Source organism: Colius striatus, chromosome 19 (genome assembly GCF_028858725.1).
Source record: "Colius striatus isolate bColStr4 chromosome 19, bColStr4.1.hap1, whole genome shotgun sequence".
NCBI lineage: Eukaryota > Metazoa > Chordata > Aves > Coliiformes > Coliidae > Colius > Colius striatus.
Window position 1 is genome coordinate 3,317,592 of NC_084777.1, and position 286,896 is coordinate 3,604,487.

Sequence of the window (286,896 nt, forward strand, 5' to 3'; positions counted from 1 at the left end):
TTGATGTTTCCTCTCCCCAAGGTCCATTGCCTGCATTGCTGGGCTCTCACTGTGCGTGCTTGAGGAAGGACCCACGTTGGTGTTGCAGGTGCTGACCTGCTTGTAGACACCTCTGTTTTGGTAGCTGGATGCTCAGAAAGTGCAAAGAAGGGAATGTGAGCGCAGAAGGGTGTGAGAAAATGATCCTGAAGGTGATGAGGTCTTTCAAAGTCAGATCGAAAAGCCACAGAGAGGATGAGAATGAGTTCAGCCCAAATGTGTTGAGAGGGAGATGATTCAGTGCAAAGCAACCCCAAAGCTCAGAGCTTGCTGAGGGCTGGGAGGGAAGCAGCAGCCCATGGACCAGTGCAGCAGCATGGCAACTGGAGATGGCCCTGAGCCCCTGTCTGGGTGTCAGAGGGTGATCTGGGATGCTGCTCTCTGCTCCAGACCAAAGCTGTGTCATTTCTGCCTCTCCTTCCACCACAACAAAGGCAGGAAGGCACCAGTGCCCAGAGTGGCTCCTGCACAGCCCCTTCCTTATGTAATCACTCCTTTGCATTCCCCTTTCCCTTCTCTTTTTGTTTTGACAGTTTTGCTTAAAAACCAGCGTGGGAATACAAATGACATGTTCAATACAGATCAGCTCGTGGCTTTACAACATCCCAAAGAACAGAAGTACCGTCTTATCACAAGTCCTCAGCACGAGCTGAGGACAAAAGCTTTGTCAGGGTTTGCACAGATCCCTCCTCCCAGCTCTGCCACAAGCCAAAGCTTCCCTCCATCAGCTTCCCCAGTGATATGTGTCCTCCTGTGATGATTATACAACAGGCTCTTAATGGCCAGGAACTTATTCAGCCTGGAGGATCTGGGGACTATTTTACAGGAGCAAGAAGCTGTTTGGGGTCAAAGCTCTGTGGGCTGGTGCCTGTTCTGCTGCAGACAAGCTGCATGTAGTTGTCAGATGAGATGTGAAGAAGGCCATCCCTTCCAAATGGCTTGGGAACCATTTTTAAGAGGTTTTAAAGCAAACAGCTTAATCCCTGTCCAGGTCAGCAGAGCTGGTGCTGCTCCCCTTGCTTCACATTAGCTCTGCAGATTCTAGGAACAGCTCAGCCCTGAGCTTGTCAATCAGCCACCTACCTCCCATTTTTTTGGCCACCACAATAGATCAGGCTGTAGACCTACCCAAGGAAAAGCCTGTGTGACTTTGTGCTTTGTAGGACAGACATGTTTTATTCCTGTGTTGGTAGCTGCATTCCTCCAGCTAACAGCTTGCACAATACACTGAACATAATCCATGCCCATCTGGCTTTTATTTATTCATGATGGGCCTGATCCTGCAAAGTGCTGTTGGGAGGAGCTGAGCCCTGCTAACTTCTTTTTCACCCCTGCAGAAACAGAGGGGCTTGGCACCTGCTGGCATCTGGTAGGATCATACACAGGGAAAAATTAATAGAAAGAGCTAAGTGTATATTTGTTTTTACAGTGCTGTAAAAGTGGAGTTATTAGCAAATCAGCCTGTAATTGCCCTCTTAATGATTCTTACTCTTCTGCACACATTCAGAGAGAGTCATCTCTATTGTATCAGATAGAAAAAGAGCAGCTTCACTGACATGCTTTATGACTTTATTAAACCCAAGGATTTTACATTAATAACTACCCTCTGCTCAGCTGTGTTTCCCCAGTGAAGGAAATGTGTGTGTTGGGGTAGGTCCAAGGCAATTTGTAAACACCAAGTATTAAAAGGCTCAACAATTCTGAGAAAGTTTTAATTGGAAACTCAACAAATGGCTCTGCAACATCTTAGTGCTTCAATATGGAGCTCCCTGGTAATGAGGAGCTAATTAAGGGGCCAGGATTCAGGGGTTTTATGATAACTGTCTCCATATGGGCTCTGCATTCGGTGCTTGCAGAACTAATGAAGGTCAGAGAAGTAACAGCAAAGGAAGGAAAACGTTGAGCTCTCAGGGTTGTGATGATGCTAAGCAACAGTCAGGAGCTCTGCCTGGGTTTTAGGCCAGCTGCTGAACAAGCTTCATTTAATTCAACGGGACAGTGTGTGTAAGTGCTCTCACAGCTCCAGGCTGCATTTCACAGCCCACTGCTGCTCCCCATGGGCTTTGCCACCCGTGAGGGAAGGATGAGCTTCAGTTTCCATATGTCAGCTCCTAAAATCAGGCTCTCCCCCTGCACACAAAAGCAGCTATTAGACATGGCCTGGAGAGCAACAGAAGTACCATGGTCATGAGGTGCAGGGAGCTGTTTTGCCTGTGATGTGAGCTGGTCAGACACACAGCTGGGCTGTTGGGATGTAAAGCAGCTGCATTTGTGTCCTGCCATGCCCCAAAATGAGCAGGCAGCCACTGGGGTGGGTGCAAGGGCTCCTGCCAAGGAGGTTCTCTCAGAGCAGAAGACAGACAAGGACCATGGCTTGGTGAACTGCAAGAGTGAGAGCAAACCCCACCAGACACTCCCTTCAAAGCAGGTATGAACCATGGCTGGCTCATCTGACTCAAAGGATGAAGGACAGCAAAGTCCTGCCATGCAAAACCAAGTCTGCCCAGCGACTTGTTCAGGTACAGAGCTGGGACTCAGCACAGCAGCAAGAGCCTGGGTTCTGCATCAAACCAACCCCCTCACAGCTACCTCACAGAATGCCTTTGAATCCATCTCTCATTAAATATTAACAGCACAGAAGCACACATGCAAGAGCATGGTCAGATGTTCCTCTGAAGGAACTCGCCAACTCCCACAACTAAATTTGGACCAGCAAACCTCGTGCACCAAATAATGAAGTCATAGGCTATAGAAAGCAATCCTCTGGGATGTGCTTGTCTTTGAATGGCTCATCCACTTGAGAAGCAATCCATACCATTAAGTATATGGCCATATGGCATCCATTTATAGACTATTGCACTACAGACAAATAGGACAAAGGTAGCACACCCCTTAGAGGACTTTTCTTATCTCATTAACTTTGGGTACATGTTACAGAAAAGCTCCTCTGTCCTTGTTGTGTTCAAGGACACTTTGTGCTCTTGAGTTTTTGTCTTAAATGAATTGCACTAGGAAAATTAGAATCTAAATGTAGCTGTGCCCTAAAGCAAAGAGCATTATTTTGCCTTTCTGTAATTCAATTTATTTTTGCAGATCAATGTTTTGAAGTAAATGTGTTCTTTTGTCCTCAAATCTTACCTAATGACAAGGCTGACCTTGGGTAATTTGGCACATGGCAGTGCTTCAGCATGGCACTGTGCCTGGCCAGGTTGCTACCACGTGCTGGGATCTACCTGAGACATCTCCCCCATATTGGACTGATTTGGTGGGACAATGCCCACGAATACCTCTCAAGGTCTTAGAGACGAACCTTCTGCTCCTCAAGGTGATTAGCACAGCTCTGTGTTGTGTGTGGAAGAAACAGAGTATGCAAAGCCCAACTGCTAGGACAATAACCTGCACTGAAAAAGCAACTCAGCAGCATGTAGCCCAGCTGACAACAGCCATGATTCAAAACCACAGCAAGACTGTGCAAGAGAATCACCCCGACTCACCCCAAGAGCTGTGCAGTGAGAAGGTTCAGCTGGCCAGGAAAGCCCAGACCTGGTTGTAGGCATCAGTATCCACCCCATTGATTGCAGCAGTCTCTATCTCTCTCAGAGCAGCTTGCTCCCCTTAAATGAGTTTGCACTGAATACATTAATCAAATAGAAATGTCTGCAGGTGCTTTCCAGCTTTTTGGCTTAACAGATTTCTGCTGTGCATGGAAGATCAATACTGCTGCCAATTACATCAGGGCTCTCTAGCCCCCTTTTGTAGCTTCTTGGAGGGAGAACCACTACTAAATAGCAAAGACCTCCACAAACCTGGCAGTCCACAGCCCTGGAAATATGGTGTGTTGCACAGAAGTGAGTCCTCAGAGAGCTGTCCCCATTCTGCATACAGCCAGCATTTCAGTGAGAGGAGTAGTGCTGACACAGGGCAGTGTCTGAAATCCACGTAACTGCCTCAGACATCTCTGTGTGGAGGATTGTTCATTGCTTGTGGTTTAATCTAGTTCTGGGAAACCACATTACATCTTTATTTTTTGTTTCCTTGCCTCTCTCCTCCTGCTGCAGAACCCAGCAGGGACCTTCTGCTAAGGCCAAGAGGTTGAAATCCATATGTGCAATTTGCAGCAGTCACCAATTGCTTCTATCCAATTTCCTGACCTCAGTGACCCACGTTGCTTCCCGGGGCCCTAATGCATCAGGCTGCTGAGTTCAAAGGCTGAACCTCATCAGCCAATATCACTGTTCACATACCACTAGGCTGGAAAAAAATCATCATGCCTGGTGCTGCTGAACGTGATCCCCTGCTTCTCTGCTTGGAAAAGGGGCAACAACGGTCTAATGACACCAGAGAGAGCCCTTTGCACTTGCACAGGTACCAGGCATCCCTGCTGCATGGGAGAGCCATCTCAATAGGCTCCTTAGGCAGTTAGCAGAGGCAGGACAGGTCATGGCCCTCCTCCTTTTAGGGTGGAGAGGTGGGACACCTCATCTCACACCAGACAGTGGCATGAGAATGAAACTGCTGATGGTGCTGGTTTCCCAGTAAAATGAGCCCTGCCATGGGGTGGAAGTGTGTAAGGGGAGAGCAGGGAAGGGAAGGATTTAAAGTGGTGGAGAAGAGCTTCTTAAGCTTCAAAATATCAAGAGCTTAAGGAACATTCATCTGTAAAAGTGCCTGGGATCATTTCTGGGTGCATGCTGTGATACTGCAGCATCCTGCAACGCAGCAAAGCTCCTGCTTTGGCAGGAACCAGACAAATCTTTGTGTTGAGTGCTCAGGCCCCAACAGAAACAGTTGCTCATTATAATAAGCTCCACAGTTCTAGCTGTGTCAAATGGAAGGTTTTTATTAGAAGACTGTAGTGAACTCAGGATGGGAAGCACTCTAAGCATATGAGAAGGAAAAGGATCCCATTGCAGGCAGCACTTGGAGGCACCGTGTGTCCAGCTGGAATGGAGCTACAGCCGACAGGGTTGCACAGAATCCAGCATGGTGGGGGCTGGAAGGGCCCTGCAGAGCTGCCCCAGCCCCAACCCCCTGCTAAAGCAGCTTCCCCTGGCTCAGGGGGCACAGGAATGTGTCCAGGTGCGTTTGGAAACCTCCTGAGCAGGAGCCTCCACACCCTCCCTGGGCAGCCTGGGCCAGGGCTCCCTCACCTCAGCACCAAAGGAGTTTCAGTGGAACTGTTTGTGTTCCAGTTTGTTCTCGTTACCCCTTGTCCTGGCACTGGCCACCACAGAAGAGATTGGCCACCAATTTCCTCCCATTGTAGCAATCACCTCCTGGCCTGGGCTGGGGAAGAGCTGAGCATGGGAAAGAGCAGCTGTAGGAGCTGAGGAAGGATTTTATCCCCTTGAAGCAGCATCTGTTCCACATACAGACCTAGGAAGACAACCCTGCTGAGAGCAGAGAACCAAACCTCTCACCCTCTCAGCCCCTGGCTCCTCACTGCCAGCCCCTCTGTCTCCCAGCAGCAGCTACACACCAGGTAACACTCAACTCCAGGCAAGGCAGGCTGGTTGCTCAACAATTACCCACCAATCCTCCCAAGAATTCCCATAACCCTTCCCCTCTGCTTGGCCACTCCTGCAGCAAAGACAACAAACAAAGCAGGGAAGTCTCCTAATATTTTTATTGTTCCTTAGATAACTGTGGATAGTACAAAGTTTTCCTCTTAAAAAAAATGTAATTACCTTCACACTTCCATAACCAGGGCTCTCCCTGGGAATCTGACAGCACAGAATGCCCCAGGAGCCATTCCCAACCACCATAATGCTATGTAGATAGTATAACAGTAAGAGAATACTCTTGTCATTATCAACATGAAGTTGGTTATCTGTGGATAAGGGTGAACACTGATCTTCTGGGTTTATTTTTCATCATTATTCTTTTTAGAAACAAAACCATCATTTATTAACCCAAACTACATCATTGCATTTACAACATTCATTGCATAAACTGGACATACAAAGTTTTGCCACCTCTGGTAAATAACAGACATACATTATACAATATAATTGCTGAATACATAAGTTCAAACAATATGGGTACAACAACTTGTTCATAATACATACTTAAACCATCGTGTTTAATAGTTACTAAGACACAGATCCATGAGCTACTTGGGGTCTCAGCACAGTTAATCTAAGTGACAAGAACACAGTTGAGAGACAGTAGCTGCAATGGAAGGCGAAGAGAAAACTAACCTGTGATAGGTCTTGTTCAGCCAGCCAGAGCTCCTCACGGGTCAGCTGCTTTATCTTCTGCTTAGAAATACAAATCACACACCCATCACAGCTGACCAGGATGTCAGGAAAAATGTCCATGCAACCCACACACAGAAGAGAGCGAGTCTCCCAAGGATAAGCTTCCAACAGTCATTGCCTTACTGTAGCACGTGCTGCAGGCTTGCTATTGGAACAGAAACAAAACAAAACCCCAAACTCAGGTGGTTCTTTTACGTGCAGTTCCAGCTGCAAGTACAGGGTTATTCATGAGTCTATCACACAGGGCCAGACTTCTGGAAATGTAGAGGTAATGCTGATCTGTCAGGTTGATGCTGGATAATCCTCCGTGACGTCGGGCTTCGTTTTGGCAGCTGTTTATGTATTTACTTATTTCAAGAGTGTTTCCTTGACACCAGTTGTTTTGTGGTGGGGTTTTATTTTCTTGTGTGTTTAATTCATTTCTCCCCTTTCCCTCCCTCCCCCCCATTTCTTTCTTATTTTGCTAAATCAGTTTCTAAACGAGGGTGGACTACAACTCATCAGACCTGATGACGTGGAAGAGGGTGACGTTGTAAAGTATTTGATGCCCGTTGTTCCAGGCATAGAGAGCTCGATCCTTAGGGTTATAGTCCAACATGGAAATGTGTGAGTACTTGTTTTGGAAGGGGATGTCGATGTACTCATAGGTGGAGGCGTTGGTCTGGTAGGCATAATGCACCTTGGTCCCTCCCGAGTAGCCGTTGGTGACGTAGAGCGTGCCGCAGATGATAAAGGCTTCACCAGCGCTTCGTTTTGGGTAGCTGGTGTTCCAGGTCTGGAGGCTCTGCAGGGTGTTGGGGTCTAACTTGCTGATGACAATGTTGCCAGCGTTCTGGTTGGTGGCATAGACGGCCCACAGCCCGTTCTCATCCACCATCAGGTCGATGTCCGAGTGGCCACCCCAGGCGTAGTGGTACATGTTGTTGTAGCCGGCGTAATCCAGGCTGCGAGTCTTGAGAATGGTCTCTGTTTTCAAGTCAAACCTGATAATGATGTGGCTTTGGTATTTATTGAAATAGATAGAGCCATTGTAGACCACTTGACCGGTGCCTGACCATGGGTGAGGGAGACGGTGAGAGGTAAAGTTATCAGTATTCATGAAATCTGCCATGGATTTGTATTCACGGACGAAGCGGTTGTTGTGGTAGCTGTCCATGTACCACACCTGGAGAACACAAACAAGGAGGGGTTAGGAAACAGCAGAGAACCCATCTGAGCCCTTTGCCCATCACCCTAGAAACTGAGCTGGGAGTGAAATCATAGAATCGTAGAATGGTGGGGATTGGAAAGGACCTTTAGAGCTCATCCAGTGCAACCCCACTGCAGAAGCCGGTTCACCTAGATCAGGTCACACAGGAATTTGTCCAGGTGGGTCTTGAAGAGCTCCAAGGAAGGAGCCTCCACACCCTCCCTGGGCAGCCTGGGCCAGGGCTCCCTCACCTCAGCACTCAAAGAGTTTTTCCTTATGTTTAAATGGAAGTTTTTGTGTTCCAGCTTCACCTCATCACCCCTTGTCCTGTTGCTAGATACCACTGAAAAGAGGGATGCTCCAACCTCCTGACACCCACCAGTTGCATACTTGTAAACATTAATATCCAGAGCAAGGAAACCAAGCTGCTGGGCAACGGTGTGTCCAATGCCTGACACCTACACCCAGAAACAAAGCCAATGTTTGGAACTCCAAGTCAGCCAAGAATTCACCTCGACAGTAAAACTTTCCCAGGGGACAACCTGGTGTGTCCCCAGGGATGTGGAAGCTTAAGAGGTTCCCTGGGAGTGCTGCAGGACTGGCAGTGTCCTTCCAGAGGGCAAGTGACAGCTTTGCTCTGACTAAACCCAACGTATTACGTTGATGCTGCTTTGGTTCCCGTAAGCCCCATCGTGGCAGCAGTCAGGAAATGATACCAGCTGCTGTGCAGAACTCCATTAATTTGGCAGGCAGAAGTGATGGGTGCAATCATTCTTTGTCAAGGAAATTCAGGCAAAGTCCATATTGGTTTAAAAACCATACACTTCTGCATCAAAAGCTGAAACTGAGGCTGCTAAAATAGAAGAGACAAAGACGTAAAACTCTTGCTGTCAGGAGATGGGGGAGAGATTTTAGATCATCATTTAAGTGCCAGTTCACTAGGGACACTGTCTAGACTCCTGCAGGAAAAAAAAGAGAGAGCTTTTGTCATATGAAACCAATTCTGAGGTAAATGACCAAGCTGTGCAGTTAATACCAAAAAGGAATATCCAGACAGTGAGTGACATTCTGTTTGCAGTTGCTGCCTAAGAATAAGATAGCTGCTTTCTGTTTAGGAAGGAGAAAAGGTAAATTAAATAGCAAGAGGGAAAGCTTGAAGGATGCAGATTTGGGTAATGATGTGGTGCAAACTTCTTTGCAAACTCCTTGCAGAATGGGATGGAGTTGCCTCTGCAATAGAGCTGTCTCCAGGGTCCCTTAGAAGAGCAGAACACACTTTTGCACGGTGTGTGCATGTCAACAGCTTCTGGCTGCTGCATTTGAAAGGCCAAATAGGGTCTGAAAAAGTACTTTGTGGGGAACTTCAGCTCTCCATCATTACCTCCCTGGAAATGCTGCAGAGGTGGGGAATGAATGCCTGGCAAATGGCTCTGATCTTCACACCTCCACTGTGGGCTTGAGGATGGCTGCAAAAGCATCAGAGAAAAGCCACACACATCCCTGAGCCCACAGCACAGAGGTGCCTGCAGCCTGGGAGAGCTCCTGCTGTCCCATCAGGTGCTGGAGAGCATCCCTCACTTAATGAAATGCCTGTGTCCAACTAAAGCAGCTTGGGAAGGTACAAAAAGGACACCCCTAGAAAAGTCTCTGCTGCTCCCATTTCGTTGTTTGATATTAAGAAAATGACATGTGCCAATGCATTGTGCTCAGTTTTTAATGAGAGACAAAGAGCAGAACCCTGTGTTCTCACGCTGGGGCTATGAGGTGGCAGGACCCAAGGGCATTTCAGGCTTTGGAGAAGCAGAGATTGATGGATAGCAGTGTCTCCTCACACCAGCTGGCTTTGAGCAACCTTCTCCACCCAATACACACCAACCCCAGCACTCAGCATCCTCCCCTCACAGCCTCAGCAAAGGGCTGACCCATCATCTTCCCCAGTTGTGTTCAATGAGTTCATGACACAAACAAATGACAAAAATACTGGTTTGAAAGAAAACTCTCTGAGGACTTGGAAAGATCTTTAACATTTGATCAACCAGCTTCAGCTGCAACAGGCCTGACTCTTCCTTCACAGAGGTAGAAAGCACATCAGTGCTGAGGGATGCAGCAAACCCAGCCCAAAGGGGACAAGTCTGTCCCCTCTCTTGAGCAAAACAAGATGTGATGTGGGTAAAGTCTTGCTGTCTCACTTTGTAATTAGGAGCTTATTAGTGTAATAGGTGACATTTTGTTTAACAACTGTCAGATAGGGAGAGGTGTCACTGCCAAGCAGTGGGCTGCTGGAGGGAAAGAGCCTGGCATCCCAAGCCACCACAGTTTCATTGCTGCACATTCATCAGCAACTGGAGTCACCCCCGTGGTGGCTTCTCCAGAGCATCCCTGCTCCTCTCTTAGCTAAAAAAACAGCTGATCATGGGGCAAAACCCTCAAAATAGCTGCTCCAATACAGCCCTTGCCAGTGCCTTCATCCTTTGATGGAGGCTGCTGCATGCAGGTGGGAATTGCCACGCAGCCAAGCTCTGTGGTTTTTGTTTTGCTGCCTGCAAATCCTCAGCAAACACTCCAGATATTTTCCATTCCATCAGTCATGGGGAGCCTGGATTGATTTTCAGCCAGTTATTGGCCTCTTACCTCCCTGGGATCAAAATTGAATGGTCTGAATGGAGGAAAAAAAACCCCAAACCAACAACCAAACCAAAACAAAGCAAAACAAATGTCTCTCTGGCTGCAGTCAGTTAATTCCTCACAACAATGAAGGTGGAGGATGGAGGGTAAATGCAGTATTGGCAGAGCCAGCAGCAGGGACTGTGCCCACAGGTCCCTCTGCTCAGCCCCAGCTCTCTCCTGCCTGCCAAGCCCAGATAAGAAACCCAGCATTTGATTTTTCCTTCCCAGGGGGGACACAGACCTCGTGGTGACACTCCTGAGACCCTGCTCATCACTGCCACAAGTTTCATCAGCCCCCTCTTCATCCTCCCCGCAGGATGGGATGCTCAGCCCCCTCCTGCTGTAGAGGGGGCCAGCAGAGCCCCATGAGATGAACCTTCCACAGGGCACAGCCTGGGCTTGGGTCCCTGGATGTAATGAGTTTTCATTGACCTCAGCTGTGTTGGTGAAGGTGGGAAGACAGAGGTGAAGCTGTTGTGCTCTTACCTTGTTCTCTCCCTCGGGAGCGAGAGGATCCGTCATCCACGATCCGAACCGGGACCCCGAGGTTTTAATTGTGATTGGGTCACTTATCCCTGTCAGCTTGCCACAAGCTGAAAAAGAGTGCAAGGCTGGTGAGCACCACATCAGACCACCACCACCACCACCACTGGGGCTCCTTTGGCTCTGGCTCTTTGCCAACCAGCACCAAAACCCCAACGAGAGGGTCCAGAGCCAACCACCCCCCCCCACTGCTGCTCTGCTTTCATTTAATTAGAGCTAATTAGGTCAACAACAACCTTTGGATGCTTTTGTTTGTTTTACACCTCTTCACAACCATTGTCCTCCTCATGCTGCCCTCCAGAAAACAGCCTTTCCTGAGCCAGCCCTGCTGCTCATGTCACAGAACAGAGTGAGGAGTTAGCCAGGGTCGAGCAGCCGGCTGGAGAAATTAGCTCTGCTCATTTCTGCTGTAATAGAGTGGGTGCAGCCAAGATAAAGAGGCAGACGTGTCTATTCCAGCCCTGCTGGAAACATGCATTTGTTACAGGAGGAAAAAAAAGTGGGAAATCATATGCAATATAAATATCTTCCCTGCAAAGGCTGTTTGTGGGCTTCTACCAGACACCTGCTCTGTTCTCCAGCGTGTCTGCGTGCTTAGGAGACACTAATGAATTCACCAGCCTCCTCCCATCTCCCTGACCAGCCTGGGCTTTGCCAGCTCCAGGAGAGGAACTTGAACAAAGCAGAATGAAAGGCTGGAGGTGGGATGTCCCTCAGGAACTCTGTTGGGAATCCTGCCCAGGCTCAGCATCACCACAACAGGGACCTGGCCTCACTGGGTTTTCAAGTGTACTCAGGTGCTCCACACTATTCAGTTCATGCCATGGAATTCAGTGGGTCTGACAGCACATTTGCAAGCCCAGTTAAGCACCTTGCTGTGTTTCTAAGCCCTAAATATGAAGTGAAGCACCAGCATCTTTCCAGCTGCCTGTGCTGGCTGCCCGTGGCAGCTTGTTTCCCTGCTGTGGTTCTGTCCCCTGACACTAAACCCAGCACCCCTTTGGGATGCCCATGAATAGATACCTGCAGAGCTACAGCCTCAGCATCAAAGATGCAGCCAGACACTGAGTTCTCGTTTCCAATGATCCCCCTAAGTATCAGCAAACTGCTGTTCTGGGCTCCTGCAACACCAGTGTTTTAGCATCCATGCACTAAGGAATGACATGTGAAGGGATGAAGATGCTGCAGGAGGGACTGGGGGCTGCTGGAGGATTGCTACAGGTGCATTCATTCAAAACCCATCTGCATTCAGTGCAGAGCTGGTCCTGCAGCATCTCCTGAGCAAGACAAGCTAAGGTCAGTGGCACAAGGAGGACAGCCACAAGTCCAGAAGATGTTTCCACTGCTCAGCCAGGGGTACCCAGGGCTGGGAACCCATAAATGCAGGTCCTCTGCCAGCTCAGGACAAGGTCCTTCTGCTCAAAACTACCAAGTAGAATCACAGAATGGTTTGGGTTAGAGGGGACCATTGATTTAGTCCAACTCCCTGCAATGAGCAGGGACATCTTCAACTACACCAGGTTGCTCAAAGCCCTCTTCAGCCTGACTTTGAAGGTTTCCAGTATGTGCACTCTGCAATATGGCTTAGCTGCCTCTCAGTCTCTCACCTGCCCCTTTATACTCCTTGATTACAGCCACTGGAAGCATCCACAATTCTCAGCTTGGGATTGGGGGCAAAGGGGTCACCTTAGCTCAGGGCATTAACCAAATGAAGATACTCTTGATAGGCACCAGCATGACACAGCCAAGGGAGCCATCAATCTTCCCACTGCCTTCAGACACTAGGCAGATAAAGAGAGATCCCCCCAAAAAGCAGAGAGCTTTCCCAGCTTCACTGAGACCCAACACATGGGGATTTGCCCTCCTGCCTGTGTGATGCATTCCAAACCTCTCAGCTCAGGAGGAGAGCAAGGTATTGAAAAAGGCATGCAATGGGTTAAAGTAATAAATGCTTAATGTCTTGCAAATTGCCCTTGCAGAGGACCAGCCTTCCTCTAATCACAGATCTGCTCAACGCTGGTTTCCATTATCGCAGCCCTACATTGCTGTCACTTCATCTCTTCCCTTCCATTTCCCTGCAGAGAAAGGCTGGATGAAAGCTCCTTGATTAAAAAAAAAAAGGAGAGAAAAAAGCAGCAGTAGCAGATAAGGGTAAACTCATGTTGTTTGCAAGTGCTGAGGCTACATCTCACACATGTTTAGCTGGAGGCACATTCACAAAAGCTCTTCAGCAATGCAAGAGGGTTGCTCTTAACACAGGGCAAGGTGTAAATCCATCACAGGCACTCAGATGCTAGGGGAAAAGTTTCAAAGGGATCTTTTAAGGTCCCTTGTTAGCTAGGTCCCTGCAGCTCTCATGAGCTTATCCCCCCTCAGGGATGGATGTCTACAGCCTCTGTGATCCTCATTCACCTGTGTGATGAGATCCCACTCCACACTCCAAACACCGTCAGCTTTTCTCCCCCATTCCACAGGGTTAGAGATCATTAAAAGCAGGAATATTACTTCACTGGGTGCAGAGAGGACTCTGTGTCTTCTACTGCTTCCCTTGGATGTGTCACAGCTGGAACCAGAGCAGTAGCTCACAGGAGAAGATCCCTGTGTCTCCCCATTCTCTGGCATGAAGCAGCAGTCTGCATGGCCTCAAAGCAGCTGCTGCTCTCAGCCGTGCTCTGAAGGTGAGGAGCTGAGCTGGGATGAGATCCCAAGGCTCCCAGCATCCAAGTCGTTCCCCTATCAGGCTCTACTGACAGGCACAGGTGAGTTTTAAGCCCTGGCTGTGATTGCCCTAAAGCTGCTGCCCCACAGAGCCCTGCCCCAGGCAGCCCAACACCCATGGCTGCTCAGCCTTTTGCAGCAAACCTGCTCTCCCATTGGGATGGCAGGAGCATGGGATGCTATAGGCACTCAGGGATGAATGCGCAACAGGAATGCATGACCTGCTGCTCACCCACGAGGGCAGGACACAGGGGAAGCCTGTGAGCAGCAGCTTTCAAGGCATGCATAGAGGATCTGTTCTCACTCCAGTTTCCCCAGCACTGTCCTGGTCCCTGGGGGCCTGAATATCCCTGTTGCTGGAAAACACCCCAAATCAGCCTCTCCCCAAGTGTCCCTCCAAGCTGACCCAGCCAACTGCCTGTGACATGCCCTCCTGCAGCTCAGCAGAGCAGCAATGAAGCACCACCTCCACACACACACATCCCTTCCTCTAGCCACAGGAGGAATTTTCCAACAGGAGAACACATTCTTTCCTCCAGACAGTTACAAGGAGTGCTGCCATCCTCCCAGCATCCCAACGCCCTCGCTCCATATTTCTCCTCAGATCCAGCCCACAAGTGATGTTCAGCAGCTCAGCAGCATTTTATCCACCCACACAGCCACCATGCCAACACCATCTCCTTCTGGACTCTTGTGGTCCTGCTTGGGCTGCTATTGATGCAGCTGAGCATCTTTCCTTCTGGGGCTTCCCACCAAGCCAAAGTCTGATCCCCTCTCGTGCCAACCCCAGCCCTCCACAGCAGGGATGGGGCTGTGGCAGTTAGGTTGTGCCCTCCCCTTGCCTCTGTCACCAGGCTGGGAGCCCCTTGACCCTAAAAACATCTGGGACAAGCTGGCAGGATTGTGGGCTGGTGTTTTTTTTTGGCAAGAAGCAGGGCAAGCTCATGCTGTCAGGCAAATGTGAGCCTGTGGAATGCAGCTGAGGGAAATTCCCCCTTGACTCAAGGAGTGACAACCTCTCCACTCCTCCAAGGAACACTAATGGAAACATTAAAATCCCTGTACAAATAGTGATCTGTAAGAGTGTCAACAGAATAACAGATTGAATGTGCCATCATTGATTGTTTTTTCCCTTCACACACACACACACATGCCAGGGTCAGGAAGTGTTTTCACTATTGATCCATCAATAATGCTTAGGAAACCCAAAATGCAAACCAGGAGCTTTGTCTAAGGGAAATGCTGCTGCACTGTTGAGCATCAGTGCTCCCCAGAGGATGGAGAGGGTGGAACTGGACAGGAATGTGGCACATCCCCTCCCCTTCCCTTGTCCTGTGCTTATTGCAGCAGCAGATCCTGTTCTGAGCACTCTGAGCTGTACCCTGAGCTCTAGCAGCTGAGCACATGCCAAGTGAGAGGCATTGCCCATGCAAGAGCACATCTAAGCTCAAAGGTGCTACTTGAAATGTCAGTGAGTCCCCCTGAGCAGGCAATTTGCAGCAAACAGCAATCAGCACCAAGCAAGGGCCTCACTGTGTGACAGCAAAGTGTCTGTGAGGCTGTTGTCCCCATTTAACTCAATTAACTACCATTTTCACTGGTTTACACTCCGGAGCAATAAACAACATTGGAAATTCAATCCATGCTGGTTGCTGTTAAGTGACCAAATAAATCACCCTCCTGGGCAAGCAGCAAACCCTCCTGGATGAACCCTTGTGAGACTCAGCACCTCAGCAAGCACCCAGTGGGGCTTCAACACCCCACAGCAGAGACCCCAAGGCCACAGACAACAGCAAGAGGAGAAAGAAGGTGCACAGTCAAAAGAAAGCTTTCAAAAGATGCAGAACCACCCCCCCACAAAAGTTTCAAGCAAGAGTTGCCCACAGGATCCCACCATCATAGCTGCTGCAGTCTTACCTGGGCTGCTGCCTTGGGTAGGGGTCCCAGCTGGAGGCCCTGAGCATGTGGGAAGGTGGAATGAGCCAGGACATGGCTCAGAGCAGAAGGAGCTAATGGTCCAAGAGCAAACTTGATTTGTTTGGCAGCTCTGATTGGTTTGGGAGCTATTTCTGCTCACCAGATCACCAGGCTGATGGAGTCAGCTTGGCTGAGCAGCTTCACCAACACTGGCTGTGGGATCTAGGATGGTTTTCTTTATACAACTGTTCCTGGGAAGCTACTTCTACAGCCCAGACTCAAATCCCTGATCCTGCTGCTGCTCTCTCCCCATCACCCACAGCTCCTCCTCATCTTGAAGAGATGGGCTGAAGGTTACAGATGGAGCAAGTGGATTCCTCCTTGGGCAATATCTCCTCCCCTCACACCTACCTCTGCCCTGAGAAAGGTTGTTTGCAGGGCAGAGCTGCCCTGTGCTGGTGCTGAGGGGCTGCTGGGGGGGTTGCTGTGTGACCTTGGTCAACCAGACACTCCTGGGCCTGTCCTCCATCCTCTCTTATGTTACCCCCTGCAGGACTGTCACTGCTGAGATGTCTGTATTATCCCCAGGTGAGAAAGCTCCAGGTATTAGGTACTGCTAACACACAAAGCAGCAGTCATTACAACCTCATTCATTAAGCTTTCAGGGTGAAATTCAAGTGGGTGAGGAGAAGGTCAGGACTTTCCTGCCCTCCCCCACCCCTGCTGCTGCTTTCCATCCCAGGGTGAGGAGAGGGACTGCTGACACAGTGCAGCAAGTGATGGTGTGACTTGCCTCAGCCTGCTCTGCCCCTGAACCAAACCTGGGCACATCAGGGCTCGTTAATGAATGAGAAATGAGGCTCTGCCCTCTGACTTTGCCATGGGAGGGGGGTTATAACTGCCTGGCAGGCAGCTCAGTGTGTGGGTCACTGCATGCTCACAGCTCAAATACCCCATAGCATCTGGGCTTACGTGGGAACACACTTTCCTCCCTGAGATTTCAAGAGAGAGGCAGCTCATAAGGGACATACAAGCTAACAGTGGACAGGATGGAAATGCAAGGGGAAGTACAGGGGAGGCAGCTGCTTACAGAAATATGGAGGCATCTAGAAACAAGCAAAAGCAATCCCAGCAGCAGAGACAAGAGAGAAACCAAGCGTTACCTTGCCAAGGATTTAAAGTGCTCAGAAGAGATCTGATCTTCCATGAAGCTACCTGAGAGTGCAGTTTCATATGTGCTACCAAAATAGACTGCAGAGCAGTTAATGTGTTTAGATTATCTAAATTGCTTAACAAGAAAGTCAATAATGTAAGTAGAAATTAAATCAAGTCAGACCTAGGCCAACAAACAGTGGGTGGATTTCTTGAAGGCAGTGCCCTCCTTCCTTCCCCCCTTCTCCACCCTCTGCTTGGGGTCAGAGGGTTTAGGTACAGCTTCAGTCAATTCATACTCTCTGAGTGAGATGGCAGATGTATCTCTCGTGTTTTAGCACTGCTGCTTGCAGGGTCTGAAGGAAAGGGCTCCCTCAGGGATCAGGAGGATTAATATCCTGACCAGAGCCTAGTCTGGACCAACACCCAAACCCACACCAGCTCCGTCACGCGCTTCTCAACGGGGGCTTTGCAAGATGCAAAAGGAAAGGAGTAAAGGGAAACCGAGTCACAGCCTGCACAGGCACACAGACCTTTGCTGCTGTGCCAGGTGCAAGCAGCAAAGAGCTCAGCCATCACTGCATAAGCAAAATGGGAGCATGTGTTTGCTGTGCATAAGCGTGACTTGCAAAGGGCCCCCCGTTTCCCCGCTTCACGGCCACTTATGCTGCAAAGTGCCACATGCCTACTCGAGGGCCCGATCCTGAAGCATTTAAGCCACGAGCAACATCAGTCAGTGCAAGTAATCCTCCACAGGACTACTCCCAGGATTAATGTTCCTCACAGCATAAATATTTACAGGATCCAAAGCTGGCTGTGTGAGCTCAGCCCTCACAGCCAGGCCCGGCCCAAGGAGATGTCCAGTCTAGCATCTCTGCCTCCAGAGGGGATGCGTGCTTTGACATCGATGGTGTTTAGCCAGGTGCCACCATGTTGTTCTGAGCCTACCTAATTTTTGCATGCATGCACGAAGCCTTTCTTCAAGATTTGACACTCTGTTCTGAAGCTCTTCGTAGTCATAGGCGCCAATCTCTTCCTGGAGTTCGTTTAGAACTGACGTCAGATTCTGGACCTCCTCTTTAAACTGCAATACCAATTTGGCATCGGCTTTGTACTCTTCCAACACTGGTATCAAAGGCCTAAGTTCCTCCATTTTCGCTTTTATTGCCTGCAAGGTTAAAATAAGCTTGGTTCAGTGCTATGCTTGCAAAAACCTGCAACACTCTGCCTTGACCTGGTCGCTTCCTACGTGAGTGCAACGTCCATAGCCCCACAATCATTAGCATTACAATTAATCCTTATCTTTGGTCCCCAAAAATGATGTCTTGGAAAGAACATATTAAACAGGCTGCAGAACACCAACATCTTTGGGAAAGGCCTTTATTTGTCATTTTTAGAATGCAACATCTTAGGGTTACATGCTTCAGATCACATACACAAAGAGTTCTTTTTTTTTTTGTTCTTTTGTTTCTTTTTTTTTTTCTCTCCAAAAGAAAAGAATCAAATCAAATCATAGAGAATATATGCATTGACAAGGGTTTCAAACTATTCAATGAAATGCATCTACAATTGCATGCAAAGGAAGATCTCGGTTGTGTGGTTCAAGGTTCCTTTAGTGAGAGATATGGTGTGCTAATTTGGAAAATAATCAAAATAAAAATCAATGCATGGTGCAAAATGCTCTGTGGCCCTCTTTTCATGGTTACATGGGAGTGAACTGCTTCTTCAGTCACTGCAGCATTGAAAAAACTTGCTTTTTAGTTAGCCCTGTAAGCAAGAAAATGAAATACTGTTGAGGATCTAGCTCACTAACCTGCCTTATATAGATAGCCATTCATAGACAAATAACGCTCACAGAACTCGAGAGAGAAGAAACCAAACCCAACACAACAGCTCCAAACCACTCAATATTTTCATGCTGGCATTAGCAGAAACAAAATGCTGTGGCTGTTATTTCAAATGGTTCTTTGGCAGCAAATTAGACCCCCAAAAGTTTCCCTCCTGGTTTTAGGCATGCTATAAAGAACATCCAACCCCAAGGCGTCATCCGATTGATTTTGCAGAAACAAACGTTTTGGGCTTCTTTTCCCTCCCCCTCCTCTTCCTTAAATTCCATGAGAGCCTCGTTTCAAGGCATGAGATGCAGCATTTTGTTGAAGATGCTTAGCTCCAGCAGCTAATGAGCAGACATACATATGCATGCACCTACCCATTAATGAAGCATGTCAGTGTACACAGTCTACCTGGTGCTGCTCGAGCTATTGCACGGTGGCCAAGTTCACAGTGCTCAGGGCTGGGACATCTGGCTGCCTGCTGAAGCAGCTCATTGGAGGGAAATTGGCTCAGAAACTGGTTCTGAGCCTCATTTCTTTCCTTCCCATGCCCTCCTATTTAAGTCAAGAGGCTCTGCCTCTTGCAGTTTGCATGTAGGGGATGCATTTATTCTCTTGTTTACTTGCACTTGGCCTGTGCAAGCTCCCTGGCAGGCAATGGGGAGGATCAAACCCAACAGAATCGAGGGGAAAGTAAAGGAAAAAAAAGGAAAGAAGAATAAAAAACCCAAACTCATGCTCAAATCAGAAAGATGGTCCTTCCATCCAGACTGCAGAGCTAAATTTAGGGTCCTGCAGTAACTGGAGATGGGGAGTGGAGGAGGTGAAGTTGGTGAAAAGTTTGAAGAAGCTTCTTTGCAGCTTTTGATGATGTCACCTTGGCATTTCAGCATTTAACACATCAGTTCAAAATCTCTGCTTAAAGCCACCAGCCAGGGATGGGAATCAGCTGGGGGGGGTCTATCAGAAATGTCCCCAGGTTTCACTAGGAATCTCCTCCATTTGCATTTTCATATCTATTCACATTTAGATATATTTATATCTATTCATCCAAAACATTACCCAAATTTAAGATTCCAACCACAGCTGACAGCCTCTTTTTGCCAATTCCACTTGCTCCCCATCAAGTTTGACCATTGCTTGCCACGACAGCTTCCCTGAAAAGGCTGATGGCTCTACTTCTTCACTTCTCATTTGTACAACACAGGACAAAACACGTGTCAGCCATGGTGCTGGCTCTGCTGCCAACACCATTACTGCAAAATCAGACACTTGCAATTGGGATGGGCAGTTTGCCAGCTCGGGGGCAGCTGCCATAGCCATGCTTTTGGGGTTTCTTTTTGGGGGGTGATTTGTTTTGCCCCATTGCTACAACCACCCCAAGGAGGGAAGTGATTTGGTGACAAGGCTGGTGTGGTTTGCCATGTGCTGAAGAAATGGATATGAAGCCCCAGCTCCTGGTTCTTCCCAACTGGGTCCAAGGTTTGGCTTGAGGCTTGGCTGAAGAGAAAACCCCACCTCCCCGAGGTGTCCCTGCAGACCACCTCACACACAGCAATCCTACGCTGCCTTATTTGGGGCACCCAGGTGCTTTGTGGGTACAGGAATGCAGAGAGTCACTCTTTTAGCCTAGAGAAAAAGGTCTTTTGGATGAGGATGTGATGCCACAACCTGGATCTGCCCTTGCTTTGAACAGGAGGGAGCTGTATGGCTGGGTGCCCATCAGCACCGTGTACAACCGGCTCACGGGCTACGTGAGCTGACAGGCGAATCAGAGCCACAGTCCCGTGTGCACCCCATGAAATCCCTGGCCACGGCTTGCTTAGCAGTTTGGAAAGCAGACATACCTTAAACTGTCTTGCCAGGTGCTGCTTGTGGCTTTCTTCCACTTGCTTAAACTTTGATTCCAGTCCCCTCATCTGGTTTTCCATCTTCTCGACGTACTGTAGGTCTCTCTGAGTCCGCCTGTCCAACACCTCTATCGACTGAGACATGTTTTGCACCTGTCAGACGAGAAGGGACTCATTAAAAAGACGCTTCCCCCAGCAGCAAAGCAGCCCTGCTCTCATCCCAATGCTGAACGCTGACCTTTCCTTACACAGTCAACAAAGCTAAAGGGCAATCAGCCTATGCATTATTTACTAGTTAATCAACAGCATCTCATAGTATTACGACCCCATGCTCGAAACCAGAGCAAATTGGTTTCATAAACATTTATTCTGCCGCTCTGCAGAGAATAACTGAAACATCACACCTGCAAATCAGGGCTGTAGCCAAGGCTAAAACCCATCCCTCACAAGGGCCTCTCTGAGAGGTTGGGACAGCATCCATTGGCACACAAGATGAGGCTCTTGTTGAGCAGAAGCACGGCTGATGATGAGAGACGCTTCTGCTGAGGTGCACGGTACCATTCCTTCGTGCACTTCAGCGACACTGATTGCCTAAGTGCCAACTTCACTCCCAGCTAGTAAAACCTTCATTATCCAAACAGCCCTACTGTTTGCACAGCATCTGCCACAACAAATCCAGCTGCAGCTGAGGGCACCCTGAAGCTGGGATGTGCTGTGGGGAGCTCCCTCTCTGGATGGCCCCACTGGTGCCGTCCCACTCGGGTGCTTGTGCTGCGTTGGCATCTTTTGCAGCCGCCCGATGCCGTGTCCCCGCGGCTCCCTGGGCAGTGCCCATCTGGCCCTGCCAAAGGAATGATGCAAGAAGCTTGGCTGGGCTCATTGTGAGAAAAACAGCTGAAGGTGTAAGGAAGGGAGGGAAATGCTAGCGAGCCTGACCTGATTTTGAAGGCTGGCTGCCATCTGATTTATTAAGATATTCCCTTCACTCGTTCTTCAGGCAAAGAGGAGGTAAATGAAGCTCTGACTGAGGCAGCCACCAAAGCACCTATTGAGCAATTTAAGCTCTTTGCATCAGGGTCAGTTGTGCTTGGACCATGGTCTGTATGTGACAGGGCTCAGCCCACAACTGCTGCTCCTGCCACTGCTGTGTTACCCACAGAAATACGACCGCGGGCATGGGAAGGGATGACGCCCGTGTTCAAAATGAATCAGACCTCCAAGTGTGCTGCTGCATCAGGGCACTCACATTAAAAGCATCCTGGTTCAATTCTCTTCATCTGTGGGAGTCTGAGCAAAAGCCAAATGTGAACCAGCACCATCTCTGTGGATCTGCTCCGAGATGCTTCACAGAGCCCCTGCTGCCACATCCCTTCCCGTCTCCGTCCTCGCCAAAGCCACACAGGGACAGGCTGGGGATGGGAATGCTGCAAGTGCAACGTTTCCTCCAGCAAATCACACACAGGGCAGCTGTGACTTACCTGGAGTGACAGAGCGAGGGGACAGCAGGACACCCACATGCAGCCAGGTCTCAGAGCCTACTTGCTGAACCCAGCACAGGCCAAATGCCAACTTTGGTGGGTGAGTCTCTGAAGCCATCAGAACGCCCATTGCTCATGCACAATGACAAGGGAACGATTACAGGCCGCTATTAAAAATGTATGGACAACCTGCATTGCAAAGGCCAACGCTGAGGGAACATCTTGTACAACCAGTACAACTGCTCTAGGGGTCTAGTGGTCTTCCTCAGTAAAGGTTAAGCTATTTTCAGCCTCTGAGTCTCAACACATCCCCCAGGGATGAACCAGGACCCATCCTGACTACCACCAAGGACCTGCTCAGGGAGGTGTGAGGAGCAGGGAAGAGCAGAACAAGACTCTCTTGGTTTGAAAAGAGCAAATCTGAGCTCAGCTCAAGCCTGTGTAACTCCCATTTAGCTGTTTCTCCCTCGGGGGCACGTGAGCTGACACGGCTGGGTGCTAATTTACCTGGGCTGGATGTGGAGGAGTTTGAAGACCTCTCTCTACCCTGAGGCAGGAGAAGGGAAGTCTTAGAAAAGCATGACTGGTCTGCAGGTGTTTTTATTCTGGTAATCCAGTCTATCCTCCTTTAGAGTCCAGCTGCATCTACATAGCAGAATTGTTCCCACGGGCTGGACTAGGAACGACTTGTATGGATCACACAGAATTGAGCTCATTTCTTTCACTAATGCCTAACCCCCATTAAAGACCAAGCTGCATGTAATCAGAAAAGAGCATTTCTGTAATGATGCCCTGATATCTGACCCTGCAGGGGCTGATTGAGGCTGTGGGCACTCCTTATGCTGCCTCTTTGATGGTGGGGAGGGAGAGACAGACTCCACTAGGAAATGAATCAGAGCATCTCGCTCAGGCTCCTGCTCTGAATCACCTCTGGAGGAGTCTGCCTCTGCCTTGACTGCAGAGGAGAACAGCATCCTCACATGTCTCTATATTGAGATGCCTAAAATTAGCTGCTGTGCTATTTCAGGGACGTGTTTTACAAGTCCAGACTCTCTGTAGTTGTTGCCCATGTTGTTTTCAACCAGGCAAGATTCTGGCCAGACTTGTAGAAAGCCAGTCTCCATCACAGCTGATCTCTGACAGCAATGTGTGCTTCAGCAGCTGAAGATCTACTTGTTTTCCTTCATTAGCATATTACACCCTTGATCCTTCTCCTTGATCTTGATCCAAGTACTCTGGCACATGATTGGATTTTAATGAGACTGTTCATAGCTCAAACTTAAGCATGTACATAAGTGCTCTAATGAACTAAGGCCCAAGGATACTGTCTCTCAAATTCCCTCAGCTTCAGCCATTAACTGCTATCCTCAAACAGCAGTTAAAATGCTTTTTGCCTCCATCATTCGAGCACTCTTGACATGAAACCTCATTTTCCATCAAGCTAACGTGAGTTACCTGCGAGTGCTTGGAGTGACTGGAAAGTGTTTGGAGTGACTGAGAAGAGTGAGTTTTAGCATTTGAATACAAAGAGCATACAATCCAAACTTCCAACGCTGCTCTCATCAACTTGTTGGACACTGAGTTGCTTCAGAATGAAACCAGAGTAAGGGCAAGTTGTCCTGCTGACCCTAGGGACATTTATATGGTCAAAGCCATGATTTAAACCCTGTGCAAGCTTCTCTGTGGATGAGCCTTTCGAGCCAGCTCAGAAGTGGCTGCTCTAAACCCATCTTTGAATTGGGATGAATCTTCAGCTTTGGGTAGCCAGACAAACTGGGGGAGCAACAGCATGAGGCACCTTGAGGGAGATTTTCATAGCCTACAGGAAGAACTCTCTGAGGGATGGACTCAGCCAATGGACCAGGACATAAAAAGTTCATCTTATAAGGTCTGTAGAAGGCAAAGAGAAGGCTGAGAAGAGATGCCCTTGTCATCCCTACACACACCTCAGAGTCAACATCAAAGGGAACAAAAATAACTGTTTAATCTGGAAATCAGTGCTGGCAAAGAGTAAGAATTGGCAGGAAACCAGGAGTGGTTTAAGCATCAGCAGAGGAAGCCCTCCCAGATAACAGGGCCAAAAGGAAAAAATCTGTTTGAAGATAAAACATAATCTGCTTGTGAACGGGATTTAGGTGATGTCTTGGTTTGGATGGAGCCCAAGCTGTGGACTCAGCACCTGACACATTCGAGGCTGGAAGGACTCCGTGTACTCCAGCCAAAGATGAGCTCAGACACCTCGGTGGCAGAACAAGGGCTGAACAGTTTGTGCTGTGGCGAGCAGCCCTGGCTCACCTTACCCCACCTAAGGCCTGCTCTTCAGACTCAGGGGGTGCCCCACGCTCACTTGTGAGCAGCAGAAACCACACAGATGCCTGTGCCCATGTGCTGAGGGCAGACAGAACCTTGGCAGCTTTGAACCTCAAAGTACATGCAGCTGCTGAAGCCTCAGCGTGGAGATTTCCAGTGCTCTAATTGCTCTGTGTACACACAGACACAAATGCAGCTTATTTCTCACCCACCAAAGCAATGCCTTATTATTCCCACAGGTGACTGCCAGGTCTCCTCCTTTGCAAATCCAAACACAATTACCTCTTTGACACATTATGCAGCTTCACCTGCCAGCAGAGAGAAAATCAGGAGACTCGAGTTTTCCCCATCACAAAGCTACAGTCAAAATGTCAGATGGGAGAAGGAGGTTTCAAGGTTTGAAATCCTTCCTGGGAAGCTGGAAGCTCTTCCCTGCAGTTGCATTTTCCTATAGGGATTATCATTTCAGCCTTCATTGAGATCTAGGTGGGACCTGCTTTGGCAGGGGGTTGGAGTGGATGATCTCTAAAGGTCCCTTCCAGCCCCTAGCATTCTGTGATTGTGTGATCAAATGTCTGGCACTAAGAGCCTATTCTTTATTTTGGGCTTTTCATACAGGTTAGTGGAGGAGGGAGATGCAGACAGTTTAGCAGGCAGGTAACATAACCCCAGAACACATGCTCTGGAATACCTCCCTCATTTTATCCATTGGCAGCCAGAGAGCAGCATAATAAGGGGAAAAAAACCCAACCTCACTGAGCACTTCCACCCTCTGCACTGGAACTGCTGTTATCCCAGGTCTCATCTGCCTGCCCAGCCTGTCCATTAGCAGAGGGCACTGGGTCAAACCCTGCTTGTTTCATGCACATGAGCATTTCTGGGAACACGATGGCTCTGGGATGCCCCTGTCAGCTGCAAATCCTGCTGCCTCTTGGGTAGATGTGGCCCCATTGCTGTTACTGCTCAGAGGAATAAAAGCTTGAGTGGCGTTATTTTTAGAAGCCTCTGACATAGCAAAGGAGTGTTTTAGGGCTAAATGTTTCCTGCTTCACTTTCTTGTCCTTATCACATAGGAAAACAAATCAGTTAAGTGTAGATTTAATATTGTTATGAGGGACTAAGACATCAACTTCCCCAAAGCAGCAGGTTAGAAATGACTTTGTCATGCACAACACGTGCTGCCATAGCATCAGGGCATGAGGGAGAATCACACAGCCAGTGCAGAAGTCCACTGCTGTTTGAAAGAGAAGAGCACCATTCCACATGAAACAGCATTTCTTCAATGAAATCTATTATCTGGGAAGTTTCTTGTTATGGACAATGTTTCCCTAATGAGATTCTTTGATCTCTTTGGACAGTGGACTATTAAAAACTAATCAAGTGGATGTCACCATTAGAAAGAAAGCCACAGACTATCATTTCTGTGCTATTTGATGTTGACAGCTTCTACTGTTTTATCAACCTTTTTAATACCAGCTTGGCTAGGAATGCATGGGCTTGGGGGCTTTAATTCTACCTTCTCTCATCGTGCTGAGGCTCCCTCTTGGAAACCTCTTGTGTTGCTATAATGGAAACAAACCAGACTAAATTCCTTATTATTCTTTTTTTAAGGTGTGGTTCAATGCTGTTGCTTTGATCTCAGCAGTTTTAACCTGACCTGAGGCCATGGCCCCTTTTCTTCTGTGCCTTAGAAACACACAGAGATTGACCCTCCTGACTGCAGCTGATCATTCCCCACTATACACATGGGGACAGCTACGGCATGGGAGGGCTGACCCAAGGAGTCCATCTTCCCTGGAAAACAAGGCTCAGCCCAGCTGGCTCAGCTTTTCACCCCCAAACCAAACCACTTTACCCAGAAGGAGTCAACTGTTACCTTTTCTAATAGTTGTCTCAGCTGCTTTGTCCTGGCATCACGCGAGCACATCGTCTGCTGAGGTGCCACCACTGTGCATATACAACGTCCCTCGCTATCCTGGGCAGAGCTGTAGACCTGCCAGCTTTCCTCTGGGTTGGTAGGCAACACCTAATTAACACAGGGAAAGATGGGTTAAGTAAATGAGGGGAGGCCTGGCAGGGGTGTGGGAGGTGAAAGGGGCTGAAGGGAGGAAGCAGGATGGATGTGACAGATACTGGAGCTGTGCTGGAAGCAGAAGGAGGGTCCTCCAAGGGCTCAGCTGGCACAAGTCACTTGTAATGCAAAAATATGGATTGGGGACAAATAATAGAAGGGTCTGAAGAGGAGATTAAGAGATGGAGGGAGAAGGCAATGTGAGTGGGAAGGCATAGACACGAGGAAAGCCAGGAAGCAGCCAGGGTTGCAGCGTGCCGTAAGGCACCGCGCGCATCGGGGCGGGAGCCCACTGCCACCACAAAGCACTTGACTTCTCCTTGACACCACGAGAAGGATGTGCCTGAGCTACCAGCGAGGATCTGGTGCCCTGGCTGAGGGCTGAGCAGGGATCACTGTGCCTCTGCAGAGCTCTCCCGGATCCGGCAGCAGGAAAACGAGCTCTGCTGAGTGAGCGGACACCTGGAGTTATATTTCCCACCTCCTCTGCCAGACTGTCCTGGAGCTGGGCAGCTTCACCACACAACCATTTCCCTCCAAATATTCAGCAGGAACAGCCTGGTGTGTGCCCTGCACAGCATGCAGCGAGGCAGGGAGTGGTCTGGGGGGTACAATCCGTTCCTCAGCCCGAGATTCCAGGACACGCCGCAGAGAGAAGCCCAACCCCAAGCCCAGCACATCCCCAGCCCCCCGTGCTCTCCAGACCTCTCTGATCTTCATTTCCCTTTGATCTCACAGCACTTTGCAAAATACATTATTTAACCACAATTCAGCCTGCAATCACTTTGAAGGCACCAGCGTTTTGCCAGCCAGAAGGGAAACGTTCTTCCTACTCTTTCAATACATTACAAATAACCTTGCAAACGCCCGTGTTGACAGACACACACACCGAGAGAGTCGAGCTAGGCACACACAGATTGATTCTCTAGCTAAAGCTGAAACAAGCCATGGGGCTCATAATCCCTGGTAACACGGGGAGGGGGGGAAAAAATCCCGGCTTCACCCACATTCTGCAGAACCACTACATGAAAGAGTCGCCCTGAAACACTAGAGCTGTGGCACCTTAGCTCTGTTACAGGCACAAACACGTAGCCTGCAGGCAAAAGGTACCCGTTTGTCCCTGCCAAGGGGAGACAGACAGAAGGATGGGTTTTCTTTGCCATTCCCAAAGTGGTGAGATGAGGCACTGTACCAGCCCTCCAGCAAAACAAGGACACGAAACATACGGCACCACCAAAACAGACCGCGGCTCCTGCGCTGCGTTTTCCATCCCATTCCCGGCGACTGACTAAAGACACGGATGCCAATGAGACCTTGCGGGACTCGCCCCCTTCGCCCCACGCTGCCCGGCGAAACGGCGACCAGGGAAACTTTGCAACCCTTTGGCTGAAGGCATAAGGGGGGAGAAGGGAGGCACCCGGGTCTCCCCCAGCCCAGGGTTGGGGATGACTAAACCCGCGAGCTGGAGGAGAGGCTCTCCCCATCCCGTCGCCCCAGTCCTCTGTCTTCTGTCATCTCTCTCCCAGCCCAGCACAGCCTCGACACGGCCCCGAGGGGCACTTTGCGACCGATGCCCCTCCCGTCCCTCCCGACTCCCCATCACCCCGGAGGGCTGCGGTCCTGCCTCTTCCCGGGAAGCCGCTCTCTGCAGCCGGGGGTCTCTCGCAGGGGCCACTGGCGGGAGGGAGACGGCGGCTGGGAAAGAGGGAGCAAAAAGCTGGGGATGTCCGGGGACACACACACACCCGGGAAAAGAGGGGATTTAGACAGCAGGCGAAGAGGAACCGGGCGGACAGCTGGGAGCAGCGGGGCAGGTTGCAGGACCTCGCCGCCCCGGGAGGCAGGGATGCTCCGGGAGGCAGGGATGCTCCGGGAGGCAGGGATGCTCCGGGAGCCTTCCTCTCCCTCCCCGTCCTCGTTCCACGCCCGCAGCCCCCCGCACTTACTCCCGTGCTGCGGTCCAAGGTGCCGCCCGTTGCCGCCGTGAGTTTGGTGGTGTTGAGCCCCACAAGCGAGGGCAGCGTCTGCGACATCCAGTTGGTGATCATGGCCATGGTGCTGAGGACGACTCCAATCTTCAGTAAAGGCACAGACATGTCTGCGGGGGGGGACACCAGGCACCCTTCATTCTGCACCGGCGCCGGGCTCCATGCCGCTGGGAACGGGCTGCACCAGCCGCCCGGCCGCCGCCAACGCCGCTCGCCGCCGGCCCATCATCCGCCGCCCCCGCCCGGCCCTGGCGATGCTGCTGCCGGCGCCTGTAGCGGAGCCGCTGTCGCCGGTGGCGGAGCGGGGCTGTGTCCCTGCGCCCGCCGCCGCCGGGCGCGCCCCAGCCGGAGCGGAGCGGAGCGAGCGGCTGCAGGAGGCGGGACGGCACCGGCAACGGGGGGAGAGAGGGAGGGGCGGAGAGGGGAGAGGAAGGGGGTGGGGGGCTGGAGCGATTGCGGGTGGGAGAGAGGGAGAAGAAGGGGAGGAGAAATTTGGGGGAGGGAAAAGAAACTGGGGGAGGGGGGTGGAAGATTTGGGGAAAGGGGAGCTAAGGAAAGGAGAGGAGATGAGGGGAGATGGGGGAGAACGGAGGAAGGAGGGGAGATTTGGGGAGAGGGGAAAGGGACCCAGGGAGAGGCGGAATGTCTTGGAGGAGAGGGAAGGGAGAAGAGAGGTTTGGGGAGAGGAGAAAAGATTTGGGGACGGGGAGAACTGGGGAGAGGGGGAAAGATTTGGGGAGAGGGGGAAAGAATCAGGGAGGAGGCGGTAAAGATTTGGAGAAGGAGAAGGAGAAGGAGAAGAGTCGCCAAGGGCAGGGTGGGGGGCGGTTGGGGGGCGGTTGGGGGCCGGGCGGCGGCTGCCCCGCTGCGGCGCGGCGTTGTGGCGCCCCCTGCTGGCTGCCGGTGGCGCCGCCGGTCCCGGAGCGCAGCGGGGCCGTAACGGGGCGGCGGCGGCGGCGACACCGGGGAGCTGCTGGCGGCCAGGGCTACGCGAACCCACGCGGTCTGGGAGCCAGGTCTGTGGCCATGGCAGGCTGAGGGCACTCAGAGCATCCCCACGTGCCCGCTCGCTGCACTCTGCGACCGCAGCGCTCTGTCAGCATAACTGAACCAAAACGTCCCGGCAGCTCCACCTGCCCTGGCACTCCTGCTGTTATCCTGGTCCCTGCACGGGCAGGAGAGATGGAGCAAGCTCTGGATCTGCTAGAGCATCCCAGCCCAGGGGGCAGAGCAAAGCCCTGGTGTGGCTCTGAGGCAAACCCTACACAGGGACCCCGTGGGCTGTTACACTGCAAACAGCCCTGGGATGCTCCTGCAGCCAGATGGAGCTTGGTCACAACTGGAGTTTCCTGAAAGCACTTGTGAAACTGTCCTGGTGACTTCAGAACCAATGTCTCTGACCAACAGAGATCCACAGCTCCTTTGCACATCCTTCCCTAAGTGATCCTCCAGCACATATTTCCCCAAATGAACAGCCAGTGCATCCTTCAGCACATCGTTCCCCAAAGGATCCTCCAGCACATATTTCCCCAAATGAACACCCAGCACATCGTTCCCCAAGTGAACCTTCAGCACATCCTTCCCCAAGTGAACACCCAGTGCAAAGGTAATTATGAAATCAATTCCCTGTCCCTCTCCAGAGGGCAGAAGTGATAGCCCTCACTCTGCTGGTACAGCACTGGCCTCAGCAGAGTGAGAGCAGCCACCACAAACCTGCTCCAGGAGACTCTGCATGGTTCCATAGCCCAGTACCCCAAGCCTGGCCAGCCTGTGGAAGCCACCACATTCCCACTGGAGTCTCAACAGCCTGGCTTCAGACTGACCCCTTCCAGAGCTGCCCTTTGATGGCACGTCTCCCTGGGCTCATGGGTCTCACAGCTGAGAGGGTGCTGAGGGGTGCTCCAAAGCCCTAACCCATCAGTACTTCTGTGCCAGCCAGCATCCAGGCTGGTGTGTAGAGCAAGTCCCAAGCAGGGGAGCAGGGATCTGTGCCCTGAAATGCAATTGCTACCTTATCCCCAGCTGGAGATTTGGCCCTTGGGACCATCCCAGTACTGCTGGTGTGGGCAAAGGGAGCAGAGACTGGTGACAGCCAAGCAGAGCTTCTGCAGAGGGCACTGAGGAGTTTGAGCAAAGCACTGAAATGAAAACACACCGGAGTCCACCAGGTGGAGAGAAAGAGATGAGTTGCAGGGAAAGAGATGAGTGGGAGCCCCAGCACTGACACCAGGTTGGATCCTGTCCCTCCAACACCACCACAGCACAATCTGATGCTGGCAGCTGGTGCATGCCACATGCCATTCCCTTCCCTTGCTTCCCAGCACCCTCAGGCTGTGTCCCCTGCCCAGGCCAGGCCAGCTCTGAGCAGGGTAAATCTGCCAACTGGCAGGTCAACCTGCTGCTGAAATCAATCAGAAAACACTCCTACCCTCTGAATCACAGCCCTGCTCAGGGCTCCCAGAGTACATAAACAACTGTCACCCCATGAAATCAGCTTCACCCAACCCAGGCATCCTTCCCACAGCAAAATGCCATCAGGTCATGTAGCGTTGCTCTTGAGGAGCTCAGCATCAAGGAGGTGGTTCAGGCTGGGGGTGGAGGAACAGGTTCATTAGGCAAAAAGCCTCAGGTGGCTTTGATCTTTCAGAATAAAGCCCAGCTCTGTTCCAGCTCAGCCTGTGCTGCTCTAACAGGTGCTTATGCTGTGCTCAGCACTGCAGCAGCTGACACCAATTGCTCATCTGATTTCATACCATATAAAACACTTGAGTGCTCCACTTAAATCATCTTAATGTTCATTTTGAAAGCCAGTTTGTAAGCAAAGTTTGTCCCTCATATTTTGTCTACTCCAAACACATGCAAAGGGAATCTAACCCAGGGATACATCATTATTCACAATGCTTTTCAGCAGGGTAAGAAGCATTCCTTTGCCTTGCTCTGGATCCTACCTGGACTAAGACAGACTCATTTCCTATCAGTCCACACAGGTGATTTCACTCATAGGCACTTCAGATGCTTTGCAATGATTCAAGCTTCTGCAGATGGGGACAGTGAGGCACAGAGAGAGGAGCAGCAGCAGCTGCCCCAAGTCCCTGCTAGTGAGGGGACCTGTTACAGAGTCTGCTCCCAGTTCAGAAGGTTCATGCAGGTGGGGGGAGCCTTTGTTGGTAAGAAAAATGGATTTCAGGGAGGGACAACATGTGATTTGCTGTTCTTCCATACCTTTTTACAAAGTTCAGTGGCTTAATGACCTGTGGCAGGAGCAGGATGGCCCTGAGCCTGCAGGATGTGTGCTAGGAGGGAGTCACAGCCCTTCCCCAGTGCATCAGGCTGCCTGTGACATGGCCACGCAAGCTGAGCCCACATCAGCTAGTCCAAAGCACAGACTTGACAAAAAAGAGGGTCCCAGACATGCTGCTGTTGCCCTCTTTTATGGGTAAATGGTTATTCAGAGGGAAGAGGCAGTGGCTGCTGCTGTGTGATGAGAAGCTGCTGGTCACCTCATGCTGTGCTGGGTCACGGGCATCAAGCAGGGAAATGACCTCTGTCATCTCAGTGCCTGAAGCAGGTGATGTGCAAACATGGAAACCTCTTCCCTACCCTGATGATTTCCCTGGTTTTAGAAGCCCAGCATGGCAATAAACTGAAACAGCACCCCCCTCCCCCCCAAGTAAGGACATGAACTTGATGTGGGAGATCTGACACTGCCTTTACTGTGCCAGAGCAAATCAGAAGCAACACCAGTGAAATCTAAGAGGAGGAGACTCAGGTGCCTCTTTTTGACCTGACAGCATCCACTGATGGACCTTCCCAGCACAAAGCAGGATCTGGCCCTTAAAGAGCAACTTTCCATTCTCCCATCTGCAGAAATCTCTTCAGTACCAGTTTTGCTGAACTGAGGTCACCTTTCTCCTGAGCACTGGGCTTTTCACAGGGCACAGCCTTGGATGAAAACCCCACCTCATGATGTCCCCAAGTCTTTCTTGTCCTGATGCCCTTGCTCCAGCCACCCTCCCCATGAGGGCAGGGGGTGCAGGGCTGCCCTTGGTGCCTCTCCTGCTGCAAGCAGACAGCAGAGGAAAAGATGAACTGTTAGGGAATAAAAGAGCCTCATCTATTTTGAGCAAAGACAAGGAAAGATAGATAAAAGCAAAAAACCACCCCACCTCAGGGTCTTCCAAAACAGCTGCTTAGTGCAAAATGCCTCTGCTGGGAAATGCTGCTTCAAAATGGGGCTGTTTGCCTAAAGGAGCCCTCCAAGGGTCAAGGTTTGCAAACAGGGCCCACTCGTGTGTGTGCAGGACACAGTGGTCATTGTCTCCCTCTCCTGGCTGGTTCAGAGAAGAGGTGCTGAAGTTCCTGCTGCTCCCAAGCTGATGTGGAGACTGTGTCCACAGAGCAAAGCCAGCAAACTGTTTAATGCATGGTGAGAGGATGGGATCTGCTTGAAAATACCTACACCTGTATTTGAACAGCTTGCTGGTGCTCCAAGCTAGCTCAGGAATTGCTGTAGGCATGTCAGCTAACACCTGACATCTCCAGTGAGGAGGCTGTGTCCTGCTGAGCTGGTTGCCCAGTGAAGGGCAGTGTCCCAGGTCCTTTCCCAGGGCTGGCAGCTCCTGTCCTGGGAGTGCAGGACTCAGTAAGTTGGCAGAGCACTCTGGTCTGCCCTGGGATCGCTCTGTGTTGCATGGGACAGACCATACTCCAGCTCCTCCTGACTCCATCACTCTGCACTGGGGACCAGTGAGTGGGGACCTCTGGCCAGGGGCTGTGGGTCTGTCCTTTTGCTTATACCTTCAGGGATCCTCCTTAGATACTTGGACTACATGACTTTCCCCCAGAGCTCCCTCCTGTATTGATGGAGGAGCTCTGAACTGGCCTTTTGGAGGATTCTCTGCCTCCACTGACTCTTTGCCTCTCTCCTGCAGTCCTGACTGATGCTGGGCTGCCAGAGTCCCTGTTGCTGCCCCACTGCTGGGTGCTGCTGCACTTGTAAAGGTGAGCTGCAGGGTGGTGAGGAGCACCTCTGTCTCACACAGATAGCAGAGTACCCTATGGCCCTGGGAGGCAGCAGGGGCAACTTCATCCTCATTAAGGACCATACACTTTGCACCCATCACCTCTGGAGCACGGGACAATCTTCTGCTGCCTTTGCCATGGGGCATCTGGCTCTCAGCAGGTCACAACTGCCACAGCAATAAATGATTCCCTGACTTTTGGGCCTGACCTCCAAATATCCTTGTTCCTTTGTGTTTGTCACTATCTGTGCTACCATCACTCACACAATCCTCAGTCCTGGAGCTGGACCCTGTCAGCTCTGCACTGTACCAACACAGAGCAACCTCTTCTGTCACGGGGAGGGCATGGATGGAGGGTCAGGGAAAGCAAAGGAAGGGGGAAAATGGCAAATCAAGACCTCAGAGTGCTTTGGAAAGAGTGACCACGGTGCTGCAGAGCACTGCCAGCTCCTGGTGTGACTTTGTCTGGATCTGTTCCTGCTGCTGCACTTTGCTCCAGGAGCAGCCACATTTCAGGATCAGGCAGCAAAACGTGCTCTGGAGGGTCACCCCTCCCTCTGCACACTGGGGCCACTCCTTCCACACCCCAAACACTCCACAACCTTTCCTTTGGTTATCCACACAGTGAGTAGAAACACTCTGCAGCAGGAAGAACACACTCCTTACATCACCCTGGAAAGGAACAATCCCCTTTGCAGGTCTTCACTTTGCTATATCTGTGTTTAGCTGAAGCTGCTCTTGCCATTAAACTCACACCCATCGGTGCTGGAGCCCTGGGCTCAAGCAGAGCATGTGGAAGTCAGTGCAGCTTTCATGGGCACACCATTGGATGCCTGTTACTTGCATGTTTTGGTGAGGGATGAGGGTTTTTAGGGGGCATATTTCCCTGGGTCAGTCACACATCTCCAGTCAGAAAGTGCCTTTACACTGTTCTGCACGTTGCTTGCTAAAAACCACAGCACTGCCCCAGGGTTGGTGCTGGACTAGGGGGCTGACATGTGCTGTTGCCCTGCTGTTGTTATTCCAGGAGATCTTTGGCATTCAGGCAGGTTTGGAGAGCTGCCTCTCAGCTGGGATGGGGTCATGGTGTAACCCCAGCCAGCAGCTAAAGCCCACCCAGCCATTTGCTCCCTTTCCCACCTCCCCCAGTGGGATGGGGAGGAGAAACAGGGAAGAAACAAAAGTAAAACTCATGGGTTGAGACAAGAACAGTTTAATAACTAAAATGAAATTAAAAGAGCAACAATAATACATAATAATAACAATAATTGTAATGGAAATGGATGGAACAAAAAGAGAGAGAAAGGGGGAAAAAGCAACCAAAAAGCCAACCAAAGAAGTGATGCCCAATGAACTGCTGCCCACACACTGACTGATGCCCAAGCACTGATGCACCACTCCCTACCAGCTCCTCCCAGCTTCTATACTGGGCATGACATCCTATGGTGTGGAATAGCCCTTTGGATGGGGTCAGCTGTCCTGGCTGTGCTCCTTTCCCAGCTTCTTGTGCCCCCTCAGCCCACCTGCTGGTGCCCTGGTGCTGTGTGAGCACTGCTGGGCAAGAACTAAAACATGTCTGGGCTACCAACACTGTCCCCAGCACAAATCCAAAACACAGCCCTGTACCAGCTACTAGGAAGAAAATTAACTCCATCCCAGCCAAAACCAGGGAAAAAGTTTGCCAGGGCCAAAACCCAGGACCAAGCCAGTCTGAACCAGGACCAGTGCAGTGGCAAGTGATGGCTACAGTCTGCAGAAGGAGAAGCAGGATTTTGAGGTGCTCTTCCCCCACAGTTGAGATTTACTGGTGCCAAGATACACCTGAGGCTCCGTGCCTCAGTTTCCCCAAGTGCATCTTCCCCTTTTTGAGGACTGCTTAACTAACCCAACCTCTTGGCTATCCCCCTGCTCACCCAAGTGTGCCAAAGAGCTTGACTAAGTCACCCCCAGACAACAAACCCCAGAGGTCCATTCTTGGGGTGTCCCTGTCTTGTTCCCTTGTGTTCACAGCTTCATCACAACAGAGCAAAGCCAACACTTACCACTCATAACTGGAGAAGCAGCTTCTCCCACTGTCAACACAGACTACAGCCTTCATCTACCTAATTCACTCAGATAGAAATTAGTTCTGTATTACTTTCCATAGTGATGCTAACACTGATTACAAGGACTGATAACTTGAGTAATAAATACAAGCCATGGCTGGAAATTGCCTTTCTTTTTTATTGGTTAAAGCTGAAGTTAGTGAAATTAGACACAAATTGGTTTATGAGATGAGGCAGCTGCCTCCTGTTACAGCCTGCAGATTTGCAGCTTAATCCTACCAGGTTCCATGTAGCTCCCTGGAAAGGGAGGGAAGAGCCCAGCTACCCAAGTCCCCCAGGAATGGAGGCAGCAGAGCTGGGCTGGGTGCTGCCAGGAGCTGGGGCTGAGGGACATGGGCAGCCTGTACCCCTGGCAGCTCCTTTCCTTCTGAAAATAGCCTCAAGAGGGAATTGATGTGCTTTTAGAAAAGCCAATGGCAAAAACTGGTTGGGTGGGGATTTTTTAACTTGCAGAAGCCCTGAAAGTTTGGTGTTAAAGGAAGAGAAACCTCCCTGCTCCAGAGAGGGATTTCTTCCTGGGTGGTTTCAGTGGTTGCAGGGTGGCAGATGCCTCCCTCTACACCTGCAAAACTCTGAGGAATGCAAAGAGGGTTTCACTGAAAACATCCCAGGTGTGACAAAGGGATGGGTGGGACACACAGACAGGCAGAACACACCCTGCTCCCCTCTTTGCCAAGAGCCCTGGCTTTCCTCCAGCAGCCCAAGTCCTCTGTCCTTCTGGCAGAGCTGCCTCCTGCACGTGACAGGCAGATCCTTAGAGAGTGTAAGTTGGCTCTGCTCCTTCATGGTCACAAGGAAAACTGCTCTGAGTCTCACCAAGAAGACAACCAGGACAGAGAGCCTCGTGCTTTTGCTCAGAGCTGCATGCACAGCCAGAGTGAGGGTGCTGCACCCCGGGGTGCCCACAGCAGCAGCTCTGCCCTCCCAGCCCAGCACCCACACCCAGCCTCTGCACCCCAAACACAGCCTGCTCATACAGCCAAAGTGTTTGTCCTGTCAGGTTGGGACCACTGACCCATGGAAAGCCAAGGCAAGGTGCAAAACAAAGTAGGAGAGCTCTGGCAGATAGAAGCAATGCCAGAGCCAAGTGTAGGTCTCACTCTGGGGCTGGGGCTCCTGTTGCCCCTCTCATCCCTGCCTGCCAGAGAGAGAGGGGCAGGCAGGGGCTTCTGCAGAGCACTGGGAGGGGGGGAGGCATGTAAGGACAGCTCTTCCCTTGTTTCCCACTATCATCTGCCTTAGGCAGGTCTCAAAGCCCCTTCCAAACCTGGAAGTGCAGCCCATGGCACGTGCATCACCTGTGTGCTCCCAGCCAGGCAGGAGCATCCTTCCTCCCACCCACAGGGACCATCAGAGGATGCTGCAGCACCAATACCTTGAAGGTAACTCCCTTCATGCCACAAGATGAGCTTTGCCAGCACCCAGCTGGAAGGACAGCCATGTCTTCACTCCCTCCAGTCCCATCTAACAGCCACCTCTCTCCCCATGTCTTCTTTCCTTGTGCCTGACAGTGTCACTGCAGGGAGGGAGAGGAGGGGATGACAGTAGCTTCTGCATTGTCAGAGAGAGCTGCCTAAAGCAGCAACCTCTCTCCCCTGAACCTCTATCCCTCCTCCCTCTGCCATGGGATCTCTGTAGGGGATGTGAGAGACTCCACACATGTGATGGAGACGTGAATCTGGCGCTGAATTAAACGTGGAAGACACCGAGCTGGGCGGTGCCTGGGCTGAAAGGCATATTTGAGGATTGCATCTGGCAGCTGTGCTACAGAAATGAGATGCTGAAACTCTGAGAGGGCTCTGCAGTGCCAAGCAAGTCAGCAGGCAGGCTGGTGGGAGAGCTCTGCATGGCCAGCACACGGGGCCTGGCAGGACTGGGCTACCTGCAGGCAGCAAAGCCCAGGTAAACACTGCAAACCAGAGAGCAGCCCCAGGCAAGGCAGCTCAGCAAAGCCAGGGCTTAGCAGGGGCTTCCAGCCAGTGGGCAGCAATGGAACTCTGCCAAAGCTCCCCTGCAATGCTCAGTCCCAGTTTGGAGCAGATTTGGTTCCACATCCCTACCCCTAATTTAAAGTTGGGCAAAAAGTTGGGAGTGCTGCATTCACACACACATACACACACAATAAAAAGCAAGCAAGCAAAGGAAGCAGCAGGCAGGCACAGCAGCCTCCTTGGCACAAGAGGCAATAACTCAGTGTCCTTGATAAAAAGCCATCAGTGTGCAGAGCGATGGGGCTGAGGGGTCAGGCAGGGACCCTGGCAGCCCCTGGGGAGGGGATACCACCAGATCCCTAGGGCTAGGCAGGAGGGAAGGGCTGGAGGAGCAGCCCCACCACACAGCTTCACCACCACACTGCCTCGACCCTCCCCCAGGCCAGGGGCATGGCCAGGACCCTCCGTTTGCAGAGCTGGTGGTCGCTGGGGCTTTGTCCGGCGCGGCGCATGCGCCCTCCCCGCAGCCTCTCGCACACAATGGGCTTCTCCTGGGTGCTCACTTGCAGCTCAGCTTCCTTCCCATCCCCTCTCCTCACCCACACAGCTCTTGGATTTCTTTCCTTCCCCTCCACCACCCTCCCCTCCCCAATTACTACCTTCTCATCCTTTCTCTGGAGGGCTCCATGCAATTAAGGCAGCTCTTTAAGCCGTTTCTTCCTGGAGGCAGCAGAAATACTCTGAGGATGCAAAGCCAAAAGGCTTCAGCTACTGAAACTTCAGCAATAGGGCAGTGACAGGAGAGAGCATTGTCAGCAGGAGAAAAGAGGAGGGGGGGGAAAAAATCTACATAAAGCATCCAGGATGAGAGCCCAGCTGCTAATTGCTCCTACACTAAGAAGCCTCCATTCCCCTCCTATTTATAGCTCCTTTTGCTTTCTTTTTTTGCTTCCAGGCAGCATCACAATTAACCCCACAATCTAGAGCATCCTCTTGCAATTACTTTTCTTCCTTTCCTCGGTGACTGGGGGGATAAAAAAGCCAACCCACCCAAAAGCCAACCTCCCTGCCTGCCTCCTCTCACTTAAAGAAGTCAAATGGAGTTCGATTGCCAGTCGCAAGAGATGGGTTTTGTGTGCCTCCTGGCCTCCCTCCCCCAGCCCCGGGGCTGGCACAGTCAATGCAAGCATTCCAACCCAGTGGAGAAGACAGAAGCAAAACAGAGGGAGAGGGGGATAACTAAGATGCTCCACTCTCCCACAAGCCTGTCACGGATGGAAACGCCGAGGGACATTTAAATGTCACCTCAAAGCCCCCCACGGGAGGAGCTGGTGCGGTGGGGGGTGATGAGGAGGGACCGGCAGCACTCTGCACTCCCGGCAGGTCCCCGGGACGGGCGGCCCCGAACTTGGCTGAGCCCGAGCCCCTCGGGGTCCGGCCGGGACCAGCCCAGCCCCCTCCCCGGGCAACTCCCCCTGCAAGCGGGCTCTGGAGGTGCCCCCTCCCCGGCGGGGCAGCCCCCTGGCTCCGGCTGCACCCTCCTGAGCCTCTCACCCCCACGCAACCCCCCATCAGCCATGCGGGGGACCCGGGGAGGGGACGTGGAGCATCCACGTCGGAGCATCTTCCCACTCCCAATTTTCTTTCGTGCTCTCGAGGTTTAATAGAAAATGGCGTTGGGGAGAAAGGGAGAAAGGGGGGGGAGGAAAGCGAGAGAAAAACCTACTTGAGTGAGTTCTGTGCCCATCAGGAGGAGGAAGCAGAGGGTCAGGAGCTTGCTTGCCGGTTGCATCTCGCACCCAGTTCTAGGCACCTTGCATACAGATCAGCTCCCGGGCGAGCCTGTGGCCGTGCGGATCTGCCGCCGCCTCCTCAGCCCGTCCTTGGGGTCGGGTGGTTGCAATGAAAGAAGTCAAAAACAAAAAAGGGAGGAGGAGGAGGGGGGGGGGAAGGGGGAAAAAAAAGAGACAATCAAATGCTATTTGAAATAAAGGAATAAATAGCAATCAATGAGGACGGCGCTCGGGGCAGCTCTCAGCACCCCCGGGATGCGATGCCAGAAATCTGCTGAGCAGAGCCTTCACTTCGCATATTTATTGGGATCCCAGTTTGTCTCCTCTGCTCTCCGGGCTGGCTCTCTGCTTATATATATCTAGATATAATTTTTCTCCCCCCCTCCTAATGGCTCCCCTGATCGAAAGGCATTTGCGAGGGGAAATTGAGCGGAGCACGAAATGATTCTCTCCGCTATTGCCAAAAGTTTGGCCGGCGAAGGGGGGTGCGGGGAGAGCACAGGGATTGGGGAGGGGACAAAAAAAAAGAAAGGGGAAAGAAAGGAATTGGTAGGGCTGGCTCCTGGCAGGGGATGGCTGTGGAACAGGATGTGACATCAACCGAGGCGGGGGAAATTTAACTCGGCACGGCAAAGGGAGAGGGGAAAGGAGCCCGGGGAGCGGCGGTGCGGGGCGAGCGGGGCTGGGGGATGCTGCGGGAGCACGGTGGGGAATGAGGCTGGCCAGCGAGTAAAGGGTTAACCCTCTTCCTCCCGGAGCGGCTGGCTCTGCTCTGCCAGGGGGAAAGCGAGGAGGGGTGCAGAGCGATCTCATGGCCCGCCCCGAAGTACCAACCTGCAAGTGAAGATGCCTCCCCGCAGCAGGGCTCTGAGCTGCAGCCGCTGTCAGGTTCAGAGCCAGAGGAACTGAGGCAGGGAGAGCTCGGTGACAACCCTCTTGCTCTGCAGGGCATCCTCCTTTGAACTCCCTCCCAGCACCCTGTGAAGGTGTCCCAGGGCCTGGGCTGGGGGAGGCTGCAGGCAGTGCCCACTCTACACTACGCCCTTTCCCCACCCCAAGGCTTACAAGGACTGTTAACCCCTCCTTTCTCTCTCACACACAATCCTTGGATGCTTTCCAAACCACCCTTTTCCCAGGGCCTCATAAATACTGGTTATCTGTCAGTGCATGTGGACAGCATCATCCCCCCATTGCCAGAGGGGAGAATTGAGGCAGAGCTTCTGTTAAAGATTATTGACTGATTGAAGAGAAATCACTTGCCAGGGGCCCACAATTAACAGGGAACCCACTAGAGGATTTCCCCCCTTGATTGCTCACTGCAAAAGGTTTCTCCTGGAGTCCTCTGATGCTTGGTTTCAGCAGCTTCATGCAGCTCTTGTCTAGGAGGATAATCAACACCTGAGGTTATGGAGACTTTAGGCAAAGGCAGTCCAGAGAGCAGCTGTGGCAAGGCTGGCACGTCTGACTATCCCACATAGATCTATCTTTAATATACTTCCCTCAGCACCTCCCTTTAAGGTCAATGCTTTATAGCCCATAAAAGCTTGAGGACCTTTAAAAAGCATTAAGCTCCCTTTGACTTTAACAAGAGCAGTGCAGTGAGGCCAGAAGCATCAGTGCTTCCATGGGGTTTGAATACATCCTCCCCCGGTGCCTTAGAAGGTTGTGGTTGTTTTAGCACAGGAATCACCTTTCCCCTGGCAGGGACTGCAGCAGGACACATCAGTTCTCAGCAAAAAGGGAAGGGAAGAGAGACTGGGGAGTGACACGTGGCTGTGTTTCTTTACCAAGTGCATATTCAAGTGCCTTCAACACCCACCTGAGCAGATGCTGTGATACGAGGTGGCAGGTCATGGATGCAGCTCAGGATGCTCAGTGCCAGGGCTCAGATGCAGCTGGAGGTCCCAGGGCTTAAAAGAGATTTGAGAGGTGCAGGAGACTGGCAATGTGAGCTTCTTTCAATGGTGAGATCAGCTTCCTCCTAAGTTGCTGGGACCATGGAGAGTATCTTCAGTTTGGGCATCTCAGACCCCATAAAGGAAGCATTTCTCCCTTGTTTTCCACAGGGGCACCAGATAAGGCTCTGAAAGGGCACATATTCCAAGTCAGCAGCAGCATCTCCCCAAAGGGGAGTCTCTTTTTTCCCCCTCCTTTGCTTTTACACACACTGAGCTTCATTGACCTTCATGGTGATAGTCACAGCTTGCACCTGGGTAAATGACAAAAGCATCAGCTCTGCCATTTGTTTTCATTTATTCCTCTTTTGAAGTCTTTCCTAATTAATGTCAAGATCCTTGTTATTGAACTTGAGGTCCAGGCTCCAAAGTCTGAGGCACTGTATGGTCCTTGCTGTGGGAAAGAGCCTCTGTCCCACAGAGCTCAACTCCCAGGAGGGGAATCACAGACACCAAGAGAAATAAAAGGGGGAAAAAATGCCCAGTGGGACACAGCAGAGGAGCCTGGAATCCTTTGATTCCTCCAGTGTCTTATCCAGGCTTTGAAAAACACCTCCAGAAGTTTGGAAAGGTTTCAAGGTCTGGAGAACTTGCCCACAGAGGGTGACTAAAGAGGCTCCAGCTCTTTCACCAGTAAAAGGGAGGGCTGAGATGAGGCTGCCCAGGGGGAGGTTTCTGTGCATGAAGGCTCTTTTATCTGATGAAAAATGTCAAGGAAAGAATCCATAGCTTGGAGTAGAAATAGGACCTGGGTTTTTTTTCCCTCAGGGGAGGATAATCAGACTGTGAAATAACTCAGCTGAAGGCACGGTGCCTTCTCTGGTGCTTGACATAGTTAAATCAGAGCCAAGAGCCCTTCCAAAAGATGCATCCTGGCTCCTCTAGAAACTGCAGGCAAGATGCCTTCAATAAAGCTCTGCTGTGTGATGCAGGAGAAGAGATCAAAACACTCTTGCTTTCTCACCTTGATTTCTAAGAGGTGATTTAGGTCAGCACCCTGCTCCCCAGAGCACGCTGCCCTCCAGAGCAACGGGGTGCAGACTTCAGTGCAAACACCTCCCCCAGGCAGGGGATGGCAGGGGATGGCAGCAGGGGATGGCAGGAGAGAGCAGAGGATGTCAAGGGGCAGCAGCAGGGGATGGCAGGCAGCCCCTTTCTCTGTGCCAGGAACCAGAGGCAGCTGCAGAGCCATGACACAGGCGGCTGGGTGCTGTTACACATCGAGGGCTGCAGGCATGTGGTTCCCAAGGCATGTGATTCCTGTGACTACTTCACAGACCCATTTTGGGACATACTTTTTGTAAACCCTTCCTGTCTCTTCCCCTGTTCATCACTCCTGTGCAATCTGTGAGGCCAGATGGAGCTTGTCCCTTCCAGGAGCCACTGGCTCTGCTGATATTTTGACAGTGGTCCTTCAAGGGCTGCCCAGTGTAAAGCTGATTTTCCAGATAGACCCAAACTATTGATGTCTTTACCAGAAAAAAACCTCAGGAGGAGAAGTTCCAGGCCTGAGCAAGGCTGTGATGGGACTTTGGAAGGTGTGACAGGAGGGGCTTGCTGCAGGGCCCCTTCTGGGAGCACCCATCCAGCATGTGGTGATGGGTTAGTAGCATCTGATACTCAAGGAGAGGTAATGGTAGCTGTGTGATCCTCCTGAAGAGCTCATTTCATGCAGCCAGACTCAATGATGAACACAGTATGTTTGCTTCTGGCAGGTGGGCCAGCACCATAGCTGCCTGTGCAATACTTTACCCTCTTCTCTTAGGCATTGCCTCAGGATCCCAGCTACAGATGCTGGGGGTGAGTTTCTCCATTGGTGCTTTTTACTGGCATCAACCCAAAAGAAGGCAAAAAGCTGGTGTTCCTTGTTAAAATCGGCCCACTCTAGTAGGAGGTGTTAATGTGGACAATAGGGGTGGAGACACCTGAACCAAGCTGGACATCCAGCCTGCCTGTGGTCACTAACAGCCTTTCCTTCCCTTGCTGTTGGAAAACACACCCTCTTCTCTCACAAGTTTATACAGCACGTGCTCCACAAAGGCTCCAGGCCACAATCACACAGTGCTGTCATCCCAACACCACATCTGAACCCACACACTTCCTCCTGTTTCATTACCAACTTCTGAGGCATCCCTGGTGAGAAGGAGGGCTCAGCTCTGCTCCCTTGCCAGGGCAGGGGCACCACAGAGCCATCCTTGCTGCTTAAAGGGAGGGCTGCAGGTGCCTTGGGCAGAGCATGGCTGGAAGGGGATGCTGCAGTTGCCAAGGTAACAGCACCAACAGGGCTTTTTATCATGACTAGCAAAGCAAATTGTCATGGAACAGTAAAACCCACATCCACTGCCAGGATATATGGTTCTGTTGCCCCAGGGTTACAAGTATTTACAGGCTGTTTAGTTTGGTTTTCCCCCTCTTGAGAAATGATCCTCCATGTGCCCACATACTGTTTATGCCCAGGCACATCTTGTTTGCAGCTGCATTTGTCCATTCACAGCACAGACAGTGTACTGATGCAGAGCCTTTGGCCAACACACATGAGGGAACTTCACCTGCATCTTCCAAACCACCCTCATGCCTGAGCCTGCTCTTTGGCTGCCCAGCTGAACACACAAGAATTGCCTCTTTAATGCCTTTCCTTTCATGCCAGTGGGGTTTGCATTTGATCCTAAGGAACAAAGGGCTGAGGAACACCAGGGAGCAGTGGCTTTTTCTCTCTTCCCAGCTCTTGACATGGAGCCAAGCACATGTGTTTTACAGAGCTGTCACACTGGGCTGTGTCTCTGCTCTTGGGTGCTGGTTTCCAGCTCACAACATCTTCCTGCCAAAGCCTCTGTTGGCTCAGCCCCTTGGACATCCTCTCCTTACCTTCACCACCTGCAGGAGAGCCTCTATGGATGTGCAGAGCACACTGGACATGAGGATGGCGTGGAGAAGTCATGGATTAGCCAAGCCAGAAGGATGCCAACATCCCCAGGTCTCGTGCAGGCTTGATAGGAAGCAGGAATGGGACCTGGAGAAGGTTGTGCCTTTTCCTCTGTGTTGAGCACAGGCAGAGCTCATGCTGAGGGTGAGGGACTCAGTGCAGCAGGAGATGGGGAGCAGAGCTGTGGGGTGTCAGCAGCAGGCTCTGTCCAGGAGGGGTGTGGTGTTTCCCCAAATGCTTTCCTGTGGGGACCTCAGCCTGCTCACCTGGCTGCATAACGAATGTCCACACGGACCCTGGAAAAGCTGCCTCAGTGTCTACCCATACACTGAAGTGCTGAAGAAAACTCAGGGCTCATTTCAGCTGATTTCAGGCAGATTTCACGGATTTCTCTCACTCTCTGAGGGTCTGATCTCTTGGGCAGTTAGTTTGGAGTCAGACAAGGCCACTTCCCCTGCATTTCCACCTGCTGTCTCAGCACTGGGAGTCCAAAATGTACCCAAAGGACAGAGGAGAGAGGGAGGGGGGGAAAAAAAGCAAGATGCATGCATGCCTCTGAAAACATGGCATGCTTTTGTTTTAAGAAAACATCTCTTGTTCTTTGCAGTTCTTCACCTTCATGCTCAGAAGCAGGTTGAGGAGCAGACATTGCCAGACTTCAATTCATCCAGTAATGCTTCAGGGAGACCAAGTGAGAAAAGGTCAGAAACCAGCAGCATGTGTGAGGAATGGTAAGAACCAGCCTTTTCCATCAGAGACAAGAAATAATACAGCAGCTGAAGGAACAGGGAGGTGCAGAAGACAAATGGTGGGATGGGAACTGGAAAAGACAGACCAAATGGCAAGAGAAAAAGCCAACTGCATCCAGGTGGAGATGGTCTTTTATACCCTTGGTAGCTCATCTCTTTGTTCACTGCACTGAAGCAGCACCCAGCTGGCAGCAGGGCAGAGCATGGGCTGGTGGATGGGTGTGTGAGACAAGAGCTTCAGCAGCAGCCAGCCTCAGTGGCACCCAGCCACACACCTCCAGTTCCTTCAAGATGCTGAGTCCTTTCCCCATTGCTCAGTGAGATCTCCGATGGGCCAAGGCAAAGGCTGCTGTCAGCTGCAGTGCCCACACATTTGTTACAGCCTTCCCTCTGGCATTTCCCTTGAGTTCCCTTTTCCCAGGTACAAACAACATGCAGATATTTTGCCTTTGTGTCCTGGTGACATCCCAGAGCCTTTACAGGTGTATCCAAACCCTCCAGATGGTTTCACAGCTAGTTCCATTAACAGCAGCGTGTTTTCCTTTGCTTTCTGCTACTGTCATATTTTTTCCCCTCATCAGAGTTGGCAGTTTTGGTTTTGCTGCTTTTAAAGAGTAGAATAGAGCCTTTCCTGGCCTCTTCATTATCCAAATAATTCAAGGACCTGTGCAAGAGAGACAAAACTCCATGCCAGGCAAACCTGGCACAGGAGGGCAGGGTTTTCTGAGGCAGACAGTCCCAGCTCCATTGCAAACATCACTTTCCTTCCCAGCACTTTTAAGTGGTTTCTGCACTTAATACATCCTCTTCTAAAGAAAACAAAATCCAGATTAGCAGATTTTAAAGGGTTTGCAAGCTTCCCAGCAGCCTTGAACTCACAGGAGGATCAATGCTTCATGATAACAAACTCATCTACTACACGAGCCAGGCAAAACCTGCAGCACATTCCCAGGGTTTCTCACACCTGGAGGGAACTCACACTTTATACCACATTTTCATATCAACAAATGAGGTCAGGGAGGATAACAACTAACATCAGAGACTCAATGAGCCCAAGCCACCCAGGGAAGATTGCCTTGTGCAGTTCAGCAGCTTGATCTCTTTAGAACAGCATGAAATTGTGCATCCTTGCTTGGGAGAGATTGCAGTGGGAGAGGGAAAATAAGCTGGCAAAGGTGAGAGTCAAGTAATCTTGCAGAGTTTAGCTCTTTGTTTTTATTTGTGGCACACAGACAACAGGCCAGCTGATTAGTTTATGGGGTTTTGCTGGGCTCTCCAAGGGTTTCCATGGTATTTCTGGAGGGCAGCTGTTAGATGGAAAGCACATTTTGCTACTGCTCAGGGTCCTGCCCTCTCAGATGTTTTGCAGCTAGTGGAAAGATGCAAAAAGCCTCAGCCAAAAACAAAATTAAAGAGGATAAAATAATAATAACCACCCTTACACACCCCCCCCAACCAATAAATGTCTGTATTTGCAGAAGTGACATTGGCTCCCAGGGAGGGAACTACAGACAACAGCTTATGTTGCTAAAAACCCCAAGTTTGTACTGTTTGGAGTTCAAGGTTTTAGCCAACTTTAAGAGTAAATCTCAGCATTTCCCAGGGCCCAGATTGCATATTGGACCATATACCCTGAAATGTTTGTATTTAATTTGAGTCCACATTATGCTGCCTGCATATGGTGACACACACATTTCATTTTATGTAGCAGATGCTGCTTTGCTATTGAGAATGTAATATACTGAGTGCATTATAGTATCATTTGGTCTAGGCTAACTGCAGTGTTTTTTAACTCCAATTAGCCTTAATTTTAAACCTGATTTCCTAAGGAAATGAAGCCTGGGACACCCCACTCTGGGTGCCTGCTGCTTTATGCTGTGCAACCCTTTGCTTCTCCATCCTTCTCCTATTTCTCTAAGGCTCAGGGGCCAATTTCAATGCAGTAAGGGGAAAACCTGGTTTGCTTCCCCTCACGCTGCACAAAAATGGCTTTATGTGGGAGATTAAGTTCATGATACAGTTCATGAGTCCTGGGAAAGTGAGCTGACAGAGCACTTTCTCCTCAACCACCAGCACTTGTGAACGTTAGAGAGATAAGGGTAATAAGACCATTCTCCAGCAGCCCCTGGGAAGAGCTATCAGTCAGGCTGAGCTGTGCTGCTCTGCATAGGGACAAAAGCTCATCTCAGTTTTAATTAGAAGCTGATTCACGTCTACAAGTCATGCCAGCTTTGCTGCCCTTGCTGTTGGCTTACCTTGTGGTCCCCCAGTTTGATCTGCAGAGACCAGTGTTCTGTTCCAGTGGTGATGGTGTCATCGGGGCAGTCCCAAGCCCTGGCACCGAGGGGATGATGCCCTCACATGCTTGAGGGTAGGAAGGCTCTTCAGAGGGTCCTGGTCAGGCTGGATCCACGAGATGAGGCCATTGCATGAGGTTTAACAAGGCCAAGTGCTGGGTCTTGCAGCTGGGCCACACCAACCCCAGGCAATGCTATAGGCTTGGGGAAGGTGCCTGGCAGAAAAGGGCTTGAGGCTGTTAATCAACAGCAGCTGAACAGGAGCCTGCAGCATGCCCAGGGGGGCAAGAAGGCCAAGGGCATCCTGGCTTGTGTCAGCACTGAGGTGGCAGCAGGAGCAGGGCAGGGATTGTCCCCTGGGGAGGCTGCAGCTCCAGGGCTGTGCTCAGGGCTGGGCCCCTCACTCACTGCCACAGGGACACTGAGGGGCTGCAGCGTGGCCAGAGCTGGGCACAGAGCTGGGGAAGGGGCTGGAGCACAAGGGGCTGGGCAGGGGCTGAGGGAATGGGGGTGTTGAGCCTGGAGAAGAGGCTGAGGGGAAACAGCAGCACTCTCTGACCCTCACAGGAGGCTGCAGGGAGCTGGGGGTCGGTCTCTGCTCCCTAGTGATGGGACAAGAGGAAACAGCCTCAAGTTGCTCCAGGAGAGGTTGAGATTGGAGCTGAGGCAGAACTGTTTCCCTGAGAGGGGTGTCAGCCCCTGTGCCAGGCTGCCCAGGGAGCTGGGGCAGTGCCCAGCCCTGGAGGGATCCCAAAGCCGTGGAGCTGAGGTGCTGAGGGCCATGGGGTAGTGCTGGGCTGGGCAGGGTGAGGGCAGGGCTGGCACTGCAGCAGCTTCAAGGGCTTTTCCAACCAAAATGCTTCTATGATTCTAAGTTTGGCCACAGCTCTGTCTCCATCCTGCTGGTTGCATCCAGCCAATCCTGCTCTTGTTTCCAGATGATTTCCAGAGAAGCAGCACAGCCCTTTCAGGAGGCAGCAGGGCACAGCTGTGACTGCCACGGATGGCTCTGGGAAAGCCAGGCAATGTTTTCCTGCAGCTCATGTTGCTGGTGCTCTGACACTTCTCAGCAAACCATCATGAGAGAATTAATAGCAGCATAACTGCACACAGGTGCCCAGCATTCAGCTGGCACAAACAAGAAGCTTCATCCTTCTCTAAGAGACCAGACACAATGAGGTTTTCCCTCTGTGGATCTCCAGAACTCAAAGTGTTTGGGAAGAGGTTTGTGCCTGCCATGGCACACACAGCCTCTGAATTCATGAACTCTGCCGTGATACACTACAGACTCCACCAAGAATGGCCATAACCAGCATTTAGTGATGCATAATATATGACTGTGTCTCACACTGTGCTTTTAGATACAGAAAGGTGGGCTTTTTTTCTCTTAATACTGTTACAACATTCTCCTGCAGCCATGGAAGCACCATCATAAATATTTAAAAGGAGTTTTAAAAGACCCAATCTGTGCAGATTGAATATTTATAGCCACCAAACCCCTGACCTTTAGATTTAGGGGTATGGCATACATAAACCAGCCTTGTTAAACTCTATGCCACGGGTCAGCCTGGGGATCAAACCCAAAAGGAAACCTCCTTCTGAGCCTTTAGCATTGAGCATTTTTCAAGTTCCTAGTGGCAAACAGAGTGCAATAAATAGGGATGGCAGTCAGGGGAGAGGAGGGGTGTGCAAGTGTGAGCAGGACCCCTGAGGCTGCACAAGGCTGGGACTCTCCTCCCTTCACCTGGGGAACAGCCCAAATTTCCCCCTGGGCTTCAATTTTCCAGCATCTAAAGCAACACAAGTGGGGTAAACTAACCAAAGTTGGCCAAATGCAGAGACAAATGCAATATTTGGACCCACAGGAATCACTTGGGGTTTATTTTGGAGATCCCCCCCCCAACCAGCTCTGCTGCCTTGGACTTGTCCTGCTCTGGTGCTGAACCCCCCATAGCACAGAGCTGGGTGTGCTCAGCCAAATCAGGGCCTCAGTGCCTTCATTCAGGTTTTTTCCAGCAGATCTGCTGCAGTTGAATGCTTCAATCAGACCCAATCAGAGGTGTTCAGCCCCCTCCCCGTGCTTCCCAGCTGGCACATATGGGCTTTTTGTTCCATTTCTCCAGGATCATGACTCACACACGGTGTTTTCGTGTTAAAGCCCCACGTTCCCTCTGCTCCCTCAGCTCAGCAACCCAGCACTTTCCCACCCCAAAACCCCTGCCTGAGATGGAGCTGAAGCCATCCCAGAGAATGGGAGTGGGGAAGAGGGAGAGCACTGCATGTGCTGCCCTGCACCCCTGAGAACCTCCTCCTGGCAGGCAGTGCCAGTGCTGGGCAGAGGATGGGAGGGATAAAGGAGGTGCTGGGAGCCAGGATTGGACCTGCCACTGGGTCTGCTCTGGAGGCACAGCAGAGGCAATGCACAGCATCCATGCCTTTGTGGTGGGGTGGGGCTTTTTTTTCTGGGAGTAAGGCAGGAGCCTCTCAAGAGCTCAAAGGCCCTTCAGATCTATTTGTAGTCAGGAGTTTGAAATGCTCCTCTGATGTATTTGCATATTTAAAAATAAGAGAGAGGCAAGAAGATAAAAGGGAAGAGTTTGTGTCTGGCAAGCACTGACCTGCAGAGCCCAGCACGCACAGGGGCTGCAGGAAGGTGACACCTGATGAAACCCCATTTGAGCTCCTGGAAAAGCCAAAACCCATCAGTATTTAAAATCCATCTTTTTAAAGTTCTTGGCCTGCTCCTGCCCTTTTCTTTTTCTTTGATTTGTTGTTGTTCCTCTCACAGGAAAATCTACCCCCTCCCTTACCTGCCAGAGCACACAGGCAGGGCTGGGGCTGCAGCGCTCCTGCCAGTTCTGCTCCACGCACGTCACAACCCACGTGTTCAAGAAGCCAAGCCCAGCATGGATGAACAAGGAGCAAGGCTCAAGTGCTGTTTAAAGCTTAATGGGGTTGGTAACAAGTGCTGATGGTTCAGGTTGGCCAGTCACATCCCCAACTCGTTTGCAGTGTGATGCCAGATGAGCACCACTCGGATGCCTCTCAGCCCTGCCCTGAGAGCTGCTGCAGGGAACGGCTGCAGCTGAGTTTTTGTGTGTGTTGCCCTGTTCCCAAAGTGCAATTCTCTCATCTATCCAGTGGCCAGGGATAATCAAACAGGGTAAATGTGCTTTTATTGCTTTCCTGATGGTAGGTTTTCCTACCACTCGTGTCCCCTGCTGCGAGGCATTCCTATTCCTCTGCCATGACACTGGATTAATTGGGCTACTAACGACTGTCTACCAGGTGCATGTCACATATCTTCTGTGGGAACTGGACATCATTTTTTTGACACTCTCAGATTTGTTAGCTGGAATTGATCCTGCTGCTACATTAGCTGGAAAATAAACAAAACCCCAGCCAAGCTGGCTGCATGCCTATTGCTAGGAACCTGCTGGAAAAAGACAGAAGATCCAATCTTGCAATTAATAGGTCCACAGGGGTGTTTTGAGAAGAGCTTTAGTGTCTTCACTTGGCTCTAACTCTGCAATGCCCTCAGTGCTTCCTTTCAGACTGAGCCAAAAGCTGCTACAGATAATCCCTGCGCTTCCCAAGCTGTCTCCCCACAGAAACCCACTGGGATCTGCCTTTCTCCTCTGCTCAGTGTCCTCTCAGGACTGCTGACAGCTCACAGCCTTGCAGAGGGAAGCAGGGACAGCTGTCTCCACTCTTCCCACCTCAGTTTCTTGTAAAGACACTGCATCAGAGAAGCCTTTTACTACCCTGTGTGCCTTCAGCCAAGGGTGCTCATAGGCAGCCAGGATTTGAGCAAGGGACAAGCCAAAAGCCTTTAACTTGGGTCTTTCTAGCTCTGACCTTTAGGGTTTTTTTGCAAACCCAAGGAAATATCCTTAAAATCTCTCTTCTCCTCTCATACTGGGATGGTGCCAGGGTTCCTGGGGGTGGAGCTGGCATGGAGGCAAGGCTGCTGCTTTCCCCATGAAACTCTCCCTTGTGCCAATCAGCCAGAGATGTACCCTGGGGAGCCTGAAAGACAAACTGTAATCATTATGATTTTTGTGTGTAAATAGCTGGGAGACGTTCAGATGGGAAGAACTGTGCAGACCACAGGAGGCTTTAGAGGGTGTGGAGGAAGGATTCATCAGTGAGGTGGCCATAGGAGGCACACAGAGGTGTACTGTCTCCCTTGGGTTAAAATCGTGGGGGTTCAGCTCTCATCTGGGGTGAAAAGGGCAAAGAAAACACCTGAATTGGTGGAACCAGACCCATTTATCTGTCCCTCTCCTGTTGCTTTTGAGAGCCTCTTGAATAAACCTTGCAAAGTGTTTTCTCAGAGCCATCCAGGTTACCCAGGGGAATCTGTGGCACATGAGAATTTGGGAGTGCTCTCACTGTTTCGGTCCCTCATGTGTTCAACAATCTTACCTCCTGTTTCTGTTGGTTTTGCAGGCTTTCTTTCACTGTTCCCAACTTGTCTGAGCCTGATGGTCTCCACAGCAGGAGCTCAGGGAATGGTCCCAGGGAGTCCTGTGTCTCCTCCTTCTCCAGCTCCCTGGGTTTTTAGCACCTGCCTGGGAAAGGGCAAGGAGCTGATGGAGTTAAGCCATTTGCAGGAAAGGAGAAGGTTATATACCTCATCAAAGCAAATCTTTATGGGTGTTTGACTAGCAGCTGTTTGTAGGCACTCAGCACATTAGCAGAGATGCTGCCATTTATTGTGCAATCATCATTTTAAACCCTCTCTTTTTCTTCCCTTTGCTTCACAATAACCAAAATGGACCAATAAAAATCCGACCTGAGGGGGAGAAATAATCACCTCTGTGGTTTGTCCCTGAGCCTGGTCTGTTGGAAAGCTGACTGGGACTGTGAGGGCTTGTTTGTGCTGCCTGGGGATGGGGAAGAGTAGCACAGCAGCACCCCAGAGCTCTGCTGTGACCTTCCCAGGGGTGTCAGTTCCTCGAGGTGGGGCCATTTCTGAGCAATCTCAGCCGAGTCTATAAGCCACCTGATAGAACCTCTCCAGTCTGAAACTGGTCTTGCTTCTCTTTTCTGTCCTCAGCGAGCAGCAAGAGGCAAGATTGTAAAGGGAGCAAAGCTCTTGCTTTCCCTGGCTCGAAGGCGCTCCCAGAGCTGTGGTTGTTACGAATTAAATGCTTGCATCCAATTGTATTTGCACTATGTAGTGTCCTTATCCAGTGCAATCACTTCAAATCACTGTTCCTCAAATCCTCTAGGGCATCTGCAGTGAACAGAGGGCCCAGGTCAAATATAAACCTTCTGGCTTGTTTGGGAATGTGTGTGTCGGTGTTACCATTGCGTTAATGAACCATGTAAATCACAGCCAGTTGTTACAGAACTAAGGGCAGGAGGAGGGGAAGGCAGAAGGGACTTTATACCCTATCTATAGAGAGCTTTGCAGCTACAGAAAGAAAGTCTATGGCAGTGTTGCAACTTGCCAGCTTGGAGGACAGAAGTTTCCCATCCAAATGTTGCTTCTTCAGAGGCTCCCGAGAGACTCTGGGGAGATTTGTAAAGCCCAGCTTTAGTGTGGCTTTAGAGGCATTTACAGAGGGCCAAGATGAATGTGAATAGTTTTAGTTATTAAAAGAAAGATAAAGGGAGAGAGAGAGACAGGTTGCTTGTCTTCTCCTTGAAGCTTTCCCTGCAGTGCTGGGATGCAGGGATCAGACTCTACCGTCTGTCACCGGCTCCCGAATACGCAGCGACGTGTCGTGCTGTCAGTCGCCCTTCAGGCTGCTCATGACAAAAGAGTCCTGAGAGGGGGTCTCTCAGTTCCACATAATGTACTGTTATTACTTTAATATTAAAGGAAAGGAGAGAGGTGGAACTGGGGAACTGGACATACTGTTTGGCTGGCACTGTGTGGTTTTTTTGGCTGGCTTCCTTTCCTCTCCATCTGTCCCAAGAGCCAAGTCCTCTCCGTGTCACAGCCCATAACACAGCCCTGTGTTGCAGGCAGACTAACTGAGGTTGCCATTTCATCCCTGCTTGGCTGGATAAACCTATTTCCACCCCAGGCATTGGGGCTGACTGCTTATGGGCACTAGCTGAGGGGCCACATGGCATTCAACACCCTGGGAGGTGTAAGATATTGCAACTAGAGCAGATTACATCTTACCAGGAAACTTACCCTCAGACAGCCTCCACCACCAGTACACACAGAGCCAGTGTTCAACATTTACTGCATGGGGAGTGGTTTGGGATGTTTTATACTCTGCTTTCACTCATGTCTCCTGTAAAAAGTTTCCATTTCCTATCCATTTTAACAAGGAGACTCGACTTCCACTCTCTTTCCTCTCTAGAAGTTTGGTGCTTACCTGTGCAGTAGAAATCTTTGCTCCAGATGGGTGGGAATGGTAACAGAGCTGCAGCCCTCTGAGCTCGATGCTGCTCTCCTGAAAATACAAACCAGGGTGGTATAAGGCAGAATTGTTGTCCAGTTATTGTTTCCCTAAGTCATCCTTACTAAATTCCTCCTGATGTTCCTGGTTACTGTTGCCAAATGGTGTTTTGGCAGCTTTGTGTTTTGACATCAAGGGACAAAGCAGGTGAAAGAAACAGTTCATACTGATCCTCATCTAATTACCAAACCCAAGTGAGTTATTTCTAACACCAGCTTTAAATGTTTCAGTTTTGAAATGCTGTCAATGGAAAGAAAGGGATTGAGAGCTTGCAGCTGTGCAGGTGACCATCATCTGTGCCCATCCTGCAGCACCCAGTGTTTCCCTCTTCCCCAAGGTGGGCACTGCTGCGCCTGGTGAATGAAACCAGCATTAACCCCCCAGACATGAAGACATCAAGCAAGGAGACAGTTTGGTTCCGGATCTGTGTTTGCTAAACTGAAAAGCTTTGGAGAAACAGTGTCTAAAGGATGTGGGTAGGGCTGACTGGTGACAAAAGGGACTTGGGGTGGCAGTGAATCATCCCCACTCACCGCACGGGAGCGAAGCGGTAACGTCACACCCACTACGGAGCCATCCGTCGTCTGTGCATCGATGGACAGTCACCATCCTCACTCAGAACACCCTGCTAAACACAACAAGGAAAACACATCAAGCTCACCCAACAACACTGGGACAGCATTTCCCTTCCTATTCTTATTGTCAGCTTAGATCATTTACCAGAGCTCCGGAGGAGACGTGTTTACTTACACTGCCTTGCACCGGCTCAAGTCTGGAGTCAGTCATCCATGGGGTAAAAACTGACAATGTTTCATGCTCAAGTAATCTGCCTTGTGGAAGAAATGAAGCTTACATGGTGCTTGGGCTGATCTGATCTTTGATTTCCTGAAGAGACATATTTGCAGTGCTCCTCATCACTATCAACACAAACGTTGGGAACGGCATGAGCCAGGCGGCTGCTAGGAAACATCCACTGCAACAGCAGCCTGAGCTGATTCAATTTGCCCTGCTCTAGTAGCTGAGCAGGTCCTTGATTAACCAAGGTGGAAGCTGATAGATGGGATTGGCTGTGGAGGAGGGGGAGTGAGCTGCCTTGCTTCTGATTTTGGCTCAGCTGGATGGGATTGCCCCTGCATTCCCTGCTCCAGGGCAGGGCACCTCTGCATTGTGGGCATAGCATCTGCAAACCTCCCTTCTTTGGGGTGACCAGAGGGACAGAGCTCATGTCTCCATGAGCTGCAGCAGTGGGCTGTATCAGGGAGGGCTTCAAAGCACTGTGTCCTTTAACATGCTCTTCCAGTTGGCTACATACAAGAAGACCCCCTCCAGTTTAAGCCCATGTTGGTGATGAGGTGGGAATGCAGGCAGAAGCGTGGCCAAGCTGTGGTTGTCTATAGCTGACAAAGAGGTTGGAAAAGCACTTCTTATTTCAGAGAGTTCAGAGCCAGGCAAGCAAAAGTAGCTGAAAACAAAAACCCTGCTCAAATGCTTTTCCCTAGCTCCTAACCAAGCCAGCCTGCTACTCCATCACTGGAGTAATCCTCTAAATCATCATCCCTTTCCCATGACAGATCCTGAGTGAGACAAATTGGTGACTTAGGAAGGAGGAAGAAAGAAAAACACAAGGACTGCAAGAAGAAAGTGGCTTTGTACCATTTTGCCCCTTGATTAACTAATGCTGCTTGCACACCAGTTGTGTACAGAGAGCACACAGCCCTGCTCTGCAGCCCGATGGAGCGTGGTGGCACGTGGGATGCGACTCGACTTACCCTTAATTGGCTTCATCACCTCTGCACCCACAGCAAAGCCCCTATTTGTTTCACTCAGCTTCTCTCTGACCAGAGGCACCTGGCTGGGTAAAACCAATCCATTTCCATCTCCTCCAGGCCCACAGCGCTGCTACAAGTTCTCCTTCCTATTTTTGAGGCTGACATTTGCAAATGTGTGTATTTATACCTAATCCCTTCTTTTGCTGAGGTGGTTTTTTTTTGAACTGAGCTGGAACGAGGCAGATAGACATTTTTTTCTTATTTAATAGTGAGATGCCATCAGTGCCTCAAGCTGCACATTTTGCTTCTGCAGGAGTCAGGTGTTTACATGCTGGAATAATGAACCATCAGCTGAGCTGCTGCAGAGTGACAGGGACATTCTGTATTTTATGGCTTTTTTTCTTGTGGAAGCAGTCTCCAGTCAATAAGCACAGATTTTCCCAGGAGACAAAGACCCTATTTGCAATTGATATTTTACAGAGAAACAAGAAGCTCTGGGCTGGTACCAGTCAGGGCAACAGCACAGGGTGAGATGGTTCTGTATTGGAAATAGCCAACGATCAGGTCGATTGAGCCTCATCTAGATGTGGTTCTCTGGGACCTGGAGCTGGGGAATGTAATAACAGCATAAATGTCTATTTTCTCTGCTGAGATTGGGGGATTTGAAGCTCCATTACCCTTCCCTTTCCCTGTGATTTGGGTTTAAGGTTGTTTTTTATAAATGCTTGCTGCCTAATGCCTCTGGTAGTCAGAGTCCCCCTCCCTGGGGTATGTTGGTGGCAGCCTGAAATCACCCCAATGGGCTTATGTGGTCCAGACCCAACCTGCCAACACAAACAGAAGAGCTGGAGAATCACAGAATCTCAAGGGCTGGAAGGGACTTGGAAAGCTCATTCAGTGCAACCCCCTGCCAGAGCAGCATCACCCAGAGCAGGGCACACAGGAGCTCATCCAGCTGGGGTTGAATGTCTCCAGAGAAGGAGACTCCACAGCCCATCTGGGCAGCCCCTGCCAGTGCTCCCTCACCTCAACAGGGAAGAAAGACCTGGAATTTCCACTCCTTACCTGATTGTAACTCTTGCAATGGAGCAAAAGGCAGGAAGCACAGAGCCAAGTTGAAGTGCAGAGAAGGGGTTAACACAACCAACAGCAATAAAACACCTTGAAATGTTTGATAAGAAACTATTCCTTCCTTCCAGCCTTGCTATTTCACTTCTTTTTCTCCCACTCTTTGAAAGATTTTGCTGGTGGTAAGGGTTTTAAATACATCCCCATAATGCAGCTTCAGACAGCAAACAGGATTAAAGCCCTGACTCCAGAAAAGGAAAGGAAGTCAGATTACTTGTCCAAATTAAATTTGCCTTTGGATGCCATTACTTTCTACATTAAAAAGCTCTGGGGATTAGGAGATAAAAGAGCTAAATCCAATCTGGAGACAGGCTCAGAGGAAAATGTCAGGCAGCCAGTAATCCAGGCTCTTTTCTCTAATAGGATCCTCCTGAAGTCAAAGAAAGTGAGAATAATGATTTCATTCCATTTTGGAGGCTGGCTTCTTTATCGACCTGGCTCAGCATCGCTGTTGCAGTGCTAAATCAACTGGTGGCACAGACTTCACAGCTCCCACCAGCTCCAGGAGCCGTTTGCCTTTACCCTCTGTGCACAAACGGGCCTCCTGTAGCTCTGTGTCATTCACTGATGGATTTAACTGCGACTAAATCCTGCCCAGCCAACCAGCAGGGAATGGCCCATCTGGACCCAAGTGGGTCACTTGGGGGTAATTCTTCACTTTAGCCCGTGGCCAACAGTAAAAGTTCCCTCTCAGGTGTTTTTTGTCTTTTTTAAGGGTAATAAATAACCCCACCTATTATGCAGAAGCACAAACGTGCCATTGTGTGTCCTTATGCCACAACTGCCATAAAAACCCGACACTTTCCACCTTCCTGAGACCCAGGGGAACAGAGCATTTTTTTTCCTAGCAGATTCCTCTTTTGCAGCACAGCCATAGAGCCAAAATTACAGCCTGCCCCAAATATCCTAGCACCTACAAGACTGTAACCATGGTTGCACAGTTCTCTGCAGGCATGGCACTCTGCACAGACACACGTGTATTGACTCACAGGATGATTTAAGCCTTCAGCGTTGCTACAGAAGACATGAGGAGCCCCATGCTGTGTGACACACTGAGGGATTCTTGCCAAAGCTTTCTTTAACCCAAGTGCTGGACAAAGCTCTTTGGCTATCACTCTGGCTGGGAATTAGCAAGCAATAAACATCAAAGTGTGTTGGGGCTCAGTGAGGAACCTTAACGTGAGTGTGCTCTGCTTGCCAAACCCAGGGAGATCAGAAGATGGGCTCTACTTGGTCTTGTTTAATGCAAGCCCAGGTGATCCTGGGAGTTCAGGGGTAAGCAAGAAACAAATGCTAGGTATGAGAGTGTTATTTTTAACCTGAGAAGGGGAGCAGGTGTGTCTGAAGAGCCAGAGGGATCGTGCACCAGCGTTCAGTTGAACACACGTGTCAAACTGCAGGTCAAGAATTATTTATCCAGAGACACTCTTTTACTCTGAAAAGGCATCAAAAAATGGTCTTGGTGAGAAGTGATAGGGCTCTGCCATCAAAGAGGGAAAAACAAAAGCTTTACTAGACCCCAGTGACTCTGGGGCTGGAAAATGCAGCTTCTCAGGCAGAGAGGGCAGCTGAGCATCTTGTAGGTGACACAGAAGGTAAATAAACATCTTCCTGAAGGCAGGAGGGAAAGCAAGCAACCCCTCCACATCAGCTCAACCCTCATCACCTTCCAAACTTACAGCCCTGCTTCTATCCTCCTGATCATGTGTGTGCAAAATGCCAGCAAGGCCATTGCCACCAGCCTTGGCAGCCCACGTCATGCCCACAACTGCTGGAAGGGCCAGGCTGTGCCATCCACCCCTCCTGCAGCCCAAAGCACCTCGTGCATGGGCATGGAGAGAGGCACAACTCACTGTATTTGTTTCTCCTTTTAGCAACCAGCAGCAGCATCTTAGACTGGTGAGGCCAGGACTATGTTAATTTATACAAAGGGCAGTGAGGGGAAAAACTGCAGCAACGCCAGCCAAAGCACTGGAGGCATTTCTGGAGCTGGTAACGTGGGTTTAATGAGAGAGGAAAGTGTTTGGGTGACATGGTCCTACCAGGATGCCATCCTCAGTGCCTGTGCCAGCAGTGCCCTGACTGCTTTGGCACAGGGAAGGAGGCCCTTCATGCCTGATGCATCACTTGTTTTAATTAATCTAGCTGTAGGGAAATATAACAGTTTCCTTCAGTAATTCATCCCCCCAGCTCCCCTGTTCTGTCATTTTAACCAAAGGCAGCCCCAGCCACAGCTGGGATGTTTGCAGTGATTAGTATTAAGTCAAGCTCAGGCCTTAGGGACTGGCCCCTCTTTTGGTTTTTCTTGGGTTTCTGCAGTAGAAAACAACAGGGGCTGAGGCTGAATGTGTGAAAAGTGCAAGACAGCTGCCAGCACAGAGACTTCAGGCATCGTTAGGGAAGAATTCAGCTCAATTTACTGAGTTCCTGCTGGCTTTGCTCATCAGCTGGAGAGAGGTGGTCAGGTCCAGAGTTCTGGTGATGAAAATGGGGAGCTCCAGCCTCTGGGGAAGTTGCTGCTATTAGAGGCAGGACCATGCCTGCCACCATCCTCTCCTGGCAGCTGCTCACAGGATTCTCTGGGCTGGAGAGCAAGGCAACGTGGTTGTCATGCCCTAAAACTCATCCTGGGGTCTCTCATGGCTGAGCTGAAGTCTTCAACCAGGTATTTTGATTTTTCTTTGGAGAACAGTGAGGTCTTTGTTTTAATCACCTCTCAGTAGAACCACTCTGGCCCTTACCTCACATACACAGAGCAAAAGACAGTTCCAGACCCTATAACTTAAGAGGGTAAGAGAGCTTCTGGGCAGACAATGTCTGACCTGGCTCTGGCCATCCCTTCCTCCCAGCATGTCCCAGCATCCTTGTAACTGGAATTTGCCTTAGTACCTAACCTGAACCTTCCCTTCCCCAAGGTTAAATAATTTGCTTTGATCACTGTCAGTGTTTTAATCATGAGCTATAAGCTACTCAGTGTTTTCCTTACACCCACAGCTTTGGGGTTCTGGACTTACCTGGGAATCACAGCTTTTGCTTTAAAAAAGGCTTTTCTTCTTAGCCTTTAGAGTGTCAGAGCAAAGGTGAAGAAACATGATGTGCATCAGCTAATGGCTCTGAAGCAAAGAGAAGGGGGAAAGACAATGGAACCCAAGAAAAAACGTCCTAAATCAGGGTTTTATCACACAAACACAAGTTTTCTCTGTACCCAATTCAGAGTATTTCTGAGCAACAGCACAACAGGGCTCAGTGTTTCTGGCAACCAGCATGCCCAGAAGTTAAAGTGCTGTCAGGGCACAGCTTCATCATTGCCATAATCTGAATTTCACTCCCAGCTGCTTCTCCTGAAGATGCCCAGAACCTGACCCTGGCACGAGCCATCTCTGCTGCCCTCCTGACCCACCAGCAGTCTGCCCTTAGTGTCAGCATCCATCCCTGCAACCCCCAAAGGACTCAGCTTATGGAATCATGGGATTGTTTTGGTTGGAAAAGAGCTTTAAGATCACTGAGTCCCAGCCCTGCCCAGCCCAGCACTACCCCACAGCACCTCAGCTCCACGGCTTTGGGATCCCTCCAGGGCTGGGCACTGCCCCAGCTCCCTGGGCAGCCTGGCACAGGGGCTGACACCCCTCTCAGGGAAACAGCTCTGCCTCAGCTCCAATCTCAGCCTCCCCTTGGGCAACTTGAGCCTGTCTCCTTTTGTCCTGCCAAGATACTCCAAATGCAGCAGGTACCTTGTGTGGACACCACGGCCAGACGTGTCCTGTGCGGCGCAGGAGGATGCTGGGGGCATGGAACAGGAGCAAACACGGCAGCCAAGGGAGGAAGAGGAAGGCAGGCAGTACTGCCAGCCCCAGCCATCTGAGCAGAAGCAGATGGAAGAAACAGGAGGAAGCACTGCAGAACGAGTCAAGAGTGTGATTTTGCAGGAGGGGAAACCTTTCCAAAAGGCAAGAAAACCAAAAGTGATCTTGTCAACAAGTCCCTGAGATTGTGGCAGCCACAAACCTGCCAGAAGCCCTCCCAGGACACCTGAAACTGCCTCTGCTCTTTGCTAGGTACAAGCTGCAGTTATGCTGCTCTGCTGAAAGCACCCATGGAAGTAAAGGTGATGAAAAAGGAGGGCTGTGCAGGGAGGAGCTGGGCTTGGGGTTTGGTTTCTCATCTCATGCACAACACAGGGAGGAGAGAGCTGCCCCTTACACCTGCCCTGCTCAAGCTCCCCCCCTGCAGTTCCCATCACCTTTAGGGAAGGTGCCAGAAGGGGACACATCCATTCACTAGATATCTCCCTCACCTCAACCCCTAGGAAATGAGTCAGAAGTTGAAGGCTGAGCACTGAGACCTCAGAGGAGCAGCAGCTACATCTAAATGCCAATCTAAAAGCACAGAAAACCCTAAAACCTTCTGCTTTCCACCACTCAGCCTTATATAGGCTCCTTGGTGATGACTTGGTACTTAGTAGTCATTCAAATTACTCACCACACCTGACTCAGGCTTGGCTGTGACAAGGCTGCAGAGGCTTTGTGCAATGGAGGGGGGCTTTAACCCCATCCCTCCCCAGGATGCTGGTCCCTGCTCTCATCCAGCCGCCCATGCATTCCCTGGGGACCTCCTGTGCACCCTGGGGTGTTGCATGTTGACATCAAACTCTTTCCAGGAGTTGGGAAGGCTGGGGCTGAGCTGGGTCCTACCTCATGTCTCAGTGGCATCTCTGGAACGTCAGACCATGAATGAGATTCATTTACCATGAGTTGTGGTTCTTTTGCCCATCACACCCAGCTGCCCACAAACCATGAGACTGTGGAGGGAAAAAAATCATGTCAGAGCTCTTTCCTGCTCTCCTGTCTCCCAGAGCTGACAGTCTCAGACTCAAAGCAGTGCTGCAGCTGAGGGAGAGGGCACACAACCCCCCCAGAGCTGCAAATGCTGTGGGCTTGCAGTGAAACTCCCTACACTGGAGAACTTACTGAACTGACCTTCCTGGAGTTTAAGGGCAAAGGGATGCATCATGCACATCAGCACAGCTTTGTGTGAGTGGTATAGAAATGCCTAAGAATAAATTAAATGCATCTGACTCCCCTTAGAAAGGCAAATCAATCTCATTTACACGGCTCACCCACAAGTCTCAGAGTGCTGAGGCTGGGAGAAAGCTCCTCTGGTTTTCCTGTTCCCTCATTGTCTGTCCTCACAGACATCTCCCCAGACTCCCTTGTCAGAGCTCTGTTGAGCAGCCATATGCCAATGCCATGCTGGGAGGATGGAGCTGAACCAGATCTCATGGAGGAGGAGGAGGATGGGCACCTGCATGTGTTTTACCAAGTTCTTGAGGTGCCACTTTGTGCAAAAGCTCATCTGCAACGAGCTGCAGCCCCCAGTGCCTGAGGGCCAGTGGCTCTTGCTCAGGAATATCCCATGAGTTCTCTCCTCTCCCACCTGATCTAGCCAGGAGCTCACACATCTCCAGGGGGAGACGAGGGTCCAGTGACTGTAAAACTAAATTGGGGTACTCTTGACAACGACATGGCAGGAATCAGCAATCCTGGTTAAATCAGCACTGAGGCATTGCTGCCCCAGCCAGAAAGCAGCTTGCAGGACTGGATATCTCAGGACCTTCCAATTGACCACATTAGCAGTGAGAGCTGACCCTCAACATCAGCCACTGCACAAACAAGCTCTGCAGAGACTTGGGCTGCAGGGACTCAGTGTGGTTCATTGCAAAGGAATTGCTTTTGCATTACAAAGGAGAGCAAGGAAAGGTTTCTGTGCTAAATTCTCCTGGAGCTAAGACCAGCTATAAACTCAAGCTGACTGGAAGCCTAAAATATTAATTGGTCAGCCTACTTCTGTTGGCCACACAGAAGTAATTGCTATGGAGTAAGACAGAGAAAAGATCCATTTCTATCTCTCAGGGAGTATTCTTCCCAAAAGGAAATTAGCACCTCTCCTAAATAGACACTGTACAATTTTTAGTCTCTTTTTGTATGCATGACACACTTTTTTTCCCTCCTCTCATCCTAAAATAAGCACACCTGCTGGGTACATAGAGATGCAGGAGAAATACTAAAGAATGGGAAGGGACCTAAATCACACATTCCTGTCCCACATAGCAGAGAAAGGCTGGGTGACACGGCTCTCCAGTAACCCAGGGGGGAATCTAGGGGTGTAAACACACACACAGGAGCAACTGAAGGTTAAAGCTGAGACTCTTCTATGGAGGTCAGGGTGGGATTCACACCCATGAGCCCCAGGGAGCAGCCCAGGTACCACCCAAGGCTCTGGAGATGTGGGTAGAAGTGCATGTTGTGAGTGATGGCGTGTGGTGGTGGTTGGGACTTCTAGGGATCACCCAGCCCAACCCCCTGCTACAGCAGGTTCCCCTGGCTCAGGGGCACAGGAACGTGTCCAGGTGGGGTTGGAAACCTCCTGAGAAGGAGCCTCCACACCCTGCCTGGGCAGCCTGGGCCAGGGCTCCCTCACCTCAGCACCAAAGGAGCTTCTCCTTGTGTTTCAGTGGAACTGTTTGTGTTCCAGCTGATGCCCATCACCCCTTGTCCTGTCACTGGCCACCACAGAACAAAGACTGGCCCCATCCTCTTGCCACCCACCCTTTAGGGACTGAGCAGCATTGATAAGATCCCCTCTCAGCCTCCTCTTGTCAGGTCATTTTGAACATTTTGTCAGCAAAACTACTGTGTAGAAGTGAGAACAAGAGACAACTTGGTGCCTTTCTCCTCACAAGCTCCCAGCTGGCTCCAACACCCACTGCCAGCCAGGTTCAACCCTCAGTGGCTCAGGAGTCCATTTACCTGCCCCTTTCAGTGGAGGGAATGTTTACATGCAATGAATACAAAGATGATGATGCAATGTGAGCTTTATGGGCTTGGCTCCCTGGCAGGGAGCAGGAGGAAGCCTGCAAACCCCAGTGTTCATTATGAGCCTGTTGTGTATAATCCTCTCTTCCTAATGAAGCTTGAGCTGAAGTCACTGAAGTTGTACAAATGTAAAGGAGAGGAAATAAAACAAACCCCACAACCCCAGGCCCTGGGCTTTAAGCCTACATGAAATCTTGTCTGCTGAATGGATATTAAGTATTACAGATCATTCTGCACCGGTGGCTGATGAGAGGCAACGATGCTGAATGCAGCACCTGCTGTATTTCATGCTTAGGCCTGGCACACTGGCTATCCAAGAGAGATGCATTGCAAAATACAGCTCTGCACATGTTGTTAAACATGATATATATTGTACCAAATCCTTCACCAGTTAGGCACAGCCTGTTGAACTACCAGAGGGAGGAGGATCCTTTACACAAAGCCACTGGTTTATGAATGTGGACTTTATCTTTGACAGCTATTTATCAGACTAGATGTGGCAGCTCTGAGAGTGATTGGGAAACAGCAAATCATTTAGTGCATTGCCTCCTAAACTGAGCTAAATAAAACCCCAAGGAATGGCCCAGTCCATGGTCTCTGCTTCCATCGAGCTCTTTGCTCTCAACACCTTTTTATCTGCAGTTAGATTAAAGCAGCACTACAGGAGTATCTGTCCCATTTTTAAGTGTATCAACTTTCTAATAGAGCTGCTCCAGTTCTACACTTCTCATTTCTCCCTCTGAACACCAGCAGAAAGTGCAACGTTGTCAGAGGTAGAAGTAGAGAAAGAGTATTTTATAGGGCTGTTTCCCTATTCCTGTACACACACACAGCTGGGAGTTGCTGGATTTCTCTCTGCAACCCTTTTTCCATCAGCCCTTGATGATGGGGGGCATTTTCTCTGGGTCTCAATGAGAATTTCAGGCCAGGAATGTTTTTTTCTTGATGCTTGTGCTCTGAGGACTGAGCCAGCAGGTGACAAGCAGTTAAATGCCATCCAGTGGTGGATGCACTTGGAAGTTGAGTGGAGAGCTGTACCAGTATAGCTCAACAGAGGAGAAATGAACTGTAAACCAAACCTGGATTAGCTCAGGTTGTTCCTGGGGCTTGATCACACACAGTTGAAGTCAGAAAGTGACTTGATCAGGTGCTTTACTCAATTCTCAACTGATGCAGCAAGAGCTCCCGTTAGTGACCCATCCTACCTTGGCACCACCTCACACATTGAGGAGTCTTCAGTGATCTCAAGGAGCACCCAAGAGATGAGCAGCATATGGGGGGAGCTACAGAGCATGGGTGCAGCACTGGGCTCTGCCTTCCCATTGCTTTGCAGAGGAGCAGCCCCTCAAAGGCGAAACACGAGAGCCCCGTGTTCCCTCCGACCTGTTTGCTCACGGGTGAAGAGCAGCAGTGCAATGCATCACCCTCTGTGACAAACACATTTCCCCCAAGGTTCCCATAAAGGACTTGGAAAGGACATTTATGGCTTCATAAAGCACTTTGCTAACGACTTGCTTTACCACTGCTAAATCAACTGAAATCATTTAGCTCTGTCCTCTTGGAACTTTCCACATTTGGTCTACAGGGGGAAGAGCAAAGGCAAAAAGAAGAGTGCTGACATTTGCAAAATACATCTCAACCCATATTAGATGGTGTTAATTAAAATGACTTGCTGGGTAATAAGCTACAGCAAAAAAAAGAGAGAGAGATAGTCTAAAGAAAGAGAAATCAATCAGAGCTTTGGTGCAATTAAACTCAGCTCAGCACAGGCAGCACCAGCCCTGCTGGCATGGAGCTTGCCTTGCAGCTGGGTCTGCACAGCTTCCTTCCATGAAGAAACCTTGCCAGGCAACACCACCTTCATCCCTGCAACACACCATGATGGGGCTCACACCATCCAGGGGGTTAAACAACTCCCATGGGTGCTCCTGCAGGCAAGAGGAGCAGCCAGGCCTGACTCGGTGGGCTGGCACCAAGGGAAGGCAAAGGCTCCTGATACCCGTTTTGCCAGCATTTGTCCCTGCATCCCCTCAAGAATCAGGGGATGGAGCATCTTTCTTATTAGGAAAGGCTGTGGGACCTGTGGCTGTTGAGCCTAGAGAAGATTGAGGGGGGGCATCTCATTAACACTTAAAGTATTGGAAAGGTGGATGTCGAGAGGATGAGGTGGCCATTTCTTTCTGTTGTCAGAAGTGACAGGACAAGGGGTGATGGACAAAAGCTGGAACACAAGAAGTTTCACTTAAGGAAAAACTACTTCACTGTGTGTGTGAGGGAGCCCTGGCCCAGGCTGCCCAGGGAGGGAGGTTTCCAAACCCACCTGGACACATTCCTGAGCAAGGGGAAGCTGCTTGAGCAGGGGCTTGGGCTGGATGATCCCTAGAGGTCCCTTCCAACCCCTACCAGTCTATGATTGTGTGAAGAAGATCATGTGCATCATTGCTGGAGTCATCCCATGGAGGCTGCATGCAGGGCTGAGCTGCTCGGCTGCCACAGCTCCCTCTGCCTCCACTCAACAGCAGCAGATAAGCCAAAGGGTGTTCCAAGAACAAGATGAAAAACAATGAAAGGGAAAGGAAAAAAGAAAAGGGGCACAATGTGAATGAAATTCCCTGTTTCATCCCCCAAAAGGTGCCCTTCAGGTGGTTTGATTGTAGTGCAGATTAACAGTGAACATTTGCTAACTCTGTTTCAGGCACTCTGGGTGTTTGAACAGTGCATTACAGAATGAAATGCAACCACACCTCCACAGTGGAGAATTCTGGTGCCCTGATGCTGAGTGAAGCTTGGCTGTGTGTTCTCTCAGCATTTTGCAGCTTCTGCCCCAAAATCCATGTCAACATCTGCCTTAGTTTAAGTGCTTCCTTAAAGCAGTGCTTTACTGAGCAGGGGCCTGTTTCAGAAGCTGCAGGACAAGGCTCCTGCCTTCTAAAGCTCTTATGAAGTGTCAGAGCAAAATGGGCAAAACTTGTTGGTTAAAGGAGCCTGGCTGACAGCACTTGGACAAAAGTGGCCTTCATTCATCTTCTGAGCAGGTACATTCAGGCAAGCAGCAATAAAAGCTCTCTGCTTCTCCCAACTCAGCCCTAAAGGACAATATGCAGAGGCAGGGAGGAAGTTTTTGTCTCACAGGCTTGCACCAAATCCATACAGCATGTAACAGATAGCAGTGATGGTTCTCTTGCACTGATGTCTCTTGAGATTGTCATCCCAGTTACCAAGCTGGGGAAATGCAGCAGGGGCTCAGGGAGGGGAGAACTGGCAGCTACAGCTCAGCTGGGTTGAGCAGAAGCTCTCAGCAGTCACAGTTTTGGTTAATTCCCTCTTAGTTTAGGTTTGGCTTTGAAGCAATGCTGCAGAACCAAGCCCACCTGGATGAGTTCCTGTATGACCTAGGTGGTGCTGCTCTGGCAGGGGGGTTGCACTGGGTGAGCTTTCCAGGTCCCTTCCAACCCTTGAGGTTCTGTGATTTGCTAGACCACTACACAATGTGTCCCACACTGGGTCCAAAAAAATGCCCCTTTCTGTGTCTTTGAAGGAAGAGGAGTAAAGAGTTAAAACTGAACCAGAAGATACACAGATTTTTCCTCTTCCTACCTCTCCTTCTGCCTTGTGTGTCCAGAGACATCACAGAGCTACTGTACCTTCCAAAGTCTCAAACAGATAAGTTACTACTGTGCAAGTACCCAGGAGCCCTACCCCATCTCCTCCCCCTGTTGTACTGCACAAGTACCCAGGAGCTCTACCCCATCTCCTCCCCCTGTTCTGTCCTTCCCAGCTGTGTTTCTCATGCACAATGGGAGCTGGGGCTGGCCAAAATCAGCAGGAGGCTAAATGAGAGGGAAGAGCATCTTCTGTTCCCAGTGCCCATGGGAGACAGAGCTCTCCTCCCATCTTACACTCACTCCCATTATCTTTCTATTAACAATGAGGCACAGCTGTGATGACTATGTAGGAGGAGAAGCCCTGGATGGGGCTTGATTTGAAAGCCTTTCTCCTCCTCACACACACAGAGCAAAGGAGAGGAGAAAATTCCTACTTGTTGCCAGCAGCAAAGCAGGAACCATGGAGGACACCCAGGCTTTTGGCTGTCAGCCTTGGTTCTGTTCACCAACTGATGCCATGGCACAGAGCTGGTGCCTCCTAACATGGACCCAAATAATTGACAGGTGCTGTCAGGAAAAGGTTTGACTGAAGGCAGCAGCAAGAAGCCATAAGTAGAGGCTCTTCTTTATTCCAGCAAAGCTGCTGGTGTGTGACCCTGTGAATCAGAAGGATGGTCACACATGCACTTCAGATTTCATTTGCTTAAATAATGTATTGTTAGAAAGGGTGAGAGCTGGGGAAGTGCTCTGGCAAGTCTGGTGGTGGTGACACACTGAAGGCAGCTCTGAAATGTCATCCCTGCAACACAGCTCTTGAGAGGAAGGGGCAGATCAGCCATCCAGATTTGAGCCTATGTAAAAACTGGATCGTGTGCAAGAACACATGGAGCAAGTTGTTATGAAAACTCCTCCATCCTCCCTGCTGACAGGGATAAACAGCCCTGCATTTCCCCCAGTGAGAGGAGTGGCAGCCTTCACTCTGGGGGAAGGCAGAGCCAGAGAGACAAGGAGGATGAGCAGAGCAGGAGCACAGTGGATGAGGTTTTTATAAAGCAAGGGGGATCTAGCCAAGCAAGGATGAAGTGTTTTGACAAAGCTATGTACCCACACAGGGCTGGGAGAGCTCCAGGCACGGGCTGAGGGTGCTGTGGCAGCTCAGGATGGATGTCAACCCCCCCCTACATGCTGCAACATCACAGTGCATGGAGGCAGGAGCCAGTTCACTCTTCACACCTCAGGAGGACTGAGGCATCTCCCCCACACTTTTACAGCCAGCAAAAATGCTCACATTTTCTTAAAGGAAGACAGGCAAGCAAACAAATGGGAGTAGAAGCTATTCATCCCTGGCTGAAAACGATTCTCTTTGACTGCTCTGAAGTTCAGAGGCTAAAACAGAGAAGTGGGCACACACAGCTGCACCTGAGCTGCTTTCACAACACCTCTGCTCCTGGGAGGTGTGTGCTGGGTTAATTATCTGTGTTGAGAGAGTGTGTTTGGAGAACTAAAATTGGAGGATAAACATAAATCCCTTCTCAGAACGAGTTCTTACAGAAACCAAGCCAAGGTTTGTGCACACCATCCCTTTCAGATTCAGACTTGAAAGACTCCAGCCCAGGGAATCCACACTTGTCTCTTCCTCATCAGTGTTCATTTGTGTCCAAAAAGTAAACACAAACCACTTCTCTATCCCCTAAAAGCAATGGGCACCAATGTCAGGAGCAGCAGGGAGATTTTGGCATCGAGGGGGAAGGAAGAATCTTCCCTTTCTTCTCAGCTTGGCAGGACTCCCTTTAGTAGAAAGCAAATGAAAGAAATGGCTGTGAAAATGCAAGTTATAAAAAACCCCTTGCATGGGTTAAAGAAATCATTAACAGATACAGAGCTGCCAGAAGAGCCTGTTGCCTTCAGAAAACACTTATCAGCATCTTTGTCAGGAGGAAGCTTTATTTTCCTCTTTCTTCATACACAGGATGATGGGATGCAGAAAGAAATGGGGAATAAAAGGCCTTAATTAAATACAAACCAAAGGGCACTGTGTTTTAATTCAGCCTTCTGACAGCAATTGCTAAGCCTGAGGACAGTTGCCTTCCTTGGCTTTTGTGATGCCAGTGAACTGCTGCACCGGCAGCCTTCACCCTCCCCTCCTCAAAAGACAGGAGAGCTGAAAGCTTGGGGAAAAACACCTCTGAGGGACCAGGAGTTGGTCATTTCTCAGGGGAAAATGATGCTCCAAGCAGCTTTCTTGGGCTCCAGAGGGAAAGCCCTGAGAGCTGTGGATGGCCTCCATACCCCACCCTGGCTAGGGGGGATTTTTCATGGGAGCTGCCTGGTGCAGCACAAGGAGATTCAGTCACCCTGAATTCCCATGGTCTGAAACCAGACACTGTGGGAGGAAGCATCAGGGAAAGTGGTTTTCTGTGCTCCTCTCTTCACATCAGAGGGTGAGCCCTTTCTGTTGAGTGGGTCTAACCAGGGTTCACACTGCTCTGAGCACATGTTGGTCCCAAGCACATCAGTGCACCTCATGCCTACATGGGCATCATAAACCTACAGAGAAGAACCTCCATATGTTGTTGCCTCTGAGCAGGACAAGGGCAAACCCACCACTGAAGTGATAAGACATGTCTTCCCCAATACTTTCAGAGCCTTTATACCCATCTGGGGCTGACCTGAGCAGCTGCTCCCTGCAGCTGAGGGGGTAAAGGCAAAGAGAAAAGCATCAGCCCCTGTGCTGGACTCTTTCACTATAAACATGCAGCCAGCAATTCAAATGTTAGCACAGCAAGACTTGCACAAGTGTGTCCCAAAGCAGCTGTTTCACCCTCAGCCCACACCTCCCAGGAAAGGAGCTGTAAAAGCCTTCCCTCTGTGAGCTTTTTCTTATTTTCTTTCTCCCCCTAGTCCTTCTAGCTCTAATAAACAGGGCTAATATACAGCTACATCCAGAGATTTACTGCATTTAAGCCTGCCACGAGCATCCAGCAGCAGAGCCCTTAAGGGCTGATCTGTATTCAGCACGAGCCCTGAGCTCGGGGAGCAGTGCCAAACCTGGAGCTGAAATTCCCCATTTCACACTGGAGGACTTCAAAGGCTACAGGCACAATGTCATCAGCAATGGACTGAACTCATTCATGAGGGGTTTTTTAATAAGAGACCCAAGCTCTCAGCTCGGGTTGCAGGAGGATTTATGGCTTTAGAGGAGAGAGCTCCTCCAGATGTCTTATCAGAAGTTCAAACAGGGGAAGAATAACCCTGGGAGACAAATGACAGTGGCCAGGGCTGGTGACAGGGGAGATGAGTCCTGCAGCTGCCTGTGCTCCTGTTCCTGTATCCCCATCAGGGCCTGAGCAAGTCACCCCTGGAAGCTGGGGAAAAGATGGAGAGGCAGGATGCTCAGTCACAACCCAGCTGGTGTTCTCATCTGCCTCTGCTATCCCAAACCTTCAGGCACTTCAAGAAGCATTTCCAAGCCTTTTTCTTCAACTGTGCCATCAAGAAGCAAAACCTCTCTCCCATACAATCCCATGAGCTCCATGATTTTGGAGGCTCTCATAAAGCAAATCAGTATCCAAAGGCAAGATGAGGGATAATTCAGGCTCACAGAACACGGAGCTCAAGCCCCACCAAAGGATCAGGTTCCCTTTGCATCCCAGCATGAACCCACTTCACATGTGCTCCCTGGATGTTGAGCAACTGGTGTGTCTGTGGCTGCTGGCAGAGCACAGCTCATCAAACACCAGAGGCAGCCTCACTGCTCATCTCTGGCAGACAAACTGACAGCTCCGTGCTCCATCATCAATATTAATCGGCTCATTAACCAAACCTTGTAAAACCAGTCCCAGGGATGAGGGGGAAGGGAAGGGAGGGAAAAGAGGAGATGATGTCAGCAAACTGATCCATCTTCAAGATTTTAAGCTTTTGAGTATAGATTTCTTTCTTCCACTCAGAGTCAGCCAGAGCAGGGAAGGGAGTGAGACCTGTGCAGTTAAATCAATGGATGAGTTTCCTCAGTGACATTCAGGGGCTGAGTCCTGGGCTGGTGGTAAAAAGGCACTGCCAGAGGATTTTAATAAATCCCTTTAATTAAGTGATATGTTTTAGAATTAAGTGATGATGAAAACTATAAATCCTTTCCCAACAAATGGAGTTCAGTGTGCACAGAAGGAAAAGGGCATCCCTCTTTATCTTTTTTCCCCCACCTCTTAATACAACAGGATTCAAACAATTAATTATCAAACAATACAAGAAGCCATGTCATTTATCACCCTGCAATCCAGTCTCTTAAATTAGAGGGATTTAAGCTTGCACTAACTAATCCTGTGCTAGCAGAATGGGAGTTTTTTCCTTCTCTCAGGGGCTTTGCTCCAAGACAGTTTCCCACATCTGAGGCTGCAGCCTCTAAATGCAGGTGGCCCAGCCTGGGACCAGTCCACGTGATGCCTGAAGAGTGTCCCCTTCTCCAGGTCCATGCCCTCAGCTTGCCAATGCCCCTCGAGAAACCTCAGCCCCATGCATCAGCCACAGAACCCCAGAATGCTGGGGGCTGGAAAGGACCTCCAGAGATCATCCAGTCCACTCATTTATCCCACCAAGCACAGGGAGATACCCTTATACATGAGGGGGTTACACTGGGGGACTGCAGTAAGCTGGCACAAGGTAGATGGGTCACTTGGCCCTGACCCCAAGGGACTTTGCTCATGCACCTGATCAATAATCAGTCAGCAGCAGCACCAAGACCTGCTCAGCCCCAGCTTTGGCAGGAACAGGTCAGTGTCCTGCTGCTGCCCTCCCATTGATCCCTGGGCTTGCAGCAGGCACTTGCCTGTTCCACAGTACATGGTTTCCTGAAATGAGAAACCTCCCTGTGGGACCAAACTCAGCCCTTTGCAAAGCCCCACGGGAGAGCTGAGCTGCTGACAAGCAGAAACACTCAGGTAGAGCAAGAAAAAGCCTCAGTTCACTGTTCTCTAACCAGTCCCAAAGGCAGGGGGGAGAGGAGCTCCTTGCTGGAGACTGGGGGGCTGCTAAGAAGGGAGCTGGTAGCCAGAGGAGAATCACAGGGGGCTGCTGGGGAGGGAAAGGTGTTGTGCTGGGATGCTCACACCACCCTTCCCTTCCCTCTATGCTGGGGTGATTTCTCAGTTGCTGGTTTATATTGTAGACTGAACACAGAGCTTGTGTAGTTCAATAGAGGGAAACCTTGGACCAGGGCAGCTGAGAGAATGGGGTTGCACTAAAACAGTTTGAGAGAGAGGGGGGAGGGGGGGAAAGGCTGTAGGACTGTGCACAAAGCTTTCCCTGCACGATGGGCTGCTTAATCCATCACCATTTTGTTGTATAATGCAAGAGCTGTCTTAATGCAGCACAAAGAAAGTCAATAAGGAATGGAGAGAAACTTAACAAGAGAGATTGTTCCCCAAGATACAGCCTTTCCACAGCAGAGGCAAACACAGGCTCTTGCTTAGTCTATTTACCTTGCTCCACCATCATTAGACTTGCTGCATAAATAGAACTGTTCATTTTCTTCTCCCAGCCAGCTCACCTCCTCCTCTGGGATATCAGGGCAAATAGCTCAGGGTAGCAGGGCACTGCAACACCCTCTGCCAACAGGGCTGGGGAGGATTTCAGGAAGAAAGAACAAGAAACCAAACCAGAAAATCCAATTGGAATAGCTGCTGAGAGGTTGCAGCCAAGGTGAAGGAAACACACAAGTGAAAGAACACAGAAGTGAGAAAATAAAGAGGCTAATAATAGGAACTCTCTTAATATGAGCTTCCCTGTTGCTATAGCAGGGCCAGGGCCCTGCTGCTATTTCTGTAATCCACAGAGGCTGCAGCAGGACCAACACTGGCAAACCCCCACCAAACCCCTGCTTTCCCTTCTAAAAGCATTACTCCAGCACTGAACAATTTACCCCCAAGCCAGCAGCAGCAGCACAGGCAGCTCCACGTCTCCTCCTCCAATCTTCCCCACTTATAAAGGACTTTCAGCTCTACAAACCCACTGGAGTTTCCACAATCACTGAGAAACACCCACAGTGCCAGGTACAAAAGCCAACCTGGGGATAAGAGTCTGAGTTACCCAACCAACCCAGCACTAAAGAGCCTGACTTACCTGCCCTTGGAGCAACACACAGCAGCTGAGCTGCTTCTGAACCCTCCCCAGCTCCCAGGGAAGAGGCTGCCTCCAGCTGCTGCCTTTTTATGGGGCAAAAGCCTCACCTGGTGCAAATCTGGTTGACTACAGTGTGCCTCACAATTCACCCTGTCAGATCCTGGTAAATAATGCCAGCCTGAATCCTTTTCTACAGGAACCATGACACAGGGCAGCCCTGAGGTGTCCCACCCTAGAAACATTTTCAGGGGCTTTTTGTTCCCTTTGCCACAAGTTGCTCAGGTGCATTCAATGTCACTTCAGGCTGGCATCAGCCTCTCTGTTGCCCAGCAGCCTGTTGATTCTGTGCTTTTTTCTTTCCAGCAGGATGCAAAAAACCCTCCAGGCATCACCAGAAATGTTAAGGTGAGGGAAAGAGGAAGAGAAGCTGCTGTTTCCCCATCCCTGAGTGAAAGAGTCATCAATTCCCCAGCTAAAATCCTCCCCAAAGATGGCAATTGATGAACCACAACTTCTTGCTGGTGAAACACAATTGTTTTCAATAATTAATGTACAAGGCACCTTTAGGAAGAGCAGAGGGCTGCTGGTGTGGGAGGTGCAATTATTGTTTCATTAAAGATTGATGCCATGTGTGGCCAGCCATTTGAATAATGGCCCTGCTGACACCTTAAATGGAATGATAAATGAGGTTGGGTCCACTGCTGTGACTTGCTACACAAGTTGCCTCCTGAGTGCTAGTGACAAACAGCAGCATCTTTCTCAGCCCAAAAAGTCATCTGAAATATTAAAGAGCTGAGGAGCAAGTAACTGTGAATAAGGTCAAACAGAGTGTTCTGGGGGAAGGACTGGAATTAATGGAGTGATGATTGTCCTACATTTATCCATTCATTTGTGGGTTTGTTTTGAAAGGGATCCAAAGGGATGGGCTCCCTCAGAAACTAAAGGCAGGCTGTTGGTAACCCAGCCCCAGCACAACAGTTTCTCTGCTCAGAGGGAAAAGTGAAGTGTTGACTTTAAATCATGGGAGCCAGGTGGTGTCATCTCCTTGTGGCAAAAGTGCCATGAAAGGAGGGAGAGGAGCCACCAGAGCCTGTGGGACACTGTCCCCTCTCCCTGTGGAGCAGGACCAAGGGTTCTGGGCAGAGTCCTCTGAGGAGGGCAGAAATGTGGCTTTTGTGAGGCTGCAGCGTGGTGAAACCCAGCAAAGGCTCAGGACAAAAGCCCCTGCCTGCAGTGCTCACTAGATCCATCCTCCATGGGCAGGTCTTTCCACATCTGAATGATGAGCCTGAGGGGATGCTCTGGTCAAGGATCCAACCAGCCGAGGCTGGAGGGGGAAATGGAGCCCTTGATTTGCTTCCAGCAGCTGCCTACACGCTCCCTGCAGGCTGCTGTGCCTCCAGCTCCAAGGAAACACGACAGGAAAGCATCCAAAGCACATCATCTGGGGCAACAGAGTGTGGGGGGGACACAGCTGTACCTAAAAGTGCAGCTGGCAGTTGAGGATGGTGCTCAAGGCCTTGGAGGGTGGGAGATGCTCTGGGGGTGTGAAGGCAGAGGGCTCACTGTGGCACTGAGGGGAGGGAGATCAGCCCAGGCTGCACATTGCAGAGACATGGGAACCAGCTCTCTCAGGGCTCCTCACAAGCCCTCTCACTACCATCAGCACCAGTTGTTCTCAAGATAAAAGCATGAAGTCCATGATATTTTGGCTGTAGCATCGTTGGAGCTGCCCTGGCTGGAACAAGCAGAATAAGGGGTGAAGTGGTGCCCTCTTTTCAATGGCAAAGTGGGGAGCAGACCACCACCAGCATCCTTCTGCAGCCAGCAAAGTTTGCAAGGCAGGAGTTCCAGTGGGAAGGAACAAATATATATCTGGGAAGTAAATGTCTTCATTATATTCATGATGGGTTTTGCCCTAGACTACAGTGCTAAGGAGACCCTCTTCTATCAAAGTCAATTAAATGGTTGCTAGTCTCCTAAAACCCAGCAATAAAACAAGAGCTGTACATATCCATTAAACTGCACTACACATCCATTAAACCTGCTTTTGCTGCTGCAGTGCATTTACTGCCAGCTTTGGACTCGATTCTGAGCTCATTGATGTGGGTTTTACCCCAGTGCAATGGCAGAGGCTTTGCAAAGTCGGTCCTGCTGATTTACTCCAGCCTGCTCCTGACCCTGACATGCTTACAAAGGGGATGAGACAGGTCCTTTCCTTTCAAAGGCTTGCAAATAATCTTTGTGCATCAATAAACAGAAGAGTTGAATGGTTTGCTAAGCAGCCAGGTTATTCCACACACACACAGATCCATATACAACTCTCAAAAGACATCTCTCCTGGAGACAGGAAAGCTTTCTGCCTGCAAACACCTTCAGGAAGATTCTGCTGCAGGGGAGCACTGTCTGCATTCTCCTCCTGTATCCCTGGATCCTGGGGAAGAGTTGGAAGTGATGATGGAGGGTGCAATGCTCTTGCATTCTCCTCCTGTATCCCTGGATCCTGGGGAAGAGTTGGAAGTGATGATGGAGGGTGCAATGCTCTCTGCCTGTGCACAATGAGCATCACTCCTGAGTCAGCAGCAGAGCAATCCTGAGCTGGGAGCCTCCAGCCCTCAGCTGCACTCAGTTGTCAAACTGAACCACTTCAGAAGAGCAAAAGGGGTTTTTTCCCCTCCCACCTTGTATGAAACTTGGCTGGGAGTTTGCTTGTGTTGAGAGGAGTAACATGCTTAAGTTTGGGACTGAGTTTCTCCTCTGTGTTTTAACAGGCACCAAGAGCTTTACAGGACCTTCTGCTCAGCTGTCAGCCATGCTGATCCTTTCAACACAAACCTTCAGAAAAGCATCTTCAGCTTCTCCTCTTGACCAAGACTGAAATCCCACTTCCAACCCCCAGACCCCTAGTACTGCCCTGAGCACAGTGAAGATACATTTCCTCTGGTGTGTTCTATCATATAGGCTGTGCTGGGGGTGATGCTGAGATGGCAAACAGAGCTCAGCCACTGAGCACAGACATCCAGAAAGTCTCACTTGTCATAACTACTGTTGGTGCTTCAAAGAGCTGGTGAGGAATCTGCTCCTGCAGTGCCAGACAAGGTGTTGAAATGATCAGTGCTGGGAAGATGCTTTTTGCTTTCTGAAGATTGCCTTGAGAAATGGTAGTTGTCTTATAAAGGGGCTGAAGATAACAGGGAAATGGTAGAAAGGTAGAAAAGGGAAAGGAGGGATGGATGTTTGCCTGTAGGCTGAGCAGGAGGGGAGGCAGGCAGGCAGTGGCACACTTTCACAAGCATCCATAGGTATTAAAAGCTTGTGTCCCACTGGCTTTCCCACAAAGTTGAGCAGATGCCTTTGAAAAGCAGATCCAGGCACCCCAGCAGGCACCAACACCTCTGTCTTTGCCTCTCTGGGGACTGCCCAGCATCAGCTACCCCATTTCTCACTCCCCTGCTCCAAGGAGCTGTGGATGCACACAGAGACACAGATGTGAAGGCAGAAACCAAAGACTTCTTTAGTTTCAGGTGATGTGCTTGATGTGCCTTTGGGGTGAGCCACAGTTATGGCTTTCCTTTTGCCTTGAAAGGAGCTGCAAGCACAGGGCTCTGCAGCTTCGTGGCAATAAGCAGGGCTGCAATGAACCTGCTGGAAAGGAAAAGGTCACCATGTCCTTGTCTATGAAAGACCTGGTGACTAATTAAAACCCTGAGCTTCACAGCCAGGAATACTAATCCTTAGATCTGCACTGCTCTTAATTATCTACCCCTGTGTGCTTCTCCATGAAGGGGAGAAACAACCCACATCCAATCTAATGGGCTTAGTTTTTATGACTGTGTTCCCCCCTGGGAATCTCTTTCTGAAGCCATTTGGACCCTTCTTTCAATGTCCTTTGCTTATCTCCTTGCAATCATCCCATTCATTCCCACTTGGAAAGAGGCCCCATGAAAAAGGATGATAAAAACCCCCACAGAGCTCCTTTGGGTTTGTGTGGAGCAAGGTGGCAATTTCCTGAGAGGAACAACTCTGGGTGTCCTCTGAAGCAATCTCTTGGTGTGTTTTCTGACTAGAGAGCAAACCTCCATTTGTAAAGGAGAAGATGAATCCCAACAGCAGCAGTGCTCAAACTGCTGTGTGGTGGAGCCCTTCTCACTTTCAGAATCCAGCTTGGCTATTTTTGTAACTGAAAAGTTTAGGCTTCAAAGAGGAATAAATGCACTCACACACAGGTCTGAGCAGTCTCTGGGCTGTTAATCTCAGGCTCCCATTCCCTACACACTCCAGACCCTCCAGAAATACCCTCCAAAAGGCAAGGGTTTTGCAAAGGCTTTAATCTTCCTGCTTCTCAGTTTGGACTTGAATAATTAAAGATAAGAGAAAAGAAATAAAGAAAGGTGAGAGCTTGGAGATTTATAGCAGCCAATAAAGGCTGCATACACAGTGATTTACACCAGCCCCAGCAGTGCTCTGACTCCACAAACAGAGATGGATGGGACCATTTGATTTATGAACACCCACCTGGTGCTTTCAGAATCCTTCCAGCAGCAAACTGTCAGGTCAATAAGTCTGTCAGTGATCACTGCTGGGTGGTAGGTCAGGTAACAGACCCATCACACACACACACTTCTGTGCACCTTTATTTACTCCTCTGAATACGTTGCCATCAACACTTAGCTGGGCAGCTCCAGAGGGAGAGAGATGACAGGTGCCTAAATCCCTTTTCAAATCCCAGCCTAAAAATGGGATTCAACTCTTCACTCTTCAGTTACCTAAAGATAAAGCAGCTGGTTTCAGGTGTGCTCTTAGACTGGAGTCCCCCAGCTCAGCAGGGGAAGGAAGCAGCTTCTGAAAGCATTTGATCCCACCTGTCTGAGGCTGCAAAGCAGCTCCAGGATGTGATGCCTCTGCCAAAAAGGAATGTCTTCCCTTTTTCATCAATTCCACAATGTTTCCATAACCTGCCTCTACAGGAGACCCCATCAGGGAGCATCACACTGGTAAATAAAGCAGAGGGAAGGAATAATTCAGTGTGCAAGGCACGGGAGCTAGGAAATGTTGCCAGTGAACTGCAGAGCAACAGGGAGGTGAGGAAGATGAGCAGGGAGGAAGGCTGACTCAGAGGTGGCATGAGGGATGCTGAAGGAAGAGGAGGGCAAAGAGCCTCTAATTTCTCTTGCCCTCTGTAGTGATGAGCAGCAGAGCCATTCCCTTGCATCCCTGCATGTCCTGAATTCCCTGGAGTTGCAGCACGTGAGGAACACTGTGTTGCTATTTATGGGGCATCATCTCAAGCCACTACAGCACACCTCAAGCTGGGCATGAAGCTGGACACCATAATGCTCTCTCCTCCTGCTTCTTTTCCCTTTCTCCCCCCTGAAATAAAACCTGGGCCTTAGTGATGAAATGCATCTGTGCAGGCAGCCTCCAAGCAAGGGGACAAACGAGTCGGGAGCGTCGGACTTGAGCAAAAGGGCGAGAACCACACGCCACAGTTCAGCTCTGAAGTATCAGCCCCATGCCCATGGCCCCTCTCCAAAGGAATATTTCATGTGGGTTATTTTTCTTCTTGGAGAGAAGCAAATGCTGCTGGTCCTGCAGGGAGGAAGCTCCAGGGTGGGGACAGATGGACGTGGCCATGAGTCACGGCGGGGAGGAAGCTCCCGGCAGACGGCGAGAGGGAAAAACAACTCCACGGAGTGGCAACCTGCCCATCTCCCCATCATCCCCTCACAACATGCACTCAGCTGTGCAGGAGCAGCCCCCACAGGCTGCCTCAGCCCCTCGACTCAGGATGCCCAGGAAAGGAGCAGGGTCAGGTCCTCGCGTGGTGCTTGGATGGAGTTGCCCCAGGGGAGGTTGAGGTTGGAGCTGGGGCAGAGCTGTTTCCCTGAGAGGGGTGTCAGCCCCTGTGCCAGGCTGCCCAGGGAGCTGGGGCAGTGCCCAGCCTTGGAGGGACCCCAAAACCATGGAGCTGAGGTGCTGAGGGCTAGTGGTGGGGTTGGCAGGGTGAGGTTCCCCTGGGTTGCACTCCAGGAGCTTCAAGGGCTTTTCCAACTCAAAGGATTCCATGATTCTTGCAGCTCCCTGCCCTCAGCCCTCATCTGCAGTGCTGGATCCAACCCTGGAGCTTCAGCCACAGCAAGATTGTCCCATATGACAAGAGCAGCCATTGAGCAGCTTTTGCTGGGCTCTGAGCACACAGGGAAAGGTGCAGGGGAAGAGGCAATCAGGTAGAAAGGATTTTTAGCACAGGTTTCTCCATCATTAGCATATTAATGAAGTTTTCAGTACTATGTTAACCTTTCCTCTGCCTTCCAACCTGGAAAAACCACATCACTTGGTTGGTTCAGTGAAAGGGCTGCCCTGGGGGGGACTCACTGCTTCTAGACAATAGACATTCGATTTAGCACAAGAAATAGGTCCCTTTAAAGAACAGAGTTTAGAACCCCCCTCAAATTGCTGGGATCCCTCCCTGCAGAGCAATCCCACCCCTCCAGCAGCTCAAAGCCCAGCTCCCTCCTCTGAAGAACCTGCTTTCTTCTTTATTTCATCTTGTTGCTGCCATTTATTTGTTATTTGGGGGAGTTTATTTTCCCCATCAGCAAACATGAGTGGGCAAAACCTCAGCAGGGAGAACAGCTGCTTTCTAGGTGCCAAAAGTAAAATATCAGCAGCTGCTCCACAGGAACTAAAGGTGTTAAAGAGCTTTCACTGCTCTTGTGCTCTCCAGGGAGCATTGCTCCTTCCCTCTCTATTTAGGGAGTGAAACTCTGGTTTCCTCAGACACTGTTTCATCCAGAAGCACAGACAGTGCTTCATGCCTCCAGTTCCTAGCTGAGGATGTGCACTAAAGGTGAAGAAGATCCCTTCCTCAGCCTTGGAGAAAAATAGCTTTGGATAAAATCCATTCCCCTGCTCCTCAAAGCCCTTTTATTTCACACCAGTGCTCCTCCAGCCTTTCCTGGGGAGGGAGCCCAGGCAGACAGCACAGCTGATTATGTATTATTTCTCCTCACTACTATCCTTGCCAGAGGCTCAGAAACCTCTCCTGCATCCAACACCAGCCATAAAGGGCTCAGCTGAAACCTCAGCTCTGGACATGCCACGAGATTGATGAATTCAGCCTCAGCCCTGGTCTGGTGGGGCTTGTTAGGAGCCTATAATCTCATTTCTCCCTGAAGTGATTTATGACACAAGGTGCAAGGCCCTGCCCATGTTGTTTGTGAGGAAGGCAGTGGCAGCTTGCAAACAGCTTTGCACTTTGGGGCTGAGCTGGCAGGGAAAAAAGAAAACTGCACTAAGCTGAGGAGCAGCCAGCTGGGAGATGCCTCAGAGCTCTGCAGCAAGGAGGGACATGGACATTTCTCACCAAGTGTCTTCAAGTTTGTGATGGCAACAAAAATACTGATGTCTTCTTGATTGCCTGTCAACCAAAATTATTCATCCTGGGTGAGCAGATATCTGCAAGGCTGCATTTCTTTGGTATTTAACCATGTGGGCAGAGGATCCATCATGGTGATAAATGAAGCTTGACAGCTTTAGCAAATGAGTTCCACCCCAGATCTGGACAGGGACTGGGAACTTTTCCCCATCTTGTAGGGAGTTGGAGCCTCCTCATCCCTGTGCATCACACTGCAGAGCCTGTGGCAAATGGGAGATGCAGCCTGGGCTCTCCTCTGTCACAGCCAGAGAGGGTTGGTTGGGGACCACTGGAACCCATCAGTCTGGACAGCAGTAAATTAATTAACAACTAAAACCAATACAAAAGGAAAGAGATGTTTACCCTCTGTGACATCCCACACAAGCTCTGTCACTCCTGGACCTCCTGAGCATCCTCCTGCTTGATTAATACAGACCTAGGAGGTGACTCACACACACTGGTTCTGGAAATCTGGGTCTGAAAAACAAGGGGAGCAGCCAGAGCCTCGTCACAGCCTGGAACTGTGGGGCTGGAGACACCACAGAGCCTCTCCCTGCAGCCCAAAGGAGCCTGAGGACAAGGCAGGTCTGTCCTGCAGCCAGGACCAAAGCCCATGGGTCTGATCCTCACCTGGTGCAACAGGACAAGGTGATGCTGGTGTTAACAGAGCACCAGTGTCCTGCACCAGCTGGGCAAACTGGCTTTGCTGAGTGCAACCAAGAAAGCATCTTTCTGTGATCTTCTCTATAAATCACTTGCACAGTGCCTAGAAATCTCCCCAGTCAAAGGCAGCAACACTCAGGGATTTATTTTTACAGCTGGCTGCAAAACTTTTTCCTTGAAGCATCTCTTTTAGGAGCAAATGGCTTTGTAACAATATGGACAGCTGGCAAAGTTTCTCATTTGGAAAAGTTTCTCATCCAGAAAAGAGCCATTCTGAAGGCTTCTGGAACTTTGAATGTGAACAGTGAGTCTTTGGGTTCCTCCCTCTTCCCCCCCAAGAATAAAGGGTGAATGTACTTCAACTCTGTTGCTTTTTTCAGTGTTAGTTATGTTTAAGCTTCTGCCACACTGGGGCCACATTACAGGGCCAGAGCATCACAGAGAATCCAGCATGGTGGGGGTGGGAAAGGCCCTGCAGAGCTCATCCAGCCCCAGCCCCTGCTACAGCAGGTTCCCCTGGCTCAGGGGGCACAGGAACGTGTCCAGCTGGGGTTGGAAACCTCCCAAGGAGCCTCCACACCCTCCCTGGGCAGCCTGCTGACATCCTCCACTTAGACAGTGTAAATCTTAATGAGACAGACAAATCTCTGCCCCAAGCCAGGCTGGAAATCCGATGGATGACTTGGGAGAAAACAGGGAGAAGAAGCTGCAGACTCAGAGAGGGCAACAGGCTGGGACCCAGCCAGGTATTTAGTCCCTTTTTCTACCTCAAACTCCTTGTGGCTTTGAAACCATCTTCTCCCCAGCTGCTGTGAGAAGGGGTGAGGCTGTTCCATCTGCTGCAGCCTCATTCTTGCTCCTGTAGCTTGTCCCTGCTCCTTGGCCACGCACTGGCCCCTGTTTTCAGCCAAAGCCCTTCATGGCTGCTGCAATAAACAATAACAGTAAGTATATCATGAGATTCCCACTTCTCCCCCCCCAATGTTATTTTTCAGGCTTTATTACTGACATCACATTGCCTCCAGACATCCCACACCACCCTGGCAGCTTACCTGCACTTGCCCCCTGCAAGAGGGCTCTGTGCCTGTTCTTGCACCAGCAGGTTTGAGCTCTGGGGTTGGGTGCTTTCTTTACCTTGCCATGGTTATTTCTAAGCCCTTTCCTGGGTGAGAGGAGACAGTGCATTTGTTATTGATGGAATTTCCATTTAAATTGAGGCTGTTGCTCAGTGCAACACGTGTCCCAGTTAAATGAGGCTCTTTCCTCCAGTAAAAGGCAGCAAATTATATGAAGGGGAGGAAAAAAACCCCTCAAAAACATTGGGAAGAGGAGAAGGAGAAATCACAAAACTTAATATGAAATGCAGGCAGTTGTGTGCCTGCAGTAAAACATCCAGATCTTAATCAGGCTGTGGGTACAGCTTGGGTTACACACCCAGCTTTCTCCACTCTCTGCTGCTCAGCAGCTGCTGCTCCTGCAGCTCCTTTCCCTGCTTGCCAAGCTGATTAACTCCCTAGAAAATGAGAAACAAAACAACATGAAGTCTTTGTGCTTTGTAAAAAGAAGTGGAAACACAGCCCTGAGAAAGGGGGAGTGTGGATCTGCCCCAGAAAAGCCTTTTTCAAGTGGGTAATGGGACAGGTGGAATTCCTTTGAGTCACAAATTGTTATTTGTGCTGCAAATGAAAGCAGGGGGTGATCCAGTGAAGAGTAGGAAAATGCATCCTGATGGGATCTGAGAGTCCTTTGCAGCCCTCTCTGTGGGCAGCAGAAAGTAAACCCCAGAGCAGCAAGAGGAGGATGGGTCTCCTCCATGGCCACACAGCACCAGCTCTGGAGCAGCACCTGGGCTGAGCAACCTCCTGAGAGCAAATGAAGGGGGTCCTGACTCACCATCCCCCCCTCAGCTGGAGCCACCCAGGTTCTCCTCCCCAGTTAAAAAGCACCAACCTGTAGCCATCAGGTCACAGACTGCAGCTCCCAGAACGGGTTTGGGCCAAACCACTGGGGGCCAGGACACTGAGCCCACTTCAGCAGTGTCAGGCAGGGGTGACTGGTGGCCTGGCAGCCCTGGGGAGCAGGCAGTGGTTAATCCAGAGCACAGAGGGTAGAAGAAGCAGCTGGTTTAGCCCTGGGTGGTTTTTAAAGCCCATTTCCACCTGTTCTCAGCCACTTTCCAATCAAAAGGCAGAAAACAAAAGCAGCTTTACAACCTTCCCACTTCATCACATCCCATCAGCTCTGGGCAGCTGGGGTCTGCTGGAGGTGTGCATGCCAGTCCCATCCTGCCAAGTCAAAAATGCACATGCACATCACCTTCATCCCTGCAACCAATGGAGAGCAGCTTGAATCTGCTCCAGAAATGCACTGAGGCATGTGCTCAGCTGGGTGCTGGGGACAGAGGAGGGACACAGGAACTCTCAGCTGCTTTCTAGGACTAATGTGCTGAGGCATGTTGCTGGGCTGGGCTGGTTTGTTCCTCCCAGGCAGCCCAGGATCCAGACTCTTTTTTGGTTTGTTGCCATTTGCAGGGTCACCTCTAAATCCCAGGTGTGAAGGCATCAGCTCCATATTGCATTGGCAGTTGCTACTGGGGAAGAAATGATTAATTTATCACCTGCTGCAAGATGGAAAGAAAGAAAGATAGAAAGGGAAAGAGAGAAGGAAAAAACCCTCCCCACCCCTCAGAATAATTCTGCCTGAGCTGCACAGGAGCATTATTTACAGTCTGAAACTTCCCCAAGCATCTGAATGTAAAGCAGCAGCAGATCATTGATAACATTGTGTCCTGATCAGAGGGAAAGAGACATCTGAGAAGCAAGAGGTGGGAAATGGCATCTTTTCAGCCAGCTGGGGAGATTGCAAAGGGATTTTAATTCCAAAGGTGCTGAACAAATTGCAGATGAGACTCCATGAGAATAAATAAAGTCAGGTCATAGATCAGCACAACTTGATTTTCCTCCCCTTTAAGTGCAGTGGTATCAATCTTTAGAGGGGAGGGAGTGGGAAAGAAAAGGAATCAAGGTGGCAAATGAATTATTCCTCACACCTTTCTCCTTACACAGGAGTAAAAAAACAACCCCTCTCCAACTTGCATGCTCACAGTGTGAACCAGGAGTGCTGCTGTGCTGGAGAAGCAGCAGCTCAAATGCAAAGCAGGGAAGAAAGTGTATGTGGGGGGAAGGTATTTATACACAATAAATATTGAACACTGCTTAGTGCTTCCTCCTGTAGAAACCTGGAGCAGGGATTGATGTTTCATGTGCTGCCTGCTCTGCTCAGAGCCTTCAGCAAGGTCAGTCTGTGCCTGCTGCAGGTTTGGAAATGAAAGCCATGGTGGTGCACAAACTTCCTGGGTAGTTTCATTCATTTTCTTGCCTTTGCCACCAAAGTGATGGAGGCATTTTGCATTCACAAACACCTCCTCTTGGAGCAGAGAACTTGTGAATAGCTGCTGCCCTCCTTCCCCCCCTTCCCTGTTGTGTATCTTAACGTTTCAAGTCTGGCAGCCTTTGGATTTCTGATGCCACAGGGTCTCTGATCAGGCTGCTGAAACACCTTAACAAGGGACAATTTCTTTCTGGTGGCTGCTTCTGCTTTCTACCCCAAATTCAACATCACTCTGGTAGCAGCAAAGAGCAGCTCTGGGCTGGGGTCTGACCTGGAGGCAGATGCTTCACCTCTTGGGGAGATGGGGGGCTGAAAGGAGGCACTTTACCAAACCACTTTGCTGCTTTCTGGCAGCCCCCAGCAGCCCTTTGGGTCTGAATTAACACAATCCCCAAGAGAGCAAACTCTTCACCACACTTGTGTATGAGGACAAGAGAGCACACATAGCACAGGGACCCCACTAGCAGCTCCTGATGTCTGCTCAGGTGAAGTTTTTGCACTCCAAAAGGCTCAGTCAGTGCATCTTTCTCTCTCTGGGTCTCCAGCCAATGGCACAACCCCAGGAGCCCCCATTCCAGCATCCACCTTCTGCAGGGCTGTGCTCAGTCAGTGCATCTTTCTCCCTCTGGGTCTCCAGCCAATGGCACAACCCCAGGAGCCCCCATTCCAGCATCCACCTTCTGCAGGGCTGTGCTCACAGCTAGGAGGAATCCCCAAGGTCAGGCTGACAGTCAGCACCTCCATGATGCCCACCCAACACTGCTACTCCCTTGAGAGCACCTCAGGATGCTCAGGGAAAGGTCTCCCAGGTGCAGCTCATGGCTCTGCCCTGCCTGAGCCAAGAAAGCAGGGAACAGAGGAAAACCTGCCAAGCCAAGGAGCAGCTGACAAAAAGCCAAGCATGGTGCAGAGAAATTTCTGCAGAAAGGGGAACATCTCGTTGTCAAATTAACATATTAATAATTAGGCAGAATGAGAACATCAAGTCCCAACACAGGGCCTGGAGATGGCACATTTGCTCTCTGCATTCAGCCTGTGGAGCAGCCATTCCAGGGCTGCCTCTGGGCCTGCCAGCCTGAGCCTTACAAGATGTAATTTCAGCGCTTCAGAGCTCTCTTAGTTATGCATCTCCTGAAAAACAAGCGTGTTGGCTTCTCTCTGAAGGAGAAAAAAACAGCTTCTTCTTTAGGGCTGTCATGCATTTGATTTCTTTGGGGTGTTTCTTTTTGCTCTGGGCTATTTGAGAAAACCCATTAAATACAAGCATAAATGGCTAAGTTTTGTTTGCTCTGAAGGTAGAAACATGCAGGGCCTGGCTGAACTATTGAGTTTGTGCCTCTGGAGAAAATCACTTTGCTGCCACGATACCCCAGCGTGGAAAAAACAGCATCTGCAGCCACAGAAGTTACAAGGAATAAATGAAACAGGAATAGGTGCCATAAAGAAAAGTCCAGCACATTAGCACTGCCCTTGCTTTGGAGAGCAAAGCAAAACAAGCTTTCAGTGCTGGGACTTGGGTGAAAGCAATGAGAGCCTCCAGTCCAGCAGGTCCAGGAAAGGAGCTGGTAGCAAAGCTCTGTTCAGCCTGAGAAGGGATCATCGTTCCTCCCAGCTGGAAGAGCTGAGCAAGACATAACTAAACCATTTCCAAGGATGGAATGATCCAAGGGATTGTTCTGTGAAGCTTTTACAGGATAAAGCTTGTGGGTCAGAGCTTGTTCTGGTGACTTCTGCAGTGACAATGCACTGTTGGGTGCTAACCACAGCACATCATCCTGCTCTGGAGTACAGATGGAGAGCAGCACCAACCAAATGATCATTGCACCAGCAGCACCAACCAAATGATGATTGCAAGAAGCCCCCAAGCACCAGAGTGAGGCAAATGCAGCAGCAGTGGCTGATGACAGCAGGCAGGTGGGTGCAGTTTCTCACGCTGGTCTGCAGAGGAGCTGTCATCTTCTTGCACATCCCTGGAGTGAAACCCCCAGCGGGGCAGGAGGGGAGGATGAGTCAAGCATCCCCCTGGCTGCTTCCCCCATGCAGCAGTGCCCTGGGGCTGAGGAGCTCACTAAGAAGCTGGAGAAATGGTCTGGTTCCTGAATTCATCTTGTGGTGAGGAGAAGAGCCAGAGCAAAGGCTGCTGTGCCAAGCAAAGATGCTGCTGTCACAGGGGTAGAGAAGGTGGAGAGGCTGGTGGCCACCTGATCTTCCCATCCAGCTCTCAGCCACCACCAGCCCCAGGCTGGCTTTTTGCACCATTGGGACCTTCTCACTGAGGAAAAAAGAGACTCCAGGCCTCCAAGTTCACTCTCTGATGGCTTGGGTTTGTTATTTAACAGCAGGTATCACCTCCAAGCACTTCTGCTGCTCCTCTGACAATCTCTTGAGGCTCCAGCAAGCAGAGGGGCTGTGGGGAAATCCTGCTCGAAGGAGGGACATTGACATCACGTGGGTTTAGGTGGAAACAGTAAACTTGGTTTATTGCCAAAACAAAAAAGAGAGAGAGAAAAAAAATCTATGACATTTATTCCTTTATTACACAGGTTTAAAATATTTAAAAATAGCTCTTATGGGCATTACACTGAAATTTTATGACATGTTTATTGGCCTTTGAAGAAATGTACAATATGTCATTGGACACTATAGTTTAAAAAGGGCCTTTCTGTGCTAAAACTTCTTCTTCTTCTTTTTTTTTTTCCATAGGTTTTATTTTTCTTATCAACATTTGTTCAAGTCATATCATATATATTAAAGGGGTTGGGAGGGGAAGGGAGGAGGGAAATAAAATTACACAAAAAGAAGGTCTGCAAATACAAGTAGTAATTTTATTGCAATATACCATAGCTAAAGTGGTCTGGGGCAGTTGGACACAGTTTGGAGCTCAGTACAAATTACAACACTGTGGGGTTCAACAGAGGGGAGGGGGGTTTGTTTCCTTTTGTTTTGTTTGTTTCTTAAAGCAAAGGAAGGACACCAAAAAAAAACCATAAGAGGAAAAAAAGCTCCCTTGATGAAAACTGATCACAGAATCACATGACCTAGACAGACACACACGTGGGTACATACATCAATATATGGCTTTTCTGTTGCAGACAGGGATGTGCAACCTTTCCTGACCTTCCCACCGCTCCTCAGCGAGGCTCTTGCTGAGCTGCCCGAGAGGCTGGAGCCTCCTGCTCGTACCCGTCCTCCTTTGCACTGCTTTGCTGCTGGAGGCTGCAGGTTGGAGGGTAGCACCTTTTTTATTTTCCTTCCCCAAGTGGAAAAAAAAAAATCAAACCAACCCCAAACTCTGAGAGGACAGAAGGAGGAGAAGAAGGGAGATGGATGGACACGGCTCTCCCAGAGCAACAAGCACCGCGCGGCATCGCCGCTGCCTCCAGCACGGCTTCGCCTCCCTTCCTCAGCTGCTGCTGCTCTCTGCTTGGGAAGGAGAGGGGAAAAGACATCATATATAGGCTTTTCTTCACAGTAAATGTGATGTCTTTTCCTTTATGCTGAAAGATCCCCCTTGGCTCAAGTGTTGCTTTAATACTCCAGGCCAAATACTAATGAAACAAAACACCCGGCGACATCTATTTCCCAGCTCAAAACCAAGGGAAAACGAACAAAGGGGAGTGAAAAAAGGTGGTGTCAGCAGGTGGAAAAAATGGAAGAAGACAACAACAACAACAACAACAAGAACAAAGCCATCCTGGCAGAGTCACCGTGGGAAGAGCAAGACAAGTGCAGACTCCCGGGAGCGCGGGCACGGATGGGGACTGAGATTAGCACCACAGCCATTCAGCGGCTGAGGACAAGCTGGGCTGAGCCCCAGCACACACCAGGCATCAATCTTCTTGGGGGAGAAGGAAAAGAAATCACTGTGAGCACATTTGACTGGTTTTGTTTCTAGGTGGGCTGTCTGAGCTGCTGCAACACAACCAAGGAGAGGTCACAGATGAGGAGGGGCCGTGTGTTTCTAACCAGAGACCGGAGCCAAAGTGGGGCCAAGTGGCTAAAGAGCAAAGGCTGGTGGGAGATTGGCCAGTGGCAGGGTATCACCAGTGTTGTGTTAAAGTTCTTCAAATAGCACCACAGAGACATGTAAAAATAAAAAGCACCTTTTTTGTTTTGCCTTGTTCTCCTCTTTTCGTGTGTGTTTTTGTCTGTTATGAACAGTTTCTGCTCAGAGAGGACTCACGGGGCTCCCCTGCCACTGCAATCTGCCACTGCAAAGAGACTCTTTTTTTGGTAATTATTATCATTTTTCAAGAATGCTGAAGGAAAAGAAACAGAGCATTAACTTAACACATATATTTAAGGTGAGCAAGCACGTCAAAAAGGCAGAAGTCAAAGCAGAGCCTTGCTTTTAGGTCAGCGTTCTGGAGAAACCTCGTTAGGAAGCAGCTTAGATTTCCTTCTCTTCAAGCAAATCCTTCCAAAAGGCATCAGTGGCTCCAGGGGCTGCTTTGCCACTCCTCATCCTGCAAAGGCTGCAACCCCGAGCCCCTTCCTCAGCCGGGCTGGGGGGAGCCTGGGAAGAGGGCAGGAGCGGTGGGGACGTGACGCCGCCGTCTTCGTTGCTGGGTGGCTGCATAGCTGGTGGGGCTGCTGGTGGTTTGCATCCAGCCAAGGGTGGTCACATGCATGTTTTGAAGCCAGAAACGTTTTAAACATTTAAAATAATATACAATACAAATATTTTACTTACAAAACATACAAAACAAACAATACAAGCACCTTTAATACGTGGGAAACAGATGCCCAGCGTGACTTATTTTTGTAGCTCTCAAATTCACGGGGTTCAGTTTTGGCAAACGTGGAGTTCCTCAACTCAATGGAGATGTTACAAAGGCTGGAAGTGGCCAGGGTGATGTCTGCTTGCTTGAGCTGATCCCAATCTCATGGCAATCAACAACAAACGCCTCTGATGAGCTTCGGGAGGCTTTTGGGTCGGAGCCAGAACCGCTGGGACTTCAACGTCAAGGCGGGAGTTTCTTTTCCCTTTAAAACTGACAAAACCACTAATGTGGGGGGTGGGTGCTCGTGGTTGGGAGCAGCAGCAGCAGCTTGGGGGTGCTGAGGGGCGCTGGGGGGCAGCAGCAGCGGTGGGAGCAGGGCGGCGGGTCACGCGATTCTGCGGCGCTGGGCTCACGTGTGTGGCTGCAGTGGCACTGAGAGAGGGAACTGGGGCAAAAACCCAGGAACAAAACCAAAACCAGGAGGAGGGGGGAGGGGAAAAAAAGAACCAAAACAAAACCCCAAACCAACAACAAAACCAAGAAAAAAAACCCCAATAAGCCATGGCTGTCCAGGTTCAGAACGTGCATGTGACGAGGAACTCGTTCCTTTCTCTTTAGCTTTCTGAAGGAGTGACGTGGCGCAATGAGGTTACGAGGTTGCTCATTTGGAGACTAGTTTCCAGGTGGCTCTCAGCCCATGAAGCAAGCTGGTCCCACCTCGAATCCAAATTTCTGTGATGCTTCTCCGAAGTCATTGAACATGATGTCGACTATAGGTACCTGCTCTACTTTGGGCGTGTTGATTTCCAGGACAGTCTTCTGATAGCCTTTCTTTGCCTGATGGGGAGAAGAAAGGAGAGGGAGGGAGAGAGAGAGAGAGAGAGAGAGAGAGAGAGAGAAAGAGAGAGAGACGAGCTTTGATGGTGCCTCCAACCCAAGAGCAGCGTGTTATTGTGAATTAGGATTCATCAGGGAATGGTTGGGGTTGGAAGGGGTCTCTAGAGAGCATCCAGCCCAACCCCCTGCTAAAGCAGGATCACGGAACACAGTGATGATCTTGGAACACAAAAAGTTCCACTTAAACATAAGAACAAACTATTTGACTGTGAGGGTGAGGGAGCCCTGGCCCAGGCTGCCCAGGGAGGGTGTGGAGGCTCCTTCCTTGGAGCTCTTCAAGACCCACCTGGATGTGTTCCTATGTGACCTGATCTAGGTGATCCTGCTTCTGCAGGGGGGTTGGATTGGATGAGCTCTAAAGGTCCCTTCCAACCCTACCATTCTGTGATTCTATCACCTTGCCCACGCATTTGCTGAGCTGAATTAGATGCACCCAACCCCCAAACAGGAAAGGCTGAGGGACCTGGGGCTGTTTAGTCTGGAGGAGACTGAGGGGGGATCTCATTAGGATTTACCAGTATCTCACTGGTGGGTGTCAGGAGGTTGGGGCAGCACTTTTTACTGTTGTATCTAGCAACAGGACAAGGGGTGATGGGATGAAGCTGGAACACAAAAAGTTCCATTTAAACATAAAAGAACCTGTTTCAGTGTTTCAGTGAGGGAGCCCTGGCCCAGGCTGCCCAGGGAGCGTGTGGAGGCTCCTTCATTGGAGCTCTTCAAGACCCACCTGGACATGTTCACTTGTGACCTGATCTAGGTGGGAGCTGCTTCTGCAGGGGGTTGGACTGGATGATTTCTAAAGGTCTCTTCCAACCCTCTCATTCTATGCCTCTATGAAACACCCTACATGTACCCTGCAGATACAGCAGATGAGCTCTCAAGAGAGATGGTGACCACTGAGCAAACCCCAGAGAGACGACTGTCCCGAGCCCACACTTTGGCACAGAAGCAGCTGCTGCCACACAAATCAAGACACTCAATCTACTATGAGCACATCTCAGAGCTGGAGCAGGAGCCTGGCACAATTGTTGTGGCTGTGGTCTCCTCGTTTTGCCTCCCTGAGGACACACAGGGGTCGTTGAGCAAATGAGAGCCATTTAATTGGAATGTATTAGTTTGACTATTATCAGAGCTCCTGAAAAGATCCCATTTAAAGCCTGATGGAATTCACAAGGTGATGTTGTCTTTTTTTATTGTGCCTGCTGGCCATACAGTTCTTTCTGAAATATAAATAATTATTAGAGGAGCAGAAGTGCACCCCAGGGCAGCCAGAGCTGCACAAACAAGGGAATTTATGGAGCAGCGTGTGGCTCTGCCTCACTCTGATTTGTGTGTCTCATGAACGGGCTGTATCACAGCTACTGAGAAAGGGACATGTTGCATGAGGAGATAAGGAGTACTTGAGGATAAACTTCCCTAACTCAGCTTCTGAGTGTTTTCAGAAGTGGGATGGAGGCTCTTTCCTGCAAGAGTGTTAAAGGAAGGGATCCTAATCTGATTTTCCTCATTGCCTCCACAGTAAAATCAAAGGTTTGTGTGCCAGAACAGAACCACTTCTCAAATGATGCAGAGGGCTCTTTCTGTCAAACATCTCAATCTTTCCAGCCTGTGGGCTTCAAGCACTGCAGTTGCAGAGGGTGAGAATTATGCATGCTTCTGCACCAGCAGGCTGGCTCCCAAAATCAATGCAAGCAGCACCTGCTTTGCCAAATTTTTAGCTCCTGAGGGCTCATTTTTCAGAGCTCAATCCCAAATCAGGCATTCAAGAGTGAGAAGCAAAGGGAGGATGCTGGGCCCCTCTGGAAACTCTACTCTGGCTGTTGCTCACCAAAGAGAAGGTGAAGAGCAGTGGGGGCTGTGTGGGGACAGGAGGGCTGCAGTGTGAGGCTCTCTGGGTGAAAAAAGTCTCCAGGAACAGCGGCAGAGAGGAAGACACTAGAAACGTGAGCAGGGCTGCTGTCCTGCTTTCAGCTGGGACAGAGTTAATTTCCTTCCCAGTAGCTGCTCCAGGGCTGTATTTCAGGTTTACACTGATGAGAATGCTGCCAGCACAGGGATGGTTTGGTTGTGGCTGAGCAGTGCTGCACAGCATCAAGGGGTTCTGACTCCCACCCTGCCCTGACAGTGAGGGGGCTGGAGGGAGCAGGGCCAGGACAGCTGACCCCAAATGTTCCAGTGGAACTGTCTGTGTTCCAGCCTGTGCCTGTTACCCCTTGTCCTGCCACTGACCACTACACAACACTGGTCCCATCCTCTCAACACCCACCCTTCAGGGATTTATGAGGTCCCCCTGAGCTCAGCCTTCTCCAGGCTCAACAACGCCAGGTCCCACACCCTTTCCTCCACACAGAGATGTTCCAATCCCCTGATCCTTTTTGCAGCCCTGCAGTTCCTCGAGGTGCTGCAGCTTCCCCTGACTTTGAGTGGAATCCTGTATTCCCAGAAAGCCCCAGCTCAACGCCTGCCACGCCGGGAGGTGTGTGTGTGCTTGGAAGAGTGGTGGGGCTTGGAAGTGACCTTTAGAGCTCATCCAGCCCAAGCCCCTGCTAAAGCAGGTTCCCCTCCATCAGGGGGCAGAGGGCAGGGGGACAGGACATCTCCAGCTCAGAGCCCCTGAGCTCCCTGGCCACGTACCGCGCAGCCGTCCAGCGCAGCTCGGATGTAGGGGTTGTTGTCGTAGGACATCTCCTCGTCGTTGGAGCCCAGGAAGCGAATGGCCTTGTCATAGCTGTTGGTGGTGGCATCGTGCCAGGCTACGGACTGGTAGCAGTTGTAAGTGATGTTCTGGTGGGCTGAGGCGCTGAGGAGTCGGAGGAAGGTCATCTGCACCACTCCAATGGGGTTCCCGTCCGAGTCCACGTAGGAGAGCTGTGAGGAGAAACGGGAACACTGGGCAGTGAGGGGCAATGCCAAGTGTCTGGCAGACTCTGAGGACTACCAGTCTCACCCATTTTTATTGCTCCAGACATGGGGCTCAGTCTCACCATCCCTCCAGGGCACAGAGGCTGCTCCTGCCGTGCTACAGGCAAGGAGCTGCTCTGTGCTCCCGGGCCAGGGTGTAGCTACAAGGGCACTTTGTTGCTCCTGCCAGTTGCAAGCTAAAAGAAATAAGGCTCAGTGCAGGGCAGGAGGAGAAAAGAGGGGGGATTTCAGCCCTGGTTGCACAAAGGTTCAGTGCTAAACAAACTTAGGGCTGTATGTCTCAAGTTAAAGCCAACACTGAGCACACTTCTCCAGCTTTCCACCAGAAGGGAAAGCAGATTTCTGAGTGGCTGGGGCTGCATTCTGCTGCCCTATTTGACATGATTTTCTGACCACTGTGGGTATTTTGTTCTGCACACATTGAGGTATTTCCCATTCATTATTCCTGGGCATCCACACCCTGACTTTGAAGCAATCTTTGCAGTTCATCTGCAGCAATCCTGTTCCAGCTGGTAAGTGCTGCCCTGGGCAGTGAGGCTACCCTCAGCTAAATGCATTTGCTGCCTTCTGGCATGAAAGCCAGAGCTGCACTGGCACAGAGATGTGCTCCACTCTGCACATGGGGCTCCTTCTCTCCCTTGGGCAACGCTGCCTAGAACCATATTTTAGCAAAACCCCATTTATTGAAACCCACTCCCAGCACCTTGGGGATTCAGGACCTTCTGGGACCTTCACACCCCACCAAAGAAGCAACAGGGGCACAGCTCTGCAGGTGTAAACTAACTGTGCTTCAGGTGGCATCTCCAGCCATGGCCAAGCTACCAGAGCTGCCTGTTTACTGTCTGCTATGGACAGTGGGTTCATTTAGAAAGGACCAGGAGGAAAACACAGGCACACAAACATCGGGGTGTCCTTCGAGGTACCGTGAGACATCGGTGCAAGCTGCAAACAGGAGAAGAGATTCATAACCAGGTCATGACATGATGAGTAAACAAGAGGATGAAAATAAACAGATATACCAACCAGTTGTCAGGATACTGCTGCACTGTCCTCCTGAGAGGTAAACACGACTGACCATGAGCGAGCCACGCATGCCAGGAGCACAGCTACCAGAAAACCACCAGGACGTGGAAGGGAAAAGGAAGGGGACACCAAATGCCAACTGCTTGGCACACCCCCAGTGCCATGCTCTGCAGGAACCTCTTCTCTTATCCCTACGTGCTGCTCTGACTTCCAATCGGTGTTTGGTTGGGGAACCTGAGTGATTCTCACAGGGTTTTGGCTGCTCTTGTGCCTCTGCATGAAGCTCTGTTCCAGCACTGGGAACTGGTTGTGTGCATAAAGCTTGCTCGTGGGAATTAGCCTTGCAAAAACCAGTCCTTCCCTGTTTCCTCTGTGATGGGATTTCCCTGTGGCAGATGCCATATGGCTCTGAAGGATAACAGGACAGGATGGGTGGCAGGCCTCGTTAGAGCTACTGGGAATTGTACACAGAAGGGATGCAGAGTCCAGAAGAAAACATCTGCAACCCTTTTATCACTTTAAATGCAGTTTGGCTGCATCAGGAGAGAAGTCAGCTCCAAGCACTCTGTGTCATTGATTAATGACAGCATGGAAGCATCACAATGAGAGTTTGCTTTGTATTTCACATTGACTGTGTTTTTCTTAGATATCCCCAGAAGAAAGGCAAACATCTTCACAGCTGTGTGCCTCCTGCAAGCACTGAGCAGCCAGGGGGAAATCCTCCCCTTGGCTTCAGGGACCCCTGTGGGCTCAGTCCCCCTGAGAGACCGTGCCCAGACAGCATGGAAAAGCACCAGAGACCTTCTCCATAGAGTAACAGGAGCTGCACCCAGAGGGAAACTCAAACTCATTCATCCTGCCCATCTACACACAGATTACAGCTGATGATATCCAGGCAAATCTCTCTCCAATTTATCAATCTCATGGTCCCAAAGTACTGACTTGGGAGAAATCCAGAGGTACTCTTCAGGCAGAAACCCAATATTCAAATGGGACTTTACTGCTGTGGTTTGTGTTCAGCAGTTCTGGGGCTTGCTTAGGCAGGTCTTCTACGTGCTGGTGGCTTTTTTTGTCCAAATAGAAAACATAGGACAGGTGAAAAGGCAAGAAAATGGCAAGACACAAAGATGGAATGAAGGGCTCCAAGTAGCACTTAAGTTCCTACTGAAAACAACACAACCCAATGAGCCCGAAGCTCTAGGTTGGCAGCTCAGTCTCTAACAGACTGGGGGAACAAAAACAAAGCAGAGAAGGTGGAGAAAGAGAGGTATTTGTACTATGAACTGATGAAGTGCTCTGTAATTAAGCCGTGAGAAGTTGCCCTCCAAGGAGCTACGAGGCTTTGCAGTCTGATTTGGTAACAGAGAAGCTGCAGAAGCCACATCCTTCTGGTGGGCAGAATCAGAGCAAAATGTGTTTAGTGGCAAAGGAAAGGCAGCAGAGGAAAACAGCAGCGGTGCTTGTCTTTGTTGTTTGCCTTTTTAAGGTGGAAGTTTGGGGCACTGCAAGAAACCTCTGCCCTGGGGAGAGGGGACACTGCACGAGGCGGCTCAGTGCTGTAGGGCACAGCAGCTCCTGCTTTCAAGGGCAGGTTGGCTTTATGCAGTGTTTCCTTCTTCCCTAATGCTCCTCATTTCACTGAGCTCATTCCCTGCATCCTGCTGATCCTACAAGAACTGATACACAGGCAGGAGGTTTCTGTTGCTTAAGGAGACCAGGCTTGCACTGATCAGTCCCTGCTCTGACATCCCTGAGCAGGGCTCAGGCTCTGCAGGAGTGGGATCTCTCCACAACGTGAATGGCCTGTTACAGGACAGGGTACCAGAGCCTTTTCTCTGTGTTTTTGCACTGCTGGCTTGCTTGCTGACATCAAACATTGTTTGACCTTATGACAGTTCTTCTCCCTTGAAAAAAAACTCCTTAATTGTGACTGAGTCAAATGCCAGTCCCCAGGCTTGGCACAGGGTCTGAAAACTTCCTGTAAAGCAATGACCTCACGTCTCTCCCAAGCTCTGGGGGTGGCTGGGGAGCCTCCAGTGTGGCTCATTCTCCAGCATATGAGATGAAACCCATCCTTTGGGGAAAACCTGCCCCCAGAGCAGAGATGTGCAGATTCACCCCCTCACCCTGGGTACCAGCGAGCACAGGCTGCGACAGCCCCGTGCCCTGCTCTGAGCTGAGGCCTCACATTAGGGATCTCTCAGGGTAAAACTCCACTGTGGGAGAACTCAGTTTGCCTTTGCCATGTGGGAAGTGCTTAGGAGACAACAACCACCCTCCTTGCATGATGGCTCTGGGCAGACACACCCACACCACCTCGGGCTCTGCAAGGGTCCCCAGCACGCCAGCACGGCCCCAAGGCCTCACCACTCGCTCTGAGATCCTCAGTGGGTTTTGTTCCTTATCCATTATTCCACCTTAAACGTGTTTTTTTGACTGTGTCTTGCCATGGTTATTAGTCCAGCATGCAGAGGGCAGCAGGTCTGGCCATACCAAAGCAGATGAGGAGCTCTGATTCAGCCTAGAGGGCCGAGGTTAGCCACTTACCAAAGACCCCCGCTTGTATTGACTATACCATGTGGAAGGCTTTTCTTTGGGCCAACGAGCCATTTTACTCTGTAAAATATGACAGGGGTTAAAGGCAACAGAAAGCACCAAGATGCATCTTACCAGTTTACCGCGCTTGAATTCACTGAACCAGGAGCCTGGGTTCTCCTTTGGCCAAGAAGTAATTCTAGTCTAGTTTGTGGAGGAAGGAGAAAGGAGACAAAAAAAACAAACAAAGAGAAAGTTACATTCAGTTCCACAAGGAGAGGCTGCATGTCTTATTGAAACTGTCCCAACTGCCTGCAAAATGTTTGCTTCATCTCTCTACAGCAGTAACCAGAGCCCCGAGGCGCCGGCAGAGCACAACGGCTGGTGTGGTGCTGCCCTGGGTGCCTCCTTTGCTAAGGGCTAATGAGCTCTGCCTCCCAGGCACTCTGGATGCAAAACCAGCAGTGCACACTAGCAGCAGGAGAGATAAAAGGAAAGATGGAGAGGTTGGGGAAGGGGGGAAAGGGAAAAATCAGGGGTAAAGGATGCCTTGATCTTCATGGGAGGGCTGGGGTGGATGAAGATGCCGGGGATGGAGAAGGCTTGCTGTCACTCTAATGCCAAAGACAGGTGCTGGGGAGCTGGGAAAGGCAAAGAAGGGGGTTGAGGAACAGGCTCTGCCTGCCTGCTGTGGTTGTGCAGCACTAAGGGGTAGCAGGGGCAGTGCATCCCACAGTCAGGGTTGGCCCATTGCACATGATGCTGCTCCAACTACCCAGAGTGATGCAGGGGATGACCTTGACAAGAAAGGAGCTGTGGGAGCAGCTTTTATGGCAGCCCCATCTAGGCAGCTGAATCACTCTTTTTTTTGAGTCAGAGCCCAAGAAAGGAGTGTGGCTGCTGTCTGCTCTCTCACCCTCCCCCACAAACTCCCTCACTTCTGCTGTAAATCTCTCCCACAACAACAGCCAAGCTACGTCCAGGTGCCTTGGGATTGTCCTCTCCTTTCCAGTACATGAACCAGAAGGTGAGTCAGTGTGTCTCTGATGGGTTAAGGATGGACTTAAAGGGGGGATATATGGCCTAAACTCTGCTGTGGCTTATAATAAAACCACTCAGCCATCCCTTAATGCTGGTGTAGCAGCTGGTTTCTTTCCTCTATGTGGAAAACCAGCAGGCTGAAGCTTTTTCTTATTTACAACAGGGCTGCACAAGTGCAGCACATTCTGTGTAGCACAAGTTGCATTTGAGGAGCATCAGAGTGGTCACAAGAGCAGCTCCACAGTGGATGAGATGGGGCCAAAGAGCCACTCACAGAGTCAGTGTGGCAGGAGGCTGAGCAACTGTAAGTTCACGGGCTGGATCTTCTTTTTTGGCTGTCAACATTTCGAGGAGAGCCATGGCATGTTAATGCAAAGGAGAGGACATCCATCTCCTGTTTAAACAGCCCTAACAAAAACTCAAGGAGGATTTACACTGCATGTTATTTGTCCTGTGCTGGCTCATATTTCTGGTGGGTGAAAAGTCAGCAAGCAAATGGCTTTTCAGCAAGCAAACAGCTTCCACTGGAGTGAACAGCTCTGGCTGCACCTTAACCCAGCTGAAGCACAACTGTGACACCAAGAGAACTCCTTCAGGATGCTTTGAAAGAGTTTCTGCTTGGCAAGAACAAAAGCTGGTCCCCAAGCATCAGGGAGAGCAGCTCTGGAATACAGAGTGTGTGGGGAGAGGACAAAAATGATGAGTATGGTTGAACCAAGCCCCTCAGGACACAAATAACTTCATTAACCTCACGCATTGGTGCCAGGAAGGGGGCTGAGGCTCCTGCACTCATTTAGCATCATTTACCCCCAAAAAACACCAGGAGAAATGACAGAGGATAACCATTTCTCTGCTCTGCCTGAAGCCACAGTAAGGGTGGAGGACTCAGCGGTGCTTGTGCACGCAGAGAGCAGAGCAGCATTCTGGCTGCAGGAGGGAAGACAAGGAATGAGTTAAATGAAGCTCCCAGGGAGCTGCAGCTCCTGCACCAACACACACTTCTGCCTTTGTAAAGCCAAGTAAAAAGAAAAGGAATTAAGGTTTTAACATTTGTTATGTCTCAAAGAGTTGTCCCAAATCACAGCTTACATCTGAGTTCATCAATGAAGTTCTCACAGTGAACATATTCCTTATCATTCTAGAAGCCAACACTGTGTAACAAAGGAATGTTCTGGCCTTTTAATCCCTACTTGCTATTGTTCAGTTCTCCTGGAACTGATTGTCTGTGAATGCTCACATTAGGAAACCATCTCTCATCAGCATGATATACACAGGGAGAGAAGGGGGAAGGTTGTGTCAACTTACTCCTTCAGATTTCTTATCAGGGAAGATGCAAGTCTCTCCACCAGCTGTGAAATTACAGTAAACTTTGAAAGAGTCCCTGGAACATCCTTGGTTAGGATCAACCCAGTATTCACCTGGATGCACAGGAGAGAAGGAAGAGTCAGCACTGTGAAGGAAGGACGATGGGCACTTCAGCAGCCACCCCACCAGAGATGGTTTATCTCTCTCATAGGCTGCTACTAATCCATCTGTTTTGGAAAGCTGCTCATGTGCTGTTGCCATCTCATACTGTGGGCACCTTATGGGAACAGCTACTGCCCATCACATAGCCCCATTCTTAGAACAGAACATCCCAACTGGAAGGGACCTCCAATGACCATCTCATCCAACTCTCCTCTACATATTCCCTCCTCACCAGCCACATTCCTCACCAGGGCCAGGGCCTCCCCAAATTAACCTCTCCTTGCACTTGCTTGTATTCCCTGTGTGGAGTTGGGAAACCCCCAGTGCTTTCCCCATCCCCCTTCTGTCCCAGGACACACCATCTGGGAAATCAGGGTGACAGAGCTGCAGATCCTTGCAGGTACGTGCTGGGTTATGCTGAGTGCCCAATGGATGCTTCATTTGCTCAATTTCCAGTTTCAAGGAATTCAGAGAGCCAAAAATTTCTTCCATGCCATCTGCATAGTCCATGTAGTTGTCAGCATTTCCATCATCCACCAGCTGGCTGGCATCAATGTTCCTCCTGGTCCTCTTGGAAGACTGGATGGGCAGTGGCTGGATGACTTCTCCTGGAGGACCCTGATTTGTGGGGAAAAGAAGATGCAACTTCTCCTTGCTTTGGCAGTGGGGAAGAGACAAGAGGAGATGGCCAAAGCAGCCACCAGCACTGAGAAGGAGACTCACAAGACACACACAAGACATGGAAAACACCCATGATGGTGCTGATGCAAACCCTGGCTCCATCTTCTCTTGTCATCTTCCCATCAGCAACTTCTCCCTTCACATCCTATTTTCTTCTCCAGCATCTCTAAGAGATGCCAATCCCCTGCTAGGAACTCCTGCTCTGCTGAATCTTTGTCCTACTCACTAACATTACAACACCCACTAACCCATTTCACACTTCATACAATGGGTTCTACTTACAGGAGGCCCTGGAGGCCCAGGAAGACCTGATTCACCTTTTGGACCTGTTGGACCCTGGGTGAAAAAAAACAAGGGAAAAACACACGAGTCACTCAGGAACAAGCATTTGCAACTTATGTCACATCCCAAACATTGTGTCTTTAGTATTTTATGGCACAACTTTCTTCCTGTCACTTGAGGCACACAAGAGGAGTCTCCTTGCCAACAACCTCCCCAAAGAAAAAACTTGCTTTGGTTATTTTGGATGCTCAGGTAAAAGAAAACCTCAGTCCAACACTTGGGCTTCAGCAGTCCCATTTTGCTGAGGCTTCCTACAGCAAAGGAAGGATTTGCCAATAGTTGAAGCTCTTCACTCTCCAAAATCAATTCAACAGTTTCATAAATCAATTCCAGTCTTCATAAAACATTGAAAAAAAAAACCCCAACCATGAGAAAAAGCCATTAGGAAGCTGCCCAGGAGGAATGTTGAGCTGCCTGCACAGGCAGCCTGGGCCATGGAGCTCGTTTCAGTGGTGCCTCTCTCACTGAGCTCTTCATCTGCAGTTTGCCACCTCCTGCTCACAGGCTATTTTTAATACCCTGGTAGGTTTTCTCCTAAGGACTATGGGCTGGGTTCCTCCTTCTGATCTTTGCTGCACTCATGTTCAGTGGAGTACAGTGTGTGTAACAGAAACCTTTCCCAATTAGCATTTGTGGGCTCAGACAGCCTGAAAAGGCTGCCTTTTGCTACAGTCAGCTGGGGCTAATTGCCTTAATGCCAGTGATGTGCAGGAGTCACAGCAGGTTATGCACTTAATGAGAGCTCCTCAGTCTATTCATTTAACAAGTTCTATACTCACTGATGATCCTTTAGCACCTTTGGGACCAGGTGGACCCTGTACAGAGAAAAATGCAGAGAGGAGTCAGTACATTTCCCAGCAGAGGAGTTGTCAGCCACTCCTCACAGATAGTGTTATAGGTGGGGTTTTATTTGATTCACTTCCTTTTCTGTTCCCCCTTTCCACATCCACCTGAGTTTGGTGTTGCTTTTATTTGCAAACACACAAAAAGCATTGGTGCCAGACTGGTTTGTGTCAGTGCTCCACACTCCTGCCTGGATGGGGGACTGGAAAAGCTGCTGTGTGATCACTGTAACCCAGAGCTCATCCTGGCTCTGTGCTATGGCCACCCAGCCAATGCTGCTCACCCAAGGGTGCAGGCTGCAGCCTTTGGGCAGCCAGTGAAAGCAAAACGCAAATAGCACCAAAAAAATCACCATGTGACTGTAGATAACCCAGAAAAAAGGGGGATAAGAAGGAGGGTGGGCTGATTTCCCTGCCTCAATCGTGCCATTGCTCCCTGTGCCCATCCCCACGAGTCACCCTCCCAGGACTCCTGGCACTCATTCAGGGGTTTGCAATGGGTCCAACCATGCAAACCCATCCCCATCAGCATCCTCATCCAAGGTCAGGCCAGGAGGACTGAGCTGGGTACCAGGGAGCTCCAAAGTGCCCCCAGAAGTGTTGTGTAGCTCCCAAGGAAAGAGAAGCCAAGTCCTTGTCACGTACCGGTAATCCTGGTGGCCCTGGAGGTCCGATGGGCCCAGAAGGACCTGTAATGCCCTGAAAAAGCAAAGCAGAACCACAGTGACTGGTCTACAACTGCTCAACTAACATCTAACATTTGGAAGACTCCAAATCTGGAGCTGTAACTGGCTTTCAAGCACTTGTGTGGCTCAGACAGGAGCGTGTCGAGGGGATCTCGCGTCTCATTTAAGCACACAGGTTAAAAATCAGTCCTCTAGAGGCATATTTAATGTTACCATCCCTCCAAGTCTGTTCAACTGGTTTTATATGGCCCCTGAGAATCTGCTTCCTGCTCAAATGGATCATTTTGGAGCATCTCTACAGTTCACATGTAGAACAAATGGTGTTAATGCAGAAAATACCCCTCAAAAATCAGCTCGAGTCCCCTGCTGAGGCTGAGCAGCTCAGCCCAAGGGCAGCAAAGCCCACAGCTCCAATGCACACTTCATTAAGGTCTTGGGGAATATTTACCTGCTCTCCTTTGGGTCCTGCTGAGCCTTGGGGGCCTGGGAGACCTCTGTCACCCTTTTCTCCCTGCTCTCCTGGAGGTCCAATAAGACCAATTAAACCTGGATGACCCTAAGGGAAAGCAGCAGATGTTAATTATGATCTCTCAGTGGAAGTCACCAAACAGCCAAAGCTACTCAGTAGATACAAACCCCCAACTATCTGAGCAAGGTGACAGGAGTTTGTAGCTATCCCTGACACCTGGAAGTGGCAGAGCACAGCAAAGCACCAGGTTTCTACAACAGAAAACACTACAGATATAGACAGGGAAGTGCTGCACTGGAGCACCTGCTCATTTCATGTGCTAACATATGTTACATCAGCTCCTGCAAGACTGAGAATCCTGCCCCAAAGCAAGGCAGGTGTCTACACCTCCCTGTGCCCTCTGCTGAAGTCCCAGGGACTAGCTCTGCCACGTGCTGCACGCTCACAACTCTCCATCTCTCCTCTAATCTAACGCTTCCAGAGTGGGAGAGAGAGAGCACATGGGCTGGTGGCACTCCTCAGCCTTGTCCTGTCAGCTGCAGGACCCCTCTGCAATGACTTTTTCCCCCCATATCCAGACCTGGGCGCCAGTGAGACCCTGTGTGCCACTCTCACCTTCTCCCCTTTAGGACCAGAGTCTCCTTTCAGACCAGGCAAACCCGGTGGGCCCTTTGGGAGACAGAGAGGAGAACAAAAGAGAGGATCAATTCATGTAAAATGCATTCACACATGTCAAAAACTCAGGGAATTTGATGGCCTGGACATACCATTGGTCCTGGAGGGCCATCTGGGCCAGGAGATCCTGGGAGACCTTGTTCACCCTGTAAAACAGTGCAATTCCCTCAGAACAGTCATTCACGACAGCAGTGCTCCCAGCAGGGATGCTTCTGCTTATTCACCCATCTCAGCTAGTCCCTGTGCCAGGGAACGTGTGCCCTGGCTTCTCACAGATGGCAAAGGCAAAAGGATTTCTGTTCCTTTCATGCTCAAGTGTCTCCTGGGAAAGGGACTTTGGAAGTGATGGAAACTCGCCCACGGTGAGTGAGTGAGTGAGCAGACCCAAGACTCAAATCCAACATGCTGGGAGATGATATTCACTGTTATCTCCACTGAATGTGTTTTCTCTGCTGTCAGGCATTGAAGCATAGGCAGAGCATCACTCTGGGAGAAAGGCATCTTCCCAGGCAGAGGGGTCACAGGAAAGCAGCAGGAACTTGGTCAGCTTGGGAATACTCACGACTGGACCAGGAATCCCTCGAAGGCCATCGGGGCCAGGCTTCCCTGGAGCACCTTGGGGACCAATTGGGCCAGTCTTCCCAGGAGGTCCTTCCAAACCAGCTTCACCCTAGATGTAAGAGGCACAAAGGGTCTCATTTTCATTGGGTATCAAACCACCTTCTCAAATACACCGTGGCTGCTGCCAGGCTGTCACAGAGTGAATACAGGCCCATGCAAAGCAGGCTAAACCTGACTTTCCCTATGCTCCCTACCCCTTAGGCACTGAGGATAAGTCTCCAAACTCCTTCACTTTTCTGCCTGGCCTATTTCTGCTGATTTTCAGCACTAACCACCCTTTGGGCTGGGAGCTCTCTGGAGCAGAAAGCCTTCCTGGGTTTGGTCCTGGGAGATGAACTAGCAGAGGACATCTTCCTCCTCCTCCTTCTCCCCCAGTGTTCCTGTGGCTGCCACATCAACTGCATCTATAATTTGCAACCTCATTCTACATTCCCTCCCCCCTCCATCAAAACAATCCTGCTCCAGTGATGCTGGTTGCCCTGGGAAAGGATGTAGGACTGTGCATGCTGTATTATTTGCAACACATTAAATTGCCAAATATGGCACTTCTGTCATTTCCAAAGAAGAAAAACATTCCCATGACCTTCCTGGGCCCTAATTATCCCCACAGAGTTTGTTAAAAGATGAAACATAAGCTTGTATTTGAAGCCAATGGCCCCAGATTCAGGCTAATTTGTTGTAACACACAGCAAGAATGAAATCCCTGTCCTTCAAACACAATGGCACAGAAAGGATGTGGTAGAAGCGAAACCCCATTCAGCTCTTACCTTGGCTCCTTTCTCTCCTTGCCTTCCTTCAGGACCAGCTGGACCAGGGGGGCCCTAGAGAAAGCACAAAATAGATGCAGAAGTTAAGACAACACAGATCCAAAATGGTCTGTTTCAATTAGTAAAACGATGCCACAGCTCCAGGGAAGGAGACAAAATGGAAACAAATATCTCTGAAAAGCCTTTAAAATTAGCTTCTTGCCAAATGAATCCCTGAGCTCTGCCTGCAAGGCAGCAAGAGCAGGAGCACCTCATCCTTGTGTTTTGGTTTGAGTGTTAAAATCCCCCTCATTATCCATGGCATTGAGCTGACAGCTTCCCATCAATTCCCAGTGGCTGCAGATGGTGAGTAAGTTCTGTTATTATTACTCTTCATTTCACATGCTGCTGCCTTGCTTTTACTGTAGACCTCCCAATAACATGAGCTTCAGAAAGCCAAGACAAAGCCATTTGGGACAAAGACTCCTCAACACTCAGCTTACCCTTTTTCCTGGAGGTCCTGAGGGGCCTGGCTCTCCCGTGGGACCAGGGGAACCCTAGATGGAGAGGGGAGAAGAACAAGCCATAACTGCACCAAGAGACATGGGAAGGAGGAGCAAACATGTAAAACTTCAGAGTTGAGATCTAAAGCCTGTGCTCATCTGAGGTGTAGGTGGCTGGGACAACTCCTGACACCTCCTCAGGGCTGCAGGAGGTATCTTGTTTTATCCCTTCCCACCAGGCACAGCAAAGTCAAAAGGAAAGACTTAGGCAGGGTTTCTCCACAAGCTAATTCTTGCTTGCAGGATGTACTGCTGAGCAGCCAGGCTGCCAGGACCAGGAGGGACAGGCACCAGGGCACCAGTGCAGCAGAAGCTGCTGGGAAGCAGATGCTGGTTGCCCTTCTGTGTCAAAAGCCCTTGGGCCTGACCACTGAAACCATGGGGACTGATGGGGAGCAGATCTCATCTAGCTCATCGACTCACAGTCTGTCCAGGTTCACCATCATCACCTTTGTCACCAGGGGGACCATCTTGACCCTAAAAAGGAAGGAAAGAGAAGCAAGCAGGTGTATTTAGGGTGTGAAATGAGTTGAGCTGAGTGTTAGCAGGGTTCAGATGGTCTTCATGCCACCAGGCACCATCCCTTCCCCTCTCCCATGGAGAATACAGGCACCAGCAAACATCCTGTGTCGAACACTGTGGAGGGCAGCATTTGTAAAGCTACTGCAGCATGGGCAGTCTTATGGTGGGGACTTCCTACTCTTCTCCAAGTAAAAGAAGAGCAAATGTCAGGGAAGTTGCTGGAGAATGAACAGCACATGGTCATTTTTCACTACACCAAGAGGAGGAACCTAACTGTGAGAGAAACACTTACAGCTGGACCAGGTTCTCCAGGAGGACCAGGGTCACCAGGGAAACCAACTGGACCCTGCAAAGAGAGAAGATGTCCCCAAGTCAGAGATGTTGTACCTGGGGAGGTGCAGAGCACTGGAGCCTGTTACCCCAGCAATGACACAGGGAGTTCCCCTACAGAGCAAAACCCCAGCTCCCTCCCCTCAAATGGAATCCCAGGCCACAGCCCAGCTTTGCACCTTCAGCAATTTCAGCTCTGCATCCAGACTACACAAAACCCCAGAGGCAACACTGGGAGTTTCATCTGGGCTCTTGTTTCCATGAACACTTTGGACAAGTGGCAGTGAAATCCTCACAGCTCTGGGGAAAGTGGAGATTAGAAGATGCTGCTTTTGCTTCCTGCAGGATGTGTGACACTTTTCACGTGAAGATCCTCTCAAAGCCTTTAAGGACTAAAACACTTCACTGCTCTTCTCCCTACAATATCTGTTGTGCACTTCAAATGATTCTGAGAACCAGCACTCAGACAACAGGCTTCAAACCAGTAATTCAGTATCCCCAAACTCCATCTTTTCTGAGAGATGACTGACTGCCCTGCCTTCCTCTGCTTTGTGCCATCTTTGCTTATCACATAACAAATTCCTTCATCCAGCATCCATCAAAGAAGCCAGCAAGATAAACACTGGACCATTGTCATGTGGTATAAATCAGCACAGCTCTCCTGGCTTCAAGAGAGCTACAGCAATTAGCATCAGCAGGGATCTGACCCTAGAGATACAGCTCCCAAATTCATATCAATCTCCTCCATGCTACTTTGGAAGCTTTGCTCTCATGCAGAGGACCTTGGAAACACATAAGCTCAAGCATAAAGTAAACCTACTGCAGGCCTCCTACGTAGGGGTGAGTATTCTGATAGCCTGAAACAACAGGACTAAGAATTCAAGTACTGCTGGAAGCTATGGAGCAGCTGGGCCCTTCCTCATTAGCACCCTAAAGAGGGGACTAACATCACAGATCATCAGAGGAGCAATCCTCTGTCTGCTAAACTGTTTCAAATTTGCACAAAGATCTCTGGAAAACATGTTTTCATGCAGAAATCTCTCTGGGCAAGAGGAAGAACCAGTGCTTGGATGGGAGGAGGATACTTACAGGGCTGCCTTTGGGACCGTCATCGCCAGGTGGCCCTTTGGGGCCAGGTGGCCCAGCAGCACCAGAGGGACCTGCTTCACCCTTCTCACCTCTTTCACCTTTAGGGCCCTGTAGAGGAAAAAAGGTACTTCTATTATCCAGGAAAACAAGTTACCCATCACTAACCATCCTTCAATCAATTCTAAGAAGATCTATTTGTGTCTCAAAGCACGAGGACATGATTTAGCAGTCCCTTCCCACAAAGAGTAAATGGTTTCATGTTGTTCCCTCGTGGGAAGCCCATGTGCAGTGACTAAACCTCACACTATAAATACTCAGTAACACACTGATGTGTCACCCCATACCCAAACCAAGGATATGGCTTGCTTCAGCCCCATCCAGATGCCTCTGACACTCTTTCAACCAGCTCCTCAGGGGACACCACTGAAGAAAAGGTCCATCAGAGCAAGAGCCAGCGTGCAGGGTGCTTACCGGGAGGCCAACCTCGCCAGGAAGTCCAGGCTCACCAGATTCACCAGGTTCACCCTGCAGAGGGGAAAAGAGGATGAGCACACTCACATTTCTTTCAGCTGCTGAGTTTTCTGCCCAAGCAGCAAAGCCCCTGCAAGAGCCTTGTAACAAACCCCTGCGTGTTTCAGTCTGGTTTGCCTGGATGCTTTACCTTCTCTCCTACTGCTCCAGGATTGCCTATTCCCCCAGAGGGACCCTGGGGACCATCTGCTCCAGGGGGTCCAGATGGACCTCTGGGTCCAGGTGGGCCTGGTGGGCCCTGAGAGAAGAGGGAGACAAGTGTAAGTCATGTTTCTTGGAGCAAGGTCTACGTCAGTGATGGAAAGAACACAATATGAAAGCACCTTACCATTTGCCCAACATCACCCGTTTCTCCCTTCTCACCAGGTGGTCCAGGCAAGCCCTGTGGAGGTGGAGAGGATGAGTTTTAGCTGTGAACATCTCAGGTGCAGCCCCAGCTCTCACTACCCTAAGCCATCTCTAGATGCTGCTAATTACCTGCAAGCCCACTGGGCCAGGGGGACCAGGGAAACCTCGGGGTCCTTCATCACCTTTCTGACCAAAGAGGCCTTGCTGTCCTCTGGGACCTGGCTCTCCATCAGCACCCTATGAGGAGAGAGTCTAACACAGCTTAGCAAAGACAATAGGTAGATGCAAAGCCCCATCCCCACCATCTCCTGTTGGGCACCATCAGTGCCAGGCAGAAGTATTAAGGTCTATTAATCACTGTCAAATCTCTCCCTAGAGATTTGATGGTTAGAAAGGGGGTGTTTGCTCCCAGGGGACAATACTCACAGCTGGGCCAGGCTGACCGATCGGGCCCTGAGGGCCGGTAGGACCTGGTGGACCCTGCCATGAAACACAAGTGCAACGTCAGCATGAGGAGCACAGAGTGTAAAACCTCAGTGGTTTTCAGACTGAACTGCATTTTCAGAGTGAAAGCCTCCACCAAATGTCTGCTAATTCCCAAAACAGAGTGGGAGGACAGTGCCAAGTGTCCCTGGCCACCCCAGCATCCCTCAGCCCTGCTGCCAATGGCAGACGTGTCTGTGGCATTGTTTCTCCAGCAAAGCAATATCACACCACTCAGCTCCATCTAGATGCTTCAGTGTAATTTATCCTCCTCAGACTCTGAGCAGCACACAAAGGGTTCTTTAGGAAAGGAACTGCAGCTGAACAACCAGCTTTAAGGGCAAGAGCTGCTAATGCTTCACAGGTATTCAGACAGGACAAGGGTGACAGGGAAACATCTCAGTGTATTCCTGAGAGCTGGAGGCTCTCACTCCACTTTACATCATGTGAGTACTTGATGAAGCAAAGGAGAAGATGAATCAGTGATAGAAAGGAATGAAAATGCTATGGGTTTGTGTTGCCAGCAAGGCACAGGCTCCTCCAGGGCAGCAGCTCCAACGATGGCCACTCCACTCACCTGCTCCCCTTTGTCACCCTTGCTGCCCTTCTGGCCAGGCTCCCCGATCTCTCCCTGCCAGGTACAAAGGGCACAGTTAGTTCACTGGGTCACCACTTCCATATCTCATCATTCAAGCAACAGTCCTGTGTCTCTGCATCCACCTCCCAAGGATCACAGAAATAACCCAGACATTTGGGCCACTGCAGGTGGAACCAAACACTTTTACACCCCAAAACGTTCCTCAGCTGCCACGTGATGCAAGAAGCATCGTTTTGTTATCAGTGATGAGTGATTCATCCCAGCTACTGCTTCCTAAGAACAAGAGGGGCTTAATGACAGAGAAGGAAAAGGTAATGAATTAGAATTAAAAGGACATGAATTGGAAAGCCAGACACCCATGAGCAGCCCACCCAGCACAGGCTCCAGGGGAGGATGATCTCGTGGGATTGCAAGTGCCATAAAGCATCCCTGTGTCGTGACCAGCAGCACAGGGGATGCAATGTGGGGGTAATGGCAGCATGTTGCCCAATTCCTTCCCTGAGTGAGCCTTTGCAGCAAGGAGCTGCTCCCACCTTGTCTCCATCCTCTCCAGGAGGGCCGACAGGACCTGCTGGACCTGGTAGTCCCACGGGGCCTTGGATGCCATCCCGACCAGCTGGTCCTTGAGGACCCTTCTCACCCTGGAAGCAGAACAAGCAGGCAGGTCACACAGAGCTCTGTCCTCCACCCTCCAATTACATCCCATTAATGTTTTATTCAGCTGCTAATGACCCCTGACTATATGGGCATGTACAGCAAAACTGGTTTCCAGCTGGTATTTCACAAGACTCTCTGTCTGAAACAGGACAAAGTTTCCACCTTGAGAGATAAAGAAAGAACAAACCAATCTAAACAGTGAATACCCAGATCACAGCTGCAATTTCCCTGCTACAGCAATATCATCAGATCTAATCTCAACCCTCTGCCACCTCACTGGATGACAAACAAAACTCCCAACTAATTTTTCTTCCCACAAGCAAGTTGGGACTGATCCTGCCCCAGTACTCGCTGCATGCTCCCTCCCTGGCTGATCCCCAGCTGATGGGGGTTTCTCAGGAAGCCCTGAGCTCCCTCCTGAGCTTCTGGACAAAGAAAAAACACCTGAAGAGCATAAAGCAATCACTTCTAGTCTCCTGCTGCAACATCCACTCCTATTCCTCAGACCTGGAGCCTTCAATCAAATGTTGTTTGTTTACAGCAACTGAACAGTGAATATTTTTGTGTTTCCCTGTACATAATTTAATTGCAGCTGAATCCTGGCTGCTCTCTTCTGAATAATTAGATGCCACATCAATTGCCTATTCATCTAAGCACTGATACATCACACAGGTACTTGGCAGGACAGATGTTTATAAAGCTGATTCACGAGGAAATTCTTGCCACTGGACTAGCTGCTGGAGTCTCTAATAAGACAGCAAATGTGGAATATAGTGGCAGATGAACACTTTTGATAACAACAATCAATCACTTGGAGTGTTCCCCTGCAGTCTGAAATCAGCATTTGCTCATCCTGCCGGGTCTGAAGCTGAGCTTAGGCTCGAGGCAGACAACCCAAAAACTCCCTGCAAAACCATTTGGGCACGAATTAGAGGCACAGCCTTTCTCCTTGGGGCTGGCACGGTGCTGAGCTCTTCAGGGACAGAAACAGCCCTCCCCAGCCCACTCTCTCCTGCCTGCACGTGACACCGCACACGGGCGCCTGGGGAGCGAAAGACGTGAGAGTTTGGGTGGGCTGGTGAGGGAAGGCTCAGGAGAGGGACCATATGGCAGAACTCAGCCACACTCTGCTCAGGCTCCTGTGACAGCAGCTCCTTCCACGAGTGACAGTGGGATTGCCTGGGAGTGCTAATGCTGTGGCAGCACCACAGAATCCCAGCATGGTGGGGTTGGAAGGGCTCTGCAGAGCTCATCCAGCCCAACCCCTGCTAAAGGAGGTTCCCCTCACTCAGGGGGCACAGGAATGTGTCCAGGTGGGTTTGGAAACCTCCTGAGGAGCCTCCACATCCTCCCTGGGCAGCCTGGGCCAGGGCTCCCTCACCTCAGCACCAAAGGAGCTTCTCCTTGTGTTTGTGGAACTGTTGTGTTCCAGCTTGTGCCCATCACCCCTTGTCCTGCCATTGGCCACTACAGATGGCCCCATCCTCTCGACACCCACCCTTTAGGGATTTACCAGCATTGATAGTGTCCCCTCTCAGCCTTCTCTCCTCCAGGCTAAACAGCCTCAGGTCCTGTCCTCATCAGAGAGATGCTCCAGGCTTACCACCTTGGTATCCAACAAGGATGCAGGAGAACAGCCAGACCAGGGCTTTGATACACCCAACATGAGGAAATTCCTTTGTAATCCATTTCTTTCTTCATCTTTTACACACCCACTCTAGGGAGTGTTTCCTGCCACTGTACACCTTTCTATTTGACCCACAGCTGTTGCCTTTATACTTACTGGGGCTCCCTTTTCCCCTGCAGGCCCTGGAGGTCCCTGGGGGCCAGGTCGCCCTGGCAGGCCTATGGGGCCGGCTGATCCCGCAGGGCCACGCTCACCAGGAGAGCCCTGTTGGGAGAAGGAAAGAAGGAAGAATCAACTGGAGCATTGAGCTTCACCTATATACACAGAGAAAGAAACCCAACAGCAGGATGCTGCCAACCCTTTGTCAGTAAGTGAGCCCATTTGATGGAGCTGCCTGCCACGTGATGACTCGGTACCCTCAGCCTAAAGGGTCCTGCAGATCTCTTCCTCATCAAGATCTCTGCAAGGGATGGGATCTCCTCTGATGCTGCAAGGAGCTCAGTTCCTGGGGGCACATTATCAGCTTGGAACATGAGCATGAAGCACCTCATGCAGCAGGGAGGATTGGATGATGACTGTTTTTTTCCAGGGAGCACTGAGCACGAATCTCAAGCAGAGGCAACGTTACAGAGGGAAAGCAGGTGACTTAGAAGCCAAATTCTCCATGTCCTGAATCATTTCAGTTCCTTCTCAGCTTGTCATGTATGTTCAGAGCTGACAGCACAGAATGACTGAGCTGGTAACACAAGTGTCTTGCAAAAGCAAGCAATATCCAGCAAGTTGTTAGTTAGTGCAATGGAAAGAAGGGATAAAGCACTGAGCTGTGACTAACCCTCTGTTTTGCCTTGCCAAGCTTGTAAATGGGTTAGGTAGTGCCTGTAAGGATGAGGATACTCACTGCTGGACCTGGGGGGCCTGGGGGACCTTCGTTGCCTTTCAGCCCTGGAGCACCCTGGAAGGAGGAAAACAAAGTCATCGAGGGAGGTGGGTGCTGCACTGCCTGGGCATCCTTCCTGCTGGAAGGACTGAGCAGCCTCTACTCACAATGGGGCCAGGGAGCCCTCTCTCTCCAGGGAAGCCTCGCAAGCCTGGGGGACCGTCCTTCCCTGGGAGGCCAGCGGGACCTGGGTCCCCCTGCAACGACAAGGACAAAGAGCTGAGGAGCTGCAGACTCCACAGACACCCAGCTCCTCTCTCTGGGCTCAGCTTGTGATGAGACACTGTGTGACATCACGTCTCATCTGAATCACTCCACCTCTGGGAGAGAGCTGAGTGGCCAGGCTTGCTGGTCCCTACCTTGGTCCCTTCTTTTCCAGTGAGGCCAGGAAGACCTTGTTCACCTGGGGGACCGGGAGGGCCTGGATGTCCCCGCTCACCCATCGGCCCAGTCTCACCAGTTGGACCCTGAAGAAACAGAGATCAGAGAGGTGGTGTTGGGTATCAGTGGAGCAAACAATGAAGGAAGAGGTACAGGCTATTTGTTCATCAGATGCAAGGTGCTCCTTCCCTGCAGTGCCACCAGGAACCCCTGCAGAGATGTCTCCTTTGGCATGGAAAGGGACCTTGCTTTGGAAGTGGGCAACGTGTTACTCAAGAGACTATCAGCACTGGGAACCTCTGGAATGAGAGTGTTCATGTAAAGGAGATGTTATTACTACAATTACCATGCTTAGGGTTGTTTTGTGGGGTGTTTTTCAGTTGAAAACTTCCTAAGCACTCTACAGTCCCACTGATTCTTCTTTATATGGGGTGTAAATAATGGATGAGGCTTGTCCTGCACAGCAATTACTGACTGCCTCTGTGCTCTACGTGGGCACTAATGGTGATGAGTGTCACAGAAAGCCCAGTGCAGAAGCTTCCCAAGTGGCCCATTTTGGAAGAGGACAAAAGCCAGATGCACAGGGCTACAACATCCCTGCAGGCTGGTGTCTGCTGGGATGGTGGTGGCTGTAATTCATGGCACCCTGCAGGGTGCCACTTAGTTTAAGCAGAAGGATGACACTGCCATTGCTCAGCAAGCACAGATCACACCAGTTACACACAGCAGAGCCAAATACAACTGCCACAGAATCTAATTTGCACTTGAGAAGTCAGATACAGTCAGGGAATTGCCCCTGATCAGGGAATTTACAAACCAGGGACTTTACACTATCATTAAAGAGGACAAATTAATTACTTAGTAATTAAAGAGCAACCTCCTCAGCAGCTCAGGAAGGAAGACTTAACCCAAAGCCAGTCCTACTCAGCCTACAAAACTGGTCCATGAGCCTTTCATGTCTGTACCTAAGGGGTACAAATCCTGGCTGTGCAGTTGTTATTCTCAGATTGCAGAGCTCACTGTGACTGAAGGTAAAACAGCCCAACCCTGACAGAATCCAGCAGCACTTTCTATTAAGAGGGAACTATTTCTTTATAACCACAGGGAAGAGCAGTGTTGCATCAGGGCTACAATGCCCTCAATGCCCCAGTAGCTGTGGTTAACTCTCCAGTAACTTCAGTAACGCCCCAGTAACTCTCTGGTTGCTTGAGTCTTTTGCTCAGGCTGTGTGTAGCTGGTGTCCCTCTCACCCTACATCACTTTTACACCAAGGCAGCTCTGCCAAGTTCACTTGAGCCACTTTATTTACAGCAGCTTCCAGCCACGTTGTCCAAATGCCACCTCAACACCTCACCAAGCTGGGCTGGGACACGTTGGGAGATTTCATACCCTGGCCAGGAATTTCAAAGCCATCAAGCTTGCTTTGCCATGGCTTTGCCATCCCTGGGAGTGTCTCTGTGCTGTATAACCTGTGGTTTCAGCAGCTCCAGTTGAACTGTCAGGGCTGTGAGAGCCTGCAGTGCCCATGGGTGAAGATGAGCTGCAGAGGGTTGGTGCCAGCACCAGCACTTGTTTCTTACCTGAGGGCCTACAACACCAGGGGGTCCTGGAGGGCCAGTCTTGCCTTGGAAACCCTGTCAGAGAGAGGGAAAAGAGATGTCAGTGCTGCCAAGGAGAACCTCAATGAGGGTCACAGACTGCAACCCAACTGCTCCTCTGCTGAAACTACTGACCAGGAATGGATGGATGGACACCCACAGAGAAAAGAAACAAGAAATCAAACAGAAGGTGGTTTCTGTACATTTACACAGGGGTGAGAGAGGAAGAAAAAGGGATTCTCAAAGCTCAGCTCTGCTGATGGATGGAGCTACCATTAAAAAGTCTGCTAGGAACACAAAACCTCCTGGGGAAACAGCTCTTCAAATGGCAGTTTCCTCACACTGAGCAGTTCTTAACAGCCATTTCCCTTCTCCTCTGCTCTCTGTCCTGGTACTGGCTGAGCCTGAGCTTTGTTTTAGGCTTAGCTCCCAAGAGCTTGGAGGCTGGGTGACCATCTTCCACTGGTCAAAGGCAGAGCCCATCCCCAGCCCCTCTGAAGCCTGAGGGGGGTGCTGAGTGAGGCTTTATTTCCCTCATCAACATCTGCTGAAAGAAATCACACAAATGCCTTTCTCTCCAAAAGCTGAGGAGCAGTGGAGTCTCCATGACAGCTATTACAATGACATTTTGAAGAGTGACAATAACAAACTATCACCACTGCAATTGTTTAGCTCTCCTAAGCCACTCTTGAAAACCCACATTAATTATCATTCTTACTCCAGCACCCTGACAAGCCTGAGAAATAGCATTTAGGGCACACAAGCTATTTTCTCCCTGCCACAAAAGAGGATCAGATAAACCCCAAGCCAACTGTAACGTGTCATGCTAAAGAAAAACCTCTCAATGCCATTCTAGCTGCCTGCAGATCACAGCAAAACATCCTGTGAAATGAATGTACAGTTTAAACTCTTATCATAGAGAAGCTATTCCAGCCATTTCTGTGCAGGGCTTGAATGAACCTGATGAAAGGGGTTTCCTTTTACTCTCTTTGAGCCTTGGGCACGAGGTTTTTAGGTCTCTTTCCATGGTTTTCTTAGGTCCAATCTTTGGAAACCTAACATGGCCAAATATCTCAGCATCCTTCAGCATGCTTGTGTGCTTCTCAGTGGAAAAGAAAAGAAAGGGAAGGATCTGACAGAGATTTGGAGTCAGGGTTTTCTTGCATGAAGGTACAGAGTGCCCTGACACTGCACACTGCATGCAGACCACAGGGTTCTCATTCTCTGGAAGGATTTGCCTATGACAGCCAAAGCTACTGCTGCAGGGACTGAAGAAAGCTTTACTCTCAGACCCACAAGAGCTGAAGGCCCATTCTCCATTCATACTCCTGCAGACTTGAGAGTTTGATGCTGTATTCCAGTCTCAAAAGTGACAGACAGTAGACACAAGTTCCTACTGCTCCTTCCAAGTGGAGTGTGAGTGTCCTAGGTGGAACAGATGACTCAGTGAAGGAAGACTAAGTGTGAAAACTCTCCTCTTCACCCTTAAGTTAATCCTGAGCTGAGGACCATGTGTTCAAAACCACCACAACCATTGCCTGCAAGTCAGCTCTCCAGAGTGGAAATAAGTAGCTGGTGTTGCACTGAGCAGTGGTTGCAGTGCCTGGCTTAGCAAATGCCAGGCAAGTTAATCAGGCTGTTGTGAGATAAGGGGGGAACCTCCCCACATAACATGTGCAAAGCCTTTTTAATGCTCATTTGCTAGGAAAGGCAGGGATCAAAATGCAAAGCTGAGCAGAGGAAATTGTGGGGTTGTGGGGTTTTTGTGCCCCTGTAAAATAAACACAGAACAAAGAGTCCAAGTACTACCATGCAGCATGCAGGGACAGGGCATGAGCTGCACTGTAAACAGCCAAGGCAAAACAAGAAACAGCCCCCAAAGTGCCAACCAGAAAGACACTAATTACTGCATGCAGAGGAATACACCATGGCAGAAGGGTTGGGGTAGGGTTTTGTTTTACTTAGGGTATCTTTCAAGCAAAAAAGGTGTAGGAAGCAGACCAGCAGAGACACATGACAGGCAGAGTATCATACCTTCCACATGCCTCATCGCTCTCCTTTGGTGAGAAACAATTACATCTGTGCAACAAAACCTTTTACAATGGACAAAGCAGTATGTGTAGGACACAGTGGGGAGCCTAGAGCAGCCAGGAGCTGCTCCCTGGGCTGCAGCAAGGGGTTATTGCTGGAAGGGGCTTAAGCAAAATGTGGTGAGGCCCTTGTGCATTGCTTTGGCTAAAGTGCAGAGGCAGCAGAGATGCTCTTGCTTGGGGTGCTGAGGTGGTGGCTGATGCAGGAGTGTGCTGCAGTAACTGGCATGGACAGGGAAACTAGAGCAAAACCACTGCACCCCTCACCTTGGCCAGGAATTGCCTTGCTCTCAGAACAAGCACAGCTCACACTGGACTGTAACTCTTCTGTTTTTTGCTGTGCAGTAGCTCTTGGTGTTGGCCACACAGTGCACTGAGCAGTGAAAAGCATTTATTTCTCCCCATTGCAGGTTCTAGAGGAAATAAACCTTCCCCTGACCTAATGCAGCTGTGTGCAGAAAGCTGAGCTTGCAAAGGATGGAGCCCAGTTAGAATAAAAGGCTCTGCTATCACAGCCCTAGAGTTGTGTCTCTGGAGTAGAAAGATGTAAAACCTGCACATCTCCAAAGGCTGGAGTGGGAAAGAAAGGCCAGAGGTTAGCCATGATGCTCCAGAGAGCTGAGGCACAGCCTTTCCCCTTGGCATGGGGGGAGACAAGTGCTTCAGTGAGTCCTTGGGGTACAAAGCCCACAGAATCCCAGCATGAGGGGGGTGGGAAGAGCCCTGTAGAGCTCCTCCAGCCCAAGCTCCTGCTAAAGCAGGTTCCCCTTGCTCAGGAGACACAGGAATGTGTCCAAGTGGGTTTGGAAACCTCCTGAGAAGGAGCCTCCACACCCTCCCTGGGCAGCCTGGGCCAGGGCTCCACAGAGGTTGCTCAGAAATCACCCCCCAGCTGCTTCTCCACCTCGTGCCAGCAAGTTCCACACCAAGTGCTGGTGCCAACCCAGACTCAGCCCCAGCCAACGTCCTCCCAGCTCTTGAGGAGCTGCCTCTGCAGCACCTGTCATGAGAGAAGCCCAAGTGCCTCTGATGCTGATCATCAGCATCCCTACACCTCTCCATTTATGTTCTCTCTGTACATGAGGCACACATTGAGCTCCACAATCTCCTCAAGGGACAGAGACAGAGCAGTTGGTGCACAACCTCCATGGAAACCATCATTAGACCGACCCATCCTGCTCAGAAGAAGGTTGCTTCCCATAGACCATCCCACACAGCTGGAGAGACACAGATCTTCAGAGAGAACAAACACGTGGCAACATCTCCCCAGCTGCACAGCAAGGTTTAGAGAAACCAACCAGCAAGATGAGACTCAGGACTAATGATCTGCCCCAGCCTTTTGGCTACTTACAGTTTCTCCTCTCTGTCCGGGGTGACCAGGCAATCCATCCTTCCCAGGAGGACCCTACAGCAGGAAAGCAGAGTGAGAAGGAACATCACCAAGTGCTCTGCACTATAGGGACTGTGATAAGGAACTGAATCAAACCTGCTTGCCTCCTTGCATTAGCTCTGTTTTACAGTGGAATGGGGGTGCTCAGAACCCTGAAAGGATACAGCCCTTTCCCACACATCTCCTGAAGGAAAGGTTTATCTTACAGGTCCAGAGCAGGAGCAAGCTGTCCACCACAGCTTTGGCAAAAAGGGTTTCTGAGGTCCCCCACCAGTGTATAATAAATGCAGAGACACAAGTGTGACTGTGCTGTGCTGTCTTCCCAGTACACAGAGGGAAAACAAAGAACAGAGCAACCATGAAAGATCCCAGTGATGCTGAGTCATTAGGAGATGAACATTTCAAATCAGCTGCCATTTACTTGGCTATTTAAAATCTTCAACTGTTGGGTTATTATCATGATGTCTCAGTAATGCCTTTTATTGGGTACATCACTGCTTGTCAGGGCAGCAGCTGAGACTGAGCTGGCAGAGGCAATCACAGCTGGATGGAAAAGACTCTCTGTGTTTCTTTGCATGTTCTAGAAAGAGATTTACTTACAGGGGGGCCTTTTGGTCCAGGAAATCCAGTTGGTCCTTGAGGCCCTGGTGGTCCCTGGGATGCAAAACAAGCCAGAAAACATGCTTAAGGAATCTATAATGCTTTAGTATCAAGTACTAGCTCTGTGTGAATAGCAGATGAGCACAAAGATATGTGAAGCCAGCTACTTCTACCCCAAAGAAATGCTCCAAAGTGCAAACTGCAGCTGCATGGGGCCACCTCTTGAAAAAGAAATCATGGAGAGGTAAGAACCACTGGACATGTTTAACTGAGCAGTCTGTCCAGCTGCAAAACACCACTGCAAAGATGGAGAGGGCTATCCACTCCTCCCAGTGCTATGCAAAACAGGTCTTTTCCCATCCCAGCTCAAGTGAGAGCATCTGGGAGCTACCAGCTTGTGCAGGAATGGAAGAGAGCCCAGTGGCTTTGGGGCCAGTGCTGCAAGGCAGCTGATGCTCTTTGGAGTGGTGTCAGCAGCAGCTCTCCCACAGTCACACAGAATCTGTGGCCACAACCAACAGATGCAAAAAGCAGGGACCAACTTCAGAGATTTCCTGGGAAATCTTGTAGGAAATTTACAAACAAACCAAACCAAAGCAAGCCAAGGCAGAAACTGAGGCTCCTGAGAGTCCCACTGCTGCTGTACTTCCCTCCCAGCATGCCATAAGCTGCAGAAAGCAGCATGAGGTCCTAGAGGATCACCTCCTCCAGAAAACTGGGGCTCTGGCTCTCTGCTCAAACCCCATGGGTGACTTTGCCCTCTGCCCATGGAGCAGTGCTTACACAGGACCCCCAAGGGCCCATTCTAACCTTCCTTGGAGAGCTCAGGAAGGAGCTAAGGTGACCTGTCAGACTTCTCTCCACACAAACATGTTCCAACTCATATTTCTTCTCCTTTTTGCTGCCCAAGGTATGTTAAGCTGCACCCAGCTGCCCACCTCCCTTTGCCTAACAGGGGACTTAGCAGGATGCTCACTGTGAGGACCCCTCAGCATCATCTCAAACCTGCCTTCTCTGCTGTGTGAAACTAAAGGGCTTGGGTTGAACCCTGCTTCAGCCCCACCAAACCACCTTACCCTTTCTCCAGGAGGACCAGGGGGGCCATCACCACCAGAGTTGCCCTTTGATGAAGAAACAAAACACCACATCATTAAAGAGAACAAGTCTCACCATTGCAGCTGCTCTGCACAAAGACTTCAAAGGGCACCAAGGCCACAGTGACACCACAACCCAGCAGCTCCCCCAGCCCCTCTCTGGTAATAACTCTGGATGAGGAACAGCAGCCAGTGACAAACAAGCAGCTGCTCACCCCTCCCTGCATTGCTTAATCAAAATACAGGAAAGATAATGTCAGGGAGCTCAGGATATTTCCAGCAGGTAATGGGCTCCCTCTGAGAGAGAAATGCTGCCTCAAAGACCAGGTATTTATCCAAAATTCATGCTGACACCAAGCCAAGATGTTGGTTTTTAACGCTGGCACTGAGGTGCTGACGATGCCCCACCACAAAAGCTTTGCTTCCATCACACCTGGCGACTGATGGTCGCTTCATTGCTCTCTGCAGCATGTTCTGGAGCTGAACATGCCTCCAGATTGGCTGGCAGAAACAGAAACAGTGAACTTTGCCCACTGAGCAATGGTGGAGCAACAGCTTGCATGTAAAGCAGCTCGCTAAGGGGCAAGGCCCTGCAGCAGCAGTATGTGGCCATGGCACAGCCCTTTGCCCATGGCACAGCCCTTTGCCCATGGCACAGCCTAAAGCCTCCTCAGGTGGTTCAAATGCTACTTAAATATCAAAAACCAGGGCTTAGCAGAAGTGGCAGTGAGTCACAGGGTTGGGCTGGTCCCTGACCTTGGGGGTGCTCCCTCTCCTCCTGCTTGCAACAGCCCTTCATTCATTCATGCAACATGTCTTGTTGAAACACACTGCAGGACCTGTGCATGTGCTTTGTGGGTGGGTTATGAGCCACTTGGCTGGACAACGAAGGTCAGGAGAGATGGGAAATGGAGAGCAATGATCCAGATAGTCTCCTACACCAATGCTTTTTAGGGCAACCCCAACAGGCTCCCCAGAACCTTACCTTTGGGCCAGGCTTCCCAGTGCTTCCCCTAGGGCCTCTTTCCCCTCTTGGACCCTTAAAAAGACACAAAAGATGACATTTTAGTCCTTCTTGCCACCCACAGCACAACATTGTGACCAGGCAAAGCCAAGTGCCTGAGCTGCACCAGGTCAACACGTCCCACCAGCAGCACAGAGATGACAGGAGCCCTAAGCACTAGCACTGCAGCTCTGGTGACTTTAAACCACGTTCACTGGTGAGACTCAGCCTCAAATGACTGTGTCTCCCCTGCTCTAGCTTGAACTAAAGGTCAGATCTTACTCAGTGAGAACACAAACCAGACCCCACTTCCCCTTGGCCTTAACAAGCTTTCAAAGTGCAGAGGAATGAAGAAATGGGTTGTTACCGTTGGACCTCGCTGCCCCCTTGGACCTGGTTTGCCAGGTGTCCCCTGGAAGGTAAAAACAAGGAAGAGGAATCATCAGACAGCATCATAGGCTGAGCTCACAGCAGATGAGCCCATCACAGAGTCTATCACACACAAACTGCCCCCCAAGTCCTCTCCAGTTCTCATTTGCAATGAACAGGGACACAGCAGCTTTACCATCCTCTCCTGGATTCAGAGTGCTTGGGGAGGTCTGGACACTCATCCCAATGCCCAGACAACACCTAGCATCTGAGGGAAGGAATCTCTTAAGGAAAAGTGTCCCAGGTCCTTTAAAACACCATAAAGCCTTTCAAAGATGAGGCCACCCACTCAGACCACACAAAACCAGACGGCACAAAAAGCTCTTCAACTCTCCTCAAAGCCTTTAACCCCTTTTCCCACTCATCTCCCCTCAACCCTTCACCTGATGTGGGGAAAGGCTGATCTCCAGCCTGGCCAGGATGGCTCCACACCAACACACACACACATCTTGCAAGACCTGTGCTGCTAAACATCTGCTGGCAGCAGCAGAGCAGGATCCCTGCTCTGAGCAGCTCTTTTACACCACACAAGCCAATTAAGCTGCCCCACATATTTACAAATCTTGCTTCATCTGGGTGAACTTTGTGCTAAACAAGTAATTTCAGACATTGTTTTGCAGCAGCAACAAAGCAGCAGGCTTATGAGAGCTGACAGATGCACTCAGCCTCCTGTAATGGGGGATTGTGATTAATTCTGACAGAAAAGAAGACAGGAGACTGCTGGCTCCTAAATCTGGCAGTATGTTCAGCTCCATTACCCTGGGCCTAAAAGAAAACTAATGGCCCCCAGCTTGCTCCCTGAAAACACTCTTTTGGCTAGTGTCAAGCTACCAGAAGAACTGCAATGGGGTTAAACCATCTTCCTTTGGACCTGCAGCCCACTACTGTGACCAATCACCTGTTAAAGGGAGGAAGAGCAAGATTTGTTTTCTATGTAAGGAGCACTGAATGCTTAAAATATCACTTGCCATTTTCTGCCCCAAATCCATCACCTCACAGATCCTCCCTCCTCATGTCTGGCACTCAGTACCCAGGCAAACACAACCCCAGGAGCTGGAAAACTTTACAATCAACTTCCTTCAAGCTACTAAAATTAGTCCAGCTGAATCCTCCTTGTTCTGGTGGCTCCATTTAATAAACCCTGCTGGCATCCTTCTTTGTTTTTAATTGATTACAAAAACCCCATTTGAAAAGCACTCCAGCTGGTTTCCCTTCAGCTCCAGGAGGCTCCATTCAGAGCAGGTGGGGAGGACTGTGTGCTGTCTCCCTGCAGGTATCCCCACATGCTCCCCTCTCTCCTCTTTCAAGTCTATTTTTAAGCAGAGCTCTTCCCCTTGCTTATTGCTGGCATTAATCATGCACACAGCAACTGTGGATGTGTTGCAAGGAATTTATACAGCACTGTACATGTACACACACCTCTATTTTTCCCAAGAGGGAGGCTGAGGGAAAAGCATCTACATTCAGATCATTTTCTAGGCACCCAAATAAATGGGTGGATGGTGGTACCTCAACACACCCCCCAGGCTCTGTCAGACAAGGCAAGCAAGGAGATCTATTACCCTGTGCTAATGGCAGAGGCCTATCAGTCTAAAAAGAAGAGCACTTGCTCACATCCAACCCTTGATCAGGTTTGGAAAACAACCCAAGGAAGCTCACCTGGGCTCCAGTGGCTGCTCACCAAAACTATCCTCCCAGCAGCTCACACTTCCCCAAAACCCACCCAGCATCCTTCTTATTTCCACCCCCTCTCCCCATTTTTAACCTTTCCAGCCCTTTTGTGCACGTGGTTTCATGTTTAGGGGGAGCTTCAGCATCCCAGGCTGTGCCAGCACCAAACTTCAGCTGCCTGCACTGGCAGGAGCTGCTGGTGCTGCTCTCCTGCCTTTGCTTTTACACCTTGTTGTTTATTAGTGAAGGATTTGGGGAGACTACTTGTGGTGCTGAAATGATTCTGTGTGTGAAAGCTTATTCTCGTTCCTAGATGATGACAGTTGTCAGAGAAACATGTGATTCATATGATTTAGGACCAAAAAACCCAACTGAGCTGAGCAGCAGAACAGTGATACAGCGGAGGGAGGGCAAAGAACACACACAAAGGGTTTTGGGTTGTTTCAGCTGCAAATTGGGTTACCCCACAATGCACTAAAGAAGCAAATCTTAGGAACTCTCTTCCTTGACTCTGTGGAGACAGGCTCATAAAAACAGCCAGTGCAGGGGGCTCAGGAGGGACTGAGGGGGATTTATCAAGTCTAACTGAACGAGGCTTAAATTAAATTGATGGTCTCTGTTTGGTTTGGTGCAGTGTGATCCCAGCTCAGACTGTTGTTCTCTGTGTAATTGCTTTTCACTTATTCCAAATAGGATACTTAGGAGCACAAAAAAAAAGGGAAGAAAGAACCAGAGGATACTAAAAGAGTCCCTGAAAATCACTCTTTCTGTTGCTCTTAAACTTCCAAGCTGTGCTCCTTTTACCACAGCAGACACTTGTCTGGGACAAATCCTTCCTCTCCCTCTCCTCTCTCACAGACAAACACACTGATAAAACAAGTGCAAGCTGCTGGATGTGGTGTAAAAGGACAGAAACAATTCAAATTACCATCAAGGGAAGCAATGTGTTTCTGTTGGACAGAGGTGTGCCACACCATGCTTCCCCTAGGGCTTGGGTGCCAGTCCCTGGCCTGATCCTCAGGCACAAAACCTCTGTTATTTCTCCCTAAACCCCTGTCTCCTTCCTTTGCAACAGAAGGATTTGGGTGCTGTGATGCAGCTCTCAGCTCATCAACCAGGACTTGATGAGTTCTGGAACTTGACATGCAGAAAAAGCCCTTTCCAGTTGCCAAGCTGAAGGGATGTGTGGCACATCAGGGGGGTAAGGAAGCACCTTCACCTCCTCCTCCTAAGAGCACACACCTCATTCACAACAAAAGTCAGCAAACTGCTGATTTTCTTGCCCTTCTCATTGCTTGGTGCTGAAGTTGCTCCCTTTCCCAGCATACCTGCTCTCTCCTCAATCCCTTTCAAGCTGGACATTGCCAAAATTCAACCAGTCTAACCCTTGGGGGTGGTTTTTTTCTCTAGCAAGTGGAGCAAGAGGGATGTGGATGCTCAGGGATGCAAAGCAGCACATCTATGCCCTTCTTTTACACTGCCCAGAAATGCAACCCAAGGATTTTATTGCTGTATATTTGATAAGGCAAGTGGTAATTATAGAGCTACAGTGAATTCAAGGCTGTTGTGGCAGCTGCCTTATTCATGGCCTCCCTCCTCCTGCCTGCCTGGAGTGGAGGGAGGGGAGAGGATGCTGCATTTGGAGCTCAGAATGAAATGAAAATCACTCAGTGGAAAGAAAGAAAAAGGGGGGTGGATATAAACCAAATTTCAGTGGCATGATATTAATGCAGTGCAAAGTGATTTGTGTTTTCTGGGCTCCTATCAAAACATGTCTGTTCAAAGTCATTTGTATTTAAATGAGAGTAAAAAGGAAACTAATTCCACTCTCCTCACTCCCCCTTTTTGTCCCTGTGACCAGAGCTGGTGCAGAAAAACGACTTGAGGTTTGTACTTTATGTTTGGACTCTGCATCCTCTCATCCCAGCATGTCTTCCACAGAATTAAAGGAAAAAAGACCAGTGTGTTTGGTCCCTAATCAGGAGGAAAGGCTGTGGGGTGAGAGTTGGAGACAGAGGCCCCACGTTTTCAGGGTGTTTATGAATTTAGAAGAGCTCTGCTTTTGTGGAAAGGAAGATGTTGTAGGAGTGGTGTCAGCTATGCATTTGGAATCTCAAGTTAGGCTAAAGATGGTTCTTGCTGCTTCTGAACAGATTCACCCATCTCTAATAATTACTGTTAATTAAAAAGCTCTTTGTGCCCTGAGCAGAGTCTGACAGCATGGGAAGGATTTGGGTTCATGGAAATCTCTCAGAATATCTTGAGGGAAAATCTTCCAGTGTTTAATTGGAAAGCTGCTGTCTGCAGAGCTGGCTGTGCTAGGACTGGCATCCTCCTCTCCCAACAGCCAGTGGCACAGAACCACAAGGGTTGGAAGGGACCTTGAAAGCTCATCCAGTGCAACCCCCCTGCCAGAGCAGGAGCACCTAGAGTAGGGCACACAGGAACTCATCCAGGTGGCTTTGGAATGTCCTCAGAGAAGGAGACTCCACAGCCCATCTGGGCAGCCCCTGCCAGTGCTCCCTCACCCTCACAGCCTTGTGCCAATCCTGGGATGTGACTAGGTGGGACTGACCCTCTTTGGGCAAGCCCTCCATGCCAAAACAGCCAAAGCACCAGCCCAGCAGCTGCAAGGGAGCATCCCCCATGGCCTGCCCAAGGACCTTGGCTTTAGAGAGAGGGAAAAGCCAAACATCACCAAAGCAGCTCTTACCCGTGTGCCCTTCTCTCCATTGGCTCCTGGAAACCCTGGGAAGCCGATTGAGCCCTTGGGAGAAGAGCAAAGAGTGAGAAAGTGGTTCCAGACACTGAGAGGTGCAGCTCTGCTCATCCACACCAGGCACATGCTGGCCTGGAATAACCCTCAGCTGACATCCAGAGCTGCCCCAACAAAACCCTCTTCCTTTAATAAAAACAAAACCAAAGACAGACCCAAAATGACCTCAGGAAACTGAATTTCATCCACAATACAACAATGCTCTTGACAAATGGTCTGTGCCCCATCAGGAGCCACTGCAAATGCCCAGCCCCATGGCTGCAGCAGGCACCTGGGGACCAGGCAGGCTTTTGCTTTTTAGCTCCCAAGTCACTGTGTTGCACATGAAAATTTAACTCCTGGCTTGTTCCTTTCTGATGTGAGTGCCTGGAGAATTGCTGCTGCTGCTTTTGAAGATATGAATTAGTCAAAGAAAATGCAAGGAGGGGGGGAAAAAAACCCCCAACCCCCTACCCCAGATATGAAATGGAAATGAAATAATAAAGCATCAACACCACAGCAAGGAAACAAGCTCTTGCACACAGTTATGTCTCCAGTGTTAAACAAGCCTGGTTTGTTGGGGTTTTTTTTTTCCCTTCAAGCAATGAACATGAATAATAAAACCTGATTCTTAAGTAAACAGCAACAACATGAAGTTCCCCAAACCCCCAGGGCATGTAAAAGCAAGCCCTGGGCTGTGTAGGGGAAGTCACAGCTTTGACTTGAAAAGAACAAATGGCCCAAATGAAGGTGGGTGTGTGGATGAAGACACAGAGGATGGTTGCAAACCTGCAAATGGCAGTCTGGTTTGAGTTTCAGGGAGATCCTGATTCATGAGCTATTCTCTGTAATTAATTAGTTAACACCAGTGCAGATCTTTGAAGCTGGGAAACACAACACAAGGAGAAGGACTATTATGCCTACTATGAGCAGGAAAGCTCAGAGGAAGGCTGGTTTATATCCATCACCAAAGCATCCTGCACAGCCTTGTGTGCTGCCTGTCCCACTGCATCTCTTCTCACCAACTTGCAGGAGACTGAAGCAATGTGGAAGCAGTCACCAATCCCCACCAGCCAAGAGCTGAGAGCTACTTTTACCCATCTGTACTTCATGGCTGGGAAGGAGAGACCACACAGTGCTGAAGCCCTGGCAGTTACCTTTGGGCCCTGCCTGCCTGGGTAGCCAGGCAGTCCTGGCACGCCGAGTTTTCCCTGTAACACAAAGGAAAGTGTGTTAGTGTGGGCAAGAGAGACCTTGCCAGCAGCTTCAGATTTGCACCAGCAGAAAGGGGCATGACATGACATGGGTGGAATAAAGCTGTGGCCACCCTCTGCCCTCCCTGGGGCAAGCCCAGAGGGTTTGCTGCAGAGTGAGCACTGGGAGTGTGTTGGACACTCAGGACATAACAGTTATTCTCTGCTATCATTGTTTTTTCAACTAAGCACCCAGAAGTCAGACAGGAGTCCCTGACACTTTCAATTTCTTCATTTTTTCCCCCTATGGTCTATTTTTTTCCCCCCAAACATTGCACCCAAGCAAGTGACCCCAAAGGGGCCAATGTCTCAATGCACTCCAGTCACACTGCTGCTGTAAAACCAGCTCCCCTCCAGTCTGTGTGTTGAACAACTCAGGCCAAGCTTCACATAAAGCTCCCATAGCTCCTCTTCAACCCTCTGCCCTCAAACTGCCCACCCAGACACTGGGAATTGTCCTGGCCACTCACCCAACACACTCAGTTTTACTCTAAAGCACCCCTGGGTGACTCCCTCCCTCAGACTCACCTTTTCTCCAGCAGGACCAAGAGGACCAGGATCTCCATTGGGGCCAGAGCGACCTTTGGGACCTTCAGGACCATCCTCACCCCTGGGCCCAGGAGGCCCAATTTCCCCCTGTTAATCACAAGACAAGTGTTGACAAGGCAGGCAGGTCCCAGCCCCTGTGGCTGCTGACAGCAATACCCCCATGGCTGCAATCAGATACTCCAGGGAGCTGCTAATACAACTCTTAAGAGCAAGCTGGTCTTCACTGAGGTTCAGACTGAGCCTGTCATTGAGTAAATTACAGAGCATTATTAGAGCAGCAAGCTTTCACTCACACAGCCTGGCCATTATTTCCCACAACAGCCTTTTCCTGTGGCCCAATTATCCCATCCACACACAGTGCCTCTCCACCCAAACAGCCTTCATTAGCTCTGATAGCAATGCACCCTTTTACCCACCCCCCCAGTTCCCAACACCACAGTCTGATGTGCAGGCAAGCCCTGGGAAGCATTTAATTGAGGGCCAAACCAGGCAACTGGAGAAGAAAGCATGGGCTGGGGCTTTTGTGCTCAAAATCATTAGGAAATCTGAGAGCAGAGAGGACCAGGCTATTAATGTGGATTGTTGTGACACCACAGGCTTCAGCACACAAAACAACAGTTGTTATTCTGTCACACAGGGTAACAGGAGATGCTTCCACACTGCAAACACAGGCAGCCTTCTTCTTGCACACCAGAAGCTCACCAGGTGGATGCAGATTTACCCACAAGGCTCTCCAGAACCCCCTGTGCTTTCACTGCTCACCATAAAACACAGAGAGCTCACTGGTGGGAGCTGGAGTCATGAGCTTTGTTGGAAGGAGCTGATGTCTGTCTGCATTTGGCAAGGGTGGGAGTCACCTCCTTGAGATGCCACCTTTGCTCCTTCTTCCTTGGCTGGGGAAGTGTCTCACTATTTAACTGGTTACACAGTTAAACACCAGGAGAAGTGGAGGGTTCGATGTCTGCTTTCACAAGCCTTCACACAAGGCATTCATTTTCCCTTTAAACACAGGTCTAATGATGGCAGAGCTCTCTTGATCCCTGGGGGGGCTTCAGAGCTTGAGGGGACACCAAGCCCCAGGTGATGCATCACAAGGGGATGAGGAGGCAGATGACAGATGGACACGCTGCAAAGCCACATCATTTGGGGTTTCTGGTGCTCTGTGTGTTCTGATGACTTAAAAAGCTTCTGTGATCAGGCCAGGTGCCCTGTTACTAAAGATCTGAGTCTAATGTAATGCTCACCCCTGGCAGTTTTCACTGGGCTGCTCTGGTTCCTAGTAAAGCCTGTTCCTGGTAACTTTACACCTCACACTGGTGGTATGGAAGCACATTAGGCTCAGCAAATAAAGATGCCTACCAGGCCTTACATGTAATATAAAGGAGGCAAGAGATACTGAAAATAAATACCTGGTACAGCTGGGTCACACAGTGTTCCCAGCAGCCACAGCAGCAAGTCAGAGCCCTCTGTTATCACTCAGTTTTATTTTACCTTCGAGGTGGGATTAGTAAATTTAGGGATTTACAGCTGCTGTGCTCGAGGTGAACATGAGATTCTGGTGTTCCTGCCTTGAGATCAGGCATGTCAGGAGCACTCTGACAGGAGCCCACCTTGCTGCTGTCCCTGAGCTGCACTTGCACAATAACACACGGGTTTGAAAGGCGAAGCAGTACACGAGTGCATCAGTCACCGAGTCTTACCCGGTCTCCTTTGATGCCCATATCACCTTTGAAGCCAGGGAAGCCATCTTCACCCTAAATAATGGAGAAGGGGGAAAAAAACCAGACAGGGTGTATAGACAGCAAAAGAGAAAATAGTCCTCTTTAGCTTCACTGTGTGGCTTGTACCCAGGGAGGAGCAGGTTAGGTCCCCACAGTGCCCATCATATTGGCTTCTGTGGAAACCCAGCCAGGCTGTGAGTGCTCAGCTCCCTGAGGGATCACAGCAAGCATCCCCCAAGTCCTGGCCTGGCTGTATGTCAAGGTCACAAATCTGGCCTGCTGTGAATCACACCTTACCAGTACAGGGAACCAATGATTTCTGCAGTGCAACTGGTTTTATTCTCCTGGAGGATGCTTTACAGGACGCTTCGAGGCAACCTCTAGGACAGTGGCAATCTTTCCTTCAGCCAAGAAGGTTTAATTGCAGAGCTCAAATCAATAATGTATTTCATCCTACAGCAAATCTCTCAGAGGAAATGAGGACACAGTTCCCAGCAAAGCTTTTATAGTCTGGAAGGACCTTGCTAGGATTCCCTAGCTGCAACTGTCAGCCTTGCTGCTGGATTGCTGGAGGCAGGAACAAAGGAACACACATTTGTTTATGGGGCCAGGCAAGATTTTCTCTGCCTCCTGCTCTTCCTCTGTGAGAAACCAATTGCATCTTGGAACCATTCAGAGACAGACTGTGTTGACTTGCTTATTGACTTGGGTGTCACGAGCTGCTCTGATGACTGGGCTGGGCAGCAGACCCTGCATGCTGTTACCCAGCTGGAACACACCACAAACCCTTCAGCTCCATTCAACTAAAGCTGCAAATTGGTCAGGAGAAAATCATCAGGAGGAAATCATCCCTAGTGCTGGACCCTTCAGCTATCAGAGGCTGTAGAAAATCAATCCAAGTGTATGGTGTTAACTCACCTTTTCACCTTTGGTGCCTTTCAATCCACGAACACCATCTGCTCCCTTGCAGGAGACAAAACAAGGGTACAGGTAAGCTTATGAGTAAAGAATCATTAATCACAGTGAGTTTTGCTTCCTCTGATGTTGACAACAGTATCTTTGTGAACTGTGATGCTCCCAAACATATTACTCATCAGATATCAGCCACTGACACGTGGCTTTTGGGTCACCAGTAAGTACCTGAGAGTCACAAAACCCCACTGACCTGATTTAGCAGGTGGGAGTTGGTGGTCTCTGCCCACTCCCTGCCCTGGAATTGTGCTTCCAGGGATAAAACTCACCCTGAAAAGGATTTTCTCTGCATAATTTCCAAATAAACTCTTCCACAAGTTCCTTGCCATCATTCTGAGTTCACTTGGGTGTTCATAGAATAAAACCTGCTCGAGCTGTGCATGGCCAATTGGGAAGTGAAACCATTTTAAAGCCTCTGAGCACACAGCCAGGGATTTCTGTGCTGCTCAGCAGTGGGTAGCAGCCCAGTGCCCAGCACCATGGGGCTCACCTCTTGCATCCACTACTTTTTTACAGGCATATTTAGGCAACAAGAGGAAAAGAAATAGCCTGACAGACTTGGTGTGATGTGATGTGGTGCAGAAGACCCCCAAAGCTTCACCAAGGCCTGGTGTTCAGCTCAGAGGTACTGAGTGTAGTCAGGATCTGTCCTTTGCTATGCCACCAGCCCAAACCTATTGGATCCCCAATGCTTCCCATCCATCCTGCCTCTTGCAGGTACCTGAGGGTGAGGTTTTATCCCACCTGTGTGCTGTGCAATGTAACTCCCACAACAAAACACAGAAGGCTGGGTTTGGGGTGTTTTTTTGAGGAATACTATTTAGTTTGGCATATTTTACATTTATTCTTCACTTCAGCATGTCAAGAAAGTATAACTCAAAGTCCATCAACATTTGGTGCCACAGGACAGGGTTCAGGTAGGCAAGGCAACACCTACAAGTTATTTCTAGCTGCAAACCCAAAGAGATGCATTTTTTCCCCCAAACTGGAGGCTTGTGCAGTTAATAGAATGCTGCTTGCAGGAAGCAAAACCTTGTCTGCATGCACTACAGGTTTTGGTGCGTGACACACTTTCTGTAGATCACTCTAATGTGGAACAGTTCCACTTTAGTGGTAAACACAACAGCAAACTATTCCCTAATGGACTGCTGTGTCTCAATCTGCAACCTTGCAAGAAACAAGATGAAAGCTTGCTGTGGCTAAATACATCCTGCTTCAGTTTTGAAGGCAGAACAGTAAATGGGTTTCTGCTACTGAAAAAATATACAAGGGGCTTTAAGAGGGTTGAACTTTTCCTATAGTCAGTTCCCAAGCTAGGTCTGTATCTGCCAGCATGGATCCCTGCAGATTCACTGGACCTCTGGGATGTGTCTGCACCTGAACTGACACCTTTGGATGGGCAGAATAGCCTGAGCTGACTGAGGGGAAAAACTGTCCAGCCTTGTGTTATCAGCATGCAAACCCTGCAGGCAGCAGGAGCAAGGAAAGAGCTGGAATTCATTCCAGTGAAAGGGCACATTGCTGAGATGCACAAGCTCACTCTAACAAGGTTTTGGATCAGGAGCAGGAAAAGCTCACTTTGTGTTTAATAATGGCCTGTTTTGTTTTGTTAACAAGCCTTGTCAAAGTCTTCACATTCTGGCTGAGATTTCCTTTGGTTGTAAACTGCAAAAAGACTGGGATGGGACTGAGCCACACTCTGAGGAACTCACAGAGAGCTCTCTCCAAAACAATGTGAGGAGGGGTTATTGGAGAGCAGGGGTCTGCAGCCCTCATGGCCTGAGAGAGGAGGCAGAACATCAAGGCTTGCCCAAGTAGTAAATAGAGTTGGTCACTGAGGTAGCCCTAAGCACTCTGGTAGGGGCATCTGTGCCCCAATGTCCATCTCCAGCACGAGGGGTTGTGGAGGCTCCTTCCTTGGAGGTCTTGAAGACCCACCTGGACGTGTTCCTATGTGACCTGATCTAGGTGACCCTGCTTCTGCAGGGGCTTGGACTGGATGAGCTCTAAAGGTTCCTTCCAACCCTACCATTCTGGGATTCTATGACTCAAGTTGAACAAGCAATGCCATGGACACTGTTTCTGGTCTTCCTTACCTTGACTCCACGGGGTCCTGGATAACCAAGGGGGCCCTGAGGACCTGGAGGACCCTGGAGTGGAAGGAAACGAAAGCAAGGAAATCACATCAAAAATCGACACAGAGGTGCAGCAAGAAGGTGCAGAAGGTGTGGGAAACAAACAGCCCAGCCATCTGGCTGCTTCAGACCAGGTGGAAATGGCAGTAGCTCTCTGAAAAGAGCTCAAAATAGCCCAGCTTGCTACAGGAACATCACCCCAGCCAGGTACGTTGGGCTGAGCACTGAGCAAAGGCCCATGTGAAAGGAGAGACAAGAAAGGAACAAACTGATAGGGCATTTATACAGAAGGTTGGGTACTTGTGTTTTGGATTAAAGAAAGAACATGTTCTCAGAGAGAGGAGGAACACGTTTTGCTGCCTCCCTCCTTCCTAAACCATCCTGGTTTTGCAGTAACACAGCAGAGCCTGGGATGATGATCACAGAGAGGAGTTATTGCTTGAGGCATAAGCCTCGGGGTAATATCCTTTGGCCTCAGCTATGTGGGTGAGGAGATGCTCACAGAGCTCCTTTCTGGCACTGAAAGCTGTGGGTCCCCAGAGAGACCATGAGCTGTGCTGGCCATGGTGCCTGATACACCCCCTGCCAAACCTCTCCTTCCCACCCTCGCTGCCACGCTGCACACCTGCAAAGAAACCACGAGGTTTATTAAACCCAGTTGGCCTTTATTTTGCTCAACTCCCAAAAAATAAACAAACTTCCTTCCACTTCTCCCAGCCTTGAGACAGACAATTTTTTCCAGCCTGACAGCCAGCCAGAGCCAACAGGGTCCAGCAGCATCCCAGCCCTCACGCAAACGTCGCCTGGACCCTGAAATCGCCTCCCTGACATCTGCTTATTGGCTTCTCCTCTTCTGCAGAGACCACCATGTGAATTTTCAGCCTCGTGGGATGCCAGACCTGAGAAAAGTCTCAAGGAGATGTCCATCAAACTGGACTGTGCTCCCATCAAAGGCTTTTGACAGATGTGATGTTTTCCGAGCGAGTGGGACCCAGCGGGAGTGCAGATGGTAAATCTCCAGCCAGACGACCCACTGGATCATTCCAGGGCTCCAGCCTCAAGCAGTGTTCTCAAATATATTGTTGAAGAGGGACTTTGAGGGGGATGGGAAGAAAAAGGAAGGCCAGGAAACACAGAAAGTCTTCTTTTCTGCATTCCTTGTGCCACGAAGGCTATTTATTTGTGTCTGATCAAGTTCCCTTCACAGTTTATTCACGTCTGCTGGGCTGCAGAGTGCTGCTTGCCAGGAAAGCTGGGAGGAGTTGAGAAGAGACCAGCCCAAGCACCAGAAGAGACTCTCAAGATGAAAGCTGAGCTCAGCTTTCAATTTCCAACGGGGTTGAAATCTTCCCACCTCCACTGACCCACATCCCCTGGCTGCTCAGCCATCCCTGGAGCCCCAGCCAGATCTATCTCCATCCAGCTGTCATGATCTTCCCCTTAGTAGTGATGAGAATCTTGTTGTCACCTACCTGACTTCCCTTCTCTCCAGGAGGACCTTCCTTGCCAGGATGACCCTATTAATAAAAGAGACAAAGAAAACAAGGAAATGGGTTTAGTGCACACCTACTGCTTCAGAAGCCAACAGCTCGCTCAGGGAGCTGTGATTTATTCACAAGCTTCTCTCCAGGAAGCTCTGACTGATACAAGTAGCCCCTCTGAAGCCAACTTTCCCCAAAAAGCTTACTTGGGTCCTTGGTGGTATTCTACCTGGTGGTTTTACACTTTTACTCTCCACAACCATTCAATAGACAAGCACAAACGACTTTGCAATATTCCTCAGGCATCAGAACACTTCAGCAAGTCCAGCAGCAAGCAGCAGATACATTTTGCAGATAGGAAAACAGGTAAAATGAACTCCCTGCATTAGCAAACTTGTGGAGGTCACAAGATGCCCATCAGAGCCTCTCATTAACTTCGTAATTCCTAGAGTCCATTACAAGATCTCATGACAAATGCTCAGCTAACCTGCACCCCCATCAGATGCTGGCTGGCTGGACCCTGGCCAGCATTCCTCTTGGGATTTGATGCTGAATAAACTCAGTATCCAAGAGTTTCCAACACATTCCCAGCCTTTGCTGGGACTACAGTCAGTAGAAAACAAAAGTGTGAATTACCTCAGTCATAGCTTGGAGGATTAGTGATAAATGAGGGAAAAGCATGAAAGCAGTCTTTAGTGTTGATTTCCCTACTGTCAGAACCAAAGTGGGGCCAGGATGGAAGCTCTTTGGTTGACAATACTGGTACAAAAGCAACTCAACCCTGCAAAGGCACCTGCTGATGTTATGAAGGTGATGAAAGCACATCCAGCTGCTCTGCTTCTGCACTCAGTGGTTTCTATACTTAAGAACTCTCCACTCAATACACAAATGACTTTCTACCAGTATAAAAAGGGTGCATAATCTACCACCAGTCTTCAGAGTGGGAATGCCACACAAGCTGGATGTCACCAAACAAACTGGTTCCATAAAGAAAGTGGCAGCTGCCACTTGTACATCACCAAAACAAATAAGGAAACCCCATCTGAGTCTGCCCTGTGAGTTTAAATGGCACCAAGAGCATCAGTGCACAAAAGGAGTCTTGTAACCCTGCTGCTCTTCAGCTCTTGCTATCTCTCTGTACCCCAGGGGAGACAAAATGAAAGTGCAGGAAGATTTTGAAGGCTTTTTTAGGCTCTGCACTAAATCAGCACCATTTTCCAAATGCCCATCTCCATCACTGCCACTGAGATCAAAAAGTGATGAGCAACTTGGTTGGCTTTCACAGAGAGATCCTTCAGGCCCTCAGGGATTTGCAGGTATCTTCCAAGACTGATTTCTATCAAGAGAACGTGGGTGGGTTTTTGTCCTTGGAAAGAGCAACCCATATGCTTACAAAGCCAACAACTGCAAACCACAGGGCTACCTGCAGCAAAGGACCTGTGTCCATCCACACCCACACATGCTCAGCTTGCAGGTCTTGTACAGCCTTCACTCTGCATAAAAACAGACCTGGAGCCTTTCTCCAGTCAAACTTCCCTGGAGGCTGCTAGAGGAATTTCACATGGAAAGCTACAGCTTCAGAGTTGTTCTGGGCTTTGCTTCAGCTGCTCTGTTGACTCAGCTAACAATTGTACCAATGTTTGAAATGCCCTCCTAGGAATGATAATCCCAGGGTGGGAAATGGAACTTTTCCTGCTTTGGTGCCATGCATCTGCATTTGCATGAGTGGGATGTAACTACTTTTCACCTGTCACTCAAAACTAGGTGCCTCTGAGGTGTGTAAAAATAGAGGCCAGAGATTTGTAAGACCAATTTCTGGAGCAAGGAGCAAATGATGTTTAAAGTAGGATTAAGGAGGAAGCTGCAAGAATACAACACTGACAAGCAATTTCAACCTGTTCTTATCACTGTTCTGCAGCAGTGCTCAGCAGCCCTGAGGGACAGGAGGAACACCCCATGGCTACTGCTGTCCCACACATACACACACACACACACACAGACCATCCCTACCTTAGTGAGCTGCCAACCTACACAAAGAGAGAGCAGAAACAGGAGGAAGAAAAAGAGGCTTGAAGAGATGGTGAGAGTTACCTAGTGATGTGAGGCCCAGTACAGTTTGGAGTAGGTCCAGGGCTTCTCAAACCCTTCAACCCAGCTGAAATGCAGGCAGAGTGAGCCTGACCTTGCAGGCTTACATGCTTCACAAGCCCATGATGCAGGATCAGGCCCCACATCCCTGGTGCCATGCAGAGACCCAGGAGAGGACTTACCGGAGGACCATCTGCACCAGGCATGCCAGGAAGACCAGGTTTGCCCAGTGGGCCCTAAAAACAGAGAGAAAAACAACAGCTGTAATGGTTGGAGCCTCCAGAGCATCAGGGGATAAGGTTTTCCAGACATTTCTTGCTTTTTTCCTGCAGAGAGGGGAGTCTGGTGGAAAAGCTGCCGTGACTTGTAGGGAATCTGCTGTGGGCAGGGTGGTTCCAGCATCCCAGGATGCTGCAGTTAGCACCAGCACCTCAGACAGGAGAAGGCAGTGAGAGCTCAACAGGAGACACTGGGGCACAAGGCATCCAGTTGCTGTCCTGCTGAAAACACACAGTGTTGAACATGGACAAGTTGGAGGACATCAAACTAAGAGCCTCACAGGATGCAGAGATGCCCATTCTTTGGTGACAAACAGCAAGGTGATGAACTGGAGCTGCCTCCATTGACTGTGCTTGCTGCTTTAACACCATTCAGCCACTACCTCTTTAATTGAGCAGCCCCCTGATCTGTCCCACTGCTGAGGGGTGTCACTGGTGTTGCAGCACCGAAACCCAAGAGCCCTTTCTGTGGCAGAAGTGCTGACGTGCTCCTTCAGCAGGAGGGTGATGGGCAATCTGAGGCCACCCCACGCTGCCAACACAAGGGAGCTGAGCAAACACCCAGAGAATTACAACTCTGGAGGCAAAACTGTCCTCCTGGTTGAAATCCTGATGGTCCCAGGGCTGCCTGGGGGGAGCTGAGGTCAGCACCTACCCCACGTCAACAGCAGTGGAAAATCAGAGCGAGCTGGTGCAGGGAGGAGGCAGAGGGAGGGGACTGTGAGCCAAATCCACCAGCTCTTCCCATTACCATCCAGCTCAGACTTCCAGGCATACAGCCCACAGGAAAAAAAAAGGCAATTTTCAGCCTTCTCCTAATGTTCCACCATAGGCTGCCTGCAAAATGTTTCTCTTAAGAGAGGAAATGAATGCAAATACTGTGAATTAGAGGTAAACCCTGCTTTCTTGTGTCTCTCCTGTCTGGAATGTGAGGCATTAGACTTTCATAGACACAGCTGCAAACAGATGTTGCATATGGGGCAAAGGGGCAGCAAATGCATATTCATGGCAACAGTTGTCTCAAGTCAGAGCTGCAGTGTGTGGCTGTACCTTCTCTCCTGGGGGACCGATCGCGCCTTGTGGACCTGGGAGGCCCTGTGAAAAGGCAAAGAAAAACCACACTAGGGTCATTAAGGGAACAAGTTCTTCCTTCCAAATGCATTTTGGCAGTGCCTCAGCTGAGCATCATTCTAGTGCCTGTGATGGCTGGGGATTTCCCCAGCTCCATTCATTCTCCAAACGACGGTAACGTCTCATTTCTGCACAGCCTGCTTCCTCTGGAGAGCTGCTCTGTGTGCAGCCAGGCTCATCCCCAGGATGCAAACAGGGATGCTCTGAGGAGCAAAGCTTGCTGAGAGCTGTGGATAAGGCTGACAGCAAGGCTTGGACATCTGTATTACCCATCTGGCTCCAGAGCAACTTGGACTGGGGGATGTTAAAAATCAGACATGAGCCACAAGATACGACTCGTCCCCAGAGATTGCTTGGAGCTGGGTTTGGCTTTGCTTCATGGCAGCAAAAGCCAGGTGAGAACTGAGGGGAGCTGAAACTGGGAGCATTTTCAGGCAGATTTTGGGCCAGCAATGTATTGTCAAGCCAATTCCCAATAAATTGCTGGTCCCATCTCTGGTAGAGGAGTGAAGCTTGTTCTAAATTGTGACTCCTCACACCCACAGTGAAGGAGTTTTCCTCTTACCTGAGCACCTGGGTTACCCTGCTGTCCTGGGGGACCTGGTTCACCTTGAGGACCCTGCAAGGAGACAAAGGCAGAGCTGAAGGCAGGACAGGCAAGAACAGAGCTGGGGCTTCCTTGGGCACTGCAGCTCCTGCCCCCTCCACAGCACCTCACCACTCTCTGTAACCCACTGCCAGTAACAGAGAGCTCCTGGGAAAGGGAAACAGCTTCTCTCCACGGTGGGGTAGGGAGAGGTGAAGTTATTTCACTTCTTTACATGGTCATGCAGCCCAAATGAGCTGAACAGGGCTTTAACACCACCTGCCTTTCCATAGGTTCATCTGCAACCAGTTCCTCCCATCAGTACGAAGCACGAGGCACACCAAGGCTTCTTTTTTCCTCTCAGTTAAATGCCTACACTTTGACATCCATTAGAACAACACCCAACTCAATGAAAAGCTTTGATCTTTCATGGGGCAAGGATGTATTTCCATCAGGAATGATAACAAATCCACAACTATTTTCTGTAGGGAGCCACTCTGTGGTTTTCACAGGCTTGGACAGGAATCTAGACCTAGACAGCAATTAGCAACCCTCAGCTAACAGAGAACATCTTGTAGTTCACTCTCTGTAACATCTGAACTGTCTGTAATATTAGCAGTGAAAACTTACCACGTTCCCCTTGGGGCCTGTTTGTCCATCCATCCCAGCCACACCCTGAGGAGGGATTTAAACAACAGCACTAAGAAAATCTCTCATTGTTTCTGCAGCACGAAAAGCAGAGGAATTGCCACAAGAATAAACCATCAGAAGGCCCTTTTCTAGAGGTGTTTGGTAAAGCAGCCAGTTTGGTAAAGCAGTGTTAAGTCCAGCTTACACTTCAAAGAGTCATTTCAGTGTTTTTCCCACCCCTTTAACCTGTCTGTGAGGCAAAATCAGCATCAGGTTGAGCAGTTCCTGGCTAAGAATTGCAGCCAATTGCCTCCAACAGCCAGCAGGAGTGGAGCAGCAAATGAAAAGGAAAAACAGGACAGAAAGCCTTGCTCAGGACACAAATGTACTGTTCAACAAGGCAGTGGGGCTGAGCTGCCTTGTGGCAAAACAAAAGGCAACCCAAGCCCCAGCTCCCTGCAGCCTCCTGTCAGGGAGTGTCAGAGAGTGCTCCTGTCTCCCCTCAGCCTCCTCTTCTCCAGACTAAACATCCCCATTCCCTCAGCTGTTCCTCACCACACTTGTGTTCCAGCCCCTTCCTCAGCCTTGGTGCCCAGCTCAGGACACACTCCAGCCCCTCAGTGTCCTTCTTGTAGTGAGGGAGCCAACACTGACCACACTATTCAAGGTGTGGCCTCACCAGCTGACCACATCACTTCTAACTGCTCCCTGAGCATCTTTATCAAAGGGGTAAAGTGGTATATGGGCAATTGGAGGTGTCCCACTGGGGTTCCTCTGCCACTGTTTTGCTCTGGGGCAGGGCAAGGTGTAACAGCATGCTTGTGGGAGATGAGACAGGTTTGCATCAGATCCTGAACCCTCATTGAATTTCAGCAGGACTAAGGGCTGAAAGCAAAGACATCTTCCCATCCCAGGAGGGGTTAAGGGTTTAACAACACTCACAGTTAAATGCTGACACCTTTAGCTCTAGCAGCAGCCCAGGTTTTTGGTTTTAAGCTCTGGGACTCCAGTGAGCTGCAGTGATTTGCAGAGAGAGCCCCTGCATCAGCACCCCCAGCAGCACACGACAGGGAAAGCGACTGTCTCCTGAATGAAAACCCCCACGTGCCTTCCTCAGCTTTTACCCAAAACAGGAACAAAATGCTTGAAAGCCTCACCAGCCCTCAGGCAAAAGTTAATAGCAAAGCCACTGTGTTAATAACTCTCCCTCTTGCCTTGCAGCCAGAGCAAGGTATTAATATTTACTCAGGTGGGCCAAACCTTGAGCAGCCATAAATGGACGTGACACCACTGAAAATGGGGCAGAATATGGAGCCATACCCTGGGGGTTTTTTGGAATATCCCATCTTTTGATTGCACAGATGTAGAAAGTGATGCAGCTGTATTATCTGCTTGAATGACTAAAGGGGACAGGGTATTGTTCCCAGAGGCAGCAGCCTCAGCAACTCACCGGTGGCCCCGGAGGTCCCGGCGGCCCCTTTGGTCCCAGCAATCCTCTGGGTCCCTGTTGGGAGAAAGCAATGGGGTGAGTGATCCCAGTGCTGCCCTGAGCATGGGCTGAGGGAGCAATAGCCAGGGAAGCATCAGGGCTGGCACAACAGTCACCTTGCTGCTTGTGCAGTAACAGCAACATCCTTGGTTTACAAACCAGCCAGAGAAATCTTGTGTGCACACATCTTCCCGTTACAAAGACAAACAACATTGGCACAGACATTTATTCTTTGGGGTGGAAGAAGGCCCACTGAAACCAACTAGTTTGTACTAATTTAATCCTGCTCCTGGACTACCCTGGAATGCACACAGTGATGCAAAACACTTTGCAGGTGAGCCATTCTAGCTGGGGAGCGTTCTGATGCTGCTGATGGAACTTTAGGGTTAGCACTTCAAAACCTCCCCAGGTTTCATTTTCATCATTGACAAGCTCTGTGTTTCAGCAAGGCTGGAAAAGGGTTTTCAGCCTGCAGCATAAGTGTACATTTTCAAAGGTTCTCAGACCTTAACCAGTCAGGACTCCTGGTATCATGGTGTTTTCTTTCCATTTCTAGCCTTTTCACCAGATTTAACCTCATCACCTTCAGGGCCAATTGGTAGGATTGGAGCATCATCTCACATTCAATAAGCAGAGACAGGGCAGGACAAATGAGAAGCTTTGCAAATCCCTCCCCAGCACCTCCTCTATCTCAAGCCTTCAGGTGAGTTTGTAGTAGAATGAAAGGGATGGTGCCTTGTGCAGATCTGAAGGCTCAGCTTTTAAGCACAGGCCCTTTCTGACATGAGGGACTGCAGGGGAACTCTGGCTATTTACAGGGATGATTTTCATTCACTGTCATGGAGGAAAATTGTTCTTGATTGATGGGCAGTTTTCCCTGTCTGCCCAAATATGACATGTCCCTTTTTATGATGCAGAGAGGACAGAAGGATTCAAAGGAAATGTTACAGGATAAAACAGGAGACATTAAGGAACTGTCTGATCTTGGAGACTGGGGGGATTTTAACCCTGCATTGGCCCAGTGACCTGTCCCAGGAACCTTCACAGGCCACAGCCTTGAACACTGAGCCCCAGCAGAGCAGGAACTCTGCTTGGACCAACTGGCAATGGGAACTCGAAGGAAAGGGAGCAGGATGAAGAGACACATCATTTGAAGTCCCACCACTAGTTTCAGTTCCCATTACATTTTGGAAAGAGCCTAATTTGGCTCAGGGCAAAGAAAAAGACAATCATGAAGGTTTAGAGTGTAGATACTTATGCCAACAAGTTCCCTGCAATGCAATTTAAACCTTTGCTCTGGCCATCACAGGTATGTTTTTCTTGTGCTGCTAAAATACCCTGCATGCATTACCATCAGTGAAGCTCCTCTTTTGTTACTGTGTTACCTGAGCACATAAATGCTTTTAAGAAGTTAATAACCCGTAAGTTATTGCTTAGACATGTGCTAAGGAGATAACAGAGTTGATGAATCTTCCCCAGAAGTTAATCAGACATCTCGTCTGTAATTTAGTTCCAGTGAGCCCGTAAATGCCAACTCTTCCCTTCCTCCCGTCAAGTGTGTCCAAGAGTTCTCATCAATTACTCTCAGGCCACCACACTGGGCCTTAGAACAACAAAACAAGACACTTTGAAAGCAAAGCTGATGGTGAATGATAGATAATGCTCCTCTCATAACAAAGCATTTGGGATGAAATAAGCAGCCAAGAACCGTACCACACACACAGACCTACAGCCAGCCAGAAGCACTTCACCAGTGCCAATCAAGTGAAAAATACTCAGCATTGGGGGGCTTTCAGAGTCTTAAACTGACAACCCAACTGTTTCTTTTCAGTAGGAGATTCCCTGAAAGTACTTTGGGTTGGTGAGGAGGTTTCTGGTCGATGCCACTACCATCTCCTGCTAACCTTGTTGATCCTCAGAAGACTGGCTGAGCTGCTCCAGCGTTAGCAGCATGTGGAGACCCAAATCCTGACAAAGTGCAGATGGATTTGTGTCCCCTGCACAGAATATTGACCCCATTTTTTAAAAAGAAGTCTTCTGGAGTTCAATCCCACGTGGATTTCACCCTGAGATTTCTCAGGGGTCACTCCCATTGCACAGAGCTAAGTGTGCAGGCAAGGGAACTGCCTGGCTAATTGCTGCCTTTGCCCAAGTGACAGCAGACAAAACCATTCCTCACTGGAGCTTGCTATGAACACTCACAGAAACCATATTTCATAGATGTTTTCCATGCAAAATTTCTCCCCTGACCTACTTACCTGAATCCTAAACAAGAAAGAAGGATACATGCAGGAAAGACCTATCTAAGCTCAGCTTTATGTTTAAATGATAGGCTTTACATTTCAAATGCTAGCCAGAGCCCAACTCAAATCCAGGAGAATTTTGCTCATAAAAAAACCCAGATCAACCCCAAATCCCCCAGACAAACAGAAAGCATCTTCTCTTACTGGCAGCTACCTTAGTGGGGAAAAACAAAGCAGCTAAACAGAGTTGTTAACAGCAAAGATAACTCTCTGAACTGATCTTCAGTCAAGAGAAGCTCAGTTCCTGCAGGACTTCAGGGGTCTTATTTAGCACCAGAAGAGTTGCCCCATGGAACTCCAAAGCCACCATTATCATGTCAAGTCCTTGACCAAAGCAGTGCTGCTGTGCATTAAGGCAAAGGAGAAGATACTCACAGGTTCTCCAGGTAGTCCTCTGGGTCCAACTTCTCCATCATCTCCCTGCTCATCAGCAAAGGCACAGAGAGAAGAGGCAAAAGAGACAGAACAAGCCAGTTGTATTTCAGTCACACCACAGGTGTTTTGCTAAATAACAGTCACACAAAAAGCCAGCCTCCCTGGAGTAATCACAGACTTGTTTAGGTTGGAAAAGGCCTTTAAGAACAGCAAGTCCAACCACCACCATCATATTGCCAAACCCACCACTAAACCGTGTCCGTACGTGACACATCTGCACGTGTTTTGAATCCTTCCAGGCATGGTGATTCCACCACTACATCCCTGGGCAGCCTGTGCCAGGGCTTGACAACCCTCTGCTTCCCTCCTGCCATGGCCACCTGCAGCATCCCCAGGACACAGGGACAGCAGCAGATGACACACATTGCCTGCTCTTGCCACAGCTCTGGCTGATGTTGCATCTGCTTCTTGTTTACAGGAGTTTCCCAGTTCAAAGGACTAAGTCCAGAGACAGACTTACCCTCTCCCCATCCTCTCCAGGTGCCCCTGGGGGTCCATGAGGGCCTGGCTCACCCTACAAAGGAAAAGCAGGAAAAGCTTCAGAGAAGGCAAGACATGCTCTGGCAACAGAGAATATTGGGTAATGTTGATTAATGAAGCAAGGGGTTTGACTTTTCTGTCTGCACCCTGTGCTGAAGGTACTCACACCCTCCCAGCTCCCATCTCTGTGGTCTCTGAAGCAGCAGCCCCTCTCTACCTGCTCAGGGCCAAAGCTCATGGGATTTACTGGTGACACTGTAGCAGGGGTCTGGGAACCCAGCAGGCACTGTAGCTCCTTCAGGAGAGGGACTGGGGCTCTGCACACAGCTATTGCTTTACTCAAGGCATGCTATTCTGTTTCTGGCTGATTAAGCATCTCTCTCAGGCACTGTCTTCCCTTTCCTGTGTAGCTTGTAATCATGATACAATCTCCCCTGTTCAAACATTGCCCTGCTTTACAAAGCAATGGCTGCACTCTCTAGGGAGGGGAGGCATGAACAGTCTGATCAAATAACTGGTTCCTTGTATTTTTCCCCCATTCTTTAATTATAACAAATCTCATTATGGTTTAGGCAATTTCCATTCAGAACTGCACTGTCTGAAAGCAGGTTTCATTTCTTGATCTATTTCTCAGTCTGCACTTTATTCAAGTGATGTTATTACATTTCCTCCCCCTTTCCAATTCCAAGCAGTCCCAGAAGGATCCTGCAGCTTCCCAGGAGGTGGATGCTGATCCTGTGAGGGATGCTGTGACATCCCACACGCTCTTACAGGACACTCTCATCCTCTCCTAATTGCATCATCGTGGCTCATCCCCAGCAATAGCTGCCCTCCTCCCAGCACCTCCCAGCTACCTCCTCCTGCCAAGGTTTCATTACAGACAGTGGCCAGAAGACAAGTGGAAAATGACTTACTCTATTTCCCTTCTCACCAGGCAAACCAGCCAAGCCATCAAATCCTCGGTCACCCTAGGAGAAAGACCAGTTTAGTGCACATTTCCACCTGGTGCTGAATAGCCTCCCAGTTTGCTTCTTGTTCTGTGCCAAGGAGGGATTGATTTTCTCCCTCATTCAGCCTTCACCTCCCATCAGACCAGCAATGATTTCAAAGATTTCCCTTGGTCCTTTTGCCTCCTCCCTCTTCCTCCAGAGCCTATAGTTCCTGATGTTTCTCCTCTTGGATTCCAATGCTTCTCTGGGTGACTTCATCATCTAGAGCACCTCACTTCTGGGACAGGTGCTTCTAGTTCAAGTAGCTCTTTCTTTCTTAATTCCATGGAACTACAAATGACAGTCCCCTGGTGAGCAAACTGGACACTACTATCATCACACTTACCATTAGGTCCCCAAACACCACCTTAAGCTTTACTTCCAGTCCCACTCACACACCCTTTTAACTCTCCTGAACACTCCAGGGAAACAAATATTTATACAGGCAAATTCTGGAACCTATATTCATGAAGTCCAGGTCCTAAAAAGGAATGTCATCAGCAGGCAAATTTGATGACTTCACATAAATAGCTAAGGGTAATGTAGAAGAACATCTCCATGACACCCTGCAAAGAGCAGCCTGCTCTGCCTGACCCCAGCCTTAGCAAGCACAAAGCCAGTTAGGATGTAGAGAGGATATTACAGCCTCAAACCAGTGATGCTGGGAGGGCAAAGCAAGGCCAGGATGGCTTCCTGCATATCTCTTTTATTACACATCACCAATAGCTCCTGTCACTGATTACTGCCATAAATGCAGCTCTGGGCTGAAGAGAGCTTTGGGCATCCTTCTGGGGAGCATGATGCCAAGCCCCAAATAATGAGCTCTGCTAAAAGGCCAGGAGTGTTAATTTGTGCTTGGCACCACGTTGACAAAGTCATGCAGCCTGAGAGTGGCAGAGCAGAGGCATTGCTTGCCAGCATCTGCCTGCAAATGACTGTGTGAACATCCCCCAGCCGCGCTCCTCATGGTCCCTGCCCACGTCTGGGGATGCTCCCAAAGGCAACAGCGTCCAGAAATTCAAGTGGGAGGAAGAATAAACCAAACCCCATTAGTCCCAGAGCAGGCAGGCAGCAGGAACATGCCTCCCCAGGGCTTTTGCCTGTGCTCATGCAGCTCCTCTGGGTTAGCATGTGGAGAGCTCTCAGTGAACCATGGCCAAGTGCAATAGGGTTTCTCTCCAAACTTGTGCCCTATTCCTGTCTCCTGTGTTCTGGGGGGAAACAGGGACAGGAATGCACAGAGGCAGCCTTGTCCTGGAAGCCTCAACTCTTTGGAAATGAGAGAAGCCACAGGGGCATTTGCAGATCGTGGTGACACCATCTCCTAACGCCCAGGGCAGAGGGCAGTGAGCACCACCCAGTTAGATCCAAAAGTCCCTTTTTCTCTGTAAGGAGATGAAGCCTCCTGTAGTTTCACACACTGATGATATGTGAAAACAGTACCAGCTCCTCTTTTCCACTGATCCTTTACCTATTAGCAAAGAAAGGAAAGCTGATTGCACCTGAGCACATCAGAGGACAGATGGGTCTGGCCAAGGCTGCCCGAGGTGTGCCCGGGGTAACCAGCAGCTCTTCCCTTCCAGCAGGTCCCAGAGCATCACTCTGTCTCTGCTCACAGCAAACCTCCTGCTCCTTTCCAGAACTGCTCATTACTCTGTTTTCCCTCCTTCCCTGGCAATCCCCTCCTTTGAGGGCAGTTGACGCTCGTTAAAGCACTTTACTGGATAAATGATTTGCAGTCTCCTGTCTCTGTATCAAAACCCCCCATCTATTCCAGCTTTAAGTATCTACATAATAAAGTACTTCAACCTTCTGATACATGATTCCCTGAGCAAACTTTCTCTGCATTCAATTTCAGTGGAACAGCTTCTTCCTTGCTTGATAATACCAGCAGATCACAGCTCAAATGAAGGGATTTTTGTCTTCAAATGAAAACACAGGGCACTGAAATTCCTCCCCACACCTTTTCCATTCCTTCACCCGGTTCACAGGGAGGAGTTTTTTTGGTTAGTTATATTTTAGGCCGTTTCACACCACTCATTCATGTTTGCTTTTCATAATTGGGATTCCAAAGTATTTGTTCTACAACTGCAGCCAAGGGAACACTTTTCATTCTTAAGAGCAGCCAGCAATTTATAAAAGTTGCAGCAAAAAAAACCCACAAGGAGGAGAAAAGAAGAAAAATTGCTCTTCTGCCTTCTAGGGGTGGCTTTCAGTCTCCTCTCTCAAACATGAAGCTTGGGACGTCACAGGAGTCGCTGGAACGCTTCAACAATCTCATTTAAGGAAGGTGGGCTCCTGCTGCCAAGAGTCCCCCAGCTCCTGCTGCCTTACAAGCAGCTGCACATTGCAAAAGCACAGAAATCCTTGTTGTTACCTTTGGTCCTGTCTGGCCTGGCATCCCCCGGGCACCGTCACTGCCAGCTCGTCCCTGCAGCAGAGGAAAGCAAAGGCAAACACAAAGGGTGAGGCAGGACCACGGGGCTCTTTGCTCTGTGGGTGAGTGAGGTTTTATTTCAGTGAGAGCTCTCTTGCCTTGGTGAGGGGGGAAAAAATGCTGGTCTGGTTTTGAGCAGCATCTCAGGCTCAGCCTGGTGTTAATGAGGGGTGTGAGACAAACAGCAGCAAAGCTGCTTCACGACCTGGGATGCTGGGAAATGGGCACTGACTGTAATGGGAAATGGTTCTCTTGCAGCACATCTGCAGATGTGCCAACCACCCTGCCCACAAATTCAAGAAAGCCAGAAGCAGGTCACACAAGAGACTTTCTTGTTTCTTCTCCTGGCAAGCTGAATCACAATGAGCCAGAGGATGGAGTCAAATAAGAATCAGCACCAGGGATGTGGATAGAGTGAGTGAGAACAATTTATATCAGCCCCAGAAACCCTCTGGGGGCAGGATCCTCCTCGTGCAACTACTGAGACTTGGGGACTGTCCAAACCACCCCAGAGCCTTTGTGCAGCTACAACCCAGAGCAAAAGAAAGAATGCAAAGACAAAAGAGGGGGAAGCACAGACTTCCCCACACTGCCTGGCTTTTAACTCTCCTCCTCGTTTGCCTTTGCCCAGATGGATGGAGAGGTCCTGGAAAAGCCACTGAGCTCTTGTGCAACGCTCTCAGCACTCAGCAATTGTTTGGCAGCAGCAAGAATTTGTAGCAGCAACTGTAGTTAATGCAGTCATCAGGGCAGCTCCCAGCACACTCACCCTGCGGCCGGGTTTTCCTGCTGGACCGGGAGGACCCTGGATGCCTCGTGGACCCTGCAAGGCACCAAGGAGAGAGGAAGAGATGCCATCACTCAAAGGCAGGACAGACAGACCCAGTGCCTGCTGGCACTGCAGGATCAGGTGCTGCTGGGGCTGTTAGGGGTTAGCAGAGCTACAAAATGAGATGGGAACTCCTTGAGTAGAGCCCATGGTTGGAAACACACTGGAAAGGCTCAGGAGTGAGCATCCCTGGACTGGAATTGCACATGTTTATCCATCAGGAAGCTTTTGCCCTGCAGGCAGCGACATGTGGTGAAGAGAAATCACATCCCCCACCATTAGAAAGTGGGCACTTTCCCTTAATGCTGGATTTACAGCTTGGAAGAACAATTTCCTGAGTATTAGCAAACTCCCCCCACTCCAACCTGTCTCACATTTTACAGGACTCCTCCATGGGTGTCTTTGCAAGGAAAAGACTTCCACCTGCAGAATTTTACACTGCTGGCTTAGAATTATGCCTTGAGTCTGCATTTGGATACTTGAAGGGACATTTAAATGCAAAACAGATGTTCCCACACCTTCCTGCTTTCAGCTGGCACTGGGTTACTGAATCACTGCTTCACAACAGCCTCTAAAGCAGGACTGGCTGCTCTACATCTTCCTTTGCCCCAGATCTCCCCACTCACCCACCCAATTTGCCCATAACTCACCTGAGGCCCCATTTCTCCAGCTTCTCCTTTCAGTCCTCCACTGCCTGGGGGTCCCTTTGGACAGAGAACATTGGTTACACTTTTGCACAACAGAGCCAGAGGGATAATTCATGCCATGTTAAGAAAGAGCCATTCATGCAGGTAACCCAGAGCATCCAGGGCCAGCTGGGTCAGCTCTGGCCTTGCTTTGCCCTTTCACTTACCATGGGGCCCGGCCGCCCTGTCAGACCCATTGGACCCGCTGGTCCTCTCAGTGCCAGCTGCAACAGAAAGAGAAAGGTTGCTCAGTCAGTGTCTCTGCTTCATTGCAGCCATGGCACAAAGCCACCATCACACCACCAGCCACATGCTCTCTCCATGCCCTGAGAACCACAATCCTTGCAGCCATGTCTGTACCCACGGTGGATTTATCCAACAAGGTCTGTCCTGCTGCTCCACCAACTCCTCTCTGCATCCACAAATAGCTAAAGCCCCTGGATGGTGCATGAGTCTGCTGAGAGGATACAGGGACCTCCACCCTGTCTGCCTGCAGGCATCCTGTGCACACCCCCTGTACACATTCTCCTCTGTGCACTTGAAGTCCAAGACACAGCATCTATACAGCCCAACCCAGAGCAGATAGAGGGGTCAGGAGTTACCTATGCTCAAACCAGATGGGAACCTGCCTCTGCAGTTCACATCCCCTTTACCATCCTCACATACAGACACAATAAAATGCACACTTTTGGCAACAAATTATTGAAGGCAAACATCAAATCTCTGCCTGGACAGGCTATAGGGGTTTGGTCACATCTATTTATCATCCCAGTACAGATTAGGAGAACTTTGTTCTTTATGATCCCAGGAGTTTCATTTGTTTTGGTGATTATTTAACATCCTGCAACCTGAATGACAATTCTATCTGCATCAGGAGGCTTTCAGCTCAATAATTAAGGAGTCACATAACCATGCATCAAGTCAGTAATTTCCACAGTGGGTAAAGGGGCAGGACCACACTTTCAAACATCACTCAGACAGTTTGTTCCCTCGTGACAATTCAACACTTTAAGAGAGTTGTAATTATCTGTGTACTCCAGTAATTAAAACCTAGCCATGATTGCACTTGGAACAGCATAAATATTGCACAAATGTGAGATTATGTGGCATCTTTTTACAGCACCCCATTAAAAGGGAGCTGATCTGAAACACTGCTGGCTGGGATGGTGTTCAGTGCCTAACGAAACCCAGATTTTAAGGGGAGTGTATCAACCTAATAATGCAGTTAACAACAATGGTAACAAGAAAAACAGAAGGAAAGAAGACACCCTTCCCCATGCAGGGGTCCTTTTCCATTCCTGCCATATTCTATAAGTGTCATTTATTTCCTTTCATACTTTGCTATCAGGTTTTTCTGACAATAGCTTAAAGTAAACCAAGAAATGGATATTTTCCTTTCCTCAGCTTTTTCCTCCACAGCCCAAAAACCAGCCAGGATTTCTTTGGTGTTTTCCAACTCTTCTCAAAACTTGAAAACTAAAAAAATATCCCAGAGCAAAGGGACTCTGAGGGAAGGGAGATGTTTGAGGGAAGGGAGGTGTTTGAGGGAAGGGAGGTGTTTGAGGGAAGGGAGGTGCTTCATTTGCTCCCAACAGGAGACAAAACAAAGTGCAAAGGCAGAGCTGCAGAGAGCATGTGCTTCTCATGAAATGTTCATCTGGTCAAAACCTCTGTTTCCCAGCAAAATAAAATGCTGATGGAAAAAAACCCAACCCTGTAGGCAGCTTTGAAATGAAGACTGACAAGGTAACACCAGAAACATAATCCCTCACTATTATTCTCGGAGCAAGGTTAATGGACAGGAAAATGCAGCTGCTGGTGGCATCAGGCCCTGGATTCCACCTGAATATAGATAAAAACAAACTCCTTTGTAAAAGAGGGGTTGGGTGGCAACTGCAGCTAAGCCAAACCCCTTGCTACAAACCTAAAAAGGGCATGTGTCATCTATTTTGGGGGAGGCTCCAGTGGACTTTACTTCATTCAAGGGTGAAACAAACTGGTTTTTAGCTTGTTTCAACACATTGTCCCCAAAAGTCTGTGCTAAAGCGACTGCCAAAGGCTCTGAAGAACAGCCTGGCTGTGTCTGAGGCACACATCCCAGCTGCAGACAGATGTGGGCTTCAGACCTGAGGAGCACACTGAATTTGGTCCCTCCTGGACAAGATGAGGGCAAACACAGCAGGAGGGCACTTGTGGGGTCCCTCCTGCTGTAACTGTGACCTTGGCATCTCTGCTTTTCACATGTCAGTGATGAAATGTAACTTCATGCAAGCATTCATGGAAGAGAAATTTCAAAGCTGCACTGACTAGAGATTTTTACTTTGAACAGACGAGGATGAAGCTTTATACACTCAGGTCCTCCTCAGGCAGGGAACAGGAACATACTGGGAATGTGCATTGCCAACCTCACTTCACCAGCAAGCCTGGTGAAATAACAAACAGCACCAGGCAGTGTTTGATCATCAATCAATAAGGTCACCAGAGGGGGGAAAAAAAGAGGTTGTGTGAAAAGGCATCATGAATTTCCAAACAAATGCATTAAACTGCAGTCTGCCTGTTGAGGTTGGTGGAGCTGGGAGCAGCTTAGGCCTGTGACACACACTGCATTATTACCATTTACTGGGGTAGGGGGGGAAAAAGGGAGAAAGAAAAGCCCTACAGGACACAGCACAACTGTTTATACAGACTCTCTAAACTGTTCAGCATAGACAGCAAACCCAAGCCAAGAGGCTTGTGTCTGCTGGCACCAGCACAAGGCCTGGTTCAAGGTCTGTAGGCAATGTTTCTAGGGTCTGTCCCATTGCTGGCCATTAGTAAAAGGCCAAGTCATTCAGCTGTCATCATCTCAAGCCACACAAGCAATTCCATCTCAGACGAGAGGTCGTTACCACCACCAGCACCACGGATGGTGCAAGGCTGAAGGCATCTTCTGACACATTTATCATGGTCCTCCTTCATTTCCTTGGGTACCTGCTGCAAGAGATATCCCCACCCCCTTCACTTACCCTGGCCTGCTGCAGGATGGCTTGAGCTTGGGCCTCCTGGGCTGAAACGAGAGGTCCTTTAGAGCCAGCGTCTCCTCCTCCACTAAAGCGGAACTGATGGGAACGAGATGAAGAAAGAAGGTCACAGGGTTGCTGTCCCTCTGGCCTCCCACACTAGCCTGACTCCCAAACAACTCTGTTCAGCATGACTGACTCAACTCCATCACTGTCCTTCCAGATCATCCTATTAACCATTGCTCTCTCAGGCACAACCTGACCGTTTCCCACGTCTGCACCCGCACGGCTCCTGCCAGCTCCAAGTAACACACAACAACAGGGACTGTGAGCTCCAAACTGTGAGGACCTCACATGGCACTACTCAAAACTCAATGCAAAGCTCTCCCACGGCTGATATTCCCTGTGTGGATGTTGTTGGGCAGGAGACTCCCAGGGATGGGGTTGCATCAGGTTATTTGGCTGTAGCTGTCTGCTTGCCTGGGGACAAAGGCTGTATTTCTCAAGCGTGGCAATGTGCTTCAAAGAACACAGTTTGGCCTGTGGTCCAGGCCAGGATCCTCAGCACACAAAGGATTCTCAAACCCCTCAGCACTAATGTTTTATTTTCCCAGACTTGAAAGGGAAGGAGGTTTTAATGTTTTCTTCTGCCTCTTCCACCCCCAACAGCTACAAGACCATTTTCCAGGACACACACCCTTCTGCCTTAATTGCATGTGCATTGGGGGTTTTGCAAGAGGGACTCTCCAGGCTGCAGAACCTCTTTGGAAGTCTCTTTCACCTCTGCTTCACCTCTGCCTTTCGCTTGCTTGGCGCTAGGTGTGTGACCACATGCACTTGGCAAGCAGAGCCAAAGAGATGCAATTTATAGGCCTAGGGCTGGTTACTGTAGGGGCCAACAAATGTATTGTAATGGCCAGTTAAGCTCTGTGTTGAGCACTTGGCCCAGGCTGTCCCAGGCACCCTGCCAGGAACCTACACAAGTATCACCCTACCATCTGGAGTCTGTACAAGAGTGCTGTGGTTTTTCACTGAAGACTCTTTCCCTTCAGTACCTAACCACTTATTTGCAGCAGCTGCTTTCCTTTGGAGTTTCTCACATCAAAGCAGACACAAAACATAGTGATTCCTTTAACATTTCAGGACCAACAAGGTCAGCTTGCTGGTTGCTAGCTTCATGTAAGAGTCCAATGATAGGAACAAGGGACAGTGGGTACAGCTGGAACAGAAGAGGTTCCAAAGAAACACAAGGCAGAATTTCTTCCCTGTTGAGGTGAGGGAGCCCTGGCAGGGGCTGCCCAGATGGGCTGTGGAGTCTCCTTCTCTGGATCCATTCAAACCCAGCTGGATGAGTTCCTGTGTGCCCTGCTCTAGGTGGTGCTGCTCTGGCAGGGGCGTTGCACTGGATGAGCTTTTGAGGTTCCTTCTAGCCCTTGAGATTCTGTGATTAACCACTATTCATCAAAAGAGCCCAGTTCCTTCAGGTGCTTCTAATTTTGGCACCTGCTCTAAATAGCTGTTAGAGGTTTCTCATTGTAGAAGGGTGGTTTCTGCCTGGAAATTTGGCCCTTGGAAGTGTCTTCAGCTGCTTCTTCATGACTTTCACTCTCCAACACTATGCCCAGTCAGAAATACTTTGGCTTATTCATCAGTTGTGGCAATTTCAACCTACATGCCCTGTGCTTTTGACCACTGAAGAAGTTACAGTGCTTTGCAAAGTCAATTTACAAGTGGAACAATCTGGATCTGTCTTTTATACCAAGTAAAACGTGTCCTTGGTGTAAAAGAGAGAGGAAACTTCAGCAAGAACAGGCACTAAGCAGCAGCAAAGCCAAGAAGCCTGACTCATTTCAATGCTGTTTTAGTTGTACTTACAGGCAGCATAAGCATTGTCCCGGGTGGTCCTGGTAAACCATCTGCTCCTGGAAGACCTGGGCGACCAGGTGGTCCCTGCAAGAAGGAGAAATAAAAATAGACTTCTATAGCATCATTTCAGCCATGTCCACACACAAGCAGCCAAGACTCCAAAGGCTTATATCACGACACAAAACCCTCCCTGCCTCGACAGACAGGAGCAGAGCGTGTAGGCACAAATACGGAGCGTGGAGGCAAGTTTTAAGGAGCTACATCTGTAACCACCCAGGATTTTTCTTACTAATTCCCTTTGCTTCCATCCTGGCCCTTAGGGTCTGCCACACACAATCTTCAAGTGAGTAATAAAAGCCTTTGCAATGTTCCAAGTTAATGGAATCAATGTTTAGTTGGGTCTGTTAAAACCTATTAAAACAACTATATGAAACTTCCTAAGTCAGGTCAGTGAGATAGAAATGTGGAAAGATAAATACATTTCTGTTCATGTTCAGTCATCTGGGTCATTCAATTTTGCTCCCTCTTATTTTTTTCCCAGTCCTATGAGGCTACTTCCATCTACAATGGAGTGATCCTGTCAGCAGCTGTACATCAGCAAAACTCTGGGGATCTCCATGGAGTTGTGCTGATTAGCATCAGCTGAGCATCTTTAGCTTGTACTAAAGAAATGAGTGCATAGTAAAAGATCTATTGATGAAGCTATAAATAATCAAATATAGCCAATTTTCCTGAGACAGTCCATAGATTATTTGCATTCCCCACTGTGTATTTGGCAAAAGGTTTAACTTAACCCAAGTTTGCACATCCATCCAGCAAGCCCATGTGCAAATGAGGATGACACCAACTGTTCTATGTATATGCCTGACTGCAACTTTCACACCAGCTTAAGATGAAGGCAAGACTGACTTGGCCACTCACATGAGGTGCCCTGATGCTCACCTCGTGGCAAGACAGACTGGACTACCTGACCAACAGCTCAAGCTTGAGGACTTGGACATTCCTCTGTATAACAAACACCAGTAATAAATCCATCTGTGGAGAACCAAAGCTCTTGGAAGGGCAAACAGCAAATACCTGTTAGTTCTCATGCTCCTCAACTTGCCTGAAACTCTCCAGCCCATGCAGACATCAACCAGAAGTAAACATAAAACCACAAATCACAGATGCACATGGACAAGATACAGGGACACAGACAAGCCAGAGCTTGTGCCAGAGTTGCACACTCACCCCACAAGGCAAAGGGAGGGGGATAAAGGTGGCAAAGGGAGGAGGGAAAGAGAAAGAGGTTACAAAGTCCCTAAAATCAGACCATTTGAAAAAAAGCCAAAACAACCAAACCAAACCATTTGATGTGTTATCCTTGCCCCACTGTCATAGAAACAAAAGGAAATTGGGGTCAAACACAGACTCATAGGAGTGTTTCAGCTGGAAAAGCCCTTGAAGCTGCTGCAGTCCCAGCCCTGCCCTCACCCTGCCCAGCCCAGCACTGACCCACAGCCCTCAGCACCTCAGCACCATGGCTTTGGGGTCCCTCCAGGGCTGGGCACTCCCAGCTGGGCACAGGGGCTGACACCCCTCTCAGAGAAACAGTTCTGCCTCAGCTCCAATCTAAAACTCCTCTGGCACAACTTGAGGCTGGTTCTTTTTGACCTATCACTCATTACTTAGGATAGCAGAGGCTGAGCCCCATCTCACCACAACCTCCTGTCAGGGAGTTGCACAGAGTGCTCCTGCCTCCCCTCACTCTCCTCTTCTCCAGGCTGAACACCCCAAGATCCCTCTTCCAGCAAGATCTTGGCACATCTCTTTGCACCCTCTTCTTTCATCCCCTCCGTGTCACATCCAACTTTAACACTTTGTCATCTCCCTCTTAAACAAAGGATCCCAAAACGCTCAAGTCAAAGTTTCAAGCACTAAATTAGAGCCCAGCACCAGGCTGGGGGAGGAAGAGCAGCCTCTACTCCACCCTGCCCCAGCCAAGCATCGCTCCAGCCAGGCTGTGGCTGAACCTGCCCCCCAATTACAGGGCAGAGCATCTCTGTGGCCGAGGAGCAGAGCTCTGCACCGCAACTGGCCCGGAATAACAACGCTGCTCCCAGTGCTGCAGCAGACAGCTCTGCAGCCAGTGATTTATCAGCAAAAAAAACCCCAAACCCCAGCAGCTCCCTCAGTGCCAAAGGGAAGATGCATAACACACCAGCCCATCCATTTTTCAAGACAAGCTCATGATGTTACATTCATGGTGTTTACTCAGTCTGGCCGACAGCGGAGTCCCTGCCTCTGCTGATGAGCTGCAGAGGGCAGCCCCATCTGTTGGAGCACAAGCACAAGAAATCATTTAGGCCAGACTCCTTTTATATAATAAACTTTCTTCCCTCTTTCTCTCCTCCTTTAACTCCAACCCTGTGTATGATGGATCAGGAATGAGCTTGTTTGCCTCTCTGGGTGTACTCTGCCTGACAAATGTGACGTTTTTGTACATAAACGCATCTCTTTGTTTCAGATTGGGTGTGTGAGATCTTTTCCTCGTGGGGTTGAGCAGTGGGGGGCAATGGCATGGAGGCAAATCAAACCCATCAAGCACTTTGGAAGTTTAAATTCATGAATGCCTTTAAGAAATGCAGCATGCCAGGCTCCCAGTTGGTGTAAATCTGTGTCACTCGTTATGTAAATAGAGGTTTGCTGATATATAGCAGGCAGGGATGGGGACTTCAACTTTCATTTGGTGCAGTGCTCTAAAATGCCATGCTGAGTGCAAACACTAATGCAATATTTCAAGGGAATGTTTAAACTGAAACCTCAGTGTGCTAGTGCTCAGGCTCCTTGAGCAGCAGACAGTGATAGAGTGATGCCCAACAGCCCACACTAACTGAGTCTCAACATTTGCTTCAAGTGTTTGTCTCTAGAATTATTGTTCTGCCATTTTCAGCCCCTGGTCAGAAACTTGTGCAACAGAAGATCTGTCTTGTGAATTGAGGGTCTTCTAGATAGGGCAGCCCATGCCATCTGATGGAGGAAAAAGGGACTCTGAAAATGTCAAGCCTTTCAGAACCCCAAGAAGGGTTTCAGGGATCCCATTTATTAGACTTCTGAGATGCAAAACGGTTCTCAGGGGAATAAGTCCTTTGGGATGTATCGACTGTATGATCTTGGAAGACATAAGTGTTGCTTTGCAACCAGCCTTCCCCCAGAGGCAGTGACCAAAACCTGAGCACCCAGACTCCCCTAGACTTCCAACACACAGTGGGGTCAAGTAACAGAGCTTCATTTGCTCTGATGCTGGAGCTCACTTCATTCAAAGGAGCACATTCTCCCACTTTTCTTCATTCCAGAGCAGAGCACCCACAAAATAGCTTTCTGCTCTCCCAAGTGCCACATTTCCTTCTTCCCACTGCTTGTAGAAACCTGCCTAAGTCATCCTAAACCACCCTCCCCCCTAGATGAGTCCTCTGAAACCTCCCACAAACAGGCTGCTCTGCAGCTCTGCCGCTGACGCAGGCGCTTCCTCGCCTTGGAAAATAAATGAACACACTGACACCATGAATAAAACAGAGCTAAATGAGTGTTGGCCAATATTAACATAGCTGAATATTGTTGGTGTATTAATTCAGTGCACCTGCCTGATTGCAAATAAAAAGTCTTTCTATCAGAGGCAGGCAGAGGAAACGTTCCTCCCTGTACACGCAGAAGTGTTGTGTAAATTCATGAGCTATGTGCAGGGTTAATAACAAACAAATTAAAAGAGGAGCTGCTCTAATTGAAAAGGAGTGTTTTAATGCAGTTGCAGTTCCTGGCTCTGCAAGTTCATCACTTCTCCATGCACAATATGTCCTGTTCTGGACACTCAGAGAAGCGGGATGTGCTGTTGGTGCTAGAATGCAAACGGTGCCTTTCAGCTCAGGGTGTGGAGCACCATCACTGGGGACAGTGTTTCTGCTGCTGATTGGCTTTGTGTGGCCTTTCCAAGGAGCCTGGACAGCAAATGCCTGCAGCTGCCAGGACACAAATGGCAGAAATACAGACTCCCTCATCAGCAGGGTCATCTGCCAGGCAACTGAATTCTTTGGAGCAGAAGCAGAGCTTCAAGGGGAGAAGAAGAGAAAGCTGGGCACCATGTAGGACCTACGCAGGGTGAACACCCACCAAGAGACTGATGAACCCACACAGCTCTTCTGAGTAATCCCAGACCACTTCAAGAGGCAAACTGCTGCTTGGACCTTGCCCAGCTTGCCTGTCCTCTATGACACCCAAGGATGCAGAGCCCTCCCTTTAGTGCCTCTGTTGGAGGCAGGAGGAAGCAGGACCATGGTGTCTCAGGGGTTAGGCCAACCTCTCTGAGTGGTGGCCCTGGCTCCTGGCCATGGGCTGAGCCTGCAGCTGTGTATTGACTTTCTGAGCTTGCAGGTACCAACTGATGGAGCACAGCCAGGGCCTCTCCTTCTCAATCATGTCACAACCACTCCACCACCTCCCTGGGCACGACTGCTGCTGCTATGTGTCCCCTGTGCTGCTGTTGTGCCAGCCTGCAGCCCTGAATGCCACCCCACTGGGCTGCACTGAGACAGGAGCAGCTCTTCTCCCATTGTAGAGCTCCATCACCAAAACCAGCATTGCTCAAGGGCACCGTGTGCACTCTTCTAGTTTCAGACCCAAACTGAGCTGCTCTGAGGCTGATATCACCTCAGCCTCTGTGCAAAGCCAAATTCCACCTGTGCTATGGTGATTTTTCCACTAGATGCCAGGGTGAAATTCCCTCTGGGTGCAGGGCTGGGAGTGGTAAGCAGCTTAGTCCCCCTCTGCCCAGGCAGCTGCAGATGGGTACCCACTTGCCTGTCTGCCTCTGACAGAGAGGGGAAACAGGCTTGAACCATGGGTGAACAAAAGCAAAAGGGAAGCATATGGTATGAGGGTCATTTCAGAGACAGCTTGGGGAGTGGGTCTTAATTTTTGGCATTGCCAAGCACACAGGTTGCCACTGAAATGGTGCTTGTGCATCACTTGTTGACCTGAGGCTGAAGTCCAGCAGTTCCCAAAACATGAGTCACTCCTGATCCCAGGTGAGCACTCAGCAGTAACAAATAAATACACAATTCTGAGTGAAGTGCTAAACTATAGGATTTGAAGCCACAGTCCACAAAAATGCTGGGGAGCAGTTGCCTTCCATGAGACACCCCAAAGCTGGAGGCTTCTGCAGGCAGCACTTTCCAAAGCAGTGGCTGCCAGGGACAAACCGATTTAAGGCAACATCAAAACCAAACATGCAAAACCTAAGTCATTGCATTGCTGAAGCACATAAATCAGTCTCTAGTGCTCACTGGTACAGACCAATAATCCACCTACAGAAAAGGAGAGGTGCTGCACAAGAGCCACCTTCCCACCTGGAGCAAGGAACAGGGGTGCTGGCATGACCCTTGGACTCAACCCAAACCCTCTGCCAGAGCTCATGACACCAGCTGGAATGAGAATGTAGAATCACTGTAGAACCTCATTTGACTGTGCTAACAGCTCCATGTTTGCTTATCCTGTTTTCCCAGTGTCACAGCCCAGTTCCTACACCAGAACGAGTGGCCATGTGCCAAAGGGTGCAAATAGAGAGCACAGGGTTTGTCACCCTTACTCTTGGTTTTAACCTGGAGAAAACTGCTTAATGCATTTGGCTAGGGTGGCTGTTCCCCAACCCTTTGGATTCAAAGGTCTGCCCTGTACCCTACTGTAAGCTGCTTTCAGGGCTGTCTCAGAGATTGCTATTACAGGGTGAGCAGCATTTTAGGGCTGCAGCAATACACCACAGTCCCAACACACACAACTCAAGATTTCAGCTAAAGAGGAGAAGAACATGGGTACTCACTCTCTCCCCTGGGTCACCCATTAAGCCCACGGGTCCAGTTGGTCCTGGGGGTCCTGGAAGGCCCTAGGAGAGAAAGGACAGAGAAAAAAGCCACTAATGGGAAACGTGTTGTTATTTGTAACATATTTGTACAAGGAGCAGGGAAAGAATTAGAGCTTTCTGTTTATTTTTGCAGCAGAAAAGCAAGCCCAAAGCTCTCTGCACACGTGTGACATATGGCAGCCACAGAGCCCGGAGGCAGCGGAGCCTTCCACGTGCTCCCACCGCCCCAGAGCCGCGCGCGGGGAGACAGAATCGCACTCACTGCTGGGCCTTCTGGTCCAGGTGGGCCTTCCACCAGCATCCCCTGAGCAAGAGGAAGAAAAGAACAGTCATTAGCAAGGCACATGGAAGCACAGGATCATCCAAGCCCTCCCCTCACCCTGCCCAGCATTAACCCTCAGCAGCTCAGCTCCATGGCTTTGGGATCCCTCCACGGCTGGGCACTGCCCCAGCTCCCTGGGCAGCCTGGCACAGGGCTGACACCCCTCTCAGGGAAACAGTTCTGCCTCAGCTCCAAACTAAACCTCTCTTTGTGCAATTCTTGTGTTTCCTCTTCTCCTACCACTTGTTACTTAGACCAATTCCCACCTCACTACAGCCTCCTATTAGGTAAATGCAGAGAGTGCTCATGTCTCTCCTCAGCCTCCTCTTCTCCAAGCTAAACACCCCCAGTTCCCTCAGCTTCTCCTCATAAGACTTGTTCTCCAAACCCTTCAGCAGCTTCATCCTCAGAGTCACTTTGACCATGGGGCTGGAAAGCCCAATGTTTTATTGGTTCTTAAACAAGCCATGTCTGGCTGCGAAGTCTGGGCAACCCAGGGCTGAAGGGTTTCCATCCTCTCTGTGTGACATCTCCTGTGTCCCCAATACACAAAAGGCACTACCTACTGCAAAGCCAAATGCCATCTAATTAAACACTGACACAGCAAAACAGCCCTTTCCCCAACACCAAGGCTACCCTCACCCCAATACAAGGTCACTAACCATGACCCTTCTCCTTTTACTCATGGGCCAAGCAAAGGGTAAACCCTTGGACACACCAAGCTTTGATGGTACTGGAGTGGGAGAAGAGCTCCTCTTCAGAAAGAAGCTGTTTCTAGACTCAAGTAGCTTTAAAGAAAGTTAATAATCAAATTGCAAGGGCTGGGGTTTTTTATTTTCAACGACTTTCCCAGCAGACTGCATGCTGTGATTTACTCTGTGTACCTAGAAAATCACTGTGTGGGCAAAATGGTAGGATAATGTTATTCCATTCCTTTTAATCTAAATATTTTGTCATAACTTTAAATCAGGTCTATCATGTACTCAGAATTGAGCTGCTTTTTTTTTTTCTCCTCCCCTCTCCTCATGGGTATTTTTGAAGCAGGGAAGAAACCCTGGAAGAAACCTGAACAATGCTTTCCAGAAGGCATCAGGATGATCTGCTGGGAAGAGTCCCACAGTAAGCACTGTCCTTTTATCTCTGGCCCACTGGCCACCACTCCCCAGCAGCATCCAGCCTGAGCCAAAGCAGTCCCAGTGTGTGGCACCATGTGTAGCAAACAGGGACACTTCTCCTATGGGATGGAATCAGCCTGTAAAAATCTGTTGATAAGCAGCTGGCTCATATGGAAGGAGCCCAGAGGAAGCAAGTGCAGGGACTGGTCTTGGGTCACCCTTGGCTGGGCTCCTGGGCTCGGGCTCTTGTGCCAAAAGCCTCAGCTGACCCCATGGCAACCACTACAGCAGACAAGGCTGAGCTGAACGAATCTGAACTGTCTAAAGGAAAATCCAGGCATTCCTACCCCAAAAGCCACAATTTCTATGCCCAGAGGAGCAAAAAATTGGGTAAAAACATGCTGCCATGAACCATGCCTGCTCCCATTAGTGGGATGCTTATGTCTGCAGCCCTCATGCACAGCCAGCACTAGTTGCTGTCTTCCCCAGTGTCCCCAGCACTCATTACCACCTCGTTTAAAATCTGGCTTCTGCTCCATTTGGATTTCTTGGGGAAGTTTTCTGCTGCTGTCATCACAGAAGTGCCTGTGCAGCCATTCTTCACCAGTGAACAAGTTCAGGTCATGGACTTTGCCCAGTGCCTATTTGACAGCAGTTTCACTGCCACAGGGACACTGCTCTCTCTGGGTGGCCATTAAGGGTTCACCCCACACCACATTCCTCTACCTGCACTATTTGCTGACAGAGTCTACCAAGAAGAGAGGTGAGCTATGCTGGTGAAGGCACCCCAGGAGAAAGGCATCCACCAAGCTCCTTTTCAGACACGCCACAGAAATGCTGCACAGGAAACCTCAAAGGTCACACAATCCCAGAATGGTGGGGGTTGGAAGGGACCTCTAGGGCTCATCCAGAGATCATCCTGCTAAAGCAGGTTCCCCTGGACCAGGGGGCACAGGTCCCAGCAAACCTTTCCTCATACTGACACTCCAAGATCCATCCCTGCTGAGACAAATGATGCCACATTTTGGTGTGGAAGGCTCCAAACCAGAAGCTAATCATTCTCTCTGTGCTGATACAGAGTCAGGGCTCACACATGTCTCCCCAGGGCAGTTTTGGGATGCTGGATGCCAGCACTACCATGGTCTGAGCATGCAGAGCACCAAAGCTCTGCTTCCCACGGCCAGCTGCAGAACCTTGGGAGGGGAAAAGAGCCTGGGCTAATTAGCCAATTTGTGCTGCAAACATCCTTGGCATCTTCCCATATTTATCTGTTGGTTTATGTTGAGCTCTAGCTCTAGGGACATCTGGATATTCTCCCCAGCAAAAAACCCTCCACTGTTTATATGACTGCTCGTCACAGGAGCAATGGGGACGTGGGAGGGTTTGGGGATCAGGCCCAGGGGAGAGATGCCACTGAGGATGATCACCTTGGGGGCAGACAAGTAAACCATGGATTTAGACTCTCCCAAGGGAAAACAGGGTGTTGCTTCCCCTCAATCAACACCCACAAATGACGCCAATATCATAGAAACAGCCTAAAAACTGGCTGCAACACACAAACGTGCCATGCAGAGGCTGGTCAAAGCCTTCCCAAAGGGGAGAGAAGGCTGTGAGGATGCAAAAATAGCCTCCTGGTACCTCCAGAGCTGGGATGCAAGGTGTCAGCCATCCCTGGCTACAGCCCTCACCCTCCGCCTGTGCTGCCCACCGCTTCCAGCGAGTGTCAGCACAGAGCAAGGATTGAAGGGAGCACGTTTGGAGGAGAGGGAGAGAAAACCCAGCAGAATCACAACTCTGCCTGTGGTTTTTATTCCCCCTCTGCTGCAGCTCCCCTGGAAAAAAAAAGACAAGACAGAGCTAAAGAGCGCAGCAAACGTGAGTTTCTGTGCAGAAAAGGAACTGCACAGAGAGGGAGAAGGCAGCATTTGGTCTTGTTTACTTGCTGGCAAAAGCTATATGTGCTGCAGTGTTTTGAAACAGCACAGGCAGCCAAATTCTTTCTGGATGATTAAACTTCACTATTTTGTTCGCTCTGTAGCATTTCAGATTGGTTCTGGACAGGACAGGCTGGGTTTTAGCCATCCTCTTCGTGGGCTTCGGCTGCCCCCCACGTTTCCTACACCTCTGGTAAGCAACTGGCTCCTTTTGTTTGCAGAGTGAGATCCAGAAAGGAAGAGAAGGAAGGAAGGGTCAGAAATGCTTTTGTAAGGCACTCCCTCCAGGCTCTTCAAAGCCCTGCTGCTGCACCCCAGCTTCTCCCCACCCCCTCCTGCTCCCACTATCTGCAAAAGTGTCAGACAAAGAAGGAAAGGAAGGAAGGACTGAAAGAAACACAATGGGCTCTGACTGATGGGAAGTGCTGCCCCGACACTGGGCACCCTGGTGGCTCTCTGCCAAGGAAAATTAGGTTGAGTTGCTGGTGTGCAGCAAGCATGTGCTCAGTCCTTTCGGAACAAGGCTCAGGGGAAGTGGTTGTATGGACCCAAAGTCCCATTTCCAGCCTGGGGAGGAGCAGGTATCCTGGCATCCTGACACACAAGGAGGGACAGACACCCAAGTATCAGCCAACAGCCTCGTGCTCTGCTCAACGGGCACCTCTGGCAAACACCAGCCCTCCCCACCACGAGGGCAGCTGGGGAGCAGAGAGGCTCTACCCTCACCTCAGGGGTGCTCAGTTGGGCATCTACATCTTTTGTAGACTGCAAAGGGCAGAGACAGTTTGTAACCATTCCTTAGAAATCAAACCAACCTCAGAAACAGGCAGAAAGAGAACAGTGAAGAAAAAGAGTGTTGGGATGACACAGGGTTGGGCCTGGCAGTGGAAAGCAGTTGGGAAAGCAGGCAGAGGAGCAAAGCTCTCTGCTCCCACAGCTGTGTGCAGGGAGAACCCTTTTATTTCCACAGAGATAAACCCATTAGTTGCACAATCAAAGGCGGCCCCAAGCTGCAAGTTCAGGTCAGGATATGACCCGGCCACGGGCTGCGGGAGCTTGGCGGGGAGGGTCCATGGCTGAGCCAGGGGCACTTCCCAAGCCCCAGGGAGGTGGGCAATGCCCTCTCCCTTCAGCTCTAAAGGGTCTGATTTTGGTAAATGAGAGCTTTCATGGAAAATGTGGCACTTCCTTCACAATTCAGGACACTTCTGCAAGGCTGGTGATTTTTTTTTTAAACAAATTACAGTATTTCATGTTAAAATGTTTTAAATGAACCAAGGAGGTCCTCCATGGGAAATTCTCCTCCCAGCAGTCACCACTGAGGGCACCAAGCCACAGCAAACACCCTCCCTGTACCCTTGTACCACCAAACCCATGTCAGTCCTTACCGGCTCGATAATCGCAGGCTCCCCCTTCTGTCCTTTCTCACCCCGGGGGCCACCGATCTGCAGCAAAGGAAACACAAAGCCAGACAATCAAAAACCCATCACCTGCATCAGCATCCCCACTCCAAGCAGAAACAGGAGCTGCTGGGACAACTTGTGCCACCAAGATGATGGAGTGGAGCATCTCCCTTGTGATGAAAGGCTGAGGGAGCTGGGGCACTTCAGCTTGGAGGAGACTGAGGGGTGACTTCATGAGTGTTTACAAACACATAAGGTGTGAGGAGGATGGGGTCAGGCTGTGCTCAGTGATGGCCAGAGATAAGACAAGGGGCAATGGGTATAAGCTGGAACATAAAAGGTTCCCAAAGGAATACAAGGAAGAATTTGTTCCCTGTTGAGGTGAGGGAGCACTGGCAGGGGCTGCCCAGATGGGCTGTGGAGGCTCCTTCTCTGGAGACATCCCAAACCCAGCTGGATGAGTTCCTGTGTGCCCTGCTCTGGGTGGTCCTGCTCTGGCAGGGGAGTTGGACTGGATGAGCTTTTGAGATCCCCTCCAGCCCTTGAGATCCTGTGCTTCTATGACCAAAGGACTGCTGATGTTTGCATAGGAAAGAAACAGGGCAGCTTCCACAAACCACGTGCAGTGCAGGTGCATCAACCCAAGCCAGATGCTCTTGCTGGATTTTGCATTGCTCATCTCCATGCTGGAAAGCATGGGAGGGCAAACATTTTGCACCAGGTCCACCCTTGATGGAAAATGAACTCTCTTACCCCTTCATAGATGGTGTCCTGGTTAGCAGGCATGCCAGGGCCAATGTCAGGAGAGACTGTTCGGTCGTAATAGTTGTCATAGTAATTCCCATCATATTCCTTTATTGTTTCCTCGGTGAAATCTTTATCCAGGTCATCTCCTCCTTGAGCAGGCTGGAAACAAAAGAGCAGCAAGATGTCAGGGTGCTTATCTCTCTAGGGGTGAACATGCTGGAAATATAAGGGGAAGACAATGGGTTTTGCAAAGTGAGGATGCTTTATAATAACAGCTGCAAACAAAAAGCACAAGAGAAGTTAAATCGTGGGAGTTTAAGTTCTCTGTTGGTGTAGAAAGAGCTTCTCCAAGAAGGATGAGAGGATCTTTATGTCAAAGTGTACACTTGGGCTTTCCCTGGGATTTTTTTTTGATCCCTGAGATAACTCTGAGTGTAAAAGTCTGAGCAAGGAAAATAAAACAGCACAAAGGAACAGCTCACGTCAGGAGGGCCCCATCAACTCTAAAAGCCTAAAGAAACAGGGAATGGAAGTTTCAAGCCTTGAAACACAGCCCCAGCATTGGACACACTGGGTGATTAAGTGTAAAAAGTTGCACATCCAGCCTCAACTTTAAAATGCACATTGAAGCCACAATGTGCCACAAGTATCTGATTACAGCAGGAAACGTGGACACATCCAACTTGCTCCGAGAAAACCCTCCCCTGTGTTTAGTCTGGGATTGGAGATGCATTTGTCCATGTCCAAAGAGCAGAAGCAGAGGGGTTTTTTCCACCAATCTGATGCATTAACCCCCGAATCCTTTCTGAATCCTTATGGCAACAGATGTTATGGACCACAAGCAAGGGCATCTAGACAGGGATCACAACATCCCCGTGCTTCCTGCAGCCTGGCATGCAACCACCTCTTGGCATCATATCACTGTGAAGAACACGTGCTGCTGATACTTTTTGTTCTTTCCCATCCAGGTAATGACCAAAATGGTCCATAAATTCCCAGTGCTTGCCAGAGAAATCATCTCCTTACTACGAGGAACTCCAAATCACTAATTGCCACTGCTACTTGCAGCCCTTGTTTCTGTGCCAACACTGCTCAGAACCCATAAGCATGAACACTTGTATCTAAATTCAAGAGGTTTTCAGGTAAGAATAAGCCTAGGGCTAAGACAATTGTGGCTCTGTCACCCCATCTTCTTTTACCTTGGCAAACATCACCTGGGCTTTGCAGAAATGATGGTTTAGCAATTACTCAATTAGGCAATTTGGAAAACTTTGCATTCTTTTCCCTTCCCACTGTTCCAACAGACCCAAGTGCTACCACACACAGCTTTCATCCTCCTTGAAATCTTTTATCTGGGTTTGCACTTTGAAACCTTAAAACCTGTTTATCTTGCTTTAAAGCTTTTGGGGATAAAACAGCAAGCTTGCTTTAAATTGCTTTTCTTGAAATGAAGGACAAAACTATCTGGTTTGACACTTTGATTCAGGTCCCCAAGTCAAGATCTGATATTCTGAGTAAGTGGCCAGAGAAGGAAAGTTCTCCATGCTGAGATTTGCAGGTGCTTTGGAGAAAAACCAAAACAAAAGCCTACAAATAACCTTCTTAACAATGCTGTTGGACAAACTGAATCAGAAAGCAGTCCAGTGTGCAAAATACTGTGACTCTCCCTGGCTGATAACAGATGCATTTAAATTACCTTGTAGCCTTCCCTTTTGAGAAGCAATGCAGATAGGAAGCACTGGACAAGTAAAGCAAACTGCCTGATGAATAGCAGGCAATGAAGAAAATATATCTGTCCCCAGCTCTTCTTGTTCACAGGAGTATTGCTGCCCACTAAATCTTGGAATTGCTTCACTGGCATTTATCACAGTTATTAGCCATAATGAAACACAAGCCCAGGAGAGTTCTGTGACTACACCTGCCTCTGAAACCTCTTGCATAGGCTCCACTAAGTTTCACTTGTGTAAAACTAAACCCCCTTTTGTAAGCATTACAGTCTTCACAGAATCCCAGCATGGTTGGTGTGGGAAGGGCCCTGCAGAGCTCCTCCAGCCCCAGCCCCTGCTAAAGCAGGTTCCCCTCACTCAGGGGGCACAGGAACATGTCCAGGTGGGTTTGGAAACCTCCCAGGAAGGAGCCTCCACACCCTCCCTGGGCAGCCTGGGCCAGGGCTCTCTCACCTGCACAGTAAAGCAGTTTTTCCTTGTTTAGGTGGAACTTTCTGTGTTCCAGCATGTGCCTGTTAGCCCTTCTCCTGTCACTGGACACCACGGGGGGCTCTGGCTGCAGGCAGAAACCTGGAGCTGCTTGAAGTTATGCCATGCTTAGTCATGAGCACGAGCACTATTTTGTTTCCCAAACTAGCCAGAAAACTTAGGAGATTTTTTTCTCTCTATATATATTTTTAAGAGCAAACAAGCTTCTGCAGCCACCTCAGCAGGCTGTGTCCTCCCACTGAAAGCCTGTTTCTAATAACAGATATTAGTCAGGCAATTACACACACGAGATCCTGATCCCCACTTCCATACTGCTCATAAAGCAGCTTGCTCTGCAGTTGGATGAAAAGATTTAGTTTCCCTAGGAGTTCATGGCTCCAGGCAGGGCCCTCAGCTCCTGCACCAAGGTGTAAACCTGAAATCCACGTCCTCTTGTCACACTGCACGAGCTTTCATCTCAGTGCACACAAATCTCCTTCAGCCAGGTAGGTTTTGTCTTTTCCTCTGCTCATCATCTAAACGATGCAGTGGAGCATCCTCCCGCCCCAGGAGCAGTCCTACATCCTCCTCATCACAGAGCTTTCTTTTGGAGCTGCTGGAGGTGGACAGTTTGCACTCTCTTCCCTGTGAGATGCTTTGCAGAGAGCAGCCTGACCTTCCACACAGGAAAGCTTTGTCGTGTGTTTCCTTACCTGAACTTTCCTCCTCTTCTATTTCCTTTGAGCCCCTTATTTCCTCTTCCATTTTTTTTTTTTAAGGACATGCTCCCCCATCTTTAATTCCTCTCTATTAGAAAGTTCAAGCTTGGCCAAAGATTTCTGTCTCTTTGTCAGGAAACAGCAAAGTTTCCCATCAGTGGCTTCTCTCAGGTTGGCACTTGCTCCCTCGGTACGCTGGAGCTTTATCTGTTTCTCTGTGTATCATTTTGGGCTGCTCGACCTCCTCCTCCACCACCACATTTTTTATCCCCAGTTGGCTGGACTCCACCTCCATCATGCCATCCTTGCCTTGCTCCAGCTGCTCAGCTCTTTGCTTGGACACTTCCCCTGACACTTTTCCCTTCATGATTCCAGGTCTGACTCCAAATATACTGGCCAACTTTTGCTGTCTCTTTTGCCACCCTGCAGCGTTTCTCAGAAGACCTTGAGTTTTGACAATCCCATAACTAAGTGATTGTCTGTTTGAGGAACCACCACAAAACTCTGCCAAGTCCCATCCTACCTTCCAGGAAACATTATCCCCCTACCAGCTTCCCTTGTGATGCTCCTGGATAACAAAGAACTTGCTTCATCTAACACATATATTTCCTTGCACAGTGAGCTATACAGCACACAGCTGCATGACATTTTCCCTCAGTCTCATCTAAGGATGAGACCAAGGGTCCTCTATTTGAGCACCAATAGAAAAGGCAACAAGTGGGCAAGTCTCGGAGTCTCAAGTGCAACCTATTGGAGTTGAAGCATATTCAAGTGTGGGTAAAAACTGCAATTGCTCCAACAGAAACGTGAGCTGTGGGATCTGGACTGGTCTCATCCTTGAGCAGATCTGGGTGAAACAGAGGGGTTGGCTCTGGGTGAACACAGCAGACTGAGGTCCCTTCCAACCCTTAAGATTCTGTGAGATCAAGGGGCTGTCCCAGTGCTTAAATGTTGGGTTTTTTTAACTTACCATCTCAAAAATGGAAAGATGCTATTCAGTGGAAAATATTGATGTTCTCCATCAAATCAACACTTTAAGGATTTATATTAATAGCTTTGAAACAAAATGCTTTACTTAGATTTTAATACCAACCCTCGTGTTTCCTCTTGTCAGACAAGCACTTCTCACAGAGAAATGCAGATGTCAATATGAACAGCTTTTTCCAGGGGAATGATCCTTCATCAAATTCTAAATATCAGCGTTCCACGCCCTGCAGGATCTGCAGTGAAAATGTTTTACAAGGAACTTCCTCTCCCAACAGCTGCCCAAACCACTTAGAGATTTACCATATGGATGATTCACATCTCCTTTGCTCTCAGGGCTATGAAATGCCAGAATGAATGAAAAACAAAGGGGAAGGGAAAAGCAGTCATGAGAATTACATTGGTGTCGTTGTAGGTGATGACAGTGCTCGTGGGGAGTTCAGCTTCCACAGCGTTTTCAGTCAGTCCACCCTGGGTGTCTACTTCTCCATTGTAGTTGATATCTTCATAAGGGAGAGGTGTGAAGTATTCTTCATTAATGGTTTCATAGTTGTACTCATCTACCAGGGGGTCATCCACTGTAGCATCCTCTTTTGCCTGCTTGCTGGGGTCCCCTCCATCAGGCGACGGCGTGGGGCCGGGATAGTCCTGTTGTAGAAGTAAAAGGCCAGAATCAGACAGGCAAAACAGAAAATCCTCCACCTCTCCTTCTACAAAGGTGCCATTTCTCAGCTGCATCTGTGCCAAGACCTTGTGTTGGTACCTGTTTGGTTTCAGGCCTCTCCCCAGCAGCCACTTCGGGAGTGCTGGGTTTGGTGGGGGGTGCTTCTGGCTTTACAGCTTCATCAACGTCTTCGTAGTAGGGGTACTCGTAGTAGTAGGTGTCACCTTCTCCCTCCCCATCTGTGTACTGCAAAGAGAAGGTGAGAAGCAGAAAATAAGCTGGCAGCACCCAAGTGTGTTCCTGCCAGCTCTTACAGACATTATTTCACGTCAACAGAGCCATGCCACGATGCAGATCAACACATTGGTATCTTGCCCTTCCTTTTGTTCATCATCTTCTGTGCCACCTTCACCAAGAGCCTGACTTGGGCTGCTTTGGCAAGGGCTGTGATTTAGGACATACCAAATAACCTCTCAGTCCTGTGGCATGTTCTCCCTTATCAGAGAGGATGAACCTACCCTACACCAATTCAGTCACCCACGATAACACCACCAAAAAAGACACACACCACCCCCTCTCCTTTTTTGGCTTTTCTTTTTTAACCTCAGATTGTTGAGACCTCCTGGGTCACACATCTGACACATTCAGAGAGGGGAAGAAACACTTGAATCATGCAGCTCCTCTGAGAAATGTGGATGCTGTTTCCACTCATCCTCACAGCACCCCTGTGACTCCTGTTCCACCCATGGCCCACAGGCAGGAGGGGCTTAGAAAACAACATCTTTTCAGCATGTTCCACAAAGCATCAGGCATTCCTTAAAATGAAACACAAGCTAAACGTTTGGTTACAGCTGGGCATGGCAAATCCCTTTGCCATCCATCGCTCTCACTGGCAGCAGATGCCGGCACGTGGAAGAGTTATTCTTACATGGAGCAACACAGCCCTAAGACAAGCCAGCCCTTGTTGAACTGCTGGCTCTGAAAGAAGAGTTGTATTTTCCTACTACCATGTATTTTGACCATACCCATGTCTATTTTGTTTTACTTATTATTTCTCCAGAAGTGCTGGCAGAGTGGTTATGGCACTTCCCCAGGGCTGGACAGCCTTGTGAGCATCGCTCTGCTCCCCAAAGCTCTTCCAGGCTCAGATTCTTAACTCAGTCCCAAAGCTAAACTGGAAAGGGCTGACACCATAACAGCTTTGTGAGAATTCAGCAGGAACCCACAGATCTGAGAACAGTTGAAAGCAAGGAGAGTAAATGGACTGGCAAACCAGATCGAGGAGGGTGCCAGGCACTTGAACTGCTGTGAGTAGAGCCTGAGGCCTCTTAAAAACATGTACAATTCAGGTGATGTTCTTCTGGAAATCAGCCACATCTGGACATTTCTAATTGAGCAGCAGAAGTAAAAAGCTATCTTGTATCAGCCCTTTTTATTTTCTAAGGCTATTTCTCTGTAGAAAAAAAAAGCACTGAGCACAGCAGCTTGTACAGATGAGTTGGGAACCTTCCTGCCAAGATGCAACTCAAATGTCAAATATATGGGCAAAAAATGATTCTCCCTCCTCTAACACCTGTTGTTTCAAAGAATATTGAAAAAGAACTGCTTAATCCTTTCACAAGCTCAACAGAAAAACTTGACATTTGGAAACATTTGCCTGTTTTGGACAGGAACTGACCCATCAGGGAAGGTCAGCATTTCACACTTAGCTCGGGTTGTTTCTCCTGCAAGTTTTTGAGCTCCAAGCAAATATTCATTCCAGCCTCTGGAAATGGGAAAGAGGGAAAGTCCCAAGGGCAATAGCTAAGATCAGAACCTGCACATCCTAAAAACAAGCCCTATCTTGGTCCTTACAGATGGGTCGTGGGGAAGCTGGACGGGAGGAAGTGCGTTGAAGCCAAATGCGTTTCAGCCACAACATGGAGCTGGATGGTGCTGCTTCAAAAGCATCCCCAGACCCTGCAAGAGACTCACATATTCATCCTGGTTGGGGTCCTGGGACTGGGGGGAGTCGGGGATGGCGGTGTCACAGTCGGGGCTGTAGTGTTCACAGTAATCGTGGGCTGCTCGGGGGTCCGCCACGATCAGCAGCTGCTGGATGTCACCCTGCGGGGAAGGAACAGAGAGAGCGTCAGGGGGGTGGAGGGTGTGAGGGGATAAACACCACCAAGAAATGAAAAGCAAAACACTTGGCAGGATGACCTCCCCTGACAGGGGTATGTTCCCTGAGATGAGCCAGGGAAAAACCCCTCCTGTGTCCAGGGCTGAGTCAAGCAGCTGCTTATCTGGGGCTGCTGCGTGAGGTGTGAAGCCGTCGCGCTTCACGCTCGTCCAGAATGCAGCTTCCCAACAGATAATCACATCTGCAGAGAGGTCACCCTGCAACACAACAGTGCTGACAGCCCTGGGCAAGGAAGGGCAGGAAAATTAAGAGAAAAGGGCTCTACACTTCCCAAATCAGCAGTGTCCTGTGGACAATAAAAACCTCCTTTCCTGCTTGATCCCGTGCAGCTCTGGAGTTGCCCTGCCCTGTCCAAAAAACCTGCTTGTTGACCTCCAAACTTCGTTACTTCTCCCCCTCCATCCAGTGGTCTCACAAAAGACATCACTCCTCTCTTTCTACGTCATCTCACCTCAATTTTCCACCCACAACAGTGCAGCAGACACAGAAATGCACCCGATAATCAGAGAAGAGTAGTGAAGGAGTTTGCAGTGGCTTCTTGAAGGCCAGGAGCAGAGCAAGCTCATTAGATCCTGTGGCTGCTTAATGGACTGCTCACTATCTAGCAGATGAAGCATGGCACAGCCACAAAGGTCAGAGCAGAAATGGCTCTTTAGTTTCCTAAAGAACCATGATGCCAAACCCCAGTTTATTCAGTAGGCAGTTACATAAGGCTTTACTACTTGGATTATTAGAGCTGATACTTTAATCAGGGGTGGTAGAAAAGTCTTATTAAATAATAGAAAAACATGGCTAAGGCATCAGGGGAAAAAGAAGGCTCATTATAGCAAAACTGGGAGGATGACTGGGGCATGTAATAGGAACCAGAAGCTCCAAACAGAGCCTGGCCAGAGCAGCAAACAGCCCGTGGAAAACCATGGGAGAGTCTGGAGTGTGCACGCAAGCTCCACACAGTCCAGCCAGGGGAGCTGCTGGGCCCATGGGGAGAGCTCAGCCTCCCACAAACACCAACTTCACCCAAGAAAAGTGCTGTTTACACTGTTTTCCACCAGGAAAGAAGGCTGTAAGGACCGTGTGGACCTGGCAGTATCCTGCCCAGCTCCGAGGGGCACGAGCAGCTTACGGCTGCCTGGGATTCCCCTTCTCCCTTTGCAGATTGTCACATCCATGTCTGCAGCAGCTCACAGTAACATCTGGGCACCTCTCAGATGCTACACAAGTCACCTTAAAATTGAGGATTAGTTTAAACTTTGTTAGTCACTGTTTGCTGTGAATAACCTTTACAAACTTCACAGAAACGTCTGCAAAGTGGTTTCAATTTGCTGTTTTAAGAAAGAGAAATAGTCTGTCCTTCCCTTTCCCTTTGCTGTTTTTATACATCTGTAGAGCAGTTCTGTCATTACTGTTCTGGCTTTTTCTTCTTCAATGTAACCACTAAAAATGGGAGTGGAGTATTGGGAGAACAGAAAATGCCAGTTTTTCATCTGGTAGAACTTTCCCCACTTCCAGACAGCTCAGGGCACAACCTGAGTGTGACCTGCACGGGGAGCTCAGCCATGGTGTGAGCTACAGGACATCACCCAGCCCCTGAGCAGTGCCTTGAAGGAGCTGTGAGGTGTCACAGGGTTACTCACACCATATATTATCATCCCTGTCATCAAAAGCAGTTAAAAACAATAAAACAGGCTGCCCCTTTGGAGGTCCCTTTAGTGGAGGATGCCCAACCTGGCCAAGGTAATTTGCCTGAAGTCGATGATGTGAAGATCCTTCCAGCTGCTATTTCTGCACACAAGACCTCTGCCATTCCCTTGACACCCGAGTTAAGCCATTTCTGTCCTTCTCTCACTTAGGTGGTTAAAGCTCCCCAGTTACCACAGGGTTCTGGGGAGTGTCCAGCACTGTTGGCACAAGCTGAAATAAAACAGCCACAAAAGCAGACTCGGTGCTTGTCTCTGAGAGGCAAGGAAGGAAGGCTGAAAGGTTTTTCTTCCTGATAAGGTTGGATTTACACCTCAAGGAGAGCTGATAGTCTGCATCCTATAAGTGACCAGGACTATAACTGTGTTTCCTTGAGGAACAGATAAAAGCAAAGAAAAGCATGAAGGCTAAATGCAGTGCAAAAGGTTAAGCAGAAGAGAATTTGCTAAAGCTGAGTTTGCTTTTAGTCTCAGCTGATGGCAGTTCCCGAGCTATGCACAGGGAGAAACTCTGGCTTGACCCTTCCTTGCTACCTTGCAGCACAACAAGGGCTGAGCATCCTCTGAGTCTGACGGCTCAAGGCATTGGCAGCACCTTTGAGTAGACTGAAAACATCATCTGCAAGTCCCAGGAGGCACAGGCTCAGATCTTGGGGCCATGGCAGAAACCCCAACCTCACTCAACACACCAAAGGACAGCATTGGCCTGGTGGTTGCTGCTGAGTGAGAGAGGAGGGGGGATGAACAAGGGAAACTTCTGCCAGTGCTGAGTCAAGAACCTGAGACAAATCAGTGTGTAACTGAATGAATTTGGTCCATGGAGGGTGCCAGGAAAAAGCGTGAGCTGCATCAGACAGCTCCTTCAGAGCTCACCACGCTTCACCAGCATCATTCAACATGCCAGCTATTTTCCCATTTCCTTTTCAAACCAAATCAATCACCCTGCCCAGCAAAGCACACCCTTTTTGTGTTGCTCCAGCAGCAAAATCAGAAGGAAAAGCAACACACCCGATTTGGGAGGCATGAGAGCCCCGGGGAGCATCTGAGCTCAAGTGCACTGACGTGGCTTGAGCAGCTCAGTGGTGGGAGAAGCAGGAGAGCTCACAGGGTTGCTAGACCATTCATCTTTGCTTCATTAACAGCAAGTGCACTGGTGGATACCCCATGTTAACACTTGTAAAAAGCAGACAGGAGTAAAACCTTGTTAGCAAGATTCCCAGTCAACTGACCTCATCCCTCAGTGCAAAACAATAAAATGGGCTAATTTAGCCCCTAATAAAAAGCCCCACTATCTGAACTTCACAAAAGATGCACAAAGCTCTGCTGTCAAGAGCCCCATTTCTTTGATTTAAAAAGCTGACTTTAAATAGAGCAAGCCATGCTGGGAGGTTCACAAGCCTTTTGTGTCCTCTCAAGTGTGTTGCTGCTAATAAATTGCACCAAGAGATAGCTGCCCCCAGCCCTGGCTGACAAAGGCGGCCGCCAGCCCCACTCCCTGCCCACACTCAAGTGTCTATTTGTTTCACTGTTATGGTTACACAAAACACCACAAGCCTCTCTCTCCTTCCTCTGTCAAGCATCTGCTTTTTTCAGCAGGAGCAGAGATAACGAAGATACCATTAATTTCCCCACTGCTATGGATTTTCCATGAAGCCTTTGTAAGACAAGAGAACTTACAGTTACACGAGGAGAGTGCTTTAAAGGCTTTACCAGCCAAGGCATTTAGCTTTTTGAGACTTATTTTCAAGTAAAGAGGTATCTAAGTCAGGAAGCAAGTCAGTAACACACTGGTATTGATTTGAAGGAGGTGTCACCAGCACAGTGACATCTGCCCATGCAGACAGTGGGGTAAAGTCCTCTTCTGGCAGGTGAAGGAGTCGAACACATCCAGGCACTCGGGGCTCAGGAGTGCCCAGGGAACTGGGGTGGTACTTAGCATGCAGAGGCAAGGCACACTTGTGCTTTCCTGGTTTGACAAGAAATTTGAAACAGAGAGGGGGGTAAAAAAATATAAGGTCAATGTCTTTTGCCTGAAAATAACCAATATTCCATTCATCAGGAGAGTCAGTTCTTAAAAGGGGGAATAAATCACACAGTGACCTTTATTCCTAGAGCTTCCTGTGAAGAGGAAGAGGCAGGACAGTGTATTTATGAAAATGCCTGTGAACTGCAAGGCTTTTCTTTGCTTCACCAAACAGATGTAAGTGCTAACTGTCAGGACCAGTAAGAATCTGCCTGACATTTATGGTAAAGCCATTTATGCCTGATGACTCATTCGCTTTATGGATTAAGTTCCATCAAGGCAGTTCAATTCAACTCCCCAGCCAGCTCCCAGACAAGACTGGAAAAGCTCTTCTGGAGCATTTTTTAACACTTATTCTATATGTGTGCAAAAATGTCACATCACTTCCAATGACATCAACTTGAGTAGCTTGGAGAGATCGCCGTGGTTCAACAAAGCAAACAGCTGGCGAGGAGAATGGGAGTGACTTCATCTGGCATTGGCAGGAGCTCCATAAATACTGGGATTCTGCAGGGCTTCTCATTGCAGTGTACTGGTAATTAACTGGACTCTTGTTTTATTGCATTGCCCTAGAAGTCTTAGAGACTCTTAACATCCATAAGAATAAATACTGCGTGATGGGCCTTTTTTAAGCTCCTACATTTAAGCTGAACGATCACAAGTCTGGGATGTGCAGTTGTAACACACAAAAAAAACCCCCTTAAAATTACTGGAAGCCATTTGTTCCTGAGTTTTATTATGACAAACTCACTGGCTCCATAAATGCAAACCCAGTCAGGTGGCTTAAGAGTGGCAGAGGTTCAAGGCAGCTCTATGATGAAGTGAAAGTTTAGAGCTCCCAGCCACAAGCAAGGCTCCAAAAAACCTAATCCCTGTCTCAGAGACAGACTGCCAGCCCTCAGATGTTCCACTTGATAAAACCTGACATCAGCACTTGCCCATGGATGGAGGCTCCCAGCAGCTCCTTGTCTGCACAGGTTGGAATCAAAGTGGTATTGGAGAAGTGGTGGAAGGAAAGGAAGCGGTGACCCAGAGTTCACCGTGCCCCCAGCTCTACAAGCTTAGCAAGACCTTAAGTCAGAGGTACAATTGTTGTGCCAGGGGAGGTTCAGGCTGGGTGTGAGGAGGAATTTCTTTGCTGACAGGGTTGTCAGGCATTGGAAGGGGCTGCTCAGGGAGGTGCTGGAGTCCCTGGAGGGGTTTCAGAGCCTGGTGGATGTTGCACTGAGGGCAATGGGCTGGTGGCTGATAGGGCTGGGACAGAGGCTGCACTCGAGCTTAAAGGGCTCTTCCAGCTCAAATGCCTCTATGACTCTAATAACCACTCAGAGCATTGGTGCATCCTTTGTTGTACTTGCATGATCTGAGAGTCCCTCATTTAAACACAGCTGCTCCAGAAAAAAAGCCAAACCACAGCAATGGGGTCAGACAAAACCTCATCACCCCCATCAGCCCCTGTACCTGTGTCCTGACCCCCTCCCTTGCTGGCCAGCCACAGGCAGGAATGAGCTCACCAGACGGAGCACCTGGTACCTAAAGGGCATCCTTGGGGCTTCCAAAAAATGTTGTACTACAAAATGGAAAGAAAACAGCTGAAAGTCTGGCTAAAAAAAATAAACTAGAGGCTTGAGTAGCACACAGTCATGAGTCAGCTACAAATACTTGGTGGTCTGGACAAACTCAACCCGGATGTTTGCCTCCCCATCCTGCACAGAGGGCTGAGGAACGGATGGGGCAGCTTTGTCGTGAGACCTCTGCTATTTCCCCTCTCAGGCTCCAGCTACCACAAGAATGGCTCCTTTTGGCTCTCAGATAGGAGCCTCTTCTGAGCCCTTTTTAGGAAAAAACAGGTTTATTTATGCACAAAAGGGAGAGAAATTTCGCTGGAACCAAATACAGCTTCAAGGAAAAACTTCTCTCAAGCACTGATAGGACATTTCTCTTTCTCAGCTGCATCCCCACCTGGAGGTACCCTCAGAAGCTCAGCTCTCATGACACATCAGCCTGGGCCTGCATCCTCATCCCAAAGCTAAGCCCTTAGTGTTTCTGATACTCAACTTACAAAACACAAACTACAGCAATTCTCTGGACATCCCACGTGCCTCTTTCCCCAACCACAGTAACAAGAGGAAAATAAGCCCTTTGGCTCAAAGGTAATTAACCTCCCCTGTAATTTTCAACCTTTCTATTTTACAGCCCTGGGGAGGAACCCAATTTCCTATCACATGAGGATCCATTAACTCACTACTAGCCCTGGCTGCTGGCATGGAAGGAGCAGGGCAAGGAAGCCTCTTCCCCTTCCCTGACCCCTTCTACCCCCTGCTCTGAGCCACCCTCACCACCCAGCCCTGCTCTGATGGATGGAAACGTGCTCAGGCAACGCCACGTTGTGCTTCCTCCATCCATAACTGCTGGATCCTGAGGGCAGCTGCTCCCACGGCTGTTTCTTAGGGAAAAAAAAGCGCTTTTTGGAGCAAGGGGCTGAGTTTCACACCTGGGTCTGTCCACACCACGTTACAACACAAATGATGAGTGGTTTAGCAAGGACTCCTTACTGGAGGAGAAGGACAAGTGATTCTCTAAGAGGAGAACAAAGGCCAGATGGCTTTGCTAATTCTGGAAAGCTCTCCTGAAGAAGCTGTTGCTCTGCCAACACCCAAATACCACTCAAGGACTCGAGTCATTAGCAGAGAGAGACACTAATAGGAGGTTCCTTTCCAGGCAGCTGCAGCCCCTGCTCCGATAACCAAGCGATGTAAATAACACCAGGCCCCAATGTAAACACTTCCCAGCAGCAGCCACAGCCCTCGGCACAACACCAACCACCCAGAGCAAATGCAAAGCCAGAGCTTATACTAAAGTCCTTTTTTGTTTAAGTGACAGCTTAGAGAGCTAATTCTCAAGGGCAATGTAGACAGCAGTCGTCATCAGGATGGATTATTTACACAGCAGTGCTCTGCAGGCCCAGACCCAGCCACCATTCCAGTTTCCTCTCCTCAACGGGTGAAAGATTTTCTTGCCTTTCCGAATGACTGAGTTTCTCAGCCCCATTAATCATTGATGACTTCCTCCTGTCACTTTTCCCTGGAATCCTCACCAAATCCCAGCAGCCTAGATCCCCTTTGCTCTCTCCAGTCCCAGGTAACGTCTCTACAGTCACCCTTTCCTCAGCCTTTTTCTACTCTTGGTCCACTAAACTACCACGTCCTGCCCCCAGACCTTCTCATGCAGGGACTGGCAATGCCTTGAAGAGAACAGAAAAGAGACAAGATGAATAAAAACCTGGCCAAGCTCAAATGGACATTTAATGATGGGAGAAGAGCCCAAGCTGAGCTCCAGACTCACCACCCTGACCACACAAGTACCATCCTCCCTGCACCAGCTCCCCATCCCTTCACTGCCAACACTGATTCACCCCCAGGCACTTTGCCTAATTGAAACCTCAGAAGAGACATCTAATCACCCCTGTAAAGATCCCAAAAAGCTCTGGGGTCTGCTTTATGCTTTGAGGCAATTGTATTTCACCTTATTCAACCCTGACTGTGCCTGACTGGAGGGGTTGCAGTGCTCAGATGAAGCATCACGTGCACATCACACAGTTTGCTACCCTGTGGCTCCCACTGTAAGCCAGAAATGAGCATTGCTTCCAGTGGGCAATGTGCCTTTCCTAGCTGAAGGATGATGCTTAGACCTTGGAGGACAGATTTTGTTCAAGAATTTACCAAATATGTAGAAAAAGCCAGATAAAGCAAACTAGCAACCTGCCACTGAATTAAGAAACACAGGGGACACAGGGCAGAGAGAAAAACAATCCTTAAGAAAGAGGCAGCTTGGAAAACAGGTGGCATTGGCAGAAGCACTGAAAGCATCAAACCTACAAAGTATTTACTGCAAAGCCATCCTAGTCACCTCGTCTCCAAGGTTTCTCTTTCAGAGCTGGAAAAGCCCCCGTGGGGCTAGCACAGCATCCCATGGCAGGTCTGCCCCAAGTAGCCCTCTGCCAGCTGTGGGTGGGTAGCAAGAAGGAATCTTCTCCAAGAAACAGGGAAAGTCAGGCTAGGAATAAACCCCAAATCCCAGAAAAAAACCCAAATCTGAAGGTAGATGTGGCCAACACAGCAGAAACTGGCCTGTGGTTTAAGTCTCTCGTCCTTACAACACCGGGTGAGAGGCTCAGCTGGAGCATCCCAGGTCAGGCAGAGCAGAGCAGGAGGCAGCTACATCCCACACACGTACCAGGGGATGTAGCCAGCTTTCCCTTGACTCATGTCTGGTGCTGCAAACCACCAGACATGGGCTGTGTGCTCCACAGAGACTGCACTGTGAAGCAGATTAAGTGCTCTGAATAACTACTGCAGCTAATTGCACCAGGGAGCAAGACCCACCCAGAGAAGAAATGACTCCTCAGCTTCTGGTTATCCTCACGCCTTACAGCGTGGGCAACCTGACACAGGCACTGAAATGTGGGGGCATCACCACCATGCCTTGGAACAGAGTATCTGCAAGCTCTGCTTTCCCTTTCTTCTTCAAGCTCCCTGATAACCCAGGTCCCTCTTGCACATGGTGCCATCCAAGAGGCCGTTGATTTGGCTGCATTCCTCCTCCTCTGAGAGAGCACAAGCACCGTAACTCTTTTGATGGGACAGGAAGGTACATCCAGGACAAAGCAATAGCCAAGCAGCAGGGACTGCAGGAAAGGAAAAGGCAGCCAAGATGCTATAAAAAATAAAGCAACTACAAAGACCTCCTAAAAACACCCAAAGAGACAGATATCCTTCAATCAACAGCCATCGTGCCCAGACACTTCGCTCCACTGGCTGTGTTTATAGATTCGCATCTCTTCAGTCATAATCTATGTGCTGTGAGGTTTGGGTGTGAAGCAATCAGTTATTGATATGGGAAGAGGGATGTGTGAGTGTATGGCTTCTCCTCTTCCAGCCCCAGGACTTGGTGTGACAAAAGGCTGCTTTATATTCACTCTTCTACAGCCCAGCCAAGCACTGTGGTAAAAAAAATGAGATGAGAGGTTTCTGCAGCTACTTTGCAAAGAGGGGGAAAATAATATCACAGAGCTCAGGTTTTTAAAGGGGGGAAAGAAAAAGCAGCAGCCCTTCACAATCCCACCTCTCTCCATCCCAGTAAAGGCAGAAGATGACTCTCAAATGTCATTTTCCTATTGTACAGTCAGTCTTTGTATCTACAAACGAGCATTTTTAAGCTTTTTCTTTTGCAAATGGTGTGTTCTGGGCAGATGTTCTGAACCCCCCCAGCAGATTAGAAACATGTGTGAAGAACCAGGAATCTAAACCACACGCTTTTATTAAACTCCATGACTTCTAGTTCCAATTTCATCACATGGAAGTAAATATTTGCTCTCTAAAGTAGCAGCTGTGCGTTGGGTTACCCGCAGTAGATGTTCCATAGATGTACACGTATAGCATGGATCCATGGAGCTGCCCAAGCATATCCCATACTTGCTGCTAAACTCCACAGATGTCAGTGAAGCTGATTTTGCCATTTTCTCTTTTAGAAACTTGTAAAAAATTAAAGATGCAAGTGTTCCAATTCCAGAAATGTCAAATGTAAGGTTGCATACCCTAAATCTCTCACTGTACTGACAGATGAAGCACGGAGCCTTTCATTATTACCCAGAAACATGATGCTCTTCTACAAGTGCCGAGCACGCTTTGCCCTGCAGCCCCATTTCACGCTGCTCTAAGTTGCCCTTTGCAGCCACAGGCTTGCCTTTGTGCTTTGCACATCCATGCTGAATAGCTGAGCATGTATATTTTTAAGTGTGTCACCTACAGATGCAGATGTTAAGCATCTTAAATGAGCTCTTCCTCTGATAGAGGAGGAAAGTATCCAGATTTGGATACTTCTGAAAGACTCTGGCTTCCTAATGACTTTGTTTCCACTTCTGGCATGGGTCATACACTCTGCTAAAGCCTGACATATCCCCAGCAGCTTTCCTCAAGCCAGGGCTTAATCCTTATCCCTGGCCTCTTCCTGTGAAAGCAGGGACGTGTCAAATTGCTGGGTGTTTACAGAGTGCCTGGGCATCAGCTCCAGAGCAGAGCACGCGTCTCCCACTGACCACACGCCACATCTGCAGGGACAGGCCCTGACCCAGCCAGCACGGCCTCAGGAGCCTGATCTTGCCAGGAAACAACCTGCAGCCAAGGGCAGGCACCTTGTCCCACCCAGCCCTAATCATCTTATGGATTTCCCTCAACTGCAGCAGATGCAAAGCAAAGCAACAAGACCTGCTCCTGGTACCTGCCAAGCCCCTGGTCTCAACCCCAGCAGTGCAAGAAGCCACAGAATGGTCAGGGTTGGAAGGGACCTCTAGAGATTATCTAGTCCAAGCCCCTGCTAAAGCAGGTTAATCTACTTCAGGTTAATCTAAATCCACACTCTCAGCTGGTGAACATCAGCTCCAGGCGGACTTTTGGGATGGAGGATGAGTAACTGCATTCATCTACAACAAGCAGCCTGCCGTGGCTCTCCTGACCTGCTGGGACCATCCTTGGCTGACACTTCTCTTGAGAAACCATTTACAGATCTCCTGCAGTAAACACCTTGCCCAAGAACAGAAAATGGGTCAGGAGCTGGAGTCCCCTGGCTCACTGACACTCTCACCAAAGGCCCTAGAGGTTCTCCTAGTTGTGGGATGGAAACCTTGCAATGAGATCTAACTAGACCACGCTACTAACCAGGCTTGAATGGAAGAAATCATTCCTTTGCTGGTTTATTTTTGAGTTGCTGGCTGGGTAAAGGTGTTCCTTCTATTTCAGGGGAAGAGGGGGAAAAAAAAGGTAAGAACTGACTGCAGAGAATCCTTCCAAGGTGACTCAGTTTTCTTTGGCTGCTCCAAAACTCCCATGAACATGGTAAATAGTCTGACTCTCTGCTCCCCTCTCCAATTTTGACTGAAAAATAGGAAACACGATTCTGAGAAGAGCTGGAGTGAGAGAAAAACAGGTTTAGACTCTACATGCAGGGCCAGCTTGGCAGAAGGACTTGGCACACTTGCACCATCTCCTAGCGAATGTGTGAGATGTTAAGGTCAGACCTGGTGTAGGTCCTTAGCAGACCTGCTCTGTGTATGCTCCTCGTGTGGGATCTGAAGTGTTACCTCCCTTCAGACAGGCAGAACCAGTTCTTGTACTGTTGCCAGCATGAAGATCTAGAGCCAAACTGGGTCTCTCCTACAAGGATCCTACTCAGAGGAAATATTTGGAGTAGAATGTACAGCAGGCATGCTAGAGAGATGTTTCTTCACCAGAGGAACAACCCAGCCTTCTGGACACCTCTGTAGCAACAACTACAAGCAACTAAATGTTCACCTCTTATGTATACCAGAAACCACATAGAGACTCAGCTAATTGGAAAGTTTAAACTAACACATGAGGAAGCATTCTCCTCTAATAAATTCATTAGGACAGCAATGCAGCTTTTTGGCTGGTTTCCCCTGAAAGCAAGCCATGTGTGCTCTTTTTGTGCAGCCACAGGTGTGTCTGTCTCTCTCAATAACTCCCGAATCTGATAGCTGATCTCAATCACTTTTGACAGAGGAAAAAGGCTCAAGATAATTAAACTTCTATAAATGTCATGGAAATAGACAACTAGGTAAAAAAAAAAGGCATCGTGCAAGTTCATGTCTGAGGGGAGGCTGTGCAACGAGTTCCCATCTGATCACACAGAGGCATGCTCAGCAAGAACACACCTCTTCAATGTTCCTATGAGAAGCTGAAGCAACCACGAGACCCAAATTAGAAGGAATCTAGACCTGACTAATCTAAAGGCATCTCTGAGATTCCCAGTTCCCACAATAACTGGAAAAAGCTGAGCTGAAGCACCACAAAACAAGCAGTTCTTCTGGCATTTATGCTCTACTTGGAAAAACAAGAAGACCCAAGAAGAATGGAAGAGAAACCCAAGCAACTCCAGGTCTCAGCTAGCCAGCTCCCCTGGCAGCTCTGAGGAACACCATGGAACACAGCAGAGCCCAAGGGTCTGTTGCTACCTGTCATCAGCTGCTGGCCACATTCAGGCTGACACTGCCACCCAGCCAACCTTGGAGAAGCCTTTACCCAAAGAGTGGCTTTTACATCTGCACAACAGACTTATAATCATTACTGGTTCTCCAGCAAACACACTAGAATCAAACCCTTAGAGTTCTGGGGTTTTTTTCTGTATGACCACAGAGCAGCTTGTCAGTCTGTGATTTCTGCCTTCAAACTCTTCATTTGGCAACTTCAAAATCAGCATTTATGTCATACTCCACACAAATTACAGCGTTGATCCCTAAAAATAGAGGCCCCACAACCACCATGTGCTCTGTTGTCACTATCTTTACATCAAATAGCTCCAATACAACCTTTATAGCATGGTCACTAGACAGCTGTTGGGTTTTCCCTCTCAAATGCTTAGCCAGGAATAGTGTAAATCACAGGAGAGCTTTGAGAGGAATGCTTTAAAAACTGCTCTAAGATGGTAGTGTTGAGGTCATGAGTATTCTTTAATAGATGCCCCCACCATCTGTTTACAATATCAGCACCACCAGCTGAGAGGGACTTCACAGCAACAGGTTATTCAAAACCACCAAAAGCTATCTAGCAGATATCTATCCACAATTTAAACACAGTTTAATTTTTGTTCCTTTTCTTCAACTTATTGTCTATTCCAAAGGGTTCACAAAATAACAACTGCCAATAACTCCAAAGCACAAGTCTTTTGTGCAGTTCCTTCTGATTGTTTTCCAATGGGAGCTGATTTGGCACAGGTCTATTCACACGGTGTGGTTTTGTTCCCTAATTGAAGCATCAAGGCAGATTATGCTTCTGAAACCCTGCAAGCAGCAAATTAGACTATTAAGGAAAAATAAATCTCTTAATGCTTGCTCAAAAAGTTTGCTTCCATGGATATGCTTAAGCAGAGCAACTCAGGAGGTACGTGGCAATGGGCTTTTGCAACCACAGCCTCCCCTTGACATTCAAGGAAAGACGGTTTAAAGCAAGGCTAAACTAATGGGACAGTGTGGCAGGGTTGTGCTCTCCCCATCAGCAAGTGCCCTGGGCTCAAATCCTGCCAACCAGGGATGCTGACTGCTGGGAAGGGAAACACGGAATGCTGGGGGTTGGAAGGGACCTGCAGAGCTCACCCAGCTCAAGCCCTTGCTAAAGCAGGTTCCCCTCGATCAAGTGGCACAGGAACGTGTCCAGGTGGGTTTGGAAACCTCCTGAGAAGGAGCCTCCATACCCTCCCTGGGCAGCCTGGGCCAGGGCTCCCTCATCTCAACACCCAAGATCTTCATTGTGCTTAAGTGGAACAGTTCCCTGTCTCTCCTGAACTGGGGAGTCCAGAACTGGACACAGGACTCCAGATGAGGCCTCACCAGGGCAGAGCAGAGGAGGAGGAGAACCTCCCTCAACCTGCTGCCCACACTCTTCTTGATGCCCCCCAGGATGACACTGGTCTTCTCTGCACACCCTGCCTCAGCTCCCGTGTGGAAGGGAGGAGAGGGCAGCAGCTTGCACCCACACCACTGCCCTTTGTCAGGGGCCAACTGCTTCAGAGGTGCCCCGAGCCCAAGGGGTGAGGGCACCGACACAGGTCCCACGGGGCAGCATCCTACCAAACTCACATTCACCTGGAAAGCTACACTGACTGATGGCCTGCACGTTGTGGGAGGCATTTCCATCAAGGGAGGATTCTGTCAGCCTGACCTTCCACCGCCCAGCACGGAAAAACAAAACTAAACCACCAAAAAACCACCACGAAGGCCCAGCCCAGGCCTCTGAGAAATGAATAGGACACAATGAATGGATGTCATTGTCTATCATGATCTGCCAGCCCTTTAACTAGCAGTTAATAAAGCTAAGAGGGAGCGAGGAGGAGATGAAACAATGTGTAGTTTTGAAATAACCCCCTCATTTTGCATCCCGTGTGTTCCAACCAGCGCTGCCTTTCTGAAGCATATGCTCCACATCCCCCCCTCCACACAACAGCCTCAAAAAGGGATTTCCTCATTTTCCTCAATCACATTCATTAGGAATCCCTGGAGGAAACCCAAGTCCCCATTTCCCCTTGTCCTCCACCGCTCTCTGAGCACCAGAGCAGCCCAGCTCTCCCACCAGTGCCACCACTCTCCAGATCCCAGTTGTCACCGTCGCAAAGGTCACCCCCACAGCAGCAGGGCCTGGAGCAGCCCCACAGGCTGGCTGGTGTCCCCTTCCCCAGTCTGAGGGTCAGCCCTGGGCAGTGCCTTTCCATCCAGGTTGCTTTGCTGACAGGAAAGGAGGAAATTGCAGCATCTTCCTTGAGGCGATGCAGCCTGGAGGGGAGCACAGCCTGAAAACTCCATGTAACCCCAAATTAGAGCCCACGAGGCTGCCAAAGGCTGCCCAGCCTTCCCATTGCTTCTTGTGGTCACCAGACCTGACCACATACTCAAGTGCCCTATTTTCTTTACCATTTCATTTAGTGCTGCATTTCCCCATCCAACCTCATCTCCTGATGTCACCGCATTACCAGGGGCCGATCGCGCCGTTCCAAGTTCCCTCTTCCCCATCCAAACCAAACAATCCCCTAATAACGGAGCTAAAGGGCTGACTTTTTCCCTACAGTAGTTATTTTTTTCAATGCCATATGTGTGAAGCAGGAGGGATGGTTTCAAAACAGATCCCTCCCCTCCTTCCAAGCTGCGCCGCAGCACATCGCGGCGTTGCTCGTTTGTCTCTTCCCCCTCCGTGCCCAACGATGCTGTTTCCTGGCTCTGGTTTCACGTTGATTTATTTCCCTTTCATCTATGGAAAAAATCAAATGAGGAACGAGCTCAGCTTCTGCAGGCTGCACCGCCCACACGAAGCTGGATCCGCCAGTGTGTTGTAATGGGGGGGAGACTCTCTCACAGTGGAAAATATGTAGCAAAGCGAAGCTCTTGGCTTCAGTGACACGGCTGAGAAGGCGCTGGTGGAGCTGTGCTGAGCCAAAGTGGAGGCAGTTGCTCGGTTTTTACTCAGCCTTGTGTAAACAGGGTCGTGGTGTCTGCCTGGGAGGTGTTGATCCCAATGACCCGGAAAGCTTTGGGCTTCGTTCTCACCCCTGGCTACAATGGAGGTGGGGGATAGAAAGAGTCTAGGGAAGGTGGTGAACCGTCTCGAGGAGCAGTTGTCTTGGTACAGAAAAGGAGGTGGCAGTGGGAAAAGAATCCAACCCAAGGTCTCCATCACACCTCTGACCATTCGTGACGGCCAAACACAGCAGATGGCATTTCACAGCTCCATCAGACAAGTCACACCACTGCTACAAGGGCAAAACAAACAACCTGGGCAACCCCACGCTGCTGCTCTGTGCATTTCCCACCCTCTCCTTTCCTCCCTCCCTAAACACTAACAAAACTCCAACATGAAACCCCTCAGACAGCTCCAAAGCCTGTAGCTTGTTTTAGAATGCTCCAGCCTCCCCCAGTCTGGGCTCACTTCCATCACTAAAGGGTGGCTCTTTGCTCCAAGCAGCACATTAGGGCTTCCTGCTCCCATCCCACAACAGCTGCAGTTCTTCTCCATCCTAAGGTACTTAAAAGCTGCACACCTCTTGCTTTTATTACATTTCTTTTTCCTCATAGCTGAATTAATCTGGAAGCTGAGCTGCCCCACAGATGGTCTTTCCATCCCCCGACTGCCACAACCCCAAGATCCACCCTAAGGTTTTATCCTGCGCCCTCCACACCGAGGTGGCTGAGGATCAAGGGGTTTGTATACACAGAGGCTTTTAATCAGGACTTGGAATGTTTCCTGCCCCAGGAGGTAAATACAGAATCCAGGTTTTATGGATTAAAAGGGATTGGGGAAAAATAGACTGCCAAAATTATCTCAGGATATAAGTGGGATTACATGCTTGGCTGTGGGGATATCTGCTGACACACTCAAAATTCAACTTAACACCAAATTTTGGTTGGGAAAGAGTTTTTCCTGCATTTGGCTGGCGACAATCACCGAGCCATGGAGCACTGAGCAGGACACATCTGCTGGGACCACCCGAGAAAGCAGCTCTTGTGCAGGTTCCTAGGGCCATTTCCCACCATTGCTGCAAATTTGGCCAGTGCTGCTCAGAGAAGAGCTGAAAAGGGGCAGCTGAGCATGTGTAGGCACAACATCTCTCACACATACACCTTTCTCCCTCTTTCTTCAGGAAGCTGGACTGTGTCTGTTGATATCCACACACTTCTCACTTCCACGCTTCACAGTATTTCTGCAATCATGTTTCAACACTGGTAATTGCCCATGAAAGATAACTTTAATTCCTGCAGGAGAATCTCTGTGCAGCATCTCCCACCTTGAATTCAAAGTGCCTTGTGTTCAAACACACCACCTTGCCTGGCTCCCATAGCCAAGTTAATTGGCTCGCTACTCAAGCTTTGCATCCTGAGAAAGGGAGCTGGGTTTGTACACCCTACAGCCCCAAGAGCACATGTGATGTTCAGCCCTGAAGCGTGGTTATCTGGACAAAACCCATTAAGGAGCAGGAACGGATGCAGCGTGACCAGCGTGGTCAGCAGTAGCTCAGCACCACGGCTCAGATTTCAGTGTTCTGAGCTGGAAAAGGGTAAACATAATTCACTGCTAAATTTGCTTATGCAAGGCATCAAAGCCTCAGGAAAACCTTGCTATGTTTGCAGACATTCCAGAGCAGAGAACAGTGCACAAAAGTAATATTCACCACAAGTTCTCCCATCTCCCCACACATTTCGCTTCAGTGGCCAAGGCACTGTTTGTTCAAGCAGACTTGACCTTCCGAACCACAGCCAGTGTGTGGCTACGTGTGGAGAACAATGAGCCCACGGTTAGAGACTTTTTTCCATGTTCTTGGAGGGAATAGAAAACACATATACACACAAATACACATCCAATACTCTGCACAACTCATTAGGAATACCCTCTTCCAGCTCCTGTCCCCAGGGTGATGTATTTATTGTGAACATATACATTCGATCCTGCTCGGCTCTGTCAAAGTGAGTTGTACACCTGCACGCTGGGGATGTCTGGAGTGGGCTAGGATTTTCCTTTGGGCTTTGGCAAGCAGCCCAGACTCCCTTAAAAAAAAAATAAGAAGGCCTCACCATGTGTAAGGAACATGTGTTTCATTTGTACGTACCTAAATGACAAGGGAATGGGTTGAGCACAAAGTCAGCTAAAGAGGCTTCTAAGTTAGGATGGTCTTTCCTGCACTGAGTTTACTCTGTCCTCACTGCAATGAGAGGCTCTCTACATAAAAACCCACCTTAGAGAAAGGACAGGCTTCAAGCAGTGTCCTGCAAAGACAACAGCAATAAAGACCTGAATTTCCAAAGCCACCTGGACACGTTCCTGTGTCCCTTGATCGAGGGGAACCTGCTTTAGCAGGGGCTTGGGCTGGATGAGCTCTGCATCACATACTGTAATCATCTTGAGCACTGCCAGGGCAACAAAGACACAAGCCCACTCCCCTGCCTGACCAGCTTGTTGCAGAGCCCAGTGCTCACCATACTCTTCCTCAGCACAGCAGCTCTCAGACGAGCCTGTAGTTCCTACAACACTTTGCTCCCACGGTGCAAATCAATCAAACATTTTGTGTACAGAAGAGGATGCTTTTCCTATCCACAAGCTTCTGTTCCAGAAATGCACTTTAATGCAAATAAGACTAACTGGTGTGTTACCTCCCACATAGAACAAGGTTCCTGAATTAGCAGGGAAGGGGGAACAAGGCCTGATTTGGGCCAGCAGCACGCCATCACGCTCTGCCTTCAATAATCACTTTTCCATATTATATAGCAATACTGCCAGTAAAGTTCAGCTGGAAACTTCTCCCCAATAGCCTGAGTATTTGGCTTTCCCCCTACCCTCAAGCTGAAGAAAATCATATTTCCTGAACGTGTCTGTTTGCTCTCCTCTTCAGTGCCTTTTTAACAGGCCCCAGGTCCCTTTGCACTGCCTTCTCTGCTCCCGAAGCTCTATCCTGCTGCCTGCTTTCTGCAGACATCCATGTCACAACTGGCATGATGTCACCAGAGAAGAGCAGGTTTCCAGCATTACATCACCCTGTCTGGGCTCAGCAATCAGCCTTCTGCACCTCAGAGTTTCCATGGAAGAAAAGAGCCTCCTCCTTCGTCCTCCCACTATCCAAGGGGGGAAGCAAACTACAAACGAAGCCATCAGCTGAAAGAATAATGACACTACTCCTCACAGCATCCATCATGTCTAACGAGCCTGCCTGGGTTGCTGCCTGCCAGCATTTAAATAACAAAACTCTTGCCAGGTGAATGTCAGGAACAACCAGACACAACTCAGCTCCCCAAACCCCACAATCCCTGTGGCGGATGGAAATCTTCTGAAGGATGAGCTTTGGCTTCCCAACACTACTCAGTTTTCCTCATCAGCAGTTGCAGCTCCCACTCTGCAGGAGGTACCCTGGGCTAGAGAAAGCTGGGCAACAGTAAATCTGAGACTGTGAAGATGGTGAGGGTCTGGAGCATGAGTTTGATGAGGAGTGACTGAGGGAATGGGGGTGTTCAGCCTGGAGAAGAGGAGGCTGAGGGGAGACATGAGCATGCTCTGCAACTCCCTGCCAGGAGGCTGTAGTAAGGTTTCTTCTCCCCAGTAATAAGTGATAATAGGACAAGAGGAAACAGCCTCAAGTTGTCATCACTCTGCCTTGTTTTGTAATTACAGCACACATCATGTATTAGTGATTACAAAGATCCAGAGGAAATTATTCACATTAACTAATGTCAGTGCCTGAAACTGAAATCTAGACCCCCAGCAGTCAGAGCCCATTTGGCTCAACATAACGCTGGAAAAGTTAGAAGCAGCCCTCATCCAGTAAGAGACATCCATTCCCTTGAAGATCCCACTCAACTGCTGAAAAAACAAAGGCTCCTGTAAGACTGGGGCTTGACTCTTGGACAAACTGCAAGAAGCTGTAAGGCTGTGCAGTTTCTAGGTTGATGTTTAACTTGGCCGTATTAAAAGATAAATGATGCACTGCATAGCTGTTAAACATCAATAAAAACACTTTTATGGTCTGTTTGAACAATAAAGTACATCTCCCCACGCACTGTATGCTGTCAGAGGCCTGGAGGCACTCAGTACCAGCAAACTGCAGTAATAGCCCACACATACCAATGCACAGTTTCTCTTACAGTTTATGAAATGGAATTTACCACTCACCAGAAAAAAAACCCCCAAAATAAAAACGTTAGAAACATTACATTTGTATTTTGTGATCATGACTAATAAAGCTACACCACTACAGGCAACCCTGACCCAGTCACAAAGCTTGACTGCAGTCCAGATGGCTTAAACTTCCAATTACCCAGCAAACCAAAGTGAAAAACAAGAGTCTCAGCAAAGTGTATGCAAACAATTCACCCAATGTTTCCACCCAAACCCTCGCTTCCCTCACTGGCACCTGACAGACAGAGGTCAGATGAAACGGTGTCAGCTCAAGCATTGAAATGAAACCACCTGAAGCACAGACTAAAACTTTTACAAGCTGTTTTGCAATTCTTATTCTGGACCTGGTCCTGCCCCTCCCTCTGTTCAGACATGCTGATAAAACCAGATGACGTCCCTGGGCACCTGTGTAAGACGATGCTACGTGTGAGACTTTGCCAACTGGAGCCAAATCTCACGTTTGGGTTTTGATTAGACTGACTGCATCACTTGGACTCTGGCACACACAAAAAAAGCCCTCCCTGTTAATTGCAAACCCATCCAGAGACATAACCTTCAATAATTGCAGACATTTTCTAGGCAGTATTGCTCTCCTGGAAGAGCCTAGTTTTGTGATTGAATCCATATGTCTCCAGTGCACCATTTTGCTAAAGAGGATCCCTTTGAAAAAAAGAAACAAGCCACAAAAGCAGAAGAAATGACGAGAAAACCAGCAACTAAATAGAGACTTATTAGGAGTCTGGGGAAAGCTCGAGGCATCTTCAATAAAGAATCCTAATGCTGCCTCCAAATGTTTTATTTTCCATCATCTCACACCATGGTATATGTTGGTGGTGTAAAACATCGACTTTTTGCACTCCCTGAAAGGCTCTACAGCAAAAGAGGTGAAATCAGATTTGGCAGGGCCAGGAAAGCAGGCAGCCAGAACTGTAAATTAGCTTCTTTCAGCAGTCTGCCGAGGTAGGGAAAAGTACAGGGGGAACATGTCTCTGTTGCACATTGTGACAGAGAGATTCAGGTTAGTATAAAACACTAATTAAAAAGATGCTTTATGAAGGCTGATAAAAACTGAAGTGTAAGTTCTGCCCAGATCCTTCCTGACCCTCTGGACTATGCCCAGATCTTGTAGAACGTGGGTTCAACCACACACCTGAGAAGCTTCACTGAGCTCAATGGAGCCCGTTACAATGCCTCTGGTTTGGAGACAGAGGACTTTGTTGTTCCTTCTGTAAACAAATAAATAAGTGTCCCTGCAGGCTCCATACCTTGCCACTGCTGCTTGCATTTGTACAAGACAACCATTTATATTTGATCAACAGCAGCTGAACACCAGGCAGCAGTGTGCCTGGTGGCCAACAGGCCGATGGCATCCTGGCCTGGATCAGCAATAGTGTGGCAGCAGGGCCAGGGCAGGGATTGTCCCCCTGTGCTGGGCCCTGGGGAGGCTGCAGCTCGAGGGCTGTGATCAGTGTTGGGACCCCCACTCACTGCCAGAGGGACATTGAGGGGCTGGAGCATGTTTAGTGTGGAGAAGGGGAGGCTGAGGTGAGACATCAGCACTCTCTACTTGACAGGAGGTTGTGCCAACAGAGGGGTCAGTCTCTTCTCCTAAGTAACGAGAGACAGGATAAGAAGAAACAGCCTTAAGTTGCACCATGGGAGGTTTAGACTGGAGCTGAGGCAGAACTGTTTTACTGAGAGGGGTGTCAGCCCCTGTGCCAGGCTGCCCAGGGAGCTGGGGGAGTGCCCAGCCCTGGAGGGATCCCAAAGCCGTGGTGCTGAGGGCTCAGAAGTATGAAGGTTGGACTCCAGGAGCTTCAAGGGCTTTTCCAATCCAAACAATTCCATGATTCTAAGACCCTCCTGCAAAAAGGAACAGCAGATAACAGCTATGCCAAGGCAAGCTTGGGGCTAGATGTGAATGAGACACAGACTCAGAGCTGGGAACGGCACATTTGCCACCAAGTCCAAAATGTTTGCAGTTACCACTAATCAGGCTTTCCCCAAAGCCCACTGTACTACTGGTGTAACTTCTATCCTCCTGCAACAGTACATATCCATCTGACACGTTAATAGCAGCTCTGCCTGCAGAAGGGGAGCCCTAAATCTCTGTCCTTAAACAAAAAAAAGCACCACAAGATGCACTTACAAGTATAGGAACATCTTTTCATTTGTACACCTCCTGCTAAAGCAAAAGCTATTGATCCAATCCTAGAACCTTGGAGGCATCCAGGAAAAAGTAATGTACAGAAACTTTAGAAACAAAAGCACTTTCCAGAGCTGGAAATGCTACAAGCCAAGAGCATGGGAAGGGAGGGAGAAAAGCCTGACGATAGTGAAATGAAATCTCGGATTATCAACCACAGTGATAATTGTTTTTTAAGTGTAAACAAGGCAGAAGATGAAAAGAGAGTTGGCTTTTCAACCCAAGAGCAACATAGCACCTGAACAGCCCCAATGTCTCAGCTAAGCATTGAAGTGTCTATTCTGCTTTGTCTTGTTGTGCCTTGAAACACTGAGCAGCCCTAAGAGCACCTCTGGCACGCTGCCTGGGCTTTCTGGCTTGACCCAGCACAAATTGCTTTCCCTCCATTTCTGATGTCTTGATTTCAGCAGTGGTCTTCAAAAACACAAAGGAGAACAGAAAAGAAAAAGCACTGTCCTTTCAGCATCATCCAAACTCCAGCAGCACATCAATTCTCATCCCAGGACAAGCTCTGGCAGAAGCTAATGGCAAGTACTTTGTCAGTCCCTCATGCTCTCAATGCGTTGGCAGAGCAGTGACTGCAGGTGTCCAAGACCCTCTTCACTTTGCACCTTGTTTGGCAGGACCAGAGGAAAGCATTTGGATTTACAACACCAACTAGACCAATGAGACGGAGTTATGGCATTCAAATGGACAAATTAAGCTCCTCTTGTCTCCAGTGGAGCCAACAGTGAAGGGCATAAACCAACATACACGTGCACTGAGCTTTTCCACTTATGGGAAAGCTGATTTCCCCCCCACATCAGTACCAGACACTACCACAGCTGTGGGTTATTTCTCTGTTCACTGCTGCAATACAGCCACTTTCAGGTCTGAAACACAGCACCAGCCAATCCAGGATCCACCACTAATCCAGGATCTGAACTTTGTTTCAACCCACACCTGCTAAATGAGAACTTCAACCCAGAGCCAGCTGAACTGCTTTTCCACCAGACCACCACACCACAGCAATCAGCAGATTGGAGGTCACATCCATGTGGTCCTGGGACACAGTGGTCAAAAGGATTAAATGAACTGCACACTAACAGCTAAATATATCAAAGTCTGACCAGACTTTGGTTAGAGGTGGGAGAGAGACTGTATTTGAGTCTGATTGCTTGCCCTGAGGGAAGAAGCAAGCCCCAGGGAGATAGGTGTTGTCCTCTGCACCCAGCATCAGTTGTGAATGGAGCAGAAATTCCTTAGCAGGAGCATCTTCTGAGGATGATATGAAATGAAAGGCTACAAAGCACTCAACTAGCCCACAGCTATGGATGATGGGTATGATACACAACAGATGCATAACAGCCAAGTCACCCTCCAGTGGGTGAAGCTTTGGCCTGACAAGCACTCAACATATGCTCAGCTCTTACACCAGCCCAGGCTACCAGGGATCAGCCCAAGCAAGAGCTGACAGGTCAGCCCTGGGATCACCACTGCTGCCAGCAGAGATGGGCTCCCAGCTTCCCATTACCCCCACAGGAACTGATGGGATCCAGCACAAAGGGGTGAGTCTCCACAGCAGGCAGGGCACTGGCAGCTCCTGCAGAGGAAGATCACCCCAGCGTGTTTCAGAAAGCCTCTCAGGGTTTCAGACAGAAGATGCTTTGCTTTCTGGGAAAGGGACTTTCCTAAGCTCCACCCTCTCTGTGTTCCTGTGCCTGACCATTAGACTGTGCTAGGACTTGGTTTCTAAGATATATTTAAAAAGAAAAAGCACAACAAAAGAAACCCTTAATCCCTCTAAAAATGAGATAAATTCACATCTCCTGACTTCCTTCCAGCACTGCTCTAGCCACAGGAACCCTGCTTACTGCAGCCTGCAAACGGAGAGAAAGTGTTTATCCTGCACCATGGGCTATTTCTTTTCTCTCTCTGCAAAAAGCCCTTTGCTGTCTCACAACAGCATCCTCTCAGTCCCAGCTTGAAGCCGGCTGCCACTTCCCAACCCCAGCGCCAGAGCCTGTCCTTACATTTGTAAACTTCTGTTTTCAACAACAGTTCAGCACAAAACTTAACTTGTAGAACCTAGGCTCCAGGCTTGGCCCCTTTTCAAACCTACCCAGCATTCCCCCCCAGCCCTACAGAGAGATCCACACAGCCTCCAAACTAATTGAATTTTAATGAGGGGAAGTCGTTTTTCCACTGGAAGAATGTTGTGCTAGAGAAACACTTTGAAACTCCTCTAACCTTTCCTGCCAGGCTTTTTCTGCCCATCTGGGTGCTTGATCAATGAACCCAGCAGAGCTGCTCAGCTTGCCACCCCAGCTAGACCTGGAGCTTAAATAATCACAACTTTTAAAACCAAACAAAAAGGGTTTGGGGTTTTGATTTAAGTCCTGACAGGTTATGAATTCCCACTACTCACAGCTCTTGCTGATTCATGCTGAGACACAGCCCTCCCCAACACTGCCTTCCATCCCACTCCCAGCTAACTGGGTTATTTTACTTTCCAGCAAAAGCAACTAATATGTAAGAGCCAGGCAACTCCACAGGTGCAGAAAACACTGGGGAAGATCTTTATAGCTGAGGTTTGCAGAGCAGTTGCCTACAGGACAGCTTCATCTCATCATTCTGCATCCAATCCAGAAACCATCAGCTTTCCAGGAATACATGGCTTTAACAGCTTACACCCATTGTTCTGAGCCACAGTTTTCCCTACAGGGTTTCTGCTTAGGCTTGCAGAAAGGAGAGAGGAGGAGCCAAAGGAAATGAAGTTGCTGAGATATGAAGGAAATTAGGTTATAGTCCACTGCCTTCATGAAAGCTATTAATTACATTCAATTTAAAGCTGCTGGTATATTGATTAGTGTGAGGGGGATATAATGAAAACCCTTTGTCTGATGAGGATGACAAAAGGAACAAGGACAAATACCAGGACTAGAGAGGGGTTGTTTTTGATACACATGCTGTGTAATATCAGCACATCTAAGGGAGAAAAAAACCCACTTGTTAATTGTCCATCTCTCAGTAAGTGCCTGCAATGATCTTGTAGCTGCATCTTGTACACAGAACAAGCTCCAGCAGAGAGGGACACCTGCTCTGTTTTACTCCACCTCCCAAGATTGAGATTTCACAAGCCCACTGAGCTGGTGCCCCTAGATAAGTCCTCTTCAGCATGAGTGCTGTGGCTAGACCCATGGGAAGGGCTAACAGTGGAGCTGGGAGAGCACTGCCACCCATCAACATGTGTTCCCCTGCTTGGCAGAGGAATCAGTAGCCCTAAATCCAGGTGAGGTCTAAAAGCCACCTGGAACGTCTCAAGCCTCAAGGGCACTTATGGAAACCGTGTTACACTGCAAAATGAAACAGTCTAAAGTGCAAGCTCCCTACCCAGTTTGCATGTGATACCAAGTTCAGAAGTGGACCTGCCAGATCCTTGGGTCCAGTGTTTCCCCAGAAAAGCTCACCTCCCTGAACTCCCCTTAAAATACAGCATCCACTGCAGCTGCTGGAGGTTTGGCAGAACGTCCAACACTTGTGAAAGTCACTCTGGTGCCCATTAAACCCAGCTTTTACTTTCCATCTTAATTGTTAAACTCCCCAGGGAATGTCTATTAATTTAATACAGTTTAGAGGTTCAGCTCTAGCTCTGTAACTGGGATTTTGGCAGCAACACTCAGTCTATGCATTCCTGCTCTGTTTACAACAGCCCAGCTCCCAGATGCTGGTAATGTTAAACAGACTGGAACTTTCCTTCCGAGCGACAGCGAGATGCAGACAGAGAGCTACAGCTTTAATTAGCCACCCATGGAAGATGTTGCCCATCACTTGGCTGGGTTGGAGAGGCCCATGAGATACAGCTCTTCCTCCACATAAATGCAATAAAAGTAGATAGAGATCAATAGGTCTTAGTTTACAGTCCACTGCACCGGCGCCGATTTCAAGGAAACAATTGGAGCTCGCAAGAAAGATCAGGGACAAGATTCTCATACACATGAAAGCCTCAGCAGTGCAGGAGGAGCTGAGATTGCTAGTGAAATGCATATATTAAACTGCTGAACTCCAAGAAGAACTTCTACCATATGTACCTTGTCTATAAATAATCCTCTATCTCTCTGGTTAAATCAGAGGAGCTCATGGGAACGTTCCACTCATCACGATTTTGGTTTGCTTTTTAAAGGCAGTTGCTGTGTGGGAGGTGACAGCACTGCCAAACAAGTTGTTGAGGAGAGTCCCCTCATATCCTGGTGCAAGAAACCAGGAATCAATGGCCAATGCACTGGGAAAGAGCAGATTTCTATAGCCCCAGAGTGAACTGTGACTTTCAAGGGAGCTGCTGTCGTCAGCTTTCACTTATTGCCCCAGCAACTTTGTCTAAATCATAACACTGGAATGAATGAAAACTCAGTGAGCCCTTCCCATGCAAAACTAGCCAAGTGCACAAGAGCTATAGACCTACAAAATCCCAGTGTAGGGATTGGTATAGAACCCCAGCAAGGGTATAAAACCAAAGGACCAGAAGAGCTCACACCAAGAGGACGTGTGCCCCTCTGCTTTCATTGTCACTAGAGGAAAATAAGTAATGTGACAGATGCAAAAATCCAACACAAGTTTCAAACATGAGCTGTAAATTCCTCATCAACCAGACCCCAGCTCATCATCTCCAAGGAATCCCCAGGAGCTGTTCACTGTCACGACTTACCTCAAAGACTTCCTCATCCAATATCCTTGTTCCAAACACAATGATGCCATTGACGTCAATGATGGGATGGTCACTTCGGTCCAAAAACTTGGTTATCTTCTTTTTACAGTCCAAAATCAACGTGACATTCTTCTTCTGCACACTGATAGCTACTCTGTGCCACCTGGAAGAACATAGTCCACAAATGTGTTACACAGAGCCTTGGGCTTTCAAGAACGAGTTAGCTGTTGTATAACAATGAAACTTTCATCAGCTTGTGAACTGCAAACCTTCATCTGCAAAGCCAGGAAAATCATCCTTGGGCAGAACCTGAAGATTTCATTTGAAATAGAAAAGCTGTATTGACAGATGATGCCCTTCACTTCTCATCCCTCTAAAACCAGTAGGAGAGGGATGGTTCTGGCTGCAACCAGAGGCAGAGAGGAAAAAACCCCACACCAACGACTCCCTGCCTATCTCCCATTTACACCCTCATTACCTGCAAAACACTCTGTGTGGATTTTGCAAGACAAACTGATTTATTAAGGCCCTTTGCAGCAAAAGCCAACAATTCCTATCCCCACAGGTGCCAGACAACTTACACTGACTGGTACACAATTCACACTTTAGATCTAAGCAGTATTTATTCACCCAAGGACAAAGTTCAAGAAGGGACACTGGGCAGTAGTCAAAGGTGTGTATGTACATTTAGATATACATGACTCCTATTTTACACAACGTTCAACATGCTGGTAATGAGAGAAACAATGCACTTTTTTTTCCCTTTGTGCACAAAATTTCACTTACTTGCCATCTGCTAGGTTAATGCCTCTAAAGAGAGGATAGTCTTCTGGGCCTGGCTTTCCTGTATGGTCTTCATACAGGAATACAGGAGATCTACCCATCTCCACACCAATTTGCTGGATCCCTTGCTCATTGTAAATTGAGATCAAGAAGGACTGACCTCCTTTCTTCGCTTTTACAGTGGTTAGAATGGAGAAGTCCTCTGGGAATGGGGAAGCTGGAGGGGAAAAGCAAAGAGGTTAGTCAGGTTTCCTTGAAAATGAATCCCTACAGAAACAGTCCTGTTGTCTAATGACTCGTGGGGAGACCATTGCTTTAACCCTCCAGATGTGTGCACACACACCAACCCTAACAATTTATATAAGGTTGTCAGTTAGATCTTGTGTTCCCTAAAGCCTAATTGTGATACTGGGTTGGGATGAGCTGAAACCAGCAAAGCCCACGTAGAGCAGTGTCCCCCAAGGCTTCCCACTCTAATGGTACATTAAAAACCCAGGTGCAGAACTGAGCACCTCTGAGGATCATTCATTTATTCATCAGAAAGCCTTTTGCCAGCCTGTTACAGAGCCAAAAGCCACCCCACCTTTGAACTTGCAAGCCAAAGATGGTGAGGGGTCTGCTGTTTTAGGATGAGATCATGGTGCTGGAGAAACAGAGGTTTAAATCTGTATTATTTCTGCCCAGCCCTTCCTTAGTGTGCTCTACAACTTTTTAGGAAACAAGGCAAAAACTTTGCTTCATATATCATGAGATTCCCAAATTAACTTAAGATGTCAGAGGGACAGAGGAAATTCAGCATCCCATGCCAGTCAGACACACATAATATGGAAGAGTTTTATTTGAGGGAACAGAGAAGTTGCATCAGGTTTGCTCTGTTCCAGGCAAGAACACAGCATTCTGTGGCTTTGGCTTTCAGGTTGGTGCTGACAAAAATGCAAAGTCTGAAAAGAGAAATGACTTTGGCAATCAGCAGGAGATGCCAGTTTGGCACATTAAAAAAATCATCTAACAAATCTCCCAGCTTTTTCCCCACACAGGAAAGCTCCCCTGTCTCATCTCTGATGACTCCTGCCTGTATTTTTGCAAGGTTTGGAGGATTCATGCCATTTAAGTATTGAGCAGGTCCAGTCAGTATAGAGGCAACACTGTGCAGGGGCAGGATAAACCCCTGCAATGCCAGACAAATACACTTGGGCATCAAGACACATCCTGGGCAGGACACAACTCCTCTGTTTGGGTTTTCTCTGGAAAGATGAGCCCAAACTGAAAGGCTTAGATGCACATCCCAAACAGGAGATCTTAAAAACACCAGAGGCATTAGTAAGAGAGCTTCCTTGAACAAATCATTATTGGAGAGGGACCTGTGGAAACAGAGGGTACCTAGATGGCACAACCTCCTCAGATGATGCGTTTCAGCAGCGTGAGACTGGCAGGGTATCTTTCCTTTAAGGTCCAGGCATTCAAAAACAAGGATTGCATTGTACCTCTGGGTATCTGCTTGGGAAATCTTAAAACCATGCAGTGCAAAGTGGGGCAGCCCCAGCATGGGCACTGCGGGGTGTGTGCTGGGACTATCTACATGTGTGGCAGCTGGCAGCACGCAGGGGAGGCAGCCACACAATGGATTGTTTTTAAACTGCAGAGCCACAGCCATATGAACCACAAAAAAAAAGTCAAGCTCCATGCCCATAAGCTTCAAACAGATTTCCTTCACCCCTTTATGCTTCTCTTCGATGCTGTCCCAGGGCTGCATAAGGGATTTTGACCCAGAGAAGGGACAAATAGGAACATGGAGATGGGGAATTCTTCCAACCACAGCAAAGTCAGCCAGTTCACATGCAAAGAGGCCACGAGCTCAGCCTCTCCTCTTCTGCCTGGGAGCTGCTTTTATTAACAAACCAGTGCCTTAAATGCACCCAGCACCACAGCAGTGCCTTACAGCACCAGGCAGTGGAGGAGGCAGTAGGCACGAGCAGGCTGGGCTGCATCAAAAACCAGCACAGCTTGTGTGAACAGAGGACACTGGGGGGGATATCTGAGGATACCTACAGAGACACACCAAGTTAACATCCCTCACCTTAGTTAAACATTTTATAACGAAGCATCAAGCACTATTCTGAAGAGAGGGCTCGCAGTCAGTAATTAAATACTTGATTTCCCTCTAGGACACAGACCCAGATTTTTGGCAGAGGCAGGCAATCTGATTACTGTGCCTCCCATAGGATGCTCTGAGCTTTATCTCCCTCCTGCTGTATACAAATCCTCCTGTAGAGCTGAATCAGGACCATACGCCTTCCTGGTTCCAATTACAGGCTCCAGTTTTGGGCCTTTTATGTAAAACAGTTCACGTCCAAAATTTCATTATGAAGCCACAATACAGTACCTTTCAACTTGGACAAGCTGCCAACTCATTAAAAAGCTGCTTTTAATTTTTTTTTCATTATTATTAAAATGTCTCCATGGTGATGGGAGTTTCTCAACCCAAATAACCATAATGGATGAATTATAGTTGACATTACTCTGTTACTGCTCTGCTGTCCTGGCAAAATAACAATGCCTTCACTGTCATAGCTAGAAATGGCCCAGGCTATTGAATGATGTATGAAAATGCATCCACACAGACAGCAATACTAATAAATACATCATAATAAATATATGAAGCACATAGAAATTGACCCAAATCCCCTTAAAGACAATGAAGACACTCCCCTCAACAATGGGTTTGGGATTAAGCCCTTCTACTGGCTTCCCTACTTCAAATGAGCTCATGCTGAGAGATGCTGCACATCCACCTCGTCGCTTAACAGCACTGCACTGATGCTGAATTTGGCTCAGGCCCATGGCCAAGTCCTTTCAAATTCACTACACACAACCTCCTGCAAGGCAGCAACAGGTTAAGACCCCAATTCTGCAGATGGAGCCATGGAAAGAGCTGAAAAGGTCCAGGGTGGGCACAGATTCCTCCAGCCCATGCAGCTCCCTGCACAGCACACTGATGCCATTGGCTTCACTTGAGCAGGCTGCATCTGTGGTGTGTCCCAAGGTGCAAAAAACCCCACATCAGGCTGAGTGTCGTCTTTCCTGAGCTCCATGAGCAGTGATTAAGGGTTTTGGTACAATCTCATGGTCTTCAAAATAGCTGGGACCTTCTTCCTAAACCAGATTCTGCAGGTGCATCCAAACACAGCCTAAAACACAGAGTCCTGCTGCTGACTGGGAAGGACAGGAAAGCTTTAGCTGCTTAATAGCAAGAAATGAGCAGAAGCAATGAGCCGATCCAGATCCTGACACAGACACAAGGCAGATCTGTTGGGGAGATGGTGTCATTTCCAGAGCCACTTTCCAAAGGGAAACAGCTCTTCAAACAGTGTCACCAGCTTCTGGCCTTTTCCTTCATCTGAGGAAACACTCCATTTCAGCAAGGCTTCTCTGCCTCAGAGGTGACTGCTCAAGCTATAACAGAGATTGTCAGGCTCTTAAGTACACATATATATGCAGACACCCACAAGCAGCATGGAGAATACTGAGCTTGCTAGAAGAATGCAAATGACATTCTGCTGGTTGTCACTGAAAGCTTGGCCTTTCTTGTGTCTGCTGGAAGAGCAGTTTTTGCTGGGAAGGAGAACTTGTTTAAGGAACAAGGACAAAGAGCCTCACAGCAGATTCTCTTGCTCTTGGGGGCTTGAAAAAACAGACAGGCTCTTATATAGATACATCTTGCTTTGTTGGCTGTGGAAGCAGAATGCATAGGCCATAAAATTACCATCTTAGAAAAGCACCATCTTTTAATTAGCACAAAATATGATGTGCAGTGTACATTTGCCTAGGGTGCTCTATAACAGAGAGGCAAAGTTATTCTGCAACCCAGCTGCCTGTTAACGTGAAATCACTGAAACCACATTTCCCCTGGTACACTGCACTGCAATTACTTTATCTTTATCTCCTCATTCATCTGGTGGTGTAGCTTGAAGTTGCATCTAGTTATGGAGATGTACTGAAAAAACATCTGTTGATCTGATGGGAAGCACCAGGGGTTCTTCACATGGCTCTTCCTATTTCCCTAGCAAGCAGCAGAGAAGACTCAATGACTTTGGAGATATGTGGAGAGGGACAGAGCTGTTTCCATCACCCCATGGTAGTCCAGATGATGAAATGAGTGAAAAGTTGCTTGATGACACCAAAGAAACACCAGCCAGACCTTCTCACCCAAGGAGACAGTACATGCAAATCAAGAGTTCAATGCAGACATACAGGTAGTAAGGTGGGACAAAGGCAAGGAAATCTTCTACAATGCTGAGTTCTCCTCTATGACCATGGCTCAGTTCTGTGTGCTGTCATCTTGTGTTAACCTTTGCCACAAGTGCTGTCATCAAATCTCTTTGCTACATTAATTAGGCAGAACATTCCATCCCCGACTCTCTATCTTGGGGTCACCACTCTGTTGGTTTCCATAACAAAGGCCATCAGGCAAGATTTCCCAGTGGCTACAGCAACTATTGCAAAGCTCTCAAATCCAGTTGTCTGTTCCAAACTGGAACCATTTCCTTCAAGACTTTGAGGCTGAAGACACCAGTTGGGTCAAAACTTTGAGGCAGTTCAGATATGTGAAAAGAGAGGACGTTGAAATGACAAACTGCATACTGGTTAGGTTGAGCTGATCAAGAGGGATGGACTCAGGGGACACAGCAGGGCCCTTGCAGCCTGTCCCTCAGATGAATATTCCCCATATCCACAGGCACTAGCCTGGACATGAAAGCACAACCTGGCAGCAGGGTGCAGTTAGGCATATTATGATATTATCTATAGTCAAAAAGACTGTCCTGCCCTGGACAGCAATAAAGACAAATACAGAGGCTGTTCTGCACTTCTGCAGGCATTAAGACAGAGTGTTAGGTAAAACTGAGCAGCTCCTTGGCCAAGGGTTGACCATACAAGGAGGGCTACCAGCCTGCAGCCCAGGCACAGCTGCTCCCATCTTTAGGTCAGGCTCTCAGTTTGTATGCAAGACACAGGGTATGCCCCCCCACACCATGGATTATACATAATTCACCTGATTATTGCCACCACAGGATCATTATGAAGTCTGAAAATAGCCTGAGTGGTAACAGGCAATGAAGGAAATAAAGGACTGAAGGATGCGAGTGCAGCAGCAGTCCAGCCTTGTGGGCCACTGACAGACTGGGTCTGATGGATATTGTATGTTAATTAAAAAGCACTGGTAGTGGCATGCCACATTACCTCTGATTTAGCTAATGCATTCTGTGTCATTAGTTCTCTCACAAACACCAAAGTAGAAAGTGTCTGTCTGCTTTGCTTAAGTCATCTACTGCTTCACAGACAAGTTACAAGCAGCATCTTCCTGCCTTGTTGGTAAATCTTCCTCAGCAAAGGCATATTTCTCAGCAAGCCCAGAAAGTCTGCCATGCCTGCTCCCAGCATCCCTGCACTCCACGTGAAACAGGGACACAGCAGTGCTCTTACATGGCTTTGGAAGACTTCTGATGGTGACCACGTGTTCAAGACTGAAGCTCTCAGGCAATGAGTAGTTTGGGTCCATAATGCTGCTCTCAGGCTATAGTTTGGGTCTATGAGTCCAGTCTTTTTGCAAGCACATTTTACTCTACATAAATGATTGTCCCTTGGCCTGAAAAATTCAACTCCAGAGCATCCTCAGTGACCAATGAAACGGTCAGTAGCCCACACTTAGTGAACTCCTGCATCTTAGTGGCTTTTTCTTTATGAACCTTTGATTTCTTCAACTTCTCCTGGGACATCTGCTCTTGTGGGGCAGTCTGTTATTTTTACATGGTGATTATTTGTGTTATGAGACACCACAGCCACAGAATAAGATCCCACTGTGCTTGGCACTCCACAAATGCAGAACAAAATACTGTCTGCGTTCCTTTGCATCTTCCAAGTCTCCCTCCCCAGCTGGATGTCACTGTGTGATAATGAGACACTACAAACTTTCTAATAAAGGAGGGAACAGATGTAGGCTTTGGCCACATCTTCTGCAGAAAAACCCACCACCATGTGCAAATGCAATGATCAAAGAACAACTTCTTGCAATGTTAATTTGATGGTTGAAAGTTTGGAGTCCCTTGAAACAGCAGAACCTACTCCAGCCAAGGGAGCATGCAAGCACCTTTGGGAAAGGAACTGCACAGCGCCCTGCAGAATCTGAGAAAAGCATCAGATCTTTCCCTATGACAAACAAAAGAAAGCTGCAGACTCACCAGGATACAGCTGCTTTGTTGGTGCACTAAGTTGAGCATCTTTTGTTACTCTGTAAGCAACATCTGCTTCTTTTGAAGATCTTCTGCTTGTGCAAAACCCTGTTGTTTTTGTTATACCATCAGGTAAATTATGAAAATCTAATACCTTCAAGAGGTCTGCAGGTTCAGCTGTAAAAAGAAAAAGAGAAAACAAGAGTTAGCAGGCAAGAGGACTGGCCCTTGCTCAGCCCCAGATCACCATTAGCCTGCATCACACAAATCAATTGTCACAACTTTAAAAGCAGGTGAAATACGTTTTCAATACATCTACAAATACAATGTTAATACCAGCTTCCAAACCAGGACACAGTACTGCTGGTCAGAGACACCAGTCAGTGCAGAAGAACAGTTGCTCAGCTGTCTGCCCGGAGGCAGAGGTGAGAATATACTATCTCACTAGCTACAGTAGTTATATTTTCTGGATGTCTTCAGTCTCCATCGTTCAAGTGCATCCTGAAGATTAAGCACTAGACAGGGAATTCATGATCTGAGAGAAAGGTTTAAATCAAGAAGTTGCCATCACAGCAATGCAAACATTTCTTTTTCTCTTAAGTTAGTCAATTGAAAGAGTTATTTTGAAGCAAATACCTGAGCAAGCTTCCCCAAAGGCTTACACACACCCCCCTCCCATGCCAAACCACCACGTGGAAATTCATACTAGCTGGGACAACAGGAAAACCCACAGCTGTGCCTCAGGGGATGAACAAGTTACGGCAGAGCAGCATCCCAGCCTGATGCTTTGGTGCTCATGGGTTGGTTTTGTTGTCTGCAGGCTCATTCAGACCCTCACAGGGTTTGTGTACTGCATTTAACTGTTGGTGAGGGAAGGCGACCTGGGGCAGGGATGCAGCACAACTGCACTGCACATAGCCAAGGGCTCCTTCTGTAATTGAGCCCAAGCCCAGGCAAGTCCCATTGCATAATTTCCTCCCTCTGCCAGGTGTTCACCCTGACACAAGGATTTCTGCACAGCCCCCACTGCATACAAGCATCCAGTGCAGCTGGATGGCCACCACCACACACATGCTTCACAGAAGAGTCGAAATGCCCATCTGGATTTTTCCTAATGACATGAAGCAAAGGCTCCTTTCCTTAACAGCCCTCTTCCACATCCCATTAAGCTCGTATTCTGAGGCTCCCACTGCTGCAGACATTAAATCAGTTAATGAGGGAGCTCATCTCTCACCCAGTGCTCCCCACACCAGCAAAGTCAGGGCTCATTCACCTCCAGATGTTCTGGTCTCTAGAACATTAAGCAATGCAAAGGATATGTCCCATTAACTTCCTAATCTGGTCTTACTCTCGTCAGGAGAGACCATGTCTCCAGAAGTGGAATAACCAGATTTGACTAAACACTGAAATTCTTCTTCTCTTGGGAGCAAAATGCTGTCACAAATGTGAATCACCCCACTCAAACTACCCCAAGCAAACGTCTGCCTGTCAGCCTCATCCAGCCTTGCCTGGACAATGCAGCACAGCTGTATTTTCTTGCCACTTGATCCATGATTTCCCACCAAGAGTGCTGATATTCAGATCCTCAAGGCTCATTAGAATAGGCTGATGTTTGCAATGATACCCAAGATGGACCCCCCTGAGCTGGCTGCCCCAGCTTCCCCCAGGATCTCAAGGCATCTTGCCATGCTGCACGGTGCAAAGCTTTTGACCAGCTCTCAGAATGCTCACCAGTAGCCCAACTGCATTCAGGAAGGTGCATACCATTACTGCTACTGCAAAAGAGAAGGATCCATCTCCCCAAAGGGCATGAAAATGCAACTGGCTGCATCCATGGGGAAGGTCTATGGCACACAGAGCAGCACTGAACACAAACACCCCAGCAATGGAAAGAAAGAGCATGAACACATCTTTTTCAATACAGAAAGGTTTGGTTACCAAGAAGATAGGCCTAATATTTGCATGGAAAATTTGTGTACATCCTTAGGCAGCTTCCAAAAGTTTCCACAATCCTGAGAATTTGGGCCCTCCATGAGAGATTACAAACATATGGCAAATCCAAGGCAACACTGCAGATAATAAACCAGCTGAGAGAGTCTGGCCTGAGCAGCATACAGCTGTGATATTTCCTCATCTCTCTTATTCTTGTTAGGCAGTATATGGATGACACACATTTGTCTAAGCTGTCCTTGCCACTTGGATCTTCCCACTGCCTTTAACCACGTTTTATTTCACACAATCATCTGCACACATACAGCCCAAGCTGTGTTTAAGCAACTAAAATTACAATCAAACACCATCTCTGCTTCCAGTTACCTCTTTGCTCTCCAAGAGACTGAAGACAGCCAGCTCCTAGGCTGCTTCCAACATTTATTTAGGGAGGAGAGGGGAGGAAAAAAAAGGCAAAGGCAAGGGGGAGGAGGGACGTGAATTCCAGACTCCTGACATCAGCCCAGTCCTCAAACTGCATCCCACAGAGAGCAGCCACGGTGAGGCCTGAGGTGTTTGCAGGAACAGAAATGGCTGCAGAAGAATCCATCTTCTGAAAAGCTCAGCTGCTGTCATGACAAAACCAGGGCACAGGAGCCCTGGCTGACACCAGAGCTAATCCTGGTCATCTTGTAGGAAAGACGTGTACAGTGCTGTACAAGTTAAATGCTGCTCATTGCCATGATCACACAACTGAAACTGTGCACTGGAAGGAAGTGTGACATGCAAAGGAAAGCTTTCACCAGCTTAACAGAATGACACCACTTGCAAGCTATGTGGCAACTGCTTACCAAAAGCTCCTGCAGCAGTTCTAGCAAGATGATGGGAATTCAGGGGAGCTAGACCCCCTCCAGAAGCAACTCCCCAGCAACCCCCACCCATCATCTTGTCCTGGTGCTGCACTTCTCATTTATAAAGGATGATTCAAGCACCTGCCTGCCTCCCTGTGCTGCTGTGAGCCTACAAACACAACATGCAATTCATCTTCATTTTGAAGGAAGATCCTCTATACCTCCCTAACTATGATGAATTAGGACACAGCAAGATACCAAAGTGGAATAACAGCATGAGTCTTGCACAAACTGCAAACCACACAGGTAAACACAGCAGAAGAAGGAATAACCTCTGCTCCCAGACATGCCCAAGTGTCTCACCTTTGCTTGCCCCTGGAAATCAAAGAGGAGGTAAGGAGCCAGCTGAAGCCCTACAGACCACTCATGTTGCACTTCATCACTAAGAGCATCAATTCAAGTAGGACTTGAGCAGCATAAAAATCTCCAGCTCTTTCAAGACAGATGAGCTTCACACAGGAGCAGCTCTTACTCCTGCCCAGCTAATCAGTTTCTTTCTTTCCCCTTGAGTTTTTTAAGCCAAGTCTAAACTCCTGTTAAGAGCTACAGTGTCACCATGCACAGAGGGACAGAGCAGACTCACCAAAATCAGGCCCTACAGAAGGAAAGAGAAGCTTGCACTGGGCTTGGCCTTCACCTGAGAACTGAATTAGCTGTTGCTTTATGGCAGCTTTTTGTAACTCACTTGCTGTTTTATGCATAACATTACTAGGCAGCATGACACACAGGATCGTTCTTCCACTTGACATGTACCAAGGAGACCAGCAGCTCAGGCCCTGCTGCACCAAAGCAGGGTGGCAATATATCCAGTACACAGAGGCAAATGCCAGCCAAAATTAGCCCAAAATCAGAACAGAAGCTATCCCAAATGCCTGTTCCCTGCACTGTGTAAAACCCTTGAGCAAGACCAAAAGGGAGCATCGCTCCCTCATTTTAACAAAGCAGAGATCAACGACCTGCTGATGAACCAACATGGCAAAAGGAGGAACTCAATCCCTAATTTCTCCAGGTCTGGCCAAAGCTTTAACCAAAGCTCCATCTTTCATGTTAATCTGATTCCCAATTATTTAATTGCCTGTTAAAACCTGGAACAGAGGCAGCTTGTGTTAAGTTTATAACTTTACTCCCATTTATCAGTGGCCTAAAACCACTTTTTCTTTCTTATGCATCAATAGTAAAGCAAATCAAGCTGCATTCATTGAAATAAACTCCCTGGCTTTAGGCTGGGCACAGGCTGAAGCCAAAACGGCATCAGTGTGGCCATGCCCTGCCACCCTTGATCACAACCAAACCACCTGCTTGGACTCAGCTGTGGGATGCAGCAGAAATATCCCCATGGAACTCAAAAGGAAACCAGAGCATCATTAACACCTGAAAGTGAATATTAAGCACACTGAACACCCCCTGCCTGTGGGCAACCTCCAGCCCAACATGTTCATCCTCACTTTTCCTTTCCCTGCCTGTTCTTTAAATTAGATTGAAGAGGGAAAGAGGTTTTAAGCCCTGCTGATCCTTCAGGAAATGTGCAATAATTAAAAAACAAAGCAGGAAAACAAGACATTACTCTCCCCTCAAAAAAAAAAAACCCAAATCAAAGAACCCAAGAAGCTAATGGAAATGATGCTATTGAAATTCAGTGCAAGACCACGCAGACCACGCTGAAAATCCCAGTATATACAGCATCAGTCAGAAGTCATTACTCTAAACCATATATATGCCTGTGATAATCATTTTTAACACCTGAAGCAAAGCTCTTGAATGGGCCCCAAAGCACTTTACCAAGTGTCAGGATACATAAGTTGCCTATATGTTCCTTGTGTGCATCTGCATTTGCAGTGCCTGAAGGATTACCGAGTCACAAATAACAAACCTTGAAACAATTCTCTCTCCTGTCATTTTTCAAGGTCTTTAATTAAATCCTTACCCCCAAGGAAATCTGCAGTATTTAAACTTGCCACTAACTTGAAGGCTGAAGCTATTGCAGTCTTGCAGTGCTGGTGACAGACATTCCTTGCTTTATGCCACAGCATTTGGAAGCAGCTGCCACACAGCCACCCCACACAGCCCATGGGGGTGAGCTGAGCAGCACCAGCATGCACTGCTCAAAAGGCAAAGCCAGGCATTCCAAGTAAGCACTGCTTGAATTGCAGTGAAGCCTAAATAGATTTAACTTTCCCAACTATACACAGCTGGGTTTTTGTACATCACTTAAGTCCAGTTACCCACGAGAAATGTTATAAATGTGTTCTGAAAGTTGCCTCCCAGATTTTCCAGTGTAATATTCAAGCTTTTCCAGCTGTCCTTTGGGAAGATGTTTAATTGAAACAATCACCCAGCTCCAGGAGAGCAGAAACTTGCACAAAAGGCAAGAAAAATCCACCAGGTATCACAAGACACCTTGTACAAAACATGGAATCATTCTGGGTGGAAAAGACCTTTAAGTCATTGCATCCAAGCCCTCCCCTCACCCTGCCCAGCCCAGCACTAACCCACAGCCCTCAGCAGCTCAGCTCCATGGCTTTGGGATCCCTCCAGGGCTGGGCACTCCCCCAGCTCCCTGGGCAGCCTGGCACAGGGGCTGACACCCCTCTCAGGGAACAGTTCTGCCTCAGCTCCAACCTCAACCTCCCCTGGGGCAACTTGAGGCTGTTTCCTCTTGTCCTATCCCTTGTTACTTGGGAGAAGAGACTGAGCCCCAGCTCCCTGCAGCCTCCTGTCAGGGAGTGTCAGAGAGTGCTCCTGTCTCCCCTCAGGCTCCTCTTCTCCAGGCTCAACACCCCCATTCCCTCAGCCCCTCCCCAGCCCCTTGTGCTCCAGCCCCTTCCCCAGCTCTGTGCCCGGCTCTGGCCACGCTGCAGCCCCTCAGTGTCCCTGTGGCAGTGAGTGAGGGGCCCAGCACTGACACAGCCCTGGAGCTGCAGCCTCCCCAGGGCCCAGCACAGGGGGACAGTCCCTGCCCTGGCCCTGCTGTCACACTATTTCTGCCACAAGCCAGGATTCCATTAGTCCTGTAACTCAAATGCAAACTTAACAGACCACACTTTGCACTGGGATAACAAAGACTTGAAGGCAATCCAGACTCTCCAAGTCATTCACCAGCTTCCCAAGCTGAGCTAAGGATGCAGCTTGGGTCTGGAAGAAATGTTTCTGTAGTACAGAAGGAACATCTGGAAAACCTACCCCAGCTCCTACTGGCAATGCTGCATTAATTGCTAGTGAAATGCTCTGCCTTGACATTCCCAGAGATCAAAGCCAACGCTTGGAGAATGTCTGCAGTAATGAGAGCAGCAGACCAGTTCCCACACCATGCCCAGCTTGTTCCTTCCACTGAGAGCCTCCAAAGGCTATGCAGCCACTGGTCAACAAGAAACCTCCTTCCTTCCATCAGGCCAGTGTCGTCATGGCATGAGGGTTGTACCTGCAGCAGTTTGCATACCCCTGATGAGTTAGCACCTAAGTCTACCTCTTCCTCTTCAGGCCTGTCTTTTGCTCATGTCCCTGAAATGGTCAGGAGGCCTTCAAAGATCTCAATGGACCAGAAACTGTGAAAAGGTTTCAGCAGAGCAGTTTAATCAGCCAGAACTGCACACACCACTATTACTGCCCAGTGCAACATGCTGTCCCATGAGACAATGGAGCTGCACTGTCACACAGCAGCTGTATCACAGCTGGGTCCAAAACTGGGCTTAAATGGTGAAAGCTTTCCCTTTTCACTAACTGCCACTGCCATCTTAAGGTACATCTGTAGCTTTCTCAGTCTCATCTGACAAGATCAAGCATACCTCCAGCATCTTCAGTGAACCATTCTTAGAACTTAAGAGTCAGGAAAACCTCCTTTCTTCCACTTTTTGCCTTAGAATACCCTTCAAAGTGGAAAAAAAGTCCCTCATCAGCATCCTGAGACACATTTATTGTGCACAGTTGGCCTGTTGTATTAATGCAATAACTCAGACATTTGGGTGTCTGGAGAAGGGGTCACCATCCTGTACCAGTGGAGAACCATTCTTCTGTATTCAGTTTCATACCAGCTAAAGGGCAGACAAAGACACAGCACTCAGTCATACTAGAGTTTATGTGCATTTTTTGCCAAAGATTCGAGGTCATAAGGTGAAGATGAACAAGCATTTTTGTTCCCAGCTCCCTCCAGGTGCCTTCTGCAACTCCTTCATCATTTAGTACATAACCTCCCAGTCTGTGTATTTGTATTTCAGTGTCCCATCACCAGTGATGTCGGTTTAGCAAAGACTTCGTGTATGAAAAAGCAATATAAAACTTGCCATCTTATCTCACAGTTAGCAATGACAGTAAATAAAGTGAATAAAGGCTATTTCAAGAGAAGAATCTCCTTGGAAAGTAGGTCAATACCCTCTGAAATTCCCTCTCCTGTGCTGAGATCCATAAGGGACAGCCAAAAGCAGAACTAGAAGCTGCTTCACTTAGTGATGTAATTTTATGGATCCTGGAGTCTCCAGATGATGCCTGAGGGATCTCAACAATTTCTACTCCTCATCTAAACACTTTTCAGCAGCGTTGACCTCTGAGCTGCAGCCTTTGGACAACTGACTAAAGATGGCAGAGGCTAAGACAAAATACAGACAAGAATCTAGAGTTCCAGTTGCCATCACTAAAGCATCCTTTGGATGGACTTAATAACAGCCCCTTAAATTCTTCAGCATCCCAGAAGGCCGATAAAACAAATTTGGACAAAGAGGAAAGGCATTTTTAAGGAGAATCAAGGAATATGAACTGCAGGATTGAAGATATAAAAGTTGGTTCCCTAGAAAAGGGCATAATAGGGGGAAAAAAAGGGCAGCTACAAAAGGGGTCAGATACTCATCTGGTGCACATCAGCTGCAACAGAACTGTGTCAATTCACATTGCTCTAGATACTCGAATATTTCACCAATGACTCATGTCATCCCCTTATGGGGTTTTTTAAAGGCCCAAATAGTCCCAACTGTGAACAAAGGAAACCATTATGCAGAGTCAGATTTGAAAGATCGTATGCACAATCCCAAAAGGGAAAGAAAGAAACCCAGAACTGATAGTTGAGCAGCTCTGCAAGACTACATTAAAATCAAAGAATCAAATAATTCTTTGTTCCTTTAAGTGTAAATCTTTTCTTTTCCTTAAGAATAATCAATCATTTGGGTTTCTAACAGAGCAGTGGTGTTAGCAGCAAGCAAAGAGCAGCCCTTTCCTCCTCGGCAAGCAAAGAGCAGCCCTTTCCTACACAGAGTAGAATTAAATCATGCAAAAAAACCCCAGTTTCTGCTGAAAATGCCATGCAAAACTTAAAGACATAATGCATAAAAAATGGGCCAATGTTTAAGGCTTGGGGGAAATCTCAGTCCCACTCCAAAGCAGCAAACATCCCACTCATGGGTTTCAGATTCTCCCCTGGTAGGGGAAAGAAAAACACAGCAATACAGCTGCTCCATGAGCACATGGATTGCTCAGGGCAGGGAAAAGGGTGTTAAAGGGTCAGGGAGGAGGATGGGCTTTCTTCTGACGTCAGAGCAGCTCTGGCCAGGGTGATTCCTGCCCCACGCCAGCGTGGGAGCCAAGGCATGTCTCTCCACAGGCCAGAGAGAGCCCCAGTGATACATCCGTCACTGGGATGTTAGAGACAGCGTGCTGCTGTGTAGCAAGAGCACACAGAGGAGAGAGCCCAGAGGAAGGGCTTCTGCCCCTTTCAAGAGCCTGATGACCCCCATTCCCACAAATCCTGAGGAAAAAAAAAAGAAAGTGATGAGCAAACTCCAGAGTGAAGGGAAAGGGCAGCGCTGGGGTCCCCAGAAGGGCAGCCTGAGGGTGCAAAGCCAAGGCACAGCATCCCTGTGCCTGCTCATGGGCAGCCTCCCACACCCCTGCAGGGATCACTGGGACTTGCACCACATTTCACCAGTTGTTCTCAAGATAAGGACCACAGCCTGACTTTTTACCCCCCTCCTCAGTGAAGCAAACCATGTCATGCACTCAAGAGAAAAGCACAAAGCCTTTTAAGGCAGAGCCCCAGCCAAGCCCTGCCAATCCCCAGCCCACGTCAGCGCTTAGAGCCACTGTTCAGTGTCCCAGGAGTTTTTATGGGCCTGTCCTGACAGCAGGGTCAAAGGAATTAGGTGAATCACCAGCCTCACCAACTTCACATGGCCTCTGCTCACACGCCTGGGCTGCAGCAGAGATGCCTCACATACCACCCTGCCCACAGCCCTGCACTGCTCCCACCCCAGCCAGCCCCGCTCCCCAGCTAGCCAGGATCCAGCGGAGTCTTCCAGTCCCCCAGTATTTCTGGGTCACTGTGACATTTTGGGAAGTTTTCCAGCAGTAGTTTGATTACTGGCAGGAGTCTTGGCCTTTAAAGAAAAACTAAGGGTGAGTGGAGACGAAAACTTTTGGAGTTATTAAAACTACAAACTCACACCCTCAGCAGATCTGCAAAAGGAAACTGATGGAGCACGAGCCCATCTTCTGAATGATTAGCTGAGAGGTCTTAAAGGGAGCTCAGTTTCAGGAACAGCTTCCGAAAGTCAGTCATAAAGAGATGGAAGTTATGTGCAAATGAACAGGCACTCTCCTCTCCTTCCACCCCAAAGTCTCTGGTTCCTTTACTCAAAAACCTCACTTTAAATCCTTGCAAGTCCCTTGGATTGCCTCAGCCCTGAGGGAGCACACAGAGATGTACCAGTAGGAGATGGAAACTGCATCCAAGCAGTCTATCATTCTTGCCAAGCAAAGCCTTGACACAGCCCTTTGCAGGTATAGCACAGAGGTTTCCCAGGTTGAGGTGAGGGGAAAAAAAACCCCTCTAATGTGAGAATTGTCCCCTCTCTGCCTATGGCACTTCACGCTTTTCATCAGGAGGTGGTGAGGAACCAGCCAGTATCCCTGTAGACCTCTGACCAATGGCCCAGCTTAATGAGAGGGAGGACTTGATGCCCACAGGCATTTCTTTCACACTAAGCCATCCTAAAATGAGGCAGAGCTCACAGCTCAAGCCCAGGATGACAACCACAGAGCCGGGACTGTGGACGCAGCAGCACTACTTCGGGACCCCCACGTCACACTCCACCATGACCATGTTGCAATGTCAAGGCAACCCAACCAAACTACAGCACTTCATTTCAGGCTAGTAACAGCTTGAAGTAAAGCATTATTTACCACTTCTGTAAGTGATCATTATTTTCTGGCTGGGTATTACAGAATATCTGCTGCCTTTCCCAGTTTCACTGTGCTGCCATGGGATTTGCACCTAAGCCAGCTGCAGCCAGCACTGAGGCTCCTGCAGCTCTCAGGCAGGTGCATTTGAAGGTGGAAAAGGGAAGTTCAACCTTCTGCTTTCGCTCTAAGGAGTGCCATATGTTTCCAGACAATCTGGCACTCAGTCAGCATTTGCATTTTCAAAGTACTGTGTAATGATCAACCACTAAAAGCTCTGCAACATTTAATTAGGGGCTGATCTTGCAGCACATTAAAGTCAACACAAGTTTTCCAACCAGTTTTAATGGGGTGCTGAACAGTTACTCCTGCCAGGAGGAAAGAAGCTGGCATGCTCATCTCCTAGACAGGGGAAACAATACATGAAGACCTGACATAACAGTCTCTTGGAGCAAGTGTGAGCATCCTCCTTCAGCTGCTGCCGCAGCCAGCTGCAGCACGCTGCCAGGACCACCATCTGCTCCAGCCTGCTGCTGCACATCATAGTGGGTACCTTTCCTCCTCCTTTTGATGTCCAAAGCTATTTGGCATTGAGTCAAGAACAAGAAGGGCATCACTGCTTGATGAAACCAGGGAGACAGAGATCAAGGCTGTGTCCTCTGCATCACATCTCTCAAAACTTCCCAGACAAAAACCTTCCACAAACAGAAAACTCAAACAGCTGAACTGTGGTTTTCCTGCAAAAGCAACACTTTGCAGCCCTTGGGGTTGTTTTACGTGGGTGACAGTCTTACAGCATCCCAAGGATGTCACTGAGCACTCAGACACAGGATGGGAATTGCATCAGGCAGGCTGCATACGTGCACACACGCTGGAACACACCAGAGAGCATCCATACAGGATGATTAATGCCACTTCTCTTCTTGACGCTTCAGGATTAACAAGAAAAGCTCACAGGGCCAAATGGAAGTCTGTGCCAAAGAAAATGCAACTCCTAGCAATACTCAGGGGAAATAAGAGATGCTGAAGAGGTACCATTAGAACAGGCTGCCCAGCTACCATGGCTGGAGCTGCTGTGGAGCAAGGGCACAGAGGGACAGGGAGCATCTTCTAACAGCTAGACCAATAGAGCCAGGAAAGAGCAGCCAAAAAGGAGAAGCTTTGGGGGAATATCCTCTCTACAGCCATGCCCAGCCTTTTTATTTCTGCTGTTGTGCTGCAAGTGGATTGCCCAACCACAAGCTTAATTAAACACATTAACACAAGCACCTGCATCATTGCAGTAACTTCCACCACAGTAAACACCACAGATCCTTTCACTCCGGCAATCAGCACCAAATGCTTGGCACATCACATCAGCCACTTAACAGGGAACAAAAGCACAGAGAGGTTTAACTGTAGGGCAATACTCCACACCCCTGCACAGGTAGCTTCAGCTGAGACCTTCCAGAATAGAGTCAGTGAGGAGATGAAGACTCATTCTCATGCACTGCGAGGTTCTCGTTGTCCATAAAGTTAATGGCACCAAGCACAAGTTATTTTCATCTTTAAATATTCCATGGATGAATTTAAACAAGACCCACACTGAGTTCTTTCCAGCACTGGCATATCTTTTAATATCTTGACATAGGAAAAGAAATGTAAAGCCATCTTTTTCCTCTCAGATATACTTGAGTCAATGAACTCTTCATACCAAGACTTGACTTTCATCAGAAACGTAGCCAGGAGGCAAATTTCAAATTACTATCTCCTTGGCTTCATGAAAAGTATTTCCAAAGCTTGCTTTCCATACTTTTCTCAGGACTGTTAATTCCCTTGTGACTTTATATAGCCCCCATCTGCACAACAAAGATGCAGACCTGACTTAACCACCCACAGTCCCATCAGTTCTCTGCAAACACCACCAAGCATCCAGAGAGCTGTGATGCCCTCAAGGGAACTCTGCAAGCAGGGAGAAATTCACTGCTCCAGTTAATGATTCCTAAAGATTTTCTCAGGTCTAATCCCCATTTATTCTGCAGACCTTACTCCTGACTACATGTTTCAATGGATTTCTATGTTAATGTCACCAGGAATTAACATTATTTTAGCTTTAGGCCAACTGAAAGGTTTTTTTCTACAGACCAGCTACAATAATATACAATCTGTTGATGTCCAGAAGAGGCAGCTCATCCAAACACAACACTCCAACTCCCAGTCCTTTCTGATTTCCAGCCCTATAATAAATAAAACTGGAGTACATGGTCTATTTCCCTACTGCCCAAATTAAGAAAGGGCAGACAGTGAGGTTTTGCATTGAAAACACAGGATTCCTCCCCACAGCCCCAAATGGGCAAAGAGGAGTTATTACCATTAACTGATCACAACAAGTGGCATTAGGGTAATATCAAGAAACTCCTGTTCAGCCTTGACCCACCTTTGTGATCTCTGACCCTGGGTCATTAGGGGACAAAGCCAATCCATTAACCCCCCTCACACTCTCAGAGCAGCACCTCCCTGACAAATAGCTATCAGGAGGCAAACAGGAGCTAATTAGCATCAGCTCCCTCCTCCCCACATTACCCTACCTGATGGACAACAAACCCTTCCAGAGGCAGCACAGCCACCATCAGGAACCAATCTCTCACTGCTACTCCAGGAGCTGATTTAAAGGAGATGGATTACTGCTTGTTATGTACCAATATTCCCAGCAGATCATCAGCCCAAAGCCCATGGTTGCCACTGTGGTGTTTGGCAGCAGTGACAAGTCACACAGGGACAAGACCTGATTTTAGCATATTTGAGTCACAGCTGTATAATTATCCTCTCCCCCCCTCCTTCAGATATTCTCTATTAAATTGGTTTACAATGTGATTTGTACATTGACTGTTCTTGGAAGTATCTGCTGCACTTCCTAGCTGAGATGTCATTTCAGGTCTTCCATTATACATGAAGGAGAATTCAAACCCAAAGATAGCATCTAAATGGAAATATGCTACTATAAAAGCTAACAAGAAATGTCCAAGATACTCATCCAAAAAGCTTTCCCAGGACTCAAACTAACACTGGCCCAGACAAATATTTACATAATTATTCACATGGGTTTGTTTTAAATAAAGAGCCTTTTTAGTATTATTACTTTGGCATCAACCATCTAATTAGAGGCCAATGACAGTTATAAAAACCACTGTGAGCTCTCCCAGCAGCACTGACAAGTCTTGGTACGTGAGTGATGGGCAGCACCAGAGCTGCCTCTGCCCTCCTGCTCACCTGGGGAAACTGGGAGAGGGGGCTGTCAGAAAAGGGACTCATCTCCCTGCAGATGTGAGGGGATGGAGGAGGGAAGGCTGCTGACTGCGTGCTGGGGAAGTGGCAAATGGCTGGGCAAAGGGGAAGAGGTCTCCTTGCAGAAATGCTCACTCATGCCTGGATCTCTATTGCCAGCACTGTGCTATGATGCTGGATTGCTCACTTTTATGCCTCTCTGCTTTACAGGTGAGCTTCTGGAAATGGCCACCTCAGTGTATGCTTCCAGGTCACAGTGATGGAGATCCCCAGTGCCCCCTGCACATACAAGCTCCTCTCATCAATCCAGTTGATACGATTGCCCTCCTCCCACTGCTGGAAAGGAAACAAACTGGTGACACCACCTCCAGCTCCTCAGGTGCCTCCAGGGACCATGCTTCAACAAGGAGTGCAGCAGAGGCAGTGACAGCAGAACAAGCTGCAACAGATCTGCTGGTCTGCAGCCCATCTCCTGCCAGGACACTCTTCCTTCTGGGCATTCTTCCAGCTCTGCTTTGTGCAGTAGCTGTGAAGGTCCCCAAACCAGGTCCTTCAGGACTTTGTTACACGGCCTCTTTTCTCTGTGGTCCAGCTCAGTTACTCACCTCTCAAATTCACCAGGCTCAGCAACTACATCCCTTCATGCTCCTGAGCCTCTGGAAATGCCTGTTCCCTACAGACTTGCTGCAAGGAGTCCCTACAAGTCCAGCCTCCAAGCCCTATCACTGCTTCAGCTGCTGGTTCCTAAATCCCTTCCAACTTCACCCAGTATAAGAAAAAAGATGAGAAGACACAATATTCCCATCAGAGCCTTGCTCACAGCATGTGAGGAGGGACCAGTGACCATGCTTGCTCCTGGGCATCACCCTTGTTTTCCACATGTAGCTCAGATGTTTAATTGTCCAGCTCACCCCCAGATGCTGTCTCTTACCATGCCACTAGCTGATTTCTAGCAATGGATGGCTGAAGTACACAATCACTTGCTGAGTATCTTTTTCCTTCTCTTTTCTCATAGGTTTATTGTGCTCCTGAGGCCTTTTGAGCTGGGATTCAAGTTACTGAAAGCAAAACAATCCATCAGAGCACAGCTGAGAAAGAATAGAAATGAAGCCATAAAGCTAAGCTGGAAGAGTAAGAAAAATCCCCCACCTCTCCTATTGATCTTTCCACTCCCAGGACAGGTGTGAAGAAAGGAAAAAACCAGCAAATGCTGCCTCTGGAAGCTGCTACCCTCACAATAAGGAGGTGACACTGAGATGCAGTGACTCAGGACTGGTTGCTTGGTCAAACAGGAGTTGTGTGTAAGATGTTCCTGAGGAGCCTGACAAAGGTGACCCCTCTGTATTTGCATTTGCAGGGACAACTCGAGTCACTGCAAACCCATTTAACTCAAGCAAGACAGCAATTAGTGCTCTTTCCTAGTAAAAACATAGATAATAAATATCAGGTAACCTTCCCATGAACCAGTCCCAAAGCACCAATAAAAACATATGGAAATACACTTTCCCCTACTGATTCCTTTCCAGCTGCAGGGAAGAAACTGAAGATTTCTTTCTGCAATATTCAGCCTCTCAGCAGTGACCAGTGTTGCATTTCTTTCTGTAGGTATAAGAAGGGCTTTGTGTTTCAGTAGCTCTGTCTCCAGCACCCCTTTTCTCAGGCTGTGAGAAACCTTTGCAGCTAGGAGAGGTCAATTCCAGTCTTGAGCTTATTTTCACTTGCCTGGAACTGGTTCATGGCCTGACCCCTTAACCAGACTTGGAGGTTTAGAGAAGGCAGTCACAGCTCTGCTCAACCAGGCCTAGGTATTTGCAGGCTGCTACAATGATGCTTTTCATATCCTAACACATATATATTCCAAGGGATTTCAGGAAATTATACACTTCTGGCTTCCCAACTGCAAGCAACTAACTTAGGTAATAGGAGTTTGGTAGAGGGATGAGATGCTTGGCAGTGCCTTGGGGTGAGGGTCACCATGGGCAAATATGGCCAGACCCTGGAAGTAGCAGGATGCTGAGCCCTTCAAACCACCATGGGCTGCTGCTGACAGGCAGCTGGGCAAACTCTCATTCCCAGCCAGGAAGAATGAATTAAAGCATCAGAGTGACAGGAAGGGTGGCACGTGCATGTTCTTGGCAAAAGGAACCAGTGGGATTAACTTCTGGCTTTCACACTTCTGCAGAGCAACATGGACCACCCTTGGTACACTCAGCACCAATTCCCATCTCATTTTATCTTCTCTGCCTTTTCAGTCAGTGGGCAGAAGAAGGAGGCTCAGTGAGATGTTGTCTTCCTTCAGTTCAGGTTTCCCTCTCCTGGGCTGCCAGTGAACTTGTTTCTTCAGATTGGAGTTCACACAGTACAGAAACCCAGAAGCAGGGATTTGGGGGAATCTGCAGTACAAACAATAAAGGAGGAAGACACACAGGGACTCTGGGTGTAAAGAGTGATGATTCATCCAGATCTGAGCTATTTCAGAGCTCTACCAGGGTCAGATGCAATAGCAAATATGAAACAGTCTGGGTGCTGCTTTAGGGAAAAGATCAAAGATGAAGAAAATAGAATATCACTGCCAGCAGAAGTGAGATGTAAGTTTAATCCCAAACACAGACTCCTTCTTCACATTTCAGAATACAACCACAAAATACATTAAAGAGATGCTGAAAGATTAATTTCACTGCAGGGCCACTCTCTTGATGTCCCTCAACCTAAAATGATGCCAAATTTGAAAGGGAATTCAGAATTCCAACCAGGGAAAAGTACTTCTCAAACTGTTCTGTGTTTCCAGGGCAGAAATCAGACAGCTACACAGAGATACTCCATTTACAGCCAGTGGAATACACAGGAGCAACACCTTCATTTACTGCCCACTAAAAGCTGGGCTTTTTTTGTTTCCTTTTGATTTTTGCTGACACTGAAGAACCAGTTTTCCACAGACAGCTCAGTTCTCTAAAGGGAAACAACTAAACTCCAGCTTTGTAAATAAAACTGCTTAGCAGGGCTGAGGCTTTCTGCAGAAGCCTGGCACAGCCATTGCTCCCTGCACAACTCTTCCAGCCCCTAATCCCACTGAGGAATAGTATATTACTTTGCTTTCAAATGATCCCAATACATTCAGTGGCAATTTACTTCATGGGGTAAGGTGATAAGGCTGGCAGAATCTGTCCCTAAGAGATGAGTAATCAACAAACAAATTTGTGCAAGAGAACACAGCACAACAAGCATTCATTTACATGATGCTGAGCAAAGCAATCACAGCCTATAGAAACATCCAAGAAAGACCTAACACAGCAACCTTGAGCACCTCCAAAGTCAGTGCCTCAAGCTTCCAGGGTGAGTCTTGGCTCCTGCACTAAAGCTATGCAGCCCCTGAAAGCCACTTGGCTTCAAATGATCGATCCAGCATAGCTGGACTAGATGTAGATTGGTATTGATGTGTGGTCTACCCATGTCTCTTAACTACAGTACAAGCAGAGCCCACATCAGTCTCACTCTTACAGAGTGCAAAGCTGTAGCAGGTGAAAAACAGATGAGTAAAAAAGCAGCAGGGAGATCAATACCCTCACATATTACCACTTTTTAAACTGCTCTCCCTGTAGCATAAAACATCTACCTTGACATTATCCCCTTTATTTGTTTGAAAGGCTCACAACACTTCTTGTTGAGTTTATTTTCTCCTTGATCATAAGCAGGATAATACGAGTGGCCTTGAGCAAGGTCACTGAGGTCAGTGAGAGATAAAGAGACAGTTCATCTGCAGCTCAGCACATCAGACCATAGTGACTTGGCAAACCAATAAACTTCCCCTTAATTACCTAATGTTAGACATTTAATGTTAATCAAGCATGTGCTTTACAAGGCTTAATCTGAGTGGTTTTTTCTGCCACTGCACTTCAGCCCCAAATGCACTGTGACCTTCCCCCAAGCACACACAGAAGGACCTGCCTCCATTCCCAAGCCATTCAGCAGACCCTCTACGTTGTGTCAGTCACTCTATGAGGACAACTACTGACCTACCCTGTTGCTCTCAGTTTTTAACAAGACCTCAGGCTGTTTCCAGCAGCCAAGCTCATGGGACAGGAATCTGTTCAAACCCACTGCCTACAAGAAGGAGTTGGCCACCTGCATCCTTGTGCAGCCCCAACCACCCAAGCAACCCCCAACACACATAGATCTGGGTGGGGAATTATTGTTTGCTTCTTTTCATGTAATAAATGAATATCTGGCAAGAAACACACCTGCTTTCCAAAGCAAAGCACACTAGACACACCACTTCTCACCATCACAACTCACCCTTCCTTCCCAGCTCCATCCTCCATCCCTTGGGTGAGTTTGTCTCATTCCAGCACAGCTGCAAGCACTTCTGTCTCCACAATTTAACTGCTCTCATCTCCCTTGTTCCTCCTCACATTTCTGGAAAGGGTGAGGGGAAGACATTCCTTTCCAGGCCCTTGGTCTGCACAGCAGCAGACCACTCTGTGTCAAGCTCACTTCGGGGTTTTGTTTTCTCATGGAGAAATCATACAGCATCTCAAAACAATGGGCTGCATTTCAGAAAGCACCATGGTTAAACAGCACATGACACCTTGATCCCCTCTGCCAAACACACCTTTGCATTCAAACAAATAAAAGCATCAACCAGGCAAAGGCACCACAATGCAAAGGGATGTACAAGGATGCTCTGGATGGACAGTTAAGCCCAGGAAGCATTCAGAAACATTGCCAGTCTACATCACACTCATCTCATGTGGCAGCAGCCTCTTTAGGTACCAACTCCAGGCAGCAGCATAACTAGGGCAAGAGCTGAAGGCAGACAGAGAAGAGGCAGGAACTTCAGCAGAGGCTTAGGGTGAATCTGCAGAGATGTTCTGAACAAGGTGGCTGATGGGAGGAGCAGCAGCACAGCTGGGCACCATAAAGGTAGTCAGGTGGCTGAGGGATGCTGCTCCAGCATGCAGTCAGGGTGGTCACTGAACACAGAGCTGGAAATGCTTTCCCACAGAAGTCTGTGCCTGTGCAAAGGCCAAGGCTTTGATCAGCAGCAGCAGAGGAGGGATTTTGATTAATGAGATATTGATGAGGTGGGAAAACAGCTCAGCTGTATATAACCAGGATACCACAGAATGGATCCTCACATGGTGCAAATCAGCATCACTTAGTTGAAATCCTAACAGAAGGCAGAAATTCATTGCAGGGAAGATCCTTCTACCACAGCCTCAGCACGCTGCAGTGGATGCACGGGGAGTTATCAGGACCTTTGTTTGGACACGATCCTTGAAAAGCAGCCAGCCAGGATGAATGAAGATGCCACTAAGACTGTTTCAGATTCAATGATGACAGCAGTATTAAAATACCCACAGAGGCAAGAATTTGAGGGACTCACACAAATAGCTGCCAGCTTTAGGCAAAAGCAGATGGAAAGATAATCTGAATTACAAGTGTGCGGTTCCATCCCAGGGGAGCCTTGGAACACACAAGCAGGAAATGTTTGGGAAAGTTTGGAGTCTTGCAATTAAAGTCCCTTCCAACTTAATCCAAAGACTTGTGTCTTTGGCTGGGTATGCACAGGTAGAGGGGGAGCTGAAGAAAGCTTTCAAAAGCTTACTCACTGGAGTAAAAAGAAGGGTCAAAGGAAGGAAAATACGAGCAGGATCAAGTCTAATTAAAGGAGCAAAAAGAAAATGACAGCTACAAAAAGGCAGGGGCTATTTTCATACAGAGCAAAGGGTCGCTGGCATGTATTTGCAGAGCCCCAACACCCAGAAGGAGGGGAGAAAAGGGAGCCTTTGTGAGAGAGATGAGGAAGCATGGGAACCCAGGAGCCCTGGGGTAGCTCCGAGGCATTACTGTACTTAGCACAAAAGAGAGAAACAATAGAGGGCAAAAGGAGACTGGGCTGTTTATTTTTCTGGGTATGGTAGGCAAAGGGAGGGCTCACAAATAGTGTTGAGAGACACTGGAAAAGTAGGCACTGAGGAAGAGAAGTATCAGGCCTGGATAACAGCATGAGAGGCATGAGGATAAAAATAGGAGAATCCTAAGTTATGCACAGTTAGACATTCTCTAGTAACAGCTATTTCCCCAAGGTCAACAGCAAAGAGATGATCTGCTTAAATGATTCCTACCAGGTGTCTTCTGAAAAGAGGAACAAGGGTGTTTAAGGAACATAAAGGACTATTAGAAGGAATTATTTAGAAAAGCCTTTACAAGAACATGCTGTCTTTTCATATGAAGCAAAATGCAGGGTGGAAACCAAACATGTTAGAAGATATGTATGGTTATTGTTTCTATGAAGCCTCTATGAAGCTCTGCCTCTGACCCTGGAGCTGCATGAAATACCATGCAACTCCCTGGAGCTCCACACAGCTTCCAGCACCAGGACAGCCACCATGTAAACAGATCCCAGAGTGAAACAACAGCAACCAAGAACTGCATTTGCTCTTACTGCTTTGATTTCAACTGTTTTGAGACTTACCCACCCATGTCCAAAAGTGCTGGGAGCTCAGAGCTTTCATTCAGAGAGCTGGTGAGCTGGAATTTAGTCCTTCGTAGCCTTCACTTGCACATCCAAATCCAGCAACTGTCCCTGGAGCTTTGCCAACATCTGACCAGAGCAACTCCTCCACAACCCTGCTCAACTTCCACAGTTCCTGTCCTCAAAGAGCCCAAGAATTTACCTTGACATTGTGCAAATAAAGAAACCCAATGGCATCCTCTTGCAGATAAAGAAGAGCAAAAGAGTAAGGGTAGATACAGAGCTCGCTGGAGTGATGTGAGATGCCAGAACAAGCACCAGGTTACCAGTACTGCAATCACAAGCAGGGTAACAGTAAATTGCTTCCCAGGCAAGCTGCTGCATTCATCCCATGAACAGAAGAAATCCAAGACTTTGCCTCACTCACCAAGCCATCCTTTGCACAGGAGACATCCCTCCCTACCAAAACCAAACCCAGCTTTCTCCTTTGAACCAAATAAAGGCTGGTCACCCTGCTGCAAATCGAGGTCTTCACATCGCTTGGGGTCACAGCTTAGTAATTGCATTTCAGGTCCTGCAGGCTGCTCCTGCTACAGACTGTGCAGCATGAAACAGAGACCAGGATCACGCCATCGCTTCAGCTCAGGCCTGGTAGTAATTAATTTCATTGAGTTTGACATTTGAAATAAATGAAGTAAGGAACATGCTTCCACCATCTGGAAAAGTGCATGCTGACACTTCCAGTCATTTGTGCATCCACTCGTGAATGTGTGAGAGTAATGTTTGGTATTTCTACATATAGAGAGAAGGTGAACGACACGTTCAAGGCACCAGTCCATGCAAACAAGGCCAGCAGCCCAGCACCACTCATCACACAGAGGAGCAAGAGGCATGTTGAGTAGTGGGAGCAGCCAAATGAGGTAAGAAAATATTTGGGAAACTGGAAACAAGGCAAACAGCAAGAAAAGTTATCAGTATGTTTGGAGAAGATTGGTTCATACATGGAGCATGCTTGATGTTCTCTGCATCACTAAAGCAATATATGAAGTACTCTGTGTAAGGGTGTACACAATAGCTTAAAAGTAATCTGTGTACATTTTATATGCCCTTGTTTATTATTCCAAGGGAAAACAGTTTTCATAGCTAGAAGAAAACAAATTGTGTCCTTACAAAGGAGCAAAGGGGTCATTTACAGTATGTTCCTCTTTCCTTCATTAACATGCTGAGGTATTTTTCTCCAGAGCAAGGAGCAGGGAGGAAACATTCCCTTTGACATTAAAACAGACATCCTAGAAAATACACCATCAGCTACATACAAGACAAACCCCTGAGTCCAGAAAGGACTCTGCCCTTTTCCAGTGCCATCCTGGCTCCTCCTGCCCCTTCCTGTCAAAAACCATCAGGATGTGCATGCAGAGAAGTTCCAGCTGCAAGTTGTGACATGCATGGATAATAGATAAAATAATTTCCTATTAGAAATAGGACATTACAGGTGAAATTCACCACTGTGACAATTTGAAGCAGCCAGAAACCCAGCTTAAGCACTGCTGAGGCTGGTAGTATGAAACAGGAGTTTAAGATTAACCACAACCAACCAGCCTGTATGAAAAAGCTCCACTAAGGCTGGAGCTGCAGTGCACACTGATTCCAGCTTGTCACAGAGCTGTACTCTTGCCCCTGGGCTCAGCTCATTTCTGCAGACATCTACAATAATCCTCCTGCAGCCCTCAGTACAAAGGGAAGGGATTTCTGCTTTTCACACCCAGGCCTTGGTGGAACATAAGTGACAACTGCCTCCTGTCCAAGATGTCTTTCCTCACTGAGCAGCTCCTGTCCCACATCTATCCCTTTCTGTGCTCACTCTGGGTGGCTTTATACATGACAAGCCACTGTCCTGCTCTCAACACTGTAGGATACTGTTGGTCCAGGAAGCCTTACCCATGTCAAATATGCCACTTCCTTCCAAAGTGCTGATCCATCACTTGGCAGGCTTCCCGTGGCACAGATGAGGACTGTGGCTGCTCTAGAGCAGGTTATTTCACCTCCCAGGTCCTCTGATGATTATTTCTCACTAGGCTTTACTTCCCAGAAGAATTTTCCACATGCCCTATTTAATCCTGTGTTGACTGACATTACCCAGGCATGCCATACCTGCCTGCATTAACACCCCCTCAGCTGTCATTCATTGCTCACTAAAATGGAAAGAAAAGCACTGACACAGATCTGTTCCCTCAAACACATTTCTTGGGGCATACCTGCAGCTTTCAGTCCTCAACGTAGGAGAACTCATTTCAGTTTTGGAAAGGCTCCCCCTCATCTCTCATATCTATTTTCAGCCTTTCCATCACTTAAAGTTTCCTTTAAGATCCTCTGAGGTTGGGCATTCTGCCACCATCAGACAAATAATCAACTTGACCCCTCAAGTCACAACAGGGACAAAGTCCCTTAGAGGCCACACCAGCTAAAGCAAAGATGTGGCAGATTTCCCTCCCCCAAAGCAGATGTTTCAGCATCATCCATTAAAAAAAAGCTTAATCCCAGGCCACAAATTGGCCAGCAGAGACTCAGCTATTTCCAGGCTTGCAGGAATCGTGCTGGTTTTAGCAGCTCTGCTGTTCGTTATTTGGGATGAGTGTCCCCAGGGCAAGGAGGGCCCCGGCTTGTCTGGCCAAGGCTTTGGAGAAGGGAGCTGCAGGGAGGGAACATGCTGGGTGACTCTGTTACTCTCAGTGTGCAGAACATCTTTAACTGATCTGACTCTCAAAGTCTCAGAACGTGGCTAAGTTCATTGGTGGGAATTTTTAAGTACCTTCAAATGAGGAACCCAAAGTTCTTTACAGACATTTCCACACCCAAAACGTGCTCCAGTTTTGGTGCTGGCTCATATTTCTTAGGGAAAATAAATCTCAATTAGCTTGGTGTTATCCAAGTCTATTCCCCACTGCCACAAGAAATCACACTGCATTTTCCTAGGCTGAATCCCAACCAGCACTGTAAAATGCTCCATAAACTGCCAAAAAAAAAAGCAGCCCTGTGGGCTATGAAGGCAGCACGTCAAAGGCAGTGGTGGAGAAGAGATGAAGGGTGGTTTTGTGACTTAGGCCTGATGATGCTATGCTAGTTAGTGAGGTAAATTCCCAAGATCAACAGGAGACAGATCCCAGGCCTGTATCCACCCACAGCTCCACGTGGACAGACTCCTGCAACAGTCAGATTCACAGCCAAGAAGCACAGAATCCTGTCTCTGCCCAAGCACAAGGCCCTGGGCCAAGACAGAACTCAGCCTGCAAGCACCAAAGGGTCAGACAAAGAATCTTGGCCCATGCAGGGGCAAGGGCTGTGTTGAGGCTGGGTACAAAGCACCACATCCAGCGTCCTCAGGCACTGCTGGCTGTCAAAGGTGGCAAAGCTCCTGAGCCGTGCTTTCCCGTCTGAGGAGCAAAGCGCTGACCCTGCTCAGCTCACTGGGAGCATCTGTCAGGCCTTGCTGTGGGAATGTGACTGTGGTTGGAAAAGAAAAAGATGATGAGACACAGCAGAGGACTTAACCCTCTGTACCCACCCTGGCAGAAGGGCTAAGCACGCCTGCTGCCTTCCCTATACATAGTCTTGTAAGACAATAGCCTCCAGCACATCAAGGCCTCCCTGCTTCCTGATATAGCTCTTTAATTACAGAGCACTGGGGAAAAAGAATTGATGTTTCCAGAGCAGATATGGCTCTTATTGTTTTTTTTCTGGTTTGTATCCTGCAGGGAACTAAGACTAAAGTTGAAAAAAAAAGCCCAAAAAAAAAGCCAGAGGCAGTTCCAAGCGCTGAGGCCTGTTTGCTCCTCCTCCCAGCCCCAGCTCCTGAGGTCAGCAGGGAAAGCATCCAACAGTTGCAGAAAGACAGATTGTTTTCATTTAAACATTTAAGAGAGAGGCAGAGCGAGGGACTTTCTCCTGAAGTGTACAAGACGTGATGGTGTGCCTCTCCCCAGCCCTGCAAAGCCCTGCGACAGAACATTCCGAGCGGTTTTCCTACATGAGCACTGGCCAACGGGTGCCAAAGGCAGTGACCAGGATGAAAGCAGCTTCCTCCTCCCAGCCTCATGTCGCTCCTGGAGCACAGAAACAGTGAGGGGATTCTTCGTGCTCGGCCCTCCCTGTTACAAAAAGCAGAATACCCGATGGATTCGAGAGAAAAACAACATTGGCCTCGTCAAGAAAAGCACTTGCAGGGCTCCATGCGAACAGGCCTTATCCTTCAAGGAATCGACAGCTTTCCAAGATGAGACACTGCGCAGCCTACAGTCAGGAAACAGATGCTGTACTCAGGGGATAGAGACAGATTTGTGTTTTCTAGGGGAAACCCTCCGAGGAGCACGTCCAGCATGGCTCCTGCCCTGCGGCTGGCTTCTCCTGATGAGTGGATCCCATGGAGTCCCACACATCTCCTGCTGCCAGCAGCTGAGTCCTGACTGTCAGAAGCCAAACACACCTATCACCCATCTCCTCTATCAGCAGAAATCTTTAACTTCCATGCAATACCAACACAAGAGTTATAGACACAATGCTTCACCAAGCAAACCAGGCACTGTGGGCCCATGAGCGTGAGCTACAGGCCATCAAGCCCTGCCTTCAGCATCGTGCCACAGCAAACAAGTCCCAGTTCCCAGCCATGATATCCACTGGAACTTGTGTTGAGTTTTCAGCCACCATGGATCAAAGCTAAACTGGCAATTTCATTTGCAAGTTGTTTCTGGAAGTGATCTTGCATTATGTGGGCAAGAAAAATAGTTGGCTTAATTTTCTACTGAAGGTGTATTTCGATGGAGGAGGATAAATCAAGACTCTAAAGCTTTAGTTGTTTTTTTGGAGGAATATCTGTTTTATCTGTTTTACACCAGAGAAGTGACTTCAGAAGAGAAAAATCCAATGGCCAGAAATCAAAAATGTAAATATTGCTGTGTACTGTCTCTCAGGATACATACTCTGGCAAAACAGCAAAGCAGTGCTAGGCAGTATGCAGGGGTGTCTGCCACAGCACACCACCACCTCAAATCCACTCCACGACAGTGATAAGCCATTAGCCAAAATACTGATAACCTCAGAAGAGGGTGTTTCAGCCACATGAGAAAGGAAACCCATTGGTACAGGAGCTCATGACTTAATCTCTACTCCATAAAAAGAAAAAGCATTAACAACTTCTGAACTGGCTTCTGTTCTCTGGCCTCCTGGCCACATCACTGCTGTTTTATTGCAGTTGCCCCAGCAGTATCAATTAAAGGGAAATCCTGGCCAAGTTTCCATCCTATCCCACCCACTTGGCATTAACCCATCCACAGCTCACCACTCCCCTTTCCACACGTGCAACCCACGAGCCACATTTCTATTTCCAGGGCTCTGCCAGTGTGGTTAACCAGCTGCCTGGGGCTTGTCGAATGAAGCTTTCAGGCAGGAAATTAAGAAAAGCTTAATTTACAGCTGGGCATTTACTCAAGGCAGGGGATGGGCTCATGCTCACCTCCAAGCACCCTGCAGACCTACACATCCCATCACCCTGCAAGGCCCTGGGACCCTGCTGATGCCCATTGCTCAAGGGGCACACATTTTCTCACCAGCATTTCAGGAGATAGTGTTGTCCCACAACAGCCTCTTCAGAACACGTAGAGAAAGGGTTGGTAGTGTTGGAGGAAAGCAGTCTGGCTGAATATTAGGGATCTCCACATTGATTTTGAGGAGGTTTTTTTTCTTCTGGGTGTATAAAGAAGCTGAGAACAAGAGCTTACTAACCAGCAGCAATGAGCCCAACACTGCCAGGGTATCCCCTGACTTTCTGTGCACTACCTACATCAGCAGCTGCCTTTGGAGTCCCTGACAGCTACCACTGCCAAACCCCAGCTCCAGCCCCTTGCTAACTCTTAGGTGCTTCAACACTTCAGCAGATCTCAGCTGAGATTTACTCTTGTAACTCCCTGAAAGTGGAGTGAAACAGAGCTGTTTGGCACCAGCTGAAACACCTGGCTTGGAAGCTCCCTTTTTTTCCCCCCATTTCTTCTGAGCAGAATGACACTTGTATTCACAGTGACTCATCTCCTTGACCTTTCTATTCACTTTTAATGGTGCAAGTTGGAAATAAGGGCATACAAACAATACATTCATTATTCAGCTGGTGAACTGCAGCCCTTGGACCAAATCTCTACCCTGCTGCAGACAAGAGTGCACAGAGTAGATATCTCGTTCCAGCACATCTAGGATGAGTCTCCTCGAAGACCAGACAAACCCACTGCTTAATTCATATTTGAGGGGTGCAGCTCAATCAAAAAAAAAATCCCTGTGAAAAATGCTGCAGGAGTAGATGAGATTCCTGGGAAACTGGCAGTGTCATCTCCAGGAATTCAGCTGCAAGGAATTCTTACTTAAGTATTGTCTTGGAAACAAAAAAAAAAGGGGGTGGAGGGAGGAACACAGCAGAGGAAAAGAGGCCAGAGAGGCTCTCTGTGAGGTTACATGAGCTCAGCCAAAGCACAGCTCTTTCCTGTACATCCATACTCAAAAAATAGAAACTCCAGCTGACATGCAAATGAAACTCTAAATCTGGCCACTAAAACTGCCTGAGAGTCCCTTCAAGCAGGGACTCCAGCAGACCCCTTAGTGACCTCGCTTCTCTCTCTCAGAGCTTCCCCCATCAACTTCTACAGCATTTCCAGCAATGCTACAAACTTCCCTGTCCTTTGCAAGTTAGAGCAGTGAAAGGCAAGAAGGCAAGGAAAGAAAAGGGCTTCAAACAGTTTGCTGAAATCTGAGCCAAGGGAAAAACAACTTATGACTTTATTTACTCTGAAAGAATTAGCATCTCCCTGGCTGCAGATGCACAGCTTGATCCAGGCAGGAATGGCACACAGGGTCATCCCGAGCTAACAGTAAGATTTAGCTGTATTTAAGCCAGGCAGATCATCCAGGTCTTCAGCAAGCTGCAGCTTCCTAAGGAGAACAAAAGGTCACCCAAACATGTATCCCCGTCCCTCATTAGGAAAACAGAGTGCCTAGCTCCTTTGGGTGACATCCAAACACTGGTCAGACCAGTGTGATCCTTTCCCTGAGCACAGCAAGGCTGAGGTTTGGCCTTCAAACTTTTTTCCAGTTCATCTAAAGCAGCAGGGTTGAGCATCACAAGGAATATAAAGGGTATCAGGCATGGGAGACTTCAAGAAATCAAATCAAACCCTTGGAGATGAGTGCACTTAAGCCCATAGCCTGTGGCAGAGCATTTGGCAACAACATACACTGGAATTACTTCCTTACATCAGCAAAAGAGTTGAATGTCAGCATCCCAAAGCCAGCTAAAAGGGACTGACAAAAGCTTATCCAGCACCTCCTGCTCCTGGCCACAGCACAGGCTTAGCATGCAAAACCCCAGGGGGATTCCCACCTTCAGGATCCAGCATCTCACTTCCATTTCCATCCCTCTACTTTCCTATGGTTTTTTTTCCCCCCAAGTAAACTGAAGGATGTGTGTGGCTGACCAAGAGATCCTCTACCTACTTTGCATGTCATGTACAGGTCTAACACTTCCAAGTGTTCTGGGAGGGGTAAATGTAACAGTGTGGTGGTCTGCATGGTACCCCATCGTATATCCCCAAGAGGTGTGTCCAAACCTAGAGACAAAACCTAAGCAACCTCCTGGATTTGCAGTGTGAGGCACTAATGCTGCTAGACAGGAAAACACCAGCCCAAGGAGGAAAAGTATTTTTCAAGTAGAAAACTCCTAGACCACAACCTCCAACATAAGCTGAGGCACAGGGACGAAAAGAGGCTCTTAGAGCACTTCAGTGCTTGGAAACACAGGTCTTGTTGGCATATCAGCATTACATTTGTGTTAATGCAACACCTCAATGCCAGGTTCCATATGAGGAGACAGCATCAGCCCCCAGGCTATGGGAAACACAGGGACTTACCTAAGGGCTAGGAGAAAGTCTGCAGGACTGAGCACTGCTGTAGCTCATTCCACTCATTCAATCCCCAAGCTACCCTCTTTCTCTCCAGCTTATTACACAATCTTGAAGGAAAACTCCAGCATTATAAATACATGAATATGATTTTCCTACTTTCCAAAAAAAATTGTCATCTCTCAACATTGTGGAAGCTTCCAGATGATGGTAAGAACCCTGTGGGCTTCTGGAGAAGAAAGAGAGCCCAGACTCAGAGCAACCAACCTCAAAAATGCCTTTTGTGCAGCTCCTTCATTTATTTATTTTAGCTCTAAAGATTTTCCAGACACATCCACAGAGAAACCACTGCATCATTTGGATGGTTCACTCAGTTGCTAGGCTTCATTTCAAGAGCCCTGGAACTTGCCAACAGTAACCCAGTGGCTAATTACACCACGTTGCCAACCTAAGTTTTTTCCATATAACATTAGATTTTAACAATTTTTTTCCATTCTTTCATGTCTCAACTGTTGTTTTTCTGGTTTTGCTCATTCTTCCCATACTGGGTTTTTTTCTTCTTCATTGCACAAAAAGGTTTCTTTTATTTTTAAGCCAAACTGCCAGCTTGCACACTCAGTACCTAGCACATAAGCTCCAATCTAAGTAAGGACAAAACCTTTGATATAAAGGTTACAAGTGGACAAGACAGTCCCAGGAAACTCTCTCAAGCAAGCCAAGAGGGCAAAGGAGAGGTAATGCACTGCCTAGAGAGGCAAAAGCTGGAGGTGTAAGTAGGTAACAGGCAACATCAAGAAGCAGAATATAACTATCAAGGGTCTGAAGATTGCATTCTGCTTGCCCTGCTCAGAGATTTGCACCCCTAGCTAGCCCAGGACACTGCTGTGCTTTGCTGATGCTCAGGCAAACTCCAGCAAGGAAACTCTTTCCCTATACAGATGTGAGGTTCTCTGCCTTCTCCAGAAAGCACACAACTGTCCCCTTGGAAGGGTTTTCTCTACCAAAAAAGTCCCCTAAACCCTCCTCAAAAAGCCACCATGGCCTTAGGAGGGAGTAAAAACCTGCTGACGCCTTCAGACTGCTGCTGCAGACAGCTGTGACAATAGATGTGCTCCAAAGAGGTCAGAACAGAGAGAGATCCAACAGAGGTAACCAGAGACAAACAAGGCACAGAGCAGTCCTGAACCAGAAGAACATAAGTGAGAAGCCTCCACATCTCAGCAGAAGCAGAGGTTGGAAGGAAGCACAGGAGAAGTGGTGCCTTTGGTGGCATCACCCTCCCTTGGGGCTCCGCGTCTCATCAGCCAATGCAAGGAGGGCTGTCCCCCCCACTTTGTGGGGACAGAGCCTCCCAGCATGATGCCAGTAGCAGGTCCTACTGCTGATATCAGACTTGCCATACATCCAGAATAGATGCTTGCCCTCCATCCTAAAAAGCACCTAAAAGCCAAGGACCTACCCAGACAGTGCAGGGAAACCGGTGGAGACTCTCAAACGGAACCCAGAAGCAGCCTCACTCCTGTGTGCACATGCCTCGGTGGTGACACCCACTTTTACTGTGGGACAAATCCTTCAGATCTCACATTTGACCTAATTCCAACAGATGACTGTTTGAGGGCTCAGCATTCCCAAAATATCCTCAACAGCAGCACTATCAGAGATCTGCAGCAGAGTCAGCTCTTCCCTAAATACGTGATGATGCGAAGTCCACGCTGGCTACACAACACAGAATGAACGTGGAAGAAAGTCTTTCCCCACATGGAGAAAAGAAGCCTGTGAAAAGGTGTGCTTGGAGCTCATTCCTGCTTTATCTCCCAGCCAATTCTTTCCTCAGTTCAAACATCAGTTTCCATTTAGCAAAATCTAGGTAGTGAAAAGTCATAATCACGTTTTCAACAGACCCCAAATAACATTCTGAACCTTTCTCTGCAAAGTAATTCATTTTCTAGAGCGATAGCTGCAGCCTGAGGATGAGGCTCCTGCTAAACAAACAGGCCAGAGCATCCGTGGGCGAGTGTGTACAGACGTGATGAAGTGCCAGATTTACACTTGTAATGCTGCAGGGATTTCCCTGTCTGAGGGGCTGCCACGCTTCAAAGTCCGTTCCCACAACAGCAGAGCACCAGCTCCAAATGGAATCAGCTCTTCCCCAGTCACTCTGGACTTGGGCATCTCCACCCCAAACCATGGCATACGCAGACTGGTCCTTACTGTCTGCTGCTAGTGTCAGAGGACCAAGAGAGAGGCTTCCAGCTTGACACTTTGGAAGTTGTAGAGTTATTTTGGTTGGAAAAGCCCTTTAAGCTCTTGGAGCTCTCCCTGCACAGCCCACCACTAACCCCTGGCCCTCAGCAGCTCAGCTCCTCGGCTTTGGGATCCCCCCAGGGCTGGGCACTCCCCTCAGCTCCCTGGGCAGCCTGGCACAGGGGCTGACACCCCTCTCAGTTCTGCCTCAGCTCCAATCAAAACCTCATCCAGCACAACTTGAGGCTGTTTCCTCTTGTCCTGTCATTCATTACTTGAGAGAAGAGACTGACCCGCAGCTCACTGCAGCCTCCTGCCAGGGAGTTGTACAAAGCATTACTAGAGTTACATGTCAAAAAGGAATTAACCCGAAAAGTCCATCTCTTACATTTTCATGTGGAAGGGGCAGGGATGGTAAAATAAGGACACATAGTCCCTCCCTACTTGTTCTATGACAGACATTGCCTGCAAGCAGCAGGAGTAGCACCCACAGAGTTTTCTTCACTGGATAACTCTCAATCTTTAAAAGAGGATTTGTATTTGTGGGTCCAGCACATAGACCCAAGCCAGCATTGCCAGCAGGCAAGGCCACACTGCTGTCCCTCTTCACACACCAAAAACCAGCAACTCTTCAGCAGGCTGTGCCTTAGAGCTACCCCTAAAGACCTGAGGTGAAATGGGATTTCCCCAATCCCCAACAAATTATCACCCAAACACCACCACGCTTCATCCTGAAGCGCTAACCTTCCCATTAGCCTTGGCTGGAGCCAAAAGAACCAGCTCATCAGTCTGAAACCAGCTCCTACATCCAGCACAGCCTTCAAAAATCACCTCAAAGGGGAATGGTCAGCATCATTTTTCATCCTGACCTCAGCTTCCATAGAAGAATAATATATTAGCTCAGCTGAATGCCTCTGCCATGTGCCCTGGATGGGGCACATCCGACAGCTGGGTGCTTTTCAACTCCAAAGCCCTGTTCCAATCTGGCAGAACATTGACAACATAATCCAGGCTTTATGCTGGAAATCAGACTTGCCATCAATTCCAGACTTCTAAAGTCATATTTCATCTTGTAAAACAATATCAACACTTTTGATTGGCAAAATATGAAACAAAACACTTCTCACTGGCTGAAGATCTCTTTTTTTTAGCTCATTCTAGATGCCTGGGGAAGAGCCAGGGAGAGAAGCAACAGATGGTAACAGGATACTTCATCATTTCCAGCATTTTCAGTTCTTTTAAAGGCCATGTCATGTATTCTTATGACCCTTTTCTTTGCCACTAAAGGAAACTGCTGCTTCCAAAAAGTTTCACCCAGAAACCTGATTCAACTTTATGGGGATTTGTAAAAGCAGAGCCAGATTCCAGCTTCGTCTGTGGGTTACATTTTTGTGTGACATCATCTGTTAAAATATGGGAAAGTCTGAGCTGGAAGGGCAGTGTTCAGAGGCAGATCACTTCATGTCACCTTTGACATGGCTATTTCTCTACTTCTCTGCTAAACCTCTCTGCAAGGTGTCTTCCCCTTTCCTTGGGGCCACCTGACAGATCTGCTTCTGAAGATGGTTACAGAGAAGCCAACTATAATGAAACTGAAGTAGAAACAATCTGAGCTGAAAGAAACCCAAAGAGAACTTGGACATATTTTTAGAAGAGCTCTAAAGAACCACTGCCACCATCTGACTCCTCCCTCATCCAAATTATCTGATGTCCCATTAGGAGGCTCATTAGGGAAACTCAAAGCTTTCATTGAAGAGTCACTGCAGCATTAGCCTCAGCCAACCCTCTGCTTCCTTCAGCTGCTCCCTAACACTTTGGGGAAAGTGAAGAGGTAACTTTAAAAACTCAGTCTTATGTTGATACTGTCTGAAGGACATACAGCAACAGGCAAAGTGTGTTTAGGGATGCTCTGAAACCATTCAAACAGCAGCACAGACAAAAGAAAATGGACAAACTTGTATCTTCCTTTAGTTAAGACCAATAATAACTCAGTTTTCATGTGAGCAACAGAGCAGCCTGACAATGTGGCTGCACACACAGGGAACCCAAGCTGAGCCAGCATCCTTCCAGGCTGCCTCTACTCAGAAACCTGCTCTCAACAGCCCAGTGCTTTTGCAGTACAACACAAACTCTTGGGATGGCCCCTGGTGCCATTAACTTCCCAGCAGTGATGTTCTTAGAGGCACTTTGCTCATTGACTAGCAACTTCTTTTCCACCCTGCTCAGGCATATGCAAGACAAAACATTAATGAAAGCATTCCTGCTACGCCCACCTTTTTCTTCCTTAAGGTCATTGGAAGAGCTGAGAAAGTACAATAATCTGCAATCCTGCTGCTATATACAGAATCCCACACACATTTGTCCTGGTAACACACAAACCACCCTGCCAACACTGCTGCCTGGGCTTCCCCGGCAAAAAACACCCAGAGCACATGAAAATGGGATGAAGCTGGAACAGAGAAAGTTCCATTTAAATATAAGAACAAACTATTTCAGGGTGAGGGAGCCCTGGCACAGGCTGCCCAGGGAGGGTGTGGAGGCTCCTTCCTTGGAGGGCTTCAAGACCCGCCTGGACACGTTCCTGTGTGACCCGATCTAGGTGACCCTGCTTCTGCAGTGGGGTTGGACTGGATGATCTCTAAAGGTCCCTTCCAACCCCACCGTTCTATGATTGTATGAAAAATCAGGCATGAAAGCGAAACAGCAGGCTCAGCTCTCCGGGGCACTCCTGGCTTTCTCAGGTTACCCTGCACAACTACTTTAAACTCTCCAGATTTCAAAAGAAAAGAAGAAAAATCACTTCTGCCAACAAACCATTTCCTAGTTGTTCCCCTTGAAATAGAAGCTAAAAAGCCCTCAGAGCTCCGATGCCTCCAAGTGCCTGCTACAAACTCAGCACACGCTGCAAAACCACCCAGGAAACTTTTCCCCACAAGCCTCAGTATCTGTCCTGCTCTTGGCGTTTCCCCTCCCGGAGAAGCTGACATGTGGAAAGTCGAGTTGTCGAAACACACTCAAAAACCCAAAGCATCCACTTAGAGTGGAAAAAAAAAGAGTCAGTCCCAGCTCCTGCGTGATTGTTAGCAAAAAAAAAGAGAAAGACGTTGCAGAGTTTGGCTGGCTGCAGAGTGCTGTTGTACAGCTGGTACTTCAGAGCTGCCTCTTGCCACGCTCGACAAGGTTTTGGGGAGAAACGCTACAAATTGAGGTAGGAGAGGGAAAAATGAGCCTGGGGGTCCCAAGCAGAAGAGGCTGAGAAGCTTTTGTGTGCCGGGCTGTGCCGCTGTGATGCGGGGAGGGGATGGGATGGGATGAGCAGATCACTGCCGGACAAAAAGTTTCTTCTCCTCAAGGAGGAACTACACAAACAGAGAGGTTTCCAGTTGACTAAATATATATTCACATACATATCTACGGAGATGTAGGAAGAACTAGAGCCTCCAGAAACACATCCCGACTTGTGCTCCAGCAAAACGAGCCCAGCAACAGGCAGCTCTGCTCTAAGAAAGGCGAATAAAGTATTGTTTTAAGTATTTTCCCCTTTTACGGGCCCCCTGACAAATGGCATTCGGAGACTCGGGCAGCTCGAGGAGCTTGGGGAAGTTTTTTGTGAGGCTTTTTTTGAGTTGGAGGGGGTTTTTTCTCCTCTTTTTCCTCGACTAAAGGGCAGCCACGCAAACGTTCTGCCCCGCTGAAAAGCCCCCTCGCCCTCCGCAGCAGCCCGGCTCCCCCGGCCCCGCTGACACTCGTCACCCTCCCGGGACCAGCGGGACCCAGCGCCCCGGGGATGAGGGGTAGGGGAGGAGCGGGAGGTGGGGGGGTCTCAGGGCTTTCCTTACCTGCCCGACCGAGGGACAGGGCACTCAGCAGCACCAGAGCAGCGGGTACCGACCAGCTCCGTATCCAACTGCGCCTTTTCCACCGCGTGTGCGTATCCATGGTCCACAAAAAACGGGCCAGCAGCTCGGGACAACTCGGGGGGCAAAAGGGTGAAAAATAATACTACTACTACCTATATCTACACACAAGCGAAGAAAAGCCTTTCAGACCCCCCCCGCCAGCCCCCCCCGGGAGAACAGCCGCTTTATAAAGCCATGGGGCGGGCGGAGGGCTGTCGGGGGCTCCGCCGCGCTCACTCCCGGCCCCTGCCTGCTCCTCCAGCGAAAAAACTTTTCCTTCTCTCCCCCCACCCCCCTTTTTTTCCCCTTCTTTTAAACCCAAGGCGAGAGTTTGTCAATCTCGGAGCGGCGCAGCGAATCGGGAGCGTTCGGAGCGGCCCCCGGGCCGGCCCTTCCCCGCCCGCCCCCCGCCCGGCCCCGCGCTGGGTTTGAACGCTGAGGTTGGGCTGCCCCGGCCCCCAAAACTCTCTTTCCCTCCCTTTCCCCCACCATGAATTAGCACCAGTCGGAGTTTTCCTCTCCCTTCCCCCTCCCAACTCGCTGCTTTGGCCGGTTCCCGGGGGAGATAGGGCCCCGGGGCTTGTGAAAGCCTGGAAAATGAAAGGATTTGGGGGGGGGGGGGGGAGTGAGGCCGGCGCTGCAAAACATGCAGGGAAAGGGTAAAAGTGCAAGTGGGGAGGAGTGGAAAGGCAAAGCGGCATCTCCTGCCAGGGTGGCAAAACCCTCTCTGACAGGCGAGCAAGGAGGACAGCAAGAGGTGGAAGTGTTCAACTCATCCCGGGATCCACCCCAGCAGCGCTCTGCTCTCATCCCTCTTCTCACTGCACCACTCAGCCCTGACTGCCTTTGCACACCAGTGAGGGCTGATGCACCACGCTGCTAAACATCAGCTTTCAATTGCTCTTGTTGTGGCAATATTAGAATAGAACTAGAAATCAAAGTGAAAACTGATATGACATCCCCACAGCAAATCCTCTCCCCCAGCAGAGCTCACTCTCTCAGGTCCCAGGAGAGAAGGACAGATGTCACACTGCAGGACTAGGTGGCATACAGTGCTGCAGACTCCTCAACAAAGATCAGGTCATCTGGAGACCAGAGAAGATAGAACAAATACACCCCTTTCCCTTGGCTAAAATGCCTTGAAGACACTTGCTGGTATCAATGCTTGTTTTGTCACTAAAGATGTGAACATCACTGCTAGCACACAGCCAGGTGACAGTCCCAGCTTCTGTGACTTTAGCTGTTGGAGCAGTAATTTCCCCTACAGACTTATACCCTGAGGCACACCAAAGCATTCCAGCACTCCCCAGCCCTTGCACAGCATCATCCTTAAAGTCTTCATCATCCACAGCAAAACAATTATTGCCACCACCTCCACTGCCACACTCTGCCTGCCCTGGACTCCAGTCTCCTTGTCTATGGATTCAGTCACTCAGCACTGTGAGAACCTGGGCAGTCACTGGCCTTTCCATTTCTCTCATACAAGGGTGGAAATGTATGACTTAGGAGTCACTTGTCAAGTCTTTGGGCTGTCTGATGGAAGAACTCAGCACAACAGCGGCTTCTGTCATGCTTTAGCTATTCACTCAGCATAAATCTTTGACCTGCTGGGATGGAAGTTTGTTGGATGGGTAACTGGCATCAAAACCAACACACACAGGAGGCCAGGTCCCAGCACATATGCAGAAGGAAGGTAACTGACATCAAACACATCAAAACCTACAAACACAAGAGTTCAGATCTCACCAGATCTGCAGAAGGAAGGGAAAAGGGGTGCTTCCAGTTTGCTCAGCTCACAGCCCAACAAAAAAGTTTTCTAATGCTTCAGTGAGGAAAAGCTGTAGAAAATCTCTCTTTACCTCTGAACCTGTTGAGATGCCACCTCCCTCCTACCAGCCTCTCTGAGACTGGAGAGGCTGGAGCATGAGCCACACACAAGAAGTGATTCTCTGCTGAAAGAGCCTTTCACCAAAGCGAGGTGAAAGGCAGATTGGCTGCAAGCCCCCGAGCCAGGAGCTGGGAGGAGACACGCAGCATGTGCTGGCTGCAGCCACGTGCAGGGTGGGTACAGTGCCAGTGGCACTCCAGGGCAAATCTCTCAGATGAAAGCCCCGTCCAGTTCTTGCCTTTCATGAGTAACCAGATGTCTAGAGGCTGGGGAGACAAATTAAGTGATGCTCCATACCCAGGGGGTGCCCAGAGGCAAGTTCTCCCACTGCAAACCCCTCCTTACCCCTGCAAACCAACCCCTCTGCACAGCACCCGCTGGATGCCGCCCAGCAGTCAGTGTCCATCCCCACTGCACCCCCCTCCTGCTTCTAAATATCCCACTGCCCAGAGCAAGTCCTTTCCACTGTCACAGCTGCCTCTGGGATAGAGCTGAGAAGCTATTTCATAGCTCACAGGTGCAGCATGATGCTTTTTCTCCCCTCTATTTATATGGACAATAAAGCATCTCAAGCATATGGATGTGGAACTAGGACAGCTGAAAGCACCAGTGGACACTGTAGGTTTCAAATCCCCTCCCTTTCTCAGTAACCCTTCATATTATGATAAATATCTTGATCCCCATTATTTCTATGGATAATCACCCCTGAGAGGCACTGCCAGCCTCACTGACAGAGGTGGTGTCTGATTTCAGCCCCAGTTACACAAGTGCCAGGATCCTGGGTCTGCTCATCCCACACTGGCATTTCTGATCATACAAACAGCTCATTGTTTTGGAATGAGACCCTGTTTTGTCTTCTCCAGCTGCAGATGAAAACCCCACTAACACCTGAGCACTGTAACCAAAGTGTTGACATTCCTCACCTTTCCAGAGGCATTCAGCTAGGGCAATGGGGATGCCTAAAGCATCTACAGCACTGCAGACAGGGAAATAAAAGCAGCTTAGAGCAGTATACTCACACACCACCCATTTTCTCAAGGGCTCTCAACTCCAGAAGCAAGCCAGAGATTCCTCAAACCTGGCCTTACATCAGATGCAAAGCAACTTTGCTTTACATCAGTTGAGAACCTGACCCAAGATGCTTCTGCTGAGCAGGAAGCCCGAGTTTCCAGTTACTTCCCAGGTGATTCCGAAGCTTGCACAGACCTGTTTGCCCCTCCTTGACAATAACAGAGAGAAATACAGAAATAAGCTTGCAATGGCACACTGGAAAATTCCAGCATCCACGTGCCAAGTTTAAAGAAGCAACCTCTGTGTCAGAATGGGCCAAATCATCTGGTGCTGAAAGCTCCAAGTAGGTTCACACGAGCTGGGTTGGTTGACGCCAGCTCCAAATCCCTCCAGCAGCCAGTCAGGGTAACATCTGAACAGCCAAAGGAATCCATTGCAGCAGTGGCAGATGGCCAAATATCTTGAAGGAACAGCAGTTTATAGGAGTATTTGCATGACTGAATGCATCTTAAGCCCAGCTAGCTGTTGTTTATAGGATGGGGGACACATTTGTGAGCTTTCAGAAACTTCAGATACACGAGTAAAAAACTGTGAATCATTTATATGGGAAGAAAGCAGAACATGAGCATCCAGGCAAAAACCAAGCCCAAAGGACATTATTCTGCAGTCTGCAAGTAAGTATTGGGATAAACAGAAAGAATAGCCCAAGGTGTTAGTGATAAGCAGTTGCACCCTAGGACCAGCTGACGAGAGCAGACTGAAAATGAGACTTTGTGGAATTGCCTGAGCTGTTGCACAAATGATCAGCAAAACAACTGCTCTCAGAAATGACTTCAAATAACTGTTTTACAAAGGGCACATGTATCTAAAAGGACAACTTCCCTCTGCAATTTTACAACCTGCCTTTGTTCTTTGCAAAGATATAAAGACAAAAGCATCCCTGCCCCTAACTCAGATCCTACCATTTGCCTGGTGTTGTCACCATCCTGCCTTATGATCTCACACCCATTGCCATGGAAATGATTGCTCTCAAATTCAGCTTCAGGGAAAAAAAGAGATCCATTAGTGCTACTGAGATGTTTTGGATTGAGAGACTTGAAAAATAAAGCTATCCATTTATCCACAGAGGAAGCACCACATCTGGTATCCTGAAGCTGGCCACTGTCTCCAGCCCCAGAGCTCTGTGTGGTCTTTAATCTGAGCAAAGTGTTTACTGTACTATCCAGACTGTTCATCTCCATTCTCCACCCTGTTGAAGAGCTGCAATGTGACAGCAACTTCCCCAATGCCCTAAAACCTTTCCAGAAACATTGTTTTGAGCAAAGGCAATCACAAATCTGCATTGCTAGCACATGGTGATGGGTAGCACATCAACACTGATACTGCAATACTGCAAGCTATCAGGTGCTACCAAACACACAGAGCAGATGCTGCTACAGAGCTCAGTCTGGCTGCTGATGTGATGAAGAGATTCAACAGGTACCTCCCAAACATGAACAACCTACAACTCTAGAAAGAGTTAAAACTTCTTTCTTCTTTTCCTCCCAGAAAGACAAACCACAAAACACAGCAACAAAAAAATAACACCCTTCCTCTGTTTAAGCACCTGTTTGAGCTTTGCAGACCTGTGTCTGTACAGAACAGTCTCTTGGGGGCTGGACAGCCAGTTCTCCCAGATCCCAGCTGCTAGGGTGGAAATTCAAATCTGAGTTTTGCCATGAGGTGGCACCAGGACAAGCCCCATCGGTGGAAAGAGCAGCCAACACAAGGTGGGGCTTGTTTTTTTGTATGTTTAAATGTTTCATAGTCAAAGAGGTTTGTTTAATAGAGGAAATAACATTAGAAAGAGAGCAGACTTTCCACTCCTCCTCTTTTTCCAGTGTTGTTGCCTTCTCTTCAGCTCCATGTTAATGACTCCAAGCTTTGTGTGTGTTTGAACCCTTCTGATCTATTAAATGCAGAAGGACAAATCACACCATAGTGCCCATCGAGAAGGGTGAACTCAGTTCTTCCCCATGCTCAATGCCAGTCTGGGAGACTGATAGGAGTTGCCATTCCCTCTTCTCATCCCCTGTGTTTTGTTTCCTCATGCCCTATGATCTGTGGTCAATAGCCCAGGCTAAACCCTGTATAATCTGTCTAGACTCCAGGGAGACAATCCTTGGTGCTACAGAAAGTGTTATGTTAAACCACGAGGCTGCACATGGACAAGGACCTGGGACTCACCCTGTCATCTTCACAAGGGTCAAAAAAGCAAAGTAGTTCCCAAGTGACTTGGACTAAACTCTCACTGACCTTGCTGAAGGTTTTGTTGACCCCAGAGCATGGTTCATTTTCCAGCTCCACTTTGTCCATCATAATCATGTCTGAAGATGAAAGGTGGGTCCAAACCACAGGTTCAACAGCCATCCAGAGACATCAGGCTCCAGGGGTTGAGCTACCAGGGTGCCTGGGAGGAATATTTCCATCTAGATCAGTGTAGTATTAATTTTCAAGCCTATCCTCAAGAAGGGCTTTTAATATTCTCCTCAGGGCTGAGCAGTGATGGGCAGGAATGAAATGAACAGACTCAAATGAACATGACAACTTCTCAGCACCTCCACTGCTCGCATGTTAATAGTGATCACAAGTTTACTCAACACTCCATCTGCCAGGGCCACAATACAGCTTTTTCAGCAGTTGTTAGGTTGTAAGGGCTGGGTTTTCCTTCTCATTGTTATTCCAAGAAGGCAGATGAGCAGTTTTGATGACAAAGCCCAATTTCAAGGCTGCTCTCCCCACTGCTGCCTTGCATTTTCTGAAGTAATGACCAGGACAGATGGAGCTGTGCTCATCCCACCAACCTGCCCTCACAACCTCTCTCTTCAAGGAACCACTGTGCCATTTGGGCCAAAATTTCCATGCACAGTTATCATCTCTTAGCAAAGGCCATTTCTTTAGTAGCTTCTCAACATAAGCAAGATTTGGTGTTATATCAAGAAAAAGCCAGCAAAATGTTTTCCCCTACTGCATTTCGCTACAATGAGCTTCTCTGAGCAGAGATCTTTCTCATGACATTTGCTGGAGTCCTACCCAGCACTCTCTGAATCCAGAAATACCCATTTGCTTGAAATCATGGGGTACCAGACTAAGAAGTCATCAGAAGCTGTAAATCTCGATCTATAGGATATGCAATAGCTTTCACAAGCACAGCAACTCAACTTCTCCCCTGCAGAGCTTTCTAAAAGAGCCATCTCTAAAGATGTCTGTGCATTTTTTTAGGGGGGGGGATGGGGGAGTATTACAACATTTCCAGGGCTCTGTACTCTAAAAAACAGCTCACACAACCTCAGTGTACGTGAGGGTGCAACACCAAACAGGGAGAGTTTAGGGCATATCTAGGATTGGTGGATGGAAGTTAAATTGCACACAATTCAGACTAAGAGGTCAGGAAAAAATTCCTTACATTAAGATGTCCTCAGCCATAGAAGATCTGTGAGAGCTCATGAAGGAAGTGGTAAAAAAATCCCATTGCCTGAGTCATATCAGAGCAGTCTGGAAAAACCTATAGGCTGTTGGGAACAATCCTGCCCTGGTATGAGTGGGCTGGATGACCAGAAGGAACTTTTCCACTAATGGTTTCTGCAGCTCAGGAATCCTGAAACAAATGTGGGTGAATTTCACAAGAAAATGTGGTCACAGGACTAAGACAAACCTTGGGGCTCCTTCTCTCACTGCTGAGCAAATGTGTTGCAGCCTTCTCCTGCCTTGGCTGGTGTGGAAGAGACATCCCAGCAGACCTTCTCCCTCTCTTGCTTGTTGCCCATGGTGCACCCTTCAGGACAAGGATGTTGCTGGGGTTTCCACACACAGAATCTGGCAAAAGAAAAGTAAATTCACAAGTGTCTTTTTATCCCTATAAGCAGAAACAATCATTTGCATGTTCTACATATGCCCAAGCACACCTCAAATCAGCATCATTTATGAATCATTTCACATAGGTCTAGCACCGAGATGCTTTAATCTGTTACATTTTGGCTGCATCAGCTGCTGGTGCTTTCATCCTCTAGTCTTTCCTCACAACAAGCCCCTAAAAAGAACTTCAAACCCTGAGGTTTTATCAATTTCCATTCATTTTCCCTTCTCTTCATACTTCTGCCAATTAACCATGTAACAATTTCCAGGCAGCTCTTTCCAATTGTTGCATTAACGATACCAAAAGTGGCACATTCCATTGATTCCTCTTTGATTTCACCAGATTACAGGTTCATTCCACCAATGGCTTCTGGACTGACAAAACCCTTCATTTTGTTGTCCTTTCCCCCCCACCCCCTCCTCGTTGAAGCAGTGGTTTAGAAGCTATGAGGATACAAGGATGCTATGTGCACCACCCAGCTATCAAAAAGCCATTCAGACAACAGGCAACAGTCTTAGTAAGTCTAAGCTGCTTTCTAAATAGAGAGGGGAAAGAAAATGTCAGGCAAAGCAGTCATTTTTGTGGATGAATCACTTGAGGAATCCAACCCAGTTACCAAGTGGTCTCTAACATGACTAATTTTTACTTCTGTTCAGTGTTTCCAGTAAATCACCTTCTCAGACACATCAGCACCTTTCCACACGTCTCCACAGTAGCTCACTCCTTTCTCTCCCCACTGATGAGTTTTCCAGTTTGGGGAGCTCTGGGGTGAGCCAGACAGCATGGCCAAAGCTGTAGACCTTGGCCAGACCAAGGTGCCAGGTTGTCAACGTTTCTAACTAGACACACAGTGCTCATACATCCACTTTAAGCACCAACATACCACCCTAGTTCACCACCCACTCACCCATGCTCCAGCCTCTCATTTCAGATGGGTTTCTAGGATGCAGCATTCATGTACCCACCATATTTCTCCAGCAGATGCTCAACTACTGCTTGGGAGATGCTGCTTTCCAGTGCTGGGGTCTCTCTACCAGCTTCTGAAATCCTTCCCAGGCTTAACAACTGAAATTGCAGATTGATCACCTCTTACAGGGTGTCTTGCTTAATTGCTTTTTAAATACAGATCCTAGTTTTGTATCCAGCTCAGTTCCAGACCAGAGCAGCATCCCAAACTCTCTTGTTCACATTTTTGGGGGTGTTGTTTGATTGGTTTTTAGATTTCTCACACAGCTTTGAGGAAGTCCAAGGACACTCTGTGAGATCAGCACTGCAAAATGCCCCACCACAAGTATACTTCCCTCAGAGGATTTGATCCAGAAAACACAGCAGAGTATCATTCCTAATCATTCCTTCCTGAGGCATCAAAGCAACTGTGCCAGGGAACAGGTAGCAGACAGAAACATGCTGTGTTTCCCATCTTGGAACTGCAACTAAACCATGCCTTTCAGAAAACATAGGCTACCTTATCTGTATACACACCATTGTCTTGCCTCTTGAGTCTTCTGTTTTCCCCTCAGCCTCCTCCCCAGAGGGTGAGGACATCTCATGGAGCACTTGTACCAGGTTATAACCACCTTCTTGGGTTAAAAAGGTTTGCTGCATCACCATGCTCACTTTCAGAGTGAGGCTGCTGCCACAGCTTTGTTGGTCAGCCCTGGGAAGGGGCACTGTGCCTCTTCAGGGTTCTGCAGACAGACACAGAGAATCTCCCTAATGCACAGGGGCAACTCCTAAGCATTAAGAAATAGATATCTACATAATTAACATTTGGGGGAGATTAAGTTGGCATAGAGATGCATGTGGTCCTGATTAGGATCAGATGTGTGGGGGCTTTGTTTGACTCTGGTGATCACAGCAATAGGAATTTGGCAGAGCATCTGAGACAGGAGGGCTGGGGGAGAGGCTGGAGGACACAGCTGGATCCTGTCTCTTCCCAAAGACACAGCCCTGATGGCTGCTCACCTGGTTCAGTCCCTTCCACCTCTATGAACACCACAAAAACACAGCCTCACAGCTCTGTTATGGATTTATTCCCTTTTCAAGTCGATTTGGATTCCTCCAGACAGATGAGAAGCACAGGGCTCCAGCAGACCTGTCCCAAAGCCTCTGCTCGAGCCAGGGCACCAACTCCAGAGTGTCCTCAGCAGCTCCCTCTCCAGAGTAGCAAAGGGTCTCTGGCAGAGCACTTGACAACTCATTACACCTCCAAGCTCTGTGGCTTCCACATTTATGGGTGTCTTTAACCCTTTCCTACCCCAGTGCCTTTTATTTACTTATCATACAGCTTCTTTTCCTCTGGCAAGGCTTCCCCATGGCTTTGTATTCATAAATCATGAGGCCAGGGGGGTTCATGTTTCACAGAGGCCACAGGGCTTCAATGAATTAGCTCTTGTTTGAACTAGAGTATCTTTTTTAGCAAACCAAACAAACTTCTTGACCTGACTTGTACTGCAGCAAAGGGAGCCCAGAAAGAACCCCTGGCTGCATTGGGAAGGTATTTTGTTTGACAAGTCAAGTATAACAGTTTCCTTATAGCACTGCTGAGAGAATGGAAGATCTGAGGAGACACCCTCATCTCAGACATACCCATAACCACATCCAAGGCCAATTTATGTAAGGGCCTTTTATACCTTTCTGGCAGCCCTTAAATTACTGTCAGTGCCTTCTTGCAGTTAGAGATCTTTTCCTTGGTGCCACGTTTGGTCCCACTGAGCCGTTTTTCTCCCCCTTGGTCCCTGAATTCAGCAGGGAGATAAATGTGGATTATCCAGATCAGATGCTCAGCTGATTTAAATCAGAGAGCTCCATCACAGGGCCACAAGGCTGCACACATTTATGCCTCAGTATCTCTGCTCCCATGCCTTCCTTTAAATGAAAGGGTCAACTATTTAATGACCAAACATGGCTGCAACTTAATTTCCAGGGTGACATTAAATCTTAACTGCTAACTGGGCTCACTTTACAGTCTTCCCCAAGACCCACAGGAAATTCAGTCCTTTTCCAGAAATGCTTTTCCACTCAGACAACAATTTCTTTCCAGCACATATACAGCTCTCACATAGGACTTTAAACCCCTGATCAGTTCTACAGGCAGTGCCAAGTAACCAGCTGCATGAGTGAGGCTCCCAGGACTTAACTCATGCAATGTCCAACCTAGGATCAGAACTTCTGGGACTGCTTTGCCCTACTCATGTGTTCTGTTAAGCAGCTATTCACTTGAGGGACATTTTAGCACAGATTCCACTTGTAAGGATCTGTGTATTTTGAGAGACAGAAGAGTCTTCAGATGAAGGATTCAATTGACAAAGGTCACCAGCAAACATGACTAATCCATTATGCTGTTAAACAACTCAACATGCAGGGGTTAATCAATGCTAGCCCAAGGTCTAATCCCTCTTTCTGCTAAATAACTCACTGAAAACAAACTCTGCCTACTAATGTTCTGGAAAGGAAGATAAATGCATACAAGGCTTGAGAAGGTTCAGCTTTCAGAGCTCTCAGTTACTATAAAGCCTGACTACTGTCAGTCTGGCCAGATGTTATTTCCATCCCTTGGAGGATATGGATTTGGGGAAGGTTGGCTGGCACTCTGCCAGCTGTCAGGACTCAAAGCACTGGCTCCTCCTCAACCTGGGTTAGCAGGGCTGTCCTGCACAAAGCAAGAGCCACTCTTCCCTTGGGGTTTCTGTGCATAGGCCAGACCCCTATTTATAGCTGTGATTTGTGCTTTTAACAAGATGGTAATTTCATGCTGCTCATAAATCTCTCCCTGCAAACTGGTATTTGTAGGTCAGCAAAGAGGGGAAGCCAGCAACCAAAATTGCTCAGCCTCTGCAGAAACTGTACAATTGGGCCACAAACACTGAAATGCAATTAGGAGGAATCAAAAGAACCTTGTGTTGTCTCTTGTTGGAAGGGGACATGTTTGTTCCATGAGCATCAGCAGCTGCTGCCTACACATTGAGGTGGTTGTTCAGGATCTGGGAAGAGGGTGACACTATTTGCTTACCCAGTGGATACAGCTCACTGCATCAACGTGCCAGCCAAGTTTGGACTGGCAAGTCACATCACTGACATTACATCATGAAAGTTTCATCCCTTTCAATTTCTTTTTGCATTTCTCACACCCCTGGGACTGTATTTTCCCCTCAGAGGGAACAGGGACTCAGCAGAAGGTTTTTTCCTTTGCCGTTTAAAATACTGGAAGGATGGTTACTGTAGGCTCTACAGTGTTGGAAAGCTCACAAATAAGAATGCTAACCTGTCCTTAAATCCTCCCTATGCCCTTCAATACACCCTTGAGACCCCCATGAGGAAAGACATGCTCAATTCCTGACAAAAAAATGATCAAACCCATTTTCTAAGCTGCATTCAACTGCAAGGGCACTCAGCTCTCAAATCACTTCACATCACAACAGTTCTGCCTGCCTCTGATCAGCAGAGAGGGGCTTGCAGGATGTTTGCTGTTTGCTTAAGCACCCAAAACGCTGCTTTTGTAAGCTGACTTTTGTACATAAGCCACTGGATGTTGCGAGGTTCACAGGACAGTTCTGTGGTGAATTTCCCAGCTGCTTCTTTCCTTCTGAGCTCCCCAGGACCAACTCCAATCCAATACACCAGAAGCACCCCATGGAAAAAAATGTGATTGCAAAGCAAAGAGTTAGTCCAACACTAGAACTGTCAAAAAGCTTCAAGCAGCAAGTCTCTTAAAGACCCTGGGCCTGACCTCAGCTTAGTTACGCCCGTGTCAGTAGAGCTACTTACAGTCAAAACAATCCTTTTGCCCTATGAACTTCTTTGACTTCATTGAGGCTTTTTTTTCCATATAAAAAGGCTCAGGTGCTGGGGCTTGGGGTCTGAATAAGGATGGTCATTCATGGAAAGCCAGAACTGCATTCCTGCTTGCTGGCTTCACCATTCCTCCTTGCATATTTCAGGCAAAGTCACTATGAAGCTGTTCTGTGAACCCTGCAATATCCAGTGGCATATAAAAACTCAGCTTAGAAAAACAGCTTTTTGGATGCTTAAGCACACAGCAAACATCCTGCAAGTCCCTCAGTGCTGATCAGAGGTGGTGCAGTCCCCATTTCCTCAGCAGCAGCACTGGAGGGTCTCAGCTGGGTGAACCCCCACGGGTGGTGAAGGGGAGCTGGGAGCTTACCCAGCAGCTCTGTCAGACCCTTGCTGGAGAAGGAGGCAGAAACTAATGTGGAAAGCAGATGTATGAGCGAAGGAAATCAGGTTTGCAGAAGGAAGCAGAGGGCAGCCTGTGGGAGCTGCACCTGACCTGCTAAAGCACATTGCATGCTCCTCACACAATGCCTCTGCAGCAGAGGCAGAGACACCAACCAACTGCTTCTCTCCCACATCCTCTCATTTGTCTTAACAAAGCAGGAAGCAATCTGGCCTTTAAGACACCAAGAGACATCAGGAAGGATGAGGCTGAAGACTTCCAGCAGCAAGATGTGCACAGCTCCTGCCTAAACTGGGAGCTGACTGTTAAGAGCCAAAGGAAAGAGCCTTTAGACTGAGTCACTGGCATGGGGAAGAAACCTAAAGTATTTCCCAGCTTCTCTGCTGACTCTTTGGTCAATCAGTCACTGAAGTGTAACAGCAGTCCTTGCACTGGCTACAAAGCTTTGAGAAAAACATTGGATATTGGCTATTTTGAGGTGCAGCACTGTGTAGCTGATTGGGAGCACAGATTTAAACCCAGCCTCCACCTTTCCAACCGTGGAAGATAAATGATAAGTTTCCACAAGGTTCAGTCCCAGAGAAGCAGAGCTTGCCAACTGCAAAGGAAGCAAACACATCGAAAATCCTTCTCAGTCAGCTCTGAAAGATATCCTGTAAATCTTTCACCTGTGACCTTCCACTTACTCCAAAGCAGGATGAAGTAAAAAACATCAGAAGTGACTCCTTAGGTATGAAGAGCTGTGGTTTCACTGAGGAGAACCCTGGAGTACAGCTGTGCTGGTCATGGCTGCATGTGTAGTGGCAAACTGAAAGCTGTTCAGTCACATTATATAAAGGTCAGGGGTTTTAGCATTTTTTAGAGTAGCTGAAGTGTGTCCTAACACTAGGAACATCACAGATGTGCTGGTTCAATCATTTCCCAATAAAGCTCTATGCTGACCTCACCAGTGCCTGCATTTTTGCATCCCCAAATGAATAACCAAATACCTCTGGCTGGCTGTTTCCCTCCAGTCTGTAGTTTAAGCATGGATTGAGCAAATTCCTCAGCCAGGTTGGAAACACGTGTATGGAAATATCAGCCCAGTGTCCACTGTAAAGTCATTATCCCCCCACACCAGTCCCCATGGTGGAACTAAAACCAGACAAAGCCAGTTGTTGCTCTACGTTGCCCTTGCTACAGCCCACATTCTCCCAGATGCTTACAGTAGATGCCAGCCTCCCAAGGGGACTGTTTGAATGCCCAAGACCAACCTCTCAACCTCAACAGTGACTCACTTTGCTACATTTGCTTCCTGTGGCCCATCACATGCAACATTATCCTCAAGGGACATGACAAAAACCTGGCTGCTGGCTGTTTTATTCACTGCCAGTTGCAGCTTCTCCTCTGTGAGTGCTGCAGCATGTGATACATGAAGCCTGATAAGCTGCCTCCATGTCTTCCTTATCATCCTGCTCTGGCTTTTCATTTATTGAAGTCCCATAAACACAGAAGGAATCATATCTTGCAATACATAGTTTGGCTTTCAGAGCCACTGAGCATCTCTGGCCACTACAGATGCTCAGCACGTGGCAGCACAAGTATCAGTTGATACTTGAGAGCAACATTTGCTGCTGAAAATGTTAATCCAGTGTAACTTCAGCTAATTCACATGCAGATCTTCCAAAAAGCAAGACAAAGATGGTGATTCATGCACAAAACTGAATTGTGTCAATAACCACGTGCACAAGGGAGCAGAATCTGCATTTGCCACAGCAGCAGCAGCATTGCAAGAACCAAGAGTGAGTCTGAGGTGAAGTTTGGGCCATGTGCACAAAACCCCAGGGATAGAAGATTTCCAGAATTGATCCCAGCATCTGTAAAACAGGGGTGTGCAAGGAGACCACTGACATGCTGCTAAAGAGGGCAGCTCACCAAGTGATGAGCCCAGGTGCCCTGCAAACATTGCTACCAGGAGAGCTACATGGAGGTGGAAGCACCACAAGCCCACGCAGCACAGAAGAGCCTCTCCCTTTCACTCACTGACTTATCACTTTACAGGCAGTCCAGTTGGAAACAGCCTGTGCAAACAAGGGCTCTTGAATTGTTGTGGCCATCACAAGCCTTTCCTTGTGGCTCTCCAAGCAAAGACCTCTCCCCTTCCCTCACAAGGCTTCAGCCAGGGCCAAGCATCACTATCATTCCTGCTGCACAGTAAAGGTCATACAATATAAACAGCTTGTTTTCATCATTGTGCTTAGGCCAAGTGGCAATTCACTGTACAGGTTATTCATCCCCTGGCTGGTTGCTATGACATGGAGTTAACATCATTAAACAGCAGCTCTGTTGTTTCCTGAATGCTGCATTGGTATCAATAGCCCTGGGCATGAGGAAAAGAGCTGCTCTCTATAGGCATCACTCTCATCTCTTTTAGAGCACAGTAATATGAAGAGGAGGTAATCTACAGGCTTTGTTAGAAAAAGCAGAGGCTGCAGAACTCCAGCTCACTGTAACTTTTGATAATTCTATGAGCATCCCTGCCAAAACAATGCTGAGGCTGTCAAATGGCCCTTTCTAGACACACTGTCCCTCTGGGGCACTCACCATTTGTTTTATCCAGAGAAAAAGAGGCATTGCTCTGGTGTTTCCACCCCTTCCCCAGGTCCAGATGTCTTGGTGGCAGCTTTGTGGGAGGCTTAGAAGGAATCACTTCCAGCACATGCTTTGGAGGAGTCACCAGTTCAATACCACATCTGTGCAAAGAACCCCTGACAGCTATTACTGCCACAGATCTTGAAAGGAATGAAACCTCCTTGCCACTGTGTCATGGTTTTGCTTCATTACACTGCAATCTTCTCTTCCCAGCTCAGCCCATTTACCTGCATAAACTGGAACTAGTAGGGAAAATGTTGTTCAGAGGTGAGACTACTGCTGCACTTCAGGGAAAGGTGGAAAGAGAAGGAAAGGGCCATCACAAACGTTTTTCCCCTGAGCCTGCTCAAGTCTTGTGTGCAGGTTTAGGAATCCAAGTTACATTGCTCCCAGGGAACAGCCAGCAGATGTGAATGTGCACGTGTGTGTGAGCAATGTGGGCTCTTTGACATCCAGGGAAGAGTTAAACACGAACATTTTAAGGATATTTAGTAAAGTTCACTGAAAATAAAGTCCTTATAAGAAAAAAAAAAAGGAGCATCATATATCAGCCTCCTCCCCAGAGCTGAATTACTTCTGGCTTTCCTATGTTCATTGCTTCTTCTGTCCAGAGGCTTGACAAGAGCACAGTTACAGCTGACAATACACCCAGCTTGGAGAACCAGGGCCAAGGCTCAACCCCACTCTGTGGGATACAGGCCATAATCTTAGCTGCTGACTTCCCAAATAAGCCAAGCTCGTTGCATGTCTCATACATACCATGGCTTTCTCTTGACACAAGGAGAGAGAAAGAGGGATTTCTTCTTGCCAAGCACAGCTCCCAGCCCAAAGGCATCATGATGAGTCTAACAGCCCCTCCATGCAGGAGGGGAGAGATGGAAAAAGCTCCAGTCCTCCAGACTGTTGGGCAGCCTTTACTTTTTCCCCTTGTTAGACCTGAGGTGGACACAGAGAACAGCTGGGATGTTGGGTTTTTTTTTAAACAAGAGCAACCAATTTAATGAGATGTGAAATTTATGAGCTGGTCAGCCTCAGGAATAATGAAGGTTCAGGGACCTTGTGGGATCCAGAGGGTTTCCCAGTAATGGAAAATCAGCTGCTTTCCTCTAGGATCTATAGGCTGCAACGAAGAAACACATAACTCCTTTGGGCAGCCCAGGGGCTGATGTAGCATAACTGGCATCACAATCCAGAAGTGAAATCCCAGTTGTGACCTGGAATAGCAAACTCCCAGCACTTGTACTTACACTACACAGCTGGCTTTTTCATTTCTTCTGTGCTTTTGTTTTCTCAAGTGCCTCCAGCGACGTGAGCCTGGAGTTTTGTGAATCAAAGCTGCAGCAGGAGCTCCGAGTCCAATTTTGACTCAAGGCATGTAAATCCACTAACAAAACTGCACAAGGGTGGAGGGAAGAAGCTGGGGAGCTACAGATGGAAAAGGCCAGGGTGAGAAAGTAAAACACATCTTTCATTGTACTCCTTTGGGTTCAGAGGTTGGTTGGTTTTGCTTCTTTTTCACGTGGGCAAACTGCAACGTTCTGGACTTACAATAGGAGATGTTGCCTTGCTTGGGCTGCACTGCAGCCTTCTGCACGAACAGTTCCACTGAAACACCAGGAGAAACTCCTCTGGTGCTGAGGTGAGGGAGCCCTGGCCCAGGCTGCCCAGGGAGGGTGTGGAGGCTCCTTCTCAGGAGGTTTCCAACCCCACCTGGACACATTCCTGTGCCCCCTAAGCGAGGGAAACCTGCTTTAGCAAGGGCTTGGGCAGGATGAGCTCTGCAGGGCCCTTCCAACCCCCACCACTGTAGGATTCTGTGATGTGCAGGAGGAATCAGCCCTGCAAAATATCATGTTCCCAGCTCTGAAGGGTGGTCTGAAAATGAAGCAACTCCCAAAGCTGTAAATTCAAATGGTGATTCAAACCAGGAGCTGCTGGGCCAAGGTTGGTTCCCAGAGAGGTTGGCCAACCATCAAGCCAAGCAAAGCAAGGGGGATTGCTGTGACTATGCTGGCTTCAAGCCCAGACCTGGGGTTGCATTTGCCTGCTGCATGCGATTGAGACCTTCCCCATTAGGCTGGTAATACCAGTGACTCTTGGACAAGAAAATTTGGGCAGTTCTGCCACAGACTGACCCTTCTGCAAATGCTTCCAGCCCTGGTTTCAGGGCTCACAGCAAGGTCAGGCCCTCGAGATGCATCAGCAGCCCAAGAGCAGCTCAGCTACTCTCTCCATCACAGATGGTTTTTTCCCCTTCTCCCTCAAGAAAGGTCCCACAAATCTTTACAAAATAAATCACATGGTACCTTTGTGAAAACTTAATACCTGGCATTAGTTAGGAGCTGCCAAGACACTCATTTCTGAGACAGAAAACAGCCTTCTCAGAAATCCCACTGTAGTAAATTAATCCCAGGAGGTAACAGACTGAGCTTTTGCTACTGTAAATAGACTTTTTCATTATTCTGGAGCATTTTGAGGCCAAAAGACTGTCCCAACATATTGGAAAGTGTAAGTAACTGTCTCACTTCTCTGCAAAAGAGGAACATTAAACAAGCAGAGCAAGACAGATTGATTAGTTCTTCCACTTAGCTGGCAGGCTCCAAAGGGTGACTGTTGTTGCTGCTTTCACTTGTTTCTCTTGCTGGGGAGGGAGGACAGACACCCCAAAGTCTCTGTACATGTCACACAAAGAGCTGGCACTGGGGGAGCAAAGGTCCAGGTCTGTTCTCAGCAGCTTCTGAGATGTCAAACACATGCCTGTGGTCACTCACCACCATCATGAGCTGAGGAGCTGCCTTGGTGGCTTTTTGCTCTCAGCTGCAGACACTGCTCTCTCTTGGCTAGACACTACAAGGTGACACTTAAGCAAGCTGGGATGGGAGCTATAAAGGGTTTTCCAAACTCCTGCTCACCCTATGTTTTAAGTTAGGAGGTACCTGTGCCTCCTACCTTACAGCAGGGTGATGACACAGGGTTTGTCCCAGGCAAGGAATTACCTGGGGAAAATTTAAGCCTCGTCTAGTTCATTGAATTCAGCAGCACAGTGAATAACATGCAGCACAATAAGCATCTCCATGTCTTAGCTCAAAAATGAATGCAGCACTCTGGTCTCCTGGGCAGCAAATGTGCATTCAGGAGACAGCTTAGCTTTTCTAAACCATCTTTTGTATCTCTCCCCCTCAATTCCTTTCTGAAATGGTGGTATGGAGGTGTCAAACAACTTACTGGAAGCTCATAATCTTGGAAGAGATTAAAGAATTATTTCAGCATGAAATCAGAATAAGAAGCTCTGCAAGACTGGGAATGGTTAGGGAAGAGCAACTGTGAAGCTGCTTAACAGGAAAGTATGAGCTAAAGGGCCATGAGGCTGGGAGCAATCTGTAAAAGCAGGAGCGAAGGGAGTATCACAGGGGCATGGATGAGCCTGGCTGGGTAAGGGGAGCTGTGCCTGGATGGAGGGAGCAGACCCCAGCAGCTCAGGCAAATTGTGTGACTCCCAGAGCAATGGGTCCAGAGCCCCTTGAGGATTTGGCTTCTGTGAACACAGGAGAAGCCTCCCACAAGCCCAGCAGCCACACACCCACAGGGCTTCCTACAAGCAGCAGCTGTACCTAAAAGCTCAATTTCCACCTATTTAGCAGCACTGCAGAACAGTGCTTTCAAGCTGCATATTTTCCACCAGCTTCACATTTCCCACCACCACTTCTCAATTTCCACTGGCTTTTAGCACCACTTTCAAGGGCCTCTTTGGCAAATGGTGTCAGCCAGACTGCAAGTAATGCCACCCTGCTTCCCTTCACTGGGATTTGGAGTGGCATCCCCAGCACAGAGCAGTGCTGATCCCACCATCCCCAGCTCCCTGATTCTCTGGCAGACATCCAGCCACCTCTCCTTGTGCTGTCTCAAGGATTGGGAAGACTCCCCCCAAGAGCCAAGAAACCCTCTATCCCATCTTTCCCCCTCCATCCCCCCTCAAAGCACTTGAAGTGTGCAAAGGGATGCTGGGTGATAACCAGCAAGCAGAAGAGATGAGCTGCTGCTCTGATCTGGGTGAAGAGAAGCAGCTTCTCATACACCAAGCACAAAAAACGTAACAGATTGGACCAAGCTTCTTTGTATTGGTGCCCCTCAATGTGCATTCACCAGCAGCATGAACTGATAATGACTTCTCACCTGCACGTAAATGGAAGCACATGAAGGCACCTAACAAGCATTTGGAGAGAAAGCTGCTTACTATCAGCTTTGCAGCCTGCAAAACTCAACTCATCTTCAAGGAAAAGCTGGAAATCATTCTAATAGCTGGAACCAGTTCATCATTAATTGGGAACACAAGAGACACTCGAGAAGGAATCAAACCAGTCCTCCAAGTGCATCCCAGCAGCTGCAGGGATACAAACCAGCACTCAATGTACAGAACAAGCCCAACTCTTCCCCTCATTAATTCAGAGCTTATCTTAAGGTACACATATTCACCTGCAGGGACACTGCATGGGGAGGCTTGTTCACATCTTCCTGGGACTTAGAAGTTTTTCAGCTTCAACCACTGCATCATGTCAGAGCTGTGAGACCCTTCTCTGGAAATAATTAGACACAGTAATTTTAGGTTATCCTTAATTAATGAGGAAGAAGGCTTAGTGCTTCCAGTTCCTGGAGTGTTATTCTGTGGTTATATCCCAGATCAATTCTAATTGTTTGGGCTGAAAACTATCTCCTGCCTTTGGGAGTATCACCAACTTTCAGGCTGAGCCTACTTGAGCTTTCCCTGTTTCAGGTGTCCAGTTCCACACAAGCTTTACAGACATTGTATGGATGTGCTGACCACAAACCTGACTTTGCCACCAGCAGCCAAGGGGAGTTTTCCCATTGACAAAGGTGTAATGGTTTTCCCACTGGCTCCAATGGGTAGAAAGCCATGGTTTCCCTTCCCAGGGATCCCAGCCAGCTGTCATTTGGTTTCAATTTAAGTGGATTCACACCCCTTGACTTGAATGTGGCTTTGAAATTCAGGTTCAAGTGAATCAAACTAAGCTGGGAGCAATAAATATCACAAACCAAGATATTTTGCCTTCATTCCTCTCAGTACTAAGGCCAAGCAAACCCTCCAGTCATTGAGGAGTTCATCACCATAGTTGTAAGGCTACTATTCATTCACAGGAATACTTTTTTCTCCTCTAATTAAACCTCACTTCAGCAGAAGTTAAAGCTTTCCAGCTACCAACAGCCTGTGCTCTCTGAGCAAGGTCAGAGAAAGTGTATCTCAAAGCCAGTGAGGCCTGGGAAGTACCCTCAGCCCTTTAGACTATAGATTATGGGAAAGAGAGGTGCCTTTTAGCTTTATATTTCACAATACATGCAAAAATAACATAGCAGTCTATTATATACCAGTCTATATATATAACATACCAATCTATACTACTAATACTTTGCTTCCACAGAAGGGTGCTGAAGTGAACATTTCTCACACTGAGAAAACACTCAAATAGAGCTTCCCTCCCTTAGCATCCTTCTCTCTACAAATACAGGCAGGGGCATGGCTGTAACTTCTAGATCACCCAGCAGCAAATTTGCTCTGATTCAAGCTACAACATTCAACTGTTTCTGCAGGGCCTCTGAGGAATTTTAGCCTGGTGCTACTCAAAATATTCAACCTGGCCCCCATCAAAAGTGTACAGACTCTTTAAAAGCCAAAGGAACAAGAAGTGGATGAATAATACTCCCTTTGCCTTCATTCTCAGGATGGGACCAGAGCTTCTCAGCTGCCTGCAGCATCCCCTGTACCAGTAGCTCCTCCTCAAGGTGTCCTAGACAGATGGGAGCACTTTGCATGGGAGTTCCCAGAGAGCATTTCCCACCCTCAGTATTTGCCAACAATCAACATATCGAAGGTGTTTCCCAGGGAGGGCAGGTATAGAAAAAAAACTGATGCCTTTCAGCAGGACTCAGAGGAAGCTCTTACCTGGTGTTTGTCCTCCAGCTCAGCCCTTCCTGCCCCAGCACAATCCCAGGCTGGCAGAGGGGACAGGATTACCTATGGCATCCAAATAAATCCTGCTCCTACTCGACTCAGTCACCCAGCACTGTGCTCAGCTGGCAGCTCAGCTGGTGATAATGTGAAACTTCAACCTCCTGCTGCTTTTTTTTCCCCTCTAAGCTTGTAATACAAGGTGTTTCTTGTCTTAAAGCCCCTCTCCCTCAGCCAAGCAGCCCTATGCAGAGCCCTGGCCTTTGCCAGCAGGACAGGATAATGTACCATGGGATTTGCCCTGATTGCCCTAGAGCAGGCAAGCAGATGTTCAGGGCCACATCTCTTGATGGGAAATAAAAGAAACTGCTCCCACCAAGACACTGCTGTGCTGTGAGGGAGAGCAGAGGTGTCAGCCACTGCTTTCCTGGCTAATTTCCACATCAGGGACATGTCTTCTGCAGACATGAACTCCCACTGTGGTGTAAATGAAGGCAGAGCTGTGGTTTATTTCCAACTAACTGATGGCAACTTGTCCTCTCTAACATCACACGCATAATTCATCACACAGTGACATTTCAGGACATATCAACTCCATGTCACAGCTTTGCAGGTTCAAGAAGTGTCTGTCCCTTCACACGTCCCTTCCCAGCTGCCACGTCTCAGCGTTCAGCCATTTCGCTGTACATCATTAAACCTCTCTCACTGCAGCCCAAAGGTGGCTGCACAGCACAAGACCAAGATGAAATCCCTCTGTATAGGCAGCTTGGAGCTTTTGTCAAGCACAGAAAGGCTGGAGGGAAAGGCACCATCTCAAATCAAGGCTGGGTCGGAGATGTGTGAGGCGATTACAAAACCAGGCCCCAGGGTAACGAATAAAGCAACTTCCACGCTGTAATGACCCAACAGATTGCAGACTGTACAGTCTGCCATTTGTGTTTACAACCTTGTGTTTCCCCCCCTTGGCAGAAGAGCTCAGATCACAACAGAAACCAGAGCTATGGTTAAAGGGGGCAGTTTGTGTCTGTCCTGCCCTCACGGACATTCGCCCACGTGCAGGCCGACAACATCCACGTGGGCCTGCGGTGCTCATGGGCCACCTCTGCTTGCTGGGTCGCTGTGTTTTTAACTCACCAACACAAGGAACAACTCATTAACCACCCTGAGCCCACCTCTGTGTACTCCAGGAGCAGCCCTTGGCACAGAGCTGCCCATGGAACCCGGGGTTGTTGGTGCGAGGCAGAGGGTTTGCACATACCTTGAGTCCCAGCTGGTTTTTCCAGGTCAGTGTTAGGAAATCAGCAATACCTTGTCACAGGATGGCATGAAAGGGCAGAAAGCACAACCCTTGGTGAAGAGTCCACTCATTCTCCCTTCTTTTACCTTCTACCTCCCTGACATATAATCCTGTACCTGAGCACACACACCCCAGCACCTGGTTTATTTGGGGACGGTGATTCTGATCCATCCATGTAGGAAGCAGGAGCCTCATGCAGCACCAACTGCATGTGGGAGCACAAAAACCAGCTGCAGAAACCACACTGCTAGGCTGGCCCCAGTTTATGGGCTGGGCTCTGTCTGGATCAATCACTCTCTTAATCTGCAGCACATTTGTACTCTCAGGTGCCACAATGGGTCCCTGATCAAAGCCCTGACCCGCTGATCAGTAGCTGCACCTGAAATGTCCTGCCAGCACAATCATGTTTCAGCTGTCTGCTGCTCACTCCTGGGCTGTACATGAGATGAGGGGGAATATACACTGATCTAGCAATAAATACAACTGTTTAAGTCAAAATCTGAAGCTGTCTTGCAGGAACAGTTTTAGAGTAAGAAGCAACTCTTCATGTTCCCTGCCATACACCACAAGGAATGAAGTCTTCCCTTCTAAAAAGGCTTTTTTTGGAGTTGTAACCTCAGGAATTAGCAGCCCACCAATCCCAAGCCTTACCTTGCTTCTTACCAGCTTTGCTTGTCACAAAGAGGATGGACAGGGTTTAGTTCTAGAGATGTGACACTGCAGAGGCACAAAGCAGCATCTCTGTCACAAAGCAAAACCTCACTGATGAGTACTGAGGAACCCAAGAGCCTTCCTGCCCTGAGTACATCACCCTCTAAGCATTTTATGGGTCTGCACTGAAGAAATCTCAGCTTGAACAGCTCAAGGGAACACTCTGTATGCACAGAGAGGGTGCCAGGGATTAGACCCCACCAGGGCTCAGGGCTTGGCTGCCTGGCTGGGTGAGCTTTAGCATGACATGGACAGAAAGAAGGAGCCTTCTTTCCTGTAAAAACACCCATCACACCTTCCAGTTGCTCTGGCAAGTGCTAAGCAGAGGGTTTGGTTTCTGGTACCCAAGCTCTGCTGACAGATGTGCGTCTAAACAAGCTGATGTTTGTGCTTGTTTTGCTCCACCGTGCATGGAGCCGAACCCACTGTCTCTCCAGCACTATACTTTGTTATTAATTTGTTAATAAAAAGAATGGAGGGAAAATAACTCTCCAGGCTGAGGTAGAAACTTTAATTTAGCAGCTAAGGGCTTGGCTGCACCAGCTGGAAATTCCTGGAGTTATGAACATGAGGTAATTCTGACGTAGGTGAGATGTGAAGGTGGAGCACGTCCTCAGAGAAAGGTTCAGAGCCTCCGTGGCACCTCAGGCTGCACCTCCTGCTCTGCCCCAGCTGCAGCAAGTGCTGTGATGCTCACCCCTCCATATCCCTCCAGCCCCCATCTGCCCCAGCAGCTCCCATCAGACAGGCACTCAGTTCTTTCCCACTGGAGCTCAGTCCTCCAGCCTGGAAAGCCCAGAGAAGACTTCTTGGAAGGAGTAGGCCAGAGAGGAGGCTCTGAAGCTCTGCTGTTTGCTGTCTCAGGACCATGCCTGTATCCTCTCCAGGACTGGGCCATGAAGGTCACCCATCAGCTTTTATGCTTTTATTTGGACAGGGGACGAAACTCAGGAGCAATTACCATTTGTGCTGTGGCAGCACACACAAGAGAGCAGCCTCGTGGTTAAAGGCTTAGATCTGGATTTCATCTCAACTCTGCCACATGTTCTTTGCATGACCTTTGCCAGGCTGTCTAATTGCTCCGTGCCTGGGCTGTTTGGCTGCAAATGAGCCAATGGTTCTTTTCTCCCAGGCCTTATCTCACTCATCTAACTCACCTCTCATTTTGGTCCAGCAGCTCTCTCTGACCAGGCGTGTGCAGCACTGTGAGCCCACAAGGAACCTTCCAATTTCCCTTAATAAAGGAGACAAACAGATGAATCACCTGCAGATGAAGTACTTCCCTTGCTAAAGCAGCTCAGCTTGTTTAGCCCAGCAGGACAGAGCAGAGGAATTGGACATGGCTCACATTGGAGCATCTGTTGTGGCTGCTGGCTGAAGGGAGAGAGGGCACACACACACATACCCCCCTGGGAATAAAGACTGGGGCAAACTGGCACTCTCAGAGGGGAGACAGCAGTAGGGCCTGACAGTGAGCTCTCAGTGTCATCCCAATGAGCTCTCAGCAAAGATCACACACAGTTATGTCTAAGATCCAGGATTCAGCTTTATGAGCTGCCAGAGAGAGAGAAGCATCCAGTTCTCAAGGAAATAAACCCCAAGTAAAGCTTAAACAATGGCTTTAGGAACAGGCTCAGGGTTTTATCTCCAAGAATACCTACTGGCCTGCAGAGCAGCCTGGCAGCTTTCCTTCTCTGTATAACACACAGCTTGGAAGATGACAGCAGTGATAACACGGGATACCTCAGCAGATATCAAGTGCCAGCTAGAGAGCAGTATCCATCCCTTGTAACAGCTCTTGGAGTGAGTGGGACAAATGCAAATCACATCCAGTTTTGTGGCTGCAACTCCTGTGTAGTCTGCCAGGCAGAGCTGGCATCCTGCTGTAATCTATTGAGAAGAAATGCCTCAGACAGCAGTAGATCAGGGCTCAGCAAGGGAGCAGCATTTTCGAGACGAGTTATGTGTTACATTATCCTCGCTTGTTCATGAGCAGCTTAAGGAAAAGAGCTGCCTGAAATTAGATGTGACAAAGCAGCACCAGTTTCCCTGTTTTCTGTTGCTGTGGGAAGTGTGATTTCTCTTTAGCCTGAAGAGATGCTAAAATAGAGAGGCAGCTTGAGCAAATGTAAGTCCCATCAGGAGACTGTGTGATTGGGCAAAAAAAATATCCCCTGATGCAGGGTCTGCAGTGGATCTGAAAAGATTGGACCCAGCTGGACCTTTTCCATGGTGAGCCAGAGCAGGAATTCCTGACCAAGGAGTGATTGGAATCTGAAGTGGGGTCACTGGCCATTTCCACTGTGCTCAGTGCCATGAGTCCCCAGTGAGCTGCTGGCACACGAGGAAGGGTCCTTTTTTTCCTTTAGCCATATTGATTGCATTTAAAGTATTTCTCAAAGCTGCAGTGTTCCAAAAGCACCTCTAACAGCATTTCATGCACCCAAACAACAAATTCTTTAGGGCAGCTGCCCAAGTGCCAAGTCTCTGGGTGCTGGTCTGCCAGGGATGAGAGCACTCTGGTGTCAAGACTTGATTTAGCCACAAAACAGAGGATAGGAACAAGGAAAAGTCCCCACCCCAGGCACAAACCCTGGAATTTGCTCCCAGGTCCTCAAAAGAGCCAAACTCTCCTGCAAGCAGATTCCTGTGACTTGTGCCTTGGGTCCTGTGAGACTGCTCTTGTGCAACAAGCCAACCAGGCTTGTAACACTTCACACAACTCACTGTTAGAAGCAGAAGGGGCCATTCCTACTGACCCTAAAATGTCAGTGGCATCTAATTCACTTCTCTACAAAGGCTTGTGGAGACACAGCATATGGAAAGTGCTGTAAAAATCCATCTTCTGCTCTATAACCCATGTCACTGCACGAGCTAATTGCCTATCAATATGCCAGGTTTTTATAAGGCAATTCATTCTCTGCACTCAGAGGAGAAGACTGTGCAAGGAGGGGAAAAAAGAGAGTTTCTTTGTTGTTTTCTAGCTCATTTAAAGCTTTTCCTGAACTGGTGTTTGCTTGGTTTACTGGTGTTTTTAAAGCATCTCTTGACCCATGTAGCATCTTGGTATGATAGTGTTGGATGAGAAATGTGGCTGCTTGTCTGAGGAGCTGCTGCTAAAGGAACAAGAGGCAAATGAAAGAACTACCAACTGTGTTTCTTCAGAGGAAAAAGAAGATTTTTTTAGATGTGCTCAAGTGCAACAGCCCCAGCAAGCAGTGCTGGATGCTGACTGTGATTAAGAGTTGGCTAGAGACAATCTTAAACTATTAGGGATTAGGGAAACAGTCCTCCAACACTGAAATCTTGGAAGGGAAAAAATCTGCCTCTGAGCCAAAAAGCTCAAGCACGAGCTTAGAAACAAAATAAGAAAGCAAAATTGATGTGGACAGAGTCTCAGCTGGTGACAGCAACTCTGAAACCTGTGGAGCAGTTCGGCATCCATGGGCAGCACATTGGGCTCAGAAAGTCTGACAGCTGATGTCCTTGGAATAGGAAGCAGAGAAGACCATGGGGCATCTTCTACCTGTGGTGTAAGGGGGGGATTTGAAATGTTCATAATTGCATGAAAAGCCCTGCTAGGGGGCTGCTGGAGAGGAAGTTATCTGCCCTGAGAGGCTGCTTTTGTCCTTCATCTCAATAGATTTTCTCAGCAGAGAGGTTTACACTTGATTTGAGGGGCACAGGCTGTTTTCTAAACTCATTTCTGCAGATGGGCCAGAGCTAGTTGTCTATTTGGGCCAAATCCCAGGGGGCTTGGTGTTGTACCATTGAAAGGAAAAAGTTGGTGTGGTTGACCCTGCTCTGCTGCAAGCAGAACTCCAGCCCAAAAGGAGCAGGCACAGCACAGAGGACACAGCTGCAGTGCAAGAGACCTGCAGAGCAGCCTTGGCTGCCTTCACTTTATTCCCAGTCCCATGCAGGTGCCATTAAGCACATCAGGCAAAACAGCAAGTGGGTTTGGTAACGAGCATCCACTGAGTCTCACTGATTTGGCTCTGTAACAGAAGCTGTCACATTGGAAGCAATTGAATGTGGTGGTGTCCAAAGAGCTGCCAGAACCCCAGTGAGAGCCCAAACCCTGCCAGTGGGTCCCAGGAGACTCACCCATAGCGAGCAGCTTGCTCTGACCATCTCCATCCCAGCTTTGATTGAAGTGCTCTGAACAATTGGGGATGCATTATATTCCTGAATAATCTGTACCAAGGTTTACTTGTGCTTCCTGAAGAAAAGCATGGCCTATTTTTGTCTTGTCTTTTCTGTCTGTGTTTCAGGGCAGTGAGGGCGAAGAGCTAAGGTGGACAAAGTGCTGTGAAGATCATTAGGAAGCTATACACAGCTAGGGCCATTTTCTTCCCTCTTACACAAAAATAACTCCCTGAGTAATCTGCAAGGGCTTTGCTCAGGTCTCTGAGAACAGCACTGACCTCAGCTAATTGCATTCTCAGTCCAAAAGTCTTTTTAAAAGCACATGGCTCTTCTCACCAAGAATTTGGACAATTATTTCCCCACTGGAAAAAAAAAAAGAAGGGAGCAGTGTTGGTACTTCTGCAAATAAATCAGCAAGTGAAAGCAACTCTGCAAACCCACATCAGTACAGCTCTGCCATCACAGCAGCACCACGGCAGTTCTTCCAGTCTTAGTTTTTCAAGGGACTAGAATCAGCAGGAAATGAGGAACAAGACTGGCTTCCAAAAGTGTTTGCACAGCTCCCTCAGAAATCTCTCTGCTTTGTCTGTAAATCTCCCCAAGGATGCAGAGACACCTCCACACCTTTGAGCCTTCTTCTGTCTTGTGAATTGTCCAGTTGTCAAGAGGGGAAATTCCCTTCTTTGTCTTGATTTCTCAAGCATGTCCAGTTGTGAAGTTGCCAGTTATAGGGTTTCTTTACTTCATTAGTGGATGCTTGGTGATAGCTAGTAATTGTGATGATGACTACATGCATTCAAGGTTAGGAAGAGATCTCAGATCACTTTCCTTTGGGCATCAGTCATATGCTTTTGAGCATGCAATAAATACCTTCTAATAAGAGAAAGACTACATTTAGTAGCATAGGTTTTATTCATTTAATTATTCATTTGACATATTTATTCAACAATCTCTTGCCATATATCTAAGCTGCTCTCAGGGCCAGGGCTGGGAGCAGGCAGCAGCAGCAGGCAGGAGCCAAGTGTGCAGGGTCTCTGTTGCTGTCCTCACCTGCAACTCCCTGGCTCCACCCATCCATCCATCCAGGTCAGTATGGATGGCTCCTCAGGTGCCAAGGGGATACTGAACAACTCCTCTGCACCCAGATTTGTGGTGCAACACCCACCTCATCCAGGACAGGAGATTTTCCAGCATTTGCAAGGGATTTGTTCTTCATCACCATGTCACCTTCATGGTGCCTGGAGAAGAGACCTTCCTCCTCACTCCCAGTTACAAAGACAAAACGACTTGTTCAGTGTCCCATCAGGAATTCAGGGAGGTATCCACCCATCTGTACCATGAGCATCACACTCAGACCTTCTCTTATGTGCTGACACACTTCAGGCTGCAAAATGGGCATCAGCTGTTCTGTCTCCTCCCCAGCATTCAGCATCAGGGACCTCTCTGAGGGCCCTTCACCATCAAGTGCCAGTCCATGGCAGTGCCTGGCTCTTCATATCCCAAACTCTGTTCTGATCTGTGCACAGGGATAAAGACAGTCACAATAAATGAAACAGCAGCATCTGTGCAAGGTGAAGGGCAACAGGAGCTGCAGGCTGACTGCTGGGTACAGCCCACCACTCTCCCATATCTTCACCATCTTCAAGTTGAGCACAAGCTCCTCACCCCCAGCTGTTGCCATCCAAAATCTCACACAGGTATAAACTCCTTTCCTAGTTTTCTCCTCCCTGATGCCAGGGCTGAGAGTTTTCTTAGAGGCAGTCCCCAAGGAGTGAATACTCCATCTGCAGTCATGTCTTTGAACGCAGGAGGACACTGGCCAGTGGGCTACTGACTCCTTTGCAGGGCAGGGACCAGCTACACCTGTAGCTGCCCAGACCCACATAGCAGAGCCAGGGCAATGGCTTTTTGGAGCCTTTCCCCTGCTGAGCCCAGATCTGCAGAATAAGCTGTGCCCTAAATTCCTGCAGTGCACACAGGTTTGTGTTGGCCTGTTCAGGGTGAGCTGCAAGGGCCAAGGCAAACAAATAAGGAGAAGTGATTCTAATCATTTGATGCATTCATGGCAATGACACTTCCAGGGAAAACACAAGGAGAGGATGAGGGGTCTTTTCTTTTGTGAGTTAAAGTATGTGTCTCCCATTTTTTTCCTAGCCCTGGTACAAAGCATCACTTGTGAGCTCTGCTCAGGGATGCAGAGGGTAAAAGGCCGCAAGAGCAGCAGAGCTGATGGCCACGTGGATGCAGCCTCCTGGAGAGGAGTGAAATGTGCCTTCACAGGGAATCCACTGTATTGACAAAGGAAACATTGGTTGTGGTGCTGGGGAAATGTGCCCTTAAAGCTGGGAGCTTTCAACAATGCTGCTACAACAGTCCCCATTTATTGAGCATCAGCAGAATTCAGCTGGAAGTATCCCAAGTAGATGTTTGCCTGCAGCAGCAGTGCCAGCCCCCAGCTCCCTGAGGGGTGTTGAGCCTCTTCTGCTTTTCCTTGCAAATTTTAGCAGGCTGCTGTAGCAGTCTGAGGCTGTCAGGATGCTCCATCCCTCCTGCCCCAGACCTCAGTCTCCCTGGAGCAGAGGTGGTTGCACTTCCATGCTGAAGCTGGGCCATGGCATTTCCCCAGGAGCACACCCATGAGGAGCAGGGCTGGACAACTTCAACTAGAGTGTTGTACATGAAATACATGCTCACTTGCTTGCCCAGACCTCCCCCTACAAGTGTGCTGTGAAGACCAGTGACATCCATAATGTCCATATTCATGTTGTCCTGACATGAGGGAAAGTTAAAGTGGAGCATGAAAGAGCTGTGTAAGTACAAAACTCCAACCTCATCCTGCTGAGAAACGCACCCCCTCTGCAGATATTCCTCAGTTGCTGTGGCTTAAGCTGGCCTCTGCCTAAAGCAATGCTTCATGCAGGTAAAAATGCACCCTCTTCTGCATTTCAAGCCACTCCACTCATTTGTGCAATGTCTTTCCAGGCCAGTGAAGGGAATTTGCCACCATGCTGTGGCCCCTGGCGAGGCAGGCACAAGGCAGGTGCCCGTGGCACTGCAGGCAGATGGGCTGCTCGCCAGGTACGTGCCTGTCCAGGGCTGTGCCTGCTCCTCCTAAGGCAGCCTGTCAGAAGGTATTAATAGCAGCATTCATCTCCCTTGCTACCTTACAACATCCTGCTTCCAGTTCATTTGCATCTCCCAAGTGGATCCCACGCTGTAGCAATTACTTAGCAAAAAAGGATACTAATTAAAAGGCTCATTAATGGGGTAACTGGAAGAACCACTTAACCAGAGATCTCCCTTTGATGCAGGAAGTGCAGAAGAAAGAGAGAAGCAGTGTGGGAGCATTGAGGTTGTCCCTGATCTTATGGGAGGAAGGGGACTGTGTGGTGAGGTTCACCAGATGAGGTCTGGGAGCTCCTGCAAATGCTGATGACCCAAGGAACACAGCAGAGCTTGCTATGAAATTCAGTTAGAGTCCTAAGCACTGAGCTTAGTGCAGATCCTTAGTGCTGGAGCTGCATGCCTCATTATTGATATCAGCATAAACTGCCTTAGGCTGGGGTAGATAATATTGATTTGAGTCAGGAATGGTGTCGGGTTTAGCTCCAGCACAAATGGGACCTTTGCCAGCTTAGCAAGCACCAGCTGCTGTGAGGGGAGGGTGAGGATCATCACATACCCTGCACTGGGGAAAGCTCTAACTGTAAGTTGAGCAGTTCTGGAAAGAAAGGAGGGAAAAAATAGTCATACATGAAGTTCTGTTGTGTTGAGGAGGGTGCTGGTGGCTGCAATGGGAAAGCTGGGGGCTGACCAGCTGGCCCAAGGCCACCAAGGACAATCTCACAGGTCCCCTTGTTGCAGAGCCATGTGTGAAGCAAATATGAGCAAAGGCAAAGCATTGAGGAAGGAAAGGAAGGGAGGAGCAGCAGGGGGCTGTGAAGTGCTGTTGGGGACACAGCTGGCAAATCACCCAGCCATGTAAGCAGAGACATCTCATTTTCCATGCAAAAGGGCCAGAATCCACTGGCCAGACAGTCCTGCCTGCAAGGAGCTGGGCTCAGACTAGAAAATAGCCCCAAAGTTCATGAGAAGGTCAAGTTTCTGGCATGGGCTGTCCAGTGGTGCCTCCATGGCAGCCAGGAACACGTGTTCTGGAGCTTAAGTGGAGGACACAAACCCTGGTCCTACTACAGACTGCAGAAGCACAGGGGTATAGAAGCACACTTCTGCAGATGAGCTTTCTGGAGAGGTTTTTCACTGCTCTTCAGGTCACCATGGGCCAACTCTTGAGATTCCTGAAGCTTTGGTAGCTGGAGAAGATGGAAAGGCTGGAAAGAAAGAAGAGTTGCATGGGAAAAGAGAAACCACATCTTTCTGACCATTGCCAGGCATCCTTTTCCCAGGTTGTTATGTCAGATTGGGCTGCTGTTGCTATTTTGATTTACATGGCTTCAAATTGCTTTCTCATTCATGAAAACCACGTGCTCTGTCCTCAGTTCAACAGGGGCAGAAACCCAGCAGCCCTCCACACTCACATCCCCTGTTGACAGTGGAGAGAACATGAAGCTGGATCCCAGGAGAATGGGACAAGGAGATGTAAAGAGGAGGAGAGAGCTGGGGGTGTTGGGGTTGGTGGAGGTGGAGAAGCAACAGGGAAGTTTCCTTGCAATAGGGGATGATCTTCAGTAACAGACTCATATGGAACAGAGGCCCTTGATTACAGAGGAATCTGGGTCTTAGTGTTAAAGCAGCCCTGGGAGCAAGAAAAGCATGCCAGGAAAATGAAGGTAGCTTTTTGACACATGTCCTGGAGGGAGGGCTTAGGCTCTGGGGGCCAGGCAGGCTTTGCTCTGCCATCACAGCAGCCCATGCAAGAGAGCATCAGGCTCTGCAGAGAAAAGCTGAAAGCTTTTCTGTGTGGCTGGGAAACTGTCTTGCAGAAAAGCACCTGGGGATGTAGATTGACAGCAGCTGAAGATGAGCCAGCAGCGTGCCCAGGAGGCCAAGAAAGCCGATGGCAACCTGCTGTGGATCAGCACTGGGGTGACCAGCAGGACCAGGGCAGGAAAGTCTTTTTAATATTGGCCCTTTCTCTTTTGCTTCAGCTGGCAGGCAGCTCCCAGAAGCTTGTCCTGATTCTGGTCAAATGTCTAAACCTTTCCATGTATGATGCCAAATTAACATCTCTGACTGTAGAAATGGCTGAGGATGAGTGTGTGTATATCTAGGAAAAACAAATGCTAAGGAAAAGATACACAGAGCTGTGTGTGCAATAAAAATGCCTCTGCTTCTGTGTCAGAGCCATGCCAAAGTGTGAGATGGAGGGAGGGAGTGGGGAGCAGGAGGGTGAAAGTGGGAGGGGAAGGATGCTGCTCTGCCCTCACTGCCTGGATCCAAGTGCCCATGGTGATGCCAGGGGGATGGGAAGGGGAAGAAGGATGAAAAGGGGATGGGAAGGGGGAAAAGGATGAAAAAGGAGGATTAGTAAACTGCAGCTCCATGGAGGCTGAAGCCATGCTCTTGCTTTCAAAGGTAATAAGTAAGGGAAAAGCTCCCAGAGCAGTGGTTAAACCAAGGAGCATTGGCAAATGGTGTTGTCTAACATCTGCTGCCTTTAGAAACATATGTCTCTGAGACATAAGCATTGCACAGGGCTCTCTGAAGGTCTCTGCCTGGGGAAAGGAGTTGGGGTCTGGGGAATGGTGGTGCAGGGGGGGATGGAGGCCACCCAGCTGTACTACACTCCCTGTTGCAAGGGAGTGCAGTGGAAATGGCATTGATGGATGAAGTCTCCTGCAGTCTGCCATGAGCTGCACCTTTGCCCAGGAGCAAAGGCAAATGGAGGTGAGGCATTGCACACATTGCTGAGAAAATAAGGCTTGTCCCACTCTCAAGATTTCTCCATCAGCTGTTTGTGTCTCTACCAAGCATCCACTTGCATCTCCTTGTCCCAAAACCCTTTCTGTGATCTGGGCACTCAGTGAGCAGCTCATTCAAAGTGCCTCTCTGTGCTGAAGCAAGGCAGCCTTGTCCCCAGCTTTCCACCATGCACCAAGCCAGACACAGCAGACTTGAGGATGAAAACTAAGTCTTAGCAATCAGACATGTGTCCAGGAGCCCTGTTCATCCTCCTCTCACACTGATTCTGCTCATTGACTAACCAGGTGTCGATAATACTGATGCCCAGTTGGGGAATGTCACTCATCCAGAGCTTGGCACCTTGGACAGAATGTGTCATGGCATTGTGGAAGCCATAGAGAAGGGTAATGTCTGTGTGCAGAGCAGCAGCATTCAGGAAGGAGGCAAAATTCAGCTGCAGACTTACAAAGACTCTTGCTGAAGGTGCTTACTCAGCTTTCTCATTCTCCAGAAATTAAAACTCCCTGCTCCTGGGTGACTGTTCAGCTTTCCCACCTGCTCACTCCATCCTAAAAGCACATCTTGCCCTGATGACACTCCCATCTGTCACATGCCCTGTCCCAGTGATGGCATCACAAAGTGCTGCTGTGAATGCCTGTGACTCCCTGGGCCATCCCTCATGGGATGTGTCTCTAAGGCTGCCCTGATGGGACCTGCCAGGCCCCACGTCCCTGCCATGTCACCAGGATTCAATCTGCAGGTCAGTCACACACAGATGAGAAGGTCTGAGCCTCCATGTGGCACCCACAGTGAACCACAGCCAAAGCTTCAAAGCAAAGCTCTGCATCCTTTCCTTGTCTGAGCAGCATATGGGCCAGAGCAGAGACAAATTCCACAGAGGAGGTTGCCATCTGGGCTCTGTCCATCTGTACTGAAGCTGCAGCTGATGAAACACAAGGGGCTGGAGTTGAATTTTCCAAGATCTCATAAACCTTTAGTTAATCTGTCCACTCAGTGTCATGCATTTAATACAGTTTTGTTGTTGTTCTGATGTCCTGCATTCAGCCTGACAAAGCAGCAGGGCATGCTCTGCTTTCAGCCTGCATCTCTAGAGGCCATGCCCCACGTTTCTGCTTCTGGAACCACTGAGGAGAAGATGGGTTGGGATTTTAGTCCCTATTTAAAAGACTTGTAAATGAAAGTGGCCTTTCAGTTGGGTTGGTAAGCTGAGCTGTGGGCAGATGTTTCCAAATGCCTCGTTATAAATGCAAACAAACCAGAGGGTTGTGCTCAGACATTTGCCAGGGGATGCAGAAGAAAGCAATAAAGCCCTGGTAGTTGATTCACAGGGCATCCTCCCAGGACAAGGGAAAAAATGTATATTTACCATCTGGTGCATTCTGATGCCTTCCAAAATCAGCTAAACCCAGCCCTTTGTCCTCAGAAATATCTCCATGAGGAAGGGACAGAAGCATCCTTGGAGACATCCAGAGCAGGGATTGCATGAGAGGATCAGATCTTCCCTTTCCCCTCCATATTCTGTCTTCAATTCATGCTAATTATGTAGATGTTATTTTTGATTCACCCTGTGATGAGGAAGAGGACTGGTCCCATGGTTACAGCAGGGGAAGAAGCCTGGGGTTGTCTGAGCTTTGTGTGCAGTTGTGCTGGCAGCCCTTTGCCTTTTTGTGGGGGAAGAAACTGGGTTTGTCCCTTTAGAGTCCCAGCAAGGTTCCATCAGATCACTGCCATTTCCCTTACTGCAGGAACAGTGATAACTTAGAAAGAAAGGAGATATCTCACTGGTTTAGGAGCCAAAAGCTGTTGTATAAGTGGTTCTTGGCCATGCAGAGGCGTTTGGGTCAGGCGAGAGCAGAGGGAGCAGGGAAGGTGAGCAGCAGCCCCATGTGCAGGGGCAGATGTTCTGCAGAGGAACATGTCAGGGCCATCCCAAGAGGGACATGCCTTCTTTGGTGGGGTTTTTTTTTGCAGGGTTGGGATGATTCTGATTCATCCAGACAGCACCTCCTTTGCTGCAGAGAAAGCTTCACTGCATCCACTGACTCCAGTCCAAATTGCAGCTGAAAGCAAGTGGGGACAGAGTCACCTCAGAGGCCACAGGCTGGACAAAGAAATACATTTCTGCCAAGATGCTTTCAAGGAGGACATTAGCTCCTGGGGCTTCATACTCCAAAGGCAGGGATCAGTCTGGAGGATGCTGCTCACCCCAGAGTACCCCAGGAATTACAGAAGGGTTTCCCACTATCACTGAGTTGATTTCTTTCTGTGCTTGCCACACTGGTTCTCCTGCTCCCCAGTTGCCAGGTATCTCTGGTTACAGGCCCCAGTCAGTGTTTCAGGTAGCACAGCATCAGCTGTAGCTTTGGCTGAAGAGCACAAAGCAGTCAGAGGATCCCATTGCAATAGGAAGGCAAGAAACAGATAAATGGCCTGGGCATGACCACAAAATCCATACTGAGGTCCCAGAGCTCCCTTTACACAGACCCTTTTCCTCCTTCTTCCAGCCCAAGCACTTTCCAAAGCATCCAGACAGCATTCCTCTGCCTCATGAATGAATGAAACAGGCTTTTGCAGAGGCTGTCTGCAGCCCAGATGCATTCAAGGGACAACTGAGCTCCCCTTCCCAGGAGATCCTTTGATCTCTCCCTGCAAAACGGACATAGCATTATTATTTCTTTCTTTCTCTGCAGTATGCATTGCCATCCATGGGAGATGCAGAAGATGTAGGACATTTGGTTATCAAAACACAATGGTTTCAATTAGCTGAACCCCCCTGCCCTCGTTTCAATCAGCTGGCCTGCCTATCAAAGAGGTCTTGATGGCATCTGGGGCACAGGTTGTGACTCTGAAGCTGAAGAGGTTCTTGGGAGCTTCATCTTCCCTCTCTGCACTGAGGTTGTTCATGGAAAACATACTGGTCTAATATATCCCAAATTGAAATGTCTTTCAATCAAAGGCCTGATGGTTATGGCTGCCAGGAAAGCAGAAGCCAGAGGAGAGGCACAGAAAACAGTGTTGGTTTGCTTTGGCTTTTTCTCTTACCTCCTTTCTCCTTTCTTTTTCCCCTCACTCTTGGTTCCACATCACAAAGAAGCTGGAAGATGGTGCAGGATGGCTCCAGAAGATGGACAAACCATGAGAGACTGTAGCTGGCCACGTGAAACAGCCATGCCCCTGTTGCCAAGCACGGCGCTGGGGCAACACTCATGGCCCCAAGGGCTGCACTGAGGTGCCAGGATACCAGGAGAGCAGGTCATGCTCCATGCCAGGACTTCAGGCCAGCACCCAGGGTGCCCATCCCCAGCCCCCAGCTGGCTGTCTCTCTCCAGTGGACAGTTTTTCTTGCAGAATCTGCATTCCTTTTTCTCTATTTGCCTTGGCATTCAGAAATCTCCCTCCTTTGCCCAGGCCCACTGCTCTCCCTGAGCAAACACTCCTATCAGCTATCCACAAGGCAGTTTTCCTCTCCAAACTCTGCTCACTGGAAGCAGAGGCCAAGCTGTCATGCATCAGCCTCCCAACTTCTCCTCTCCCTTCTCTGTTACTCCCCTCTCCTGCAGCAACAGAGCTCTGGAGCTGAAACAAAACCTCTCTGAGCTCAGTTTCTTTTGCTGCTAAGAAAAGTGACAGTGGGAGCAGAGGTGAGGAGGAGCACTGCAGCTTCCTGGAGATGCTCTTTCAGTGTTCTGCAACCCCTTGGGTGGGAAGTGTGTGGCAATGTGTTGCAGGAAAGAGCGTGGATGAGGAGAGGAGGCTCCTGAGCTTGTGATGCTTTGCAGCACCTACATGATGCAACCACCATTCCACAAGCACATTTTTAGACTGTGAGTTAAGTTTCATGGAGGTTTTGCAATCATCCCAGGAGCAGGTTTGATTTATAGTTACTTTCCACCAGAACACATGGAAGCTCTGTTAATGCTATGTGGGAGCAGAGGCATTGTGCAGTGAGGGATTCTCACAACATAAATTGAACTGGGAGTCCAGTTCTCATGCTTCATGCTTTCCAGGAACTGGACAAAGTGGTGCACACTGGGGTTTTTCTTTCCCTTGTTACTTCAATCAAAGAGTTCTCAGACTCCAATTAGCATTTAGAACAATATTGTAGGTCGCTTGACCCAGCCCCTGGATTAAACCCCAGACTGTTCCCATTGCAACCTGCACCTACTGTCACACCTCTCTGAGCTCAGACCTGTGACTTTTGCTCTGATTACACATGTTCAGTCTGTACTTCTGAGCAAAATGATGAAGATCTACTAGAAGTGATGTTTCGTGCTTGCAGCAGGAGAGCAAAGCACAGCAGAACCTGCTTATCTCTGCTTGCATGTAAAGGCATTTTGGAATAAAATAGAAACACAAGCCTAACATTGCCCAATCCTTCTGACTAATTAAACAGACCCTAATGGGCAATGAGCAGGGCTTGTGTAGCTCTCTGCTTCTTGGACTAGCTAGAAAATGACTGCACTTCCCCTTAGGAGCTAAGGATGGCCAGGTGTGGGGAGAAATATCCCACCATGGCCTCCTGAGATCCCTACAGACAGAGCAGGGTAAGGTCATGTAGGACATGCCCTCTCCCACATCCTCACTGGTCTGGGCACAAGCAGAGGTCCATTCAGAGCCAGGCCATGATCTATACTTTGGGAATTAATTGGTTGGCTGTGTTCTTTCAAGAAGCCATGATGCCATCTGTTCATGCCCTCTTTTAGCCCCTCCTTTAGCAGAGCATCAGCAAATCCTGAGCTCCAGGGATGCTTCATGTGTTGCTGGTGCAGAGAAGCCAGTTGAATATTGCAGAAAATATGGATGGTGGAGATTTTGTTCCAATTATAAATTCTTAATTAGGGTCCATGAAGTCATCCTGCCCCTTTCTGCTCACTTTGCATGAGCTCATGGGAGAATCTCTGTGGTCACTAGTAGATGAGAGCTATCAGGACTGCAGATGTGATCAAAGCCCATTGCACCAGCAGGAAGGCAAAGGTGCAGCATCAGCAGGAGCTCAGGGCAATTTAACCAAGAGAGCAGAGCAATGATGGTAATTTCTATGTGCACAGAAGGCACTCTGCATTGCAACTCCCAAGCAACTCTTCCATTTGGCTTTGCTTTGAAAATGTTTGTCCTGGAGACTCAGAAGCTCAACAGAGAAAAGACTTGCTGAGTAAAGGCTCTTTCTAGATCCGAGGGGCTGGATGAGAGCCAGGAACTGGTAGGAAAAGAAAGTCCAAATTATTAAAGACAAGCTCTGAAAACTGGAGCAAAAATGTCAGTTAAGGGCTGTGAAAAAGATTTCTTTGCCATGAGGAAAACTGCTGAACTGGGCTGGCAGGAGAGTGAGAAGTGCAGCAGTGGCAGTCACAGCCGTGCCATTGATCCTCCTCACAGGGACAAGAGGACCCAGCATCACCTTTGTGGGAGAGGGCACAAGAGGGAAAGGGTGAGTCAGCACAGATCTCAGCTCCAGGGCCTTTGTTCTGCCTGAATTGACTCTTTTTGGACCAAGCAAAAGGAGAAAATCAAGGGAGATGGACTCTGAGACCTCCCCAAAGCAGGGGTTAGACTTGGATCTGGCACATACTGGGGCTCTCACCCGTGCTCCCAGTATGTGCTCTGGGCTGCTTCCCATTTCCACTGGCTCTCCTGCCCTGCACCAGGAACCACCATCCCCCTCAGCAGAATTGTTCCCCTAAAAGACACCTTTCCAATGATGTTCCCATTGGCTTTACTGCTGAATCCCTGATTTCAGCACAGTCTTCAGGATGCTCTGGGTGTCCCCAGGGTGCTGGGGACAGGGGCTCACTCCTGCCCATCGGTCATGGAAAGCTTTTCATACCATCTCCTACCATAACATTTAAACACTGAGTTGTTTCTTCAGTGAGAAATAAGCAACTGGGGTAGTTTCAGGCTCGAGTGAGGATGAATCCGAACATCAGGCTGTAACAACCAACACTGATTTGGCTTTTTGGCAGTATAGAAATCGTGGGACAACAATCAAAATGGACTTGGAATACCTTCTCCTCCTCAACTGGGATTCATCTGCCCGAGTTTGAGCAAAGCAGCCAGGTTGATGGCCAAGCTTTAAATCATTTCTCCCTGTTAAGACAAAAATCCCAGCTTAACAGACCTGATCTTTTCAATATGTTGATCTTTTCCTAAACCACATCACAGGCAGCTTCAGGACACTTTTCTCAAAGCCCTTTGGTATCTTTGAACCTGCATTTTTGGGTTGAAAAACAGAGTGATGAGAAAATGGCACCTCTCTCCAGTAACAACTACAACTCCTACCAAAGCTAGAAGAGCCCACAATGTCATGGGTGTGTGTGCTGCACATAATCATCTCCACACACAGGATGTGCTGGGAATGTTTTCATAGCTGGAGAAACAGAAGGCTGCTTCTAGGAAATCATCTCCTCAAGGCACAGACTATATGAAAGGCCACAGACTGGGGGGTTTTCTGACGTGGACTACACTGCCTTGAAAGTTGAGTAAGAATGAAAGATTGGGTTTTAATAGACCAGCAAGATCTTAAGTGACAGCCAAGGTTTCCACAGCAAGAGAAGGAAACACCATATCCTTCAGCTCCCAGCTAAAGAGGTAGAAGAGCAGCAAGAGATGATGTGTTTATAGGAACATCCCCAAGCCTGGCTCCTGTCCAACACATTACTCGGTGCAAAGGAATGTTATTAAATAGCTTTTTGCAAATGTATGTTGAAACACACAGCTCCATATGTCCTGTGTCATCACCTCTGTGATGTACTGCATGCCTGGGACCCCAGGCCCACAGGCAGAGCTAACACATCCCTTGCTCCATCCTGTTGAGCACCCACAGCCTCCCAACCTGCCTCACCTGGCAAGGAATACACTCATTTTGTCCCCAAAAGGTCTGTCTGTGGTGAAGTTCAAATGCAAACTCAACTGTAACACTCTAAAGCCCAGGTGGGCAGCATTGGAGAGGTGGGAATTGCTTTCTGCCTGAGCTCATATGGAGGAAAAGCTGCAGCTGATGAATTTTGTCCTAATCCTGCTGCAATTGGGAATAATGAAGGCTGTTTCTGTAAAACAGGAGAAGGAATGCAAGTCAAAACCCTAAAGTTAAGCAGCAGCAAACCCTGAAGGCACCTACACACACAGCACAGTTGACCAGAGGTTTGGCTACTGATGTGCCCCAGGCCCCAGCACCCAGGGGCTGCTGAGCTCCAGCACTCAGAGCAAAGCTGCAAACTGCCTTTCCCCTCCTGACTGCTCAACATCATGGGTACATTGCTCAGGGACTGAAATACATTGAATAACAAACCCTTTGCCTTCGTGGCCTCTTTGCTTCATTGCTTCCAGGTACTGGCCAGGTCAGCTCAGGCCAAGCAAGTGGTGCTGGTTAACAACTGGCATCTGAGCAGACAGAGCAATTGAGAGTCAAGCCCAAAGCCTGGTGGGGATGTGTCTGTCTGTGTCAGGGATGGAACCTACTCACCCTGCTGTGGTCCAGGAAACCTCAGCACAGGAGCTGTTCTGCTTTCTTCCATCAAGGCTTTGTGCTGAGGTGCCCTGAAGCGCTGGGGACGTTGTAAATCTCTCCCAGATTCAGCCACAGGAGAAAAGCTTGAGGAGAGGGGCTCCTGACCAGACAGCCAGGCTTTCATCCCAAATCCTGAGCCAAACTTGGACCTGAGGTGACTGCTCTCCCATCCTGTTATTTAAACAACATCCTGGTGTTGAGATTCCACCGACAAAGCCGAGGCAGAGACATAAAATCCCCTCCTGAACTGGCAACTTCTTCAGTTATCTGGGGCTGCTGCAGAGCTAGGAACAACTTCAAATAGATGGAATTACTGTGTGCCTTTACAAGTTATTTTGTTGTTTCTTCACTGCAGAAATAAATCCCTTTGTTGTGTCAGATAAAAACGTGCAAGAAAAGCCAACTCTTCATGCAAACTCCACGCTGGAGTCTTTCTTTAAACAAATTGAGTCACTGGAAGGAAATGGAGCTTTCTAAGCATCCATATGGACATCATGCACTTCAGACTGCACTTAGGGGTCATGTCCCATCAGGGCACAGCCTTTGGGATTGTATTTGGGGTGTCCAAGCCAGTAGGACTGGAGTTGGTTTGCTGATTCCTCAGAACTGGATTCAGGGGTCTGATTTTCCAACTTCAGCTTTGCAAAGAGGGATTAATCCAGACCTAGTGCCCAGACCATGGTGCTAGGAACACATCAGGGTGGCTGAAGTGGCCAAAGGGCAGAGGTTGTGGCATTAAAGCTTCTAGGAATTCTCCATCAGGAAATTCTTTTAGCTGTGGGGGTTTGTTTCTCACCCCAAATCCCCAGCAGAAAATTCTCTCCTGCACCTTTGCTCTCTTTCTCCTTTGTCATGACTTTTTTTGCCTCGTCACTGGAACAGAGAGTTCTTCCCATCAGGAAAGAAGTGATGGAAAAATTCTGGTGGGAGAAAAATGAAGGGAAGGGGTTTTGTCCCCACTGCCACGTTGGATCTGTATCAGTGAGTGAAGTGGCAATTTCCAAGGGCTCTGTGGCCTCACGTGTGTAACTTTCCAAGCACTTTGAGTGTTAAATTCCCTCTGGATTCCTTAGAAAAGCACAGCCCAGGTGCCTGCATAAAAACAAGTAGCCCTGAGCCTTAACATTTCTGCTGCCTTTCATGTCAGCAGATCTGCTCAAGAGTTAACAGTGTCTTTAACTTCCATCAGCTGGATTGCAACTCAATTTTACATTTCATCTCTATTCCACCGACTCCTGTTGATGTCAATATCCTGTTAAGGCTTTTTTTCCCCTTCTTTCCCCCCTTTTGATGTTTGATTTTCTCCTGCTGGCTCTGTGCATGTACACAGAGGCTGATCAGAGTACATGACATTTATTTTAACATGGGAGGAGAGGGAATGGGATGTTTTGTCTCGCTCAGCATCCTCTGCTTTGTGAGATGAGGTAGCTGTCACCAGAGCTCCTGCATCTCCCAGATGGAGTGTGCAGTTACTTGGCTGACAACAACAGAGCTGTTGATGGCAGAGAATGAAGCCTGCTCCTGAGGGAGTCAAAGTCCTGAAATCCTTGCAGGGTCCAAGGAGGCCTGGGAAGGTCAGTAAGCTGCGATTCAGGACACATTCCCATCCAGCAGCCATCAGGAATGACCCGACACACTGCTCCCAGCTGTGGCTGCAGCAGACCTTCACAGCAGGGACATTACTGCTGCAGACTGCCACGTTTCTTGGCAGGACTTGGGAGGCTGAAATCCTCCTCCCTTAACAGTGGGGTGGTCACTCCAGGTTCAGGCTGAGACTCACAGCTGCTTCTAGTCCCAGCGTTGTTTTGATGGATTCCCTCTTGGATGAGGATGAGAGGTTGGCTTTGCTACGTGCTCCTTCTAAGGCCCATTCCTGACAAAGCAATGCCCTTTTCCCCATGGCATAAGCACAGCAAAAGGCTATAAAAGCATCCCACAACACTGGCATTGCTGTTGGCATACCTGAGTGACACGAGCTACATCCAGGCAGAAAAAAACCAAGAAGGCAGCAACAAAAATCCTCCCTAATTTTGTCAAGGTTTTTGATACAAATATTGCCAGCTTCAGAGTTTGGGATTCAACATTTGGGTCCAGATTTTTTTTGGCAGTGACTTCTTCAGCTCAGGATGGGCTGACACAACTAGGGAATGAAGGCGTGGATTGAAGTCTGAGACAATTTGGACCCTGCTCAGAATCCACAAGTTCAACCCCATCTCTTTGCAAATACTTTCCTCTGATGAGGCATTCCTGCTCAGGCTTCTCTCCTCTGGCCTTGGGGGAAGAAGGGTCAGTGTCTGGGAGGACAGATGTGAGACAGTGAAGGTTACAGGAGCGTTTGTGCTAACACACAGCTAGTCAAGAGCAACCTCAGAGCTCATCCAGTGCAACCCCCCTGCCAGAGCAGGACCACACAGGGCACACGGCAACTCTGGGATGTCTCCAGAGAAGGACACTCCACAGCCTGGGCAGCCCCTTCCAGTGCTTCATCATCCTCACAGTGAGGAAGTTTTTCCTTGGAATCTTCTCTGTTCTAGCTTGGGTGTTTGCTTTAGTCCCACTGAAGGAGGCTGAGAGAGCCTTCCCAGTGGCAGCTAAGCTAATAATAATTTAACAATGTGCAACTGCTGTGTTTATGGTAAGAATGCTGACCACAGTGTACCATGGCTTCCCATGCACTGTGCCTCACCAGGAAAAAATGCAAAACCCACGAAGAACGACTGCAGTCTGCAGTTTTCCCAGTCCCCAGTAGCTGGAATGTTTCTGATGTGGCTTTTGCTACGGGCCAGGAGCTACAGGAGCACATCTCAGGAGCAGGAATGGTAGCACTGAGTAAATCTTCTTCTCTGAGGGGTTTCCCCATCCACGACTTAACAGAGATAGAGATGAGAGGACAAACCCACACTCCTTCCAGGAGCAGGCAGGAGGGCAGATCTGCAGCCTTCAGTCTGTCACAGCTTGCTCTTGTAAACTCACAGTGGCATGATTCAATTGTCAGTCTCTCCCTTGCTAAAAACTCACGTGCTACAATCAATAAGTCAGCACTTGTACAAGGCTTTGGGGTTCCCCAGTGTGAGGAAAGGCACACAAAGAACCATCAGGACACTGGGAGACCAGATACTTTTCCTCTCTTGACGAGCCAAGAACGTGCTCCCTTCCTACACACAGCTGACATGAAGGGAAAAGTGACAGCACCAATGCTCTTCACAATACCAGTAGCAGCAATAACAGCAGCAATAGGTAATGTGATAAATTGCTATGCAAATGTGGCAGCCATCAGGAAAGCATTTGACCAGCCTCTTTCCATATTATGGGCTTTAATTAATGTGATATATGGACAAACATGTATTTTATTTCCAGAATGGGAGTTGTAATTTCCTGAGGCTTGGAAACCAGATGGTTCTGAGTTGAGAATATATGAGGATTTGTTTTTCAAGAGTATTTCAGCACAGGTTGGAGGATGGGGCTCTTTTCATGTGTGTGCTCTCAGATGAATTGCAGAGCTTCTGATCAGCTGCTTGCTGGGAGCAGGGACAGTGAGGGGTTGAAATATGCAGACAGCCACAGGACAATAGCTGTGGGAAGCCTCGTCTGCCTTCGAAATGAGCTCTCATCCAAAGAACCAGGATAGTCCCAGGCTGGAGGAAGCCTGAGATGCTGGATGTCAGCCCTCAAAAATCAAGACCCAGAAGCAAAAATAAAGCTTGCCTTGTGGCCCAGGCTGCCCAGCCACCACGGTGGTGTGGCACTGGGAGGGTTCCTCTGCTGGTTTTGAATGATACCCTTGAGATAACACAGTTAGAGAGTTCCTGGAGTTGCTCATCCATAATAAGGACCCATTCCATCTCTTTCTCCCTGGGTTTCTCTGCCTTGTGAGGGCTGGAATAGTAACTCACAACTCACATTAAACCCATCTTAACGGGCCTATGGATGGAGAAATCATTAAGGAGCTGACAACATCTCTAGCTCAAAACTCAGCACACTGAGTCATTAAATGTTCCTGTGATCTGGATGCAAACCACTCTGCTGTATCTCCAACCCTTTCTCCCACCCACTTTTTGCAAGCTTCTGTTTCTCATTAACTTTTTCAAGTCCCACCACCTCCACAGAGCTGTCATGAAGCATTATTCCAGATGTGGAATGCCAGCCTCCTCCTGATGCTGGTTACACATTCATGGGATGAAGCACTTCTTGAAAGAGCCATTAAACCAAACAGAACAGGAGATTTTTAAAGGCACAGAAGGTCACATTTTTCTTGTCCTGTCACTTTTACAATGCTACTGGTCATGGAAGCAATTGCAAATCAGCTGCTCTACCAGGACCAAAAAGCTTCTCTGATTTTTCTCCTTCAAGCTCTTTTAGGAATGAATTTAAACTTCGTTACCTCTCAGGCAGTGTCTCCCCTCCTTTGCTTCTGTCTGGTTCAGCAGACTGGAAAGTGGTCACTTGGAAAGCTGCTCTCTGCAGTGCTGAGCAAGCTGTCCTGCCTCCACCAGCTCCATGCCTTGCAGAATCAGGTTCTTCTGCAGGAGAAATAGATTTTGGCAGAAGTGATTTTGTAGCCAAACCCTCCAGAGCCTGTTTTCTCTAGACCTCTGTAAAATACACCCAAATGTCACTTTTTGTTCTTAGTGGAGTCCAAAGAGCTTCAGTTCCTCTTTGCCAGCAAAATTAACCCTGGCTATTGACTGTGTCTGCATTGGAGAGGCCAATAATCAAGGAGCTCTTCAATAAAGTTTGATCTGACAGTGAGCTCCTAATGTCTCCAGCCTTGGTAAACAAACACAGGGCTGAGTGGTGCAAATGCTAAAAACACTGAGGCTGATTGTCAGGGGATGGAAACTGCAGCCTCGAGTCTTGCTCTGCTCAACAAGTTTAAATAATAGAGCTATTAGGTAACTTGATTTCCAAATCCAGCTGAGTGCCAATGACAATTGCAGTGGGATACACGTGGACCCGCTGCCTCCACTAATCAGGGTGGGTTTGGGGCTGCCACAGCTACCTGGAGCACAGCTGATGGGGATCCTGATGCTTTTCTACAGGCAGGGTAAATTGCTCCCAGGTTGATTCTGTTTGCCCTGTTAGCAAATGTGTCCTGTCAGCAGAAGCTCGGGGCCCAGCAGCAAACTTGCTGCAACCTTCAGATGCTGCCAACAGGGTCTGAACTGGAACAAGTTGATCTTCAAATGGAAAGACTCAGTTGCCACATCAAGTCCCCTGGGGCAGTCATTCCTGCATGACAATCTTTCCCTTCAAAGGGTTTGCTGGATGCTGGGTAAAGAGACTCTGCAGTCCAGGGCTCAGGACTGGGAATTGTGAGCTACACAAGTGTTGTGAGAGCTGAAAGTTCTCCTCCATAGGCACAGCAAGGCCAAGCCTTCAAAAGGGGTGAGGTGGCTCAAAACTGTCCTGTTTAGTAGCAGTCTTGTTCCACTTCCATCCCTGCCTCAGGCTCCAACCATTAGAGGTTTCATTTGCTCTGGGATCAGTCAGGATGAGAGGGGTGCCAATTATTTCTGTTGTCTCAAGTGACAGGACAAGGGGTAAAGGACAAAAGCTGGAACACAAACAGTTCCACTGAAATACAAGGAGAAGCTCCTTTGGTGCTGAGGTGAGGGAGCCCTGGCCCAGGCTGCCCAGGGAGGGTGTGGAGGCTCCTTCTCAGGAGGTTTCCAAACCCACCTGGACTCATTCCTGTGCCCCCTGAGCCAGGGGAACCTGCTTTAGCAGGGGGTTGGGCTGGATGAGCTCTGGGGGTCCCTTCCAACCCCCACCATGCTGGGATATTGTGGATGTGTAATAGAAATGGAAGCAGCTATTCTTCCACAGCCATTGGGGACACCAGAAATACATCAAATGTCCTGAGACTGCTGGTAAAATTCAAGGTTGACCATGAAAGCTGCTGTACAACCATCAGAAACAACAGCTCAGACTGCAAATGGTGTAAGCCCCTCCATACCTAAGTCCTCTCAATGAGGACCTAAAAATACAGAAGGCTGTCTAGACACATTTTAATCAAGAGCTCATTCTTCTTCTGCCTTCTATTTAGCATGTAAGCACCATGGCTGAAATCATCTCCCCAAACACAGAGAATTTGCAAAATTGCAGGGAGGAGGCACCACTGTGTCATTATCCTCCTCACAAGAGCCTGGTTAAAAATACACCACGAGGGCCCCAGAGCTTGGAGGGGCAGCAGCCTTCAGATGCAGCCACCAACCCAAAGGGATCTTAACGAAGGATCAGCAGCCAGCTGAGGGACTGTGTGTTCTCAGTCTCTGCTTGGTATTCTCTGAACAAATGGTGTGTTGGGGGGAGATTCCCAGTTGAGATTTGGGGTCCCATCTTCTCCTCAGGGAATGCATTGTAGCCCCTTGGGGATCATCTCATGAACATCCATTGGGTGTGATGGGCCATCTGAGCTGAAGCAGGTGATGTCCTCACCCATAGCATTTTGGAGGGGATATAAACAGCAGCCATGAAGCATCTGCTGCTTGGAAAGACTGACAGATGTACTTTTGGTGGCTGTTGTGTGAGTGCCCATGCCCTGGAATTGTTTGCTGCTCCCAAAAAGTGTCAAAGTGAAACAGGAGGGCAAACAGCTCTATTTCTGCTTCTGTTTCAAGCCAGTGTCATCTTGCTTCTGCTTATGGTTCTGGAACCTCAGACCATGAGCTAATTTGGCTTCTTGGAGCAGAGGCAGAAGTCAACCAGAAAAGGCCTTTAAAGAAGTTTGTGTGGAGGGGGAAACAGAGCAAACAAGCTTCCCATTTTCCAAGGCAAAGGGCTGTCATGGCACCAGCCCCCTCCTGCCATCCAGTCCCTTAGCAACACCACCCTGCATTTGCTGTGATCACTCCCTGCTCTGAGTTTTGTGTGTGGCTCAGGAGGGATGGGGAGCTTGTGGCTCACCACAGCCAAGCGTGTTTTCATGTGGTCTCAGTCCCCTCTGGAGGATACAGTGCTCAGGAATGAGAATATCACAGCCCTTGTGAGCCACAGCTTCTCCTTCCTCCAGAGGAACATTGCTGCTCAGTGAGGTGGGAGAGCCTGCTAAGATGCTCCCCATCTGAACTGATAAGGGAATTATCTGGCCTCAGGGCAGGCCATTAGAACATGGCAACTCCCCCAGGTGTGAGCACATCTGATGTTTAATTCTCTCCAAGTTGTGCCCTGGGACAACTGTGTTAAAAACCAGGACTGAGAAAAAATCATCAGTGATGATCCAGGCATCAGCCATGCCAAGAGATGCTCCCAGTGAATCCCTGGACCTGCACTAAGCCCTGCCAGGTTCAGCTCTTTCTCTGCTGCCTCTGGCAGATGGGCCAAACATAAAATCAACACAAGGCAGGGAGAGAAGAAGAATGAGACACTGCATAACACTGAAAGCAAAGGCCAGCAGAGGGGTTTCTTTGCACTCTCTTCACCTGGGCCAATTTCCCGCAGGAGCATCAGCAACCTCCCTTATTTGTGTCACCAAAACAGCACCTTTCCTCCTGTTTGCAGCAGGCAGCCCAGATCGTCCCATCTGAATTCAGCCTCAGCCTCTTACACAAGGAGGGTTTCATCAACAAACAGCCAAGATCTTTGCAAGTTGTGCAAATTTAAGGACTGTCAAGCTCCCAACACTTGGAAGACATCAGTCTCTTGCAGGCTCACCATGGCTCTTTGTTGTACAGTCATTGGAGAGCTAATGGCCATTCATGAACTCCAAGTGTTGCAACATGATCCCTTCTCTTTTCCAGGATGATTTAAGAAAAAGAGAAGAAGGGAAAGAAGAAAGAGGGAAGCCTTTTACCAAAGACTTACAGTTCCTTTAATGGGTGTATAAACAGGAACCAAATCAAACAGCAATTAGCTGTGATTATACTTTAGCCTATAAACCCCCCCACCACCACACACACACATGAAATGATTACCACAGCAATTACTGAGGGCTCCTGTGCATTTGGCTGGCATAATTATACCCAGTGTGCCCTTCAGGGGAAAGCAAATTCCTTCCCTTGATGGTTGCTGGGTTTTGCTTCTCCCTGCAGACCTGCCATCCTCAGCAATGGCTTTTGCAGGGGCTGGAGCTAAGCAACCAGAGTGGTGATGGCAACCAGCCTGAAATGCTGCTGCTGGAGTGAGAAGACCAGGAAAAAATGTAGGAGAAAAGGCAATTTGCAGCCTTTGTGTGTGTCTGTGGGAGAGGTGATCACCAAGAACTGAAGTAGTTGGCTGCAGGACCCTGGTGCCACCTTTGTGTTTGCACACTGGGCTGTGGTGGCCCAGGGCTGGGGGATCTGAAGGGAGTTTTGTCTGGCAATGCCACCTCAGGCTGCAGCTGAGGGCTCCAAGCTCCTGCACCAAAATTCAGGGCTTTCCTCCACAGAGGTGGGGCCAGGGTTGGCTGGTGCTTCTTGCAGAGGCAATAGCAGCACAAGAGCAGTGACAGTGTGCATGACAAGTCTGCTTGTCCACATGGAAATGTGTCCTCAGCCAGGGCAGAGCCTGTGCTAGGGCTCATTCTTCCTCCAAGGGCAGCAGAACAGCCCACAGGGTGATTTGTGTTCCAACCAGCACCACTGCTTAATCTGGACTTATGGAGAAAACATATGGAATGTATTGAAAAGATACTGCTGCCCTCTCTGCAGCTCCTCTCTCCTTCTCTTTGGAGCAAGGACCAGAAATAGTGAACATCTGTGATCCTTTAGCACAGGCTGTGGCTTACCAAGGTGAGCTCTCACCCTGCAGGTACCATGGAGGGACGTGGTGTGCATTTGGCTGACATCAGCCCACTCCCCAGGAGCCATGGTTTACTTTCTCAAGACATGGGGTCTGCAGATGGAGGCAGAGCTGCAGTCACATCCAAACCTTCCCAAGGCATTCAGATACCAGGTCTGACCGAGCAAAAGCCTCAGCCCAGGTGACCCATCACAGGTAGATTAGTGTCCTGGTCTGCTGTGATATCCAGCTTTTGGAACCCTGTCTTTAGAAAGTGAAGCTGTCTTAGGAAAAACCCCAACCCACCAGCTCCCTCCCAGCCTTCATGCTTTGTGTGCCAAGCTGCTGCTGTGCAGTGACAAGCTCCTGTGTTCCAGCAGAGTGTTCTGACAAGCCCACTGCCCCATGATATTAAACGTGGTTTCAGTGCTGGGGAAGGTTTTGCTCTGCTCAGCACGAGGCCAAACGTTACCTGAGGCTGTCAGCACCTCGAGTCTGCTCTCAGAGGTGCAGGGAGTTGGTTGGGTGCCCTGTGCAGAGCTCAGCCCACAGGCAATTCACACCTACTGCAGCTGCAAGCCTGGAGGAAACGTGCTCTGACTTGATCAACAGGGCTGCTCAGGAGAGATGAGGAGCCAAGACCAGATCCACCCTGTCATCCATCCTTCGCCTCTGCAGCGGAAACAGAGAGCAGAGACAGGCAAGAGCGTGTCAGGGTCATATGAGGGCACCAGGGTTTCCAAACACAGGGAGAGCTGAAGCAGCTTCTCTGCCCTGTCACAGCCCCACCAGAGAAGCCACTGGGTTTCACTGCTGCCTTGGTCCTCAACAGCATTTGGGGCTGTCCTAGCTGGTCCCAAAGACCTTCAAGACATTTGTGTATCAGGACTTAGCTCCCCATGAAAGACGTTTGTCCATGCAGCATGTGGACAGGACCCTCTACCAGAGGCTTTGTTGAGCTGCAGAGGCTGCAAAAGAGAGCAATGGAGATGAAGTCCACGCTCCTCAGCAGCTATGATGAGAAAGAAGTCCATACCAACAGCTCTGCACCCTCTGGGACAGCAAACCTGTGTTGGTGTCTCCCAGTGAAGCACCAAGGTGCAGAGCTCAGCAACATCCTCTCACTAAACCAGAAGATTTATGGCTTCAGCATCAGGTCTCCCATTTCTTGAACTCACCCAACAGATCTTATGTCAACTTCACAGTCTTTCTAAAGTGCCTGCAGTGTTCATTCAGTCCAGTCACTGGTTTATTCTGGTGAAATATCTGTTTCAATGCAAGGCAAGTTCATTGAAGGTTCCTATTTCCCCACTGCAGAGCTTTAGGGTGGAAAAACCCACTTGACAGCTGAGTAAATGACCCTGATAAAGAGCTCTCCTTTGAAAC

At 48.9% G+C, this 286,896-nt stretch overlaps 2 protein-coding genes across 4 annotated transcripts; both read right to left on the reverse strand.

Annotated features, from left to right (window-relative positions):
* Positions 1 to 5,647: 5,647 nt before the first annotated feature.
* OLFM1 (olfactomedin 1) lies at positions 5,648 to 28,354 on the reverse strand. Its single transcript, XM_062011427.1, has 6 exons — positions 27,973 to 28,354; positions 25,832 to 25,981; positions 20,165 to 20,320; positions 17,434 to 17,653; positions 10,642 to 10,748; positions 5,648 to 7,464 (listed from the first exon to the last, which is right to left on the reverse strand). The coding sequence occupies exons 1-6, from the start codon at positions 28,120 to 28,122 to the stop codon at positions 6,790 to 6,792; spliced, it is 1,458 nt and encodes a 485-aa protein (XP_061867411.1). The 5' UTR covers positions 28,123 to 28,354; the 3' UTR covers positions 5,648 to 6,789.
* Positions 28,355 to 86,739: 58,385 nt separating this feature from the next.
* On the reverse strand, positions 86,740 to 236,910 carry COL5A1 (collagen type V alpha 1 chain). Of its 3 annotated transcripts, none has more exons than XM_062011591.1 (66): positions 236,623 to 236,910; positions 202,881 to 203,048; positions 196,648 to 196,861; positions 195,862 to 196,024; positions 169,826 to 169,957; positions 167,951 to 168,097; positions 167,587 to 167,835; positions 163,296 to 163,448; positions 162,528 to 162,584; positions 158,031 to 158,072; positions 157,727 to 157,789; positions 151,885 to 151,959; positions 150,016 to 150,108; positions 147,178 to 147,234; positions 146,975 to 147,028; positions 146,265 to 146,318; positions 145,436 to 145,489; positions 142,984 to 143,037; positions 142,050 to 142,103; positions 141,530 to 141,574; positions 138,813 to 138,866; positions 137,363 to 137,407; positions 136,712 to 136,765; positions 136,066 to 136,110; positions 134,920 to 134,973; positions 132,641 to 132,685; positions 131,130 to 131,183; positions 128,980 to 129,024; positions 128,041 to 128,094; positions 126,320 to 126,427; positions 125,696 to 125,749; positions 124,497 to 124,550; positions 120,051 to 120,095; positions 119,666 to 119,719; positions 118,663 to 118,707; positions 117,587 to 117,640; positions 116,948 to 117,001; positions 113,489 to 113,542; positions 111,887 to 111,994; positions 111,635 to 111,724; positions 111,489 to 111,542; positions 110,747 to 110,854; positions 108,840 to 108,947; positions 108,286 to 108,339; positions 107,652 to 107,705; positions 107,355 to 107,462; positions 107,206 to 107,259; positions 107,008 to 107,115; positions 106,818 to 106,871; positions 106,347 to 106,454; positions 105,220 to 105,273; positions 104,829 to 104,882; positions 104,346 to 104,399; positions 103,864 to 103,917; positions 103,038 to 103,145; positions 102,568 to 102,621; positions 102,416 to 102,469; positions 101,780 to 101,887; positions 101,291 to 101,344; positions 100,583 to 100,618; positions 99,744 to 99,797; positions 99,140 to 99,398; positions 98,619 to 98,731; positions 96,285 to 96,353; positions 92,427 to 92,660; positions 86,740 to 89,732 (listed from the first exon to the last, which is right to left on the reverse strand). In XM_062011591.1, exons 1-66 carry the CDS (start codon positions 236,720 to 236,722, stop codon positions 89,586 to 89,588), a joined length of 5,514 nt encoding a protein of 1,837 aa, XP_061867575.1. In that variant the 5' UTR covers positions 236,723 to 236,910; the 3' UTR covers positions 86,740 to 89,585. The 3 variants fall into 3 exon arrangements, with proteins under 3 accessions (XP_061867575.1, XP_061867574.1, XP_061867573.1); XM_062011590.1 differs by lacking the exon at positions 96,285 to 96,353 and adding an exon at positions 96,408 to 96,476; XM_062011589.1 differs by having other exon boundaries at positions 96,285 to 96,476.
* Between the last annotated feature and the right edge of the window lie 49,986 nt (positions 236,911 to 286,896).

Bases quoted from the DNA above. Each gene is read 5' to 3' on its own strand.
- OLFM1 (XM_062011427.1), bottom strand. From the start codon at position 28,122: ATGTCTGTGCCTTTACTGAAGATTGGAGTCGTCCTCAGCACCATGGCC. The intron at 20,321-25,831 runs GTAACAGTTGAC...CTCGTCTGACAG, and splicing joins TGAGACAACTATTAGAAAAG to GTGCAAAACATGTCTCAGTC. The intron at 17,654-20,164 runs GTATGTCTGCTT...TTAACCTTGCAG, and splicing joins ACCTGGCAAGACAGTTTAAG to GCAATAAAAGCGAAAATGGA.
- COL5A1 (XM_062011589.1), bottom strand. From the start codon at position 236,722: ATGGATACGCACACGCGGTGGAAAAGGCGCAGTTGGATACGGAGCTGG. The intron at 147,029-147,177 runs GTAAGTGAAAGG...CTCTGTCCAAAG, and splicing joins CAGGGCGGCCGGGCCCCATG to GGACCCCCAGGCAGTGGAGG. The intron at 108,340-108,839 runs GTGGGAGCAGCT...TGTACCTGGCAG, and splicing joins CTGGAGAGGATGGAGACAAG to GGAGAGATCGGGGAGCCTGG.